Here is a 265,088-nt window from a genome sequence, read left to right as displayed (position 1 = left end):
CCCTATTGTTTACTATGAGAAGGCTCAGTGGCGCATCTGAAGATCATGAAGTATCGTTTCAGCGTGTCACCATCTTGCTAAATGGAGGAGTTTTTGGATTAACCGCATGCACAGTTTGAGCTACGTTAGGAAGTGACGTTGCAGGCTAGCTCAGTGCTGCCCCGTCTTAATTGAGTATATCAAATTGAAGGCCGACCGAGGTACGGCAGGCTGCCATTAGCGACTTCGTCTGTGTGTGATTTTAAAGTAATCAATTGAAGGACACAGAGTGCCTTCGGAAAGTATTCAGACCCCTTTACTTTTTCCACATTTTGTGACGTTACAGCCTTATTTTAATATATATAATATATATTTTTTTTTTAAATCAGCAACCTACACACAAAGATAAAAATGTTTTATACAGTTGAGCAAATAAAACACAAATACCTTATTTAACATTTCTGCAGCATTCAAGGTCCCCAACAACACAATGGCCTCCATCATTCTCAAAATGAAGAAGTTTGGAACCACGAACCACCTTCCTAGAACTGGTCGCCCGGCGTTGAGGCTGTCGTAGTACTCTGTGCGGTAGGTGAACAGGATGATCTCACGGCTGCCTGTACCAGCTCGGTGGCCAGCCGCACGCACAGGGTGAAGGCTTCCATAGAAAGACCCTTCTGAGGGATACATGTCTATGGGTGACATGAAAGTAGGTAGGGGAGAGTGGGGTAAGTTTAGACACTTCTACATTCAGCATCACTCCGTCAAGGGAAATATATTATTCTCTCTAACAAAGATATCTACATAGAGTATATTTTAGGATGCTGTGTATCCATGGAAATAATCTGAATTCATTCAAGTTGTGCCAAGTGATGTCTGGGTATGGGGTAAGTTGAGCCGCGGGACAGGATAAGTTAAGGTTGTTAAAACATAAAAATCTTAACTCTTAAGAAGAAATTAATATGTGCTCATGTTGCCCCTCGTGGATGGTATTGAAGGAATAATTTTGCACGCCCAATTTTTCAGTTTTTGATTTGTTAAAAAAGTTTGAAATATCCAATAAATGTTGTTCCACTTCATGATTGTGTCCCACTTGTTGTTGATTCTTCACAAAAAAATACAGTTTTATATCTTTATGTTTGAAGCCTGAAATGTGGCAAAAGGTCGCAAAGTTCAAGGGGGCCGAATACTTTCGCAAGGCACTGTAACTCACGGGCACTAGAGAAGCTTAACCAAGTTTAATTCTTCCCAAAGGGTTGATACAGCTGTAATTCAGACGACCGACATTTCACACAAGCACTGATATTTAACCCTTTCTCCTAGGCTGAGTCTCCTGATCCACAACTGAACAGTCAATTTATCTCTGTTGCTAGACCATAGTGATATCTGTCTCACGCCCTGACCATAGAGAGCTCTTGGTTCTCTATGGTGTTTGTTGGTCAGCGCGTGACTAGGTGGTGTTCTAGTCTTTTCATTTCTATGTTGGTGCTCTTGGTATGGTTCCCAATTAGAGGCAGCTGATGTTCGTTGTCTCTAATGGGAATCATACTTAAGGTGTCCCTGTTCCCACCTGCTTTGTGGGATATTGTTTTGTGTATGTGCATGTTACACCACTACTTTCACATTTCGTTGTTGGATTATTGTTTTGTAGAAGTTTCACTTAAATAAAAGATGTGGAAATCTAATCACGCTGCGCCTTGGTCCGTCTTTTATCACGAACGTGACACTGTTCTTCATCTAACCTGACCTCTACCCCAAAGTGCTTACTCCTCCCTAACTCAAGGCTGTCATGGTTATTGATACCAGACTGTGTCTCTTCTCCTCCCAGAGGATCCCTGATGGCTAACAATAACATATCCTAACATAATGTAAACGTTATACATTAGCCTCTCTCCCTCAGTGACATTGTTCGTTTCTAAGATCTCCACCCGTCTCCCCTTATCAATGTCTGCCACATGTAATCGCTTCCCTGAACTCAACACATTCCAAGCTTAGTTGCACACACTATATACCTTACTCCTCTAACCCTTAACTTCTGGTGTAGACCCTCTAAACCATAGCACTCCATCAGTGACATGAATAAATATATTTCACATTCTCAAAACCCAACAGCTGTAACATAACAAAATGGTGAAAAAGTGAAGGGGTCTGAATATTTTCCAAATACACTGTAGGTCTCAATAAAAATTCATTAAATTAAACCGCTGGAAACCCACTTGCTGGCCAACCGATTTTCTCTTCATTCAATAGGATTTTCAGTAAATTTATCTAAAGCCATCCTTTTAAATACAATGTACCTTTAAATATAATTTTGTCTAGAGAATACACAGGGAGAATGGGTTCAGAATATTGGGATCAACGAAAGAAAGTGCTGTGGAAATTCACCACTAAGGCCTCAAAGTAAATGAAGCAATCTTCAATATCACGGCCGGAGAGGTTCACAAACTCAATACAAGCTTAATGAAAACTCCAAAGGGGAGGTTCCCGTTCAGTTCCTTTATACTGTGACACAAACAAGTCATATAATCATGGTTGGGTCCTGCATGTGACTGACTGATACCACATCAGGTTTCTTACTTTGAAACTGAGACATTGTATCACTCCTTCTAGTTACCAGAGCAATGTGCTGGGCATACTGCCAAATTGCTTTAATCCTTTGCACAGTCAACTTGCCACTCACATGAACCCAACCAATACAGGTTATTACAAAAGCAGCATTGTGATAAACATACGATTACATACACACAATAACATTTCATCACAAAAGCCATCCATTTCAGCACCAACTAGTCAATTTAAAAATACTCTGATCTTGTAGATTATTTAGGAAAATATTTTTGTTAGGAAAGTATGTATGAATCATTAAAAAAATAGGTCTGGAGAGCCTTCACCCATGAAATATATTGATGAATCAAAAATAAAGTGGTTTGATTAATCCTAAAAGTTGTCATGTTCAAGTTCAATCCATGAAATATTGGAAGGTGGAAAAAGGTGTACAATAAGGGTGAACAATAATACTATAAATCTACCCTAATCCATGGAACTGTATGACAACGGTCCAGGTGTCGTGAACCGTGTGCCAGGCTCCAGGTTTAACCTGCTACTTGTGGTCTGAGTTATAGGCTACATGTCCCAAATTATTTCACAACGTTAGCCTAATTAAATCCACTAACGCTAGCCACCCTCAGGAACAACTACACAAATCTGACAGAGGAAAAAAAAGGTAAACATAATGGAATGAAATTATGCAAAATTGAAGCTACAAATACTAAAGTGACAGTCATAAATGTATGTGTGTATTACTGACAGTGGCTCCCAATAGTAGCTAATATTTAACAAGATACAAATTGTAAAATAAAACAGAGAAAAGCCTGGGTATATAATTAAAACATTCTAAAGCACATACATCAACCCGGCAGGTTCAGCCCAACAGAAGCCTCTGCAGCCTCTCAAATTATGAGGGCACACAAATAAAATGCTGAAGAACGGCACAACTATTTATAGCCTACTTCACTGTGGAAAAAGGGACGCAATATATATCATGCCATGTTGATGTGATTTAAGTTTAGTGAATTAAGTCAAGGTCAGAATATGGCATAACTGAATACACACCGCCGCCACACCTTCATTTCTTGGATCTCCACCCCGATTAGCAGGTGAATAGCATGATATTCTCATGCTTAAGTACAGCGCGTGTTACTCGGGTCGGAATAGGCCACTATACAGTGGGGCAAAAAAGTATTTAGTCAGCCACCAATTGTGCAAGTTCTCCCACTTAAAAAGATGAGAGAGGCCTGTAATTTTCATCATAGGTACACTTCAACTATGACAGACAAAATGAAGGAAAAAAATACAGAAAATCACATTGTAGGATTTTTAATGAATTTATTTGCAAATTATGGTGGAAAATAAGTTTTTGGTCACCTACAAACAAGCAAGATTTCTGGCTCTCACAGACCTGTAACTTCTTCTTTGAAAGGCTCCTCTGTCCTCCACTTGTTACCTGTATTAATGGCACCTGTTTGAACTTGTTATCAGTATAAAAGACACCTGTCCACAACCTCAAACAGCCACACTCCAAACTCCACTATGGCCAAGACCAAAGAGCTGTCAAAGGACACCAGAAACAAAATTGTAGACCTGCACCAGGCTGGGAAGACTGAATCTGCAATAGGTAAGCAGTTTGGTTTGAAGAAATCAACTGCGGGAGCAATTATTAGGAAATGGAAGACATACAAGACCACTGATAACCTCCCTTGATCTGGGGCTCCACGCAAGTTCTGACCCCATGGGGTCAAAATGATCACAAGAACGGTGAGCAAAAATCCCAGAATCACACGTCCTGCAGTGCCAGACGTGTCCCCCTGCTTAAGCCAGTACATGTCCAGGCCCGTCTGAAGTTTGCTAGAGAGCATTTGGATGATCCAGAAGAAGAATGTCATATGGTCAGATGAAACCAAAATATAACTTTTTGGTAAAAACTCAACTCGTCGTGTTTGGAGGACAAAGAATGCTGAGTTTCATCCAAAGAACACCATACCTACTGTGAAGCATGGGGGTGGAAACATCATGCTTTGGGGCTGTTTTTCTGCAAAGGGACCAGGACAACTGATCCGTGTAAAGAAAAGAATGAATGGGGCCATGTATCGTCAGATTTTGAGTGAAAACCTCCTTCCATCAGCAAGGGCATTGAAGATGAAACGTGGCTGGGTCTTTCAGCATGACAATGATCCCAAACACCCTGCCTGGGCAACGAAGGAGAGGCTTCGTAAGAAGCATTTCAAGGTCCTGGAGTGGCCTAGCCAGTCTCCAGATCTCAACCCCATAGAAAATCTTTGGAGGGAGTTGAAAGTCCGTGTTGCCCAGCAACAGCCCCAAAACATCACTGCTCTAGAGGAGATCTGCATGGAGGAATGGACCAAAATACCAGCAACAGTGTGTGAAAACTTTGTGAAGATTTACACAAAATGTTTGACCTCTGTCATTGCCAACAAAGGGTATATAACAAAGCATTGAGATAAACTTTTGTTATTGACCTTATTGAGCTACAGTAAATGTATTGTTGTGTATGAGAATTATTGGAAGGTGCCATTTCTACTCAATCTCCCATACAAAACAATTTATGCTGTGTAAGAACTGCCATCCTAAGACTTTTCACACCTTCTGCAGCCCCTTAGCCCATTCACTTGGTTGACTGATCCTTCCTCTCAAAAGCAGCTCCCAATATCCCTCATTATCCCTAAGCAAACACTAGTCTGTTTATAAACACTTAGGTCCCTATCGGTTGACACTTGCTGGTACTGCACGTCTCCTGGAAAGACATGGTTGTGGTGTTACCATTTTACACTTTTTGTGGAAGGGACGTAGGGCAACACGCCTTTGTTGGAATAAATCTTCTACAAGAGGTCCAAACAGTTCATGGTTAAGGTCAGCTGGCTGTACACCGGACCATTCCTTTCGGACAAGACCATTCGCCATAAGTGTAATGCTCGGGGTGTCGTGGGTGTGGAGTCAGCCGCAGGAGACAGAGAGTGCAATGCTGTTCTCTTTTAATGCACCAACGCACCACAGGGTGCTCACAATCATAACGGCCCCAAACACGGGGAATGAAAAATGTACAACTGAAACACACGACCAGGAACAAACACGTTCCTCTACTACAGAGCCGAAGGTCACAATAATTAATCCAGCACAACAAACAGGCGGGCCGGCTGTCTAATAAAGCCCAACTAATCATTTACAAACAGGTGCTACCAATAAACATACAAGGAGGGGGAGGAAAGACAATCAGTGGCAGCTAATAGGCCGGTGACGACGACCGCCGAGCGCCACCCGACCGGGAAGGGAAGCCACCCTCGGTCGGACTCGTGACAATAAGCACAAGGAGTCTCAGCTTCCACAGCCCACCATGCCAAACCCATTGTCAGCATACTGGAGCCGTATAAAGGACTATGACCACTCCTTCTCCGTGGCCGACATGAGTAAAACATTTAAACGTGTTAACTCTCGCAAGACTGCTGGCCCAGATAGCATCCCTAGCCGCGTCCTCAGAGCATGCGCAGACCTGCTGGCTGGTGTGTTTACGGACACATTCAATTGCTCCCTTTACCAGTCTGCTGTCCCCAAATGCTTCAAGATGGTCACCATTGTTCCTGTACCCAAGAATACAAAGATAACTGAACTAAATGACAACCGTCCCGTAGCACTCACTTCTGTCATCATGAAGTGCTTTGAGAGACTAGTCAAGGATCAAATCACCTCCACCTTTACCGGCCACCCTAGACCCACTTCAGTTTGCATACCGCCCCAACAAGTTCACAGACGATGCAATTGCCATCAAACTACACACTGCCCTATCCCATCTGGACAAGAGGAATACCTATGAAAGAATGCTGTTCATTGACTACAGCTCAGCATTCAACACCATAGTACCCTCCAAGCTCATCATCAAGCTGGAGGCCCTGGGTCTTAACACCACCCTGTGAAATTGGGTCCTGGACTTTGACGGGCCCGCCCCCAAGGTGGTGAAGGCAGGAAACAACATCTCCACTTCGCTGACCCTCACACTGGGGCCCCACAAGGGTGCGTGCTCAGCCCCCTCCTGTACTCCCTGTTCACCCACGACTGCGTAGCCATGCACGCCTCCAACTCACTCATCAAGTTTGCAGACGACGCAACGGTAGTAGGCTTGATTACCAAGAACGACAAGACAGCCCACAGGGAGGAGGTGAGGGCAGGAAAACAACCTCTCACTTAACATCAACAAAACAAAGGAGATGATCGTGGACTTCAGGAAACCGCAGAGGGAGCACCCCCCTATCCACATCAAAGGGACAGTAGTGGAGCATTTGGAAAGTTCCTCAGCGTACACATCACAGACAAACTGAAATGGTCCCCCCAGACAGACAGTGTGGTGAAGAAGGCGCATGGAAGAAGGTATGGCAACTGCATCGCCCTCAACCGCAAGGCTCTCCAGAGGGTGGTGCGGTCTGCAAAACGCAACACCGGGGGCAAACTACTTGCCCTCCATGACACCTACAGCACCCGATGTCACAGGAAGGCCAAAAAGATCATCAAGGACAACAAGCACCCGACCCACTGCCTGTTCACACCGCTACCATCTAGAAGGCGAGGTCAGTACAGGTGCATCAAAAAGCTGGGATCGAGAGACTGAAAAACAGCTTCTATCTCAAGGCCTTCAGACTGCTAAACAGCTATCACAAACTCAGAGAGGCTGCTGCCTACATTGAGACCCAATCACTGGCCAAACACCATTGTCACCATAAATGGATCACTAATCACTTCAAATAATGCCACTTTAAATAATGCCATTTTAATCATGTTTACATACCTTACATTTCTCATATCATATGTATATACTGTATTTTATACCATCTATTGCACCTTGCCTATGCCGCTCGGCCATCTTTCATCCATATATTTATATTCACCCCTTTTTAGATTTGTGTGTATTAGGTACAGTAGTTGTTGGTTAATTGTTAGATTACTTGTTAGATATTACTGAACTTTCGGGAACTAGAATCACAAGCATTTCGCTACACTTGCATTAACATTTGCTAATCTTGTGTATGTAGCCAATAACATTTTATTTAAGTTGTCCTTTGTAAATATGGTGACACCTCCACCTCTGCCAACTCTGTCAGATCTAAAAACATTAGAACCAGTCAGAGACACATCAGTATCCTGCACATAATTCTAATCAGATATTACCAGAATGTACATATTGGTTTGAGAGGTTATAATAAAGTCAATTTTCGAGATCAAACTAATGGCATTTACATGAATCAGTCCAATACCACAGCTGCAGAATTTCAGATCAGACTGTCTCTAGTACAAGCAGTCTATGCTCATTTGGCAGCTCCTTATTTGAAAATTCCATAGGGCAAGCTTGAATTGGTATAGATACAAGATTGTCTAGAACTGTACCATTGCCTTGAGCGAGGACGTGGGTTAAAACAAGAGTCAATGATAATATCCTGTTTGCCGGCCTGCAGTATGATGATAATGCTGATCATTTATGTTTAGGATTACCTGAGCATGACTTGGGATGTTGATAAATCAATGTCTCAGCGCAGCCTTGAAATGCGAGGACAGGCATCATGATGATTTGGATGGACTCCATCCTCTCTGTAGAGCAGTGGTCACCAACAGCTGTTCTCAAGATACAAACTGCCTTCCCAGAGGGCCTGGGCAGAGCAAATCAAGTGCATGTAGACCTACCACTGGCCAATCAGATGGCTCAGATTACCGTGTCTGCAAGTAACATACTGTAGCAGACATAAATGAAAGCTACAGCAAAGTTGATACTGTGAGATTTATAAACTTTTAAAGAGAGACTGTCAACGAATACAGCAAAGAGCTGCTGTTTTTATGAGTGAGTTAATGTTCAAGTTTTCACTCAGCTCTGTCAACACTTTCTATTCAGCACTTTTATAAGCCATAAAATGTGTGTTCTCCCTACTTCCACTCACGCTAAAACTAGAACTGCAGCTACAATGAATGAGTAGGAAAGTGTTCTTGTTATTATTAACGGCGTGGGTGTTTTTTTTACATCAAGGAATATTTCACTTTCTCTGGCCATAGAAGTAAGTAACAACATGAATTTGTGCATGAGGCAGAAAGAATGCGGTGCGACCTGAGTTTCACCCTCAGCTGGAAGATGGTGTCCCTTTTTTGTCAGCGGAGGAAAGGGAGAGAGAAGGGACGTTGAGACACAGACACCTCAGTCTGCTGCCCTTTCCCAACGCTGATACTGATCATCAGATGCAGGCTCCATCAGCCCAGTAAAATCAAGTAAAAGAGCTAATTATATAATATATGTATATTCACTCAGCTGTGCCTCGAAAGTAATTCAACAACTGATATATTACCGATGTGATCATATAGCTTACCTCAAATGTTGAAATATAGATATTTTGAGCCTATAGCCTAGTGCACAAACCTCATTACTACAGTTTTTAATAGGTAAAAAAAATTTTTTACGCCACATCTTGGCTTGCATTTTAACTCTGAAAGTAATCTCGACTCAAAAGAGGTTGGTGACCACTGCTGTAGAGCATCTTCTGTTTCCAAAAGGTGTCAAAGTTATCCACAAAAGTAACTCCAAAATAGCTATAGTAGACTGGTAGACAGTCGTGTAGTGCCAGCAACCTACTGAATCCTTCGCTGCCAAGAATCAGTGATGGCACTGGGCCTGAAATAATTGGACGCTTGTTGGAGTCTTTCAGAGTTCCAATCAGTTCTTTAAAATCTGAGTCCGAGACAGAATCCGGGGCAGAATCCCCCTGGGAAGGAGTCCAAGGAGTCCGGGAACCTCTGAAGCCAGGAAGGCGAAGCTGTTCGAAAACTGAATTTGGACCGAGCTTCTCAAGCCAAAGAAGCCCCACAGGCCACTTCCCTTCATTTGGCCTTTGGCAGGTGATGTGCTTCCATGGCTGGGCAGCAGAGTTGGTGACAGTATTCTTCGGGGAGGGTTCACTGGAAGGCATTTGACCATTCAATCAAGGAGTGTTGACATAGCGGTGATACTTTCAACACATCGGAACAGCGTCCTGCCTGTGGTGTAGCCTTTAGAAGGAGAAGATGGGTGGGGGTACTTTCCCCAGTAGATTGTGCAAGTTCTTAATCAGTTTGCTAAGAGTAGTCACTTTTTCACTATAGTCCTCAGCGAGTAAACAGTTGTTACATCGGAATTCCGGTCGGTCCACATTGTCCCGGAAGAGAGTTTAGTAAATACAGCTCCTGCAGTGCATGCAACGCTTGCTTTTTCCTCTGAACGGGGAAGCCTCCATGAGAAGACACATAGCAACTCAATCCGATAGTGAGGACAAGGGTTTATTTCTAGTGATTTGTTTCTGTTCTTGTTAGCTAGACAGCTGGCTAGCCATCAGTTTATGTCAAGAACTGCAACACTGCTGGGTTTTTGACATCAGCCCTGGTGAATCAGACGCTCATCCAGATGTTGAATTTTCTCAAGCAATGTAATGATCTTCTTCTTGGCAACATTTAGTTTGTGGCATTTGACACAGGTGAAGTTTTCAGAAAAGCCCTTCACTGGGATGACTGTGAACATGTCACACAAACTGCATTTAATGGCATTATGATCAGCGATAGAGTCAAAGGAGTTTTTTGTGTAGAAGCAGGAGAACACTCTTTACTCAATTCAGCCATTTTGCGTGCTAGCCAATAGGCTACTAAAAGGCTACTGAAGGGATCCAGGGACAATGCTAACGGTCCCAGCACTGTGGCTATCCAAGTCGCTGGATCCAAAATTAATAATAAAAACTGGATATAAAATACAAGATATAAAATGAAATAATTCTATAATTATCAGATAATTAAAAGTATTCACTAAAACCGTTTGTTATAGAGGACCACCAACGGCAGCATTCATCAGCTGCTTCAGATGATAAACCGGAAATGTGGAGTGTATTACAAAGATAATTACAAAAAGAATAAATATATTGTTATTACAAATATTATATATTAAATATTATTATATTCAAAACACTCAAAGTCAGTTTATAATAGTCAGCTAGAAGTGAATAAATAACACAAATGTGATTGACTGTCCACGCATTCTAACACAGAAATGACCTTCATAGAAATCGAATGAGAGACACCAAAGATGAGAAGAGTTGCCAGCAGCCCCATTTTATCCAACATGTGAAGAACAAATGCATTATAAATATACATAAATCTAAATAAAATATAAATAAATTACATCAGAGACAGTTTTATATGTTTTTATGTATTTTTCAGGTCACTACAAAGTATTATTATTATATACAATACACACATGAACGTAAATGGCATTTGGGCTTAACGAGATATTAGGTAATTCAAGAAATTGAGTTGTTTTACTTTCCATTGTTGATTCGTCTTATCAAATGTCTACTGAGTGAGTGTGCCTCATACACACTGAGCGTACAAAACATTAAGAACACCTGCTCTTTCCAGGACATAGACTGACCAGTTGAATCCAGGTGAAAGCTATGATCCCTTATTGATGCCACTTGTTCAATCCACTTCAATCGGTGTAGATGAAAGGGAGGTCATCCATCACCTAAACAACATCTAGCCAACTTGACACAACTGTGGGACCCAGTGTCAGTGGCATATTAGCTAGCCACTAGATGGCCTAGTTGCTGTTTAAGCTGTCTATGTCCCATAAAAACACCCATGTTATATCCAAAATGGGACCCTATTCCCTTTATAGTGCACTACTTTTCACCAGTGCTCTGGTCAAAAGTAGCTCACTGTGTAGGGAATAGGTTGGCATTTGGGACAATGTCACAGACAATCATGTTACTGTACTTGATCTGTTTATATCCTAATCAAACCCACCACACACACACACACACACACACACACACACACACACACACACACACACACACACACGCTTGTTTCCTTTGTTTAGCTATTATGTGTTTACACACATAGAACCAGTCCAAACTGCCTACCTGAGCCATGTTCATGCTTATGTTTAACTTCAGAGTTACTTTTTTCATAATGAAGGCTAATCCGGGAAAAGCAAGGGCACAGGCACAGGGGCAAGGCTGACACTTTCATTACAAGAATCATGAGGATAATGCACTTCACTGTTTGACCAAATCATGGTTTTAGCCACCCAAAAAATAGGACGTTTTTTCAGTGAGGTGATCAAGTCGAATGTGCTCTTTCTATGTTTATAGGCAAATGTTCCGTTTTTTACAATCTGTGATCTTGGCCACTGATTAGCAAAAATCTCATTGTAGATTAGTATACCAGAGAAATTGCGCAATTTAAAAAAAAAAGGCACACTTTTGTCAAAAATATTGTGTGTCAATTTCGACCAGCCCACCCAACTAAAAAATGTTCCAGCCCATCTGGCATTTGCAAGAATTGCCAGATGGCCAATCCAATGTTTAAGGAGAAAAATATTTAATCATGATCTCTAACAACCCCAAAGTTAATCAACATTAATAAAAGTAGGCCAATATAAGTTAGGCTACCAAAGGCACAATCTGCATTTTCAAAAGCCTGACCCTGACACTTTGTTTGTTAAACTGTGTGGTTCGCTGGGGACAGAGCTATGGATGTGTAACAGGGGTGTTTTGTTGAAACTACCTTACCCAATTCTCTCCATCTCTGTAACTGACAGGTCGTCGCATAGTATAATATATCCGGTAGCCTATGTATGTAATAAAAACCACACCGCGGATATAGCCTTATCAGCATCTTGCTCTTCAGCCGAGAACCGTACCATGCATACTGTATGTTCTGCGTCAGACCGAGAGGGGGGGACACCATTCATCTTTTCGCACATAGTTTGAAATGTTTGAGACATGTTTGACTATTATGGAAACATCTCAGGAATGGTGTGCCTAGTCTACACAATGCATGGCCTCATTGGCGGTTCACATTCATTATTTGCTCGCTCTCTCCCTCTTCCTCTCTCTCTCTTTCTCTCTCTGTATCCTCTCCAAGCCTTGTCTATCAGCTGTGTTTTTCCACGTGTCAGGAACAAGGTTGTTTAGTTCTTAAGAGTGATGATATTCCAAATGGCACCATATTCCCTTTATAGGGCACTGAACAAAATAAGTACACTATATAGGGAATATGGTGCCATTTGGGTTAGAACTTCAGAAAGTTATTGATGCTTTTAAAAAGTGAACAGATCAGTCGCTGTCATACAATTCAGGCCTATATGGAAATATGACTCTCTTGGCAAATGAAAGACAAAATTAACCTCTTAACGAAACCATTTTTATTGATACTTTTTATTAGCCTTCAGAGAAACACTCATATAAACATCTATACATAATCATAGTTTTATACTAACAATGGCTGTGGTAATAAATAAAATAAATAAAAACTGTTAACAGTAGCCTATACCGTGATACACTCTCCATCCCGTGCCAGACATAAAAAAAATTAAAAAAACTCCCAAACTTTGTCAAGACAACTTTGTGAAGACGGTCACGTGTTCATGTACATGTTCCATTTTCCAATTCCAATTGAAATAGCCCCTATCACGCTTGATGTACACTATTGTAGCTAAATGTTTACACGTTTATATGTGAATGTAATAGCTTTTTAATTAACAGAATCCGATGTTGTATGATGAGGGTTTAATTAAATTTGAATGGAAATAGTTTTACCCCGAGTTAAATAGGCCTATTCTACACAGGAACACTTGCATTCGGATATGATGGGGTATTGAACCTGTATCCACATGCAGTATTTCTTTTGGAGAAAGCCCTGGCAGTACCAGCGGAGGAATGTCTTGGTGACTGACTTGTCCGGCATGCAAAACATCCCCGCCGGGAACGAACAAGAGCGCTCATTCAGACACTGTCCCTCCTTGACGTAACGCGGCCAGAACCTCACGCCCAAGTCCTTCCATACATAGCCCACGGGGCAGTGCGTGTATGCCCACAACCACTGTGTAAACTTCCGACGGGCTTTCTTGCCCACTGTCACCAGGTCCAGCTGTTTCAGCTGGTTGGGAATAGGTCCCATCAGTCTGGACTGTGCTTCAAGGGCAGTCCGGTTCTCCACAACAGGGGGGCTGTTGATTGACATGAAGACGGGGTCAAAGTTTCTCCCGAGTTTCCTCTTCAGTGTCCGTTCGGCCAGGTCCTGTTTCCTCGGGTCGTATTTTGGGTCAGGGTCCTCTTTAAGACCGGGCACTGGGAGATGCTCGCTGGGCGAAGGGCGCAGACGCAACAAATGCTGAGAGACACCGAGGTGGATGGTCGCTATGACATAGAGCAGAGCCGCCGGAGAAATCCCCATGTTCTATAGCTCGAGCTGTTATTTACGCAAATTATTTTCACTTACAGCAAAATAGCAAGTGCTGCATTAGTGTCTCACTTTGACATTTGGATTGGAGAGGTGGCGTGTGCTTAAATAAGATATCCGTCCCAGCTGTAGCGCAGAAATCGCCAATGTATTTTTTTTTGTGAACAAGTTACTAAGTGAGGAAGAGAACGGTAACCATCACTAAACTGAATACATCAATACAGACCATTCCCTTTGACCATAGAGCGCATGAGCGCCCTAGTTCATAAAATGGATATAACGGATTTCCATCAATGTTCCACCACAACACAAACTCAGTAGAGTTTTCTTTTTTTCTCTTCTCATCTGTGCCTCCTCTCGGTGCTTTGAGGATAAATAAAGCCCAAACCTCCTAAACAAACATGCCTTTAGAAAACTCCTTATCACCGGAGGAGATGCCACCCGAGATTAAGATGCATTACACCTCTTTTTCTGAATGTAATCCATTCACGGAGAGTCTTGTCGTGAATGCTGTAGCCTATAGGGTAGTTGCTTCTATTTTATAGTTATATTTTATATTTTGCTGAAGCTCCAAGACACCTTCGCCCATTTCCAAGGCGGAAGAGTAACTGCTTCTGTAGAAAGTGGACCCCACTCTCAAGTTAAATATCCCATTCCGAAGTGTCAAGCAGTCAACGCCGTCACTTTCACTATGATTGACAGCGCGCACGGCTACATGGTCCTAAACACAGACGGGTTACAAACGGCGCGCTCTGGAGCTTGCTTAATAGTGGTCCTGAGGTTGACATGGCGCTTAATAGTTTCCACCTTGTTTTGGTGGTATTGACAGAGTTTAATATTTGTATATTCATGACAATTGGGATATATTTGTGAAAGTTAATGGGGAGATTATAGGGTTTTGGGATATACACCGAAAATAAGGTCACGTTTAGGAGATCTTATACGTTTTGTTCTGAGATAATATCAGTCAGTTAACACTTCCTTTTTGAATTATGAAGCCTTTATGGACATTTTTACATGACATAAATGCTTTAAAATTCACAAAAAGTAAGGTTAGCTGATGAAGATGGAATTAATGCTTACAAAAATATGGAATTACTAGTTCTCTCTATAGTATGACAAAATATGGAAAAATTACACAATGTGGCTTTAAACATCACACTATGAATGGTTGCAGGCATGTGAAAACCTGTCCATATAAAACAGTGTGTGTGTGTTTGTTGTGCTGCATATTATAGATGATATGGTGCAAAATAGAATCACTAGAGGGGACTTGTTCTTTCGCAATGGTTGACACACCTCCTTCTCCATACCTCACGGTGGGAAATACACATGCGGAGATCATCTGTTCACCTACTCTACGTCTCGTAAAGACACGGCGGTTTGAACCAAAAATCTCAAATTTGGACTCATCAGACCAAAGGACAGATTTCCACCTGTCTAATGTCCATAGTTTCTTGGCCCAAGCAAGTCTCTTCTTATTATTGGTGTCCTTAAGTAGAGATTTCTTTGCAGCAATTCGACCATGAAGGCCTGATTCACCCAGTCTCCTCTGAACAGTTGAGGTTGAGATGTATCTGTTACTTGAACTCTGTGGAGCATTTACTTGGGCTGCAATTTCTGATTTCTGAGGATGGTAACTCTAATAAACTTATCCTCTACAGCAAAGGTAACTCTGGGTCTTCCTTTCCTGTAGCGATCTTCATGAGAACCAGTTTCATCACAGCACTTGATGGTTTTTGCGACTGCACTTGAAGAAATTTTTGAAGTTCTTGAAATGTTCTGTTTTGACTAACCTTCATGTCGTAAAGTTATGATGGTCTGTCATTTCTCTTTGCTTATTTGAGCTGTTCTTACCATAATATGGACTTGGTATTTTACAAAATAAGGCTATCTTCTGTATACCACCCCAACCTTTTCACAACACAATTGATTGGCTCAAACGCATTAAGAAGGAACGAAATTCCACAAATGAACTTTTAACAAGGCACACCTGTTAATTTAAATGCATTCCAGGTGACTACCTGATTGAGAGAATGGCAAGACTGTGCAAAGCTGTCATCAAGGCAAAGGGTGGCTACTTTGAAGAATCACAAATATACAATATATTTGGAGTTGTTTACCACTTTTTTGGTTACTACATGATTACATATGTGTTATTTCATAGTTATGATGTCTTCACTGTTATTTTAAAATGTAGAAAATGGTAAAAAAATAAATAAATGGAATGAGTAGGTGTGTCCAAACTTTTAACTGGTAAAGTATATTCCGGACTTGTTCTGATATTTCTTAATTTCTTATTTTGTACTTTTTGGATTATGTGTGCATTGTATATTGTTTAGTATTGCTCAGAATTACTGCACTGTTGTACCTGGAAACACAAGCATTTCACTTCACCTGTGATAACATCTGCAAGTCTCTGTACGCAAATAATACACTTTTTGATTAATGATTTTATTTCTATGGAATCAGATCTCTCTGTACTTCTGACCCGGCCAGATTAATCTTTCAAGGCTATTTGTGGAGTTTTCTGGAATGTTTCCCAGAGGTGTATTGGAGGGTGCCAGGAACTGGAATTAGCATTATGCCTCTTCCTGGACTAGACTACTCATTTCTAAATTAGAAGGTGTCAAAATTTGGACACAACCCACCCAATAAATGTACTGATCCTGTATATCGTTTTGTGTGGTATAAATTGTGACCTGTTATCTGACCAGATAACAACCAACATATGACGTCTTTCCCCGACATCCACTGGGGTACTTGATGAGGAAGATTTCATTTAGATGATGATTGCCAATGTACCGCTCTTTTGTTCTTCATATGGCAAACTAGGAATTGTTTCATCAAGATGTACCTGCTGTACTCTTTCCTCTCTTCAAGCTCAGAAATACAAGAACAGGTACGCATTGAGATAGCAGCGAGTCCAGTCTATTTGGCATGACAAAGCCAAAACAGACTGACACCCAGGTTAGACAGCTAGTAGAGCTATTCCTGGCTACTTGAAGATTCATTTCATAGATTAAACTTAACAGAAGAACCTACAATGACGGAACACTAACAATATGCTAAAGCAATGGCTGCCATGTAGCATGTTAAATTGTAGCAAGAGATTAACTTTGTAGCAAAGTTAAAAAGTTGGACGCAAAGTTGTAGCAGGAGAGAAGCAGAGAGGGCGGAAGGGGGTGGATGAAGGAAAAGTCAGTAGGTAACAGTGAGGTAAAGTGAAAAGGAGAGTAAAAAGATAAAGGAGATGCTGCTGCTGAGGTGGTTAAATGAGAGAGAGAGAGAGAGAGAGAGAGAGAGAGAGAGAGAGAGAGAGAGAGAGAGAGAGAGAGAGAGGGGAAACAGATATTGTGTCTTGCTCTAAATGTGGCGGTTAGAGGGAAAGTGAAATCTGATACTTGGCACCAGACAGACTGGAGGCAGACACACACACACACACACACACACACACACACACACACACACACACACACACACACACACACACACACACACACACACACACACACACACACACACACACACACGCACACACACACACACACACACACACACACACACACACACACACACACACACACACACACACACACACACACCCTGAGGGGAACACACACACATAGTCTCTGAGCTCATGTTGTTTGCTTATGATGCTGGAGACCCAATTAGTCCCATTCTAGAGAAAAGGTCACGCCTGTCTCTAGCTGGGTCTGAAATAACATCTTATTGCACTACTTTTAGGGCTCTGGTCAAAATTAGTGCACTATATAGGGAATAGGGTGCCATTTCAGATACTTTACTACTCTCAGAATGATAGAGGCTTTCTTTCATTTCTCAAAAGTTTCTCCTCAGTATTGTGCCTTGAGTACCCCTGCATTAGGGGCCCCTGTGTACTTAGGAGGACCACAAAAGCCACCAAGAAGGCCCATTGAGGATGCCCACTTTACCACCTAGGCAGCTCTTTTTTTCCAGCAACAAGGAGGCACACTCTAGTCACCAAAGTAGCTCTCTTTACCTCACTGAGGAGAAGCACTCTAGCCACCAAGGTAGCTCTCTTTACCTCACTGAGGATACTGTATCGCCATCAAGGGTGTCTTTATCATGACTATAATTGCATTGGGGCATTCCACGTACCTACACTATACAGTGTATATACAAAAGTATGTGAACATCCCTTCAAATTAGTGGATTCTGCTATTTCAGCCACACCCGTTATTGACAGGTTGTAGGCCACTCAAGCTATTGAGTTATTGACAAGTTGTAGGCCACTCAAGCTCACAGAACATGACCGCCGAGTGCTGAAGCGTGTAGCTCGGTCGCAACACTCACTACCGAGTTCCAAACTGCCTCTTGAAGCAACGTTAGCACAATAACTGTTTGTCGGGAGCTTCATGAAATGGGCTTCCATGGCCGAGCAGCCGCACACAAGCCTGAGATCACCACACGCAATGCCAAGCATCGGCTGGAGTGGTGTAAAGCACGCCGCCATTGGATGCTGGAGCAGTGTAAACGCATTCTCTGGAGTGATGAATCACACTTCACCATCTGGCAGTTCGACTGACAAATCTGGCTTTGGCGGATGACAGGAGAAAGCTACTTGCCCCAATGCATAATGCCAACGGTAAAGTTTGATGGAGGAGGAACAATGGTCTGGGGATTTTTCATGGTTCGGACTAGGCACCTTAGTTCCAATGAGGGAAATCTTAATGCATACAATTAAATTTTAGATGATTCTGTGCTTCCAACTTTGTGGCAACAATATGGGGATGGCACTTTCCTGTTTCAGCATGACAATGCCCCAGTGCACAAAGCGAGGTTCATACAGAAATGGTTTGTCGAGATAGGTGTGGAAGAACTTGATTGGCTTGCACAGAGCCCTGACCTCAACCCAATTGAACACCTTTGGGATGAATTGGAACACCGACTGTGAGCCAGGCCTAATCACCCATCATCAGTGCCTGACCTCACTAATGCTCTTGTGGCTGAATGGAAGCAAGTCACCCCAGCAATGTTCCAACATCTGGTGGAAAGCATTCACAGAAGAGTGCCTGTTATAGCAGAAAAGGGGAGACCAAATCCATATAAATGCACATGATTTTGGAATGAGATGTGCGACGAGCAGGTGTCCACATACTTTTGGTCATGTAGTGTATACAGTGCCTTGCAAAAGTATTCACACAACTTGGCATTTTTTCCTATTTTGTTGTATTACAACCTGTAATTTAAATGGTTTTGGATTTGGATTTCATGTAATGGACATACACAAAACCGTCCAAATTGGTGAAATGAAATGGAAAATAATAACTTGTTTAAAAAAATTCACCCCAAAAAATGGAAAAGTGGTGCGTGCATATGTATTCACCCCGTTTGCTATGATGCCCCTAAATAAGATCTGGTGCAAATTACCTTCAGAAGTCCCATAATTAGTTAGATTGCACACAGGTGTACTTTATTTAAGTGTCACATGATCTGATACATGATCTCAGTATATATACACCTGTTCTGAAAGGCCCCAGATTCAGCAACACCACTAAACAAGGGGCACCACCAAGCAAGCGGCATCATGAAGAACAAGGAGCTCTCCAAACAGGTCAGGGACAAAGTTGTGGAGAAGTACAGATCAGGGATGGTTTATAAAAAAATATTTGAAACTTTGAACATCCCATTATTAAAAAATTGAAAGAATATGACACCACAACAAACCTGCCAAGAGAGGGCTGCCCACTAAAACTCACGGACCAGGCAAGGAGGGCATTAGTCAGAGAGGCAACAAAGAGACCAAAGATAACACTGAAGGAGCTGCAAAGCTCCAGGGCAGAGACTGGAGTCCCTGTCCATACGACCACTTTAAACCGTACACTCCACAGATCTGGGCTTTACGGAAGAGTGGCCAGAAAAAAGCCATTGCATGAAGAAAACAATAAGCAAACACGTTAGGTGTTCGTCAAAATGCATGTGGGAGACTTCCCAAACATATGGAAGAAGGTACTCTGGTCAGATGAGACTAAAATGGAGCTTTTCTCCATCAAGAAAAACCTGTCTAGCACAAACCCAACACCTTTCATCACCCAGAGAACACCATCCCCACAGTGAAGCATGGTGGTGGCAGCATCATGCTGTGGGGGTATTTTTCATCGGCAGGGACTGGGAAACTGGTCAGAATTGAAGGAATGAGGGATGGTGCTAAATACAGGGAAATTCTTGAGGGAAACCTGTTTCAGTCGTCCAGAGATTTGAGACTGGGATGGAGATTCACCTTCCAACGGGACAATGACCCTAACCATACTGCTAAAGCAACACTTAAATGGTTTAAGGGGAAACACTTAAATGTCTTGGAATGGTCCAGTCAAAGCCCAGACCTCAATCCAATGAGAATCTGTGGGATGACTTAAAGATTGCTGTACAGTCACGGCCAAACATTTTGAGAATGACACAAATATTAATTTCCACAAAGTTTGCTGCTTCAGTGTCTTTAGATATTTTTGTCAGATGTTACTATGGAATACTGAAGTATAACTACAAGCATTTCATAAGAGTCAATATTTGCAGTGTTGACCCTTATTTTTTCAAGACCTCTGCAATCCGCCTGCCAACATGCTGTCAATTCACTTCTGGGCCACACTGATGGCAGACCATTCTTGCATAATCAATGCTTGGAGTTTGTCAGAATTTGTGGGTTTTTGTTTCTCCACCCGCCTCTTGAGGATTGACCATAAATTCTCAATGGGATTAAGGTCTGGGGAGTTTCCTGGCCAAGGACCCAAAGTATTGATGTTTTGTTCCCCAAGCCACTTAGTTATCACCTTTTGCCTTATGGCAAGGTGCTCCATCATGCTGGAAAAGACATTGTTCGTCACCAAACTGTTCCTGGATGGTTGGGTGAAGTTGCTCTCACAATGTGTCTTCCAATTTATGATACAGTGGTAGCAATACATTGTTATAACATCTACAGAAAATACAGAAATGCAGAAGGAGGTGTTGCCACATTCAAAACCACAGTCCTACATTTACATATATAGAGTTACATATTGTTGAAGTAATATGGCTACAGGTTCATCTGCCCCACCTAAAGCCCATACTGGTGCAAAGCTGCAATAGACCACCACATGTTAACAGTCAGTATCTGGGTAACATGTGAAATGCTTGATAATGTATGTATTTTCATTTACACCTTTATTTAACTAGACAGGTCACTTAAAGAACAAATTCTTATTTTCAATGACAGCCTAGTGGGTTAATTGCCTTGTTCAGGGGCAGAACAGGTTTTTACCTTGTCAGCTCAGGGATTTGATCTAGCAACCTTTCGGTTACAAGTCCAACACTCTAACCACTAGGCTACCTAGGTATTTTCTAGGTTATTTAAATATGGATTGGCTTTCATCATGCTGCCCACTCAACAAAACACTTCAAATTGTAACTAGTGCTTGCAACCTGCTTCAGGTTATCAGCTTACCAGGGTAGTTACAAACAGCAGAGTAATGAAATCATCAACCTGTATTGATCACATATTTTCTAATGTTGCAGAACATTTCTTTAAAGCTGTTTCAAAATGCATCGGATGTAGTAATCACAATATAGTAGCAATTTCTATGAAAACCAAAGTTCCAAAGGCTGGGCCTAATATAGTGTATACGAGGACATGTGATACATTTTGTAGTGATTCCTAATTTATTGAATATTTGTTGGTCTGTGGTGTATAATGAGGAGCAACCAGAAATTGGTTATTCCAGTTACTAATAACCATGCACCCATTAAGAAATTGACTGTAAAAAAGGTTAAATCCCAGTGGATTGAAACTACACTATGAAACTACACTAAACTACACTATGAAACAAATATAAATGACATAAAGAATAATAGTAAAAAGGTTTGGAGAACCTTTAAATCATTAAATCAGATGGCTTATTCATCACAAAATTCACTGATATTGCCAATTACTTTAATAATTTTGTTCATTAGCAAGATAAGCAAACTTGGGCATGACGTGCCAGCAACAAACGCTGACACTATACATGAAAGTATAACTGATCAAATAATGAAGGACAAGCATTGTCATTTTGAATTCCGTAAAGTGAGTGTGGAAGAGGCAAAAAAAATATTGTTGTCTATCAACAATAACAACAACAATGACAACAACAATGACAAGCCAGACAAGCCAGACAATTTGGATGGAAAATTACTGAGGATAAAAGTGGACATTGTTGCCACTCCTTTTTGACATATCTTCAATCAAAGCCTACTAGAAAGTGTGTGCCCTGGCCTGGAGGGAAGCAAAAGTAATTTTGCTACCAAAGAATAGTAAAGCCCACAAATAGCCAACCAATCAGCTTGTTACCAACCTAAACTTTTGGAAAAAATTGTGTTTGACTAGATACAATGTTATTTTACTGTAAACAAACTGACAACAGACTTTCATTACGCTTATAGGGAAGGACATTCAATAAGCACAACACTTACATAAATGACTAATGATTGGCTGAGAGAAACTGATTATAAAATTGATTGTAGGATATGTTTTGTTAAACTTCAGCGAGGCTTTTGACATTATAGATCATAATCTTCTGATGGAAAAATGTATGTGCTATGGCTTTACACCCCCTGCTATATTGTGGATAAAGAGTTACCTGTCTAACAGAACACAGAGGATGTTATTTAATGGAAGCCTCTCCAACATAATCCAGGTAGAATCAGGAATTCCCCAGGGAAGTTGTCTAGGCCCTTTACTTTTTTCAAGCTTGACTAATGACATGTCACTTGAGTAAAGCCAGTGTGTCTATGTATGCGGGTGACTCAACTCTATACACGTCAGCTACTACAGCGAGTGAAATCACTGCAACACTTAGTTTCAGTTAGTTTCAGAAAGAATGGCCATGAATAAGTTCACTAAATCCTAAGCCACAACAAAATCTTGTGATAAATAATGTGGAAATTAAGCAAGTTGAGGTGACTAAACGGCTTGGAGTAACCCTAGATTGTAAACGGTCATGGTCAAAACATGTTGATGCAACAATAGCTGAGATGGGAGAAGTCTGTCCATAATAAAGCGTTACTCTGTCTTTTTAACAACTCTATCAACAAGGCAGGTCCCACAGGCTCTAGTTTTGTCATACCTGTTCAGTCGTGTGGTCAGGTGCCAAAAAGAAGAACCTCTGAATTGGCTCAGAACAGGACAGCATGACTGGCCATTGAAAGTACACTTAGAGCTAACATTAATAATATGCATGTACATCTCTTATGGCTCAAGGTTGAGGAGAGATTGACTTCAGCACTACTTGTTTTTGTAAGAAGTGTTGACATGCTGAATGCACCGAGGGGTCTGTTTATACTACTAGCACACAGCGCATACACCGATGCATACCCCACTAGACATGCCATGAAAGGTCTCTTCACAAGTTAAGATCAGACTATGGGAGTTGCACAGTACTACATAGATCCATGGCTGCATGGAACTCTATTCCACGCGAGGTAACTGATGCAAGCAATAGAATCAGATTTAAAAAATTATAAACAATACACCTTATGGAACAGCGGGGACTGTGAAGAGACACACACACACAGGCACACATACACATACATGTGAAGAATTGCGAAGATGGAGATGGCTGCCGTTTTACGATCCCGTAACCAATTGCGCTATTGTGTATGTTTTTTCCCCGTTATTTGTTAGCCAACATACGATCAATCGATAATAAAATAGACGAACTACGATCAAGTATTTTCTACCAACGGGATATTAAAAACTGTAATATCTTATTAAGCCCAAGTCGTGGCTAAACGATGACATGAATAACATACAACTGGCAGGTTTTAAGCTTTCTCGGCAGGATAGAACAGCGGCCTCTGGTAAGACAAGGGGTGGCGGTCTATGTATATTTGTAAACAACAGCTGGTGCACAAAATCTAAGGAAGTGTCGAGGTTTTGCTCGCCTGAGGTAGAGTATCTCGCCCTCCATTTGGCAAATATGGTCATAATTCTATCCTCCTGCCTCCTGCTTACAAGCAAAAACGAAAGCAGGAAGCACCAGTGACTCGGTGAATAAGAAAGTCGTCAGATGAAGTAGATGCTAAGTTACAGGACTGTTTTGCTAGCACAGAATGGAATATGTTCTGGGATTCTTCCAATGGCATTGAGGAGTAAACCACATCAGTCACTGGCTTCATCAATAAGTACATTGATGACGTCATCCCCACAGTGACTGTACATACATACCCCAACCAGAAGCCATGGATTACAGGCAACATCCGCATTGAGCTAAAGGGTAAGCATTTTGCTACACTAACAATAGCATCTGTTAACCATGTGCATGTGACCAATAACATTTAATTTAATTTAGAGCTGACGCTTTCAAGGAGCGGGACTCCAACCCGGAAGTTTATAAGAAATCCCGCTATGCTTTCTGATGAACCATCAAACAAGCAAAGCTTCAGTACAGGACAAAGATTGAATTGTACTACACTAACTCCGACGCTCGTCGGATGTGGCAAGGCTTGCAAACTATTACAGACTACATAGGGAAGCACAGCCTTGAGCTGCCTAGTGACAAGAGCCTGCCAGATGAGCTAAATTACTTCTTTGCTCGCTTCGAGGCAAGTAAGCCTGAAGCATGCGTGAGAGAATCAGCTGTTTCGGGCGACTGTGTGATCACGCTCTCCGTAACCGATGTGAGTAAGACCTTTAAATAGGTCAACATTCACAAGGCCCGCAGGGCCAGACGGATTACCAGGACGTGTATTCTGAGCATGCGCTGGTCAACTGACAAGTGTCTTCACTGACATTTTCAACTGACATTTTCAACTCAGTCTGTAATACCAACATGTTTCAAGCAGACCACCATAGTCCCTGTGTCCAAGAGCACTAAAGTAACATGTCTAAATGACTACTGGCCCGTAGCACTCACGTCTGTAGCCATGAAGTGCTTTGAAAGGTTGTTCATGGCTCACATCAACACCATTATCTCAGAAACCCTAGACCCACTCCAATTTGCAAGCTGCCCCAACAGATCCTCAGATGATGCAATTTCTATTGCACTCAACACTGCCCTTTCCCACCTTGACAAAAGTATGTGAGAATTATTTTCATTGACTACAGCTCAGTGTTCAACACCATAGTGCCCCCAAAGCTCATCACTAAGCTAAGGACCCTAGGAGTAAACACCTCACTCTGCAACTGGATCCTGGACTTCATGACAGGCCTCCCCAGGTGGTAAGGGTAGGTAACAGCACATCCGCCACGCTGATCCTCAACACTGGGGCCCCTCAAGGGTGCGTGCTCAGTCCCCTCCTATACTCGCTGTTCACTCATGGTTGCATGGCCAGGCACGACTCCAACACCATCATCAAATTGCAGATGACACAACAGTGGTTGGCCGGATCACCAACAACGATGAGACAGCCTATAGGGAGGAGGTCAGAGACCTGGCCGTGTGGTGCCAGGACAACAACCTCTCCCTCAACGTGATCAAGACAATGGAGATGATTGTGGACTACAGGAAAAGGTGGACCAAGCACACCTCCATTTTCATCGACGGGGCTGCAGTGGAAGAGGTTGAGAGCTTCATGTTCCTTGGTGTCCACATCACCAACAAACTTTCGTGATCCAAACACACTAAGACAGTCGTGAAGAGGGCACGACAAAGCCTATTCCCCCTCAGGAGATGGAAAAGGCTTGGGTCCTCAGATCCTCAAAAGGTTCTACAGCTGCACCATCGAGAGCATCTTGACGGGTTGCATCACTGCCTGGTATGGCAACTGCACGGCCTCCGACTGCAAGGCACTAAAGAGGGTAGTGTATACGGCCCAGTACATCACCAGGGCCAAGCTTCCTGCCATCCAGGACCTCTATACCAGGCTGTGTCAGAAGGTATGGAAGGCCCTGAAAATTGTACCAAGTCTAGGTCCAAAGGGCTTCTTAACAGCTTTTACCCCCAAGCCATAAAACCCCTTAACAGCTAATGAAAGGGCTGCCCAGACCCCTCTCTTACGTTGCTGCTACTCTCTGTTTATTATCTATGCATAGTCACTTTAACACTTTAACTGTACTGCATGTACATATTACCTCAATTACCTCAACTAACCAGTGCCCCTGCACATTGACTCCAAACTGGAAGCCCCTGTATATAGCCTTGCTATTGTTATTTTACTGCTGCTGTTGAATTATTTGTTACTTTAATTTTCTATTTTTTACTTAACACTTTTTGTTTCTCAAGACTTCTTAAAGAATGGTTGGTTAGTTAAGGGCTTTTGTTGTACACTGCTCAAAAAAATAAAGGGAACACTAAAATAACACATCCTAGATCTGAATTAATTAAATATTCTTATTAAATACCTTTTTCTTTACATAGTTGAATGTGCTGACAACAAAATCACACAAAAATGATCAATGGAAATCAAATATGTCAATCCAGGGAGGTCTGGATTTGGAGCCACACTACAGGCTGATCCAACTTTGATGTAATGTCCTTAAAACAAGTCTAAATGAGGCTCAGTAGTGTGTGTGGCCTCCACGTACCTGTATGACCTTCCTACAATGCCTGGGCATGCTCCTGATGAGGCGGCGGATGGTTTCCTGAGGGATCTCCTCCAAGACCTGGAGTAAAGCATCCACCAACTCCTGGACAGTCTGTGGTGCAACGTGGTGTTGGTGGATGGAGAGAGACATGATGTCCCAGATGTGCTCAATTGGATTCAGGTCTGGGGAACGGGAGGGCCAGTCCATAGCATCAATGCCTTCCTCTTGCAGGAACTGCTGACATACTCCAGCCACATGAGGTCTAGCATTGTCTTGCATTAGGAGGAACCCAGGGCCAACCGCACCAGCATATGGTCTCACAAGGGGTCTGAGGATCTCATCTCGGTACCTAATGGCAGTCAGGCTACCTCTGGTGAGCACATGGAGGGCTGTGCGGCCCCCCAAAGAAATGCCACCCCACACCATGACTGACCCACCGCCAAACCGGTCATACTGGAGGATGTTGCATGCAGCAGAACGTTCTCCACGGCATCTCCAGACTCTGTCACGTCTGTCACGTGCTCAGTGTGAACCTGCTTTCATCTGTGAAGAGCACAGGGCACCAGTGGCGAATTTGCCAATCTTGGTGTTCTCTGGCAAATGCCAAACGTCCTGCACGGTGTTGGGCTGTAAGCACAACCCCCACCTGTGGACATCGGGCCCTCATACCACCCTCATGGAGTCTGTTTCTGACCGTTTGAGCAGACACATGCACATTTGTGGCCTGCTGGATGTCATTTTGCAGGGCTCTGGCAGTGCTCCTCCTTGCACAAAGGCGGAGGTAGCGGTCCTACTGCTGGGTTGTTGCCCTCCTACGGCCTCCTCCACGTCTCCTGATGTACTGGCCTGTCTCCTGGTAGCGCCTCCATGCTCTGGACACTACGCTAACAGACACAGCAAACCTTCTTGCCACAGCTCGCATTGATGTCCCATCCTGGATGAGCTGCACTACCTGAGCCACTTGTGTGGGTTGTAGTCTCATGCTACCACTAGAGTGAAAACATCGCCAGCATTCAAAAGTGACCAAATCATCAGCCAGGAAGCATAGGAACTGAGAAGTGGTCTGTGGTCCCCACCTGCAGAACCACTCCTTTATTGGGGGTGTCTTGCTAATTGCCTATATTGCCTATACTACTTTTTAACTCCTTGCAAGTGTGGCTTGTTTGGTGTCTGCTGTGAAGGAATTCCACAACAAGTCAACTACTTGATTGATAAAGGCATGTCATCCAGCATTGATCCAGCATGTCATTAACTACATGCACCATTTCTTCATCAACTACGGAGTTGGGAAACACGTGTGGACCTGAATTGTGATAACTGCATTGGCCAAAACAAAAACAAGTTTGTGCTCTGGTATTATGCCTGGCAGACCATGCACAAGCTCCACCACAGTCTTCGACCTTCACTTTGTGATCACAGGCCACACCAAGTTTGCCCCTGACTTGTGCTTCGGCCTCATCCAGCAGCACTTTAGAAAGACCAGAGTGAACACTTTGTCTGAGATTGCTGGTGTTGTGAAGGACAGCACTGTGACAGGGGTCAACATCCCACAGCTGGTTGAACTGGAGGATGTTATGGTGCTGGTGGAAAGCTATGGCTGGCAACAACACCTGACTCTGTACTTCAGGCTGCTGCCACAGATCAAGCAGTACCAGCACTTCAGGTGAATATCATTTTCATTGCATTGTATGAGGTTATTTTTCTTATCTAAACTTGGAAGGTGAATTGATGTTGTGCAAGGTTGTAATGTCTTCACATTTTTTTGTTATTTCCTGTTTTACAACTTCAAAGCTCTGGAGCCTGGTGTTGTTGTCTGGTGTTGTTGCCTGGTGTTGTTGTCGCCAAGGAGCATTCGGACTGTCGGGACCCTTCCTCCCATATATGGTCTGCCTGTACAAGCACCACCTGGACTGGACACAGCTACAGCTACAGAAATATATATTTTTGAGAATATCAGGGAGTTTTGCGACGAAGAGGCTATGGACATCACATGCCCTGCACCAAAGTCAAGAGCAGGACAGAAACAGGCTCACCGAATATAGATTCCCTTGTTCATGTGTGTTTCAGACAGACCAGTCACCAGCACAATCTGCAGTGCCTCTATTCAAATGACTCTCTCATGACACAGATATTGACACTATCTATTTCTGATATTGCTACTATGCAAGTAGCCATTTGGCTGTACCGTTTACACCTTCTGTAGAGACCCATCTTCTTAGCAAGATGTGGCCTGTGGTGTAAAGTACCTAAGTAAAAATACTTTAAAGTACTAAAGTATTTTTGGGGGGTATCTGTACTTTCTTTATTATTTCTATTTTTGGCAATTTTTACTTTACTACATTCCGAAAGAAAATAATGTACTTTTCACTCGATTAATTTTCCTTGACACCCAAAGGTACTCGTTACATTTTGACTGGAAAATTGTCCAATTCCCTGGTCTTCCCTACTGCATCTGATCTGGAAGACTCACTAAACACAAATGCTTCGTTTGTAAATTATGTTTCAGGGTTGGAGTGTGCCCCTGGCTATCCGTCAAATAAAAAATAGAAAAGAAAATTGTGCCGTCAGGTTTAATGTAAGGAATTTTAAATGATTTATAATTTTACTTTTGACACTTTTGAACAATTCCATTTACTTTTGATATTTTTAAAACCAAATGCTTTTAGTCTTTTACTCAAGTAGTATTTTACTGGTTGACTTTTACTTTTACTTGAGTAATTTTCTTTAATTTTTCTTTACTTTTACTCAAGTATGACAATTTAGTACTTTTTCCATCACTGGATGTGGCTGGGGGTTATAGCATTTATTTCACATGGCCCATCAATTTAGACAAGTGTGTCTGGGTAAGCGTCATCTAATATTAAAAAATATTTTTATCTGCACACTTTCTGTTTACATGGACTTTTTCCTTATTGTAGGCTAATACTTTTACCACTTTTAGTCAAATCGTTACTACACTACTCACTGTTTAGGACATGACCTCACATGTGAATCCTTAAAGAGATGGGTGGGGCTGACTGAAGAGGGTGTGATCAATGCTGAATTGGTGTAGACAAAGGAGAGCTCTCCAGTAGGTACCAAAACATTCAAAGGCCATTTTCTCAAAAGTGAGTTTACAAGTTTATCAACTTTCAAAGCAGAATTACTTTCCCATTGTTCCTCAAAAATGCAATGTATGATATACCAGTTTATAGCGCTGAGTCTCTACTTTTATCCAATATAAAAAACAACATTACAAATTTTGATACATAAGACCAATTTGAGAAGGTCGGTCAAATTTTAAGTCAATTGAGTCAGGGTGTTGAGACTTACCCTATCATTTACAAGTGTGCCCTTAGGATACAAATTACATCAATACAATAAACAACAACATAAAAAATACTTTACCACAGGTTATTACAACAAGTTATAATAATAAATTGGATCATGAGAACGTTGCAGGGACATTTCTGTGTATCAGTTGTCAGGAAATTGCCTGATGTTCCCTAAGAAACATTCTTTCACACAAAACAATTACACATCACACCTTGTTACTGTTTGTATTTTGTATTTAATAGGGATCCCCATTAGCTGCTTCCATTGCAGCAGGTACTCTTCCTGGGGTCCAAAAACATTAAGGCCCTTACATTACCCATAAAACAAAAGATAAAACAGTACATCATATAACATTATTACACCACTACTTATCTACAACAACAAATGTATAATACCATCATACAACGTTATTTCAATGTATGTGTGTGTAGAGTGCTAGTTACCTGACGTGGAATAGAGTTCCATGTAGTCATGGCTCTATGTAGTACCGTGCGCCTCCCATAGTCTGTTCTGGACTTCGGGATAGTGAAGAGACCTTTGGATGGCATGTTTTGTGGGGTATGCATGGGTGTTCGGGTTATGTGCTAGTAGTTTAAACAGACAGCTCAGTGCATTCACCCTGTCAACACTTCTTACAAAACACGTTGTGATGAAGTCAATCTCTCCTCCACTTTGAGCCATAAGAGATTGACATACATATCATTAATGTTATCTCCCTGTGTACATTTAAGTGCCAGCTGTCCTGCCCTGTTCCAAGCCAATTGTAATTTTCCTACATCCCTTTTTGTGGCACCTGACCACACGACTGAACAGTAGTCCAGGTGTGACAAAACTAGGGCCTGTTGGACCTGCCTTGTTGATAGTGTTGTTAAAAATGCAGAGCAGTGCTTTATTATGGACAGACTTCTCCCCATCTTAGCTACGGTTGCATCAACATGTTTTGACCATGACATTTTTACAATCCAGGGTTTCTCCAAGCAGTTTAGTCTCCTCAACTCGCTCAATTTACACATTATTCATAACATCATTTAGTTGGGGTTTAGGATTTAGTGAATCATTTGTCCCCAAATACAATGCTTTTAGATTTTGTAATAATTAGAAAACATATTCCTTGCCACCCATTCTGAAACTAACTGCAGCTCTTTGTTAAGTGTTGCAGTCATTTCAGTCGCTGTAGTAGCTGATGCTTGTTGTGTTGAGTCACCCCCATGCATAGACGCACTGGCCTTACTCACAGCCAGTGGTATATCGTTAGTAAAGATTGAAAAAAGTAAGGGGCCCTGGGGAATTCCTGATTCTACCCGGATTATGTTAGAGAGGCATCCATTAAATAACACCCTCTCTGTTCTGTTAGACAGGAAACTCTTTTTCCACAATATAGCAGGGGGTATAAAGCCATAACACATATGTTTTTCCAGCAGCAGACTATGATCGATAATGTCAAAAGCCGCACTGAAGTCTAATAAAACAGCGCCCACAATCTTATTATCATCAATTTCTCTCTTGCCAATCATCAGTCATTTGTGTTAAGTGCTGTGCTTAGGCAGGGTTAAGGAAAAAATGAACAGAGCAAAATACCAACATCCAGAGAGATCCTTGATGCGCTCTGGACCTCAGACTGGGGGAGAAGGTTCATCTTACAACAGGACAATGCCTCTAAGCACACAGCCAAGACAATGAAGGAGTGGCTTCGGGACAAATCTCTGAATGTCCTTACATGGCCCAGCTAGAGCCTAGACTTGAACCCGATCAAACATCTCTGTAGCTGTGCAGTTACGCTACCCATCCACCCTGACAGAGCTTGAGAGGATCTGCAGAGAAACTCCCCAAATACAGGTGTGCCAAGTTTGTAGCATTATACCCAAGAAGATTCAAGGCTGTAATCGCTGCCAAAGGTGCTTCAACAAATGACTGGGTAAAGGGTCTGAATACTTATGTAATTGTGATATTTTTTTATACATTTGCAACAACAAAAAAATGTTTTCACTTTGTCATTGGGTATTGTGTGTAGATTGATGAGGGGGGAAAAATAATTTAATACATTTTAGAATAAGGCTGTAACGTAACAAAATGTGAAAAAGTCAAGGATTCTGAATACTTCCCAAATGTAAGTTGAAAACACTGTTAAAAGCATTGTGTGTGCGTATCCCTAATCTTGCCAACAGACGAAGAGCTGTGAATGGGTCAGTGCTTCACCACTCAAGGCCTTGACTGGTTCGGCAACAGTAACAAGGAGTAATGTCAATTATTATTTTTTGGTGGAGAACATTTCTTTGGTTCCATCAGGAGACATCCTTACAACTGATACACAGAAATGTTCTTGCAACGTTCCCATAAAATGTGTCTAGAACATTATTAACTTATTTTCTGAGAACATTAATAACTGTGTGTGTTTGGTGGGATGTTGATGGGATATTCTCCTAACCCTCAAAAAACTGTACAGTACCAGTCAAAAGTATGAACACCTACTCATTCAAGGGTTTTTCTTTATTTTTACTTGTAATGTGGACACTGGGAGTCGGGAAGCAAGTGCAAGTGGTGAGTTTAATAATAAACATGCAACAATGCAAGATACACGAGTAGCATACAGATATGAAACACATCGTCAATACTGCCTGGGGAATGGAACTAAGGGAGTGACAGACATAGGGGAGGTAAATAGTGAAGTGATGGAGTCCAGATGTGCCTATTGATGAAGCGTAGGTGTGCGTAATGATGAATGCCATGTGCACGTAATGACGAATGCCAGGACCGGTGGTTAGTAAACTGGCAATTTCAAAGCCGGAGGGGTGGAGCGAGAGTAGACTTGACAGCACCCCGACGCGCGACTCCAGCCGCAGGAGGGACGGCCCCAAGGAGCAGGCCGGTCCAGGTGGCGAAAATGGAAATCATAAATGATGTTGGGGTCTAGAATGTCCTCCATCGGAACTCAACACCGCTCCTCTGGGCCATACCCCTCCCAGTCCACCAGGTACTGGAGCCAACCCCCACAACGTCTGGAGTTCAGTAGGGATCTGACGGCATAGGCATGATCCCCCTCAGCATCCGGGGGTGTCGTGGGGGACAGCATCAACCAGGGGGACAGGAACCACCGGCCTGAGAAGGGTGGCATGAAACAAAGCCTATACGTCACCTCGTCAATCCTCCGGAGAACCAGGAACGGCCCCACAAACCAAGGGCTCAGCCTCTTGTTGGGCAGGCGGAGTGAGGTTCCTGGTAGAGAGCCAGACACAATCACCAGGATGGAACACGGGCGCCTTACTGCAGGGGCAATCGCTCCTTCTGGCGACGGACGGCACACTGGAGCTTCACATGTGCATCACTCCAAACCACCTCTGCACGCCGGGAACCATTTGTCCAATGCAGGGGCCTTGGTCTGGCTCAGAGTCCACGGAGCCAGGGCAAGCTGATAACCCAGGACACACTGGAGGGGGGTAAGCTCGGTGGAAGAGTGATGTAATGAATTCTGGGTGTATTCCACCCAGGGAAGGAATCGGGCCCACTCCCCTTGCCGGTCCTGGCAGTGACTCTCAGGAACCTCCCCAGCTCCTGGTTTATCCTCTCCACCTGCCCGTTGAACTGAGGCCGGTACACGGAAGTGAGGCTGACCATGACTCCCCAGTTTCTCTACGAAATCCCTGCATACCTGTGACGTGAATTGGGGGCCATGGTCAGAGACGATGTCCTCTGGAAGGCCATAGCGCCAGAAGACCTGCTGGAAAAGTGCCTCAGCAACCTGGAGAGAGGTAGGGAGATCAGAGAGAGGAATAAACTGGCATGATTTAGAAAATCTGTCCATAACCATAACTGTGGTGAAACAGTCAAAGGAGGGGAGATCGGTAACAAAGTCAATGGACAGATGAGAACAAGGATGCTGAGGCACGGGAAGGGGAATGAGTTTTCCTGTAGGAGTGTGCCGGGGAGACTTAGTTTCGGCATACACAGAACAGGAGTTGATCTAGCGAGTAACGTCCTGTGGGCCACCAATACTTTTCGGAGAGTGATTGTGTAGTACGGGTGATACCAGGATGTCCAGCAAGGACAACTGTGTGTGCTCAGGTCAACAGTCGCTCCCTTATCCCCATGGGAATGTAGATGCGCTCAGGAGGACAGGTAGTGGAGATGGGTTCCCTCCCCAGAGCCTGGCAAATGTCTACATCTACGTCCAAGAAGGCAGAGGCTACGACATGAGAGGGAACAGGAAAACAGGTCCTCCGGCATTCTGGTGACCAGTCCATGATTCTCATCCTCGACCATGAGATGGTGGGGTTATGACCAGCCATAGGATGCAGTGTATGCTCTTGTGAGCTGGTGCACTAGTGATGAAGGGGATGTCTTCCTGATGAATGGACTCTACAGTGAGGGTGAGTGGTGTGGTGTTGTGTGTGATGGTTCCAGATCCTAGTGGCCAATTATCAAGGGCTTGAGCCGGAAACGGAGAGGAGAGCAGGTATGAGGGGATGTTCAGAGAGGGTCTGGTCAATAAAGTTCCCTGCGGAACCGGAATCCACTAGCCCTGTAGAAACAGTACAAAAGTGACAGTGTGATTGACAATTAAAAGGGTTTAAACTGATGAAGATGGGATACTCACACCTGTCCCAGGAGGTGGAAGATCAAATGGATCCTAAGTAGGCGTGTGACCCCTACCTCCGTAGGTTCAGGCTCTGCTACAGAGTGTTCACTGAGGGAGGGAGAGAAGGGGTGTGGGTACCGACGCCTCCGAATTGGATTGTCCAACCGGATGGCCATCACGATGATTGCGTCCCGACATGCCAGTTCTGTTTGGACCTACTCGCGCAGTCCTATTTGGATAAGCATACTGAGCACAGGCTCATTCCATCTGCTGGATGCTGCTACTTTCCGGAAAGTGAGCGTGTACTCGGCAGTGGTCTGGTCATCCTGCCGTAGTTGGAGTAGGCACTCACCCCCCTCTCTGCCCTCCGGTGGATGATCAAAAATACCTATGAACAGAGCCATAAACCCCTCATATGAAGTCAGCTCCTCCTCTCATCTCTCCCAGACAGATAGCCCACTCCAACGCCCGCCCAGTCAGTAGAGAAATAACTGGTGGGAGCCTTGGACCTCTCGGTGGTGGGAACTCCCGTCTGATGCGTAAAATAGAGGGAGCACTGGAGTAGGAAGCCACAGCATTTAGTTGGGGTTCCGTCATATTTATCCAGGAGGGACAAACGGGCATCGCTAACCTGGGCAGACTGCTACATGGACTGATGTGCTGGGTCGACTAGTGGCAGAGTATCCTCCGCTAGTGGAAGGCAACGCCTCTAGGGCATGTTCTAGACTTTGAAGACTGAGAAGAACCTCTTCCATAGCCGTCCCCAGTTGCGCCAGCTGGTCATGGTGCTTACGAAGTAGGTATCCCTGATCATCAACCGTCTGGGAGATGTCCTGATTTCCTGCTGCTTCCATTTGGCGAGGCAGTGTTCTGTAATGTGGACGCTGGAAGTCAGGAATCAAGTGCAGGTGGTGAGTTTAATAATAAACGGAACAACACAAGATACAGGAGTAGCGTACAGACATGAAACACATAGTCAATACTGCCTTCGGAACAGAACTAAGGGAGTGAAAGATATAGGGGAGGTAATCAGTGAAGTGATGGAGTCCAGGTGTGCCTATTGATGAAGCACAGGTTCATGTAATGATGAAAGCCAGGACGAGTGGTTAGTAAACCGGCGACATCGAACACTGGAGGGGAGGAGCGGGATTAGATGTGACATGACTATTTTCTACATTGTAGAATAATAATGAAGACATGAAAACTGTGAAATAACACATATGGAATCATGTAGTAAGCAAAAAAGTGTTAAACAATTAAAATATTTTAGATTCCTCAAAGTAGCCACCCTTTGCCTTGATGACAGCTTTGCACACTCTTGGTATTCTCTCAACCAGGAGTTCCCACATATGCTGAGCACTTTTCCTTCACTTTGCGATCCAACTCATCCCAAACCATCTCAATTGGGTTGAGTTCAGGTGATTGTGGTCAAATAGTCCTTACACTGCCTGGTGATGTGTTGGGTTATTGTCCTGTTGAAAATCAAATGATAGTCCCACTAAACGCAAACCAGATGGGATGGTGTATTGCTGCAGAATGCTGTGGTAGCCATGCTGGTTAAGTGTGCCTTGAATTCTAAATAAATGACAGTCACTTACTCTGCGTCTCACAAAGCCACGGTGATTGGAAAACAAAAATCTCAAATTTGGACGCCTGTCTAATTTCCATTGCTAATATTTCTTGGACCAAGTAAGTCTCTTCTTCATATTGGTGTCCTTTAGTAGTGGTTTCTTTGCAGAAATTCGACCATGAAGGCCTGATTCATGCAGTCTCCTCTGAACAGTGGATGTTGAGATTTGTGTCTGTTAGTTAAACTCTGTGAAGCATTTATTTGGGCTGCAAATTCTGAGGCTGGTAACTCCAATGAATTTATCTTCTGCAGCAGAGGTAACTCTGAGTCTTCCTTTCCTGTGGCGGTCCTCGTGAAAGCATGTTGCCTGCTTGGTGGTTTTTGCGACTGCACTTGAAGAAACTTTCTTGAAATGTTCTGTTTTGACTTCATGTTTTAAAGTAATGGTGGATTGTCATTTCTCTTTGCTTATTTGAACTTTTCTTGACATAATATGGACTTGGTCTTTTACCAAATAGGTCTATCTTCTGTATACCACACCTACCTGTTCACAACACAACTGATTGGATCAAACGCATTAAAAAGGAAAGAAATTCCTCAAATTAACTTTTAACAAGGCACACCTGTTAATTGAAATGCATTCCAGGTGACTGCCTCAAGCTGGTTGAGGGAATGCCAAGAGTGTGCAAAGCTGTCATTAAGGCAAAGGGTGGCTACTTTGAAAAATCTCAAATCTCAAATATATTTTGATTTGTTTAACACCTTTTTGGTTACTACATGATTCAAGGCAAAGGAGATGATTGTGGACTACTAGAAAAGGAGGACCGAGCATGGCCCCATTCTCAACGACAGGGCTGTAGTGGAGCAGGTTGAGACCTTCAAGTTCCTTAGTGTCCACATCACCAACAAACTAACATGGTCCAAGCACACCAAGACAGTCGTAAAGAGGGCACGACAAAACCTATTCCCCCTCAGGAGACTGAAAAGATTTGGCATGGGTCCTCAGATCCTCAAAACGTTCTACATCTGCACCATCGAGAGCATCCTGGTTGCATAACTGCCTGGTATGGCACCTGCTCAGCCTCCGACCGCAAGGCATTACAGAAGGTAGTGCATACAGCTAAGTACATTACTGGGGCCAAGCTTCCTGCCATCCAGGACCTCTATACCAGCCGGTGTCAGAGGAAGGCCTTAAAAAAAAGACTCCAGTCAGCTACATATTTACTTGTTCCTTTTATTTCTTATTCTTATTCATATTTTTAAAACTGCGTTGTTGGTTAGGGGTTTGTAAGTAAGTAAGGTTGTTGTTGTATTCGGCGTGTGACTAATCATTTTTTATTTAAAATGTATTTTATTTGATTCCATATGTGTTATTTCATAGTTTTGATGTCTTCACTATTATTCTACAATGTAGAAAATAGTAAAAAATAAAGAAAAATCCTGGAATGAGTAAGTGTGTCCAAACTTTTAACAGGTGCTGTCTGTTCTTGCAACGTCCCATGAAACGTGTCTAGAACATTAGTATTGCATATTCTGAGAACAATTGTAACCACGTTCTAGATAAGTTCAAATGTTCTAATTTTAACACCACAACATAATAAAAATGTTTGCAGGTTTTTCTTCCCCTAACTAAAGGAAAGCTGGATACTCAAACATTAGGGGAACATTACGTCGAACATTACAAAAACGTTCTCTCATCCTAGAATTGTTAGCTGTTCAGCTCCAATAAACACCGGTGCATAACGCCACGGTGAAGACGTGTCACTAAAAACAGCACGGATACCCAGTTTTCCTGTGACATTCAAGGTCTGAGTGGGTGGTGGTCTCAGGTTTCTGCTTGGCCGCGTCTGCGTGGCCCGTGTGTAAAAAGGTGCTGAAGAGGAAGTGGTGGATCTTAATATAACTTTTATGATACGTAGATGTAGATGGATGATGCTGGTTTGGCTGTGGCAGTGAAGAATAGATATACCAGGATATACTAGGCCAACCCGTCCCACACTGACACATGTCTAAATGGGAGAGAAAAAGGAATGAATGAGGGGACAGAGACAGGGGATAGAAAAGGGAGAGAAAGAAAGATGATGTCATAAGGTGAATGCACCAATTTGTAAGTCGCTCTGGATAAGAGCGTCTGCTAAATGACTTAAATGTAATGTAAATGAAAGAGATGAGAGGGGACAGAGACATACATAAAATTGGATGATGATGGGGGTAGCACGACAGACAGATATTGAAGGGGACAGTCAGGGCAGGGGACAGCTGAAGTACCCCATACAGGATAAAGGGGTTAAGCACCCCCCACCCCTGTGACCCACCACCCCAAACACGCTTGTTCCTTGATCTCTGATTCTTTCATCTCCAGCCCCCCTCCCCCACTCCCTGAAACAGACGCACCACAAAGGAAAACACACACACACACACACACACACACACACACACACACAGAAGAAAACAGAAGGCTAATAATCCAATAATCCACCCAAAATCCTCAATGGATATTTACTGCAACACACACCAAAAAACATCAAACACTGAACATTTCCTAGCGCGTGTGTGAATTTTAGCAGTAATACCCTGATGCGTAATGCTAAAGTTAGCCTCAAAGTTGGGTACAAAAGATAGAAGTTGTTTGATCATCGCTCTTTATGTTAGCACCCCTGCACTAATTTCAGTTTATTGGGCTCTGGCTGCAGCTTAGTGGAGCTCCCGGACACTCCAGAGGGCATTGGCAACTCCAGACAGCCTTGAGCAGCCCAGAATAGACCTATCTCACAGCAATAGTGACCAGTGTGAATGGGTTCGAAACCTGGGGATGCGAACCAATGGGTTCGAAACCTGGGGCTGAGTCCCAAATGGCACCCTATTCCCAATGCACTATTTTTGACCAGTGGCTTATTTGGGACATTACCTGGGTCTGGTGCCCTACGCGCCACATGACTGTGTTAGCTCTCTAAGAGGGATAGGCATGCGCTCAGATGCTAAAGTGAGTCTTTAGGTATCATGTACGATTACTAAAAGTGTAGGTTACTCTGATATGGCTATAGGTTAACCTGCCTCACCTAAAGAGCAAACTTTTAGGAAGCTGCTATAGACCACCAAGTGCTAACAGTCAGTATCTGGATAACGTGTGAAATGCTTGATAATGTAGGTGATATCAACAGGGAGGTATATTTTCTGGGTGATTTAAATATTGACTGGCTTTCATCAAGCTGCCCACTCAAGTGCCTGTAACCTGGTTCAGGTTATCAGTCAACCTACCAGGGTAGTTACAAAAAGAACAGGAATGAAATTTTCAATATGTATTGATCACATCTTTACTAATTCTGCAGAAATTTGCTTTAAATCAGTATCCAAACCCATCGGATGTAGTAATGACAATATAGTAGTCATATCTAGGAAAACCAAAGTTCCAAAGGCTGGGCCTAATATAGTGTATAAGAGGTCAAGCAATACGTTTTGTCATGATTCCTATGTTGATGTAAAGAATATTGGTTGGTCTGTGGTGTGTAATGAGGAGTAACCAGACTCTGCTTATTCCAGTTACTAATAAGCATGCGCCCGTTAATAAAATTACTGTAAAACATGTTAAATCCCAGTGGATTGATGAGGAATTAAAAATTGTACGGTTGAGAGGGATGAGGCAAAAGGAATTGTCACGCCCTGACCGTAGTTATCTTTGTTTTGTGACATGGGTGGTTTGTTTAGTTTTTGTATTGTCTAGGGTTTTTTGCATGTCTAGGGATTTTTCTAATTCTATGTGTTTATATGTCTATGGTTGCCTAGATAGGTTCTCAATCAGAGGCAGCTATTTATTGTTGTCTCTGATTGGGAACCATATTTAGGTAGCCATATACCGTGGTTATTTTATGGGTTGTTATTCTATGTTTAGTTGCCTGTTCTGCACTAGCCATATTGGTTCACGGTTCGTTTTGTTGTTTTGTTAGTTTTGTTCAGTGTTTGTTCTTCTATTAAAAAAGTATGTTCGCTTACAACGCTGCGCCTTGGTCTCCTATTTATGACGACTTGTGACAGAACAACCCACCAAAATAGGACCAAGCAGTGTGCTAAAAAGGAGTGGACATCTTGGACCCGGGAGAAAGAGGAGTGGAAGACATCCTGGACCTGGGAGGAGGTAATGGCAGGGGAGAAGACCCTGCCATGGAAGCAGGTGGAGATAGCACAGGAGGAACGGCGTCAATATGAGGGTACACGGCTGGCACGGAAGCTCGAGAGGCAATCTTGGGTTAGGGCACACGAGGAGATTGCATGAGTCAGGTCGGAGACCTGAGCCAACTCCTCGTGCTTACTGTGGGGAGCGTGTTATGCGGTGTGGCGCACGGTGTCTCCAGTGCTCTATTCTAGCCTGGTGCGCTCTATTCCAGTTCCTCGGATTGGCCGGGCTGGAATGGGCATCCAGCCAGGAAGGAGGGTGCCGCCTCAGCACTCCTGGTCTTCAGTGTACCTCCTTGGACCAGGATATCCTGCGCCAGCTTTGCGTACTGTGTCTCCGGTGAGTCTACACAGCCCAGTACGTCCTGTGCCAGCGCCCATTTCGGCCATTTTCAGGGCGAAAATAAACATCCAGCCAGGACGGGTTGAGTCAGCTCTACACTCCAGACCTCCAGTACGCCTCCAGGGTCCAGTACGCCCTGTTCGTCCTCCCCGCACTCACCCTGAGGTGCGTGTCCTCAACCCGGCACCACCAGTTCCGGCAACACGCACCAGGCCTACAGTGCGCCTCCAGAGTCAAGTACGCCCTGTTCCTGCTCCTCGCACTCGCCCTGAGGTGCGTGTCCCCAACCCGGTACCACCAGTTCCGGCACCACGCACCAGGCCTACAGTGCGCCTTGGCAGTACAGAGTATCCGGCGACAGTACCCAGTCCGGAGCGTCCTGCGACAGTACCCAGTCCGGAGCGTCTGGCGACAGTGCCCAGTCCAGAGCATCCGGCGACAGTGCCCAGTCCAGAGCATCCGGCTATAATTGTGGACAAGGAGTTGCCTTTCTAACAAAACACAGATGGTGCTCTTTAATGGAAACCTCTCCAACAGAATACAGGTAGAATCAGGAATTATCTGGCCATTGTATTGGGCAGTTCAATGGTGAGAAATGTCTCAGTCCCTGGATCAAAAACGTTGTGCTGTCCAGGAGCACAAGTACAGGACATCAACAAGCTGCTCCTAAACCTTTTAAACCAGCATCAGGAAATCAAGTCTATCATAGTTCATGTGGGATTCAATGACATTATGAAGGGCAGCTCAGAACAGCTGAGAACCGATTGGGCCTTTACTTGACACCAACAAACGCCCAATAAAATCTGGACCTGTGCCCTCCCGAAACCGTGGCCTTGAATGTTCCAGCAGACATTTAGCCCTCCATAACTGGCTACGAGACTATTGCTGCTCTGTGGGTGTAACATTCATTGCCAATTTTGATACTTTCTGGAAACAAAGCTTGTTTTATAAGGAGGATGGGATCCAACCAAATGATTTGTGTTCCTGGATCCTTCCACGGCATTATAAGGCTGCATTGAGAAAATGACATATCAATGACACAAGCCCAGCTCAGTTAAACCCTACCATTGTGTCACTTAGTTGTCATACTGAATCAGAAAATGTATATTATCACAGTGGCGCGTTGGAAGACACAATGTATGTAACCTTATTTACAGTGCATTCAGAAACTATTCAGACCCTTTGACTTTTTCCACATTTTGTTACATTACAGTCGTATTCTAAAACGGATAAAAATCATAATAATCCTTATCAATCGACACACAATACCTAATAAAGACAAAGCAAAAACAGGTTTTTGCAAATGTTTTAAAAATAAAAAGTGAAATATGACGTTTACATAAGTATTCAGACCCTTTACTCAGTACTTTGTTGAAGCACCTTTGGCAGCGGTTACAGCCTAGAGTATTCTTGGGTATGACCCCACAAGCATGGCACACCTGTATTTGTGGAGTTTCTCCCATTCTTCTCTGCAGATCCTCTCAAACTCTGTTAGGCTGGATGGGGAGGGTCGCTGCCCAACTATTTTCAGGACTCCAGAGATGTTCGATTGGGTTCAAGTCCGGGCTTTGGCTGGGCCACTCAAGGATATTCAGAGACTTGTACCGAAGCCACGCCTGTGTTGTCTTGGCTGTGTGCTTAGGGTCGTTCTCCTGTTGGAAGGTGAACCTTCGCCCCAGTCTGAGGTCCTGAGCGCTCTGGAGCATGTTTTCATCAATGATCTCTCTGTACTTTGCTCCATTCATCTTTCCCTCGATCCTGACGAGTCTCCCAGTCCCTGCTGCTATACAATATCCCCATAGCATGATGTTGCCACCACCATGCTTCACCGTAAAGATGGTGCCAGGTTTCCTCCAGAATTGACGGTTGGCATTCAGGCCAAAGTGTTCAATCTTGGTTTTATCAGACCAGAGAATCTTGATTGTCATGGTCTGAAAGTCCTTTAGGCGAACTCCAAGCGGGCTGTCATGCCTTTTACTGAAGAATGGCTTCCGTCTTGCCACTCTACCATAAAGGCCTGATTGATGGAGTGCTGCAGGGATGGTTGTTCTTCTGGAAGGTTCTCCCATCTCCACAGAGGAACTCTGGTGCTCTGTCAGAATGACCATCAGGTTCTTGGTCACCACCCTGACCAAGGCCCTCTACCCTGTTATCTCAGTTTGGCCGGACGGCCAGCTCTAGGAAGAGTCTTGGTGGTTCCAAACTTTTTCTATTAAGAATGATGGAGGCAGCTGTGTTCTTGGAGACCTTCAATGTTGCAGAACTTTTTTGGTAATCTTCCCCAGATCTGTGCCTTGACACAATCTTGTCTTGGAGCTCTACGGACAATTCCTTCGACCTCATGGCTTGATTTTTGCTTTGACATGCACTGTCAACTGTGGGACCTTATATAGACAGGTATGTGCCTTGCCAAATCACGTCCAATCAATTTCATTTAGCACAGGTGGACTCCAGTCAAGTTGTAGAAGCATCTCAAGGATGATCAATCGAAACAGGATGCACCTGAAGCTTAATTTCGAGTCTCATATCAAATGGTCTGAATACTTCGTGGCAAGAAAAAGTATGTGAATCCATATGAATTACCTGGATTTCTGCATAAATTGGTCATACAATTTGATTCGATCTTCATCTAAGTCACAACAATACACAAACAAAGTCTGCTTAAACTAATAACACACAAACAATTATAGGTTTTCATGTCTTTATTGAACACACCATGTAAACATTCACAGTGCAGGGTGGGAAAAGTATGTGAACCCTTGGATTTAATAACTGGTTGACCCTCCTTTGGCCGCAATAACCTCAACCAAACTTTTTCTGTAGTTTAGTATCAGACCTGCACAACGGTCAGGAGGAATCTTGGACCATTCCTCTTTACAAAACTGTTTCAGTTCAGCAATATTCTTAGGATGTTTGGTGTAAACCGCTCTCGAGGTCGTGACACAGCATCTCAATCAGGTTGAGGTCAGGACTCTGACTGGTCCACTCCAGAGGCATATTTTCTTCAGTTGAAGCCATTCTGTTGTTGATTTACTTCTGTGTTTTGGGTCTTTGTCCTGTTGCATCGCCAACTTCTGTTGAGCTTCAATTGGCGGACAGATAGCCTTAAATTCTCCTGCAAAATGTTTTGATAAACATGGGAATTCATTTTTCTGTCGACAGCAAGTTGTCCAGGCCCTGAGGCAGCACAGTAGCACCAAACCATGATGCTCCCTCCACCATATTTTACAGTTGGGATGTGGTTTTGATGATGGTGTGCTGTGCCTTTTTTTCTCCACACAGTGTGTGTTCCTTCCAAACAACTCAACTGTAGTTTATATTTTTCCGAGTGCACTTTTGCAAACTTCAGACGTGCAGCAATGTTTTTAGTGGACAGCAGTGAATTCTTCCCTTGAACACCATTCTTGTTTTAGTGTTTTACATATTGTAGACTCGTCAACAGGACGGCTGCTACCAGGGAGAGTAGCAACAGGGCTGATCTTTCTCCATTTATTGACAATTTTTCTTACCGTGGACTGATAAACATCAAGGCTTTTAGAGATTATTTTGTAACCCTTTCCAGCTTTATGTAAATCAACAATTCTTAATCTTAGGTCTTCTGAGGTCTCTTTTGTTTGAGGCATGGTTCACATCAGGCAATGCTTCATGTGCGTGCCAAACACATTTTGTAAGTGTTTTTTATATTGCAGGGCAGCTCTAACAAAGTCTCCAATCTCGTCTCATTGATTGGACTCCCGGAGTCCTGACTCCGATTAGCTTTTGGAGAAGTCATTAGCCTTGGGGTTCACATACTTTTCCCAACCTACACTATGAATGTTCAAATTATGAATTCAATATAGACAAAAAGAATACAACAATTTGTGTGTTTTAGTTTAAGCACACTGTGTTTGTCTATTGTTGTGACTTAGAGGAAGATCAGATAAAACATTTTGACCAATTTATGCAGAAATCCAGGTAATTCCAAAGGGTCCACATACTTTGTCTTGTAGCTGTATGTAAACTATGTATTTCTGTTTTTTATTCGTTAATAAACTAGCAAAAAATGATAACCTGTTTTTGCTTTGTCATTATGGGGTATTGTGTGTAGATTGATGTTTTTATTTTTTATTGAACAGATTTTCGAATAAGGATGTAATGTAATTGTATTGTGTGGGATTGTATGACGGTCAAAGATAAAAGTTAAAAAAGTTCAAAGTTAAAGTAAGTTTGAACGACACTGAGGGGCGACGTTGTTACATCTGATACCTGTTTGCCTGAGGCTGATGCCGTGCAGGTGTTTCAATGCATGTACACATGCATATACACACACTTGCATTCAAATGCACACACACACATACACACATGTAAATGGTGCCATACATGCACTCAAATGTATTCAGTTGTATTCAGTTGGCCTTGTAGCTCAGTTGGTAGAGCATGGCGCTTGTAACGCCAGGGTAGTGGGTTCGATTCCCGGGACCACCCATACGTAGAATGTATGCACACATGACTGACTGTAAGTCGCTTTGGATAAAAGCGTCTGCTAAATGGCATATATTATTATTATTATTATTATGATTGTTGTCCATGTCCATCATTTTTCTATTGTTGTTTCCTTTTGTTTGTCTCTTTTTTTCTCTTTTGTTCATTTCGTTGGTTATTGGTGCAGTGGGGGATGGTGGCTTGAGGGGTGGGGGGGAGGTCTCGGATGGTTGAGGGGCAGCTCTCGGGGAACTGTGTGGGGGCGCGGGGCTGATCTTGGAATGCTGGTGGCCTGGCGTTTGGGAGTTTGTGCCGGTGGCTGATAGGTCGCTGGTTCGGGTCCCCGTTTTTGACCTTGCGGGAGATCCGTCAACATGCCCTTGAGCGGGGCGTTGACCCTGGTTGCTTCTGTGCGTCGCTCTGGATGGGAGTCTGTTAGATGACTGAATGTAAATGTAAATGTTGAGCGGCTTCACTGCAAGTAGATTGTATGTTTTAATATTCAATTTTTAACAAAAGGAAAAACAAATGTAAAAAACAATTTTATTTGTGACAAATCATTGATTGACTAAACACTTAACCCCAACTGAATGTTATAATAAAGAATGTGGAAATTGAGCAAGTTGAGGTTACAACTGCTTGGAATAACCCTGGATTGTAAACTGTCATGTTCAAAACATGTTTATACAGCAGTAGCGAAGATGGGGAGAAGTCTGTTCATAATAAAGCATTACTCTGTCTTTTTAACAACACTATCAACAAGGCAGGTCCTACAGACCCTAGTTTTGTCGCACCTGAACTGCTGTTCAGTCGTGTGGAAAGGTTCCACAAAGAGGGACCACTGAAAATTAGAATTGGCTCAGAACAGGGCAGCACGGCAGGCCATTAAATGTACACAGAGAGCTAACATTAATAATATGCATGTAAGTCTGAATGCACTGAGGAGTCTGTTTAAACTACTAGCACACAGCTCGAACACACATGCATACCCAACAAGACATGCCACCAAAGGTCTCTTCACAATCCCCAAGTCAAGAACAGACTATGGGAGGTGCACAGTACTACATAGAGCCATGGCTACATGGAACTGTATTCCACATCAGGTTAATGATGCAAGCAGTAGAATCAAAACCTTATATGAAACAGCAGGAGACAGCAGAGGGAGCAGCCCCCTATCTAGATTGACGGGACAGTAGTGGAGAGTTTTAAGTTCCTCGGCGTACACATCACGGACAAACTGAAATGGTCCACCCACACAGACAGCGTGGTGAAGAAGGCGCAGCATCGCCTCTTCAACCTCAGGAGGCTGAAGAAATTTGGCTTGTTACCAAAAACACTCACAAACTTCTACAGATGCACAATCGAGAGCATCCTGTCGGGCTGTATCACCGCCTGGTACAGCAGCTGCTCCGCCCATAACCAATTTGTAAGTCGCTCTGGATAAGAGCGTCTGCTAAATGACTTAAATGTAATGTAAATGTAATAACCGTAAGGTTCTCCAGAGGGTAGTGAGGTCTGCACAACGCATCACCGGGTGCAAACTACTTGCCCTCCAGGACACCTACACCACCCGATGTCACAGGAAGGCCAAAAAGATCATCAAGGACAACAACCACCCGAGCCACTCCCTGTTCTCCCTGCTATCATCCAGAAGGCGAGGTCAGTACAGGATCATTCAAAGCATTCAAATCATACTTATTTTCCACCATAATTTGCAAATAAATTCATTAAAAATCCTACAATGTGATTTTCTGGATTTTTTTTTCTCATTTTGTCTGATGAAAATTACAGGCCTCTCTCACCTTTTTAAGTGGGAGAACTTGCACAATTGGTGGCTGACTGAATACTTTTTTGCCCCACTGTATATACTGTACTCTATACCATCTACTGCATCTTGCCTATGCCGTTCGGCCATCACTCATTCATATATTTTTATGTACATATTCGTATTAATTCCTTTACACTTGTGTGTATAAGGTAGTTGTTGTGAAATTGTTAGGTTAGATTCCTTGTTAGATATTACCGCATGGTCGGAACTAGAAGCACAAGCATTTCGCTACACTCGCATTAACATCTGCTAACCATGTGTATGTGACAAATACAATTTTATTTGATTTGAGACACACACAGGCACAGACACACATACACATGATAAGACACACATTCTACACGTACACATGGATGTTGTATTGTAAATATGTGATTGTTGGGTAGTGGCCTGAGGGAACACATTAAATGTATTTTTATGAAATGTAATGTTATGTGATATTTTAAATTGTTTATAACTGCCTTAATGTTGCTTGACCCCAAGAAGAGTAGCAGCTAATGGGGATCCTTAATAAATACAAATACAAAAATACAAATAGCCATGATTTACATTTTGTTGAAAGATTTCAATATGATTTTTAAATTTCAGCCTTGCGTTGTCTACTTTCAGAATCCTCTTTTTTTGATTGGGGACCTTCTTACTGATGAATGTAATTGTTTTTCTTGTGCTGTATTTTAGTTTGTTTTACATTGTATCTGATTTTAATTTAATTTTGTCTGATGAATTGTGTGTGCAGGACTCCCTTGTGAAAGAGACCCTTTTCTCAATGGTGACTCCCTGTTTGAATAAAGAATGAGAAGAATAGGGTGCCATTTAGGACGCATCCACGGAAAGGAAGCTCCCTATGGGCACTGGTCAAAGTATTACCATTTGGGACAGAGGACCCCTCCTGTATAGTCTAATCACATTTCACACATGGCTTAGTACTAATGTGTGTGTCAGCCCCTGAGGAGTGTGTGAAGCTGCTGATCTGAGTGGCACCACTCACCTTTAACACCCCCGCGCTTGGTCTGCCACTCTGGCCGCTGAGGCGAGCTCAGTGATGGCCTATGGTGGGCTGCAGGGTTGTTTAGGGCCCCAATGACGCAGTTATGGCTGAGTCATATTCGCGCCACACAGTCACTCACCACGTCTGTCCAGAGGGAAGAGGACAGGACCTGTCCATAATTTTCTTTTACACATTTTATTTAACCTTTATTTAACTAGGCAAGTTAGTTAAGAACAAATTATAATTTACAATGATGGCCTAGCCCACCAAACCTGGACGATGCTGGGCCAATTGTGCACCACCCAGGACTCCAATCACAGCCAGATATGATACGGCTTGGATTTAAACCAGGGACTGCAGTGACGCTTCTTGCATTGAGATGCAGTGCTTTAGACCACTGCGCCACTCGGGAGTCATTTCCACAGAATGAAATAGAACCCCGAAAATCACACACACAAAAAACAAATGTAACGTTGTCCTTGCTTGCATATAAACATATTAACAGTTTTGGAACACTGAGCCATGGACGGCTTGCACCAGGTGGCTGTGTGGAATGGGTTGCTTTTGACAATAAGGCACCGGACTATTATTGAACCTAGAAGAAGAACAAGCGAGGGGAGTAGGGAAGAAGGAGTCGATCGCGATGAGCGAAAGGAATGTCCGTTTAGCCAGAAAAGCATGGTAACCTAACGTTACTGAGTATCAAGCTAGCTAGCTTGGCTACAACTGATAAAGTTGAGTTGGTAACTTGCTGCATTTTACAGCCAGACTATCAGTTTTACACTTAGCTAGCTAGCTAGTTAATTACCTAAATTACAGTTACCATAAACCATCATTATCTAGCTAGCTACGATAGCTAAATATCTGTCAGCTGTAAAGCAAGCAGGATCGTGGCATGTCAGAAGCAATGCATGCTGGCTAGCTCACGTTAACTATTTCACTTATTAAGCAATAGAGTGGATACTTAATTAATGAGCTAGCAACTAGCTAACTACAGTCAAATAAGTAGGAGCATGTTGTCATGATGGAATAAATCCTCTATGTGAAGCTCGCCACAATATCGATTAGCCACAATAGTGGAATTTGCTGTTCGCATTAGCAATTGTTAGTGAGGTAAGACGTGGGGCCAAAATAGAATTATATTAGCCAGCTATGAATTCACATGTATGCCATGTAACTACTTTATTGAGGAAAAGTGTACTTACTATGCTTGTATTTGTATTTATTATGGATCCCCATTTTGCTACTCTTCCTGGGGTCCAGCAAAGTGAAGGCAGTTATAAATGTTTTAAATCATTACAATAAATTTACAACAGATTTCACAACATATTAATTGTGTGCTCTCAGGCCCCTAATCTACAACACAAAATCCATGTGTATGTGTGTATAGTGCATATGCTATTTTGTGTTTGCATACATGTGTCATAGATCCCTGTGACCAAGAAAGTGAAGGTAACCTGCCTAAATGACTACAGACCCGTAGTAGCACTCACGTTGGTAGCCATGAAGTGTTTTGAAAGGCTGGTTATGGCTCACATCAACACCATCATCCCGGAAACCCTAGACCCACTCCAATTCGCATACCGCCCCAACAGATCCTCAGATGACTCAATCACACTCCACACTGCCCTTTCCAATCTGGAAAAAAGGAACACGTATGTGAGAATTGTGTTCGTTGACTACAGCTCAGCGTTCAACACCATAATGCCCACGAAGCTCATCACTAAGCTAAGGAACCTGGGACTTAACACCTCCCTCTGCAACTGGATCCTGGACTTCCTGAAGGGTCGCCCCCAGGTGGTAAGGGTAGGCAACAACACATCTGCCACGCTGATCTTCAACACTGGGGCCCCTCAGGTGTGTGCTCAGTCCCCTCCTGTAGTCCCGGTTCACCCACAACTGCATGGCCAAGCGCAACTCCAAAAGCATCATTAAGTTTACTGACGACACAATTAGTGGTAGGCCTGACCACCGACAACGAGGAGACAGGCTATAGGGAGGAGGTCAGAGACCTGGCAGTGTGGTGCCAGGACAACAACCTCTCCCTCAATGTCTGCAAGACAAAGGAGCTGATTGTGTACTACAGGAAAAGGAGGGCCGAACATGCCTCCATTCACATCGAAAGGGCTGTAGTGGAGCGAGACAAGAGTTCCAACAAAGTATCATCACCAACAAAGTATCATGTTCTAAACATACCAAGACAGTTGTGAAGAGGACACAACACCTTTCCCCCCACCGGCAGCGGCGGATTTAGGTTGTCGAGGGCGGCACGGGGTGCCCGCACAATTTTTTGGGGAGTGGTGACATTTGCGCGTTAGGGTTTCTATTGCTCATTTGCACATCACGTCAATGATATCATGTCACTGTGTGGGACTGTGGGTCAATTAACCTTGTCGGAGTGGGCACCCTGATTCTAGTTTGTGAGCTAGGCATCTATCAAACAGCGCATCTCTAACGTTGTACAGTACTAATGCAATTAGTAAAATCATTCACACTAAGAAATGCTGCCAAATAAACCACAATTAATTCATAATACTGTGAATATATCGTTTCACAGACATATTGTTGCATTTTCTTCTGGTTTGTGCGAAATGGTTAAGAATAATATAAAACCGGTCTGCACACCACCAAGGTGAATTGGTTTAGTCTTGACTCTTGGTTGACAGTGTTGGGGGATGGGTAATGTATTGATGCTCGGGTGCCAAATCAAAACAAATGGATAAGAAAAGGTCTAAGCCATCAGGTGCCCAGTTTAGCAAAAAGAGGAAAGAAGAAGAGGAGAAACTCGCAAAAAATAAAGGTATGCAGCTATGTCATCTCTTTATGTGTATAATATTATGCATGTCATTAAATTGGCTAGTAGTTAGCCTGTTGCCTGGTATGCTATTACACATAGGGCGACAATATTCAGTTCTGTCCAACTAGCTTACATAACATTGATATAATTTCACACAGTTTCATCATGATAATGTGTGTAGCCTACAGCAAAATGATTTACAACTTAACCAGCACATTATTGATTTGTTTAACTTCCATTTGTATTTATTATGGACCCCCATCAGCTGCTGTGAAAGCAGCACCTACTCTTCCTGTAGTCCAGCAAAATTAAGGCAGTTTATACCATTTTTTTAAAATTACAATACATTCACAGATTTCACAACACACTGTGAGCCCTCTGGCCCACACTCCACCACTACCACATATCTACAGTACTAAATCCATCTGCATGTATAGTGCGTATGTTATCGTGTGTGTGTCTGTGCCAATGTTTGTGTTGCTTCACAGTCCCTGCTGTTCCATAACGTGTTTTTTTATCAGTTTTTTTTTCAATCTAATTTTACTGCTTGCGTCAATTACTTGATGTGGAATAGAGTTCCATGTAGTACTGTGTGCCTCCCATAGTCTGTTCTGGACTTGGAGACTGTGAAGAGACCTCTTGTGGCATGTCTTGTGGGGTATGCATGGGTGTCCGAGCTGTGTGCCAGTAGTTTAGACAGACAGCTTGGTGCATTGAAATACAGTATATGAGTCTGACACCCTAAATACATTTGTTTCACAATTAAATATACATGTCATTGTGCACAATTTATCAAACTTTCAGAATAGGAACCAAATGAACCATAAAATCTCATTGGCTAATTCTAGGCATAAGACACCCCAAAAGACTCAATATATCACAAAATATATAAAATATCAGCATAATATAGAGGTCTTTTATGTTATCAAACGGCATTTGAAATTCCCCTTACTGAGCTCAGGACCTAGTCAATACAATCACAGAAAACGTTAATGATGTCACCTCAATTTGAAAAGAAGAACTGATATCAGCATTAAAAGACTCCAAAAAAATGGCCAATCATTTCAGGTCCAGCACCATCGTTGGGTGTGAAAGATTCAGCAGACTGCTGGCATTACACATCTGGCTAAAAGACTACTGTAGCTCTGCTGGAGTCACTTTTATTGACAACTTTGACACCTTCTGGAAACAGAAGATACTCCCCTGCCTCAGCCAATCTGTAATGTCCCCGCGTCCCAGCCGGCGACAGGGTCCCACGCATCAGCAGGGATGACCGATCCGCTCCTGATCCTTGGGAACGTTCCTTGGGTTGGCGTCCTGCGGCTGGAGCCGAACACGCCGGGGAGGGGGTACCGTCAGGTATGCTCTCTCTCCGGCGCTCTAGGTCGCCATGCTCCTGCGTCTTAGCCAGATTGACAGGTTTCCCCGCACCTCTGCAGAGGTGTCCGGTCCGCTCCTGATCCCTGGGATCGTCATTTTGGTTAGTGTTCTGGGGCCGCGCATCGGGGAGGGTGTACTGTCATGTGTACTCCTTCTCCGGCCTCTAGGTCATCAGGCTGCTCATTATGGCGCACACCTGTCACCATCATTACGCACACCTGCACGTCATGACACTCACCTGGACACCATCACCTCCTTGATTACCTTTCCTATATATGTCACTCCCTTTGGTTCCTTCCCCAGGTGTTTCTGTTTCAGTTTCATGTCTGTGTGCTGTTAGGGCTTCTTGTTTTCTATTATGTTGTTTATTTTATTAAAACACTCCCTGAACTTGCTTCCCGACTCTCAAAGCACATCGTTACAAACGACTTTACCTGGACAATTGGATAATCTGCCCCATCCAGGGAACAGGCCACAATGGACACGAGGACCCTCTTGGATCACATTCGAGTTATGCTTCTCACCCTAAACGAGTAGAAGAGTCACCTGACCTCCTCACAGAAGGTGATCTACCTCAGGATGTCCATAGACTTGGCTCTCATGAGGGCACGTCACCCTCAGGTGAGAGTAGCAAAATCTTAACCGACCTCAACCGATTTCGGCTCGGACGAGTAGATAGTGTTAGAGTGCCAACAGTTAGTTGGCTTACTGACGGTGACTTCACTGTTGGTTCCGCTGGGCATTCTCAATCAGGCCACTCCCACGGCCAGCACCCAAAACAACACCTTCAACTGTTGGTGATGAGTGCATGTTTGAGGACCCTATCAAAGTGGCTATCCCGCTCCTTCCTGCTAAACTGGGTGAGCCTGATCACAGACACCGATTAATCTGGTAATGTGATACCATATTGCAGTGATCCAATATAGTGCTACATAATGAAGGTTACGAATGTAACCACGGTTATGTGAGCTATTGGATCACTCCAATCCTCTTTGTCAGTGATCTACAGCGCCTCGAAAAGAACACGAGGTGGAAGTAGTGCGGCAGCAGCTCTTTAAGGGGGTCAGCCGCAGCACTACCCAGTACACGGGACAGATGTGAAATTCTTACTCGGAATGCATCCTGCCGTGCAGAAGGATACCATATTGGAGTGATCCAATAGCTCACATAGCCATGGTTACGTACATAAGCTTCATTTTCAGCAGTGGCCAGGACTTGTATGTGAAGCTATTCACAATAAAGATCAGCCACAACAGTGGAATTTACAGTCCACCTTTAAAATAAAAGTCTTCATAATTGAATTGGGGCATACTTACACTGAGTATACCAAACATGAGGAACACCTTAATATTGAGTTGCACTCCCCTTTTGCACTCAGGACAGCCTCAAATCATCGGGGAATGGACTTTACCAGGTGTTGAAAGCGTTCCACAGTGATGCTGGCCCATGTTGACTCCAATGCTTCCCAGTTGTGTCAAGTTGGCTGAATTTCCTTTGGGTGCTGGACCATTCTTAATAAACACGGTATACCGTTGACTGTGAAATAGCCCCAGCAGCATTGCAGTTCTTGACACAAACCGGTGCACCGGCACCCACTACCATACCCCATTCAAAGGCACTTAAATCTTTTGTCTTTCCCATTCACCCTCTGAATGGCACACATACACAATCTATGACTCAAGTCTTAAAAATCCTTCTTTAACCTGTCTCCTCCCCTTCATCTACACTGATTGAAGTGGATTTAACAAGTGACATCAATAAGGGACCATAGCTTTCATAGGATTCACCTGGTCAGCCCATGTTATGTTTTGTGTACTCAGTGTATATTTCACTGTAGAACCTTACCTATGAATTGTGGATCAATGGAATTGTGAATCAGCCTATTCAGTGACACCCACAGAACACAACTGTGAATAGTTTACACACATATACAGCCTTACCTATGAATCTTGTTTCCATTGTGCAAAAGCAGGCAAAATCAGTCGAGCAATGCACCGTGACATCGATCAACCAATGGTGTGTTAGATACCACCCACAGATGTTTGATTGACACACCCATATTTATCATATTGGAGGAAGAAATACAGAAATACATTAATAAATATATAAATGAATTAAATTAAAGTTTGAATAATTAGATAATACATAGATAAATAATTACATAGAGATATGTAGAGCAAATTAATACATTGGCATTTTTTTTCTTATTTCCTTTCTCATTTAATTAATTATATATCTATTTACAGTGCATTTCCGGTGCATTTCTGTTTTTTATATAAATTTGTCACAATTTCTAAAAACCTGTTTTCACATTGTCATTATGGGGTATTGTATGTAGATTGCTGAGGAAATTGTTTATGTAATCCTTTTTTAGAATAAGGCTGTAACGTAGCAAAATGTGGAAGAAGTCAAGGGGTCTGAATATTTTTTAGAATGGCAGGTTTAGCCCTCCATATTAAAATAAAAGCAAAAAGCAAATTTTAGTTTTCATGAATTTGTACGATATAGTCAATTTTGACTTTGTGTCTGTGTTATTTAGTTATTTAAAAAAAAACAGGTCCTACTTTCCAGCTAGCTAATTAGCAGTGGACAGAGCTAGCTAGCTAATGGCTCCACCAAGAAGAAGAAAGACTACACCCTTAGAAACTGTGGTCGATGTGTGTCAGAGTTACAAACAGAGTTATATCTTTATTGCCAATACGACAGAGGTGCACAAGACACATGGGGGAAGGTGTTGTGGGAGACGATTGGTTTGTAGATTAAGCCAATGAGTAATGTGAGTTAACCCACTGTTCCTAGGCCGTCATTGTCAATAAGAATTTGTTCTTAACTGACTTGCCTAGTAAAATAAAGGTAAAAAAAAAAAGATATATACTTTTTTTTTTTTACCCATCTACCAATAGATGCCCTTCTTTTCGAGTCATTGAAAAACTTCCCTGGTCTTTGAGGTTGAATCTGTGATTGAAATTCACTGCTCGACTGAGAGACATTACAGATAATTGTATGAGTGGGGTACAGAGATGAGGTAGTCATTCAAAAATCATGTTAAACACTATTATTGCACACAGAGTGAGTTCATGCAACTTATGTGACTAGTTACTCACATTTTTACTCCTGAACGTATTTTCTTACCATAACAAAGGGGTTGAATACTTATTGAGTCAATACATTTCAGCTTTTAATTTTTTATTAATTTGTAAACATTTTTGAAAAACATAATTCCACTGACCTTATCTGTGTAGGCGAGTGCCCCCCAAAAATCTCAATGTAACACATTTCAAATGCAGGCTGTAACACAACAAAATGTGTAAGTCAAGGGGAGTGAAAACCTTCTCAAGGCACTGTAGATCTATTTGTTAGAAAGAATATTATATTTCCCTTGAAGTAATGTTGAATGTAAAACAAAATGGCGAACAACAAAATGTGTAAAAAGTCAAGAGGTGTGAAAACCTTCAAGGCCTGTAGACCTATTTGTTAGAAATAATACTATATTTCCCTTGACGAAGTTATGCTGAATGTAAAACATGGCCCCACTCTCCCCCGAATTAATGAAATTGATTGGTGACTGTTTTAATTGATGAAGCGAGACAGAGACAAAGACATAGACATCCATTGAGTTTGACTGTGCCCACCCCCTACACAAGTTCAACGCAGTACCCTCCGGCATCCCACTGTAAAAAAAGATTTTAAAAAAGGGGGTTGATAACCACCCTGGAGGTGATGACTGAGAACTCAACCAGCGGGACTAATGCAACACATTTTATAGTAAAGTTAATCCTCCTGGATGTTCATGACAAATCACAGATGAGAGAATTTATACAAAAGGTACATTGTGCTCTCATGCAACAGACATCAAGATTACATCGCAACAAGTTTCTGTCTCGGTCTTGGTCATTTACTGCTTGTTTATACAGAAGTACTAATGTAACATAGACAGTAGGTCATTCCCTCAAACGATTAAGTTCAGCGTTCATCTGCCATATGGGAGATGAAAAGGAGATTTGATGTCCCTGGCACAGACAAACAGGTACACAGACACCAATCATAGAATGGAATGTCTTTTCACCAAGCCATCGTAAATCTACTGTCAGTGTTAAAATCTCAGCGGCTCCTCTCAATTCACAGACAAAGTTCTAAGTTACTATTCCCCAGGTTGTTGCTGTAAATGAGAATGTGTTTTCAGTCAACTTACCTGGTAAAATAAAGGTAAAATAAATAAATACAATTCAATGGGTGTGCGATGTTGCTGGATATTGCCGGGAACTGGAACACACTGTCGATCCAGAGCATTCCAAACATGCTCAATGGGTGACATGTCTGTTGACTATGCAGGACCATGGAGGAACTAGGACATCTTCAGCTTCCAGGAACTGTGTACAGATCCTTGTGACAAGGGGCCATGTAATATCATGCTGAAACATGAGGTGATGGCAGCAGATGAATGGCACAACAGTGGGCCTCAGGATCTCGTCAGGGTATCTCTGTGCATTCAAATTGCCATCGATAAAATGCAATTGTGTTCGTTGTCCGTAGCTTATGCCTGCCCATACCATAACCCCACCCCCACCATGGGGCACTCTGTTCACAACACTGACATCAGCAAACCGCTCACCAACAAGACGCTATCTGCCCTGTACAGTTGAAACCAGGATTCATCGATGCAGAGCACAGTGTACCAGTGGCCATCGAAGGTGAGCATTTGCCCACTTAAGCTATTAATTCAAATCATGAAACATGGGACCAACACTTTACATGTTGCTTTTATATTTTTGTTCAGTGTAGTTACTCCAAAATACTAACATAAATGACAGAACGAAAATAAGGAAGATAGTACAGAATAAAAATATTCCAAAACATGCTTCCTGATTGCAATAAGGCACTAAAGTAAAACTGAACAAAATGTTGCAAAGAAATTAACTTCATGTCCTGAATACAAAGCATTATGTTTGGGCCAAATCTAACAAAACACAACACTTGAGTACCACTCGTTCATATTTTCAAGCATGGTGTGGCTGCATCATGTTATGTGTATGCTTGTCATTGGCAAGGACTGTCAGTGCCAGTACATATGCCTCCAACCTACACAAATGACTCATCATACAAAATAAATTTGCAAGACTAGCCCCCTCCAATTACCTGGCTCCATCTGAAGCATTGTTTAAGAAACTCAATATCTTGTCTATTTACGACATGTACACTATGCACATTCATCTACAAATACTCATACCTCCCAGACAACTTACCGAAATCTGTTAATGGATTCTTCCAGGTTAATTCTGCGATAACATTCACCCTCCCAACTGCCACATCTCACAGTCAATTCTCTATCAGATATAGAGGTACCTGGAATTCTTATCTTCACATCGCCAAAACATCATCATCCCTCAATAACGTCAAGCTAAGACTGGGGGTCAGCCTGATGACCCAAACTACTCAGTAATCTTCTCCACACTCACATTTAAACAATAAAAATTATTACTGATCAATGAATTTATACATGTATAATTCATCAGTTTTTTTGTGGTGTGGTTTTCATATAAGCCCTTTTTTTAATCTGTATTTGTCACTTTGTATAATGATAGGAGACAGCCGCAGGAATACAATTTTAAAATAGCACTCCCCCGGCCGGACCTGACTGTACTCAAGCCCTAGGTAGAAAATCCGCTCACTCCCCCGGCCTGACCTGACTGTAACACATCAGGAACCTGCCAAATTCCTGATTGACCCTCTCCACCTGCCCATTTGCTTGATGATGGTACCCGAAGGTGAGACTGACCGTGACCCCCAGGCACTCCATGAACGCCTTCCATTTGCGAGGTTAACTGAGGGCCACGGTCTGACACAATATCCTCCGGGATCCCATAGTGCCGGGAAGATGTGCGTAAAAAGATTATCCGCAGTTTGTATGGCCGACGGAAGCCCAGGCAGAGGAAGGAAGTGACAAGCTTTGGAAAAACCGGTCCACAACGACGAGAACAGTGGTGTTCCCCTGGCTGGGGGGGAAGGTCAGTGACAAAGTCCATCGAGAGGTGAGACCAGGGTCGTTGTGGAACTGGCAGGAGAAGAAGCTTTCCATAAGGGAGGTGTCTGGGTGTCTTAAACTGGGCACAGATGGATCAAAACAACAGGGTGTGTGGGGGTGTCTATAATGAAGAAGGTAATCTGTTCTAAATGAGTGTCATGGGTCAGCAGAGAAATGGGAACAGTGATGTGATGTACGAGCCCTGTCCCTATTGGACAATCATCTAGGGCACGAACCGGAACGGATGACTGTAGGGGAACCAATCTAAAAGATTCACGGCAGCTCCATAATCAATCTTGATAACGAGAGGACCAAGGTTTGAGTAGATGACGGAATCTTTTAACCATACCACATGGTTAAACTCTTAAGACTATCGATACCAACAGAATAAGAACAAGTCTTTGATATTAATTACTAGTCTGCAGCTAGGAATTCGGTATCATTGAACGCGAAGACCGACAACCGTCGAAACATCTATTCTATAACGACATGAATGAATGTCACTCTGAACTATCCATTCTAACCACGGCAGAGAGAGCGAGGGCGAACAGACTCTCCAACAGAAACAAACTTTTCAACAGAGATCCCGAAGACACACTGAGCGTAAATGTATACATTGATTGCAATTATTCCCAAATGAGTGAGCGTTCATGTGCAAAGGATTAGCATTTCAATTGTTAATTGTGTGTTGTCTTATCTCAGTCGACCCCCACTCCCCTTTTGTACACCAAGCCGCGACGCCAGTTTATCCCACTAGGAAAACTCTGTTATCATTTCCTAACATGAGGTAAATAATTCATTAATTCGAAGACTAAGTGATCAGATATTAAAATATTTGAAAAGTTGTAATTATAACTTAATTATAACTTTGTAATCTGAATATTTTCCTTGGTGCCCCGACATCCTAGTTAATTACATTTGCCTGATTAGTTAATCACAAAATGCTAATTACAGAGAATCTTTGATAAAAACTAAAAGTCTTCAGTTAATGATAGTAAAGACACGACAACGGATAACACGCAAGCCGATACAACAGAGCACAGGTACTCACAAGACCAACGGACATGGAACAGTAATCAAAAAGGACAATGGGGAACAGAGGGCACATAGTGGGGCAAAAAAGTATTTAGTCAGCCACCAATTGTGCAAGTTCTCCCACTTAAAAATATGAGAGAGGCCTGTAATTTTCATCATAGGTACACTTAAACTATGACAGACAAAATGAGAAAAAAAAATCCAGAAAAATCACATTGTAGGATCTTTAATGAATTGATTTGCCTCAGCTCATTGGCTAGCTCCACTCCTATTCCCCAGGCGCTCTCTTTTGATGACTTCTGTAACCGTAATAGCCTTGGTTTCATGCACGTTAACATTAGAAGCCTCCTCCCTAAGTTTGTTTTATCCACTGCTTTAGCACACGCTGCCAACATGGATGTCCTAGCTGTGTCTGAATCCTGGCTTAGGAAGACCACCAAAAACTCTGAAATCTCCATCCTCTGAAATCTCTACAACATTTTCAGACAAGATAGAACGGCCAAAGGGGGCGGTGTTGCAATCTACTGCAGAGATAGCCTGCAGAGCTCTGTCCTACTATCCAGGTCTGTACCCAAACAATTTTAACTTCTACTTTTAAAAATCCACTTCTCTAAAAACAAGTCTCTCACCGTTGCCACCTGCTACAGACCACCCTCTGCCCCCAGCTGTGCGCTGGACACCATATGTGAACTGAATGCCCCCCCCCCATCTATCTTCAGAGCTCGTGCTGCTAGGTGACCTAAACTGGGACATGTTTAACACCCCTGCCATCCTACAACCTAAGCTTGATGCCCTCAATATCACACAAATTATCAATGAACCTACCAAGTACCACCCCAAAGCCGTAAACACGGACACCATCATAGATATCATCCTAACCAACTTGCCCTCTAAATTCACCTCTGTTTTCAACCAAGATCTCAGCGATCACTGCCTGATTTCCTGCATCCGTAATGGGTCAGCGGTCAAATGCCCTCCACTCACTGTCAAACGCTCCCTGAAACATGTCAGCGAGCAGGCCTTTCTAAATCGACCTGGCCCGGGTATCCTGGAAGGACATTGACCTCATCCCATCAGTAGAGGATGCCTGGTAATTTTTAAAAAACGCCTTCCTCATCATCTTAACCTCTCTGCGCACAGAACCCGTTAGCGGGATGAAATTCGACAACATACGGTGATCACTACATAAATAGTTATATTATACATTCATGAAAATACAAGTGTCTCACATGTTTCAAAAAGCCTAGAATCTTGCTAATCCAACAGCGTTGTCAGATTTTTAAAAAGGATTTACTGCGAAAGAATACAATGCGATTATCTGAGGATAGAGCCCCATAAAAAACAACTATTTCAACCAGCACAGGCGCAACAAAATCACAAACTGCAATAAAATAAATTTACCTTTGACAAACTTCCTCCTTTTGCAATCCCAATGCTCATTGTTACACAATGAATGGTCTTTTGTTTGATAAAATCCATTTTTATAGCCTAACACGAAACATTTTGTGAACCGCTTGTGTCGTGAATTCCGTCTCATTCCATTTGACGACACATTCGATGTAAATACACACATGAAACGTGACTTTTCCAGTCATGTTTGGTTTCATTGCAACTGGTTTGTTTGTAACACAACCAAGTCTAAGTCTTGTTTGTAACACAACCAAACCTGATGGGTCATTTCGCGGGACGTATTGACTGAAAGAAACCGATTTGAAGACAAGTAATGACATAATTTTTACACCAATGATATGACCGCTGTTTCGTTGATTGCTGCCACAAGTGGTGTTCATCTGCCCAAATTGATTTCTGCAGGCATGGATGTGCCTCAGGGCCAAAAGGGTACAGCATGGAGGCGTCGCTGTGTTCTTTGCAAAATGAAGTCCCCCATCACCTGCACCACATGCTTGGTGACCCTCTGCTTTACAGCAGAAAGAGACTGCTATTGCACCTGGCATCAGCAGCACAATATCGTGTAGAGGACTTGAGGGTCTTCCAAATATTGAAAGTGTTTTTTTATAAATGTATATACATTTTTTCCATGTTTTGTTAGAATACCATTTTGGTATTTGCATCCTGTTTTAATGATTATTTTGGGTATTATTATTTTTTCTTCTTCAAGCGTTCAGGGAGGTTTAGGTGAAATATATTTTGCTGAAGGAGAGGGGCATCCATTTTCATTTCTGTAGCCCAATTTTCTCCATGTCAAATTCACTAACCAACAACTCTTATGACGTATTTGAAAGACAACAAGTATTCATTGTGCACATTTATTTATGTTTATTTGTTATTAACAAACATGAGTAGTCACATGCAAAAAAAGCCAACAAGCTCTCGCAGTCTCAAGTTAGAAGTAGACATTGATCCATGTTTCTCAAAAGTCAAATTTCGAAGAGTTTAAGGTTAAGTTCAAGTCATTAACTCTGAAATCTTAAGGTTAGGCATTACCGCAATGGTTAAGGTTGAGGATAGGCTTAAAACAAAAATACATAGCTGGATTTGAACATGCTTAACATATTAAGCTTTGAGCACCATAGCAATACAATTTGTTCTATACAGCTGTCAACATTCTATAAGGAAAGAGACACTTAATCAAAAAATCAATAACCAGATTACCCCGGATACCAGACTTCGATTAGTGATAGCTCTAGAATGTTGTCATTGATGAGAATTAATCCAAGACTAATTGACATTCAGAATCGACTTTGTTTAGACATCAGACTTTATTGAATTTATTTATTCGGAGAGGTACATGCATCCACACAGTCTTGATTTATAGGATCCTTCCCACTGTATGATTGATATGTCAAGTGACAAAATCCCAAGTTATCAATTAAAAGTTTATGGAAAAACTGCACTTTACAGTTTATTAAATATTCTACAGCTGTAGTCATCAATCAAATCAAACTATTTTTGTATCACATTTCTTAAAATGCATACATTTCAAGGTGTTCACAGTCGTTGGATGGGGTGTTGTGTGTAAAGTGGGGCACAGATAAAGAGGAGGGCATCAAGGCAGTCAAAATGGCTACAGGGATGGATGTGCAGGAGTCAAGGCTTGGGTCACGGGGTCTGGGATTCTGGGTGCCTCACCAGATGGTCTGGTGGGCACCACAGCATTTGTGGAGGTCAAATGGAGGGGACCTTACCATTGAAGAGGCAGTGAAGTTGAAGGATTTCTATATCCAGAAGAAAGGGTCTTACAGCCTCCGTGAAGACCATCCTTACTGGCACTTGAAGGGACACCTGCTTCTTCGTTGTGTGGACCACCAAAACCTCCATCACAATCCAGCGTGACGACCTCTGGCAGACTCCTATTGATCCTCCTGTCAGTCTCCGTTTTCAGGGAAGCCAAAAATATTACACATTGTACATACATACACTAGTCCCCAGAATAGGTTACATTACATACATTTTTTTGCTGAAAGCAGCTAACTAAAGTAATGTAGTTAACTTTATAATGGGCACATTGGGAATTTATATATGTGATGTTTAAATTATTTCTTACCCCGTGTTTTACTTGTGGAAGAACACAGTCATCCCTGCCTCTACCTGACATTGTCGAAAAACAAGTGAACAATTAATAAATATGCGTTTCAAGGCGTTCACAGTTGTTGGATAGGGTGTTGTCTGGAAACAAATAATAGGCTCCTAGAATAGGTTATTATATTCAAGATTTGCTCAAAGCAGCCTACTGAAGTAATATAATTAATGTAAGTTCAATCACAAAGGCTGGTCTGAGTGCATCTCTTCAGTTTCATTCAGTAGTACAACACAAATCATATTGCATTTTATCATGGGCACAGTAGGATTATAGATCTGTGATGTTTAAATTATCTTACCCCCAGAGTGAGAGTACATCCATTCCAGAAGATCTCCTTGCTGCAAGTGGCATTGATCATGTTCTGCTTCTCATGGGATGAGCAGGATGTTCTGCAAGCCACACCTCATTTCTAAAATGTGGGGAAAAGGGGACATACGGTCAACATTTCAATGCATCTACAAATTGATATCAAGTGATGCAATCTCAAATGTTCAATAAAAATGTAATGGAAAAACTGCACTTGTCCTCGTGAAAATGACAGTTTATTAAAAATTCTACAGCTGTAATGTCATCAATCAAATCAAATTGTATTTATATAGAACAAATGCATTTCAAGCTGTTCAAAGTCATAATTTGAAAGGCATATGGCACTTAACATCTTTCCTCTTGGCAGATCTCTACAGGTGACCAGGGGATTCTCTCTACCACATGTGAATGTCCCCATAGAGCTTATAAGTGTAGCCAGGCGGCACCATTGGCTATTTTTGAAGTTCACAATATCGGCTGTGAGGATGTGGAATGCAAGTGGAGGGAGCCAGCCGTGCCCAACCAGCTAGAGTCAGTGGAGGATCTGTACCTGGCTTAAGACAACAACCCTCTGTCCCGAGAGCCCACAGAGAAGGATCTTCAGAGTCTAAGGAACCCTCTCCGGGGCAGGTTCAATGGAGTGCATAGATAATAAACAGAGAATAGCAGAGGCGTAAAGGGGGGGGGTGGGGGGGGGGCAAATAGTCTGGGTAGCCATTTAATTAGCTGTTCAGGAGTCGTATGGCTTGCTGGTAGAAGCTGTTGAGAAGCATTTTGTATCTAGACTTGGCACTCCGGTACCGCTTGCCATGAGGTAGCAGAGAGATCAGTCAATGACTATAATTATAGACTGTGGCTGGAGTCTTTAGGGCTTTCCTCTGACACCGCCTGGTATAGAGGTCCTGGATGGCAGGAAGCATTTGCCCTACCAACATGGATCCCATTTCTCGCTATATCTTTTGTGAGATGCATCTCACGCTCTATGAACCTTTGTGGTTCAGGAATGTTCACAGTAATTCCTGCATGTGTCAAGCTCTGGATCAAGAAGCCTTTGTCTGGGCCTCCTGGGTGGCGCAGTGGTCTAAGGCATTGCATCGCAGTGCTAGCTGTGCCACCAGAGATTCTGGGTTCGAGCCCAGGCTCTGTCGCAGCCGGCCGCGACCGGGAGGTCCATGGGGCGACGCACAGCTGGCCAAGCGTCGTCCGGGTTTGGCCGGCAGGGATATCTTCGTCTCATTGCGCACTAGCGACTCCTGTGGCGGGCCGGGCTCAGTGCACGCTGACCAGGTCGCCAGGTGTACGGTGTTTCCTCCGACACATTGGTGCGGCTGGCTTCCGGGTTGGATGTGCGTTGTGTCAAGAAGCAGTGCGGCTTGGTTGGGTTGGGTTTCGGAGGACATATGGCTCTCGAACTGTAACTGGGGAGAAAAAAGACATGAAGACATGAAAATCTTCTCAATTGTGCGTCGACCCAGTCACAGCCGGCTGCGACAGAGCCTGGACAATCGCCTTGTCCGATACAGATCACATTGAAAGCACCACTTCCATGGCAGTACAGTCAATGACCATCCTGCAGTTTCCGCTGGACCCATGAAAAGACAAGCACTTTTGGTTCCCAACTTGGATGTCTTTCATAATGCTAATGAAAAAACGCTTGTGAATGAAAGTGATGGTAACATTGCGGACAGTGATTGCACCACAACAGAATAGTTGAGCGTGTAGGTGGTGGTGTAGTTGTGATGCAACTTCATAAGAGCCATAAACACTTGATCCTCAAATGACAACATCTTCACCCTCCACTTGGCAAAGTAGACAACGCAGTCCTTTTAACATTCCAGGTATTCAACAACAATGTTGAACATGACTTTGTCTGGAAGTCCTGTTTTTTTCCTCAGTGCTTTATCAGACAGCCACGATGCTGAATACCCGTTGCAGGTATACAGCTGATTCTCCTGTAGAACCTTCAACTGCGCAGTTTCCTTAATAAGATGCACCTCAGTGAGAACATTCCGAAACGGTGTAGACAGCAGCCTCCTACATTCTTCAGTGGCCGAGGCGCCTGGAACTTCGTCTGCCATGTTGAATGTGTCTGGATCTACCTCTTCTGCCATTGTGGAAGTATATGACACTTCCTCTTTTGCGATGATGGATGAGCAACATTTTCTCAGGGGCATTTCTCTTTCCCAACGGAAAATGTCAGCTGCAGACCCGAGTGTTGTCACTGGGTTTCCGGTCCGCCAATCTGAAAGACCAAAAAAAAAATGTTACTAGCTAGGTTGATTACTAAAATGCTAACGTCTATATAATCCCATAACCCACAGACTTTACTATAGTATCGGTAAAATAGTCTGGGCTTAGGTCTATCTGCACATCTAAAATCCTACTATGTTACCTTGTCTGAGAGAGATTTGAATGGTTATTAAAACGTCACGCCAGGGTAAGCCTACATGAAACACAGACTACATGAAGTAGTTCTAAAATCCCAGACACAGAAATGTGGCAACAAAAAAAAGGTAATCATTTCTTGGTTTTACAGCTAGGGTTTATGGGTATTATGACTCATACTGTGGTACTCATGGTGCTTTCAAGACAACTGGAAATTCTGAAAAACACGAGGTCAAATCATGATGTCAAATCATGATGTCGAGTTGGATGATCTTTAGGTTCCCAGTTGTCTTCAAGCTCAGAGCTCTAGAAAGAGGCTCTGTGAATTGCATGTATGTTGGATGACCTTTCCACTCTGTAAATATTTTAGTTTGGGAACATAAAACTATTGAGGTCCAGCTACTGGGCTTTCTCTCATCACCAAATTTGGTGGCGAGTGAAAATGCCGTCTTCTTCTTCAAAGAAGTTTAACGGTGGTTTGCATCCAATAAATGTTACATTATCGGTGGTTTGCATCCAATAAATGTTACATTATCGCATCCAACTAGGCTGTAGAATAATTCCCTTATACTTTGCTGACAATAAATGAATACAGTTGAAGCCAGAAGATTACATACACCATAGCCAAATAAACTTACTCAGTCTTTCACAATTCTTGACATTTAAACATCCGAATCGTCTGAATGTGTGACTATAAAACCAAATTTACCTTGGTAATTCGTCACTCGTTCATCCCGCAATGATTGTGTTTTCAGGCACCGGTAGCTTGTGGGTGCTTTTATGTCCTGCAGTCAATTATGAGTGCATGTTTACTTACTAAATATATCATTATTAATATTCACCTACTGCACTGTATGATAGCTAGCAAATTAATTAGCTAATGCCTAGCTGGAACTTCTGAAGGAAAATGATAACCAAACAAAAGTGTTTACTTTTTGCATTAGTACCACAATTTATAACTTATTTGCATTCGCTCACTTGTATGTTGACTTCTCCATTGATGTTGTTTTTAAGTTTTCCCGGAATTTAATTTTTTATTTATTTAACCTTGATCTAATTAGGCTAGTCAGTCAACAACAAATTCTTATTTACAATGACGGCCTACCCCGGCCAAACCCAGACGACGCTGGGCCAATTGTGCGCCGCCCTATGGGACTCCCAATCACGGCTGGATGTGATACAGCCTGGATTTGAACCAGGGACTGTAGTAACGACACTTATACAATCGTCGCGAATTGAATTATGGGGAGTTTCAGGCCCCGGAGTGAACATAATTGTACACTCGCAAAGCCGACAAAAAACGAGGGCTGAGGGGCTTACGTTGCAAACGTCCCTTGCTTGGCTAATCATTTGGACCACCCACCAAAATGGCGACGAGGATTCCCCTAAGGGTAAATGGGCGAGGGTGTGTTTTTTGACCGTATGTTGACTTTGAAACGCAGCCTTGAAGTTCTTCTTTATCAAGAACTGCCGTGGCGCTCTTCCAACCACCACCCTCCTCCGCCTCTGGAGCTAACGCTCTCTGCCAGTCCTCAGAACCTCCTATCCGCAAGTTTCTACGAGAGCTTTGCTCTCAGAGTAGAGTGGAAACGCTAACCGGATGCTTCAGATTTATACATCCGCTAAAACATCATTGTTCTTTGTTACTTGTATCCTAGCTATTTCGCTTCCGCGAGTCCGTTCGTTGTTTTGATCAGCTGACTGCAGCATTCTCACATGATTCCATCCGTCTACAGTTGTTGGAATTCTCACTGACTGCGACTTGACTGTCTTCTATGGGGCAAGTATTCGATTTAAAAGAAAGACGAGCTATCGTATTCGTTTACAGCTGAGATCATGTAAGACATTGATGTACGTTTACATGCATATTAATAATCCTATAGTAAACTGCTTACGCCGACTATGGAAATGGTCATGTAAAAACCTTACTCTGCTTATCTCAGTCGGTGTAAGGTAAACATTTAAATTTAACGTACACCGAAATCTTTCGAATTATTCGGACATGTAAACACCTTAATCCGAGTTCCAGCGGTATATTTATTCTGCGCATGTGCTATCACGAGCAGCGCAAGACTCCCTCTTGTGCGGGAGTGATGTGTGCTCGGAAAAACTGAAAGTATGCATCATATAAATATTAATGCAACAGTTAAGATTTTACCGCGTTACAGTACATATAGGGAAATCAGTCAATTTAAATAAATTCATTAGGCCCTAATCCATGGATTTGACATGATTTGGGAGCCAGGCCCAGCCGCTGGGGAGCCAGGCCCAGCCAATCAGAATTAGTTTTCCCCACAAAAGGGCTTTATTACAGACAAATACTCGTTTCATCAGCTGTCTGGGTAGCTGGTCGCTGATGATCCCGCAGGTGAAGAAACCGGATGTGGAGGTCCTGTGCTGGTGTGGTTACACATGGACTGTGGTTTTTAGTCCAGTTGGATGTAATGCCAAATTCTCTAAAACGACTTTGGAGGCAGTTTATGGTAGAGAATTGAATATTCAACAGCTCTGGTTGACATTACAGCAGTCAGCATTCCAATTGCACACTCCCTCAAAACTTGAGACATCTGTGGCATTGTGTTGTGTGACAAAACTGCACATTTTAGAGTGGCCTTTTATTGTCCCACAGCACAAGGTGTACCTGTGTAATGATCCTGCTGTTTAATCAGCTTCTTGATATGCCACACCTGTCAGGATTGTCTTGGCAAAGGAGAAATGCTTACTAACGGATGCCCAAAAACATAGCACAACATTTGAGAGAAGTTTTTTGTGCGTATTGAAAATTTCAGGGATCTTTTCCTTCAGCTCATGAAACATGGGACCAACACTTTACATGTTGCATTTATATTTTTGGTCAGTATAGTTTTACACTTTTAAGATATGACTGCCTTTGTGCAGTTGAATTTTTGTATTTTGTATTAGAAATTCTATACATTCGTTCATACTGGATTAAGAGTACATTTTCTTTAACTTTAATTTAGTTGGTAATGCTCCAGCTTTCCCTCCACCTTGTGCCAACATCAGTTCTTTTTATTAAGTCTTGGTTCCAATAGTTTATATTTTTTTCCCAAGAGATTGTCAGTTGGATATACTCTCAGCAAGGTTGTTGTAATATCTTCTCTGTCATATGAACATAATTTTATGACTCGAATAAGATTCCCTTAAGGTTGATCTGAGGTCCAAAAGATTTCAAATACACATTTTGTGATATGTAACTGTTAAGTTGCATGTATTTGAAACTATGCTCTCTGCAAGGTAAGTCCAACATTGCTTTTATTCTGTCATGGAAATACATATATTTCCTGTTATCATGTAATGTATGGTGTCTTTGCCTTCCTACACACTGTTGTTATTCATTAATAGACTAACAACACTGTATTCAAATGGTTTTAGTGTTAGATTCTTATCAGATCTGTTCTAGGGTGAAATAAAATGCAATGACAACATGGGGGTCAAAGTCAAATGTTGCACCTTCAGCATTGTACAATGTTGTTATAGGAAGGTTCTTACATTGGTGTGTCTGTTTATGGTGGTGGGTTGGTGTACTGATTATCTCAGATGTGATATGTAACCTGAAGAATAAAGACGGAACAGTTGGCTATTCAAGGTTCTACAGGTTGGTACCGTAATAGTGTACTGTAATAGTGTAACTTTTCAAAGGCTTTCTTTGATAACTTGTCTGTACTGTTCTTTGGCTGTTATTTATAGAGAGAGTCTTTCTGAAGTGACTACTACACTTCAGGAGAGGTGTCATAGAGGTGACATAGCGTCTTGTGGAAGATGCCTACCAATAAGTCTGTGTCGAAGGCGCCGGTCACCCAGTTCGTCAACTGCAGGATACTAAGAGATCACAAGCTGCAGAGGTACACACAAATGAACACACAAGCACGTGGATATGAACATACACACACATGTAAGATAAATACCATTACATGTAAAACAAGCGTTGTTACGATGTGTGTTACTGTGTGTGTGACAGGGTTTGTTTAATAATGTGTGTATTGTTCCTGTCTTTCCTCCAGAGAGGATCTGTGGGTGCGGGAAGGGCGGATCCTAGACCCAGAGAAGTTGTTCTTTGATGAGGAAGGCTACGCAGATCAACGTGTTGACTGTGAAGGTCTCATCATCGCTCCTGGGTTCATTGACGTTCAGATCAATGGTTAGTCTTTGGGGGGGGTCAATTCACTCCAGGGACTGTCCCCAATTCAATTGCAGGTATGGACTTCTTAAAGCTTTATTGGAGGAGTGTTCTTTGCTAAAACTAACACAGCCTGCGAGCTGTTTCTCTCACCAGAACAAGGAAGCCATTGGATACAAGATTTTCCAAACTCAATCAATGATCCATTGTTTTACACCCACAGGAGGATATGGCATTGACTTCTCGCAAGCAACCAGTAATGTCAGAGGAGGTGTGGCCCTAGTAGCCAAGAAAATCTTGGAGCATGGTGTCACCTCTTTTTTACCCACCCTAGTCACCTCCCCTCCAAACATCTACCACAAGGTAGGCACCACCTCTACACCTGTCCTCTCAACAACATGTCCCGTTTCTCACCATTGTCTCACATACACTTTATGACCAAAAGTATGTGGACACCTGCTCGTCGAACATCTCATTCCAAAATCATGGGCGTATGGAGTTGGTCCCCCCCCTTTGCTGATATAACAGCCTCCACTATTCTGGGAAGGCTTTCCACTAGATGTTGGAACATGGCTGCAGGGACTTGCTTCCATTCAGTCACAAGAGCATTAGCGAGGTGGGGCACTGATGTTGGGCGATTAGGCCTGGCTCGCAGTTGGCATTCCAATTCATCCCAAAGGTGTTTGATGGGGTTGAGGTCAGGGCTCTGTGCAGGCCAGTCAAGTTCTTCCACACCGATCTCAACAAACCTTTTCTGTATGGACCTTGCGTTATGCACGGGGGCATTGTCATGCTGAAACAGGAAAGAGTTTACCAGGGCAGCTCTACTAGCAGGGTAGAAATTTGACGAACTGACTTGTTGGAAAGGTAGCATCCTATGACTGTGCCATGTTGAAAGTCACTGAGCTCTTTAGTTGAAAGTCACTGAGCTCTTTAGTAAGGCCATTCTACTGCTAATGTTTGTCTATAGAGATTGCATGGCTGTGTGATTGATTTTATACGCCTGTCAGCAACCGATGTGGCTGAAGTAGCCTAATCCACTAATATGAAGGGGTGTCCACATATTTTTGTATATATAGTCTATGTCATTAGTGGCTCCCATTCAAATGTGTTTCAAATAGTGTTGGTTTTCTTTCAAATACTTGAGCTGTGGTGGATTGATCTTGTCTGGCGCAATGTGAATTGTTAGATACTACTGCACTGTTGGAGCTAGGAACACAAGCATTTCGCTACACCCACAATAACATCTGCTTAATATGTGGATGTGACCAATAAAATGTGATTTGATTTGGATCCAAATAGTTTCAAATATGCAAACCACACCCACCTGGCCTGGGCACTCCAGGCAGGCTCGATCAAATTCTTATGTATTGCTTATGAATGCAATATTTATGCATGTGTTATGAAATCCTTTCAAGTAAAATACCTGTTTTCTAGGTCTTGTCTGAGGTTAAAGTTCACGGTGGAGGAGTGGAGGGAGCTGGAGTTCTAGGTAAGGATGCAGTCAGGAAGGATGTAGACACATCTTCATATGTCTGATTGGTCCTTATATCTGGACATGATATCCAATACTGTATTCCATATAACTGTATGGTGATAGAGGAAATGTTATAAAACAGTGTGATATGCTGAAATATGTTGTCTCTTTTACTCATTCTCTTACACATTCTGTCAATATTTCATATTTCTGCCCTTTTTTGTCCATTTCGCGGTCTCTACCCCCACCCCCTCGCTCTCTCTCAAGGCTGTCATCTAGAAGGTCCATTCATCAGTTTAGAGAAGAAGGGAGCCCACCCGGAGCAGTACCTGCGCTCCTTCCAGTCGGGCGGCATGTTGGACCTGATTGAGACCTACGGGACCCTGGATAACGTTGCCATGGTGACGTTGGCCCCCGAGCTACCCAACAGTGAGAAGGTGGTTAGAGAGCTGGCTCAGAGGGGAATCACTGTTTCTCTAGGTAGGTGAATTAAACTGGGAATAGGATACCCTTTATGTAGGCATATGACGTCTGCGTATGCATGATTTAATTGTGAAGCATCTATGTAGGCCTTATGCATGTTTTATGAATCGTCACTGTGCATCACTGTGTCTCTAGGTAGGTGTAGTATTCTGGGAATGGGAATCAAATCTAATTTATATGTATGACTTAGATACTCCTCTTTGTGTGCATGCTGGGAATGACATAGCCTTTATACTGTATGTATTACATCTGCTCCTAAATGTTTTATTAAGCATCTATATAGTCCTTATAAAGGGTTTATGAAGACTTATTTTAAACAACAGAAAACCAGGCTGTTGATTCAATCCAATAGACATCTCCTGTCTGGAAGCAGGAGGTTGCCACACTGTGTAGGATGATGTGATACCACTAAGTGTACCTGTCGACCGATTCCACGTGTAGGACACTCTGTAGCCAACCTGTCCCAAGCTGAGGAGGCTGTGCAGAACGGAGCTTCATTCATCACACATCTCTTCAATGCTATGCTGCCTGTGAGTAATATAACACAGCATCATATTGTATTATGTTTTCCATTTAGCACAGTGAAGTCAGAAGTTTACATGCACCTTGGCCAAATACATTTAAACTCAGTTTTTTTTTTACAATCCCTGACATTTAATCCTAGTAAAAATTCCCTGTCTTAGGTCAGTTAGGATCACCACTTCATTTTAAGAATGTGAAATGTCAGAATAATAGTAGAGTGAATGATTCATTTCACGCTTTTTCAGTTCTGCCCACAAATTGTCTATAGGTTTGAGGTCATGGCTTTTTGATGGCCACTCCAATACTTTGACTTTGTTGTCCTTAAGCCATTTTGCCACAACTTTGTAAGTATGCTTGGGGTCATGTGTCCATTTGGAAGATTCATTTGCGACCAAGCTTTAACTTCCTGACTGATGTCTTGAGATGTTGCTTCAAGATTTTCCATTTTCCATCCTCATGATGCCATCTATTTTGTGATGTGCACCAGTCCCTCCTGCAGCAAAGCACCTCCACAACATGATGCTGCCACCCCGTGCTTCACTGTTGGGATGGTGTTCTTTGGTTTGCAAGCCTCCCCTTTTCCTCCAAACATAATGATGGTCATTATGGCCAAACAGTTCTATTTTTGTTTCATTAGGCCAGAGAACATTTCTGCAAAACGTACGATCTTTGTCTCCATGTGCAGTTGCAAACCGTAGTCTGGTATTTTTATGGAGGTTTTGGAGCAGTGGCTTCTTCCTTGCTGGGTGGCCTTTCAGGTTATGTCGATATGGGACTCATTTTACTGTGGATATAGATACTTTTGTACCTGTTTCCTCCAGCATCTTCACAAGGTCCTTCGCTGTTGTTCTGGGATTGATTTGCACTTTTCGCACCAAAGTACGTTCATCACTTGGAGATAGAACGCGTCTTCTTCCTGAACGGTATGGCGGCTGCGTGGTCCCATGGTGTTTATACCTCTGTTTCTCCCTCCAGTAACATCGCTGTCTGACGTTTTACTGGACAACCCTTATAGGAGAATCTTGCTTTTTTACCACCAAAGACACATTTCACTTTCAACTTTATCTGCAACGTTATAGTCCATTTTTTTGCAACTTGAACGATACATCTCCGTCCATTCTAGCAGCAGGCTACACGGAGTATGGAACAGCTGGATAGGGGAAACGGCTGGAGACGTACAAAATGTAATATAACGTTGCTTATAAAACTTGGAATGACACAATTTCATGTGTACAACATCTGAAGACCTGCATCACTACACTTGATAGTGTTTCTGTTTCTCAAACCATACAGTAATAATAGGAGAGAAGTGTAAATGTGGTTAATGAGTAACCTGTCCACCTCTGGGTGTGGTCAGCCAAATCACAGACATACGGTCTACACTACTGTTGGACACATGCTTCAGATGCCTTGCCAAGTCTATTCAACTACAGTTTCACAATGCTACTGTAATAATGTAATGAAAGATGATGGCCGTTTCTCTCTGTTGCCATGGTGACCGTGATGGGTTAGTTTCACCATCGAGACCCAGGCATTGTGGGTCTCCTCACCAGCGACCAGGTTCCCCAGGACCGGACGGTCTTCTACGGAATGATTGCTGATGGCATCCACACCAACTCTGCCGCCCTGCGTATCGCCCACAGAGCACACCCTACAGGTCTGTGTAAGAACTACACGCACAGCTTCTGTGTGTGTGTGTGTGTGCTCTGATGTGTGTCTCTGTGTGTGTGGGGTTGTGTTGGAGTGTTTATTGGAGTCTTCTGTTGTAATGCTGTGGGTTTCAGTCTTGAAACCAGAAGTTGTTCAAGCAATGTCAGGTATAATATGCATACTAATTGCAAGAAATCTATGGCAATGCTTGTGTTGGCTTAATGTGTTTGTCCTACAGGTCTAGTGTTGGTGACTGATGCCATCACAGCGATGGGTCTACCTCCGGGCCGCCACACCTTGGGTCAGCAAGTCATTGAGATCCAGGGGCTCCATGCTTATGTAGCAGGTCAGAATCTCTTTTGTAAGGTGTAAACAACTTTTTCCCAAAGCTGTCTCTAAAACGGTCTTTACTCATAGGCACCAAGACGCTCAGTGGCAGTATAGCCACAATGGACATGTGTGTCAGGCACTTCAAACAGGCTTCAGGTGAGTGTGTGTGTTAGTAAAAGGGCTGTCTTACGAAAGTTATTCAGTCCTTCTAAATATATGGTTACTTACTACATGTGTGCACACGTGTGTGTGTGTGTGTGTGTGTGTGCGCGTGCAGGGCCGGACTACCACATTTTGGTCCCTAGGTCATCGTCCTCCAGGGGCCCCCCCACCCCCTTTTAGGAAAATGGCTAACTTACTGCATTTTAACACAAAACATTTTTTGTTGCACTTTTATAATGCTATTATAGCAGTTTTAACGCTAATGTCCTGCTGTTCTAAACATTTTACCTTGATGCTGAGAGAATTTTGCCATGCAGGGCATGTGCTCCAGGGCCCCTGACCTCCAGGGCCCCTGATTCCAGGGGGCCCCCAAAGATAAAAATGAATAACATTTGTTTGGGGGCTCCCTGAAGGTTGGGGGCCCCGGAGCACGTGCCCTGCATTCCCATTCGGTAATCCGGCCCTGTGTGTGTTTGTGTTGACAGGCTGCAGTTTGGAGCAAGCCCTGGAGGCAGCGTCACTCCACCCGGCCCAGCTCCTGGGCATCACCCACTGTAAAGGCACCCTGGACTATGGGGCAGACGCAGGTGATACACACACACACACACACACACACACACGCCTAAAGTAAGCGATTGTAAAGGCCCCCTGGACTAGGGGCAGATGCAGGTGAGAAAGTAAACAGCAGAGGGCGGTCTTGCTCTGTCTATTCCAGGGGTGTCAAACTCAATTCCTGGAGGGCTGAATGTCTACAGGTTCCCCCCCCCCCCCTTGATTAAGGTCATTGATTAGTCTCCTCAACTGGTTGTGTAGGTCAGGGGTTTTCAAACCTCTCTTCGGGGACCCCCAGCTATTCTATGTTTTTTAACTATTCCATAAATGTGAGAAAAAATGTCTGGTGGTCCCGAAGAGATTTTTGAAAACAACTGGTCTAGGTCTTGTGTGTGGTGTAGGAAGAAGCACTAAATAGTAAAACATGTCCCCCTCTCTCCCCCGTTAGATCTCGTTCTGCTGGATGATGCTATCAATGTCAGAGCCACCTACATCGCAGGCCAGGAAGTGTGGAGGAAATGACATCATAATAATCAGTCCCCCACCGCTGCCCCACCCACCCACGTGGACCAAATGGTCATGTCCCAAATGGCATCCTATTCCCTAAATAGTGTACTACTTTTGACCAGAACAGAGCATCATAAAGGGAATAGGGTGCCATTTGGGACAGAGTCAATGCCTGGCTGCATTGTGCTGGACACTCATCACAGACCCTAGATGGCACCGCTCTATAAGAAGAATTTTGGATGTAGCACAAAGAAGTGCACTTATGTAGGGTGCTATTTGAGCTGCACCTTGGTAAAATGGAGCCACTTGTAAAATGCTACAGTATAGAATTCAATAGTTTTTTGCTATATTTTTATTGACATTTTGCATTAAGACACTTAACACAACATATACTGCATTGAAATTATTTTAATAATCTGTTTGATACATGGGAACATAGCACTTGGGTAACGCAGTTTCTCTGGACCCCCGCAAGGTTAGATCCCTCCCTAAAATAAAACAAAATCTTAAGTGTTAGCCAGACAGCCACTCATAACGTATAGACTACCGATCGTTGTCCATGGTGCTGAAATTGTGACACATCTATGCAGCTGCATGCATATCAAATCGATGATAGGATTTCTGTGGTGCCAGGGCATGTAAAAGCTTTGCTTTAGCTAATGGATCAATGTTTATTGGTAGGCCTATTTGGTCATAATTTTCTCATGTTAAGCCTAACATTTCACAAAGCTATACACGGTCGCAATGCTGACATTTTTTACTGCTGGCTGATGGCAATAATGTAATTACTTGTTAAGTAATTCAAGTTGTAAATTCAGATTGCAGAGTGTAAAATGTATTTGCGATGCAACAGCATACTAATCAGCTACCAATTGATTTTGTAAAATATATTGTACAACTGTCCAGTATAGGCTACCGGAACCTGCATGACATGAGCTGTTCTCGATCTCTCCCAGCTTGGATAGAAAGTTGTTATGCATAAAACTAGTCTATTAAAGGGATAATCCACCCCCAAAAAATAAAATCATAAAACTCCTGTCGATTTGGTGAAAGCCTATGTTCTATTAGTGGGTCAAATTCAAATTTTCCATGATTTAACGTCTGTGGTCGGCCTGTGAAAATCAGGAAATTGTGTAGGAACGTGACATAGCTATATAATTAGATGCCTTTTTGGCTGTGAGCTCACAATTGCTTGTTAGACACTGGGATTGTTTATGCTTTATTCAAGTCTGACCATCTCTCAAGTACAAACACAGGGTTAAATGCCCCACGTTCCCAAACCCTAAACAAGGTACAACGTTTAAGCATGATTTTACTTCCTTTATAGAATTAATTAAATATCTGCTGTATCTAATATAATACTATAATAGACTCTTATCACACAACTGTAACTGTTTTCTTTTCACCAATTGGTTGGTGAAAATCCCTGATCCCTGATGTTGCTATTCTGCTCTGCTATGCTCTGGGCCTAAGAGTGACTAAATGTGATGTAATAGTCCACTCAAAAACTTGTCTCACGTTTTGATTCTCTAGATCAGGTATTCACAAACTAGAGTACGCGCAATGCCGTCGGGGGCACGCCAAATAAAAATGAGTTTCTTCATATTTTCAAACAGTACATTTATATTTTCCAACAGGGTATACATTTCAGTGAGTGTTTTTTTTCTGGCCTGAGTAGCTTCGTTTCACTGCCAAAAATAAATTAAACCATCTAGTGTTCAGCAGAATAACAACACAATATTGATTACAGGTCGCCTAGTCAAATAATTAACATCCAATCACATTAACTGATACTCTCTCGCGGGAAACCTTCACTCTTGCACAGACATTTATAAACTATACATGACAATTTGAAAAATAAGCCACAGAAGTTTTTTGAGCGAGAATAAAGACGACTTTCAAGTAGTAAGGCATGTGTAAAAGCAAAAGATACCATTAATAGGAAGGGCCTAGAAGCATGTTATATGGTGAGCTACCGAGTCGCTAGGACAGGCAGGCCCCATACTATTGTGGAGGACTTAATTATTCCTGCTGCCCGTGGATATGGCTGGGGAAAAAGGCCAAAAAACTAAACAATGTCTTCATCAAACAACACTGTTTCACAACGCATCATTGACATGGCAGGAGATGTTTTGAAACAATTACTGCTTTGCATACAAGCCAGTGAATTATATGCATTACAGCTGGATGAGTCAATAGACGTGTCGGGCCTGGCACAGCTCCTGGTATCTGTCTGTTATGTTTATGGGGGGTCAATTAAGGAATACATCCTCTTCTGAAAACCAGGACAACATAAGAGGATTTTTTTTATAGTACTGGACAGCTTTGTGACATCCAATGGAATTTGCATAGTCAAAATGTGTTGGTATCTGTACTGATGGCGCAAAAGCCATGACAGGGTGACATATAGTGGAGTGGTAACGTGTATGTAAGCAGTTGCTCCCGACGCCACTTGGGTACACTGCAGCATCCATCGAGAGGCTCTTGCTGCCAAGGGAATGCCTGATGGCTTGAAAGATGTTTTGGACACTACAGTGAAAATGGTTAACTTTGTTAAAGCAAGGCCCCTGAACTCTTGTGTATTTTCTGCATTATGCAGTGATTTCGGTAGTGACCATGTAATGCTTTTACAACATACAGAAGTGCGCTGGTTATCAAGGGGCGAAGTATTGACACTTTTTTTTTTTTGTTTAAAAGAAGAGCTTAAAGTTTTTTTACTGACCATAATTTTCACTTGTCTGACCACTTGCATGATGACGAGTTTCTCACACGACTGGCCTTTCTGGGTGATGTTTTTTTCTCGCCTGAATGATCTGAATGTAGGATTACAGGGACTCTCCGCAACTATATTCAATGTGCGGGACAAAATTGAGGCTATGATTAAGAAGTTGGAGCTCTTTTCTGTCTGCATTAACAAGGACAACACACAGGTCTTTCCATCATTGTATGATTTGTTTGTGTGCAAATGAACTCAAGCTTACGGACCATGTCAAATGTGATATATAGGGAAGCACCTGCATGAGCTGGGTGCGCAATTATGCAGGCTGTGGCTCGGGTGGTTAATGCCCTTGATTATATTTTTGGCCTTCCTGTGACATCGGGTGCTATAGGTGTCAGTGATGCGTTGGGAAGACCGCACCACCGTCTGGAGAGCCCTGCAGCTGCAGGCGGTGCAGTTGCCATACCAGGCGGTGATACAGCTCGACAGGATGCTCTCAATTGTGCATCTGTAAAAGTTTGAGAGGGTTATAGGGGCCAAGCCACATTTCTTCAGCCTCCTGAGGTTGAAGAGGCGCAGTTGTGCCTTCATCACCACACTGCAAACCATGGACCCATTTTGTATTCTACATGAGTCAAATGTAATGGAGTCTGTTGCCCATGTTGTGAATGGTTGCTGTTTATACAAGGATTTAAATTTTTGCAGTCTTTTGAGCATGGATTAAATTAATTATATTATTTTTGCATTTCAGCCTCTGGTTTATTCCTTTTCATGGTTTTGAGTGTGAGTACCTCTTTAACTCTACAGTCTCACCAACAGCACACATCCATAAACATCCTTGTAAGTGGAAGCTGATGTTGATGATGTGTTTTCCTGTGTGCCAAATACATTAATGTTGTTTGTAATTGTATTTATTAAGGAGCCCCATTAGCTGCTGCCGAGGCAGCTACTCTTCCTGGGGTACAGAAACATTAAGCCAGTTATATACATAATTACATGACATTACATTTCATGACACTTTTCACAACACATTTAAGTGTGTGCCCTCAGGCCACAACTCTACTACCACATATATATGATACAAATTCCATGTGTACGTGTGTGTATGCGTTGTGGTGAAGGTGCTCATTTTGGAAGTGGGCTCTCAGGAACTTCACTTGTGTTAATGCTTCTGGCCATGCTACACCCACATCTAGATGAATGAGGAATTAGGTTGTGCCTCATAAAGTCAAAACAATATACACTGCTCAAAAAAATAAAGGGAACACTTAAACAACACAATGTAACTCCAAGTCAATCACACTTCTGTGAAATCAAACTGTCCACTTCGGAAGCAACACTGATTGACAATACATTTCACATGCTGTTGTGCAAATGGAATAGACAACAGGTAGAAATGATAGGCAATTAGCAAGACACCCCCAATAAAGGAGTGGTTCTGCAGGTGGTAACCACAGACCACTTCTCAGTTCCTATGCTTCCTGGCTGATGTTTTGGTCACTTTTGAATGCTGGCGGTGCTTTCACTCGAGTAGTAGCATGAGACGGAGTCTACAACCCACACAAGTGGCTCAGGTAGTGCAGCTCATCTTTGATGGCACATGTGTCTGTCAGCGTAGAGTCCAGAGCATGGAGGTGCTACCAGGAGACGTGGAGGAGGCCGTAGGAGGGCAACAACCCAGCAGCAGGACCGCTACCTCCGCCTTTGTGCAAGGAGGAGCAGGAGGAGCACTGCCAGAGCCCTGCAAAATGACTTCCAGCAGGCCACAAATATGCATGTGTCTGCTCAAACGGTCAGAAACAGACTCAATGAGGGTGTTATGAGGGCCCGACGTCCACAGGTGGGGGTTGTGCTTACAGCTTGCAGGACATTTGGCATTTGCTAGAGAACACCGAGATTGGCAAATTCGCCACTGGCGCCCTGTGCTCTTAACAGATGAAAGCAAGTTCACACTGAGCACATGTGACAGACGTGACAGAGTCTGGAGACGCCGTGGAGAACGTTCTGCTGCCTGCAACATCCTCCAGCATGACCGGTTTGGCGGTGGGTCAGTCATGGTGTGGGGTGGCATTTCTTTGGGGGGCTGCACAGCCCTCCATGTGCTCGCCAGAGGTAGCCTGACTGCCATTAGGTACCGAGATGAGATCCTCAGACCCCTTGTGAGACAATATGCTGGTGTGGTTGGCCCTGGGTTCCTCCTAATGCAAGACAATGCTAGACCTCATGTGGCTGGAGTGTGTCAGCAGTTCCTGCAAGAGGAAGGCATTGATGCTATGGACTGGCCCGCCCGTTCCCCAGACCTGAATTCAATTGAGCACATCTGGGACATCATGTCTCGCTCCATCCAGCAACGCCACATTGCACCACAGACTATCCAGGAGTTGGCGGATGCTTTAGTCCAGGTCTGGGAGGAGATCCCTGTTTAAGGTTAACGTTCCTGTTTAAGGTTAATGTACATGAGCAAAAACACACATAAGATGTGATCATTTCATACAAAATACTTTATAAAAATCGGGAAGGCATGACGTGTTATTACCTCACCCACGGGTGGGCGGAGCTCGTGGTGGCAGAGAATCGCCACCCCAGGTACCACCTCCACGTCTCATGACTGTAGTGACAGCTTCATCGTGGTGTTGACCCGCGGGTGCCTCGACTATCGACCGCATCCCTCCGCTTTATAGGTACAGTACACATCAACAACCTCTAACGCTCAAGCTTATTTTTACCTACCGCCTCAATCGGATGTCTGCTCCCGTCTGCACAGGATTCAACCCCACCTCAGTTTTCGTAGTCCGTGCGGACAGGTGCGAATGTGAGCGGATGTTCAATATTGAATCATTTCGTTTGAGCGAACCTAGCAGATCTATCTAGCTCCTTAAGTGTGATAAACAAGCTTTATAAAGAAAATGAATTATTATTTATATTAATGTTCTACCTCTCTTTCTCTCTATCTCAGACAGGTGTTGATGGTTCTGTCTCAGTTGGAGGGCAACGCTGGTTTCTCCATCACACAGACTGGCCCACAGGAAGGCAGTCCACGCCTTGCTGGGCGTGGACACCACACAGCAGGCCTCCATCGGCCTCGTCCACTTTGACCAAGGACCCTACCTCCTACACCAGGGCTGTTAAATTATTTTCATGGACGGCCAAAACACTTCTAGTGTGTTTCCTTTCCTTCTAAGTGTTTCGGTCCTCCATGTCCGGAATTGAATAGCCCTGCCATACACCATCATCACAGTTGTGCACCGGGGCCTCCCACTCCTCTTTCTATTCTGGTTAGAGCCCGTTCTATGAAGGGAGTAGTACACAGCGTTGTATGAGATCTTCAGTTTCTTTGCAATTTCTCGTATGGAATAGCCTTAATTTCTCAGAACAAGAATAGACTGATGAGTTTCAGAAGAAAGTGCATGGTTTCTGGCCATTTTGCGCTTGTCATCGAACCCACAAATGCTGATGCTCCAGATACTCAACTAGTCTAAAGAAGGCCAGTTTTATTGCTTCTTTCATCAGGATGACAGATTTCAGCTGTGCTAACATACTTTCAAAAAGGTTTTCTAATGATCAATTAGCCTTTTAAAATGATAAACTTGGATTATCTAACACAACATGACATTGGAACACAGGAGTGATGGTTGCTGATAAATGGGCCTCTGTATGCCTATGTAGATAGTCCTTAACAAAATCTGCCATTTCCAGCTACAATAGTCATTTACAACATTAACAATGTACACTGTATTTCTGATCAATTTGATGTTATTTTAATGGACAAAAAAATGTGCCTTTCTTTCAAAAACAATGATATTTCTAACTTTTGAACGGTAGTGTAGGACCACCCCCCAAAACAAAGTGAAATCGACACAATCTTAACGTCATCATCATTATAATAATCTGTGATCATGGTAGTGATTCCAAGAGACAAACACATGTGTTGCTTTAGGAAAAATGAAGTTTGGCATTACAGGAGTGCTAAGCATAAAAACATCACAGTGGTTAAAAAAAGATTCTATCCACAGGAGGGTGTTGAACGTTCAGGTTGGATACAACAGTGATCTTAGACAGGATATGTGTATATCCTTTCTGTACAAATGCATGTATCCTACCTTAAAGAAATTTGAGAGGCACAAATATTTGCATTTGTGTTGCTCATAACAGTCACATACTCAAATGTATTCTTTATATTTTCTTATGATTTGTATGATTTTAATTGAGTGACAATTTTACTTCTGAATTGATATATGATGATGGTGAGATTAGTTTCCTACTCGTTGGCAGAATGACACGGAAGGAATAGGGTTGCAAATGTTCCTGAAATGTTCAGGTTTTACATGTAAAATGTAATAAAGTTGTCACAGGCAGTTGACATTCTGACTGTATATGAGTTCAGGGAAAAGGACACATAGCCCCAGGTATGAGCAAGGCTAAAGACAGCTCAATACGGGTGGTTTTGATCAAATGTCTGGCATATTGAAAAATCTCCGTTAATCCTGTATCATAATCATCCACCAGGTGGCCCTGCAAAAATGCTCACACCTTGCAAATCTATGGATTAGCCTAGTATTCTATACCATATCATGACATTTTAAAAAGAGGGCTAAAGGCATGTTTCTTAATTGAATTAAGATATTTTAGGAGATTAAAATAAGTACTTAATAACATGCACATGTATCTTGTCCCAGTATGCACAGCTGAATGTATCCCTTCATTCTATGTATGTTTGGTAGTTTACTAAAACATTCCCTATTTTATGTCTCAAACCCGAACAAAAACCTGTAGCAGAGTTTGCTCAAGTGTAAGTGTGCTTTAGTTAAACAGGGGCTTCATTGGTGAGATTGAGCGAGAGAGAGAGGCATATTGGTGAGAGACCCTAAACTGGTTTGGGAAAATGTGTACAAAAATTATTGCATAATTGTTTGGGTTTTTGGATGTGTCCTGCCCTGCCGCCTACAGCCTCCCCATCTTTCCAAAATAGCGCTACAGAACTTTTAAACTACACAACAATCCAAACGCACAGGTCGGGCCCCAGGGTACGTGCCCTGCGTGCCCGTTTGGTAAGCCGGCCCTGGTAGGCCGGCGATCATAGCAGAATGGGAGTGGGCAGAAAAAATACTGGCTCTGTTATCAAGAAGTCACACCGTCAAAATCTTTGCGAATTATTGGAGACGAACACTGACCACCAAAGGAAGACATTTGGACACGTAGAGCAAAATCTGTCAAATTGAGTGTAACTTAGCAGTATGTCTTTACGGATAGTTCCTTGTAGATTTGATAAACTATTTCAAGTCAAAACATATTGAAATCAATAGAAAATAAACACCGGTTGCGAAAAGGAATTAGATTTTTCTGGATTAAATATCAATACAGGTTTGTAGTCTAAATTACCTGGATTCTTCTGTCTGCTTTTGACGAGAAAGCGGAGCGGCGCGTATTCACATCATCACCCCTGTCGGCAGGTAATACACGGGCGTAGTAGAACGATAACCTTTACAACTCAGTTTCCAGTCATTTATCTATCATTCCTAATAGTATTACTCATTAATGAGTAGGCCCGCAAATAATAACTAGGCTATAGGCTACTCCTCATTAGAATTAGGAACACAATTAAATACTTGTTAAGGAAATAATATTATTCAAATGGCATACTAGTGTTCTATGGAAGTTTAGTATTAATAGTATTCAGTTAATCAAATGGCTCATTATTGATTCATCAATACCATTCAAATAGGTTGTTTATCATGTTTCTGTAGTTGAATGCAGGCAGTTCAACGGGACAAATGTATTTAGCAGATGCTTTGGCCTGGCTGTCAGTCACCCATCCTTTATGTTAGACACACAAGTATTTCTCTGTATCAGTGTGTTTGTCTTCCTTACCTGCTACATAGTTACTATGGCAATGCATTGGTTCTTTTTAAATATAGGCTAGCTAGCCCCCTACTTGCCCAGATATTCCATCTTGGATGTACAGTACACTCTTCCCACTGGGCACAGATGTCAATTCAACCTCTATTACACGTTGGTTCAATGTAATTTCATTGAAATGACATGGAAACAACGTTGATTCCTTCAATCAGTGTGCCCAGCAGGTTGCTTTCTGTTTAAGGGTCTCTTCTCACAAAGATTAGACCTGTAGACACACAGTCCTTGATAAGCTGAGCAGTGATCACTTTCAGTTGTGTGGGATTTCTTGGTCAGTGGTGACTCTGATCAGTGGTAGAATTATCCAGGAAACAGGTGTGTGTGTGGCACCTTCCATTACCTGGCTGGCGCCATGCGGGGGATATAATCACTGTAAGGACTGAAGCCATTCTGATCCAGCCAGCCACTCTGTCATATACCAGCTTATGTAAGACACACAGTGTTTCATGTAATATTGAATAGGTGGCACTAGGATTCAATATAACCTGTTGGAATCACTGAGAATATTCTGTATAACCTACAGGATGCAGTGACCAGGTTACTGCATGTAGCTAAGTGGTTACCATGCGATGGTTAAATATCACTTTGAGTACCTGCCATCCCCAGTACTTGACTGATTCAATCATAATAAGGGATAAAGGGGGGCTCAGGCTTTAGATGTACTGAATGTGTGTTTCTGATGTGTGTGTCCCCCAGCAGTGCCATGGCGGCCCCCATCACCAACGTTCCTAAAGGCTGTGGCCCCTCCGTGGGCTCCCTGTACTTCAACCTGTGTGACTTGACTGCAGTGTGGGGCATCGTGGTGGAGTCACTGGCGGCTTTAGGCGTGGTGACAGCCTTCGTCCTCATCATCATCCTCATGGCCAGCCTTCCCTTCGTGACAGACAGGAAGAGGAAAGGTATGGTGGCCCTGCAGGCCAGCTTTCTGGCCTTCACCCTTGGCCTCTTTGGCCTCTCTTTTGCCTTTATCATGGGCCGGGACTTCACAAGCTGCACTGCGCGTCGCTTCCTGTTTGGTGTACTGTTTGCGGGTGGTCTTGCCTGCCTCCTGATGCATGGGCTGTGGCTGGTGCTCCTGAACCGGCAGGGCCAGGGCCCCCGGGGCTGGATGCTGTGTCTGGGGGCCCTGGCCTTCTGGCTGGTTGAGATCATCATCAATACAGAGTGGCTGATCATCACGGTGGAGAGGAGGCCAATGACAGCCAGTGGCAACCCTGACATCTCCTGCAGTATCACCAACCAGGACTTTGTGATGGCTTTGATCTATGTCATGGCCCTGCTGCTGGGCGTGGTGCTGATGGCCGTGCCCTCGCTCACACACAAACACAAGGCCTGGCGGCGGGACGGAGCCTTCATCCTGGCCACCGGGGTCTGCTCCATGGCCGTGTGGGTGGCCTGGATCGTCATGTACATCCATGGGAACCAGGTGGCCGGGGACCCCAGCTGGGACGACCCCACCCTGGCCATTGCCCTGGTCAGCAATGCCTGGGTGTTCTTGGTCCTATACACCATCCCAGAGATCTGCTCCCTCACCAAGGAGCAGGAGGAGGGGGATGAGCAGCCCAGTGATGGGGAACACATTATCTACCCAGTCAGGAGCTTGGTCTATGATAACATTCTGAAGGAGCAGAACACTGCAGCAGCAGCAGCCCATCAGAACATGTACATGGAGAACAAGGCCTTCTCCATGGACGAACCCAACACAGGTACAGTAGGAAGGCCCAGCCAACCATTCAATCAATCAATATCTGTGTTGTCCCATTTGGGAAATTTGTAGTGCAGTCAGGATAAAAACAACAAAATATACAAAATTTTAAAAAAGAGAGAGAGAGTAACGCCAGTGCCATCATAGCATCATGAATACATTTTTTCCATCCACTAGAAATGTATTTCATGTAGGTTTAATCATTTGAATCTGTTCCATCTGATTTCCTGGAATATTTTCTGTTACATTGGTATCCATGTTTATTTATCACAGGGCTTAATCATTATCTAATAATACTATCTAATAGTATCAGTCTTTCACGCTCTTATCTTATTGATTTCCCCGTATTTCAACTTTCGTATAGTGACAAGTTACATAACGGGTCTACGCAGTAACACAGTGTTATTATTTATAGATTGGACAGAGATCAACTCAAAGCGGACAAGCAAGGAATGGTTAAATAGTTTTGCGCTCTTCTAGGTTTGATCTGTTCTGGTCCTAGCAATTATTCGCCCATTCTCACCCTACAGTAATGTAAATTATGTTATACAACGGGTGGGTATAATCCTGAATGCTGATTGGTTAAAACCCCATTCCAGCCAGTGTCTATTCCACAAATTGCCACGGCTAAATCTATGATTGAAAATTCCTATTTACTCTGTTCCATCTGACTGCGTAATCCACTGTCTCATCAACCCAGCCAGACAAGTTATACACTTGATATCCACTATAAAAAAGCATCTAGACATTATCTCACATTTCTTTTAGACCAACATTTCTTTTTTAACAGCGGGGATTTGAATAAACCTTGCTGTCTGTCTCTCCAACATTTGCAACATTGTTTCAATATTCAAATTAAATTTCCTGCTGTCCCATTGTAATGAACGTGTCAGGAGCTGGGACGAGACAGACATGCAGGCAGTGTTTCTCAGCCAGTCGATATCATGAATCAGCTGGCATAATTTTAATGGATATATTTTTAAAAATTCAGTTGAAAAAAGGTGAAACGAAACACAGCTAAATTGCACTCTTTGCAGCTTCAGTTCAAAGTGATTGTGTTAATGTGGCTGTTGTTGGCTAGCTCCTCTGAACAACAGTTTCCTGACGAGGGAGCACATTTTCTAGTCCAGGCGAAATCGCGACTCATTAGGTCATTGTTATGGATGTATCCAAATAAATGTCACTAGAAAACAGTTTATGCAAATGCAACTACTTTGCTGTTATTCTGGCTGCACTTTTTGATGCGACTGTAAATTAGCCGTAGTTGGCTAGCTAGCAAGCCAGTATGGCAAAGGAACATTAAGAACGAACGACTGGGTCGCGTCTCTAGATGCAGAATAAGAAGTCTGAACGTCTGGGTCGCGTCTCTAGCAAGTCTAGATTTGTGCCGGGACTATATCTTGTTGAAGGATGAAATAGTATGAATACATTAATCAAAATAACGTTTTCAATGAAAATATGTCAATCATTATTTGAATATGTTGGTAACCCGTTGTATAAAAAGTGATAATGCCCTTGAAGCCAGTGTTTGGAGGATATATTGGCACTGGCCTAACAACACCCATGGCAATATATCCTCCAAACATCGGCTTCTCAGGCATTATCACTTAAATATACATTTATTAAGTACACCCTAGTACCGGGTCGTGCGTGAAAAGCCCAAGAGGCCACCCGTCTCTAAAATACTGGAACCGGAGTGCCTGGCACAGACAATAATACCACGCTCAAAGTTTCTTCAGTCACTCGTTTTGCCTATTCTAACGTTCAATCGAACAGTAACTGAACGACTCGATGCTTGTCTGCCTGCTTTATATAGCAAGCGACCGCAATGTGACTGTAGGAGTGAACCATTTTCGTGAATCGGGTGGTGTACCTAATAGACTGGACACTGAGTGTATATAAAACATTAAGAACACCTGCTCTTTCCATGACAGACTGTACAGGTGAATCCAGGTGAAATATATGATCCCTTATTGATGTCACTTGTTTAAACCCTCTTTAATCAGTGTAGATGAAGGTGAGGAGACGGGTTAAAGAAGGATTTTTTAAGCCTTGAGACATGGATTGTGTATGTCTAATCAAATTGTATTGGTCACATACACATATTTAGCAGATGTTATTGTGGGTGCAACGAAATGTGTGTGTTCCTAGCTCCAACAGTGCAATAGTATCTAACAATACACACCAATGTTCCTAATGTTTGGTATACTCAGTGTATATCAGTAGTAGATATGGAGTAAGAAAAGTGTGCCCCTCTGTTTGAGGATGTCATCTCCTGACTGACACGTTAAACCGCCTCTGGTTTCTGATGTAACACTCTGTTCTGTTTCCTGTTCACCTGCCCACTAAAACACACAGGAGAGCATGTGCCTTTCCACTGATCTCAGTCGTCAGACAACATAGGTGTGTTCTCCAAATTGCACCCTATTCCATACATAGTGCACTACTTTTGACCTGGGCCCTGGTCAAAAGAAGTACACCAGGGCTGCGTTTACACAGGCAGCCCAATTCTGATATTTTTTTCACAAATTGGTCTTTTGACCAATCAGATCAACTGATGAGAAAACATTTGATGGAATTGGTCAAAAGTGAAAAACATATCAGAATTTGGCTGGCTGAAAAACACAGCCTATGTAGGGAATATGGGGGCATTTGGGAAACATACAATGTATCCTTTTTTTCTCTTCCCATTATTTATTTTGGTCTTTGCTAGGAAAATGGGGTTAGTGTTGGTTGGATTTCAGCGTATTTGCTCTAGAATTCTAAGTAACAATGTGTAGGGACTAGAATTCTCCATATTTTCTACTGGTTACAAACTACCAGTTCCTTACAAATAGTTATAGTTTCAACTTTATTACTTGCGGTAAGTACATGTCACAGACAAAGATAATATAATATTCCATTTGGATATGTCACACACATCACTATCGGATACATCTGACATTATTTTAAGAGAATGCGTGAGCCACTGTCTCTATGGCAACATCATGGTGCGAATTACTGGGGAGTCGAGGGGGTGGGGTGGGGGGGGGGGCTCAGCTCCCTAGTAATTTGCACCATGATGTTGCCATAGAGTCTTTGTCTGTGACATGTACTTACCGCAAGTAATAAAGTTGAAACTATAACTATTTGTAAGGAACTGGTAGTTTGTAACTTTAAGGGAGCTGGTCAGAAATGTAATCCCATTATTACAAAATCCCAGTGTGTATTTGATCATTCAGCCCTAAGCAATCCAAAGCAATTGAAGCACTTGCAGTTGAGTTTTGAAGTTTAAATTAATTTAAATTTCTTTCTTTCTTCCATTCCTCTCTCCCTCTTCTCCCTAGCAGCCAACAAGCCTGTATCTCCATACGGTGGTTATTGCGGTCAGCTCCGCAGCTGTGTGTACCAGCCCACAGAACTAGCTCTAATCACCAAGAGCCTGGCAAATGTGAGTGGGTTTTACCCAATACACTGACTTAAACCCTCATATCATTATCACACTAGTGTTATTCTCCAAGAAATACATACCCGAAACCAACCGTTTTTTAAATTCTCTATGTGTGCGTGTCCTCTCTACAGAGGGACCAGTCCCATGAGACGGGCCTCCCCAGGGCCACGGCCCCCACTCTAAACCAGAGCAGCAGCTCCCTGCCTCACTCTCTGGTGCCCCTACCCACCACTGGACTGTCCCCAGCAGTCAGTGTAAGCACTTCACTGCCATCATACACAACAGTATACTGCGCATCCATGGTGTTTTTGCTGTCTTCTTTCCCTTTTTAAAACTACTGAGCCGAGCTGAGCTGTACTATGCTGGCCTGGTTATGCATCCACCATAGTTGCTGGAAAAGTCAATGTGAAAAGAACATATCTGAGCCTGCACAGGACAGTGTGGGTTGGCATTACAGTGTGAAAAGTAGAGGATTTCAAATCTAATTCTTCTGCCTTGTCTTTCTCAGGGAAATGGTGTGTATAAGAAGCCTCTGTGGTGAATCTATGCTACTACAACCTGGTTCCTGTTCTTCACCCTCCCCCTATTCTAGTCTGTGCCCTAGTTTCCCCTGCAGCCCCAAAACCTTTGACCACTGTAGAGGCCAGGCTGTTCTGTACATACAGTAGGGCTGGAGGGAGCCAGTGTCAGAGGAGAGGCCACAGTCTTGGTGCTGTGCACCCAGAAAAAGTGTGTCTCTCATCTCCCTGTGTCTCATCCACTGTCCCAGTGGCAGTACTAGCCACCCTCCACCTACCCATCTCCCAAGCCAGCACTCCCCACCCCCGGGCCACAACCCCACGCACTGATGGGAGATCCAACCAACACAGCAACACACAGCAGTGTGGCCAGAGTGATTGGACAATGAGGCAGTTTCAAAAGGAATTTGTTGCACAGCCATAAAAACCTTTCAGTCTAAGCCCTGTAAAAAAATCTAAAGGAAGTTTGTTCTGAAGTGTCTGTCCTATATATAAGAAATACTTAAAACATTTTTTTTACATGTATTTAGCCACTTGTTTTTTGGAACTAAACAGTTTCCATATATACTTCCATTCATTTGGTACTGGGGGACCTTCAGACGAGTCATGTGAAAGCCTCTGGGCATCCTAGAGCAAATGTACAGTGGCTTGCGAAGTATTCACGATTTTTCCTATTTTTCCTATTTTATTGCCTTACAACCTGGAATTAAAATGGATTTTTCGGGGGTTTGTTTCATCTGATTTACATAACAACATTTGAAGATGTAAATTCATTGTGAAACAAACAAGAAATAAGACAAAAAAAACTGAACTTGAGCGTGCATAACTATTCACTATTCAAAAGACAATACTTTGTAGAGCCACCTTTTGCAACAATTACAGCTGCAAGTCTCTTGGGGTGTCTTTATAAGCTTGGCACATCTAGGCACTGGGATTTTTGCCATTTCTTCAATGCAAAACTGCTCCAGATCCTTCAAGTTGGATGGGTTCCGCTGGTGTACAGCAATTTTTAAGTCATACCACAGATTCTCAATTGGATGGAGGTCTGGGCTTTGACTTGGCCATTCCAAGACCTTTAAATGTTTCCCCTTAAAACACTTGAGTGTTGCTTTAGCAGTATGCTTAGGGTCATTGTCCTGCTGGAAGGTGAACCACTGTCCCAGTCTCAAATATCTGGAAGACTGAAACAGGTTTCCCTCGAGAATTTCCCTGTATTTAGCGCCATCCATCATTCCTTCAATTCTGACCAGTTTCCCAGTCCCTGCTGATGGAAAAACATCCTCATAGCATGATGCTGTCACCACCATGCTTCACTGTGGGGATGGTATTCTTGGGGTGACGAGAGGTGTTGGGTTTGTGCTAGACATAGCGTTTTCCTTGATGGACAAAAAGCTCAATTTTAGGTCTCATCTGATCAGAGTAACTTATTCCATATGTTTGGGGAGTCTCCCACATGCCTTTTGGCGAACACCAAACATGTTTGCTTATTTTTCTGGCCACTCTTCTATAAAGCCCAACTCTGTGGAGCGTACGGCTTAAAGTGATCCTATGGACAGATACACCAATCTCCACTGTGGCGCTTTGCATCTCCTTCAGGGTTATCTTTTGTCTCTTTGTTGCCTCTCTGATTAATGCCCTCCTTGCCTGGTCTGTGAGTTTTGGGGCGGCCCTCTCTTGGCAGGTTTGTTGCTGTGCCATATTCTTTCCATTTTTTGATAATGGATTTAATGGTGCTCAGAGGGATGTTCAAAGTTTCGGATATTGTTTTTATAACCCAACCCTGATCTGTACTTCTCCACAACTTTGTCCCTGACCTGTTTGGAGAGCTCCTTGGTCTTGGTGGTGCCCCTTGTTTAGTGGTGTTGCAGACTCTGGGGCCTTTCAGAACAGGTGTATATACTCTGAGATCATGTGACAGATCATGTGACACTTAGATTGCACACAGGTGGACTTTATTTAACTAATTATATTACTTCTGAAGGTAATTGGTTGCACCAGATCTTATTTAGGGGCTTCATAGCAAAGGGGGTGAATACATATGCATGCACCACTTTTCAGTTTTTTATTTTTTAGAATTTTTTTAAACAAGATATTTTTTAAATTTCACTTCACCAATTGGACTATTTTGTGTATGTCCATTACATGAAATCCAAATAAATTACAGGTTGTAATGCAACAAAATAGGAAAAACGCCAAGGAGGATGAATACTTTTGCAAGGCACTTTGCAACTGACATGTACGTGTTCGTGAGAGACTCACCTTTCCACAGAGGGGTTATTAGTGTGTAGCTCAAACCTTTTGGACGCTACAGACAGAAATGGTCAGATCGGTTGTAACTACTTCAGATAAGTCCCATGACGCTTGTGGGGGTCGTAGAGCAAAACAGAGACCACCATCGTGTTCATGAGAGTCTCAACCTTAATAATAGTTTGTAGGCCAAACCGGTTGGATGCTACAGACAATGTTGTGTTTCGGAATATCTCATGGTCTGACAAACACCACTCTGTCACCTTTCACCGCAAGTGCGACATCGGCTGATGTGGGGGATTGAGACGCATCCAATGCAAGGAATCTCTAGCTTAAACGGACAGATTTTTATTGGGATTTTTTAAATTCTAATTTGATTTCCTTTGGGGTGCAAACATTACATCTAGGGGGTTAAATTAATGTGACTATGAGAACCACATTATAATGAAGAGAAAGGGAAGGCGAGACATGGACAGAGAGACAGGAGAGAGGATAGATTCTTTCACGTTGTCTGTTCTTATCTTACGCTTACCTGATTTATCAGCATCCACCTTCACCCCTGACCCCTAAGCCTAGTGTGTTTAGTTTCTGTTCTCTCTGGGATCACTGCTGTTTCACAGGAGGGCAATGTGTCTCCTTTTAGTTCTGTTATATTGGACAGGGAATGGAGGTAAGGGATTCAAACAAGTTTATCAACAAACCAGGGCTTTTAAGATGCATTTCCGCCATGTTTTGGGGGGACCAATCAAATCAGATCTTTTCACAGCAGCACGGTTTGGTCAAATTACAAATTAGTGAAAAAAATATAATTGGGGTGGATGTCTTAACACAGTGATATTGTTTAAGTAACTGGTCTTACACTGTATTTCTATGTGTTTAAAACACCAAGGCACTGATGTATACACTAAATATAGGCCTTTACATATTTTGGAAATTATTATAATTTATTGTATTTTCACCTTGAGAAATTTAAATGTGTATACAGGACGGTATATATTCTCCCTCTAGTTTGATTTGTCACATGTATCTACTGTAAATTGTTATTTTATTGGTTATGAATTCCTCCCTCAATGGGGACTTGTTTGGGTGCTTCTGTGTTTACACTTTACTGTTCAGAAGTGTAATAACTAAATCTGTTAAAATGATTAACCATATCAGCCATAATAGAAAATATTTCTAACTTGTCATTTTCTGTCAATAGAAAGATTCAACATTAAATAAATAAATAAATCACACTACAAGTCTTGTTTGATATCATCCCTTGGATAAAACGGTCAAGGTGGGAATAGCTCCAATACTGTACCTGGAAGAGAGGCAGATACTGTAGATAGTGTAGTAGGGAACATCGCAAGAGGAAGTGTCCTGAGGATGAAAATACACCTCTGAGGAGTTATTTACATACACAGCTCTGATAAGCTTCGTTGCCTGCTGGGGCCTACGACATGGATGTGTGTGTGTGTGCATGGGCATCAGTGTTCCTGATTCACACACAAGCACATGCATACTACACACCAACACACACACGCTGCATACTACACACACACACACACACACACACACACACACACACACACACACACACACACACACACACACACACACACACACACACACACACACACACACACACACACAATACACCAGTGGCGGTCTGTGCCATTTAAGATGAGGGATGATGATTTTGTTTTTTAAATGAACATGGCCTTATTTCTATAACAGCATATTGGATGACAGTCATTCATATTCCATTCACCCAGTTCAATGTAACATCGGTAGGTTTAAGTTACTACATGATACTCAAATTCTCTCTATACCCATCATGAGGTTGCTACAAGCTAGCCTATGAATGTTTACAACGTAGGTGCACAGGTCGAGAGAAACACTTTTGCCTGCATCTAGCTGATCTAGGGTGTAATCAGTAGAGGTACGTGGGTAAAATCCCTGGGGAAGCCAATCCAGGGAAAAAATTGCCATATTACAACCGATGTGTTGTAATATGACCTGTTAGTTCATATACTGTGATATATAAGACCGAGACAATAAGACACAGTGGCAGAATAAATTCAACCACACATTTGTTTCAGAGCAACATCTCTCCGGTGAAGTCCACAATTGCTTGTCAGTTACATGACCTATAGCATGGTCAAGTAAGGTAATGTTTCAGACATTTTCGGACTACTAAACTATTGATTTAGAACCATAGCGTTATCTCAAGTCAAAGAAAACAGGATCTGCCTCCACTATTCCAGCACCATCTAATCACCTATGCCTAGTCTAACATAGTGACAACTAAAAGATACTAAAAACTACTGTCCAATCAACGTAAGCTAAATATGTGGCTGTCCATGGTACTGATTTCTTGCGCGCAAGTAGAAAAAAACATGTTGACTCACCCTACTTGTAGAGAAACGCCAGTACTATCCTCTTTCATGTTGCCTAAACTGTCCTAGGCTACCCGGCTAAAATACTTGCTCGCAAGCCTAACTTCCTTTCATGGGCAACGATACACCAGGCCAGCTAATTAACATTAGCATCCTACATCTAGCTACATGTTGAACCTCCATCCTCAGGCCAGGGGCACAATGTATGAATTTATGGTTGGATCAGAATCGCCGCTATAAATCATTGGCCAGTAAGGAGAATTAAGTTAAACCACAAGTCCAAATCCCTATCTCCATCAATGGTTAATTTAGGAAAGGGACGATTTTAGCTAATTAGTTAGCCACCGGAGCACGACACAACGAGATGCAACAATTCAAGTTGTTTTCTGTCAATAATGACGTTTGGCCTGTGATGTGATTGGTCTGAAGCAAAAATCCAAACTGGCTCCCCTTGACACGTTTTTTTTTTGGTGCGCCAGGACCATTCACAGTTGAGCTCACTGTTTAGGTCAACTTTGATTGGCCATTGTTTTATTTTTAGAGGCCAAATGCTCTCTGGCTTCCCTTGCATTCAATGCTACGGGCAGCAACAATGTTTCTGACCAGACAGCATCAGCTAAATATACTACACATACTGAGACAGAGGGGCGCTGTTTCGTTCGCTCGGATGCTTTCTCCGGTGAGATACATTCAGCCCCTAAGCAAACAGATGGAAATTTATGAAACCAGAGATTGATTCTTTTTTTTTTCTTGTTACATTTTTTGGGGGGAAGCATGGCTGACCAAGTTACTTTTTTAAATGAGCCCTGCACAATACAAAACACACATCAATAAAAAACACAAAATACTAATTACCAAACATGATCACAAAATAAATTCAATAAAAAGTATTCACTTAGAACATAATCTCTCCTGTGGACAATGTTCTGGTATTATATTTGACAAGGTTGAAGCGCTTCTGACACCATGATGTGTACTGCGCATCAGAGCACAAGCAAATGGCTCAGCTTCAAATGCTAATGATCAATTTTGTGATACCCGAGCCCTACCTGTAAACCGAGTAATTGATTTTTAAAAAACAAACCCAACCCGAAGTATAATCTCGGGGACCATCGGGCTCGGATAGCAGAGCTCTACACTGCATAATATACAGCCTGTGACTGTGTTTTTGTATTATACATGTTAGTTACAATGTGTATATTTGTTGTATATACAGGGTGCATTTGTAAAAGAGACCTAAAGGTAAAACATAAATGAAATAAATAGTGCACAGCTACACACTGCATGTCCACTCATGTATACTAGCCAACCACACTGCTTTTGAGAGAGATCAGACTCTCCTTGAATGAAGTAGCTGAAACTAAGAACCTGAATATGTGTATCCCCTCAATCAACCCAGAAGGATATGAGAACAGGATTCATAATACGACTTTTGTCGGGCAGTGGAATGATGCAGTACATTAATGCAGTAGATAGTGTCCATCCCAAATGGCAGCATATCCCCTATGGGCTCTGGTCAAAAGTTGTACACTATAAATGGAATAGGGTGCCATTTGAGATGAAAACATAGATTCAAGATGCGATAAGTCCTTGTGGTTATGAAACCATTGAGTCATGTCAGTGCATTCATCAAGAACAGTCTTCCATCCAGAGGTATCCAGGGCCAGAAGGCAGGACTACATGTTATATAAAAGGAGTTGAGTGGGCTGCGAGTAGAGCCCTCTCGCAACCAACCTACACAAGAATATTTGTTATATTTTCTATAGTACACAGGATATAAAAGTGTATGGGTAATGGTAACAGCTGTATGAGGAGTAGCAGCTGTGTAAAAATACAAGTTCAGAGCCATATTCTATTCACACAGTATTATTTGATTTTTCACTAAACATGGCCCAGGTTGGGTTTGAGGCAGCTGCCCTCTAGTTCGCTTCATTAAAATGAGTTCTCCCTTCCCACTGGGAGAAGTAGCTATAAGATATTTATTCATGTGTCATTTGTCACTGCACACAGAACAGGCGTACACAAGCACACAATTACTCTCATTGAGCTATGGCTGCCTAGCAGCAGCAGGCTGAGAAACCTCTTCCTCACCCACCCACTCCTCTCCTTGTTACCTGTGCTGGGCTGTGTTGTTCAGTCAGTCGGCAGCCCTGGGTTCGTTAACACAGAGGAGACAAGTAGGCTGCAGAATGGAGAAGACTCATTAAGGGCAAACAAACAAACTAACTGGTCAGATGCGTGCAGACATGAGTCAGAGTCATGTTGAACGCTTTAAAGGCCCCGCCTGTCATTTCAATAGCATGACTGTTTTTGGATGCAGAGTTTTAGATTAGCAAGAAAGTGGTGCTGCAAATGGTCAGAGTATAGGAACAATATAAAGATCAAGGTTCAAATAAAAACCTTCACGATAGCTTCTTAAGTTACATAGCTCAGTGATATACAGCAGGTTTCTGTGGACTAGAACCCCCAGTGAAGACGTGTGTGCCCTGTTTGAATGTATACATGATTACATTTACACAAATAAGACATGGTTAGGAATAGGACAGACCACCTGCAAATCAGTACCTAGCGAGTCCCCATTGCATCTCACTGTTACAGCTAGGTCAACACTTCATGAACACAGAGTATATACACGTCATAGATAAAGACCAAAAAGTGACTATAGATTACCTCTAGAAAGACTGCAGTTACGTCCCAAATGGCTCGTATTCCTTTTATAGTGCAGTACTTTTGACCAGGGCCCATGTCAAAAATAGTGCACGATACAGGGAATAGGGTGCCATTTGGGACACACATTGCCTCTTGTTTTCTGATTAAAAAATAAAAATAAACAGTGTGGTTGAACCTCCTGACCACACCAATATGATGGGTCATAGATTACGGCCCTAACCCATAATGGATAACTGATGAGTTGTTTCCATGGAGACAGGTTCCAAACAGACAAAGAGCAATTCCTGGTTTACGCACAGTAGTCCGTTCAGATAGAAATAGAACAGAACAGACATGCATTTCTGACAGAGTACAAGGAATCATGTCAGCTCTATTCATTACATTTCTACTGCATCTGCAACATTTCATATGTTACTGTTTACTTCTTCCTGAGCAAACACGTCCCTGCTTAACTTCAACTGAAAATAAAAGGCTGAGTCTTGATCTACAGAACAGAAACTTATTATTATTAACTTATTATTAAATGTGAATCACTACTAGTGTTCAAAGTTACCCTTGAATGACTTAGGTACATGAAGGCTTGAAAAGGTACATGAAGGCTTGAGTACGTAGAGATTATTCACATGTAATTCTATGGTACAGTACCCCCCTGAAACTATGAGCAATGAAAATATTGGTCATTGAGCTTCGCGGATACAGTCCAGTCAGCCAGCCAGCCTTCACTAGAAATCACAACCACCTGTCCAGTCTCTCTCTCACTGGGCAACAGGGATTTACTGTCACCATGGCAACACTCGACAGACCTACACAACATCAGGCATGTTCAAAGGTGTGGCTACAGTCAAGCTGATTAAACAGCAGAGTTCATCCATCCACAGTCAGTAGAAATTGTTATTATATAATCTATTATTTCTGTATAGCTGTACACAGTCACTGTCATAGGGATGACAAAGCAGGGGAGAGAAAAAAGAAAAAAAAGTGGACCAAGACAGATTTTTAAAAGGTTTGTAAATATTTATTTTTCGGTTTATGAAAGTATATCAACAAGTCCATGTAACCTGAGATGTTCGTAGATTCTTACACAGGAGAAGCTCTAAACAAACCAGCTAGAAATATCTAGGTCCGGCCGGCTGCATTAGTTGTTCCCCAGGCCAAAGATCCTCAGACAACGGGTCCTTTCATGTCTTGTAAATCAACCTTTTTTGGGATTGCAGATGTAAACAGAGGGTGCCGGGCTGATTTGTTAAGGCTTGGGGACATCATTAAGATATGTGAAGGGAGTCTGTTACGTAGGTCTAACAAAAGTCAAACCCCTACCTTACCTACTGCCCAACTTCTACAAATAGCTCCTCTATAGATTAACTATTGTCTATACAATTACTAAGCTCCTCTGCATTGAAACAAAACCACATCTGTCTGATGTGATTTTAGAACTAAAGAGTGGTGAAACAACTCTGTACAAATATTGGACAAACGCAATTTAAATACATTATTTGAGCAACAAATATAACAAACAGCACCTGCAGAAATGTATGGGAACCGTATGCAGTTACGATGTTACATTTTATTCAAAACAATACCACATTCGCTCCAGAAACAATCATTATTATGACTAATAACATAACAAGATGCACCCCGATGATGTTTCTGTCCTGACTACCACCTAGTGGGAATGGCAGGTGCAAACTTTTCTTGCTCGGTACAGCAGGGCCGTAAATAATACAGTGCCTTTGGAAAGTATTCAGACCCCTTGACATTTTCCACTTTGTTATGTTACAACCTTATTCTAAAATGGATTTAAAAAAAAGAAGAATCCTCAGTAATCTACACACAATACCCAATAATGACAAAACAAAAACAAGTTACATTTTTGCAAAGTTAAATATTTAAAAAAGAAATACCTTATTTACATAAGTATTCAGACTCCTTGCTATCAGACACAAAATTAAGCTTCAGGAGCATCCGGTTTCCATTGATCATCCTTGAGATGTTTCTACAACTTGATTGGAGTCCAGCTGTGGTCAATTCAATTGATTGGACATGATTTGGAAAGGCAAACACCTGTCAATATAAGGTCCCACAGTTGCCAGTGCATGTCAGAGCAAAAACCAAGCCATGAGGTCTAAGGAATTGTCCGCAGCGCACCGAAACAGGATTGTGTTGAAGCACAGATCTGGGGAAGTGTACCAAAACATTTCTGCAGCATTGAAGGTCCCCAAGAACACAGTGGCCTCCATCATTCTTAAAATGGTAGACGTTTAGAACCACCAAGACTCATGCTAGAGCTGAACGCTTGGCAAAACTGAGCACTCAGGGGAGATGGGCCTTGGTCAAGGATAGATAGAGCTCCTCTGTGGAGATGGGAGAACCTTCCAGAAGGACAATAATCTGAAATATTTGGCCTGAATGCCAAGAGTCACATCTGGAGGAAACCTGGCACCATCCCTACAGTCAAGCATGGTGGTGGCAGAATCATGCTGTGGGGATGTTTTTCAGAGGCAGGGAGACTCGTCAGGATTGGGGCAAAAATGAATGGAGCAAAGTACAGAGAAATCCTTGATGAAAACCTGCTCCAGAGTGCTCAGAACCTCAGACTGGGGCAAAGGTTCACCTTCCAACAGGACAACGACCCTAAGCACACAGCCAAGACAATGCAGGAGGGGCTTCGGGACAAGTCTCAATGTCATTGAGTGGCCCAGCCAGAGCCCGGACTTGAATCCGATCGAACATCTCTGGAGAGACCTGAAAATAGCTGTGCAGCAACGCTCCCCATCCAACCTGACAGAGCGTGAGAGGATCTGCAGAGAATAATGGGAGAAACTCTCCATATACAGGTGTGCCAAGCTTGTAGCGTCATACCCAAGAAGATTTGATGCTGTAATTGCTGCCAGGTGCTTCAACAAAGTACTGAGTAAAAGGGTCTGAATACCTATGTAAATATTATATTTAGAATAAGTTAACAAAAAAATGGAAACCTGTTTTTGCTTTGTCATTATGGGGTATTGTGCGTAGATTGATGAGAGAAAAAACTATTTAATCAATTTGAGAAAAACTCTAACGTAAGAAAATATGGAAAAAATCAAGGGGTCTGAATACTTTCTGAAGGCACTGTATGTAGTTCATTCCATCCAAACTGCATGGGAAAGTTAGAGGTTTTAATGTCCCCAAAGAGTCACAATTTAGTCCATGTCAAAGCAGTCATGCATTGCCACAAGAGAAGATAGTTAATACAGAAAACAGTGGCACTGACCGTCAGAAGTACCTGACATAAATGGCAAGGCCTGCAGGTAGGTAGGAAGGAAAGCTACTTATTCAAGGAGAAACAGTCCATATGTGCAGAGGTGGTCTGGTCCTTTCAATACCAGTCAGAATCCATCCCAGTGTCCACAAAAACTCACTGCAGATTGGGAAAGGAATATGAACTGCCTGGTGATCAGATGAGCTAACCCTTGTCCCCTCCATGTGGCTCCTTCATCTTCAATGCAGCCAAATTCCCCATCATTCACCCTGAAATGTGCACTTGCTCACTCACCTCCATTTAATTAAAAACATCGATTTAAAGACAGGCTACAGGGGTTTACAGACTTTCCACCATATGTCTTACACCAGTCCACACAATTTAAAATTTGTCTCTATACTCCAGCATTTTGAATTTGAGAAAATGTTTGTATCAGGTGAAAGTACAGAACATCACCTCTAATGTGAGGGTACTTTCATATTGATCTGATTTACTGAAAATAGAAAATAAAATGACTAAGTGAGTAGATAAGATGTTTCTGAACACTTCTAAATCAATCCTAATAATGCCACAATTAAGAAAAAACAACAATCATGAATAATGATGAGTGAGAAAGTTAGAGGCTAAAACAAAGCATGTCAAACTCTCACCATTCCCAATAATGGGTGACAAACATTTTTTGGGGGGGGGGGTATGATCTTTGGGGGGTATGATCATTCATTCCTAATCATGGTATAATCATGGTAGCATCCACATGAATGTAGAAGTGTTCACAAACGTAATCTATTCTTGCAATAACAGTGAGTCAAACAAAATACATTATTCACCAATCACTTCCTATTGGACAACATGTAATCTGAAAACACCAGAACAGGCTGTAAATGCATCCAACAAGTTTGTAGAGTCACAAGCTTGATGTAGTCATTGTGTACAAGGAATATTGGAATACTGTCACCTGCTCTCAAATAAAAATAGCTGGAGTATAGAGCCACATAAAAAAATTTGCATCACTGTATTTGAACAGTGTAAGTGAGAAGTGTACACCTTGGGGGAGGGAGCAAGGCAGAGAATGGGACCACTGGAGTCTCACTGGAGGTTCTTCAGCTTCTCTATCCCAGTTGCTTTGGCCTCTTGCCGATGCTGCTTCTGTTTCTTCAGGTGGCGGTAGGCTTGCACCACCCGCTGCCTCTCCTCCTCCATCATCCTCTGCCTGGCCATGGATGGCTTGGCTGTGGAGAACTGGGTCTGGCCCAGCAGAGAGTTCAGCAGGAGACCCTTACACACACCCTGGAAGGGAGAGAGAAGGACTAACATTATTCAATAGTCTAGACTAGAGCCATTCATCTGAGCCTGTGTTCACAAAGCGTCTCAAGGTAGGAGTGCTGATCTAGGATCATCGATGGAATTATTGCAAAAGTGTGGTATGCAGCTTTTGTGCTACTCCATAAGGACGGGGATAGTAGTGATCTTGAGAATGATCTACCCATTTCCAGGCTCCCTTGTCTTGCGAAAATATTAGGACCATTGGTCAGTCAATCTCACGTGACTTGGGAAATGGTAGTCAGTGTTTTTCTTTTTGTCAAATCAAAGAAATAAGTTATTGCTGCCTTATTAGCCAAGAAATCATTAGGGGCTGACCCGTGTTTGCGTAAGTATGCATTGCCCCTCATTGCTGGCACAGTAGCACACTATCAGGAAATATCAGGAAGTGTCGAAAGCAGCTTTTGTGATAACACTCCATAAGGGCGGGGATAGTGGTGATCTCGATAATTATTGACCCATTTCCAGGCTCCCTTGTCTTGCGAAATTACTACAATCATTGGTCAACAAACCAAGTTATTTTCTATGTTATTAAATCCGGATTCAGACCCAAACATAGCACCACTTCGCCTACCATGCTCGTTGTAAATGATATTACAAATGACTTAGTTAGAAAGAATTGTGCTGCCACGTTTGTAGACTAAAGCTTGATACTGTAGACCATGTTATTCTGTTGAATAAGCTGTCCTCCATAGCATTGGGTACTGATACCTGCCAATGGTTTCATAATTATCTCAATGTCAGAACTCAGGCCATCAAAGTAGATGGGGTCAAATCTGAGAGCGTTGAGTTACATAATGATTATTATAATTTAACTAGGCAAGTCAGTTAAGAACAAATTCTTATTTACAATGACGGCCTACCCCAGCTAAACCCGGACGATGCTGGGCCAATTATGGAACTCCCAATCATGATGCAGCATGGATTCGAACCAGGGATTGCAGTGACGCCTCTTGCACTGAGATGCAGTGCCTTAGACCACTGCGCCACTCTGAAGCCAACATAAAGAGGTGGCCCAAGGTTCGATACTCAGCCCATTACTGTTTACAATCTATACTGAACAAAAATATAACTGCAACATGTAAAGTGTTGGTCCCATGATTCATGAGCTGAAATAAAATGTTCCACACAAAAAGCTTATTTGTCTCATATTGTGTCCACACATTTGTTTACATCCCTGTTCGTGTGCATTTCTCCTTTGCCAAGATAATCCATCCACCTGACAGGTGCGGCATATCAAGAAGCTGATTAAACAGAATGATCATTACACAGGTGCACCTTGTGCTGGGGACAATAAAAGGCCATTAAAATGAGCAATTTTGTCACACAATGCCACAGATGTCTCAAGTTGAGGGAGCGTGCAACTGGCATGCTGACTGCAAGAATGTCCACCAGAGCTGTTGCCAGAGAATTTAATATTAATTTCTCTACGATAAGCCATCTCCGTCATTTTAGAGAATTTGGCAGTACATCCAACCGGCCTTACAACCGCAGACCTGGTGTAACCACGCCAGCCCAGGACCTCCACATCTGGCTTCTTTATCTGCCAGATCGTCTGAGACCAGCCACCTGGACACCTGATGAATATTTTGGTCTATAATAAATTCCTTTTGTGTGATTAAAACGCATTCTGATTGGTGGGCATATGCTCTCTAAGGCCCACCATGGCTGCGCCCCTGCCCAGTCATGTGAAATCCATAGATTAGGGCCTAATTAATTAATTTCAATAAATAAATTGGTAATGCTGTAAAATATATATATTTCATTTGTGTTTTATTCCATTGTTCCATCAGTTGGCCAAGCCTTTTCACATTTGAAGTCTGATTGCCAAGCATTGCAGAGGTTATTATTGGATCTAAAATTAATGCTAAATGCAAAACATGCTTTTTTCTAGGTCCCATAACCCAAATTTAAATAACATGTGTAAATGACTAGTTTGAACAGTACACAAATTGAGCGAGTTCCTTCCTACAAATATTTTGGTATCTGGCTTGATGACAAAACTGTCTTTTAAAAAAAACATGTCAATGAGCTGATAAAGTTCATGTTCAAGGTTGTGTTCTCTTACAGAAACAAAGTCTGACTTCTGTTAACAGGAAGGAAGTTGTCCAGGCCACTTTTATGTCTATTATAGTTTCTGGGGATATTATCTATATGCATGCAGCATAATCTACACTTAAACTACTAGATGCTGTTTTCCATTGTGCCCTTATGTTTATTACTGGTGATGGTTATAGAAGTCACCATTGTCTTTTGTATCAAAAAGTGGGTTGGGCCTCTTTGTATGCCTAGTGGTTAGAGCGTTGGACTAGTAACCGGAAGGTTGCAAGTTCAAACCCCTGAGCTGACAAGGTACAAATCTGTCGTTCTGCCCCTGAACAGGCAGTTAACCCACTGTTCCTAGGCCGTCATTGAAAGTAAGAATTTGTTCTTAACTGACTTGCCTGGTTAAATAAAGGTAAAATAAACAAATAAAATAAATGTAAGGAGAGTAATCCTAAGACTGGGTTTGGTCATTTGTAAGTCTAAATTGAATTAACGATGATCGATACAAAATTTCTCCATGAGGGCTTTGTAGATAAACCAAGCACGAGACTGGGTTCGGTCTCCACAAATTTGGCTAAAGCTGCGTTTATTTTTTTTGCGCCCTTTATGTGGAATAACTTACAGGACTCACTGAAATGAGATGTTCTGGTCCATTCAGAGTAATGATCGGAGACCTCAATGTTGATCAATTTTACCCCTTTTTCTCCCCAATTTCGTGGTATCCTTTGTAATTGTTGTAGTAGCTACTATCTTGTCTCATCGCTACAACTCCCGTACGGGCTCGGGAGAGACGAAGGTTGAAAGTCATGCATCCTCCGATACACAACCCAGCCAGCCGTACTGCTTCTTAACACAGTGCGCATCCAACCCGGAAGCCAGCCGCACCAATGTGTCGGAGGCTACACCGTGCACCTGGCAACCTTGGTTAGCGAGCACTGCGCCCGGCCCGCCACAGGAGTCGCTGGTGCGCGATGAGACAAGGACATCCCTCCTGTCGCCCCACGGACCTCCCGGTCGCGGCCGGATACGACAGAGCCTGGGCGCGAACCCAGGGACTCTGATGGCACAGCTGGCGCTGCAGTACAGCGCCCTTAACCACTGCACCACCCGGGAGGGGTGTGTCCATATGTCCATTTCTTAATAGATTTGTAATTTTATGTACAAGGGTTCTGTAAAAGAGACCCGTGTCTCAGTACGACTTCTCAGTCAAAATAAAAGGTGAAATATATATATATTTTTTTACACATTATTCATTAGGGTCTAAAAAGGCAAAACTGATCCTAGATCAGCACTACTCTAAGATGCCAGAGTGGTGCATTATGACGTGAGATAGAGGAGATAACGAGCTAACACTGGTCAACTCAAGAGTTCAACTCGGGATAACCGGTGACACTAAAGTGGCTCACCTTTTAACCAGGCAACGAATCTGTCAGAATTAACCGTCTCCGGGGCAGTCTAAGTCAGGGCTAACTCCACCTACCCTGAATTATTTTGTTGTTGTTGAATTATTCAAACTTTTTTTTATTCATTTAACAAGGCAAGTCAGTTAAGAACAGGCTTATTTACAATCACAGCCTATAATCAGCCAACCCTGGGCGCCACTGGGCAAATTGTGGGCCGCCCTATGGGACTCCCAATTACGGCCTGATGTAGCGACGCCTCCAGCACCGAGATGCAGTGCATTAGACCGCTGCGCCACTGGGGAGCCCAGTACCTGAGCCGTGAGTTGAGGAACAATTAAATCGGATTCTCTCCCTCTCGTCATCATCCACTTCATTTGAGGAGAGGACTAATTAAATATTTTATTAATAAATAAAAAAGGTCATATTAAAATACGTATCACATTATACATTTAGTAATGACGAGATGCACTTGAAACTTCACCCAAAGTAAACCTTTTGTATGACTTTTGTTTGACTTGGCCTTGTGCGGCATGAGCACACAGTAACAAGCTCGGCTTGAGCAGGCGACAGGTGCACGATCAATATCCACCTTCATAACATGGATAAAGCCTGAGCTGGAATGTTTAGCTAACCAAATGCAGGCTAGCTTCAGCAAATCCCGAGTAATCTAGCTTGCATCGTAGTATACCCCTCTGGGGAGTGATATCATTAAAATGAGGATAGCTCTTTTTACATACTCACATGCACACACACTTACCTGGGGCTTGATCAGTGCCTTCCTGGGCTTGATACTCAGAGTCGGCGGTGCCATGGCAACTTCTCCAAAGGCAACTTCATCTAAAAGTTAAGGGATAGATAATAAGATGGTGGCAGCATGTATACATCTCTAATGACCTGATATACAGCATGCTCTGCTGAAAATCCATACATACCTATGAACATGTCGTTTTCTGCCTTCTCTTCCCGCCTGTTCAGTTTCTTTTTATGTAGCCTGTCCAGCCGGCTTTTATCATATCTGCAGTCACAGAGGAGAGGACAAACGACTAAGGATGGAATTTGAGACCACTACATTTTAGACTAAATACAAAGGCTTCATTTCAAATCACCCCTAACCCCTCCTCCATTGACACTACTGTAGATCTGAAGGGGTTGGATAGTTTGTCAACTTTATTATCACGTGGGGGGCAAATTAACATGGTCATCACGCTGTAGAAAGCAGGTAACATCACACTCAACCTTAAACGTAGTCTATGTTTGATGCGTTAAACTAATGGTTCCATTGATATTTATTGTTTTGAGATCCCAGGGGGGCTTTGACAGTCTATTGTAAATCAGTCCGATAGTACCCTTGACAGTATTTCAATCTGAAAGAAAGTTATGGTTTGAAGTGACAAATGCATTAGAAAGGCATTGGGAAGTTCAAAACATCAGGCAATAATTTTGTATGATCTTCTGTGCAGAAAAAGAACATTGATGTCCTTTTTTTCTCCAGTCTGATGTAGTGCCTGGTCTTGTTTACTCTGTTCTAATGAGTCCTGCCCGGATTGTGGGCATGGTAGTGGGAAACAGAAGACACATACATGTTCCTTAAGAGTCTTAACTTTCAGTGATGTAGCTTAAACCGTTTAATAGATAGAGCCACGTGTTCGAAGAAAAAATAAGCTGCTGTTTATTACAACTGCATCTAGCTGCTACTGACGTCACCCCAGTTCTATGAACCAAAGCATTTCCCTCCCTTCTATTTCAGTGTTTCTCTTGCGACCCCTAGTTTGGGAAACGCTGCGTTAAACCAATAAATAACAAAGTCCAAAAAGGTTTAAACAAAAGTGTAGGCCTATGTGAAAGGCGGGGCTAGGGGTTGGGTTGGAATTCAGGGACAGAATGTTTGTCTGGCTCCACTCACTCTTTCTTCTTGTCAGACTTGCATTTCCCGGTGCCAGCAGGTTTCTCCTGCTTCTCTAGCTCCCTCTCCGGCCGTCTCTCTATCTGGTTCTTGGTGAGGAAGAGGACGTGCTGCGCCTCATTGCCCATCCTCCGCAGGTACGTCTTCTCACTCTCCCTCTTCTTTCTACGGAAGTGTGGAACAGGGATATCTACGATTGTAGCATCCCCTGGCTTGGGTTTGGGAGCAAGGGCGATGGCGTCAGCTAATGGGATCCAAGTAAAGAATATAAGGAACAGGACAGAAAATGAGGAGTACTGGAAGACAGAGCTTCAAATTAAACTTTTAAGAAAGGCAAGTCAGTTTTTACAAGTATCAAATACCTTCGCTAATACTACAGGCATTCATGTATAGGCCTAATCAAGAACTTAGAACAATATTAAAAGTTTAGAATTCCATGATAACTGACCTTTCCTCATTTTCTTGGCCTTGCTGGGCCCCATCTTCATCCTCTCCTTGCTTTTCATAATCTCTCGAAGGCGGAAGGGAATCTGCTCAAGATGATCCTTCTGTCTGGGCTTGCCATCTCGTTTAGGCTTCTTGCTAGAGGGGCAATTCATTTATGGAAAAAGAAAGACATTTATTTACTCTAAGTAAAATCATGTGTAAACAAGAAGTCATCACAATATTTGGTCACATGGTCATGCATTGAATGTGCACTACGAGTGGCATGTGCATCAGACGCTTGTGCATGGACCATAACTGGTTTGGCGTTAAACAAAGTGCTCAAAATATTTGACATATTTTTGAGAAATAGAAGCTTGAGCATACAGAGAAAAGTTTGTCAACACTCTAGCAACATCTTTACTTTGGCGAGTTATGAAATTATTTTAAATCCAGTCACTTTAGCCGTCACATGGTGGCCCTGGGCCCGGTTTGCCAAAAGCATCTCAAAGCTAAATTAAAAACTTTAGAAACTTAGTAGGAGCATCGTTAAATCTCCCAAATCCATCATCACTAAAACTGCACATTATTTAACGGCTGCCTCAGACCACTTGTAGAACAGCTACTGTTAGTGCGTCGTTAGACGGGCAAAAAAGCATCTATGGTCACTTTATACACAGAAAATGTCAGCTGAACATATAGATAAGCAACTTCATTCTTTCTGTGTCCGCTGATAACTTCAGAACGAAAGTTGACTACAAATACAAAGTTGCGAATGTCTTTGCAATTGTTACAAACAAGCGACGTATATAAAATGCTTCAAATGAGAACCGAGATGACCTTGTCCTATCGTGCTCTAGCGACTTGTGGCAGCCCAGGCACATGCACGCTGACTTCGGTCGCCAGTTGTAAAGTGTTTCCTCGGACACATTGGTGCGGCTGGCTTCCGGGTAAAGCGAGCAGCGCAGGGTCATGTTTCAGAGGACGCATGGCTCTCGATCTTTGCCTCTCCTGAGTCCGTACGGGAGTTGCAGAGATGGGACAAGACTAAACTACCAATTGATATCACAAAATTGGGGAGAAAAAAAATGGGGGTAAAAAGTACCCCCCGCCCCCCAAAAGAAATCTGTCTGTTTAAGCTAGAGACAACTGTGTTTTTGCAAGGGCTGCGTCTCAATCCACCGCATCCGCCGATATCGCCCTTTTACGCATCTGCAGTGAAAGGTGGCAGAGCTAGAGTGGTGTTTGTCAGACCATGAGACAAATCTGAAAATTGGTCTTCTCACAAAATCGTATGAAGCATCTGAACAGTTTGGTCTACAAACTATTAACACCACTCTATTGAAATGTGACTCTCACGAACACAATGGTGTTCTGTTTTGCTTACAAGACTCATCTGAAGGTCTCCAGTACCAGTGTTTATTAAAAAAAAAAAAGAAGTATAGAGTAACAGTCAAAGGTTTGGACACACCTACTCATTTAAGGGTTTCTCTTTTTACTATTTTCTACATTGTAGAAATAAAATATATCATGTAGTAACCCAATTGTTTTTAAACAAATCAATATATATTTTATATATTCTTCAAAGGTTCTTCAAAGTAGCCACCCTTTGTCTTGATGACAGCTTTATACACTCTTGGCATTCTCTCAACCAGCTCCACGTGGAATGCTTTTCCAACAGTCTTGAAGGAGTTCCCTCATATGCTGAGCATATGCGGTCCAACTCATCACTCTGCGGTCCAACTCATCCCAAACCATTTTAATTGTGTTGAGGTCAGATGTTTGTGGAGGCCAGGTGCAGCACTCCATCACTCTCCTTCTTGGTCAAATAACCCTTACACAGCCTGGAGGTCTTGGGTCATTGTCCTGTTGAAAAACAGTGATTGTCCCACTAAGTGCAAAAAAGATAGGATGGCGAATCGCTGCAGAATGCTGGTTAAGTGTGCCTTGAATTCTAAATAAAATCACAGACAGTGTCACAAGCAAAGCACCCCCCCACCACCTCCTCCATGCTTCACGGTGGGAACCACACATGCAAAGATCCGTTCACCTACTCTGCGTCTCACAGAGACATGGAGGTTGGAACCAAAAATCTCAAATTTGGACTCATCAGACCAAAGGGCAGATTTCCACTGGTCTAATGTTCATTGCTCGTGGTTTGTCCCAAGCAAGTATCTTCTTCTTATTGGTGTCTTTTAGTGGTGGTTTATTTGCAGCAATTTGACCATGAAGGCCTGATTCACGCAGTCTCCTCGGAACAGTTGATGTTGAGCTGTTTCTCTTACTTGAAACATGTAGCATTTATTTGGGCTGCAATCTGAGATGCAGTTAACTCTAATGAACTTATCCTCTGCAGCAGAAGTAACTCTGGGTCTTCCTTTCCTGTGGCGGTCCTCATGAGAGCCAGATTAATCATAGCGCTTGATGGTTTTTGCAACTGCACTTGAAGAAAATTTCAAAGTTCTTGATATTTTCCTGATTGACTGACCTTCATGTCTTAAAGTAATGGTGGACTGTTGTTTATCTTTGCTTATTTTAGCTGTTCTTTCCATAATATGTACTTTGTCTTTTACCAAATAGGACTATCTTCTGTATACCACCCCTACCTTGTCACAACACAACTGATTGGCTCAAACGCATTAAGGAAAGAAATTCCACAAATGAACAAGGCATATTGAAATGCATTCCAGGTGACTACCCCATGAAGCTGGTTGAGATAATGCCAAAAGTGTGCAACGATGTCATCAAACCAAAGGGTGGCTACTTTGAAGAATCTCAAATATATTTTGATTTGTTTACCACTTTTTTGGTTACAACATGATTCCATGTGTGTTATTTCATAGTTTTGATGTCTTACAATGTAGAAATGAGTAAAAAGAAAAGAAAAACCCTGGAATGAGTAGGCGTGCCCACACTTTTGACGGTAGCTCTGTCTATTAATCTGAGAGTGGTTACATTTCTCCAGGCCCATCACTCAGCTTTTTACCAAAACAGAGACGGGGCGACCGATGTTATTATTTCATCTGTGGATTATCAAGACATTAAAGTGTCACCAACAAAACGTTTAACATCAGGCCTATAGCAAATGCAGCATATGGCCTTTTCCAGTAGTGCTCAAGCATGCCATTCCATGAGCGCAGCATTTATTTTTCAACAGGAATCAATAAACCCAATCAGCCCTCCATGACAAAATCATAAACAGAGTAGGGCTGCGTAATAAATCCATAGCTTTGGGGTTATGCGCAGGTAAAACAATTCAGCTATTCTATACTTCCACATTTCCAAGTCCTATTCTTGAAGATCAAGGCAGTATAACATTTAATGGAATTCTGATACATCTTTACATTAAAATCCAAGTCTAATTTAATCGTACTTTATATGTAGAAAGCAATGGGTTAGAAGAAGCCTACATAACCAACCCATAAAGTAAAATGTAACATCCATATATGGCCAGCTATATACACTTTAACATTGATTTATCCTGCAATAGATGTGGTTCAATTGGTAACATACAGTTTTGTCTTCTTCTAATTCCTCTTAAGGGGAAAGTCATCTAAATGTGATCAGATTACGTTACTGAGTTTGGGTTATCCAAAAGTGACATTGATTACAATTTGACAGGTAACTAGCAACTAACGGATTACATTTATAAAGTAACCTACCCAACCCTGTGTGTGTGAGTGATATATATATATATATATATATATACTAAGTGGTGAGGGAGTAGGCATGCTGCTGACTAGATGCTGAAAATGGGGCTTGCCTCCGACTGGCAGCTGTAGTGTCGCCGGATGAGTAAAACGGCATTAGTGAAAACGATCGCTTGGGGTGCGACCATTCTGGACTGGAGGGACCCCGGCCTCCTGAGTGCTCATTGCTAACTGGGTACCTAACTCTCAAGATAGCTAGCATGCTAACTTAGATTGCTAGCAAGCCTGTAGGACAAAAAAGAGCGAACCAGCTAGTCAGCGTTACCTTGGATATTGCCCAGTCGTAGCACCTTGTTTAAATGCCTCTGCGGGTTTCGTCTGTTTATTTTTCCCCATGATCTTCTTGTTATTGGTGCTTAAACTAGCGCGGAATCCTTCGAAACAACAACCCACGTGGGCTAACGTTGAGAAATTCTTCTTCTTTGGAGTTAAACTGCAGTTGGCATCAAATATGTTGCATTACCGCCCCCAACTGGACTATAATATAAATCCATTGTACATGTGATACAAAAGGGGAAAAAGAAAACCTTCCAACTAACCCTACACTCGTTAAAAATCCACTACCCCATTCCAATACTTTGACCCTATTGCTCATGCACCATGCCAACGGCCTGGAAGGATAATATAATAATAATAATATAATAATAATATATGCCATTTCGCAGACGCTTTTATCCAAAGCGACTTAGTCATGTGTGCATACATTCTACGTATGGGTGGTCCCGGGAATCGAACCCACTACCCTGGCGTTACAAGCGCCATGCTCTACCAACTGAGCTACAGAACCACTGTACCAGGATGAGGTACTCAACACACCCTCTAACTCTTCTGAAGTCAAATCTCATATTCCCACTGCCTGTGGCGGCAGATAGCCTTTTCTGAGCTAAACTGACCAAGACGCACTTCCAACAACACACATAAAACCTCACATAATTCTGCCCCCAAAAATGGGCAATTTCTCTCAACCAGTGGCATATGGTGTTTTTAGGTGAGCGCTGATGCCGCCCTTTGATAAGCAGTGCTCAAATTGTCAAAGGCAGAGGCACAAAATATTTTGCTTGTCCATTCCCAGCGTGCCTCTCCAGGGTGCTGTTAGTGAGATGCATATTTGAAGCGCTCCACCAACGTTCCATCCTGAAAATTATCTAACAAAAATGTAGAACATATAGGACATGGTAAAAAAAAAAGTGGCCTTTTCTGTAGCCTACAGCCTGGAGATAAAATGTATGACACTGTGGCTATAAATGCCTCAAAATCTACCTTCTTCACAATGAGTGTATCCAGATCACCCGGTTGACTTAAAACACTAGCAACTGGTTGCAATGCATCCACTGCTATATCTTCAAAACTGTTGCCTATTGCCCCTTTGACTCTCTTCACCGCCTCCACATAGGAGATCTGCTGCGCAGCCTTGATCCTTGACCTCCTTCACCCTGACATGATCCCCACCACAGTTGCAACATTTTCCATTCATAGATTATTCAATATCATACTTCGCCCGTCTGCAAACATTTGGCACGCGACCATATCCTTCACAATTTCCACAGTGTAATGGTTTGGACACAAATGCTCTCAGCGCTTACCTCACATACCCAAGCTTCACATATTCAGGTAGATTCTCTTCAAACAATAATATCGCCAGGCTTTTCTCCTTCCTTCCATTTACCATGCGGGTCAGGCAACGTGCACTGACCACTCCTGGGATTTTCTGACTAAGGTACTCATCTATATCCAATGAGACTCCAGCTATAACTCCTTTGGCAGGCGCCCTGCTCCGAAGATCAATACATGTTACTTCTGACGTGGACAATTTTGACAGATCCAGTGCATGCTTCTTCTGTTCTTCATCAACACAATTAACCCAAAGAAGGCTGCTTCTAGTCACCTTGATTGAATCCACCTTTCCCACTGTTTCTTCACAGTCCTCAATATTACAAATGGATTTCCCAAATGAATATCCTTGTCCAAAAAACTCTACCCTATAAGAAATGCATTATTGCACCGGTCCTTGTCTTCTACTACAAATTTAGCTCATTTTGTTCCATTCTTTGATTTCACTATTTTCCATACATTATCACAGGAGTCTCGGGAATCACTTGCTTTCGGATTCAAGCACAGTCGCGATTTCCTGCCCCCGGAAAGTGTCTTCTCTGGGCGCCGACATTTTGACAGCATGAGCCTTCTGTCTGATTCCTTTTGTTCGCAAACAAACTGTTATTTTTGGCGAACGTGTCGGGAATCATATTGCATCGGTGACAGAGCCGTTCATTAGGGTCCCTGATTTGCATACTGCTACTACTGCTTTTTGAGCTCAAAACAACGAGTATCTGCAGATAAATTAATTCTCTAAGAGGGTGAATCCTCATTGCAGAAACAATAATTAGTTGGGAGAGCGAGTACATTCTGGTCCAAGTTCATTTTTGCAGTGCGTTATTAGGGGATCGGATAATTTGGTTAAAATATATTTGAACGTGCACAAATAAGAAATCAAAGTAACAAGTAATTCAAAAGCAGCAGTAAAATAACAATAGCGAGACCATATACCGGTGCAGAGTCACAATGTGCGGGTTACTGGTTAGTTGAGGTAATATGTACATGTGGGTAAAGTTATTAAAGTGACTATGCTTAGATGATAACAACAGAGAGTAGCAGCAGTGTAAAAGAGGGGGTGCAATGCAAATAGTCTGGATAGCCTTTTGATTAGGTACTCAGGAGTCTTATGGCTTGGGGGCAGAAGCTGTTTAGAAGCCTCTTGCACCAGACATGGTGCTCCGGTACCGCTTGCCATGCGGTAGCAGAGAAAACAGTCTATGACTAGGGTGGCTGGAGTCTTTGACAATTTGTTGGGCCTTCCTCTGACACCGCCTGGTATAGAGGTCCTGGATGGCAGGAAGGTTGGCCCCAGTGATGTACTGGGTCGTTCGCACTACCCTCTGTAGTGCCTTGTGGTCGGAGGCCGAGCAGTTGCCATACCAGGCAGTGATGCAACTGGTCAGGATGCACTCGATGGTGCAGCTGTAGAACCTTTTGAGGATCTGAGGACCCACGCCAAATCTTTTCAATCTCTCTCAATCTCCCCCTGAGGGGGCATAGGTTTTGTCGTGCCCTCTATACGACTGTCTTGGTATGCTTGGACCATGTTAGTTTGTTGGTGATGTGGACACCAAGGAACTTGAAGCTCTTAACCTGTTCCACTGCAGCCCCGTCAATGAGAATGGGGGTGTGCCCTGTCCTCTTTCTCCTGTGGTCCACAATCATGTCCTTTGTCTTGAGCATGTTGAAGGAGAGGTTGTTGTTCTGGCAACACATGGACAGGTCTCTGACCTCCTCCCTATACTCCCTATAGGCTGTCTCGTCGTTGTCGGTGTTGTGTCATCGGCAAACTTAATAATGGTGTTGGAGTCGTGCCTGGCCGTGCAGTCATGAGTGAACAGGGAGTACAGGAGGGGACTGAGCACGCACCTTTAGGGGCCTATGTGTTGAGGATCAGCTTGGCGGGTGTGTTGTTACCTACCCTTGGTCTATGGTAACAGGTATGGTGGAGGTGACATGAGCCTTGACTAGTCTCTCAAAGCACTTCATGATGAAGGAAGTGAGTGCTTACGGGGAAATGGTGAGGTTTAACAGATTTATGTGTTTTACTTACGTCGGCCACGGAAAAGGAGAGCCCATGCGGTGGTACGTGCTTTCAGTTTAGCGCAAATGCTGCCATCAATCCATGGTGTCTGTTAGGGAAGGTTTTAATAGTCATGGTTGGAACAACATCTCCTATACACTTCCTTATAAACTCGCTCGCCGAGTCAGCATATACGTACGTCAATGTTATTGACTGAGGCTCCCCGGAACATATGATCCATGTGATCGAAGCAATCTTGAAGTGTGGAATCTGATTGGTCAGACCAGAGTTGGATAGACCTAAGCACGAGCGTTTCCTGTTTTAGTTTCTGCCTGTAGGAGGGGAGCAACAAGTTGGAGTCATGGTCAGATTTGCCAAAAAGATGGCGGGGGAGGGCCATGTATGCATCAGGGAAGTTAGAGTAGCAGTGGTCGGCAATGCACTGAAAATCCGTTGGCTGTACGGACTCCGACAGCATGTCCCCGGCTAGCCATGTCTCCGGGAAACAGAGTATGTTACAATCCTGGATATCTATTTGGAAAGCAACTCTTTCCCTAATTTCGCCTACTTTGTTAACTAGAGACTGGACATTAGCAAGTAATATACTCGGAAGCAGTGGGTGGTGTGCACGCATCCGAAGCCTCACTAGAAGACTGCTCCGGCACCCTCTCCTCCGGCATCCTCTCCTCCGGCGGTGTTGTTTTGGGTTGGCCTCTGGAATTAGTTCAAATGCCCTGGAAGGTGCAGACGAAGGATCTGCTTTGGGAAAATCTCTCTGATATCCAATAGTTCTTCCTGGCTGTATGTAATAACACTTAAGGTTTTCCGGGCTAACAATGTAAGAAATAACACATGAAATAAAAAACAATACTGTACAGTTTCCTAAGGACTTGAAGTGAAGCTGCCATCTCTATCTGCACCAACAGCTTCCTGAGAGGAGAGACAGGTTAAAAAGGTCAGAGATAGGCTTGAGAATGATAGGGGCAGCAACCTTAAAGAAGAAAGGGCCTAAACCATCTGCACCAGATGTTTTTTGGGGTCAAGTTCAAGGATCTCCTTTAGCACCTCAGACTCAGTGACCGCCTGCAGGGATAAACTTTGTAGCGAGGCAGGGGAAGAGAGGAGGAGTATTGGGGATAGCCACATTAGAGCAACTTGGGCAGCTGTGAGGAGGAGAGTTTATTCTCCAGGTATTTAACTGTTTTCCAGAACTTTGTGGGGTTTGACTCACAGAGAGAAAACTGCTCCTTAAAGTGACTAACTTTGGCCTTCCGGATAGCCTGAGTGCACTTATTTCTCATTTGCCTGAACAAGAGCCAGTCAGCCTGAGTATGTGTGTGCCAAGCGATTTGCCAAATGGAATTATTGAGGTGGAGTAACTGCCAGATCAAGGTCGAGTCAGGTGGCAGAACCTGTTTTTAATTCTCATTTTCTTTATCAAATCAAATCGATTTATATAGCCCTTCTTACATCAAATGATATCTCAAAGTGCTGTACAGAAACCCAGCCTAAAACCCCAAACAGTAAGCAATGCAGGTGTAGAAGCATGGTGGCTAGGAAAATCACAGTAGTTGTCGAGGGTGCAACAAGTCAGCACCTCAGGAGTAAATGTCAGTTGGCTTTTCATAGCCGATCATTAAGTGTATCTCTACCGCTCCTGCTGTCTCTAGAGAGTTGAAAACAGCAGGTCTGGGACAAGTAGCACGTCTGCTGGACAGGTCAGGGTTCCATAGCCACAGGCAGAACAGTTGAAACTGGAGCAGCAGCACGGCCAGGTGGACTGGGGACAGCAAGGAGTCATCATGCCAGGTAGTCCCGAGGCATGGTCCTAGGGCTCAGGTCCTCCGAGAGAGAGAAAGAAAGAGAATACTTAAATTCACACAGGACACCGAATAAGACAGGAGAAGTACTCCAGATATAACAGACTGAACCCGGGTGCATTTGTTAACAATACCACTGAAAATATCAAAAAAGAAGGTCCAAGTGTCTTCGACAGAGGAGATCAAACTGATTCTATACCAATTTACAGAGGCCAGAACATGAAGGAAGGCTTGTTCATTAAAGTTTTTTAGCAAGCCTCTATGACAAGTCAAGACAGGTTGTTTCACTGAGCAGCCATTACAAACACAGGCTGTAAAACAGTGATTACTAAGGCCATTAAAGAAAACACCAGACTGATACATATCAGGATTATTGTAAGGATAACATCAAGGAGAGTTTCATTTTCTTGGTTTCATACCTTGTAGGATTGGTAATAATCAGAAAAAGATTTAGAGAGTCGTATTGCTTTAGGACTTGGTCAGGTGGTTTAAGCATGTCTCAGTTTAGGTCACATAGATTCAGGTGAAATTCAGACTTAGTGTAAGGTGCCAAAGGAGAGCTTAGGACATTTAGGGTTGAAGCCGGTGCTGATGGTGGCCGATAACACCCAGCAACAGTCAACAAAGAGTTATTTGAAAGCCTAATGCATAAAACCAGCAAATCAAATTTTTAGAGGACAGACTTGGTGGAGACAACCCTGCGCTGAAGGTGTTCCTTGGTCTTGCCAAATAAGGTTATAATCAGAAAGGTTAACATCAGTGTTCAAAATACTCTTTCTTAACCACGTCTCAGTAATGACCAACACATGTTGATTAGAGCTGTGAACACGCACTTTCAATTGATACATTTGAAGTAATAACCAGTATGTAGGGACTGGGCAATTTGTGACATGTTTTGGTAATCAATGGCTGTATTGGGGGCAAATGGTTTCACCTCTGCTAGGCAATTAGCAATTGGTGTTAGTTTTTCAGTCTCCCCTGGTTTCAGAGGCAACTGTAAACGGTGATCGTGTCAGTGGCGGTTTTGTTGCAAAACTAAGACAGAGTTGTTTCGAGGAAGGAAAGAGCAGAAGCTCCACACCACTCTCACTTCAGTATACAGATGATCTCATTTTGATCTTTTGTAGCTTTGTCAACTGTTTGTTTTCTATACCTGTTTGCACCTCTCCCTTTAAGCTTCACAGACACTCCTCATGCCTTGGCTGCAACCTTTCTAATTTAGTGTACCTTGTGCGCACAACCCTTGTGGAATTCCGGGTCTCTGGCAACGTTTGGACTCTGCGGTCAAGAATGTCTATGCTACTCTTCAGTCTTTGACTTTTTGGCCCTGATGGAGTCATGGATCACCCCAGAGAACACTGCTACTCCAGTTGCTTTTTCTTCATCTGACCGTTTTCTCTCATAGTCTGGGAGCATCTGGTCGTCTTTTTCTCCGAAGTGGAGTTTCTCTCTTCTCCCTCGCATAATTTGAATTCCATGATGTCACTTGTCCACCCAAGCATTGTCATGTTTCGCCCACCAGGTGCCCTTGGAGAGTTCAAGCTTGACACCTTGATAAACTAATCCCTGACCACTGGCTGCATCCCCTCTGACTTCAAAATGGCCCGAGTTGCTCCCCTCCTTAAGAAACCAACCCATGACTCTTCATAACGGTTGACAACTTCAGAGTGTTTGCCTCCTGAGTGCAAAGAACCTTCGCGTGACCCTGGACAACACCCTGTCGTTCTCTGCAAACATTAAAGCAGTGACCCGTTCATGCCTTACAACACTTGTCCTCTCCCTTCTGGACTACTGCCACTCACTGTTGGCTGGGCTCCCCACTTGTGCCATGAAATCCCTGCAACTTTTCCAGAATGCTGCAGCCCGCCTGGTTTTCAACCTTCCCAAGTTCTCCCATGTCACCCCGCTCCTCTGCACACTCCATGGCTTCCAGTCGAAGATCGCATCCACTACAAGACTATGGTTCTTACCTGAGGAACTGACCCTCCCTACCCTCTTATTTCAGCCACACCCGTTTCAGACCGGTGTATAAAATCAAGCACACAGCCATGCAATCTCCATAGACAAACATTGGGTGTAGAATGGCCTGAAGAGTTCAGTGACTTTTAATGTGGCACTGTCATAGGTAACCACCTTTCCAACAAGTCAGTTATTTCTGCCCTGGTCAACTAAGTGCTGTTATTGTAAAGTGAAAACATCTAAGAGCAACAACGGCTCAGCCACGAAGTGGCAAGCCACACAAGCTCACAGAACGAGACTACCGAGTGCTGAAATGCATAGCATGTAATACTTGATACCAAGTTCCAAACTGCCTCTGGAAGCAACACCAGCATTACTGTTCGGGAGTTTCATGAAATGGGTTTCCATGGCCGAGCAGCCACACAAGCCTAAGATCACCATGCGCAATTGCAAGCGTTGGCTGGAGTGGTAAAGCTCACCGCCATAGGCGTTCTCTGGAGTGATGAATCATGCTCCACGCATGCTCCACCCGGCATCATGCTCCACCCGACGGATGAATCTAGGTTTGGTGGATGCCAGGAGAATGCTACCTGCCCCAATGCATAGTCCCAACTGTAAAGTTTTGTGGAGGAATAATCATCTGGGGCTGTTTTTCATGGTTCGGGCTAGGCCTCTTAGTTCCAGTGACGGGAAATCTTAATGTTACAGCATACAATGACATTCTAGACGATTCTGTGCTTCCAACTTTGTGGCAACAGTTTGGGGAAAGCCCTTCCCTGTTTCAGAATGACAATGCCCCGTGCACAAAGTGAGGTCCATACAGAAATGGTTTGAGATTGGTGTGAAAGAACTTTACTGGCCTACACAAAGCCCTGACCTCAACCCCATCGAACACCTTTGGGATGAATTGGACTGCTGACGAGCTTGGCCTAATCGCCCAACATCAGTGCCTGACCTCACTAATGCTCTTGTGGATGAATGGAAGCAAGTCTCCACAGCGTTCCAACATCTAGTGGAAATCTTTCCCAGAAGAGTGGAGGCTGTTATAGCAGCAAAGGTGGGACCAATTCCATATTAATGCCCATGATTTTGGAACGAGATGTTTGAGCAGGTGTCCACATGCTTTTAGTCATGTAGTGTATATTCCTTTTATTTTACCCTAACCCTACCACCCCTGCTCTAATTGGAGTAAGTTAGTACGTAAGTAGAAGCATAAGTGTTATGTTGCAATTCTTCAGCCATTCCTGGACCTGCGACCAAAAACAAGCTATATATGGACAGTACCAAAAGAAAGGATCTAATGATTGTCTCTTTGCAGAAAAATCTACAGAGCTGGGATGGTTGTATCCCTGATAAGATTCTATTGGGTGCAAGAATTTTGTCAAATTGAAAAACTCAATGTTTTGAATCCGGTGTTTTGTTTATCAGTTCATAAACCATGTGCCATGGAATCAGTACATCATAAATCTCCAACTTTCTATGGCTTGTTTCAAAATAGCGATATTTTGGAGATTTCATTTTCAAATAACCGAAAGTGAGGTTGTAATCTGAACAGAGGGGAAAAGTCCATGCTTGAACACGGGGTGAGCTATTCTTACTAATCTGTTAGAGAACCAGTTTGGATTTAAGTATGACTGAAGCCATATTTATTATATAAATGGGCCCTTTTAATTGTGTCTGCCTTGCCATTCTGAATAACGGTTGACAACTGCTCATAATTTTAAAAGCAGGTCACTAGGTGTAGGCAAAACCATAAGCAAATAGGTAAACTGTGATATAACTAGTTAATCAGGGTGATATTTTTTTCGCCACAAATACAGGTATTTTCTTTTTCCATGGTAGCAAATTTGATCTATTAAATGTACTGTGAGGATTTCCTTCTGTCCACTTCACCGTCAGACAATTGTATTGGAAAACTACACGGTAATGTAAAAAAAAAAATGTTGCTCAATACGTAATATACACTTATAGATCCTCTATGAGGCTATGGAGGAATCAAAAAGAGAACATGAATCGGCATACAGTGACACCTTTTTTTTAAGCCCTGGATTTCTAGCCCCTTGAGAGTAATTTTGTTTTTTAATTAAATAGTTAACATTTCGATGGACATATCAAATAGATATGCTGATAGTCGACAACCATGTTTTACTCCTCTTGACAGTTGTACTTTCTGAGAAGTAGCCATTATTTACTACTGTGCAAGACACCGCAGGAGGAGCTTCGGGGCAAGTCTCTGACTGTCCTTGAGTGGCTCAGCCAGAGCCTGGACTTGAACCCGATCGAACAAAAATTCCCTGTCATAGGTCAGTTAGGATCACCACTTTATTTTAAGAATGTGAAATGTGTATTTCTTTCATCACATTCCCAGTGGGTCAGAAGTTTACATACTAATTGAGTGTATTTGGAAGCATTGCCTTTAAATTGTTTAACTTGGGTAAAAACGTTTTGGGTAGCCTTCAACAAGCTTCCCACAATAGGTTGGGTGAATTTTGTCCCATTCCTCCTGACAGAGCTGGTGTAACTGAGTCAGGTTTGTAGGCCTCCTTGCTCACATTCTTTTTCCATTCTGCCCAAAATTGTTCATTAGGGTCAAGGCTTTGTGCTGGCCACCGCAATACCTTGACTTTGTTGTCCTTAAGCCATTTTGCTACAACTTTGTAAGTATGCTTGGGTAATTGTCCATTTGGAAGACCCATTTGAAACCAAGCCTTAACTTCCTGACTGATGTCTTTGGATGTTGCTTTAATATATCCACAATTTTCCAACCTCATGATGCCATCTATTTTGTGAAGTGCACCAGTCCCTCCTGCAGCAAAGCACCCCCACAACATGACGCTGCCACCCCCGTGCTTCACGGTTGGGATGGTGTTCTTCGGCTTGCAAGCCTCCCCCTTTTTCCACCAATGATGGTCATTATGGCCAAACAATTTTTGTTTCATGAGACCAGAGGACATTTCTCCAAAAAGTACAATCTTTGTCCCCATGTGCAGTTGCAACCCGTAGTCTGGCTTTTTTATGGCAGTGGCTTCTTTGGGGCGGCAGGGTAGCCTAGTGGCTAGAGCATTGGACTAGTAACCGAAAGGTTGCAAGTTCAAATCCCCGAGCTGACAAGGTACAAATCTGTCGTTCTGCCCCTGAACAGGCAGTTAACCCACTGTTCCTAGGCCGTCATTGAGAATAAGAATTTGTTCTTAACTGACTTGCCTAGTTAAATAAAGGTAAAAAATTTAATTGCTGAGCGGCATTTCAGGTTATGTCGATATGGGACTCGTTTAACTGTGGATATAGGTACCTGTGTCTCTAGGAGACAGAACGCGTCTCCTTCCTGAGCAGTATGATGTCGTGTTTGGTCCCATGGTGTTTATACTTGGTGTACTATTGTTTGTACAGATGAACGTGGTACCTTCAGGTGTTTGGAAATTGCTCATCCAAGTCTGGTTCATCCTTGGGATTTCTTTTGATTTTCCCATGATGTCAAGAGGCACTAAGTTTGAAGGTAGGCCTTCAATATATCGATATATCTTCAATATATCCACCTGACTCAAATTATGTCAATTAGCTTATTAGAAGCTTCTAAAGCCATGACATAATTTTCTGGAATTTTCCAAGCTGTTTAAAGGCACAGTCAACTGAGTAAACTTCTGACCCACTGGAATTGTGATACAGTGAAATAATGTCTGTGAACAATTGTTGGAAAAATGACTTGTCATACACAAAGTAGGTGTTCTAACTGACTTGCCAAAACGATATTTTGTTAACAAGAAATGTGTGGAGTGGTTGAAAAAAAAAGTTAATGACTCCAACCTAAGTGTATGTAAACTTCTGACTTCAACTCTATCTTAGTCTATGCCGCTCTGACATTGCTCGTCCATATATTCTTAATTCCATTCCTTTACTTGGCTATGTATGTATTAGGAATATGTTGTGAAATTGTTAGATATTGCTGCACACATCACGCATATGTGACGAATAAAGTTTGATTTGAAGTTTCAATTGTCTCGGCTTAAAAATCCTTTAATCTGTCACCTCCCCTTTATCTACAGTGATTTGAAGTGGATTTAAAAAGTGATGTCGGTAAGGGATTAAAGCTTTCAGCTGCTCAGTCTGTCATGGTAAGAGCAGGTGTGCCTTGTTTTTTTTTGTACTCCATGTAAGTTACTAACAACCTAGCAGGTTTGGCATTTGTATAGTGACTTCTATGTGTCACTTTGAAAAGTGTAACAATAGGCCTGGTATATAAATAGAAGGCATGTTTTTCCAGAATACAATTCCAATTCCTAAATCCTGTTAACAAGTTGATTTAAATGTTTGTAGGCAGGAAGTGACAATCAATTTTGAATAGACAGCAGTCAGATTGGTTTTGAATATATCGTTTAAAAAAAAAATGGTATGAGATGCTACCGGTGGGAAGTCATTTGTACTTTTTTGGGGCCCAGTCTCGGGCTTTGTAAGTATCTAAAGAATTGGGGAATTTAGAATCTTGAATCTACTTGATTTTCAAAGGTGCGATCTTTATAAAGGTCCTCAATTTGTCCCACGTACTTAAGTCACATGTGACATCTCAGACGTCACTGGCACTTGCATGAATGATGTGTCTTGCCATAGAGATCTGACATTTACAAAATTACACTGATTAGCCCAAAGCTATGGTTAATAAGTGAAATGTGTGAGTCACCAGAGAGGAACAGGCGAAACGAGAGGCATGACTGTGCCCAAAATCTGTTATCTTCAGCAGATCTTCACGCACGATATCATAATTTGTTTTTCACGTCATATCTCAATTGGCCCAAGGGGGGGGTGCTGCATCATTCATTTGGGAGGCTGTGTACTGGTGCCTTGTTTCCTTATTTAAAAAGCTTTGTCTGCAAGGGATGGTGGGAATACATGGTTATAGACCAGGGGGAGTAAGGGAAGTATGTCTAACATCTAGGTTCAGCCTTAAAGGGACACTCAGCAGGTGCTACAACCATTTTTGGATTTATAAATGAATTATTTGTACCCATTGATTATTGAATATTACTTATTAATGCCTCATGAGTTTGCTTTAAATGTCATACCCCATCAGAGCCCAAAATATAAGCTTGTTTTACTACAATGTTTTTAAACAAAGTAAATGTAAACAAACACTATATAGGCTAAAAACATAATCAACTATAAATGGATTATAAATGGCCTATATTTTATAAGGGAAAATCTAGAATGAAATTTCAAAGAGGAAATGTCAAACTTCAGAAGACCTTTCCAAACCTTAAATACAGTACAGGTTTTACTAATGTTATTCTGCAATAGGGTTATCAAATTAAGATCCTACATCTGTACTTACACTGGCCAAATAACGCTCAAAGCAGCTTTTAGTAAAAGGTCACGTGCATGATTGTTTTATTGTTGATTTAAAAGGCATTTACATCACTTGGTCAGGTCATGCACAAGCATCATTGGTTCCCATTGTTTATGCCATCACTTAGTGTAACGTTTCTTGTAGACATATGATGGCCCTTGTACTTGGAAGTTTAGGCATGCAACACATCTTTCTCCCAGTTTCATTCTCTCTCTTTTTTTTTTAGAATGCCTTTGGAAATTGTTGGATCCTGTGTTTTACATTATAGTCATTACCATATATATGATTGAATATTATCTGCTGTTGGCTTGTGTGGATGTATGTATGTGTTATGCAACATAGCTGACTTGAAACATTGCTAACAGTTTCAGGGCCATGGGCCTTTCTCATGATGGAAAAATACAGAAGACAGGTACTGTGCAATGAGTTGGGGGGCACATTCAGAGCGTGGGGTTGCAGAACAAGAGGTCTTTTGTTAGATAACAGGAGCCAGGTGCGAGATAACGGTATCGAGATAATGGTATCGAGCATGAGCGCATGGATGTTCTTCACAGTTACATCTATCAACAGAAGCGCCAAGAGGCGGGGAGCAAGTTTAAACCACGCCCAGCCTCTAATATGATAGGCCAACAGACGGGTTGGAACTGTCTATCACAGTATAAAGAATACTGTTTACATACATCTTGTCAGTTCTCTGTTCTGCCCTGCGTGGTATTACAGTGAGCCCGTATACACGAAAGTTGCATTTGCCATTTATTACTTAGCTAATAAAAAATACATAGTATACAATCGGTGACTCATTGTTATATTTATCCTGATACCAGATTTGAATTTACGCAACTCTAACAAAATACAATGGCATGCATTTGAAAATACTCAAATGCACAAACAAGTACTCCCATGCATATGTACCCTGGTCTGTCCTAGGGGTATTTGGAAAGAAGTTTTGGGAAATAGTTTCAAATAGTATTTATAGGAAAATACTTCAAATAGAAGTAGTTGATTCAGCCACATTTGAAAATGCTTTTATCTGTGAATGAGTATGTGTGTGAGCAAAATCATTGTGTGTTTTGCATGCTAATGGAAATCAGAAAACAGTCCTGGAGAAGCAAGAGAAGAGAAACCAGGATCACCTGAAGAGGGAGGAGAGAGAAGGAAGCGTTTGAAGAAGAGGTGGGGTTGGATAGAGATTAGCCGGCCATGTACTTTGCAAAGCCATTAGCAATGTTCAAACATGTTAGCTATAGTCTTAATACATTTACATTACATTTACATTTAAGTCATTTAGCAGACGCTCTTATCCAGAGCGACTTACAAATTGGTGCATTCACCTTATGACATCCAGTGGAACAGCCACTTTACAAAAGTGCATCTAAATCTTTTAAGGGGGGTGAGAAGGATTACTTTATCCTATCCTAGGTATTCCTTAAAGAGGTGGGGTTTCAGGTGTCTCCGGAAGGTGGTGATTGACTCCGCTGTCCTGGTGTCGTGAGGGAGTGTGTTCCACCATTGGGGAGCCAGAGCAGCGAACAGTTTTGACTGGGCTGAGCGGGAACTGTACTTCCTCAGTGGTAGGGAGGCGAGCAGGCCAGAGGTGGATGAACGCAGTGCCCTTGTTTGGGTGTAGGGCCTGATCAGAGCCTGGAGGTACTGAGGTGCCGTTCCCCTCACAGCTCCGTAGGCAAGCACCATGGTCTTGTAGCGGATGCGAGCTTCAACTGGAAGCCAGTGGAGAGAGCGGAGGAGCGGGGTGACGTGAGAGAATTTGGGAAGGTTGAACACCAGACGGGCTGCGGCGTTCTGGATGAGTTGTAGGGGTTTAATGGCACAGGCAGGGAGCCCAGCCAACAGCGAGTTGCAGTAATCCAGACGGGAGATGACAAGTGCCTGGATTAGGACCTGCGCCGCTTCCTGTGTGAGGCAGGGTCGTACTCTGCGGATGTTGTAGAGCATGAACCTACAGGAACGGGCCACCGCCTTGATGTTAGTTGAGAACGACAGGGTGTTGTCCAGGATCACGCCAAGGTTCTTAGCGCTCTGGGAGGAGGACACAATGGAGTTGTCAACCGTGATGGTGAGATCATGGAACGGGCAGTCCTTCCCCGGGAGGAAGAGCAGCTCCGTCTTGCCGAGGTTCAGCTTGAGGTGGTGATCCGTCATCCACACTGATATGTCTGCCAGACATGCAGAGATGCGATTCGCCACCTGGTCATCAGAAGGGGGAAAGGAGAAGATTAATTGTGTGTCGTCTGCATAGCAATGATAGGAGAGACCATGTGAGGTTATGACAGAGCCAAGTGACTTGGTGTATAGCGAGAATAGGAGAGGGCCTAGAACAGAACCCTGGGGGACACCAGTGGTGAGAGCGCGTGGTGAGGAGACAGATTCTCGCAACGCCACCTGGTAGGAGCGACCTGTCAGGTAGGACACAATCCAAGCGTGGGCCGCGCCGGAGATGCCCAACTCGGAGAGGGTGGAGAGGAGGATCTGATGGTTCACAGTATCGAAGGCAGCCGATAGGTCTAGAAGGATAAGAGCAGAGGAGAGAGAGTTAGCTTTAGCAGTGCGGAGCGCCTCCGTGATACAGAGAAGAGCAGTTTCAGTTGAATGACTAGTCTTGAAACCTGACTGATTTGGATCAAGAAGGTCATTCTGAGAGAGATAGCGGGAGAGCTGGCCAAGGACGGCACGTTCAAGAGTTTTGGAGAGAAAAGAAAGAAGGGATACTGGTCTGTAGTTGTTGACATCGGATCATTAATACTGTGGAAACAGTAAATGATTGATCAAATCAACTCATGTCAACGCATGTGTTGCTAGTTAACATTTGTGTTTGAGCAGGACATGCAAAAATAGTGTGCACAGGGGCAAGTTCTGATGAAGGCTGTTGCTGAAACTCAAGTCATATTTTTCTCTGTTACCCTTGACTCTTTCCAACATTAATCCGGACTAAATCTCACAAGAAAATGTTGGAGCACAGTTTTGCTGGGTGTGGATGTTCACAGGGCACCTTACATTTTGAGGCTAACATTTTAAATGTGTACTGGACTAATTATTGAGAGCTTACTGGAGCCGAAAGAAGCGGAGGTGAGGAACTGGTGTTGTGTGCCACGGGGTCGTATGCATAAGTGTAAATTGGTTGTGTGCGAGTTTGTTGCTAAACGAGTACTTGCAAGTCATAGCGAACCACCATTATTGTGTTCACCTGCTGTCCCCTAAGATATTTCCTCCTCTCTATGTGATCACCCCCAGGTCTCGCTCTGGAGAGTACAGGAGGCATTCCCGCTCGCCCCACAGGGAGAAGCGGTCGCTCCAGTTCCAGGGACTGCAGTGAGAGAGAGTGGGAGACACCGCAGCCGCTCACTGCAAGGGCCACAGGCGAGAACGTAGTCTAGAGCAGGAATGCCGCTAGAAACTAAGGTACTGAACTGCATCATACCCTCCTAAAATGATATTAGTAACTAGTCATCACGCATATATAGAATATATTATTTTTTTGCATTGTTATACAGTAGACTAAATTAAGGTTGACAGGCAGTTCACTTGGTGCTGCTGAACTGTGTCATTCCACGAATAGAGTGCCTTTAGGTAGTGTAATTTAGTCAACTTTTTCACCTAATTTTAACATTCGGTCATAAAAGAGCACATGTTCAACCTCCTAACAAACAGGGTTTCGCATCTCAAGAGGTTAAATTAAGGAACATGACTATAAAAGTGACCGGGGTTGATCGTAACAGGGTTGACGATTTCCTCTTAATTCAGACATAAACTCTCCTTGTGACAGGGGGAATGGAAGCTTGTTGTGTGCTACAGGGAGATCAAATTGAATAGAAGCTTAACAAAAAGCTTGTGTTCATGTTCAACTTGTTAAACATTTCTTGTCTGTTTATCGGTAACAGGGTTGGTCGACGCGCTCAGTTTTCCTCCACCAAAAGAGTACAACCAGCTCCCCGGCATTACACTATGATTTGACTTTTAAATATTCCATGTGTCTTTTGAAAAATTATTTGTTTAAAAATAAATGATTAGTTTAACCATATTAAAACGAGTTCAGTTCATGTTACAGGATTCACCTGAAATCTGAGGGACAACGTAAATTGGTAAATGACCACAGAGTACATATCTTCAGAAATGACTTTCCCAAAGCAACAAAATAACTAGGGCTTTACAAATGATGGTGAAAATCTTGGTTAAGTGGGTTAAGTGACTATTTTATGCACATATTATTCTGTATAATGAAAAACTAAAGATAAAATTCTCATAGTTTGCCTAAACAAGCCAGAATAGTGTGGAGAACCATTGAAATCACTATGAATATACAATCGTTGCCAGAAGTTGAGAATGACACAAATATTAATTTTCAGTCTGCTGCCTTAGTTTGTATGATGGCAATTTGCACATACTCCAGAATGTTATGAAGAGTGATCAGATGAATAGCAATTAATTGCAAAGTCCCTCTTTGCCATGAAAATGAACTGAATCCCCAAAACACATTTTCACTGCATTTCAGCCCTGCGACAAAAGGACCAGCTGACGACATGTAAGTGATTCTCTCGTTAACACAGGTACGAGTGTTGACGAGGACAAGGCTGGAGATCACTCTGTCATGCTGGTTGAGTTCGAATAACAGACTGGAAGCTTCAAAAGGAGGGTGGTGCTTGGAATCATTCTTTAAGCCTTTGACACTGATGAATTGCTTGTAATTATACTTCAGTATTCCATAGTAACATCTGACAAAAAATATCTAATATCTAAAGACAGCAAACTTTGAGGAAATTAATATTTGTGTCATTCTCAACTTTTGGCCACGACTGTATATGTTGCAAATGTCAGAGAGATAAACAAGCAAGGTTAATTCAAATCTCCGCAGTTGGAAACTAAATGTTAGTCTAAAAGAAATTAGATCATGTTTAGATGCTTTTTATAGTGGAGATCAAGTTTATAACTTCCCTGTCTGGGCTGATGAGACAGTGGATTGCGCAGTCAGATGGAACAGAGGAAATAGGCATTTTAACACCATGGACTTAACCGGTGGTAACTTGTGGAGTAGACACCTGCTGGAACGCACTTTTAACCAATCAGCATTCAGGATTAGATCCACCCGTTGTATAATCTTATATATACCCTCAAATTAAAGCTGACAGTCTGGATTTCAACCTTATAATCATTGTATAATTTCAAATCCAAAGTGCTGGAGTACAGAGCCAAAACAACAATCTAACTGTCCCAATATTTTGGGATCCCACTGCATGATAAAATAGTTTTGCGTTCACTTAAACATCCACACTCACAATATGTAGTCAATTTACCACAGATTGGCATCAAATTAAATTGTATTGGTCACATACACATGGTTAGCAGATGTTAATGCGAGTGTAGCGAAATGCTTGTGCTTCTAGTTCCGACCTTGCAGTAATATCTAACTACCACAACTATATGGATGAGTGATGGCCGAACGGCATATGCAAGATACAGTAGATGGTATAGAGTACAGTATATACAGTGGGGCAAAAAAGTATTTAGTCAGCCACCAATTGTGCAAGTTCTCCCACTTAAAAAGATGAGAGGCCTGTAGTTTATCATAGGTACACTTCAACTATGACAGACAAAATGAGAAAAAAAAATCCAGAAAATCACATTGTAGGATTTTTAATGAATTTATTTGCAAATTGCAAATTATGGTGGAAAATAAGTATTTGGTCAATAACAAAAGTTTCACAATACTTTGTTATATACCCTTTGTTGTCTGGATTTTTTTTTCTCATTTTGTCTGTCATAGTTGAAGTGTACCTATGATGAAAATTACAGGCCTCTCATCTTTTTAAGTGGGAGAACTTGCACAATTGGTGGCTGACTAAATAATTTTTTGCCCCACTGTACATTACATGAGTAATGAATCATAAAACACGCAACGAGATGTTAAAAACGGTCCATTGTGCCAATAGATGGAATGCACTCGCATGAGATTTGCCGTGATGTTGACAGAGTGGCATGGGAGGTTTATTTCTTAGACTGGGTTAAGATGTCAATTTTGGGACACATCCTCAGTAGTGTGCTTTCGAATCAGTGGGTGTTTCGGCCTTTAATCACTAAACACCCTCATCAAAGGTGGCCAGCTAAAGGGTGATCAAGCCTTAGCTTGTGTCCCATGCCCAATTAAGATGTCCCACGGGACTATGCAAAGCAGGGGCGTTCTCTTCCTGAGCCAGCCATACAGCTGACCGCAAGTTGGAGGGATCTTAATTGCGTTCTCAGGTGGGGGTGGGGGTCATGAAGTTATAGCCCAGCAAGGGTCCTTCCGTTTGATCCAGATCCACTGGCTGCCTCTTTCAGCAACCTGATGGTGGAAGAAGCCACGAACCCTCTGCATCCCACTTCAACTGGCCAGACTTTTGCATTCCAGCCACGCTGAGTTGCATCTGCTGCCAACTCTGTGTAACGCAGTTTCTTACGCTCGTAGGCCTCTTCAACAGTTTTCCCACGGGACTGTGAGCTCTATGATGTACACAGCCTTTCGTGAAGGGGACCAGAGTACCATGTCTGGCCTAAGGTTGGTAGAAGCAATCTCAGGTGGAAAAATGAGTTGCTGGCCAATATCGAGGGTATGTAGGGTATGTAAACATTATATAAAGTGGCATTGTTTAAAGTGACTCGTGACACATTTATTCCATACAATACTTTTTATTTTTAAAGTGGCTAGAGATCGAGTCAGTATGTTGAGTCAGTATGTTGGCAGCAGCCACTCAATGTTAGTGATGGCTGTTTAACAGTCTGATGGCCTTCAGATAGAAGCTGTGATGTACCTGTACTGACCTCACCTTCTGGATGACATCGGGTGGTGTAGGTGTCCTGGAGGGCAGGTAGTTTGCCCTCTGTGATGCGTTGTGCAGACCTCACTACCCTCTGGAGAGCCTTACAGTTGTGGGTGGAGCTGTTGCCGTACCAGGTGGTGATACAGCCCGACAGGATGCTCTCGATTGGCATGTCAAAGTCTATGATCAATGCTTTTTTGTTGTTGTATATTTATATGCACTTATGTATTTAAATTGTACTGTCCTGAAGTTATTAAAATAACAATCATACAAATAAACTGGTGTTGACTTTACTTTTTGTCTGTTTGTTAAGTACTGTTAGTCTGGGTGCCAAACAAGGTGGAACATGGGGAACATTGCCTTAGACGCATTGTCGACAGTCCAATGCGCTTCTCCACAGCGTTCCTTGGATTCAATTCCGGCCAAAGCACTTGAGATGATTCGGTCTTACAATTTTGTGGTAAATGGCTAAAGTTTGCAGCAGTGGATATTTAAACTAATCTGAAATGTGGCCCCATAGTCAAACTACGTTTCAGGGTAAGTAGGTCAATTATCATGTTGCAGATTGCTGAACTAGAAAATATTAAGAACTTTTCATACAATCGCTCATAAATAAGTGCATTAAAACACAGGTGAAAACTTAGTTATTTGACAGTTTATTCAAACATTTATTCAAAAAAAAAAAAAAGGAATCCTTATCTAATGAATTGCACTGTTTAGACAGGAAAAAAAAGGGCACAGGAATGTGTAAATTGTGTTGATGAAGAGGCCATTGGACCGTATGGCCTAGAAAATAGGAAATCCTTCTGTCACAGCAACGTCTTCAGGCCCCATATACTCTTCAGGCCCCATACACACTCAGGTTGTGCAACTGATGTGCAAAGCATTTGACACAATGGTTGTGATATTACTTTTAGTTTTGTGATACAAAGCTGGTGTAAAGTTTGGTGCATAAATACTCTGTATCACAACGGTTGGGCCAAATGCGTTGTACATCGGTTGTACTACTTGAGTGTGTACAGGCAATTCAGATCATCCAATGATGCCAACATAGCATTCAGCAATTATTTTAGAGGTATTTTCTCCTACACATTTGTTTTCACTCACAAATAAAGTTAAATGCCATGCTTGTGGGATTAACCGCAGGATAATGCTGAACCTTCACAAAACCCACATTGGGGCTGACTCAGGAGCAGCTACACCAGTGTCTGCAGGTTCACTCCTCCCTTGTACTTGATTGATCAATTAAGGGTCGTGTTCTTCTGCTCAGACATTGCATTGCTGACGAATGCCAGATCTTACAACGCCTGGATAGGTATTTTATGCATCAACAAACCACATGTTATAGCAATCTGGTGCGCGACAGCACAGTCGATGATGTAGCACACAACCTTTGGTTGATGCATGTATAGTCTGAGCACGGGAACACGACCAAGGTCACTGATTAGTTAGGAACTCCCCTCACCTAGTCTGATTTAATTGAAAGAATATAACAAAAACCAGCAGACTCTATGCCCTGCATGGAATGAGTCTGACACCACTGCACCCCTGGGCTAGAGTATCTGGGGCAATACAGTGCCTTCGTAAAGTATTCAGACCCCTTGACTTGATCCGTCGGAGCAAAGGTCGAAGGAATTGTCCGTAGTGTTCCGAGACAGGATTGCGTCGCGGCACAGATCTGGGGAAGTGTACCAAAAAATGTCTGCAGCATTGAAGGTTTCCAAGAACACAGTGGCCTCCATCATTCTTAAATGGAAGACCTTTGGAACCACCAAGACTCTTCCTAGAGCTGGCCGCCTGGCAAAACTGAGCAATCGGGGGAGAAGGGCCTTGGTCAGGGATAGATAGAGCTCCTCTGTGGAGATGGGAGAACCTTCCAGAAGGACAACCATCTCTGCAGCACTGCTATGTTCCTGTTGTCAACTTCTGATGATTTAATTAAAGATATCGTCTGAATGCTAATTTCACCAATGAGCCAATGATTGACAAGGAAAGAACCCCAACACATCCAGGACCTATATACTAGGCGTGTCAGGGGAAAGCCCAAAACATTTGTTATTTTGGCTCTGTACTCCAGCAGTTTGGATTTGAAATCAAATGATTCATGAGGCGACAGTACAGAATGTCTCCTTTTTATTTGACAATATTGTGTATTTTACCATTTAGACAAAAGCACTTTACGCATCTTGTCCCCCCCACATGTAATGACCACAACAAGCTTGTGGCTACGAACTTGATGTATTTGCAGTTTGATTTGGGTCATATCTGCCCAATAGTAACTGAATGGTGAATGTCGTGTCATTTTTGAATCACTTTTACCTAACAGTAAGTGAGAATATTTTTGGGGTTGAAAGATCTTAATCAATTTGGATGCTGTCATGATCAGAAAAAAATGATCATGAATGAATGACGAGTGAGAAAGTTGGAGTCAAAGATGATACACCCTCTCCCGTTTGCCCATGTTTCTTGGAGATCCTGAATGGTTTTGTGATACTCAACTTATCCTGTGGTATTAAGCACATTCATAACCGTTTTATAACAAATTAATGTCACTTTACTAAAGGTGTCTGTACACACTCTATAACGGCATATGACATGGTTATGTAGTGCATCATTCCATTCAATGTTAAGTGACAGAGTTTAATAAATGATAAAACGTCATTATATCACCTGGTATGCAGACACTTATGAAGCATATGACATAAGTTATCATGCAGACTGTAATAGCAGTATAGAGCATGACAGCATGCAAGTAGAGATACTGGGGTGCAAAGGAGCAAGATAAAACAGTGATGGGGATGAGGTAGTTTGATGGGCTTTCACAGGTGCAGTGATCTGTGAGCTTCTGACAGCTGGTGAGGGAGATGAGTTTCCAACATTTTTACAGCTTCCACACAGCAGATGAACCGTCCTTATGGCAAATGTTGTGTTCTATAGCTGATATATATTTTTGTTCGCCTTTATTTAATCAGGTAGGCTAGTTGAGAACAAGTTCTCATTTGCAACTGCGACCTGGCCAAGATAACGCAAAGCAGTTCGACACATACAACAACAGTTACACATGGAATAAACAAACATTCAGTAGAAAGTCTATATACGGTATGTGCAAATGAGGTAGGATAAGGGAGGTGAGGCAATAAATGGGCCATGGTGGCGATATATATAATATAGCAATTAGTATTACGTTTTAGGAAAGACCCAGATGCAGACAGTGTCGAAGTAACAAAAGTTTATTACTGTAACAGGGGCAGGCAAAGGTCAGTAATCCAGTGTGGTGGGACAAGGTACAGGACGGCGGGCAGGCTCCGGGTCTGGGCAGGCAGAATGGTCAAAACCAGAAAACAGGCACTTTAGAAAAGACAGGAGCAAGGGTGAAAACGCTGTTAGGCTTGACAAACAAAACAAACTGGCAACAAACAGAACACAGGTATAAAAATACACAGGGGATAATGAGGGGAGACACTTGGGGGGGTGGAGACAAACACAAAGACAGGTGAAACAGATCAGGGTGTGACAATTTGGATGGGTTCAGAAACATCTCCGCTCATTTAGAAAGAAAAAGAGTCCAGACACCATTTAGTTACTATTAGATAACACATCCCATAATACACAAAAAACGAATTGCAAATGCAGCCAATGAGTTTGTAGAGTTGCAAACTTGAAGTCATTAGGTCCAAGCGATATGACACCAAATAATAACTACACCAGTACATTTCTTCAAATGGAGGGACTAAATACATAGTGCTTTTATGTCTAAATGGTCAAATGGATATGCATTAAATCAGCCTCAAATTAACTAATGATGTGTCATATGGATCATTTGATCTTAAATCTCAAAACGTATGGCGAGGACGATACATTACTGTATAGGAGTAGGCGAGGGGCTCTTGGGTATTGGAGCCTCCCACGATGGAGAAGGCTGAGTATTGCAAGCAGGACACAGAGTTAGGTATGGTGCCACTGTTCCCGATGGTCATTCTACCTTGTTCACGCTCTCTTTCAATCTCTGCCTTTCATCTCTTTCTCAAAGCTGGTAGGTGCTATTGTGGTCATAGCAGTCCCAATCCATCAGTTCCTTTCGATGAAACCACAGCTGGATCTCCCTCTGAGCCCCCTCTACTGAATCACTGGCATGGACCACATTTCTGGAAAATAAATACAAACCTCCATTCATTAAAGTCCAGTTTAGTATTTTGCATTGAAATTATGCACCCAATTTCAAAACACTTTCACAAATGATCAATTTCATGTTTATATATTAATTTGTTTTTATCCCTCAATTATTTAAATAATTTGTTTAAAAGGGTATTGTGCAAATTATTGTAAAGTGAAAGATCTTTTAATTTGAGTCTTTATTTATTGTTGTTCACCTGCTGATGTGAATGCTGAAATCCCCCCGGACAGTGCCTGCTTGGGCCTCAGATGGGTTGGTGTCTCCTACCATGATCCGGGATGTCCGGACCACATTATGACCCTCCCACACCTGGACAACAAGAATGGATGTAGTGCTTTCCAGGATTAGGGAAATTCGATCTTAAATCAGTCAATTCAGCAAATGAATTGAAAGTGAATCAATCAGATATACACAAGTGGTTAGGTGTTTTGGAATTTAACAGATACAGTGCCTTCAGAAAGTATGCACACCCCTAGACTTTTTCCACTTTTTGTTATGTTACAGCATGAATATAAAATGGATTACATTTAGATTATGGGATATTGTGTGTAGGCAAGTGACAAAATAATGTCAAAGTGGAATTTTGTTTTACAAATGAATAAAAAATGAAAATCTGAAATGTCTTGAGTCAATAAGTATTCAACCACTTTGTATGGCAAGCCAGAATACGTCAGGAGTTCATCCATAATTGCGTGCAATAATAGTATTCAACATGATTTTTTAAACGACTACGTCATCTCTGTACACCACACAATTACATTGTAGTTACTCCACAATACTAATAAAACATTTTCCAAAACATGCTGTCACGCTCATCATAATGATTGGACCAAGATGCAGCGTGGTGTTTCCATCCTTTATTTTGGAAATAAACTTCAAAGAACAAAACGAACAAACGAAACATGAAGCTAATAATAATGCTCACTGGCAACTATATCTAGACAAGATCCCACAAAGCACAATGGGAAAATGGCTACCTAAATATGATCCCCAGTCAAAGACAATGATAAACCGCTGCCTCTGATTGGGAACGATACTAGGCCAGCATAGACATATAATTCCCCTAGATAACCCACCCTTAAATCACACCCCGACCTAACCAACATAGAGAATAAAAGCTCTATATGGTCAGGGCGTGACACATGCATCCTGTTTGCAACAAGGCACTTAAAGTAATATTGCAATAAGTGTGGCAAAGCAATTTACTTTTTGTTCTGAACTCAACGTGTTATGTTCGGGGGCAAATCCAATACATTACTGAGTACCACTCTCCATATTTTCAAGCATAGTGGTGGGTGCATCATGTTATGGGTATGCTTGTATTCGTTAAGGACTGGGGAGTTTCAGGCTTTTCAGACGACAAAATCCATTATTTGACCCATTTAGAGACTTACTCAGAAGGACAGCTGTAATCGCTACCAAAGGTGCTTCTACAAAGTATTGACTCAGGGGTGTGAATACTTATGGGTCATTCTATGAAAATGGTGGCTTTTTGAACAGCCAACTTTTTTTTTTAAGTAAAAAAAACTAAAAAACTAAATCAAACACTTAACCAGATAATAGTTAAGCGCTTAACATTATAAATCAACAAATGACAGCTTAACATTTTAATTTTTACTACATTACATAAAAAAAAATGCTTGTGCTGCCTTTTTGTCACTGGTGTTACCTATATTTTAGATAACAAATCGGGCTTTCTAGAATGTCATTTCAGTCTTTAATTTGTATATATAATCAAAGACAGTATTGTCATGAACCTTTTCTAAGAAATGGTTTAAATCCTCCAAATCCCTAGTAAGTAAGTCTGGTGTTTTTGTTTGATGGAGGCTGCTCTGCGGGGTGGGTCAGCATCCCTGCGCTGTCTGTAGAGTCTTTGCTTTTCAGCAGCACCTAATTTCGCCATATCTATTGTGGTATCCCAGGAGGTCTACCCTGGGGGATGGTAATAGAGGGGAGTCCACGTTGGCTCACTTTGCTGAGAATACCGGAGCTGGGCACCCCGACACAGACAAGCTAAGTGAAGGTAATTAGAGGAAGGTGCCAACCAGCCGTGGAGGCACGATGGCACACCGCAAAAGAGAAGGGTGAGAGGGACACCAGTTAAGAAATAGAAGACAGAGCAAAACCTAAGTTATTTCTCTGATACATTTGTTTTCTGTCTTAGTAAAGTTGTTTTGTGGACTAAAGCCTCTGTGTCAATCTCTGCACGCTCCACCCAACAGTTTACCACACAATCAAAAGGAAAGCCATATTATGTGATTACAATATTGAAACAGTAATAAACTGCGAAAATAATGCAAGCAGCTCGGCTTTGTTTGACAGCTTATGACCATCCATCTTCCTCACATTCCAAAGGTTTTCAATGGGGTTCAGGTCTGGAGATTGTGTTGGCCATGACAGGGTCTTGATCTGGTGGTCCTCCATCCACACCTTGATTGAACTGACTGTGTGGCATGGAGCATTGTCCTGCTAGAAAGACCAATCCTCAGAGTTGGGGAACATTGTCAGAGCAGAAAGAAACAAGTTTTCTTCCAGGACAACCTTGTACGTGGTTTGATTCATGTGTTCTTCACAAAGACAAATCTGCCCGATTCCAGCCTTACTGAAAGCACCCCCAGATCATCACCGATCCTCCACAAAATGTCACAGTGGGTGCAGGTCTCCCACCCACTGTGTAATTTTGGATATATGTTGTCTGTAGTTTATAGATTAAAACAAACACCTTTTTTTTACTCGACCACATACCTAGAAATAGTAAAACCAGAGAAACTACTAATTTTACAGTGGTCTCTTCATTTTTTTCCAGAGCTGTATTTATATATAGAGATAACCTAAAAGTGTGGTGCTCAAAACAGGTGGGGCTTTGCCACACCTGCCCTGAATGATGGGTCTCCACTGTCTCCGAATCTCGCTCACCTGCTGCCCGATGTGCATATATTCATAGATATTGAAAGCATGTACAATTACACACGCTCTCAGTGTGTCGCCTACTCCAAGTAGGCCAGAGTTGAGTGATATGACTGCTTGGATTAACAACGACAGTGTGTTATATAGACTTATTTAGGAAAAATCAAGGACAGAGGGGGGCATGACTTAAAAAATGGCAGAGTAATATTTATTTTAAAATCCATGAGCAGTCAAAATGACTGCTTTAGCGGTTCTAGAGTTAACCAATTGATATTGTGTCATCATGTTTTACACTACACTAACATCATCAATCTGAGGTAATAAAAATAGATACCCTTACCCTGCCCGAGGTGTTGGAAGAGGCTGTATTGGGATGAGGATTCATCAACATGTTTGATGTTTGTGGTGCACTCACTCAACACTTTTTTTGTGATAAATTAGTGTATTGTCTTCAAGTTTGATAAGGTAAGGGAATGCATGTATTCTCATAAATGTAGCCCATACATACATTCATTCTTTGTAGCAATTAGATCTTTCATTGCTTTAAACTAGTAGTTGTAGTTCATATTGATTATGTGCTGTTCCTTCTCTCTTTCTAGAAGCAATCAGTTACAAGGCATATTCATGCTGGAATGATTAAAGAAAGAGCTGTTGGGTTTATGGAAACCGCTGATTTGTCTGCACAAGGAATTTCTCGGAAAATACTGGTTCGAGCCCAGGTTGGGGCGAGGAGAGGGATGGAAGCTATACTGTTACATTGATGCTGTTGACCCAGATCACTGGTTGCTGCGGAAAGGAGGTCAAAAGGGGGGGTGAGTGTGACTGATGTGAAATGGCTAGCTAGTTAGCGGTGGTGTGCGCTAATAGCGTTTCGATCGGTGATGTCACTCGCTCTGAGACCTTGAAGTAGTGGTTCCCCTTGCTCTGCAAGGGCCGTGGAGCGATGGGTAACGATGCTTCGTGGGTGACTGTTGTTGATGTGTGCAGAGGGTCCCTGGTTCGAGCCCAGGTTGGGGCGAGGAGAGGCACAGAAGCTATACTGTTACATATGAATGGATTCCACAGATATGCTCAATTCATAGAAGTACAGAAAGAGTTGTATCCCAATAGACCGTGTATCGAGCTAGAAAGATCCACGGATGTATTTTGGAGTTCAAAATCAGGGTCAGTGAATAAAGTGCTGTTACTGCTAGATGTCATTTTAGAGGTTCTTGCAGATTTTTCCAGAGGCTAGTGGACAAACCAAATTAGAAGCCAATGCCCTCTTACAACAAATCCAGAACAGGACGTTTTAATTCTTGTTAGTCACGTTTAGTAAATTGGTTTGACACCAGTGATTTTGCTACAAAGAGATTACAAAGCTCTACATTATCTGTGATGGACTGTATTGGTTTAATTGAAATCCTCAAAAGCAGCTTTTCTATGTCCAGAGATAACTCAGGGGCAGACTTTGATAAAGTTCTCAAGCTAACTGAAGAGATGATGATTAAGCATGATATTAGTAATTGGGATGTGAGCGCATCATAGCAGTGAAAACTGCCTGTCAAATTGGCAGACCGTGTAGTCACAGCTTCATTAGGGAAAACATCCAGCATCAAAGAGTGCCAGTGACCTGAGGCAACTTTGGAACATTATTCTAGACAGATTACGGAGTTAAACTCAAGATTTCAAGAAGACACATATGAGATCATACAAGCGGCAGCCTCCTTTTCCGAAGAATCCCAAACCTGCGGCCTTAAAGAGCAGCTGGAGAACACATGCGATCATTATGCAATATAAATTGAGGATGCTGAATTCACTGTTTTTACTCAGCAGTTGAGTCGCAAAATGAGTGTACTTGACAGCTGCCCCGATTATATTTTCCCTCATTTAAACTCTGTTAATTAAGGACCATTGTCACACTTCCAATGACATCATGCAGCGTGGAGAGACTTTTCTCAACAACAAGGATCAAAAATCGTCTTCGCACATTAATGACAAGCGCCCGGCTGAACCACTTCAGTTTGCTGTCTTTTGAGCGTCAACTGACAGATCCATTGGATTATGATGAGATCATCACCATATTCAACTCAAAGTCTCGCCATCTGCGCCTCGTGATGTAGGTCACGCCTTATGATACGTCTACTAAAGGTAAGGTACCTTTCTATAGTACCACTGCCCGCCGTGGTATAAATTGTAACATCACATATAGGCTTGTTTTCCCATCAAGTTTAAAGTGTGCCTGAAGATGAGTTTTACGTTGTTGGCAACTGGTCTACAGTTACTGTCTTATTTGAATATGCTGGGATAGGTCATGATTTGTATATGTAACGAGGTTGCTCCAAGTACTATGCACTAGTATAAAACCATTGTATTACGAAATAATATGTAGTGCACATCGCAAAATAAATGTTATAAACAAGTAGAAAAAATGCCTATCCAAATTTTTCTAGGCCATCCCAAAAATAAATTCTACCTACACCCCTGGTTTACGGATATATTCAATCTCCCCCTACCCCAGTCTCCTGCCCCCACTTGCTTGTTCCTGTACCCAAGAAAGCAAAGATAACTGAACTAAATGACTAATCGCCCCGTAGCACTCATGTCTTCATGAAGTGCTTTACTAGTAAAGGATCATATCACCTACACCCTAGATTCACTGCAATTTGCATACCGCCCCAATAGATGATGCAATCGCCATCGCACTGCAAACTGCACTATCCCATCTGGACAAGAGGAATACCTATGTAAGAATGCTGTTCATTGACTACAGCTAAGCCTTCAACACCATAGTACCCTCCAAGCTCATCATTAAGCTCAGGGTCCTGGATCCAAACCCCGCCCTGTGCAACTGGGTCCTGGACTTCCTGACGGGCCACCCCCAGGTGAAGATAGGCAACAACACCTACACTACACTGATCCTCAACACAGGGGTCCCACAAGGGTGCGTGCTCAGGCCCCTCCTGTACTCCCTGTTCACACGCATGCCTCTAATTCAACCATCAAGTTAGCAGACAACACAACAGTGGTAGGTCTGAGTACCAACATCGACGAGACAGCCTACAGGGAGGAGGTGAGGGTACTGGTGGAGTGGTGCCAGGAAAATAATCAGTCCTTCAATGTCAACAATATCAAGGAGCTGATCGTGGACTTCAGGAGACAGCAGAGGGACTACGCCCCCATCCACATCGACGGGGCCGCAGAAAAGCTTGAAGTTCCTCGGCATACACATCCCTGACAATCTGAAATGGTCCACCCACACAGACAGTGTTGTGAAGAAGGTGCAACAGTGCCTCTTCAACCTCAGGAGGCTAAAGAAATTTGGCTTGGCACCTAAGACCCGCACAAACTTTTACAGGTGCACCATTGAGAGCATCCTGTCAGGCTGTATCACTGCCTGGTACGACAACTGCTCCGTCTGCAACTGCAGGGCTATCCAAAGGGTGCTGCGGTCTGCCCAACGCATCACCGGGGCCACACTGACTGCCCTCCAGGACATCTACAGCCCCCGGTGTCACAGGAAGGCCAAGGAGATCATCAAGGACCTCAGCCACCTGAGCCACAACCTGTTCACCCGCTATCATCCAGAAGGCAGGGTCAGTACAGGTGCATAAAAGCTGGGACCGAGAGACTGAAAAACAGTTTCTATTTCAAGGCATCAGACTGTTAAATAACCATCACTAGCTGGCTTCCACCCGGTTATGCAATCTTGCATCTTACAGGCTGCTGCCCTATGCACATAGACATGGAACACTGGCTACTTTAATAATGGAATACTGGCTACTTTAATAATGGAATACTGGTCACTTTAATAATGTTTATATACTGTTCAATGCATTTCATATGTATATACTGTATTCTAGTCAAGGCCATTATATTCAACTATTGCTGTACATAGTATTCTATCCTATGTACACTACCATTCAAAAGTTTGGGATCACTTAGAAATGTCCTTGTTTTAAAAAAAAAAAAACAATTTTGTCCATTAAAATAAATTCAAATTGATCAGAAATACAGTGTAGACATGGTTAATGTTGTAAATAACCGTTGTAGCTGGAAACGGCTGATTTCTTTTATGGACTATCTGTATAGGCGAACAGAGGCCCATTTATCAGCAACCATCATTCCTGTGTTCCAATGGCACAAGTTAGCTAATCCAAGTTTATAATTTTAAAAGGCTAATTGATCATAAGAAAACCCTTTGGCAATTATGTTAGCACAGCTGAAAACTGTTGTACTGATTAAAGAATCAATAAAAACGGTCCTTCCTTAGACTTGTGGAGCATCAAAAATGTTGGGTTTGGTTACAGGCTCAAAATGACCAGAAACAAATATCTATCTTCTGAAATTCATCAGTCTATTCTTGTACTGAGAAATTATGGCTATTCCTTGAGAGAAATTGCCAAGAAACTGATGATCTCATAGAACGCTGTGTACAGTCATGGCCAAAAGTTTTGAGAATGACACAAATATTAATTTTCACAAAGTCTGCTGCCTCAGTTTGTATGATGGCAATTTGCATATACTCCAGCATGTTATGAAGAGTGATCAGATGAATTGCAATTAATTGCAAAGTCCCTCTTTGCCATGCAAATTAACTGAATCCCCCAAAAACAGTTGGGGGATTCACTGCATTTCAGCCCTGCCACAAAAGGACCAGCTGACATCATGTCAGTGATTCTCTCATTAACACAGGTGTGAGTGTTGACGAGGACAAGGCTGGAGATCACTCTGTGATGCTGATTGAGTTCGAATAACAGACTGGAAGCTTCAAAAGGAGGTTGGTGCTTGGAATCATTGTTCTTCGTCTGTCAACCATGGTTACCTGCAAGGAAACACGTGCCGTAATCATTGCTTTGCACAAAAAGGGCTTAACAGGCAAGGATATTGCTGGCAGTAAGATTGCACCTAAATCAACCATTTATCGGATCATCAAGAACTTCAAGGAGAGCGGTTCAATTGTTGTGAAGAAGGCTTCAGGGTGCCTCAAGAAAGTCCAGCAAGTGCCAGGACCATCTCCTAAGGTTGATTCAGCTGCGTGATCGGGCACCACCAGTACAGAGCTTGCTCAGGAATGTTAGCAGGCAGGTGTGAGTGCATCTCACGCACAATGAGGCGAAGACTTTTGCAGGATGGCCTGGTGTAAAGAAGGGCAGCAATGAAGCCACTTCTCTCCAGGAAAAACATCAGGGACAGACTGATATTCTGACCTAGAAGGAGAGCATTCCAGGTGAAGCTGGTTGAGAGAATACCAAAAGTGTGCAAAGCTGTAATCAAGGAAAAGGTTAGCTACTTTGAAGAATCTAAAAGATTCAATGTATTTTGATTTGTTTAACACTTTTTTTGGTTACTACATGATTCCATATGTGTTATTTCATATTTTTGATGTCTTCACTATTATTCTTTAATGTAGAAAATAGTAAAAATAAAGAGAACCCTGGAATTACTAGGTGTGTCCAATATTTTGACTGGTACTCTATGTAAAACAATTGTTATTTATATTTACAATCCCTTTCGTCCAAACAGATTACCCATTTACCTAGCTCATCAATGGTTTATCAATTTGTAAATTACAGTGCATAGAGAATGGTGTTATTTCTATCAGGGAAAAATATGTTATTCCACCACTGGAACCGACAGGTTTCCTTGTGCATAAAGGTGTTGGAATTATGAGGGAATTACGTCAAGGCCAGAATATGATGTATCTGTAGACACACCTCTGCCACACCTTCATTTCTCTCATCTCTACCCTAAACAAATAGGTAGCTGGCACATGCGTTACCTCATGCCTAATTTTAAGGTCAGAACATAGAAAGAAAAGTGCATAAAATAGGATTAAAGTTAATTTTACGCTCATGTAATCTGGGCCTGAATTCCCCCCTAATTGAATAATGGTACAGTAGGTAGCCCAGGTTGTTCAAGTGTTGGGATAGGCAGCGAAAAAGTTAACTGAACTGGCAAATGGAGGACTACTGGTCTCAGATCATACACATCACTGACAGTCTGAACTGGTCCACCCACTACCGTTGATCAAGGTACATGAGCAAGGGCGTAAACAGCTTATTCTAGCGGTTATTTTCTAGACCTTCCAGGTGTCCAACTCTTAGAGGATGCCCAGACTGATCAGTGAAGTGAGAAAACAATGAAACTGAGCAATTCAAATTTGAATTACCAGGCTATACAAAGGCAGGAACTCTCACCATAACAACTATGGGACCAGAGGTCATGTAGTACAGGAGACTGGGGTAAAAGGGCTTCCTCCTTAACTCCTGGTAGTGCTGAGAGAGCAGCTCCTCTGATGCCTGAAGGAAAGAAAGCCAACATTGTTTTAACCTTTATTTTAGTCTGGTATTTACAGTGACTTCATTAAGTATTCATACCCTTGACTTATTCAACATTGTGTTGTGTTAGAGCCTGCATTCAACGTTTAAAATCTACACAGATTTTCATGTAGATTTAAGTCAAAACAGTGAACATTCACTGTCTGCTTGGTAAGCAAACTCCAGTGTATATTTAGCCTTGTGTTTTAGGTTATTGTCCTGCTGAAAGGTGAATTCATATCCCAGGGTCTGTTGGAAAGCAGACTGAATCAAGTTTTCCTCACAGGATTTTGCCTGTGCTTTAGCTCCAGTCCGTTTATTTTCCTCTCCCCCCCAAAAAAACTCCCTAGTCCTTGCTGATGATAAGCATACCCATACCTACCACCAAATATGAAGAGTGGTACTCGGTGATGTGTTGTTTGCCCCAAACATAATGCTTTGCATTCAAGACAAAAAGTGAATTGCTTTGCCACATTTTTTGCCATATTACTTTAGTGCCTTGTTGCAAACAGGATGCATGTTTTGGAATATGTTTATTGTGTACAGGCTTCCTTCTTTTCACTCTGTCAATTAGGTTAGTATTGTGGAGTAACTACAATGTCGTTGATCCATCCTTAGTTTTCTCTGATCACAGTCATTACATTCTTTAACGGTTTTAAAGTCCCCATTGACCTCATGGTGAAATCCCTGAGCTGTTTCCTTCCTGTCGGGCAACTGAGTTAGAAAATACACCGGTATCTTTGTAGTCACTGGGTATATTGATACACCGTGCTCAAAGGGATATTCAATATCTGCTTCTTTTTTTGTTTTACCTATCTAACAATAGGTGCCCTTCTTTGTGAGGCACTGGAAAACATCCCTGGTCTTTGTGGTTGAATCTGTGTCCATGCAATTTATGTGACTTGTTCAGCAAATTTTTACTCCTGAACTTAGGGTTGCCATAACAAAGGGGTTCAATACTTGATTCGACTCCTTTAATTTGTGAAAATTTCTAAAAACTAAATTCCAGTTTGACAATTTGGGGTATTTTATATTCAGGCTGTAATGACAAAATATGGATAAAGTCAAGGTGTATGAATACTGAATGAACAAGCACAGTCCAAGTTCCAATTGTCGGATCAGAGTGCAAGTTGAAGCTACTATCATATTGCTTATTTTCATACTACTTATACCTATCCAGATCTACACAAATACCTAGGAGGCAGGGGCTTTGGGGTTCATTTGGAATTGGCCATCTCTCACCTGCAGCATCTTCATGCCCACCAGTTTGAAGCCTCTCTGCTCAAAGCGTTGCATTATCTGTCCCACAAGGCGGCGCTGGACCCCATCTGGTTTCACTGCAATAAGAGTACGTTCTCTCACACCAGGGATCCCTATACACAGATAGAAGAAAAACTCTTACACATATGCTCTGAAGGGCAGTCCCAGACACAGATTACACCTAATCCTAGACTAAAAAGCACTTTCAATGGATATTCTCGATTTAACTGGCTTTTCAGTCTCTGGGACACCGCCCCTTAAACTTTTAGCAACAGGCATGCCAACTGTGGATGTTTAATTTCAGACATCAATTTCCTGTGTTTGAGGCGTGCAAAATCCACTTGTTTACTTTAATCTCACTGGATTGATGGCTTTCATTTCACCCTTTCAACTCTTTCCTACTCTTGCTTGTGCAATTACTTCCCCCCCCCGTTTACGTTACGACTGCGGGAACGTTTGCAATGACCTATCATTTTAATGACCTATCATTTTAATAATAATGGCACCGGAGTGGGTGGCTGTCGTTTTACGAGCTCCTAACCAACTGTGCCATTTTGTTATTTTTTTTGCATTGTTTGTAACTTATTTTGGACATAAAGTTGCTGCTTACCGTCTCTTATGAGCGAAAAGAGCTTCTGGAAATCAGAACAGCGATTACTCACCTCAAACTGAACAAAGATTTTTTTTCTTTAATGAGTCCGACGCTAAGGACATAATGCTTTCCGGAGAACAGACCCAAATCCCTGTCATTCATGTGAAGAAAAGGCGGAGATACCAAGGGAGAATGTCGGGGTCCCTGTTAGGATTCGTAGGTAAGTGAGTAAATCGCCATTACCATAGGTTCTATAGGCCAACGTGCAATCAGTGGAAAACAAACTTGATTATCTACGGTTGAGACTATCCTACCAACAGGACATTAAAAACTGTAATATCTTATGTATGTTTCACCGAGTCATGGCTGAACAACGACACGGATAATATAGAGCTGGCTGTGTTTCCAGTGTATCGGCAGGACAGAGAAGCTACGTATGGTAATGAGAGTGTCTATTTGTCAATAACTCCTTTTGCGTGATGTCTAATATTAAAGAAGTCTCGAGGTATTGCTCGCCTGAGGTAGAGTACCTCATGATAAGATGTAGACGACACTATCTACCAAGACAGTTCTAATCTATATTATTCGTATCCATCTATTTACCAGAACAAACCAATGCTGGCACTAAGACCCCACTCAACGAGCTGTATATGGCCACAAGAAAATGCTCATCCAGAAGCGACACTGTTAAGTGGCCTGGGACTTTAATGCAGGCAAACTTAAATCCGTTTGACCTAATTTCTACGAGCATGTCACGTGCAACCAGAGAAGAAAAAAAAACACCTTTACTCCAGAGATGCATACAAAGCTCTCCCTTGCCCTCCATTTGGCAAATCTGACCATAAAAATCTCCTCCTGATTCCTGCTTACAAGCAAAATCTAAAGCAGGAAGTACCAGTGACTCGCTCAATATGGAAGTGGTCCGATGACGCGGATGCTACAGGACTGTTTTGCTAGCACAGACTCGAATATGTTCTGTGATTCATCCAACGGCATTGGGGAGTATACCACCTCAGTCAGCAACTTCATCAATAAGTGCATTGACGACGTCATCCCCACAGTGACCGTACGTACATATCCCAACCAGAAGCCATGAATTACAGGCAACATCTGCACCGAGCTAAACTCTAGAGCTGCCGCTTCCAAGGAGTGGGGCATTAATCTGGACGCTTATAAAAAAATCCCACTATGCCTTAGAACGAACCATCAAAACAGGCAAAGCGCCAATACAGGACTAAGATTGAATCCTACTACACTGGCTCTGATGCTCGTCGGATGTGGCAGGGCTTGCAAACTATTACTGACTACAAAAGGAAACCCAGCCGCTAGCTATCCAGTGACACGAGCCTAACAGACGAGCTAAATGTCTTTTATGCTCGCTTCGAGGTAAGAACGTTGACCTGTTTAAAGGTCTTGCTCTCATCGGCTATGGAGAACAGCTGATGTTCTCATGCATTCCTCAGTGTTGCTTGCCTAGAAGCGAGCATAAAAGGCATTTAGCTCATCTGGTAGGCTCGTGTGACTGGGCACAAGAGAAGGGAAAAGGTGTGAGGAGGAAAGCGCATAGATGTGAGAAGGAATTATGCACTACAAATCAAATCAAATTTTATTTGTCACATACACATGGTTAGCAGATGTTAATGCGAGTGTAGCGAAATGCTTGTGCTTCTAGTTCCGACAATGCAGTGATAACCAACAAGTAATCTAACTAACAATTCCAAAACTACTGTCTTATACACAGTGTAAGGAGATAAAGAATATATACATAAGGATATATGAATGAGTGATGGTACAGGGCAGCATACAGTAGATGGTATCGAGTACAGTATATACATATGAGATGAGTATGTAGACAAAGTAAACAAAGTGGCATAGTTAAAGTTGCTAGTGATACATGTATTACATAAGGATGCAGTCGATGATATAGAGTACAGTATATACGTATGCATATGAGATGAATAATGTAGGGTAAGTAACATTATATAAGGTAGCATTGTTTAAAGTGGCTAGTGATATATTTACATAATTTCCCATCAATTCCCATTATTAAAGTGGCTGGAGTTGGGTCAGTGTCAATGACAGTGTGTTGGCAGCAGCCACTCAATGTTAGTGGTGGCTGTTAAACAGTCTGATGGCCTTGAGATAGAAGCTGTTTTTCAGTCTCTCGGTCCCAGCTTTGATGCACCTGACCTCGCCTTCTGGATGATAGCGGGGTGAACAGGCAGTGGCTCGGGTGGTTGATGTCCTTGATGATCTTTATGGCCTTCCTGTGACATCGGGTGGTGTAGGTGTCCTGGAGGGCAGGTAGTTTGCCCCCGGTGATGCGTTGTGCAGACCTCACTACCCTCTGGAGAGCCTTGCGGTTGAGGGCGGAGCAGTTGCCGTACCAGGCGGTGATACAGCCCGCCAGGATGCTCTCGATTGTGCATCTGTAGAAGTTTGTGAGTGCTTTTGGTGACAAGCTGAATTTCTTCAGCCTCCTGAGGTTGAAGAGGCGCTGCTGCGCCTTCTTCACGATGCTGTCAGTGTGAGTGGACCAATTCAGTTTGTCTGTGATGTGTATGCCGAGGAACTTAAAACTTGCTACCCCTCTACTGTTCCATCGATGTGGATAGGGGGTGTTCCCTCTGCTGTTTCCTGAAGTCCACAATCATCTCCTTAGTTTTGTTGACGTTGAGTGTGAGGTTATTTTCCTGACACCACACTCCGAGGGCCCTCACCTCCTCCCTGTAGGCCGTCTCGTCGTTGTTGGTAATCAAGCCTACCACTGTTGTGTCGTCCGCAAACTTGATGATTGAGTTGGAGGCGTGTGTGGCCACGCAGTCGTGGGTGAACAGGGAGTACAGGAGAGGGCTCAGAACGCACCCTTGTGGGGCCCCTGTGTTGAGGATCAGCGGGGAGGAGATGTTGTTGCCTACCCTCACTTCCGGCGCCGACAGAGATGGCCGCCCGGCGCCGACAGAGATGGCCGCCTCGCTTCGCGTTCCTAGGAAACTATGCAGTTTTTTTTTTTTACGTGTTATTTCTTACATTAGTACCCCAGGTCATCTTAGGTTTCATTACATACAGTCGAGAAGAACTACTGAATATAAGATCAGCGTCAACTCACCATCAGTAATGCCAAGAATATGTTTTCCGCGACGCGGATCCTGTGTTCTGCCTTACAAACAGGTCAACGGAATTGATTCCATGCAGCGACCCCCCAAAAAAACGACTTCGTAAAAGAGGGAAACGTAGCGGTCTTCTGGTCAGACTCAGGACACGGGCACATCGCGCGCCACTCCCTAGCATTCTTCTTGCCAATGTCCAGTCTCTTGACAACAAGGTTGATGAAATCCGAGCAAGGGTAAGGGTAGCGAGGGACATCAGAGACTAACGTCCTCTGCTTAACGGAAACATGGCTCACTGGGAAGACGCTATCCGGGGCGGTGCAGCCAACGGGTTTCTCCACGCATCACACCGACAGAAACAAACATCTTTCTGGTAAGAAGAGTGGCGGGGGCGTATGCCTCATGACTAACGAGACATGGTGTGATGTAAGAAACATACAGGAACTCAAATCCTTCTGTTCACCTGATTTAGAATTCCTCACAATCAAATGTAGACCGCATTATCTACCAAGAGAATTCTCTTCGATTATAATCACAGCCGTATATATCCCCCCCCCCAAGCAGACACATCGATGTCTCTGAACGAACTTTATTTAACTCTTTGCAAACTGGAAACCATTTATCCGGAGGCTGCATTCATTGTAGCTGGGGATTTTAACAAAGCTAATCTGAAAACAAGACTCCCTAAATTTTATCAGCATATCGATTGCGCAACCAGGGGTGGTAAAACCTTGGATCATTGTTACTCTAACTTCCGCGACGCATATAAGGCCCTGCCCCGCCCCCCTTTCGGAAAACACCCATACACCCACTCCCATGCTGTTTGCAGTGGCTGCTATGAAATGGAACTGTGTTTGCAGGTTGTGTATTCATTCCACCAATTCTGTTAAAACGTTTGTTAAATGGAACAAAACTAGGATAAACATACCTGAATTTGAACAATATAAACTCTCGTTTGCAACTGTTTGGACTAATGATTACACTACGTCAGTACTGAATGTGTCACTGTCACCTTGATTACAAGCCTACTAGAAAGTGTGTGCCCTCAGGCCTGGAGGGAAGCAAAAGTAATTCCGCTACTCAAGAACAGTAAAGCCCCCTTTACTAGCTCAAATAGCCTACCAATCAACCTGTTAGTAGTAAACATTTGGAAATATATTTATATATTACAGTAAACAATTTGACAGCAGACTTTCATTACGCTTATAGGGAAGGACATTCAACAAGCTCCGCAGTTACACAGATGTCTCTTGTTTTTCAGAAATGTCCATATGTCTACCCACACTCACAGACTGGAATAATACTGTTCAGCTACAGGCAATATTTACTCCCTTGGAGAGCATGGGTCAGGCTGGCTAGCCAATCAGGGCTAGTGTGTGCAATGGGTTGAGACACACAGCTATTGTCTGATTGGCTGAAACTATGCGGTGGAGGAGATATTAATTCGTCATGTGAGGGGGAGAAAGGGTGAGGATGGGTTAGAGTCAGACTGCACGGCTCCAGAAAGCAAATAAACAAATGCTCACACAAACGGTGAGCATCACACAAACATAGCGTCCTGTTGCGCCCTCAGCAGGGGGATTTTGTAACAGAGTTGGACATTTATTTTATTTAGTGTCATTTTAACTCCCAAATTATCAACACCATGACCAGAGTAGTTATATCACAAAATGGGGGTGGGAACATAACATTTCACTCCATAGGATTTTAATTAATTCTTGCAATTTTACCGTGTTGATTTCAGGAATCCTTAAACTGAAATTTTCCAGGAATTGTGCAACCCTAATCAGGACAAAGGACCCATGTTTAGCACCAGGTATAAACTTGTCTTTAAAATCACTGTCACCCTTTGTCTAAGAGGGATTTTCCTCTTGACCTAATGGTTTCTGGTGAATACAGGATTTAGTGTTCAGATCCCACCTATGACAGGCAGCATTTCATTCCAAAAGTGTCTCCCTCGCCACAAACCTTCATTTCACACCACTTTAAGACAACTGCATAGGTGTGGGAAGAAGTGCCACCTAGTTTAGGCCTGTGTAGCCTAACTATTTTACAGATGATCATGTCTCAAATATAGGCCATCTGCCATTCCAATAACCAGAACCAGCCACTTTGTTTGGTAGGCTAAGTTGGGGCTTGGGAAGTAATCACTCAAACTCATAGGCGCAGCTATGGATGCAAAGATTGACAGTCTATGAGATTGGAATTATTATTTTTTGAATAGCCTGAATGAATTAATATGTGAAATGCTAAAAACTTCTAATCTGTATTTTGGCAAGGAATAAAAGTGTATCTATGTGTATAGTGACAACCAAATAAAAGACAGAGTGCTGTGTGTATATGCGGTGAGAGTGTGTGCGAGCGAGAGAGGCAAGGTAGAATTGTGCTTCTTGTTTGTAAACCTCACCCTATCAAGTAGCCTATAATTCAGGTGAAATGTATGACCCACTGCCCTATTTACAGTAGCCTACTTCTTAAAACAGGTCTGTCCTCGTGGTTTAAAAAAGTACTAGGTCACGATCACCTATCAAAATGTGACCACTGTGAAACAAAATGACCCTACCACCACAAGTGTCCAATCTATCTGATCAAATATGATTTGATCCAAAACAGGGTTACTATTTTAGCTATTGCCTGCCCTTACCAATGAGTGATACACTTTTAATTTGTAGAAAGTAGACCGAGCTAATGACCTAATGATTCACTAAACATATTGAATTAAGAGCATTTGAAGGCATGTGCACAACCCACCTGTCCCTGACTTTTCCTAAATGTGTGTATTTTACACTCTACCAGAAGGTTGGGATAAATATAATAAAATATAATACAAATACATTGATGATTTTTACCTCAAAGCGTCAAAATGACCATACGTATATTGAAACAGTAGAATAGCCAGGACAACCAGTACCAACAGCAACCAGTCTAATAAATCCATTTACTATACACAATCACAAAGAAATCCATTAAGATTCTGTTTAGGAAGGTCTTAAAAACATGATACCTAGACAATTTATTTCAAAAGAACAGAAAAGCATGTTTTGAGTTTTATTGTTTTATCCATTCTGTGCTTAGTAGCTGAGGCTATATATATTATATTCCCCTGCTCTGCCACAGTCAACACATACAGTATATATTTTACAGTAGGAATATAATGGAAGAAACAGAATAAAATAAAGGATATTTTTCACAAATGGCTATAGCTGATTGTCAACAGTATTTTGAAAATGAGCCCACACACAATTTTGATACGACTAGGTTCATTAGAAACATCTGAATCTACTCTTAGGGTATAGCTTTAGGGTATAGCAATCACAACTTCTGGCCTGCTGTTTGGTAAACTCTGTTCCCTTTTTGTCAATGCACACTGAGCTGGTCATCAGTCTCTTCATTCTCAATTTGACAATTGATAATATTTTCACCCATCAGACTATTGTACATTTTTGTCTTTAGACCACATCTATTATAAGGGTTAAATTAGTTTCAATATAGTTAAGGTGTAGTTTGGATGGGCAACTAGCTGGGCAGGCAACTGTTGTCCTACAGTCAGAAAATACACTATAGTAATTTACAGTCTATGCACTGCGGGATCAATCTATTTATTTAACATGGCATATTTGCACAGAATGACCATTATGAGCTTTCTTGTAGTGTTAATCACTTCTCTGTGCAAGCTTAACAAAAACATATGAATAGCCTACTTGTACACTACTATAGTATGATAGCCTATAGTACTTACAATGGTATAGCCTACATAGGCTACTAACCTGATATGGTACTGTATCCAGTGCATCGATGTCCAAGGAGGAGAAAAAATGCGAACTCCGGGATATAACTTTTACTCGCTGGTAGAACTCCCCAACCCCGACAGTAAGGACTCGGCAGGATAAGGTTTTTCAGCGCACACCTTTGAAATAGAACCATTATTTCAACAAACCAAAGTTATAATCGACTTGTGATATTCTTCAACATATGTACCTGTTGAAGTCAGTAATGCTCCTTTAAAAGAAATCACGAGTCCCACCCCCGTAATTTTAGAAAGGTAGCATAAGGTACATGTTTAACCCTAAATATGCTGGTTTTAGGTCTACAGTGGCACGACCAACATGTTGGTTTTCAGTGTGCCTGGCCCCTGGTAAGAACCACATACAGTGCATTCGGAAAGTATTCAGACCCCTTGACTTATTCCACATTTTGCCACATTACAGCCTTGTTATAAAACAGAATTAACCTATTTAGACGCTTTGCTATGAAACCCGAAATTGAGCTCAGGTGCATCCAAAAAATGTCTGCAGCATTGAAAGTCCCCAAGAACATAGTGGAACCACCAAGATTCTTCCTAGAGCTGGCCGTCAGGCCAAACTGAGCAACCAGGGGAGAAGGGCCTTGGTCAGGGAAGTGACCAAGAACCCGATGGTCACTCTGACAGAACTCTAGGAGTTCCTCTGTGGAGATGGGAGAACCTTCCAGAATGACAACCCCTGCAGCACTCCACCAATTAGGCCTTTATGGTAGAGTGCCACTCCTCAGGTAGAAGCCACTCCTCAGTAAAAGACACATGACAGCCCGCTTGGAGTTTTCCAAAAGACACCTAAAGGACTCTCAGACCATGAGAAACAAGATTCTCTGGTCTGATGAAACCAAGATGGAACTACTTGGCCCAAATGCCAAGCGTCACGTCTCGAGAAAACCCGGCACCATTACTACGGTGAAGCATGGTGGTTGCAGAATCAGGCTGTGTTGATGTTTTTCAGCGGCAGGGACTGGGAGACTAGTCAGTATTCGAAGCAAAGATGAATGGAGCAAGGTACAGCGAGATCCTTGATGAAAACCTGCTCCAGAGTGCTCAGAACCTCAGACTGGGGCAAAGGTTCACCTTCCAACAAGGACAACGAGCCTAAGCACACAGCCAAGACAGCGCAGGTGTGGCTTCGGGACAAGTCTCTGAATGTCCTTGAGTGGCCCAGCCAGAGCCCGGACTTGAGCCCGATCGAACATCTCTGGAGAGACCTGATAATAGCTGTGCAGCAACGCTCTCCATCCAACCTGACAGGGCTTGAGAGGATCTGCAGAGAAGAATAGGAGAAACTCCCCAAATACAGGTGTAGGGTCATACCAAAGAAGACTCAAGCCTGTAATTGCTACATAAGTTGCTTCAACAAAGTACTGAATACTTACGTAAATATATTTTGGTATTTATTTTGATACATTTGCTAAAATTACCCAAAAAATGTTTTTGCTTTGTCATTATGGGGAATGTGTGTAGTTTGATGAGGGGGAAAAATTATTTAATCAATTTTAGAATAAGGCTGTAACGTAACATTTGGAAAAAGTAGAGGGTTCTGAATACTTTCTGAATGCACTGTACCTATTTAAAAAGATACCCATTGAAGATGCATGTCATTGGCCTACATCCTCAACTGTTACCAGATTTTTTTTTCCTGACACTTATTTGGTTGAATAAAAAACTAAAATACATTAATGCCTGGTTTCGGGCCTTATTTTTAATAACAATTAAGTGTTGGAGTCAGACTCTAGATTAAGATTAAAGGGCAATTTTGTTCTAAAAGAAGACAAACCAATATTAGGCGTATAATACTAGTTTTGTTTCATTATCATCATCATGGTTAAAATAATAGCTATAAAAAAACTATTTAAGAAAGTCATCTTTTTTTAAACGAAATTAACTACACTAGAATTGGGGCTTCACCTAGACTTGTAGGCTAAAAGTTCCAAACTGTTGGCAAGTGCAGGGAGCAGAACTCCCATGGTTAAATTATTAAAATTGCCCTCGAGTCCCATCCACCCCTTTGGAAGCTAAACAAACACGTAACATCATGTTAACAAACAAAGAGTGGGTCATTTACCTGAAAGAGAAGACAAAATTGGAGCAAGTAAAAAGACAAAGTCTAGGGTCACGGTCACACTGGATTAAAAATAATAAACCAGAACAATCCATATTCCCTTCTCCAAGTAGTGTTTGTAAGGCTAAGCATTTCCATTGCAATGAATCCTAACCAAACTGAACTTTCTTCATTTCTGGTGACGAAGAACAAGCAAGGCATATCATATGAGAGAAACACACAGGTACAAACACACCTACTGGAAACTATTTATCCACAGTAAATATCAATACCTTTTTTTTTGTTAGGGGTAGATCAGATTTAATATTGCTGATAGATTGTAGCTTCCAATGTAATTGTTTGCATCATACATACGGGGTCCTTCTGTAGCTCAGTTGGTAGAGCATGGCGCTTGTAACGCCAGGGTAGTGGGTTCAATTCCCGGGACCACCCATACGTAGAATGTATGCACACATGACTGTAAGTCGCTTTGGATAAAAGCGTCCGCTAAATGGCATATATTATTATTATTATATTATTATTACATACAAAAAAACACATACACATACACGTATATATACACAGGCATATATACAAATACACACATATACATACAAAAACACACATACATATACACACATATACATACAAAAACACACATACATATATATACACACACACACACACACACACACACACAAAAAACACATACATATACATACATGCATACAAAAAAATATACACTGCTCAAAAAAATAAAGGGAACACTAAAATAACACATCCTAGATCTGAATGAATGAAATATTCTTATTAAATACTTTTTTCTTTACATAGTTGAATGTGCTGACAACAAAATTACACAAATTATCAATGGAAATCAAATGTATCAACCCATGGAGGTCTGGATTTGGAGTCACACTCAAAATGAAAGTGGAAAACCACACTACAGGCTGATCCAACTTTGATGTAATGTCCTTAAAATGAGTCAAAATGAGGCCAAGTAGTGTGTGTGGCCTCCACGTGCCTGTATGACCTCCCTACAACGCCTGGGCATGCTCCTGATGAGGTGGCGGATGGTCCCCTGAGGGATCTCCTCCCAGACCTGGACTAAAGCATCCGCCAACTCCTGGACAGTCTGTGGTGCAACGTGGCGTTGGTGGATGGAGCGAGACATGATGTCCCAGATGTGCTCAATTGGATTCAGGTCTGGGGAACGGGCGGGCCAGTCCATAGCATCAATGCCTTCCTCTTGCAGGAACTGCTGACACACTCCAGCCACATGAGGTCTAGCATTGTCTTGCATTAGGAGGAACCCAGGGCCAACCGCACCAGCATATGGTCTCACAAGGGGTCTGAGGATCACATCTCGGTACCTAATGGCAGTCAGGCTACCTCTGGCGAGCACATCTTTGGGGGGCTGTGCGGCAGCACAGGCAGCAGAACGTTCTCCACGGCGTCTCCAGACTGTCACATGTGCTCAGTGTGAACCTGCTTTCATCTGTAAAGAGCACAGGGCGCCAGTGGCGAATTTGACAATCTTGGTGTTCTCTGGCAAATGCGAAAAGTTCTGCACGGTGTTGGGCTTGTAAAGCACAACCCCCACCTGTGGACGTCGGGCCCTCATACCACCCTCATGGAGTCTAACATAAACACACATGTATACACACACACATACATATACATACAGACACACATATACATACACACACATATATATACACACATACAGACACATACATACGCATACATATATATGTGGTTGCTAGCAAGCCAACAGCAAATGTTAGATTTTGTATATATTTATCTCCAATATAATCATCGATAGTTAATAAATAATATACACAACACACAGTGACCAGGAAGCATCAGGCGCTGCTCAGCGGGCGACCTGCGTTGATCTTGCCAATCACTGCACTATTTCCACATAAAGCCAAGTCAATGAAATATTGTCACACAACATTGAACTTTCACAGCAGTATAAAAAGCCTTGCAACCAAATCATTGCACATTTACAGCATATGGTTAATTAATCCACACGTCAACAAGCTGATATTGAGAACAGGGGGGGGGGGCACAGTTATGTTATGGGGAAGGGAGGGGTAACGGCCGAGATCCACAGAGAAAGTTGGGGCGATAAAACAACGGAGGCCCATTCATTTTCAATGGAGGGAAGTGAAGTGGGCGAGGGAGCATGGACAGGGCGGGACCACATTTAGGGAAAGCTTAACTTTATGCAAATATTTTGCAAAATCACAGCACTATCGACCAATCAATGCTCATTATAGCTTCCAGACCCTACTGGATTGGCTGTTGATACCGAGCATGCTTGATAGTTTGCTAGCACCCACCCACATGAGGGTGACGCTAGTGGAAATCCAAATTTCATTAAGAATCCTTAAAAACGGTCAATTTGGTTTTTCATGAATTTCTGTGTTTGATGTCATGTCTGGCCTATGTCATGTCTCTCACCCTATCGCAGTTAAGGTCGAAACGGTCCATTTCAATGTTTAAAAAAATATGCCTTGTGGGGTTAGACCTATACATTCAATATTGATTTATTGTCTGATGTATTTGCTTAACGTACAAGAAAATGCACTGCGCTAGGTTGAACAGTGAAAATATCCATAGCCTAATAAAATATATTTTTGAGTTTTAGCCTGTCTATGTGCTCTTAGCCAACTCCTTTGTTGTTGCTTAGTCAAATGAACTAATCCTGAATTATTGGAGCACACACAGGGCCGGGTATCCCAGATACAGATTATATATATATATATATATATATATTTTTTTAAATTGAGTTAAGAACAAATTCTTATTTACAGATTAGGCCTAGTTCTGGACTAAAAAACATTTTTTATTTAGAATCCAGGAAACCGGAACCCAGGGTGGTATTGTCAGTTCTGGAGAACCCCTTGTGAATGCAGGTTTTTTATTCCAACCTTATAATAAATTGTGATCATTGTACATTGCTTTCTTTTAAAGTCTACTTGTCATTGTTTTTGCAATTCTTTCAAATGTAATCGCAAGATTCAGTGTCACGTCATAGCACAAAAACAAATTAACAAAAACAAAACTTTGTTTTTTTTATAAACTTTATTAATTAAGCATAGTTTCTTCTGTTTCAGAATGGAATGATATGAAAGACATTAAGTTGAAAGTCTGTCTCCTTTGGAGATGAAAAACTGAAGGCAAGATCAATAAAAGCGTACAAGTTTGTTTTAAAAACTCAAAATCGAGTTGGAAAGTGCTGAGTCCCAGCCTGGCCTTGTCGCAGAGGCCTGGGACGAAAGGCCTGGCTCAGACCGCTTCAGTCTGGGTTTAAATTGGGTCTAGACAAGACCAGATCTGCCCATCTTGCCGCCCATCAATTTGGCCTCGTCATCATCAATGGCAACAGACAAGTGAAGGAGGGCGTTGCTAAAAAAAATAAAATAATAAAACCCTCTACAGCAGAAATGAAGCTCCTAGAGCACAACCGCCAGTCCGTACTTTTCTCAGAGAATCTTCAACCCAAAAGACAGGCCAGCCCATGTGGAGTTCCTATCCCCCTGGGAGGCTCAATAGAGGTGGTGGCTCAGAATTAGAGGGGGTAGATAGGAGGGGAGTGGGCAGCACTGGTTTGGATAGACCACAATGTTGAAAATCTGAGCTGTTTGGAGTGGGCGATGTGCTATAGCTTGACAGTGCCAGTGGGAAGGCTGCTGTTACACAATCTGTAATAACGCAGGTCGTTTACCAGTCTGTGCACACTCTGAGTGAAGGAGGGCAAGTCCTAAAACGAGAGAGAGAACGAAAGAGAGGCACTGGTTACAAAGAAAACAAAAATGTGAAATTTAAACATCCAATGTACAAGAACACCCATTGGAACTATCCCACCAGTGTGTGCTAGTGTATATATTGGAAAAGAGACAATGTAAATTGTATGTTACATATGGGAGTTTTTGTTTATAAGCACACATACTGTGCCCCCTGGCCCTCCTCCAGTCCCGAATATGGGCCATGGGAAATTTAGATATTTTGTTGCACATATGCAAAGTCACATGCATAACAGATTTTATGGTAATTAAACAATTGCATCCTGTCATACTCTTAAGCATTCAGTTCAAACAGGAAAATCTGAGATACAACGATGCTACCGGTTTTCCACTCATATTTCTCAGTCCAGAGTCTCTGATAATTCCAAGAGCACATAACCATATCATATTTGGCTAATACCCCACCACCATCACCTATTTTACTATGAAACACAGTATACCCTACCCTAGACTCCCACCGCCGCGGCCATAACCCACTCTATAAACCAATTCCCATTAAGTCTTACCCGCTCCAGTTTAAAATTGCGGCCGAGCACCGCCCGCTGGTTGGCGTCCACACCCTGGCAGCCGTTGAGGAATTCGGGCATGAAGGCAGAGTAGAACGCATCAAAGTCCACGGAGGCCATGTTGTACACTGCCAGGGCGATCTCCTCTTGGAGCAGGTCATGACTTTTGTGGAGGAGCACCTGTAGGAGCACGTTGATGAAATGAAACAGCATGGAGGTCCGGAACAGCTTCTGGAATAGACACACAGACAGCAAGAACAAACCAAATTATTCCGCTGCTCTATCGTTATACATCAGTCTGAGACTGCCATCATTGAAGTCGTTTTTCAACCGTTCGCTGCCTGCACCCGCACGCCTGACCAGCATCACCACCCTGGATGGTTCCAACCTTTAATATGTGGACATCTATAAGTACCTAGGTGTCTGGCTAGACTGTAAACTCTCCTTCCAGACTCATATCAAACATCTCCAATCGAAAATCAAATCAAGAGTCTGCTTTCTATTCCGCAACAAAGCCTCCTTCACTCAAGCCGCCAATCTTACCCTAGTAAAACTGACTATCCTACCGATCCTCGACTTCGGCGATGTCGTCTACAAAATTGCTTCCAACACTCTACTCAGCAAACTGGATGCAGTTTATCACAGTGCCATCCGTTTTGTCACTAAAGCACCTTATACCACCCACCACTGCGACTTGTATGCTCTAGTCGGCTGGCCCTCGCTACATATTCGTCGCCAGACCCACTGGCTCCAGGTCATCTACAAGTCCATGCTAGGTAAAGCTCCGCCTTATCTCAGTTCACTGGTCACGATGGTGACACCCATCCGCAGCACACGCTCCAGCAGGTGTATCTCACTGATCATCCCTAAAGCCAACACCTCATTTGGCCGCCTTTCCTTCCAGTTCTCTGCTGCCTGTGACTGGAACGAATTGCAAAAATCGCTGAAGTTGGAGACTTTTATCTCCCTCACCAACTTCAAACATCTGCTGTCTGAGCAGCTAACCGATCGCTGCAGCTGTACATAGTCTATCGGCAAATAGCCCACCCATTTTCACCTACCTCATCCCCATACTGTTTTTACTTATTTACTTTTCTGCTATTTTGCACACCAATACCTCTACCTGTACATGACCATCTGATCATTTATCACTCCAGTGTTAATCTGCAAAATTGTAATTATTCGCCTACCTCCTCATGCCTTTTGCACACAATGTATATAGACCCCCCCCTTTTTTTTCCTACTGTGTTATTGACTTGTTAATTGTTTACTCCATGTGTAACTCTGTGTTGTCTGTTCACACTGCTACGCTTTATCTTGGCCAGGTCGCAGTTGCAAATGAGAACTTGTTCTCAACTAGCCGACCTGGTTAAATAAAGGTGAAAAAATTAAATAAAAAAATAACATTCGTTGTGACATCAAAATGAGGGGTGTAGTACAAAACAAAGTAATCAGCGATTGGATCATCTAACCAATCAGAGTATCAAAGCCAATGATTCATTTACCCACGTGTTCTGGCCCAACCCATTGGCTTCTGCAAGCAATCAGACGGTCTAGAATGGATCCAGACCAATTGTGGAGAAGAAACTAACGTCCGTGGGCCACGCAGCATTTGGCCGGAGCAAGGAGCTTGGGTAGTCAGGCAAATTGACTATATAAACTGGACAGATACTAATCCCAGAGAGTGCTTATATTATTCTGTCAGGTACTGTAACTGTCCATTATTTAAATGTTGATTATGTCATCAATGTAAAATGTAGTTGTAAGGTCTTTTTAGTTTTGTGTTGGACCACAGGAAAATTAGCTGATGTAATTTTGGGGCGGCAGGTAGTCTTGTGGTTAGAGTGTTGGGCCAGTAACCGAAAGGTTACTAGATTGAATCTCCAAAGTAAAAATCTGTCCTTCTGCCTCTGAACAAGGTAGTTAAACCCACTGTTCCTAGGCCATCATTGTAAATAAGAATTTGTTCTTTACTGACTTGCCTAGTTAAATAAAGGTTAACTAAATAAAAAAATGTGGATCCTAATAAAATGGACATTAGACATTTGTTTACAGATCATGTGCAAACAGCATCCAGTCCTTTGGAAAGTTCAGACCCCTTTACTTTTTCCACATTTTGGTACGTTACACCCTTACTCTAAAATGGATTAAATTGCCCCCCTCAATCTACACACAATACCCCATAATGACAAAGCAAAAACAGGTTTTTATAAATGTTCGTTAAATGTATAATTAAAAACAGAAGTATCACATTTGCATAAGTATTCAGACCCTTTACTCAGTACTTTGTTGAAGCAACTCAACAGCATCGAGTCTTGGGTATGACGCTACAAGCTTGGAAGACCTGTATTTGGGGAGGTTCTCCCATCCTTCTCTGCAGATCCTCTCAAGCTTTGTCAGGTTGGATCGGGAGCGCTGCTGCACAGCTATTTTCAGGTCTCTCCAGAGATGTTGCATCGGGTTCAAGTACGGGCTCTGGCTGAGTCACTCAAGTATATTCAGAAAGTTGGCCCGAAGCCACTCCTGCGTTGTCTTGGCTGTGTGCTTAGGGTCATTGTCCTGTTGGAAGATGAACGTTTTGCCCTGAATGCTAACCGTCACATCTGGAGGAAACCTGGGGCAAAGGTTCAAGCTTGGTTTCATCAGACCAGACAATCTTGTTTCTTATGGTCGGAGTCCTTTAGGAGCATTTTGGCAAACTCCATGCGGGCTGTCATGGGCCTTTTACTGAGGAGTGGCTTCTGTCTGGCCACTCTACCATAAAGGCCTGCCTGACTGGTGGAGTTCTGCAGAGATGGTTATCCTTCTGGAAGGCACTCCCATCTCCACAGAGGAACTCTGGAGCTCTATCAGAGTGACCATCAGGTTCTTGGTCACCTCCCTGACCAAGGCCGTTCTCCCCCGATTGCTCAGTTTGGCCAGACATCCAACTCTTGGAAGAGTCTTGCTGGTTCCAAATATCTTCCATTTTAGAATGATGGCAGCCAATGTGTTCTTGGGGACCTTTAATGCTGCAGCCATTTTTTGGTACCCTTCCCAAGATCGGTGCCTTGACACAATCCTGTTTTGGAGCTATAGCGACAATTCCTTCAACCTTATGGCTTCGTTTTTGCTCTGACACGAACTGTCAACTGTGAGACCTTATATAGACAGGTGTGTGCCTTTCCAAATCATGTCCAATCAATAGAACTTAACACAGGTGGACTCCGATCAAGTAGTTGAAACAGGATGCACCTGAGCTCAATTTCGAGTGTCATAGCAAAGGGGCTGAATACTTAAGTAAATAAGGTATCCGTTTTTTATATTTAATACACTTGCAAAAATGTACAAAAAAAAAACGTTTCGCTTTGTCATTATGGGGTATTGTGTGTAGATTGCTGAGGAATTGTTTTTATATAATGACTTTTAGAATAAGGCTGTAGCGTAACAAAATGTGGGAAAAGTCAAGGGGTCTGACTACTTTCCAAAGGCACTGTGAATGCATGAAACAAACGGTAAGATGATAAGAGTAGTCTAGGAAATGATTTAAAAACTGGATATACTTGGCTAGTTGTTGACCACAAATCGATCACAATATTTTACAGTAATAATTCATTAAATGCACTTAAAATAATGCCATGTTTGAAACCTATGTAGTAAGGAGAGCTGTCTGCAAACTGCAACCAGTCTATCAACCTAAAAACACATGTATTTATGAATTCAAGACTCAGCCGGTGGGCGGCAGGTAGCCTAGCAGTTAGAGCGTTGGGCCAGTAACAGAAAGGTTATTAGTTCAAATCCCTGAGCTGACTAGGTAAAAAAAAAAAAAAGTCAATCTGCACAACCCTAATTGGGTTGGTGATCGTCGTCAATAATGGCTGATCCCTGGCCCTGCTCTCCGAGGGTGTCTCAGGAGTACACTTGTACATGTGTAAAACAGGACAAATATAAGCACCCCCTTAAATGACCTTTTTGAAATGCAAAAGTGAAGAAATGGACAAATATATTAAACTTCATAGTTCTCTCAGCATTTAGTGCTGCTATCATGACTGATATACTGTGTGATAATAATAGCATACACCATCATGACGTGTAATGTCAACGTTGTATTTATGTTGTTTTATATTATGGCAATCACAGAAATACACTACATGACCAAAAGTATGTGGACGCCTGCTTGTCGAACATCTAATTCTAAAATCATTGGCATTAATATGGAGTTGGTCCCCACTTTGCTACTATAATAGCCTCCACTCTTCTGGGAAGGCTTTGAACTAGATGGTGGAACATTGCTGCGGGGACTTGCTTCCATTCAGCCACAAGAGCATTAGTGAGGTCGAGCACTGATGTTGGGCAATTAGGCCTGGCTCGCAGTTGGTTCCAATTCATCCCAAAGTTTATCAATGGGTTTGAGGTCAGGGCTCTGTGCAGGCCAGTGAAGTTCTTCCACACTGATTTTGACAAACTTCTGTCAGTGGATTGTCAATGTGACACTGAAACAGGAAAGGGACTTCCCCAAACTTGCCACAAAGTTGGAAGCACAGAATTGTCTAGAATGTCATTGTATGCTGTAGCGTTACGATTTCCCTAAGGGGCTTAGTCCCTTCCGTCTTCAAGAGAGCGAGAGTTGCACCCCTTCTGAAAAAAACTACACTCGATCCCTCCGATGTCAACAACTACAGACCAGTATCCCTTCTTTCTTTTCTCTCCAAAACTCTTGAACGTGCCGTCCTTGGCCAGCTCTCCCGCTATCTCTCTCAGAATGACCTTCTTGATCCAAATCAGTCAGGTTTCAAGACTAGTCATTCAACTGAGACTGCTCTTCTCTGTATCACGGAGGCGCTTCGCACTGCTAAAGCTAACTCTCTCTCCTCTGCTCTCATCCTTCTAGACCTATCGGCTGCCTTCGATACTGTGAACCATCAGATCCTCCTCTCCACCCTCTCCGAGTTGGGCATCTCCGGCGCGGCCCACGCTTGGATTGCGTCCTACCTGACAGGTCGCTCCTACCAGGTGGCGTGGCGAGAATCTGTCTCCTCACCACGCACTCTCACCACTGGTGTCCCCCAGGGCTCTGTTCTAGGCCCTCTCCTATTCTCGCTATACACCAAGTCACTTGGCTCTGTCATAACCTCACATGGTCTCTCCTATCATTGCTATGCAGACGACACACAATTAATCTTCTCCTTTCCCCCTTCTGATGACCAGGTGGCGAATCGCATCTCTGCATGTCTGGCAGACATATCAGTGTGGATGACGGATCACCACCTCAAGCTGAACCTCGGCAAGACGGAGCTGCTCTTCCTCCCGGGAAGGACTGCCCGTTCCATGATCTCGCCATCACGGTTGACAACTCCATTGTGTCCTCCTCCCAGAGCGCTAAGAACCTTGGCATGATCCTGGACAACACCCTGTCGTTCTCAACTAACATCAAGGCGGTGGCCCGTTCCTGTAGGTTCATGCTCTACAACATCCGCAGAGTACGACCCTGCCTCACACAGGAAGCGGCGCAGGTCCTAATCCAGGCACTTGTCATCTCCCGTCTGGATTACTGCAACTCGCTGTTGGCTGGGCTCCCTGCCTGTGCCATTAAACCCCTACAACTCATCCAGAACGCCGCAGCCCGTCTGGTGTTCAACCTTCCCAAGTTCTCTCACGTCACCCTGCTCCTCCGCTCTCTCCACTGGCTTCCAGTTGAAGCTCGCATCCGCTACAAGACCATGGTGCTTGCCTACGGAGCTGTGAGGGGAACGGCACCTCAGTACCTCCAGGCTCTGATCAGGCCCTACACCCAAACAAGGGCACTGCGTTCATCCACCTCTGGCCTGCTCGCCTCCCTACCACTGAGGAAGTACAGTTCCCGCTCAGCCCAGTCAAAACTGTTCGCTGCTCTGGCCCCCCAATGGTGGAACAAACTCCCTCACGACGCCAGGACAGCGGAGTCAATCACCACCTTCCGGAGACACCTGAAACCCCACCCCTTTAAGGAATACCTAGGATAGGATAAAGTAATCCTTCTCACCCCCCCCTTAAAAGATTTAGATGCACTATTGTAAAGTGGCTGTTCCACTGGATGTCATAAGGTGAATGCACCAATTTGTAAGTCGCTCTGGATAAGACCGTCTGCTAAATGACTTAAATGTAAATTCTTAGCCCAAACCATGAAAAACAGCCTCAGACCATTATTCCTACTGCACCAAACCTTACAGTTGGCACTATGCATTGGGGCAGGTAGCGTTCTCCTGGCATCCACCAAACCCAGATTTGTCCGTCGGGCTGTCAGATGGTAGAGCGAGATTCATCACTCCAGAGAACAAATTTCCACTGCTCCAGAGTACAATAGCGGTGAGCTTTACACCACTCCAGCCGACGCCTGGCTTTGCACGTGGTGATCTTAGGCGTGGCCTACCACTTCCCGGCTGAGCCGCTCCTAGACGTTTCCACTTCACAATAACAGCATTTACAGTTGACCGGGGCAGCTCTAGCAGGGCAGAAATTTTATGAACTGACTTGATGGAAAGGTGGTATTTTATGAGAGTGCGACGTTGCAAGTCACTGAGCTCTTCAGTAATGCCATTCTACTGCCAATGTTTGTCTATTGAGATTGCATGGATGTTTGCTCGATTTTATACACCTGTCAGCAATGAGCGTGGCTAAAAAAGCCAAATCCACTAATTTGAAGGTGTGTCCACATACTTTTGTATATATAGTTTAGAATTAGAAAGCAATAGAAAGGTAATCATATTTCCATGATGACAACAATATTAGGTGAGGTTATTAAGTTGGACCATACAAATAAAGTGTCACAAAGCAGAGACAAAGGGTAATTCTGGAGCAACAATAAATGCACTTTAGGAGCTAATGGTATGGCATATAAGAGCTGAACTCACTCTGTGGTAGAGCTTGTGCTTGCTGTTGAGGGACTCCAAGTAAGAGAGGTTCTGCTTGAAGATGTGGATGTCTGGCTGCAGGAAAGACTGCCCAAAAGCCTGGAGAAACAGATTTGAGCCCATGTCAGGGAATTCTACAGTCCTGTCCAAAAACAACCCATAACCCATTCACCCTAGATACTGAAATAACTGGATAGTTATAATCCAGGGTTGGTCAATTCAAATTGAAGGCAGTTCATTCAGAAAGAGGAAAAACAGTTGAAATTAATAGCTTCTACTTTTAAGGTTATTGAGAAGTCATTGAAATCGAGCTTAATTCCTGAATTGACTGAATTCAATTTGAATTGACCACAATCCTCTATAAGCAATATGGTATCGTTATATACATATACATTACAATTTTTTCAACAGAACATTGTACAAATGGCAGCAACATGCTGTATTGTGTTTACAACTTACATTTGAAAATAGGCAAAAAGCTTATCATAGCTCTACAATGGACAGGCTAGGAGGTGGAATTTTCTGCACATTGCTTAATGATTAGAAGGGTGCTATAAACCAATTATATCATGTACATGAGGTAAATATTAAAAAAGGCTATTATTAACTTGGCGTTGCAGTTTCATTTAGACATTTTTGGAAATGTATTGACAAATTCACTAAAGCTCCGTTTCTATTAGCACTTTGAAGTCAATCCGGGTTGGGCTGGCCTTGGTGGACTTGTTTGAATTGCGTTTCCACTGCCTCAAAAAATAAATAATGTCATATTGTTAGGTAGCCAATATGTGACGTGCAGCTGGCTTCGCTAATGAAGAACTGAATTCACCCTCATCATGCTGTAACTAACATTACCACATACTCATGCCAGTGACAGCCAGACTCATATTTAGCTTGCTAACGTTCTCTATGACCTGGCCAGCTAAAACTAAACTGATTTGCTAGCTAATGTTAGGTAGCTACCATTTGAGGGCTGACCGTTCTCATAAAAGTTTATTGTATAGTGCAAAAATGAATGAAGGACCCAGCTATGGTGGTAATTCGTGTCATGTCTGACAACTGCAGCAGTACTATCTAACATCAACAAGCACAGACGAGCTAGCTAAACATGGTGTGAGCACCCCCCCCCAAACACACACCTGCATGGCAGCACTAAACTGGGCCTCATTCTCCATGGCCTCCTCGGCCGATCCCCTCTGCACACTGGCTAGGACAGAGGTCTTGAAGAAGTACCTCCAGTTATGGTGAAGCACCTGGTATAGCAGCTCAAACATCTCTGCTTTGACATCTGGAGAGGAACGCTGTGGAACAGACAAAGAAATCACAATAGACCTTTATTATCCATTGTTTGATCAAAAATTCATATATTTTTTTGCTGACCCAGTGCCCAAACCTATCGATGGAAAAGCCACACACACACAGTGCATGCATACATTTTTTTGTTATATCAGTGTGAATGAGAGTGCGCACTCTCACCTCAGCCACAATAGGATAGACCTGCTCCATGCAGAGAGCTATTATGCTGGGTAGGAAGGGTTTGAAGGCCTGACCGGGCTCCTGAACCACCACCTGGAGAATCTTTAGGAACTTCTCCACCACTCGGCAGCCTGCGCTGCCCTCCTGCAAGATACTGGCTGCCAGCTGCTCCCTGGGACGGACGGACATGCAAGAACGTAAACAAACAATGTATAGCTTCTAAACGTGTAAAACCATCATGGGGTTGTTGAGGATGGCCAGTCCTTGCATCTACAGCGCTGTCTATTCATTTGAGAGGGGTTACATTTCTCTAGCCTCATCCCTCAACTGTATATCAAAACATGTGGCGGTACTGCTGTTTTGTTGTTTTCAGAATCCCAGATTGTAGCTTTAAAATGGTCACAATATTTGTGTCTAAGCATGTGTGTGTGTGACCTACCTGGTGAACATGCTGAGGAAGGTGTGTATAATTTGTCCGGTGAAGGGCACGCCCATCTGAACACGCAGACCTTGAAACAGTGTGAGGAAGAAGCTCAGCATCTCATCCGTCACATCTTGAGGATAGAGGGCGTGACAACGGGAAAGACAGAATGTCAGAAAGAATAACTCGGCATCGTTGGCATTATATCAAATCAAAGACCAGAATGTTTTGAATGAACATGAAATTTGAAGTGATAAAGAAAAATGAAATCTGCAAACGGTCCCTTTTAAGGTGACTACAAGCTTCACTCCATTGATCTACTGTATGTGCGTACATGTGGGTGGAATGGGATTTTGGAGTAGCGGACACCTTTTCGTAACATGACATCCTCGCCGTCTCACTCCCATTCACAAGGGGGCGATAGTTTTTAAAATGTATTTTTTAAAACATTTTTTAGTCTTTTAATTTTGTGAAAGCAAGAAAGAGTTACCTTCCCTTACTAGTAGTAGCTAGCTGGCAGCCTGGCTAGCTGACTTTAGCCTGGATAAAAACATAGCAAGCTAGCTTTTTTAGCTTCCCACATCTCCATGTGAAATAATCATAATGAAAAAAATATGCCCTGCCAAATATTTTACTTGCCGGTGTAACCTAAAACATTATCCCACTTTGATATGCTGCTTGCATATTAACTCCCATATCAGCTAAACATAGAACATTTTAGAACGTCATGTTTTGGTCACAGAGTAAAAAAGCACATGGCTAGCTAGTTGGCTACAGCAAGGTTCTACCATTTCAAAATATCCAACCTTTTGGGGTCGATTCTTGTTGTTTGGTTTACTGTTTGAACAGCTGTTGAGATTATCAATGCAAAATAGGCTACTTTGATGAATAGCCTATTTATCAGATGATGGAAAAAACAAGTGACAACACTGCCCCCATGGCAGCAGAAGGAATGATACCACGTCTCACTTTTTTACTACCTGGAAGTTATGTAGAACGCCAGAGTGTATTAACAAGGAGCCGACACTTTAGTAGACGAAAAAAGACATTGCAACACTCTGAATCTTGCGTATGCGTAGAGCTTGTAGTAAACTTGAAATATCATTCATAAAAAGGTGAATGTCATTGAAAATGGGAAAAGGGCACAAGCAACATTTGTGAAATTGTTAGAATGGCTGAAAGTACAGTTGCACACTGTGTGTACTTGTTAATAAACATTTTCTTAAGTGCAACGTTTTTGTCACATACATTGACCTTGCTCAGGCATATCACACGTATAACGTTACATTGTAAAATTACTTGAAATGTACTGTGGTGGTGGATTTTAAATTTGAATTTAAGGGAGATAAAAATCAGTGAATGGGTAGTAAACTTACAACGAGTCAGCTCTCTATTATGACTGAAACTGTTGTGTTGTAACATTGTGTTTTTTCGTCTAACCTGGCTGCTGGATGAAGACAGGAAAGAGGCCCAAGGAAACTTGCACGGACTCCTGGAGACTCTGGTAGCAGATCTGTCGGGATTTGGTGGATTCCCCGGAGATGCTGTCCACTATGTCTCTCAGCACAGGCAATGTCTGGTGCAACACTGCTTTCGCTAAGAAAGAAAAAAAGAGGCGTGGGGGTAAGAAAGATGTTAGGGTTTATGCTATAAAGCCAAAAGAATGATGTCTCTAGTGTTCCTTCCTTACAATCAGTGCATTAAACTTCACAGGTAAAACGACTACATCACTCTGTGTTGATTATTATACATTGTCCCAGTCAAAAAAGGGCTTTACTCAGTCGGAAGTTTTTTTAAAATAGGAATTACATGGATTTATAGTGGTATTATAATTACATAATTATTCCCTCATAATTAACCTTACATTTAATCAAACGTTTTATTTATGCATTGAATTATATACATAGTGGCAATAAAAAGTAGGCGAACCCTTTTGAATTACCTGGATTTCGGCATAAATCGGTCATCAAATTATCTGATCTTAATCTAAGTCACAACAGAAAAACAGTGTGCTTAAACTAATAAACAAATGATTGTATTTTTCTTGTCTATATTGAATACATCATTTAAACATTCATTCACAGTGTAGGTTGGAAAAGTATGTGAACCCCTAGGCTAATGACATCTCCAAAAGCAAATTGGGAGTCAGGAGTTCGCTAACCTGGAGTCCAATCAATGAGACACGATTGGAGATGTCGGTTAGAGCTGCCTTGCCCAATAAAAAAACTCACAAAATTTTAGTTTGCTATTCACAAGAAGCATTGACATTGAACCATGCCTCAAACAAAAGAGATCTCAGAAGACTGAAGATTAAAAATAGATGAATTGCATAAAGCTGGAAAGGGTTACAAAAGTATCTAAAAGCCTTGGTGTTCATCAGTCCACGGTAAGACAAATTGTCTATAAATAGAGAAAGTTCAGCACTCTTGCTACTCTCCCTAGGAGTGGTCATCCTGCAAAGATGACTGCAAGAGCACAGTGCAGAATGCTCAATGAGGTTAAGAAGAATCCTAAAGTGTCAGCTAAAGACTTACAGACATCTCAGGAACATGCTAACATCTCTGTTGACGAGTCAACGATACGTAAAACACTAAACAATTCATGGGAGGACACCATGGAAGAAGCCACTGCTGTCCCCAAAAAAATCCATTGCTGAACGTCTGAAGTTTGTGAAAGTGCACTTGGATATTCCACAGCGCTACCGGAGAAATATTCTGTGGACAGATTAAACTTCAGTTGAGTTGTTTGGAAGGAACACACAACACTATGTGGGGAGAAAAAAAGGCACAGCACACCAACATCAAACACCTCATCCTAACTGTAAAGTATGGTGGAGGGAGCACCATGGTTTGGGGCTGCTTTGCTGCCTCAGGGCCTGGACAAGCTTGCTATCATCGACAGAAAAATGAATTCAAGTTTGTCAAGGCATTTTGCAAGGAGGCTATCTGTCTGCCAATTGAAGCTCAACAAAAGTTGGGTGATGAAACAGGACAACGCCCAAAACACAGAAGAAAATACGCCTTCTGGAGTGGCCCAGTCCAGAAGGCGTCCTGACCTCAATCCGATTGAGATGCCGTGGCATGACCTCAAGAGAGCACTTCGCACCAGACATCCCAAGAACAGTGCTGAACTGAAACAGTTTTGTAAAGAGGAATGGTCCAAAATTTCTCCTGACCGTTGTGCAGGTCTGATCCGCAACTACAGAAAAGGTTTGGTTGAGGTTATTGCTGCCAAAGGAGAGTCAACCAGTTATTAAATCCAAGGGTTCACATACTTTTCCCACCGTGCACTGTGAATGTTTACACGGTGTGTTCAATAAAGACATGAAAACATATACTTGTTTGTGTGTTTGTCTATTGTTGTGACCAAGATGAAGAGCAGATCAAATTTTATAACCAATTTACACAGAAATCCAGGTATTTCCAAAGGGTTCACATCTTGCCTGTGTGTGTGTGTGTGTGTGTGTGTGTGTGTGTGTGTGTGTGTGTGTGTGTGTGTATGTATGTATGTATATATATATATATATTTGAAAAGATCTGGGAAAAAATTAAGAGACCTCAGCAAAATGATCCGTTTCTTTCGTTTGACTATTTATAGGTATGTGTTCGGGTAAAAAAAAAATGTTTTGTTTTATTCTATAAACTACTGACAACATTTATCCCAAATTACAAGTACAAATATTGTCATTTAGACTATTTATTTGCAGAAAATGACAACTGGTCAAAATAACAAAAAAGACGCAGTGTTGTCAGACCTCGAATAATGCAAAGAAAAGAAGCTCAATCATTTTTTTTAACGTAGGAAGACTTCAGAAATTAATATTTTGAAGAATAACCCTGACGCTTTCATGCGTCTTGGCATGCTCTCCACCAGTCTTTCACATAGATGTTGGGTGACTTTATGCCACTCCTGGCGCAAAAACTCAAGCAGCTCGGCTTTGTTTGACAGCTTATGACCATCCATCTTCCTCTTGATCACATTCCAAAGATTTTCAATTGGGTTCAGGTCTGGAGATTGTGTTGGTGAGACTCATGTCGCCTACGGTAGACCTACAGTATATTGAAAAATGTGTGACCAATAATTACATGAAGGATTGGAGGATTCGAAATTAAAACCAAAAGCCACCTCATGGGTCTCCCTGTGGCGGCCGGCACGGATATCGAACCTGTATCTGTAGCAACGCATTTGGCACTGCGAGAGATCCCCTCTACTCCGGAGCCCCCATCCACAAAGTATCAAACTACAGAGAGGTGTTGGTAAAAGGTATATTGTCCTGTTAATAGCCCATAATGGGCTATTATAATGCTGTACATGGTATCCAGGTCAGGATAACCAGGTCAAGAATGTTGGTACATATTTAATTTGATCCAAAGCCATGAATGAGTGAGTCACTCAGCTTTATGTAGGTGCAGGGCTATATGACTGTGTAATCAACTTAATAATATATAACAATATTTTGGAAGTAATTTCCTTTTCAAAAAAACGAAAGAGAGCGACTATAATCTGAATAAAAGGTCAAAATAATATTTGTAACAGCCAAAACTTTTATTTCTGTTTTTAGAGGGAGAGAAACGCTGGGCTAATTGTGCGCCGCCCATAAAGGCCAAAATATAGCTCTGCTAATAGGCATAATGGTGCTGTACAACATGACCGTGTGTGTTTGAAAGAGCATTTTTATAATTATTTTATTAACGAAAGCAAAGACGCTGAAGAATAAATACAGTACTGTACAGTATATGTTTTTACATTTGGAAAATAAAGCATTTAAAGCATTTGGAAGATATAAGCCAGCTGCATTTGTTTATTAGGCTACTGTGCAGTCTGACAAGTAAATATAGCCTACGGTACATACTGTAGTAAACATGGGAAAGTGCCTAATTCCTTAGATAAGGAGAGCAGGTCATGTCCAGACTTTCTCGGTGACCCCAAGTACTCATTAACTCTGTCTAATGAGTTTTTGGGTTGCATCAGTCACGGACAGAAACTTTTGAGACACAATATTAATGATGAACACCCAGAGGTTCACTAGTAAGCCACATTTGCCTCACTGTTTGTATTCAAATCAAAATTGTATTAGTCACATGTGCCAAATACAACAGGTGGTAGACCTTATAGTGAAATGCTAAAAAAATTGATAAGAATAAGAAATAAAAGTATCAAGTAATTAAAGAGCAGCAGTAAAATAACAATAGCAAAACTATATACAGGGGGGTACCGGTACAGAGTCAATGTTTGGGGGCACCATTCTGTGCCCACTTGTGGTACGTATGTCTCTTCGGTTATACATCCTTGGAATAGCAGAACAGCATAGCGGTCTGGACGGCCCTTGCTGTGCCTGGTGAGCAGTTGGTCAAGTTCTGTTGCCAGAAGAGGAATGGAAATGTCAGGGTGAACCGACGACCTCGCCGGGTATGTTAACTCTGCCTGTCCGAGGTGGAGTTCCAGAGCTCACAGGTGTGCCTGGCAGGGATTGTGACTCCATCTTGTTCCTCGCCCTCTTCTATACGTCATTCTCATAAAGATGCCATTATTAGTTACATTGTTTTAGTTTGAACGTGCAGACTGGCATTAAGAACAGCAGGAATGTTTCCCTCGTCAGTGCCATTATTAGTGCAATGCCCCTTAAAGTGTTGCCAGTGTGGCGGGGTGGGTGTCCACCCCTCTTCCTCCCCCTCCCTTCCCCATGGGCTAGGTCGGTCTTCTGTGCGCGGCTCTGCGGCCCATCCTGTGCCCCCTGCCCTCGTAGCTTGAACCTCGCACACTTTCAGTGGATACAGCTGGAGAACTGCAAGGCAATCCCATTGTGCGCCACTCAGAGCCATGATCAATATATATTGTCCTGCTAATAACAGGGTTAATAATATATCTGAGAGAATATCCAACAGGCTTTTATATAATTCTAAATTTTTCATATATATATATATATATATATGAATTTTTTTTATTTTTTTATATTTTGTTTTCAAATCATGTCAAATGAGTTAGAAAAAGGCCATTCTTGAACATTGGGTGAGACATTGTTTGAATTTGTAAATAAAGCCAGTTTGTTATTTAGAATTATTTATCTCAGTCTTTAGAGGAAGAGAAACCAAAAACCTACAATCATCTCATGGGTCTTCCAGTCAAGGGCAGCACGGGTATTGAACCAGCATCTGTAGCAAAACCACTTGCACTGCTATGCAGTGTCTTGGACCATTGCGCCACTCAGGCGATGTACAACATGACCAGTCGGGAGTGGCCTACACTACTACAGTAAGAGAAAAATAATCCTAACAAAATAAAATAAAAATATTAGTGTAACAACCGTTTTAGAAAGTAATACTGAAGTCGTGCACAATTATCAGTTTCTATTTAGGTTTATGTCACCCATTCATTGTCAGTTAGAGACACAGTAGGACCCAAAAGCATAATCAGTGCTCAAACTCCCCCCTGCGCTGGTCTGGAGTAATGAAGTGGTGACGCTGGGCACCGTTCTAAACCACAAATCACCTCTAAGGCCTGCAGCATAAACACAAAACTTATAGTGGAGCAACCACTGTACCTTCACACCGTTCATGTACCATATTGGGGTATGCAGTATTACCGTCAGTGCCCACAAGGGGCGCAATTTCTTTCCAAACATTGTTTACTAGCAAATTCTCAGAGGACGCTAGCTAAATGCTAATAAGAGCAAGCGAACATAAACTAAATGCAAGGCCAGACAACCCAGCTAATAACGTCATAATTATATAGTATACCACCCAGACCTAGAAATAAATACTTAAAAGTACCCATTGTCATCACATCTTTCACCACATTATTTCTCAGTAAATACCAGCCGAAACAGGACTATAGAAGGAAGCGTTAACAAAACTATAAGAGACTGATAAAGGTTGATAAAATGGCATGATGCCCAACTGACTGTCTTCCAGGCCAAGGCGGTGTGGGGGCTGGTTGGCAGTGCCCCTCAGTAGGCGGTAGTGGCGGGTAAGGGCAGCCAGCAGGCTGGCGTGGCTACTGGAGCGGGTTTGCCATTGCTGCTCGCTCTCTGGCAGGTTAGACCAAGGCAGCAGCAGCATGTTGGACAGAGCCCTGCACACAAGCATGTGGGCCTGGAGGAGTGGAGACACACACACACATTAGACAGATCCCTCCACGCATAACCATACTCATATAGGTGGGGTGTATAGACATTCCATGAGACACATTATGCATACACGCACACACACACACCCTAAAGTGCTACACCCCAGAATCAAGACAGTTTAAAAAAAATAGTTTTTTCTAGTGGTCCACTTCGAATCAGGAAATAAGATTAAGGCCGGGCATTGATAACAACCCATGGGTGGATTGAATTTCAGCCCTGAGCCTCAAAATAACACTAAAGCCATAACGGCGCACTCTGACCTCTTGGGGGAGCCTGCGAGTCTGGCTCTCTGTGATGAGGTTGAAGATGTTCTGCACGGCAGGCAACGTGATTAGGAAAACAGGACGCACGGTGGTGGCCATGGACACCATGAGATGGCATGCCGACAGCAGCAACTTTTCAGGTACCTAGAATAGAAATACAGTTTGACAATGAAATAGGTAACAAGGAATTGACAAAGACTCTTAGTTGACTTGCTGAAATGATCTGTTAACCAGTTTTTGGCCAATGAGCACACAAATATGCAAGCTCAGTTGGTCAGCATAAAAATGGAACCACTGTGTGTCATGATACCAATTGCACAACATCAGCAACCAGGTAAGATTTAACAAAGACATACTGTTACTACCACATACTGTGTGTGTGTGTATGGTTACCTTAGCAGTGATGAGTGGTGCGGTGGCGTCCATGGTGGAGGTGACAAGGCTGATGAAGCGGCTCTGATTCTGCCTCTGGACCTCACTGTAGAATTGAGCCAGCCAGTGGGAGTAGGCCTGCAATGCCGCCAAGGACTGGGCATGGCTGGAAACAAACACACATTAACAACTGTGACAATACAGTTATATCTGTCAAGAAAATCAAACGCTCTCTGACTATTTTCTTAGCACACATTTTTGGTTTAATAAAAGGGGTGAATTCTAACAGACAAGGGTAAAAGACAGCAGTTTGTGACGAATCCACTTTATATGTACAGTGCCTTCAGAAAGTATTAATACTCCTTCACATATTCCACATTTTGCTACAGCCTGAATTCAAAATGGATGAAATAGATTTCTTTTCTCATTCATCTACACACAATACACCATAATGACAAATTGAAAACATGTTGTCTCGAAATGTTGGCAAATTTATTGAAAATGAAATACAGAAATATCTAATTTACACAAGTTCACACCCCTGAGTGAATACATGTTAGAATCACCTTTGAAAGTGATTACAGCTTTGAGTCATTCTGGTTCTTTCTGGGTAAGTCTCTAAGAGCTTTGCACACCTGGATTGTACAATATTTGCACATTATTCTTTTAAAAATTCTTCAAGCTCTGTCAAGTTGGTTGTTGATAAGACAGCCATTTTCAAGTCATACAATAGATTTTCAAGCAGATTTATGTCAAAACTGTAGCTAGGGCCAGTCAGGAACATTCAACGTTGCCCTGGTAAGCAACTCCAGTGTATATTTGGCCTTGTGTTTTAGGTTATTGTCCTGCTGAAAGGTGAATTTGTCTCCCAGTGTCTGTTGAAAAGCAAACAACCAGGTTTTCCTCTATTACATTTATTTGCCCCAAACGTAACACTTTGTACTCAGGACACAAAGTTCATTTCTTTGCCACATGTTTTGCTGTTTTACTTTAGTGCCTTATTGCAAACCAGATGCATGTTTTGGAATATTTTTATTCTGTACAGGCTTCCTCATTTTCTGCATTTTATTAGGATCCCCATTAGCTGTTGCAAAAGCAACAGCTACTCTTCCTGGGGTCCACAGAAAACATCAATAGACAAGAACAGCTCTAGTACAGAACTACATAAAAAATGTTTTAAGGCACACGTAGGCTACATATCAATGCATACACACAAACTATCTAGGTCAAATAGGGGAGAGGCGTTGTGCCGTGAGGTGTTGCTTTATCTGTTTTTTGAAACCAGGTTTGCGGTTTATTTGTGCAATATGAGATGGAAGTTCCATACAATAAGGGCTCTATATAGTACTGTACGCTTTCTTGAATTTGTTCTGGATTTAGGGACTGTGAAAAGAACCCTGGTGGCATGTCTGCTTGGGTAAGTGTGTGTGTCAGAGCTGTGTGTAAGTTGACTATGCAAACAATAAGGGATTTCCAACACAATATTTCTTGTAAAAAGAAGAAGTGATGCAGTCAGTCTCTCCTCAACTCTTAGCCAAGAGACACTGGCATGCATAGTATTTATATCAGCCCTCTGATTACAATGACGAGCAAAACGTGCTGCTCTATTCTGGGCCAACTGCAGCGTAACTAGATCTTTCCTTGCAGCACTGGACAATAATCAATATTAGACAAAACTAGAGCCTGCAGAACTTGCTTTTTGGAAAGTGGTGTCAAAAAAGCAGAACATCTCTTTATTACGGAAAGACCTCTCCCCATCTTTACAACCATTGAATCTATATGCTTTGACCATGATAGTTTACAATCTAAGTTAACGGCAAGTAATTTAGTCTCCTCAACTTGTTCAAAAGCCACACCATTCATTAACATATTCAGCTGAGGTCTATAACTTAGGAAATGATTTGTATCAAATACAACGCTCTTAGTTTTAGAGATGTTCAGGACCAGTTTATTACTGGCCACCCATTCGAAAACAGACTGCAACTCTTTGTTAAGGGTTTCAGTGACTTCATCAGCTGTGGTTGATGAGGAGTACATGATCGAATAGTCAGCATGCATGGAAACACATGCTTCGTTTAATGCCAGTGGCAGGTCATTGGTAAAAATAGAAAAGATTAGAGGGCCTAGAGAGCTGCCCTGCGGTACAGCACACTTTACATGTTTGACATTAGAGAAGCTTCCATTAAAGAAAACCCTTCGAGTTATATTAGATAGATAGCTAGCTCTGAATCCACGATGGCAGAGGTTGAAAAGCCACAGCACAAACCTTTCAACAGGTTACGCTCAATAATATCAAAGGCAGCACTGTAATCTCCACTCTACTGTGGAGTAACTACAATGTTGTTGAATCATCCTCAGTTTTATCCTATCACAGTCATTAAACTCTAACTGTTTTAAAGTCCCCATTGGCCTCAAGGTGAAATCACTGAGTGGCTTCCTTCCTCTCCGGCAACGGAGTTAGGAAGGACGCCTGTATCTTATCTTTATATGATGGCGCCGACAGAGATGGTCGCATCACTTCGAGTTCTGTGTGTATTAAGTCGTTTTTTGGGAATTGTTAGATTACTTGTTAGGTATTACTGCACGGTCAGAACTAGAAGCACAAGCATTTCGCTACACTCGTATTAACATCTGCTAACCATGTGTATGTGACACATACAATTTCATTTGATTTAATCTTTGTAGTGTGAATTACTTAACCATGCTCAAAGGGATAATCAATGTCTGCTTTTTATTTTTACCCATCTACCAATACATGCCCTTCTTTGCGATGCATTAGAACCTCCCTAGTCTTTATGGTTGAATCTGTGTTTGAAATTCACCGCTCGACTAAGGGACCTTACAGATAATTGTGTGTGTGTGTAGGGTAGAGAGATGAGGTAGTCATTAAAAAAATCATATTAAACACTAATAGAGTGAGTCCATGCAACTTATTATGTGACTTGTTAAGGAAATGTTTACATCTGATCTTATTTAGGCTTGCCATAACTAAGGGGTTGAATACTTGACAACATTTCTAAAAACATAATTCCACTTTGACATTATGGGGTATTGTATGTAGGCCAGTGACACAAAATCAAAATTGTATCAATTTTAAATTCAGGCTGTAACAACAAAATGTGGTTAAAGTCAAGGGATGTGAATACTTTCTGAAGGCACTGTAGACCGTGGCAGTAAACGGTTGACACTCACACGTCGATGAGGTCCGGCTTGAGCACAGATGGCACGGCAGTCTCCAAGTCATACAGGCTGATCTGAGAGCCATAGCATGTGACCTCCACCAACCTAGAAACACAAGTGCAGACACACTAAACAATGATGCAATCTGAATTATTTCCTTATCAAAATTCTCCCCTGTAATACAAGACAGGATTGGGGTCAATTTGATTTCAATTCAGGAAATACTGCATTGTCAATTCCAAATCAAGACATAAAATCATCTTGCCACTTCAAAAATTCACTTGGAATAATTCAATCAAGTGTAGGTGGTCAGTCAGGAAAATGCATAATTTCATTTTGGCCAAAAGCTATTTTCTCCCTTTCTCTTTCACATATTGGAGGCCACCAAAGGGATAGACACTAGGAACCAAAACGAAGTTAGACACTGATGTTTGACAACAGAGCAAGTGGGTCAAATTCATTTTTCATTTAGCCAATTCAGGAAGTAAACTGAAATATCAATGGATGCGACTGAAGGAAGAAGTGTGGCACACTAACCGCTCCACCACCGCTAGCGCATCGTTGAAGCGCGCGGCGAAAACGTCCCCAATGAAATACCCAGCCAGCCTCCCAACAGCCTGAAGTAGGGAGCTGAGGTCCCGGAGAGCGCAGTGCAGCCTCCGACAATCATTCTCTGCTGTAATGTTCAGTCTCCGACCTGCCACAAACAAAGAGTAGAGATGAGGATAAGCACATGCTCAATTTCATGAAATAACCTTTCAGTAGTCCATTACATGCTTTTCAGAAGACTCTTTCAGTACTGAAAATGACTTAGTGCTTTTTTACAGCACTTTTGGTAAAATGAAAGGCAAACAACCCCTAGCCCCTGCCACCTGAGAGAACTAATTAGGTGTTAGAAAAATGGCCCAGCCTATGAGAGATACTACCACATCACTTAGACCTATCCTATTCCTTAAAATCTACACCTGTAACAATGAGATAGGTACTGAAAGTTATGTCGATACCACGATTGGGATTTTTTCACTGCAGATGTCTAAAAAAAAAAAAAACGTCTTGATTGTGTGCATCTTCACACCCCAGAGCTAATACTTGGCAGAAGCATCTTTTGTAACCAGTCAGCTGTGAATAATTTTGAATACGATTCTACCAACTGCACAACTCTTAGGGCAACACACACTCAGTCGGCAGTTTATTAGGTACCTCACCCGTTCATGAAAATGGTTCGCTCCTACAGACAGTGAGTCACGTGGCTTGCTTATAAAGCAGGCATCGAGGTATTTAGTTACTGTTGGATTTAACATTCAAATGGGCAAAACTAGTGACCTAAGCGACTTGGAGCGTGGTACGATTGTCTGTGCCAGGCGCACCAGTTCCAGTATCTCAAAAATGGCCGGCCTCCTAGGCTTTTCACGCACGAGTGTCTAGGGTTTACTGAGAATGGTGCGACAAACAAAAAACAGTCAGTGGTAGTTCTCTGGGGCAAAAACAGCTTATTGATGAGAGGTCGAAGGAAAATGGCAAGAATCATGCAAGCTAACAGGCGGGCCACAAACAGGCAAATAACGCACAGTACAACAGTGCTGTGCAGATTGGCATCTTAGAACGCAAACTTGTCGGTCCTCATCACAGATGGGCTATTGTAGCAGGCGTCCACACCGGGTTACAATCCTATCAGTTAAAAACAAGAAGAAGAAGCTCCAGTAGGCACACGATCACCAACACTGGACAATTGAGGAGTGGAAAAACATTGCTTGGTCTGACGAATCCTGGTTCCTGATGGCAGTCAGGATTTGGCGTAAGCAGCATGAGTCCATGGCCCCACCCTGCCTGGTGTCAACGGTACAGGCTGGCAGTGGTGGTGTTAATGTTTTATTAACTTTGATTTAATCAGGGGAGCCCAATTGAAATCAGGGTCTCATTTTCAATAGTCCCCTGAGACCATAAAGCAAAACACAATAATGTGTGGGGAATGCTTTCCCGGCACACGTTAGGTCCCTTCATACCAATTGAGCAACGTTTGAACGCAACACCTTGTAGAATCCACGCCCCGAAGAATTCAGGCTCTTCTGGAGGCAAAGGGGGTCCGACCCATCGGCCAATGAGTTTATATCCATTGTTTTTGTAAAATTGCTCAGTACATTTAATTGGGAATCATTGATGGAGGGCAATATTCAAACCTGGTCTTTGATTATGAAGAACATTTTAGTCAGGAATGAGAATGGACCACTTAATTAATACCACTTGAAAAGCCCTTCTAGCAAATGATTCTGGTGTGTCTTTGGCAATCAGTCTGAAAACCTAGTATCACGTTTCCTTATCTCCAAAATCATATCGTTGTCACGCCTCCCTTGAAACACTTTTTGGCGTATCTCCATTCGTTGGGCTGCTGGCTAACGTTATGCTTTTCTTCCAGGAATGTCTTTTTACATAATAATAATAATAAAGATTCCATGATTTTATTTTTGTAAGATCCGAAAAAAACTGAGGCAGTGGGAGAACATATTCAAGTAAGTAAATACATTTTTCAAATGTAATTTAAAAAAAATTATTACCTAGCTAGCGAGCTGGCTACAGTAGGTGCCTTTGTAGGCTAACTCAACGAAGCTGCTAGCTAAGTAAATTAAATGTATCAGCTAGCTAACTTCCTATTAGCTAGCCTTCTTGATGCAATTCACTGTAAATTAAAAACACAGTCTCCAAATGCAGTTGTAAATAACAGTCATGAAAAGGGGTGAAATTGCAGCTCCAGCTGTCAGTAAAAGGAGAGCGTAGGCTACTGCACAGGGCAGGTAATTTTGTGGGAGGACATTATGAAAAGATTCTCCAGTCCCTAGAGAGTAAAACTTTGAGGACAAAGAGAACATAATATTCAGTGCCAACTAATTTCAGTATAATAAAGCCTGTGTCTTAGTGTTGTTTTCTGTCTTCTGATATGGAAACCAAAGACTGCTTGCAAATTAAGACAGCACTCCTAATGAATGTCGCAAGAGACTAAGGGTATATCTTAGATGTCATGGGCTACGTAGTGCCTTCAGTGAGTATTCATACCCATTGACTTATTCCACATTTCGTTGCGTTACAGCCCAATTTCAAAATGGTTTAAATATTTGTTTTATCCTCTCACCCATCTACAAACAAAACCCCATAATAACAAAGTGAAGACATGTTTTTAGAAATATTTGCAAGTTTATAGAAATAAATACATATCATTTACATAAGGGTATATTTGAACACCCCTGAGGCAACACGTTAGAATGACCTTTGGCAGTGATTACAGCTGAGTCTTTCTGTGAGTCTTTCTGGGTAAGTCTCTAAGAGCTTTGGACACTTGATTTGTACAATATTTAAACAAAATTCTCCAAGCTCTGTCAAGTTGGTTGTTGATCATTCCGAAACAGCCATGATCAAGTCTTGCCATAGATTTTCAAGTAGATTTATTTTTATCACAAAAAACATCCCTAGTCCTTGCCGATGACAAGCATATCCATAACATGAGGCAGTCACCACCATGCTTGAAAATATGAAGTGGTACTCAGTGATGTGTTGGATTTGTCCCAAATGTAACATTTTGAAATCAGGACATAAAACATTTTTTGTTTTGTTTTGTTTTGTACACAGTGTATTTGGGCTTGTCATAACAAAGAGGGTTGAATACTGAGACTCAAACATTTCAGCTTTTAATTTGTAATCAATTTATAACATTTTCTAAAAACACTTCCACTTTGACATTAGGGGGTATTGTGTGTGTGGGCCAGTGACACAAAATCTCAAGTTAATCAATTTTAAATTCAGGATGTGAAACAAAATGTGGAAAAAGTCAAGGGGTGTAAATATTCTCAGAAGGCACTGTATCTATTGGCCTACATACTTCAGCAAATGTACACAAAAACACAGTTAAACATCACACAATGTATAAACCTAACCAACAGGCCAACCCTGCTGGATGGAGGTCTGCTGGGTGTGGAGGGTTCTGTTTCAGCCCAGCGATTAAAACCTGATTCAACTTAAACCTCAAGTGTGCTACTGCTGTACTGGAATAGTAGTGTGCTCACCCAGTAGATCAGGGATCAGTGGGGCAAGATTGGCCACCACTGGTATCGAGTTCATTTTGTTTACTTGAAATAACGCTTTAGAAATAAAAGCCCACTTGTTACAACTCAATTATCTACTGTTGTTAAGACTTAAGATCTCTAATCTTTACATAGGAGTTAGCGTATTTATACATTTTGCAGTGATTAAGTGTTTTGATTCTTTTAAGTATTTAAAAATGTTATTTGTTAAACTATTAATAACAAAATAAATTAGTGTCAATGTTGATTAATCACAATTCTGCAATGAAGAGGGGAAGGGGTTTGGTTTTAATGTTTCTGTTGTATTCTCAAATGAACATTTCCTTTGTTTATTTGTAAGATCAATAATCCATTTTTTTTTCACTCTCAGTATGAGATACAGTACAAGTCAAAAGTATGGACACCTACTCATTCAAGGGTTTTTCTTTATTTTTACTATTTTCTTCATTGTAGAAACAAATACAAAAATGTGATTCTTCAAAGTAACCACCCTTTTGCATTGACAGCTTTGCACACGCTTGGCATTCTCTCAACCAGCTTAATGGGGTAGTCACCTGGAATGCATTTCAATTAACAGGTGTGCCTTGTTAAAAGTTCATTACTAGAATTGCTTTCGTTCTAAATGCGTTTGAGCCAATCAGTTGTGTTGTGACAAGGTGAGTGTGGTGTAGCGGAGATAGCCCTATTTGGCAAAAGAACAAGTACATATTATAGCAAGAACAACACAAATAAGCAAAGAGAAACAAAAGTCCATCATTACTTTAAGACATGAAGGTCAGTCAATATGGGACACATCAAGAGCTTTGAAAGTCTCTTCAAGTGCAGTTGCAAAGACCATCAAGTGCTATGATGAAACTGGCTCTCATGAGGACCGCCACAGGAAAGGAAGACCCTGAGTTACCTCTGCTGCAGAGGAGAAGTTCAATAGAGTTAACTGCACCTCAGATTGCATCCCAAAAAAATGCTTCAGAATTCAAGTAACAGACACATCAACTGTTCAGAGGAGACTTGTTTGGTCGAATTGCTGCAAAGAAACCACTACTAAAGGACACCAATAAGAAGAGACTTGCTTGGGACCAAAAACACAAGCAATGAACATTAGACCAGTGGAAATCTGCCCTTTGGTCTGATGAATCCATATTTGAGATTTTTGGTTCCAACCGCCGTGTCTTTGTGAGATGCAAAGTAGGTGAACTGCTGATCTACCGCATGTGTGGTTCCCACCATGAAGCATGGAGGTGGTGTGATGGTGCTTTGCTGGTGACACGGTCTGTGATTTACTTTGAATTCAACGCACACTTAATCAGCATTCTGCGGTGATACGCCATCCCATCACGCCTCCAACTCAATCATCAAGTTTGCGGACGACACAACAGTGGTAGGCTTGATTACCAACAACAACGAGACGGCCTACAGGGAGGAGGTGAGGGCCCTCGGAGTGTGGTGTCAGGAAAATAACCTCACACTCAACGTCAACAAAACTAAGGAGATGATTGTGGACTTCAGGAAACAGCAGAGGGAACACCCCCCTATCCACATCAATGGAACAGTAGTGGAGAGGGTAGCAAGTTTTAAGTTCCTCGGCATACACATCACAGACAAACTGAATTGGTCCACTCACACAGACAGCATCGTGAAGAAGGCGCAGCAGCGCCTCTTCAACCTCAGGAGGCTGAAGAAATTCGGCTTGTCACCAAAAGCACTCAAACTTCTACAGATGCACAATCGAGAGCATCCTGGCGGGCTGTATCACCGCCTGGAAGTCCTGGATATCAAACCCCTTAATGTTACTGTTGGACATTTCTCAGGGGAATGGTCATAGCCCTCACCCTCCGATCCAACAGGTCCCAGACGTGCTCAATGGGATTGAGATCCGGGCTCTTCGCCGTAAGTCCCGTAAGTCCTGCCTCTCCCATTTCCTCATTGGTTTACCCACGTGGGTGACCGAAAGACAAAACGAGGTCGGTGGCGGTAATGCACGTAATTTATGAAAGTTGCCAATAGCAATATAAAGTCCAGAGAAGAAAAAGCATGGAAGGAGGAGAGAAGACTAGAAACGATTCGGATGATCGGTTAATGTGTGGATTAATTGTCAGAGTAGAGGACGTTATTTTACCTGAAATGCACAACTCAATGTTTATATCCCAGGACAAATTAGCTAGCAAAAGCAATCTAGCTAAATAGGACAAATTAGCTAGCAAGTGCAAGCTAGCTAGCTAAATTGCCATAAAAGTTTAATGCTTTTCGACCTGTCCCCAAATGTATGTAATTGGTTCAGAGTGTATGATTTCTTTAACCTGTGTGTCGTGATCACGTTTGGTGAGGGAGGACAAAATAACTGTATGCACGATAGCGCACGCGCACAGCCGGTTTGGGTATAACGGTGACCTTAATTTCCTACAGTCTGTAAGCTGTTAGTGTCTTAACAACCATTCCACAGATGCATGTTCATTAATTGGTGGTCCTTCTGTAGCACCGTTGGTAGAGCATGGCGCTTGTAACGCCAGGGTAGTGGGTTCGATTCCCGGGACCACCCATACGTAGAATGTATGCACACATGACTGTAAGTCGCTTTGGATAAAAGCGTCTGCTAAATGGCATATATTATATTATTATATTATTATGGTTCATTGAACAAGCATGGGAAACAGTGTTAAACCCTTTACAAACGAAGATCTGTGAAGTTATTTGGATTTTTACGAATTATCTTTGAAAGACAGGGTCCGGAAAAAGGGGCGCTTCTTTTGTTTTTACTGAGTTTAGCTTTTGATTTCGGTGCTGTAGCCTATAGTGGCCTTTATATGGTGTTCAATGCAAGCCTATATTGCATGAGACTTTTAAAAACGTTTTTCATTATGAAGGGCTTGACATTAATTCATGATTTTTTTGTTGGTCTGTAACATGGACCAAATAGGTGACTGTAAATGACATTGTGTTGTATGATACAAGACACCACTTTACAAAATAAAATGTATTATTATTACCATACAGAGAATTATACGATGTAGGCTTCTCTTCTGCCTATTGGTTTATCTGCATATTCAAGCCTGTCAAAATACAACACCGCCCCTTTAATTAAGGCATACGCTTTTTAACTGACTGGCTTTTCAAAGATGGCTTGAAATGTAGCCTACACATTTTGTGATTTTGTTGGAAGCAGTAACCCGCCGTTGTTGACCTATACTTATCTACGACTTGGCTAATAAATCGCTAACTAGCAAAGAATATAAACAAATGTGCACATGCACGGATCTGAAAAACGCATTCACTCGAGGGTGATTTAAAGTCTGTGCTACCCTCTCCAATAGAATTATATACTCCGCTGCGCTCTGGCTCTGCCTACAACAAAACCCCAGACTCAATCTTGCAAAGTTATATATTTTTTTGTTTGTTGCATTGAAAAGGGGGTGATATAATGTTGACTTTATCACAACAACAAAAAAACGTTGACTTATATCGTGCAAACTAATGGAGCGAACTCAGTAACGTTCAATCTCCTGCGTCTCTGCGCAGCATTGACCTAAAGGAAGAAAGAGGCTGCGCACGCACACAGTTTAGAGGGAACATTGCCCTTCCCAACGACGTAGAGTTAAAATAATTATAATAGTAACACAAGGAATAAAATACACAAGAACGGAGCCATATACAGGGAGTACCAGTACCAGATCAATCTACAGGGGTATGATGTAATTCATACAGTACATTAGGAAAGTATTCAGAACCCTTGACTTTTTCCACATTTTGTTACATTAGATTAATTCCAAAATGTATACAATTATTTGTTTCCATCAGCCTATGCACAATACCCCATAATGAAAAAGTGACAACAGGTTCTTAGATTTTTTTGTGCAAATTTCTGAAAATAAAATCTTATTTACATAAGTATTCAGACACTGCTATGAGAGTCGAAATTGAGCTCAGATGCGTCCTGTTTTCATTGATCATCCTTGAGATGTTTCTACAACTTGTGGTAAATTCAATTGATTGGACATTATTTGGAAAGGTAAACGGGGCGGCAGGTACCCTAGTGGTTAGAGCATTGGGCCAGTAACTGAAAAGTTGCTGGATCAAAACCCCGAGCTGACAAGGTAAAACAAATCTGTCGTTCTGCCCCTGTACAAGGCCACTGTTCCCGGTAGGCCATCGTTGAAAATAAGAATTTGTTCTTAACTGACTTGCCTAGTTAAATAAAAGGTAAAAAAATAACCATCTGTGTATATAAGTGTACAACACTTCAAATCACTGAGACGCGGGCAGTGCATGTTTGAGCAAAAACAATCCATGAGGTCGAAGCAATTGTCCGTGGAGCTCTGAGACAGGATTGTGTCGAAGCACAGAGCTGGCGAAGGGTACCAAAAATGTCTGCAGCATTGATGCATCATCATTATTTTTGTGGATGATGCACACGGCCTGCCCTAAAGGACACCAGGTGTCGCAGGAAGGCCAAGAAGATGATCAGGGACTCCAACCATGCCCTGTTCTCAACACTTCAATCACTCAGATGTGGGCAGTGCAGGAGCATCATGGCAAAAACTGGAAGACTGGCCAATAGTTTCTACCCTCAGACCATCAGGCTGCTGAATAGATACACCCCCTATGTAACCCCCCCTCCCCTGTTAATGAAATCTGTAATCACAAAATGTTTCAAGCTGACCACCACTGTACAGCAGGTGAGCAAAAACTTTGTTATGAAGAGCCTTCACCCTAAAATTTTAAATATTGAAATGACAAGCATATTAGACCATTTCTCCCTTCTTGCTGCAGCTTTAGCACAATCTCGAAATAACAGAAATCCTGTGAAAACCAGCATGCTGCAAACCTTCTAAAATGTTTTGTCACCAGTGCTGGTTTTGTTGAAATTTTTGTTCCTCATGAACTGTTGCTCCTATGGCACAAGTCTGTTCAGCACCTTTGGATCTCCGCCCAAGCAAGGAATTTGATTGGTTTGACGTGTTGCGAAGCGTCACTGATTTACATTGGGTTCCGATCCCTCTTTAGAAGATTTTTTGTCATGGAATTTCCTCCGGCTTCCCGTTTTAGAGAAGCCTGGTTCGCAACTGAAAACCCAACCCTGGGATAAAGTTGTATTTTTCAGCGGGTCAATCACACAGTCACCACGTCCACCAAGTATTAAAGGATCATTTTGCATTTTTTATAACCAAATCTAAATTTGTCATATAAATGGCATGTTATAGAATGGTCCAGAAACTTTTTCTTTTTTTAAATTTCACTTCTTTTTGAGCAACCAGTGAACCACTTCATCCTCATTGTGCAGTTTGGGGCTCAAAGGCTCCAAAAACACCCAAATATGTCCTTTTAGAAACAAAAAAAGCCCTCCGTATAGTTAAGCAGGACTTTACATGTTGAATACATGAAATTCCAAACTTTATCCGCAACATATTGCATTTAGTTGCGACACCTCTCCGTCCATTTTAGCAGCAGAGAGATGGAACAGCTGGATAGGGAAAACAGTCAGTCAAGTTCAGAATGAAACAATTTCATGTGTACAACATCTAAAGACCTGCACAGTATACTCAGAACGTTTCCATTTATAAAAGGATGTAGTTGGGTGTTTTTAGAGCATTTTGTATGTTTTTTTGGAACACCTGGGTCTAGACACTTCTTTTTGAGAAACATTCTCCAACCAGCGAATCACTTCCTCATCCTTGTTGTATACGAGGATGAGGAAGTCAATTAAATAAAAAATAAAAATAATCACATGCTCAAACAGGTGAAACAATGAAATGCTTACAGGCACTTCCCAACAATGCAGAGGGGGGAATAAGCCTTTGAGCCCCCCATACTGCACTGGATGAGGAATCGATTTAGAGGGGACTGTATAGTAAAAGTGAATGTAGTGGGCTAAAAATAACACCATTACTAGGCTCACCCGTTCTGAGAACGCATCATATAATGAAGGGGTTCCCAAACGTTTTCACTTGAGGGGGGCCTGCCAGCATTGGGTTACATCCTGTGCCTCCCCCCTGCACACACACACATGCCTATTTTTATGGGCACAAGCACTGTTCATGACACAAACTGTTCACACCCCTCTTGTTAGTGGAGAGAATTTAGCACCTTTAAAGCTTATTTTCTGCAATTCTATACACTTTGCCATTTCTAATGTGTATTAATGTGATATTTGAGTGACAAAAAAAGTACAACATCTCTGGGCTAAAAGGCCTAAATAAAAAAACGTTAGCTGAGAGAGGGAGAGATATACATATACACACACAGTTTAAGTCGGAAGTTTACAAACAAATTCGTTTTTCACAATTCCTGACATGTAATCCTAGTAAAAGTTCCCTGTCTTAGGTCAGTTAAGATCACCACTATTATAAGAACGTGAAATGTCAGAATAATAGTAGAGTGAATGATTTATTTCAGCTTTTATTTCTTTCATCACATTTCCAGTGGGTCAGAAGTTTACATATACTCAATTTGTATTTGGTAGCATTGCTTTAAAATTGTGTAACTTGGGTCAAACGTTTCAGGTAGCCTTCAACAAGCTTCCCACAATAAGTTGGGTGAATTTTGGCCCATTCCTCCTGACAGAGCTGGTGTAACTGAGTCAGGTGTGTAGGCCTCCTTGCTCACACATGCTTTTTCAGTTTTACCCACAAATGTTCTATTGGATTGGGCTCAGGGCTTTGTGATGGCCACTCCAATACCTTGACTTTGTTGTCCTTAAGCCATTTTGCCACAACTTTTGAAGTATGCTTGGGGTCAATGTCCATTTGCGACCAAGCTTTAACTTCCTGACTGATGTCTGGAGATGTTGTTTCAATATTTTCACAATTTTCCATCCTCATGATGCCATCTATTTTGTGAAGTGCACCAGTCCCTCCTGCAGCAAAGCACCCCCACAATATGATGCTACCACCCCCGTGCTTCACAGTTGGGATGGTTTTCTTCGGCTTGCAAGCCTCCCTCTTTTCCTCCAAACATAACAATGGTCATTATGGCCAAACAGTGCTATTTTTGTTTCATCAGACCAGAGGACATTTCTCCAAAAAGTACAATCTTTGTCCCCATGTGCAGTTGCAAACCGTAGTCTGGCTTTTTATGGCGGTTTGGAGCAGTGGCTCCTTCCTTGCTGAGCGGCCTTTCAGGTTATGTCGATATACGACTCCTTTTAAAGTATAGATACTTTTGTACAGGTTTCCTCCAGCATCTTCACAAGGTCTTTTGCTGTTGTTCTGGGATTGATTTACACTTTTCTCAGTTCATTCATCTCCAGGAGACAGAACGCGTCTCCTTCCTGAGCGGTATGACAGCTGCGTGGTTCCATGGTGTTTAAACTTGCGTACTATTGTTTGTACAGATGAACGTGGTACCTTCAGGCGTTTGGAAATTGCTCCCAAGGATGAACCAGACTTGTGGAGGTCTACAATTTTATTCTGGGGTCTTGGCTAATTTCTTTTGGATTTTCCCATGATGTCAAGCAAAGATGCACTGAGTTTGAGGGTAGGCCTTGAAATACATCCACAGGTACACCTCCAATTGACTCAAATGATGTCAATTAGCCTATCAGAAGCTTCTAAAGCTATGACATCAATCTCTGGAATTTTCCAAGCTGTTTAAGTCAACTTAGTGTATGTAAACTTCTGACCCACTGGAATTGTGATACAGTGAATTATAAGTGAAATAATCTGTATGGAAACAATTCTTGGAAAAATTACTTGCACAAGGTAGATGTCCTAACCGACTTGCAAAAACTATAGTTTGTTAACAATACATTTGTGGAGAGGTAGAAAAACTAGTTAAATGACGCCAACCTAAGTATGTAAACTGTATATGTATTTTTTTTTTCACTTTACTGCCGAGAGCTCGCAAGTAAGCATTTCATTGGACCGTTAACACTCCTCTGTTATTATGTGCATATGATGAATAAAATGTTGTCTCATGCTAAAATTTTCACTCACTTGTTCCTGAAGTGACGATGAACTGCTGCAAACCCAGGTACACATCCAAGTCCTCTTGAAGGACAGGGAACTGAGAGAGAGAGATAAATGGTTCAGGAGTCAGGGGTTTAAGAAATAGTAACTCCAAAATCAATGTTTGTCGGGCGTTTTGTCTTGAAGACAACATCATGTTGTCATAAGCACATCACATTAAACTATTGCAGGGTGAAAGGTGATACATGAACCAGACAAAAAAGGCCTGCACATTCAATGTGCATAATACCACCTTTAAAATCATCCACATTTTATTAATTAGGCGCATTTCAGTGTGTTGACCTTTTTTGGGATTTTCCAGGAATAAAAACAAACAAGGAGAACACTCACCAACGTGGCGAAGGCATGGGATGGCAGCAGCTCCATCACCTTGACAACAACCTCCAGACTCTGCCTCAAGTACCGTTGCCATTCAGTCTGTTGCTATGGTAAGCACAAAGAGTTTAACTATTGATACAGGTTGAGGAAAAACAAGCAGTCTGTGTATGTGTATACACGGTTGTAATATATGTGATTAATGGGGACATCAAAATGTTCCTTTAACACACTAGGCAATACAGGTGCAGACAAATATAATTCTCAGCACAACTGACGAAAGCAGTGCGAGAAGTAAAGCCTCTTACATCATCATCCAGGGTCTCATCATCCAGCTCCTCTAACTGGGCTTGGTTATATCGGAACTGGATTCGGTTGAGAACTTCTCTTAATAGCAGCACTAAAGCGTCCTTATACCTGTAGGACCGCACAAGAGGCCAGATTAGCAGCCAGTAGAAGAAGCAGCGTCATACAAGAGGCTAGTAACTAAAGACAGAACCATATTAAAACATTAAAGCAACTCTGGCCCTCAAGGGTTACTGGGTGTGCAGGCTTTCGTTTAAGCCCTTCAGTAAGACAGACTCCGCTAATAATATCCCAGACTGGATGCTATGGTTAGTTGATTACTTGAATCAGGTGTGTTGATCAAGTGACGTGCTGGGAGAAGTCTGCACAACCAGTAGCTCTCCAAGATCAAAGTTGAAGAACCGTGCATTACAGACACTGACCCATAAATGTTTCACACATCAGAAGGCATTATTGATAGTACATCCAAACTCCTTTGCTTTATATACAAGTAGAACCAGAACAACACTGAAAGTGACATTACATCCATTCAGTTGTACCTGTTCAGCACACCATCTCGGTCAGCCAGCCTACTTTTGATTTTAGTGGTTAAATAATCCAAGAAGATACTCCAGATGTCCAAACAGGCAAAATAGCCTTCGTGGGTGGGCTAGAACAATAGAGCAGAAGAGCAGTTATTTTCTCTACAGTACATGACAGAGGTTTCTGATTCCTCAACAGTCAAACTCTAGGTAATATTATTATGGAAGCCATCTTGGCCTGCTGCAGAGTTCTTTTTCTCTAATCTTTCCCCAACTGCGGTATACGATACTGTAGTACGCGCATACTTCCATAGGATATTTTGGTGTCAGCAGCCCCTGTGAGCAGCGTAAAGGCAAATGTAGAAAGTAAACAAAAATGGCTGAAAGGATGTGCTACCTGATTGAAAGTGTACTTGAAAAGTAGGGCTAAAAACTCCACCACAGGAAACTGAGCGTTGGACTCGATCCGCCGAAGGTGCACGCTGACGAACAGGCGCAGAAAGTCAGTGAACTTCTCTACATAACTGCAGACAGAGGGAGAGAGTGCCACATATATCTTTGCATTAGTCAAACTGATATATTGGTTGACTGATATTGGCCTGTTTTGGCCTTTTACAGATGATACCTGCCTTTACAATGGATGGAGAAAAAGGTTTTGTATAATTTCAGATAGTAGTTGTGTACAACATCAGATGTGGGTCATTCCATGACTAGAATGCCTTTTTGTCCCTCAGACATGTGTACATTTTTCTAAAACACTCCATTTAAAATAGGATCACCTTCTCAAAATAAACCATGCTCAAAATGTTCATTAAAAATGTTTTTACTTGTAGAGTATATTGTTTAACACTTAACATGAACTAAATCTAAAAACAGGTACTTTAGAGATATTTACATTAACATATTTAACTATCCATAAATTAAGGTAAAGAAAGTGTATCATTTATCTCTGCTGCATTCTTAACCCTCTTGCTTCAGAGCATGCGTTTACTAGGCCTACATGACGGGAACGAGTGTGCAGATCTTGTAAGGATTCTGCAACTTTCTCCGCTGGGAATTGGAAAGGACTGCAGATAGTATATTATGCATGGAATGAGCCATACACTGACACATCAAGTTCAAAACTTAAGGTTTAAAGAAAAAGACCAATGTAGTTTCCAAGATCCCATCTAGCCTCTTCAGAATTTGAATGCCGATTCCATCTTTGTGGGGCTGTATTTCCTCAGGACCACAATATGGTCAGAAAACTGGTCCATGGCTGGAAGACTTGTCGGCAGACATATCGGAATGTGTATTTTTTAAAACATTTTACTCATTTAGCAGATGCTCTTATGCAGAGTGACTTAATGGTCGGCTCAAGGCCAGAGATTGTTCACATAGTTGCCTCGAGGATTCGAACCAGCAACCTTTCGGTTACTGGCCCAACCCTCTTAACCACTAGGCTACCTGGCCCCATATTGGTCAGGCTCTACTTTATATTGAGGTCTCTGGCTAAATTTCTGAACCAATAACCAAATCGTGAATGCATTGGCCAGCTACCTGATTTGATTCTAGGGGCTGAGGTATTCAAATTCTGCACAGAACAGAAATAGAAGACTTGAAGTGGACTGAAATAGGTTCCGGTACTCTTTATATCCAAGTCAAGCACTGACCACTCCTCTCAAAGCCCCTGTCAAAGCCTTCCCCAGCCCCTTCTAAAAAGTCTATCTGTGCTGACAAGCCAGGCAATCCGATGCACTTAATGGCATCAAGGAAGTATCTGACAAAGTATTTGATGCACCAGAAGATGTTAGCAGCACAAAAAGGCTCACTTCAATATAGATTACACTTATTTCCTGAAAATATTAACTTTTGTCTAACAAACTATTTAAAAGACTATAGACACATGGAAAAAGCATCACATTTTTTTCTGTCTCCATGATACACATCTGATGTCGCCGTCAAAACACTATGCAGACAGAGAACCAGAATATTTTGTGAAAACGACACTGATGACCTGTTATATTTAAACAGTGAGTTATACTGAACCAAAGTATAGAACACAACATTAATCAATTTGAAATATTTTGCTGAGTTACAGTTCTTATAAAGAAAATCATTCAATTGAAATACATTTATTAGGCCCTAATCTATGGATTTCACATGACTGGGCAGGGGCAAAGCCATGGGTGGATGGGGGGCCAAGTCTAGCAAATTAAAATGGGTTTTTCCGCACAAAAGGGCTTTATTACGCCGATGATCCCGCAGGTGAAAAAGCTCAATGTGAAGGTCCTGGGCTGGCGTGGTTACACGTGGTCCGCGGTTGTGAGGCCGGTTGGATGTACTGCCAAATTCGAGAGATTATCTTGAAAAAAAGGCTAAAATGCTAATTAACAGGGATTTAAACAAATTTGTGCACAAAATTTGTGAGAAATATGCTTTTTGTGAGTATGGAACATTTCTGGGATCTTTTATTTCAGCTCATGAAAAATGTGACTAATACTTTACATGTTGTGTTTATATTTATATTTTTAAAATAGATTTTTTTAAAGTGTAAGTATGATGTAATTAAAGTACTTCTCCAAATCAGAATAACCAACTCCACCCCTAAAAGCAATGCCATTTGGTGTAGTCTGCTATTTAATATGTAAAGAATTGATTGAATGTTGCAATTTGGCCATCGTCAAATTATTCAGACCACCTGACTTTTCCCACATTTTGTTCATTTACAGCCTTATTGTAAAATTGATTAAATTATTTTATTTCCTCATCAAATCTACACACCCCATAATGACAACGCAAAACAGGTTAAGAACATTTTGCAATTCATAAAATAACAGAAATACCTTTTTTTAAACTTAAGTATTCAGACCCGTTGCTATGACACTCGAAATTGAGCTCAGGTGCATCCTGTTTCCATTGATCATCCTTGAGATGTTTCTACAACTTGATTTGTAAATTCAATTGATTGGACATGATTTGGAAAGGCTATATAAGGTCCCACAGTTGACAGTGCACTTCAGAGCAAAACCCAAGTCATGAGGTCAAAAGAATTGTCTGTGTAGAGCTCCGAGACAGGATTGTGTCGAGGCAAAAATCTGGGGGAGGGTACCAAAAAACGGCTGCAGCATTCAAGGTCTCCACGAAGACAGTGGTTTCGAACCCGATGGTCACTCTGACAGAGCTCCTCTGTGGAGATGGGAGAACCAGCACTCCACCAATCAGGCCTTTATGGTAAGAGTGTTCAGACAGAAGCCACTCCTCAGTAAATGGCACATGACAGCACGTTTGGAGTTTGCCAAAAGGCACCTAGGAACCTCTCAGACCATCAAAAACAAGATTCTCTGGTCTGATGAAACCAAGATTGAACTATGTGGCCTGAATGCCAAGCGTCACGTCTGGAAGACACCTAGCACCATCCCTACGGTGAAGCATGGTGGTGCAGCATCATTCTGTGTTGATGTTTTTCAGCGGCAGGAACTGGGTCAGGATCGAAGGAAAGATGAACAAGCAAAGTACAGAGATCCTTGATGAAAACCTGCTCAAGAGCTCAGACTGGGGCAAAGGTTCATCTTCCAACAGGACAATGACCCTAAGCACACAGCAAAGACAACGCAGGACTGGCTTCGGGACAAGTCTCAATGTCCTTGAGTGGCCCAGCCAGAGCGCAGACTTGAAACAATATAATATGTATGGAGACCTGAAAATAGCTGTGCAGCAATGCTCCCCATCCAACCTGACAGAGCTTAAGAGGATCTGTAGAGAAGAATGGGAAAAACTCTCCAAATACAGCAAGTGTTTATTGCACTGTCTGTAATGAAGCTGCAACAAAGTTTCTTATTTCTGACTGAAAAGTTCTGTTAAAACTCTAATTTGTTTAGGAAAAACATTCCCGATTCCCGTAACCATCGCTCTCTTTACGTGCATCGCATGCGCTCAATTACATCAATAAATTATAACTAACTCCATACACAGTAATGTCGACAGCAAATTGGATGCGGAGGACGTGAAAAATACATTTGAAAGGGGCAAACGTTTACTGTTTGCTCAGGGGGGAAAGGGGAAGTCAGCTCTGTGGAAGACATTTGACTTAGTTGTGGAACCTGTGAAGATCATGAAAAAGGAGGGTATAGGAGCAAGCGTTGCATCAGTATTGTGTGTGCCAAACAGTTGCTGTTAGATTACAATATTTTAAAAAATTCTGAACATTTGGAACATTGCAACCACTAAACAAGTGTACCAGAGTCTGTGCCAACAAAATAATTAATATATAAAGCCTTTGATACAGCAGACAAAAAGAGTAGCATGCATTTGTGAATTGTGGTTTATTTATTGTTTTGGCCATTTATTGAAAGCTCCCGTAGTTATTTAATTTTAAAACCAAACTGCTTGATTGTATTTCAAAACATGAAACATGTGTGATGGCATGCACGAATGAATTGATTGATACAGTAACTTACATATTGAAATATAGGCCAAAGTAAGTTACGACTAAACAGGACTCCCTCATAGGCCTACAGCTCAATTTTGGTTATACAAGGCTAAAGAGTAGCCTGCTAATGATAACGACATTACTTAATATTATAATGACGATCATAATAATAATTGTAATTATAACAACAAGGAGAGCAAGAAAAATTAAGGTACAGGAGTGAGAGCCGTGTGCATATTATGTGTGACAAACAGCTGCTGTTAGATTACAATATAATTTTTCTGCCTATTTCTGCTAAATAAATAATACCATTTTGTTCTAACGGGAAAAAAGAGGTAAAGCTTTTATTATAGCATAGCATAGATTAAAAATAGCCAAATCTGTGAAATTGCTTTATCCGACATATTGTGGTTGCATGAGGCAACCATATACAATTTCAATATCACGTGTCTTAGATGGACTGTGCCATCCCTGTGGCCTCCACAACGAATCAGACAGGTGTCCTGTTCACCATGAAAGAAAGAAAAAAACATTCCGTTCTGCTCGACTAAAGTAATCTCGGTCGACCAAAAGCATATCGAACAAACAATCGACCAGTTGACTAAAAATGGGGTCTGCCCTAATCAATACACCCAGTCACTACAAAAGATAACGGAGTCCTTCCTAACTCAGTTGCCAGAAAGGAAGGAAATTGCTCAGGGATTTCACCATGAGGCCAATGGCGAGTTTAAAACAGTTACAGAGTCTAATGGCTGTGATAGGAGAAAGCTGAGGCTGGATCAACAACATTGGCGCTACATTACTCCGCAATACTAACCTAATTGACAGAGTCAAATTAAGGAAGCCTGTATAGAATACAAATATTTCAAAACAGGAATCCTGTTTGCCACAAGGCACTTAACCTTTTAAGTAATACTGCAAAAAATGTGGCAAAGCAATTAACATTATGTCCTGAGTACCTACCACTCCCCATATTTTCAAGCATAGTGGTGGCTGCATCATGTTATGGGTATGCTTGTAATTGTTAAGGACTGGGGAGTTTTTCAGGATAAAAAGAAATGGAACGGAGAGGAAAACCTGTTTGTCTGCTTTCCACTAGACACTGGAAGGTTAATTCACCTTTCAGAAGGATAATAACTTAAAACACAAGGCCAAATCTACACTGGAGTTGTTTACCAAGAAGAAAGTGAATGTTCCTGAATGGCCGAGTTACAGTTTTGACTTTAATCTGCTTGAAAATCTTTGGCAAGACCTGAAAATATGGTTGTCCAGCAATGATTAACAACCAATTTGACAGAGCTTGAAGAAAGTTGAAAATAATAAATGGGGAAACGTTGCACAATTCAGGTGTAGAAAGCTCTTAGAGACTTACCCAGAAAGACTCAACTGTAATCACTGCCAAATGTGATTCTAACATGTATTGACTCAGGGGGTTAAATACTTTAAAAAATATATACATACATACATACATACATACATACATACATTTCATACATACATACATACATTTTAATCCAAATGTTAGAATTTTTTCTACTTTGCCAGTGTATTTAGTGTTGATCATTGAAAAACATATATATATTTTAATCCTACCGTGTAACAACAAAATGTGGAAAAAGTAGAAAGGTGTGAATACTTTCTGAAAGCATTGTGTACTGTATGTGTTCTATTTAATTCCATGTGTGGGCCTACCTCTCGTCCAGCTCCTGCAGCCGGCTCTTGACGGTGTGCGCGTTGTTCTCCCTCGTCAGCCTCTGTAGCAGGAAGAAGGTCTGCTGAAACATCCTCAGTAGGTACTCCTCAAAGTCTAGGGGCACACAGTTCTTGGACACCAGCTCGTTGATGCACGTCATGGCCAGCACTCCCAGCCGCGACCTGTCCACCTGCCCGCTGCCGCCCATCTGATGCCCGGGCCGACCTCCGCCATTGGCAGGGGGAGCATGCTCGCCATTGGACGAGCACGACGAGTAGATGGAAGGGGGAGTCTTGGGCTTGACCCGCAGGTCACAGCCAAAACGGGCAAAGTGGAAGATAGAGGCGAGGAGGGAAGGGGTGATGCTGGTAGAAAGGGGGATCCAGCTGAATAGATGGGCCAGACACTCCAGAGCTAGGGAGCACAACTGTTGACTGTCATCATCCAGTGCTGGGATGGGCTGGGATAGCAGCTTGGAGTAATGGGTGCCCTGCAATAGACTGCCCAGCAACTCTGCTTAAAAGGGAGGGGGAACGAGGACAAATGAAAGGCCGGGTTAACATCATCTCTCCCAGTCCCGCTCCCTCTCCCTCTCTCAAATACACACACATTGTCATACAACCTTCACAAACACACTTAGCAGAGTTGTCTCCTCTCCTCCCCCATTGTTCACTCCCCCTTGTAGATCTAAGATGACTGGGTGGGTGAAAGCAGTAGCATAACCTATCCAATCTAATCAGATCTGTAAAGGGTGTGAACAACTTTCTGGAATGAAACGTGCCCACTGATTTATAGCCCACATTCTCACCGCTTTCTCCTGAGGTGGGAGAGGGAGGGGGGGTGGCAGCCGTAACACTGTGCTTATCCCAAATCGTCTCCAGGATACCTGCAGGGTAGAAATGTAGAGAAGTGATTATTATGGATGTGCACATATCACACCACTAGAATCCACAGAACAGAGAGAGTGATGTGGGGAGAAAGAGGGGGGGTAGTAAAGTTCACAGGTTGTTGGCAACCTAATTAGGGAGAACGGGCTCATAGTAATGACTAGAGCGGAATTAGGGGAATGATGTCAAATACAGTATGTAATAGGGGATTGATATAGACTAACAATCAAACGAGGGGGGGGGGTGGATCGGGGCTCTTCACTGGTCACGGCAGAACACTGACATTCCTGTCTTGCAGGAAATCCAGCACAGAACAAGCAGTATGGCTGGTGGCATTGTCATGCTGGAGGTTCTTGTCAGGATGAGCCTGCAGGAAGGGTATACCACATTAGGGAGGAGGTCTTCCCTGTAATGCATAGTGTTGAGATCGCCTGCAATGACAACAAGCTCAGTCAGATGACGCTGCGGCACACCGCCCCCAGACCATGACGGATCCTCCACCTCCAAATTGATCCCGTTCCAGAGTACAGCCCTCGGTGTAACGCTCATTCCTTCGACGATAAATGCAAATCCGACCATCACCCCCGGTGAGCACTTTTTGCCAGTCCGGTCTGGTCCAGCGACGTTGGGTTTGTGCCCATAGGCACAACAGGCCTACAAGTCCTCAGACCAGCCTCTCTCAGCCTATTGCGGACAGTCCGAGCACTGATGGAGGGATTGTGTGTTCCTGGTGTAACTCGGGCAGTTGTTGTTGCCATCCTGTACCTGTCAGGTGTGATGTTCGGATGTACTGATCCGGTGCAGGTATTGTTACACGTGGTCTGCCACTGCGAAGACGATCAGCTGTCCGTCTTGTCTCCCTGTAGCGCTGTCTTAGGCGTCTCACAGTACGGACAATGCAATTTATTGCCCTGGCCATGTCTGCAGTCCTCATGCCTCCTTGCAGTATGCCTAAGGCACGTTCACACAGATGAGCAGGGACACTGGGCATCTTTCTTTTGGTGTTTTTCAGAGTCAGGACACTGAAGATGCCTTTCTACTAAGTTTTCTTAACTGTGACCTTAATTGCCTACCGTCTGTAAGCGTCTTTACAACCATTCCACAGGTGCATGTTCATTAATTGTTTATGGTTCATTGAACAAGCATGGGAAAGTGTTTAACCCTTTACGATGAAGATCTGTTAAGTTATTATTTGAATTTCTACTAATTATCTTTGAAAGACAGGGGCCTGAAAAAGGGAAGTTCCTTTTTTTTTACAAGTTAATATTAGGGATGCACGATATATCAGTGAACATATCGGAATCGGCCGATATTAGCTAAACATTCCTGACCCGGGCGATGTTTTGTGAAGCTCGCCACAATAAGGATTAGGCACAATAGTGGAATTTGCGGTTCACCTTCAAAATAAAAGTACCTCTTTGAAAGTAATGCAGAAGGTTACAATTGGTGGAATCATGCCATATTAAGTCTTGATCATTTTAAACAAGGTTGGAATATGAAGCAATGAAATGGGGTTTCAGTCTACTCGGTGACACCCACAGAACACAACTGTGAAGAGTTTATGCAAATATTAGCGTCGTAGCTCTTATCGGGGGACTGTGACATCACCTCCCCAGTCAGCCTATTGACATTAATATCGCACTGTACAGCTTTACCTAAGGATTGGGGATCAATGAAATGGGGTAACATGCCTCAAATGCAACTAATTAACAAATTAGTATTTTGTTGATTTTATATAACATTCCAACCTTGTTTAGCAGGATATATTCAATTATGGCATAATTCTACTATTTGTATTAATTTGCATTACCGTCAATGACATACTTTTGTTTTGAAGGCTAACCGCAAAGTCCACTATTGTGGCTACTTCTTACTGTGGCTAGCTTCACATATGAGTCCGACCACCATTAATCAAAATAGAACGGTCTTATAAATCAGGGTTATTGTAGATGACACCTAGCTATATAGTTAGCTAGCTAACAACAGATGATTGTTTTGCTATGTTTTTGGGGAAGAACATTGTTTGCATCCATGAGCTAGCGAGCTTTTTTTTTTTTATGACCAGCACTGTAGGTGCGCCAGACACCTTTACCAGCATTCTAGCATACGATGAATCGTTGTGACATATGAAATATGAGTGACAGTTTAATTACTACGTACAATTTTTATGAACGCATTAATTTATTATGTGACGTGCAGTCATTTCAGGTCCTGATTGGTCAACAAGTTTATTTGACACGTCAAATAGTGTTATTAGATGTGCATCTTTTTTTGACACGCAAAGAGCCAAACGGCATTCCATAGAAATCCTGATAAAGAATCAAACGACTGAACAAATGAACAACGAAACAGCACAGCAAATAAGTGAAAGAAATAGGTTTTGATTATGTTTTACTGGTAATGGGGACATGTAAATGCCAACAAAATTACTTTTTGGTCAGTGTAGTGTGTGTATGTGTGTAACCTTTATTTAACCAGGCAAGTCAGTTAAGAACTAATTCTTATTTACAATGGCAGCCTAACCTGGCCAAACCCGGGGGACGCTGGGCCAATTTGTGCGCCGCCCTATGGGACTCCCAATCACGTCCGGATGTGATACAGCCTGAACTCGAACCAGGGACTGAAGAGACACCTCTTGCATTGAGATGCAGTGCCTTAGATAGCTGCGTCCATGTGTGTGTTAACTATTTAACTGTACTAGAATGCTTAAAAGGAGAGCAGAGACCATTCCAGAGTTTGCTTTGCCAGTCAGCCGTTTAGGCAGTGCACGGATTGCTTTAAATATGGATGTCGGCATTTGAAATTGAATTTTCCAAAATGAGTTGTATAATTACTCGTGCCTATACATTAATAAATAATTCTAAATACTTACCCAGAGAGCATGACTTGGCCACATTTAAAAAATGAGCTGTGGATTGTTTTAAGCTCGCAATTTGGGCACTGCACCCGGCAAATAGCCCACCAAATAGCTGATTGTTGAGATGCAGCGGCAAGTGAAAAGCAGTTAAATAGGACTATGCAGTATTTCTAAATACAATCGTAGATTGGGACAATCATTTTGGACAATAATTTCCTCCTCCAGGTAAGATGGATGCATTGTAAAATGTGCGTCTCCCCCTTTTCGCAGCCCTAGATGGTTTAATAAATTCACTTAGGTCCCCCGTTTTGCCCATTTGAATGTTCAATCAAACAGTAACAATGCCTCGATGCCTGTCTGCCTGTTTTATATAGCAAGCCATAGCCATGTAACACTCTGTAGGAGCGGTCCGCTTGGTTCGGGTTTATAAAATGCCACATTTTTCCCGTGCTATGAAAGGAAAAGAAAGGTCTCTGATTAGGCCTACTCTGTCCCTACGCCCTAAGGAAGACATTGTTCAGAACTGTGTCTTGCAGTGATTGACTTAAATTAGCCTAAATTATGGCTATGCAATATACTCAAATTAGGAATCGTAGCCTATATTACATTAGTCTGCAAATGCGATTTTAGATGCATGTAATCTTTATTATGAAAGGCGCAATTTTATGGTGAAAAAAATAGCTACGGATGTCAGCATTTGACATGTTACCGTTCCAGAAGTAAGAGTCAATTTATGATCAGTTTTAGTACTGGTTGACGTTGCATGCCTTTCCACAGACCTTTACATTTTATATTGTGTTGATAACAAATGTCTGGGGTCATTTGTTTGTTTTTGCTGTTCTCCAAATAGCATTAGAGGTTTTTGGTTTTGTTTTATTGTGTAGAAATGCAGTAGATGAGCTTCAACTTCCCCACAACCAACTATGCCATACCATTTCATGTCAACAATCTACACAAAATACATTTGTGAGAAAAATACAATAAAAACACTAATATATCTTGAGTAGATAAATATTCAACTTCCTGGGTCAATGTTAGAATCACCTTTAGCAGTGTTTACAGCTGTGAGTCTTTCTGGATGAGTCTCTAAGAGCTTTCCACACCTGGATTGTGCAACATTTGCCCATTATTCTTTTTATAATTCTTCAAGCTCTGTTAAATTGGTTGTTGATCATTGCTGGACAACCATTTTCAACATAACATAACATATAACATATGCCATTTAGCAGACGCTTTTATCCAAAGCGACTTACAGTCATGTGTGCATACATTCTACGTATGGGTGGTCCCGGGAATCGAACCCACTACCCTGGCGTTACAAGCGCCATGCTCTACCAACTGAGCTACAGAAGGACCACGCGAGTAAAAATATTTAAGTCAGGTCTTGCCATAGCTGTTCAAGCAGATTTAATTCAAAACTGTAACTCGGCCACTCAGGAACTTTCAGTCTTTTTGGTAAGCAACACCCGTGTAGATTTGGCCTTGTGTTTTAATTATCCTGATGAAAGGTGAATTCATCTCCCAGTGTCTGGTGAAAAGCAGACAACCAGGTTTTCCACTAAGATTTAGTCTGTGCTTAGCTCCATTCTGTTTCTTTTTTATTCTGAAAAACTCTGCATAACATGATGCAGCCACCACTATGCATGAAAATGATGTAGTCATACTCATTAATGTGTTGTATTAGATTTTCCACAAACATAAAATGTATTCAGGACAAAAAGTAAATTACTTTTCCAATTTTTTTGCAGTGTTATTGTTGCGAACAGGATGCATGTTTTGGAATATTTTTTATTCTAGACAGGCTTCCTTCTTTCACTCTGTCAATTAGGTTTATATTGTGAAGTAACTAATGTTATTGATCCATCCTCAGTTCTCACATTACAGCCTTTAAACTCAAACTGTTTTAAAGTCACCATTGCTCTTATGGTGAAATCCATTAGTGGTTTCCTTCCTCTCCAGCAACTGAGTTATGTATCTTTGTAGTGACTGGGTGTATTTATACACCATCCAAAGTATAATAAATAACTTCACCATGCTCAAAGGGATATTTAATGTCTGTTTTTTTTTTTTTTGCCCATCTACCAATAGGTGCCCTACTTTGCGAGGCATTGGAAAACCTCCCTGGCCTTTGTGGTTGAATCTGTTTAACTTATTATGTGACTTGTTAAAACACAAACACATTTGTGACTTAAATATTTTTACTCGTGAACTTATTTAGGCTTGCCATAACGAAAGGTGTTGAATAATAGACATTTAACCTTAATTTTTAATGAATGTAAAAAAAAGGAAGAAAAACATAATCCCACTTTGACATGATCGGGAATTGTGTTGACAAAAAAAAAATCGTAATGGGCTATTGTGCCAGTGACAATTTTTTAAAATCTACATTTAATCTATTTTAAATTCAGGCTGTAACAAAATGTGGAAAAGGTAAAGGTATGTGAATAGTTTCTGAAGGCACTGTAACTGGACGCATGCTATTGAAAGAACCAAAGGATTCTGTACTGGCACGCATCACATCAAGCAAGGAGCATTTGAAATGCACTGCACTGTGAAGAAAAAAACAAGTTCTAAACGCCATGGGAACTGACAGGTGTCAACACTTGTTAATGATAGCCAGCAAGAACTCATCTTCCTCTTGGACAAATGTGTTCAGTCAGCACTAGGGCTGTGGAGGTCACAACATTTTGTCTGCCGGTGATTGTCAAGCAAATAACTGTCGGTCTCGCGGTAATTGACCGTTAATTAACAATCATTGAGCATCTCCTGGCTTCCACACACCTGGCTTCCACACACAGTCCTGATGTAGACTTTTGGAACATCAACATATTAAAAAAGTCTAATAAATCCATGTAATATATCCCACACCTTCCCAATATATACCATATTTATTTTAGACAGGTCTAAAGAAACATGAAGAAAATTTATAGTCTTTTTCAGAATAAATTAATATCATACTCAGTTGTCCTTATGTTAGGTGCTGATGTGGCTATGCCAAATTGCTGTGGGCTACATTTGTTTATTTAGCAGACAACATTTCCTTATAATTCCATGGCATTATGCTAAATTATTTTATAGTATGAAAAATACAACTGAACAAAGCTGAATAAAATATAAATATTTTCTCCCAACGATTTGAGGGAGTGCGCACAGGTGGCTATTCTGTGTAGAGCAGTTAACAAAAGCATATAGGCGTACCTATTTCTAATTTTGAGTTATTAATGTAACTTTAGTTGTACAAATGTTGGGCTATACGTTTAGATTTTTAATACATTGTAAGGCTGCATGACGAGACTCATGATCTTTTTTAAAGTGGCTTGAAAGGCACGAGCTCTGCTGTTTTTTGCGCAGGCAATACACACTCCAATAGTCTCTCATTCACAATTTGACAAGCACTTGATTATTTCATGGCGGGATCCCCTTTGTGGCCATAATGCACCCCCCCAAAAAAAATATCTGTGTGCTGCGCAAGTTTTACAGAGCAAGCCAGACTGCTTTAGCCATGGCACCTCCTACTCAATTTTGGCTGAATAACTTAAGTGCAGCTTAGTTGAATTTCTCAACTTTTGCCATCCAAGCAGTGCCAACGTGCATGAACACTGCGAACCGCTCCACTTGGGTATCGGGCCAGCGTTTCACCTCCCAACTTCCCAATGTAATGAATGGGCGAAGTTGCTCACCTGTCAGTAATCCCAGCACTGTGGGAACCTGCTCCAGCAACAGTTTGCGCAGTTCGTCTTTCCGTGCCACGCTCAAATCCTCCCGGGGGCACGCCAGCTCCTCGGATGTGGTCTTGAGCAAAACCAGTCCCAGAGAGGCCATGGTAGGAGACTGGATCAGCTGCAGTAACACACACACACACACACACAATACACACATCAATTTGTGATAACATCACAGCAAAAGTGCATTCTGTAGCCTTTTCTTTTGGGCTCCCGAGTGGCACAGCGGTTTAAGGCACTGCATCTCAGTGCTAGAGGGGTCACTACAGGCCGTGATTTGCTTCCAGACTGTACCATAATCGTTCGTGATTTGGAGTCCCATAGGCCTGAGCACAATTGGCCCAGCGTCATTAGGGTTTGGCCGGGGTAGGCCGTCATTGTAAATAAGAATTTGTTAACCAACTTGCCTAGTTAAATAAAGGCATGAGCTCTGCTTAGATTTTTTGCACAGGCTGTAAACACCATCAGTCTGGCTGGCTTCTGGGTTAAGTGGGCATTGTGTCAAGAAGCAGCGCAGTTGGGTTGTGTTTCGGAGGACGCACGGCTCTCGACCTTCGCCTCTCCCGAGTACGTACGGGAGTTGCAGCGATGAGAAGACTAACTAGCAATTGGATAACACAAAATTTGGGAGAAAACTGGGTAAAAAAAAAATTGGGGGGAAAAGTATTTGGTTGTAAATATACTTAAGTATCAAAAGTAAAAGTAATTTCTAAAATATACTTACGTATCAAAAGTATCAAATTCCATATATTAAGCAACGCGGAAGGCGCCATTTTCTTGTTTTAAAAATTTACAGATATCCAGGGGCATACTCCAACAATTAAGCATTTGTGTTTAGTGAGTCCACCAGATCAGAGGCACTAGGGATAACCACATTCTCTTGATAAGTGCGTGAATTGGTCCATTTTCCTGTCCTGCTAAGCATAAAAATGTAACTAGTACTTTTGGGTGTCAGGGAAACCGTATGGAGTAAAAAGTACATTATATTCTTTAGGAATGTAGTGAAGTAAAAGTAGTCAATTTATTTTTGTGAAGTATAGAAAATTATTTTTTACATAAGTAATTACACAACTGGATACAAGTGAAGACAAACATCGGCGCCGCAACTGCGTGCGTCCTTATCAGAGGTGCATATTGAAGATATTGGAAGAACTGTCCACATTTACTTTGTCAGCCAACGAACAGCAAAAGCACTAGCCTACGTCAATCTACTATCCTACATAGTACACAAGTCGACCTATTCTATTCTGTGCAAGAAATAAATATTCCAAACGGTCTCGGACGATGGATCCCAAATTAATACAAAACAACTTTTTTACGCAATGTGACTGATTCAACAGATCAGAACTTTTAGCTTAAAACATTGCTAAACTATTAGGCTATTTCTTCACATTATAAGAACAGCAATGCGCACATGGCAGTAGGCTATAAGCGCAAATGTTCCATTAGCGGAAAAACACCATTATCAAAAGTGACTGCAAATGTGACTATGCATGTAATGCTTTTATTATAAAGGAACAATTTTATTATAAAAGGTGCATTTTTATGGTGAAACTTACCTTCCCCAAACTTGACTCACAAACTGCTTATGCATGTCAGTTAGGCTCTTCACCACTTGTAAAGCAGATTAATGTGCTTAATTTGTCCACTTTAGTTGTGATACAAACCTTATCAAAACATATATGAGGTGTGCGACTAGGATCAAATCAAATCTAATTTTATTTGTCACATACACATGGTTAGCAGATGTTAATGCGAGTGTAGCGAAATGCTTGTGCTTCTAGTTCCGACAATGCAGTGATAACCAACAAGTAATCTAACTAACAATTCCAAAACTACTGTCTTATACACAGTGTAAGGGGATAAGGAATATGTACATAAGGATATATGAATGAGTGATGGTACAGAGCAGCATACAGTAGATGGTATCGAGTACAGTATATACATATGAGATGAGTGTGTAGACAAAGTAAACAAAGTGGCATAGTTAAAGTGGCTAGTGATACATGTATTACATAAGGATGCAGTCGATGATGTAGAGTACAGTATATACGTATGCATATGAGATGAATAATGTAGGGTAAGTAACATTATATAAGGTAGCATTGTTTAAAGTGGCTAGTGATATATTTACATCATTCCCATCAATTCCCATTATTAAAGTGGCTGGAGTTGAGTCAGTGTCAGTGTGAGTGTGTTGGCAGCGGCCACTCAATGTTAGTGGTGGCTGTTTAACAGTCTGATGGCCTTGAGATAGAAGCTGTTTTTCAGTCTCTCGGTCCCAGCTTTGATGCACCTGTACTGACCTCGCCTTCTGGATGATAGCGGGGTGAACAGGCAGTGGTTCGGGTGGTTGATGTCCTTGATGATCTTTATGGCCTTCCTGTAACATCGGGTGGTGTAGGTGTCCTGGAGGGCAGGTAGTTTGCCCCCGGTGATGCGTTGTGCAGTCCTCACTACCCTCTGGAGAGCCTTACGGTTGAGGGCGGAGCAGTTGCCGTACCAGGCGGTGATACAGCCCGCCAGGATGCTCTCGATTGTGCATCTGTAGAAGTTTGTGAGTGCTTTTGGTGACAAGCCGAATTTCTTCAGCCTCCTGAGGTTGAAGAGGCGCTGCTGCGCCTTCTTCATGACGCTGTCAGTGTGAGTGGACCAATTCAGTTTGTCTGTGATGTGTATGCCAAGGAACTTAAAACTTGCTACCCTCTCCACTACTGTTCCATCGATGTGGATAGGGGGTGTTCCCTCTGCTGTTTCCTGAAGTCCACAATCATCTCCTTAGTTTTGTTGACGTTGAGTGTGAGGTTATTTTCCTGACACCACACTCCGAGGGCCCTCACCTCCTCCCTGTAGGCCGTCTCGTCGTTGTAGGTAATCAAGCCTACCACTGTTGTGTCGTCCGCAAACTTGATTATTTGAGTTGGAGGCGTGCGTGGCCACGCAGTCGTGGGTGAACAGGGAGTACAGGAGAGGGCTCAGAACGCACCCTTGTGGGGCCCCCGTGTTGAGGATCAGCGGGGAGGAGATGTTGCCTACCCTCACCACCTGGGAGCGGCCCGTCAGGAAGTCCAGTACCCAGTTGCACAGGGCGGGGTCGAGACCCAGGGTCTCGAGCTTGATGACGAGCTTGGAGGGTACTATGGTGTTGAATGCCGAGCTGTAGTCGATGAACAGCATTCTCACATAGGTATTCCTCTTGTCCAGGTGGGTTAGGGCAGTGTGTAGTGTGGCAAATTGGAGTGGGTCGAGGGTGCCAGGTAGGGTGGAGGTGATATGGTCCTTGACTAGTCTCTCAAAGCACTTCATGATGACGGAAGTGAGTGCTACGGGGCGGTAGTCGTTTAGCTCAGTTACCTTAGCTTTCTTGGGAACAGGAACAATGGTGGCCCTCTTGAAGCATGTGGGAACAGCAGACTGGTATAGGGATTGATTGAATATGTCCGTAAACAAACCGGCCAGCTGGTCTGCGCATGCTCTGAGGGCGCGGCTGGGGATGCCGTCTGGGCCTGCAGCCTTGCGAGGGTTAACACGTTTAAATGTCTTACTCACCTCGGCTGCAGTGAAGGAGAGGCTGCATGTTTTCGTTGCAGGCCGTGTCAGTGGCACTGTATTGTCCTCAAAGCGGGCAAAAAGTTATTTAGTCTGCCTGGGAGCAAGACATCCTGGTCCGTGACTGGGCTGGGTTTCTTCTTGTAGTCCGTGATTGACTGTAGACCCTGCCACATGCCTCTTGTGTCTGAGCCATTGAATTGAGATTCCACTTTGTCTCTGTACTGACGCTTAGCTTGTTTAATAGCCTTGCGGAGGAATAGCTGCATTGTTTATATTCGGACATGTTACCAGACACCTTGCCCTGATTAAAAGCAGTGGTTCGCGCTTTCAGTTTCACGCGAATGCTGCCATCAATCCACGGTTTCTGGTTTGGGAATGTTTTTATCGTTGCTATGGGAACGACATCTTCGACGCACGTTCTAATGAACTCGCACACCGAATCAGCGTATTCGTCAATATTTCCATCTGACGCAATACGAAACATGTCCCAGTCCACGTGATGGAAGCAGTCTTGGAGTGTAGAGTCAGCTTGGTCTGACCAGCGTTGGACAGACCTCAGCGTGGGAGCCTCTTGTTTTAGCTTCTGCCTGTAGGCAGGGATCAGCAAAATGGAGTCGTGGTCAGCTTTCCCGAAAGGGGGGCGGGGCAGGGCCTTATATGCGTCGCGGAAGTTAGAGTAACAATGATCCAAGGTTTTACCACCCCTGGTTGCGCAATCGATATGCTGATAAAATTTAGGGAGTCTTGTTTTCAGATTAGCTTTGTTAAAATCCCCAGCTACAATGAATGCAGCCTCCGGATAAATGGTTTCCAGTTTGCAAAGAGTTAAATAAATAAAGTTCGTTCAGAGCCATCGATGTGTCTGCTTGGGGGGGATATATACGGCTGTGATTATAATCGAAGAGAATTCTCTTGGAAGATAATGCGGTCTACATTTGATTGTGAGGAATTCTAAATCAGGGGAACAGAAGGATTTGAGTTCCTGTATGTTTCCTTCATCACACCATGTCCCGTTTAGTCATGAGGCATACGCCCCCGCCACTCTTCTTACCAGAGAGATGTATGTTTCTGTCGGCGCGATGCGTGGAGAAACCCGTTGGCTGCACCGCCCTGGATAGCGTCTTCCCAGTAAGCCATGTTTCCGTGAAGCAGAGAACGTTGCAGTCTCTGATGTCCCTCTGGAATGCCACCCTTGCTCGGATTTCGTCAACCTTGTTGTCAAGAGACTGGACATTGGCAAGAAGAATGCTGGGGAGTGGTGCGCGATGTGCCCTTTTTCGGAGTCTGACCAGAACACCGCCTCGTTTCCCTCTTTTTCTGAGTCGTTTCCTTGGGTCGCTGCATGCGATCCATTCCGTTGTCCTGTTTGTAAGGCAGAACACAGGATCCGCGTCGGGGAAAACATATTCTTGGTCGTACTGATGGTGAGTTGATGCTGATCTTATATTCAGTAGTTCTTCTCGACTGTATGTAATGAAACCTAAGATGACCTGGGGTACTAATGTAAGAAATAACACGTAAAAAAAAAAAAAAAACTGCATAGTTTCCTAGGAACGCGAGCGAGGCGGCCATCTCAGTCGGCGCCGGAAGTACACCCGTGACTCAATCTGTTTTTCGACTAGGATTCAAAAAAGCAAAAAACAAACAAACATTGTTTCTTACCTTATGCTGGGCATCATTCACAAGTGGTAATATTGTCACCCATTAGACTATTCTTGATTTAATATAGTGTTTAAATATACAAAATAACATATGTGAGAATTTTGGGTGGATTTAGAATGGACCATTATCATGCACCTGTCTCGAATCAGGGGCAGCGGGGAAAAAATACATGTCGTGTATGCACTTAAACAGCGAATAGAGAACGCTTTTCTCGTGGTTCATTTTCATTCCAGGCAGGTAGGCTATACTCCTGTAGTAAAGACAAGCAGAGTGTTTAATATTAGGAAAGTTGATGAATAAATAAATAAATAAATATAGTAGGCCGAGCCTATAGAAAGCTGATGGGGTCCTCCTATTTTTAATAGAGGCCATCACTGTTTTTCTCCCGCAATTGCATAGCTTATAGAAATTAGACTTTCAATTGCATTGATCCCAGAGTGATTAAATGGACAAGAGTGCTGAGTACCAGGCAGTTAGCAAGTTTGGTAGGCTGCTAATGACCATCAGCATCAGAGCTTGGAGAAGCCTAATTACTGTGACTAAGTGTTCACGTGGAATTTGACTGCCTTTATGACTCGTGATCGCTGGTGTGGCAGTAATATGGTCACTGCAACAGCCCTATTCTGAACTTCTCTGCCAATCATAGCTAGTTTTCAGTTTTCCCCTGCTCACTCAGACCACACCCAGACAGTCCTAGCAAAATTCTTGCTTGAGAAATTGATTTATTTTTAGACCATTTTATTCAAAAACTATTGCAATAAGGTAATTAATTGTTTACCAGAAATGAATTTTTAGCCTGTCAAGCAAATTAATGAAGTGTAAGTGTTTGTTGCAGCTCGTTCCAGTCGCTAGCTGCAGCGAAATAAAAAGACGAGTGACCCAGGAATGTGTGCTTTGGGGACCTTTAACAGAATGTGAGTTAGTTTGGCAGGTGGGGTGAAAGAGCTATTACGATAGAGGAAACCAAGTCTAGATTTAACTTTAGCCTGCAGCTTTGATATGTGCTGAGAGAAGGACAGTATACCGTCCAGCCATACTCCCTAGTACTTGTATGAAGTGACTACCTCAAGCTCTAAACCCTCACAAGGTAGTAATCACACCAGTGGGGTGAGGGGCATTCTTCTTACCATACCACATGACCTTTGTTTTGGAGGTGTTCAAAACTAGGTTAAGGGCAGAGAAAGCATGTTGGACACTAAGAAAGCTTTGTTGTAGAGCGTTTAACACAAAATCCAGGGAGGGGCCAGTTGAGTATACGACTATCATCTGCATATAAAGGGATGAGAGAGCTTCCTACTGCTTGAGCTATGTTGTTGAAGTAAATTGAGAATAGTGTGGGGCCTATGATTGAGCCTTGGGGTACTCCCCTGGTGACAGGCAGTGGCTGAGAGCAGATTTTCTGACTTTATACACTGCACTCGAGAGAGGTAGTTAGCAAACCAGGCCAAAGACCCCTCAGAGACACCAATACTACATTGCCGTCCCATAAGATTAGTCTACCGTATCAAAAGCTTTGGCCAAGTCAATAAAAAGAACAGCACAACATCGCTTAGAATCAATGGCAACATCATTGAGGAACTTTAAGGTTGCAGTGACACATCCATAACCTGAGCAGAAACCAGATTGCATACCATAGTGAAAACTATAGACATCCAGAAAGCCAGTTAGTTGATTATTGACAAGTTTTTCAACACTTTTGATAAACAGAGCAAAATAGAAATAGGTCTATAACAGTTAGGATCAGCTTGATCTCCCCCTTTAAATAAAGGACAAACCGTGGCTGCCTTCCAAGCAATGGGAACCCCAGAAAGGAGTGGCAGGTTAAAAAAAGGTCAGGGATAGGCTTGGCGATGATCAAGGCAGCAAACTTAAAGGGACTAAACCATCTGACTCAGATGTTTTATTTGGGTCAAGTACCTCGGATTCAGTGACCGCCTGCAAGGAGAAACTTTGTAGCCGGGGGAAAAAGAGGGAGGAGCATCAGGGCTCGTCGCATTAGAAGGGGTGGGAGATAAGGAAATGTTGGACAGGCAAGGAGGCATGGCTGAGTCAAATAGGAATCCTGACTTAATGAAGTGGTGATTAAAGAGCTCAGCCATGTGCTTCTTGTCAGTAACAACAACATCATCAACGTTAAGGGACATGGGCAGCTGTGAGGAGGAGGGTTTATTCTCCAGGTCTTTAACCGTTTTCCAGAACTTCTTGGGGTTAGACCCACAGAGAGAGAACCGCTCCTTAAAGTAACTAACTTTGGCCTTCCGGATAGCCTGAGTGCACATATTTCTCATTTACCTGAACAAGAGCCAGTCAGCCTGAGTATACGTGTTGATATGCAACATTCTGATGAAGGCCATTGACAGCCTAAACATCGTGATTTTAATATTTAGATAAATAAAGTATGAAGTTGTTAATTGTGACCAAGAGTTCCCCCTATTCCAGTGGTCACAATTACATTCAGCCATGGGGCGTTTCTTTTCTTGAGAGGATGGTCGGGGGGCCGGAACATAAAACATTTGTACACTGCAAATTGACCGCATGAGGCCCAAATGGATACACAGAGTACAAAACTTTAAGAACGCCTGCTCTTTCCTTGACATAGACTGACCAGGTGAATCCAGGTGAAAGCTATGATCCATAATTGATGTCACTTGTTAAATCTACTTCGTATCAGTGTAGGTGAAGGGGAGGAGACAGGTTGAAGAAGGATTTTTAAGCCTTGAGACATGGATTGTGTATGTGTGCCATTCAGAGGGTGAATGGTCAAGACAAAAGTTAAGTGCCTTTGAAAAGGGTATGGTAGTAGGTGCAAGGCGCACCGATTTGTGTAAAGAACTATGATGCTGCTGGGTTTTTCACACTCAGTTTATCAAGAATAGTCCACCACCCAAAGAACATCCAGCCAACTTGACAACTGTGGAAAGCATTGGAGTCAACATGGGCCAACATAGGTTTAGGGCTAGTGGCGAGTTAGTTGAACCTCTATGAACCATTTGTGAGGCACTAATCAAATATACCAAACAGTAAAGTTATGTGCAAAGCAAACATAACATATTTAACACAATTTTAGCAGGGCTCACCTGAAGGGTGTTGGTGAAGAAATCATGGTAGAACATGGGCCAGTCCTGGCGACCAATATCCACTATGACTTTACAGAGTTTGTTGCGTATGAAGAAGGGCATAGCTTTGTGCTGGGCCAGCAACAGCTTGGGCAGGCAGCTACGGATCTCCATTTTGTCCTGCGAGGCTACTCCCAGCCACATCTTATTGACCAGGTTCTGAAAAGGCAACAATGGGTAGATTTTCAGGTGTTATGACGACCACTTTGCATAACTTTATTTGAACGAGCCAAACACTTATAACTTATCATGATCATAACCATAATTAGGCCTATAATGTGATAGCTGATAGTCAAAGTGTAGGGTGTCTTCTCTTGCTATTGCATATTCATTCCAGTCATCAGCAACACACCACTAGGTTGGGTACATGTCTAATATCAATGTGTTAACAATAACGAGGGTTATAAAATGACTATGGGTTGAGGGAAATTCTCATTTTAACAGATCATTTTAAAACTTTTTGGAAAAAGTGTACATTGTGAGAAGCCTGGGGTGGGGTTAGCCATTAATTACTGTTCTGCATCGTAACACGATCATAAAATCCTAAAATGTTGCAACATTATGATCTGTCCAACACATTTTCTGACAGTTTTTACATGTGTCATGGAAGTACTCTTGACGCTATATTATGCAGCCGTTATAATCAGGTGTCAAAAGACTAAGAATACCGCAATATGTCACAATGCATGAATATATGCACTTATTGCATTATAATAATACATTTCATTTTAAGTGCTTTTCAAGACACCCAAAGTCACATACACAAGAAATTATATTGTCATAATATATATTTGGCAAGTTATGACACATGCTATGAAGCTTAATAACACTTATGAACCGTTATGGAGGACAGCTTATATCTTTGGGCTTTTAGTAACGTTCATAATTATAAATCACAGAGAGAATAAAAATATTAAAGGGATACTTTTGGATTTTGGCAATGAGGCCCTTTATCTACTTCCCCAGAGTCAGCATTGGCTCATGAAACTACATCTAACTTTCTTTTAAAAAATGGTATCAATGAGTTCATCCGACTCTGGGGAAGTAGATAAAGGGCCTCATGGCCAAAATCCAAAAGTATCCCTTTAATGCACAACACATCACCGGGGGCAAACTACCTGCCCTCCAGGCTACCCGATGTTACAGGAACAGATTGACATCAACCAACCACTGCCTGGCCTACATAGGTGCCCTTGAAAAACAGCTTCATCTACAGATGCTCTCTCCTAGAACCACTTTAATAAGAATTGGGTACCCATAACACAGTTTATAGAAAACACTGAACAGGTCATACTTTGTCTACATACTCATCTCATAGAATGTTAAGAGAAAATCCTGTGTTATGGCATGTTTAATATTGACGGCGGCACACCTTCGGAAATCATGAACAAAAACAGCTTATTTTCAAGATATATTGCCACTGGCCTCAGGGCTGACCACAAGATGCAGACTCATCCCAATCCCCCCAAAAGTTCTTAATTAAAAGGCTATCACCAAAGTTCATGAAGCATTAGTGATGGAAATTGTCTTCAAGTGTGGAGAGCCCTCAATTTTTGTTTCATCTAATAAGAAAATGATCCGGCAGTCCGTATCGAGCCTAGCCCCTATAATATAACTTTAAAAAATAAAAATAAAATAATATACAATTTTTATAAGAGGTGTGAATGTTTGAATGTTAAAACAAAATTGGGATCTTTAACACAATTTAAAAATCACAGTGCAGTTAACACTAAACATATTATTTTCTGTGTTACAGCCTAACTAGACGATAGGATATAAAAGGCCTGAGGAAAGCTGTGTCATCTAAAGTTATACTCTGCGATATCACGAACATGCAGAAAGTAAACAGCATAGTGGGTCAATTTCCAAGAGTGGAGCGCAAGGCTGCACTTCGCCGCTGTTCTTGTGCCCTGGCTACCATGTAGAGCCCTGCACAGGCACGCATTTTAAGCCCTACCCATGCCCGCGACATTCAGACCCTACCCAATCTACCCAGAACTGATTGCTTCTGCCAAATTTAAAACCCGACCCTGTCCGAAACCAGAAATAACTTCTGTTAGTAAATCCATTAGCTGCTCCTCTCACTCGCAGACTCCCTGTGAGCAGGCACCTCGCTCTGCATGCATTCTGCTCATGGCAGCTGAGTCGGTGAGTAACCATAGCAATGGCTCCGATTGGGGTGCTCTACTCAATGAGGAGAGAGAGCAGTTGGCTACTTTTCGTCAGTCTAAACTCAAGGAACATTATTATGCTTGAAATAATCTCTTCGGTCTTACATTTGACAAGGTTGAAGCACTTCTGACACCATGTTATGGTCTTAGTCCGATATGACTGTACTGCGCAGCAGAGAACGAGCAAATGGCTCAGCTTCAAACTGTTAGTGATCAATTTAGTGATACTGTGAAGAGCGTGAAGTGAACCCATGCACACACACAGATACTTTGTGTGACTGTGTGAGAGCAGTGTTGCATCTCGCTCATCTCAATATCCTAGCCTATTCATTGATGGGCCCTGCTTTGCTGAAGTTGAAAACATTGCAAGCTAAGTAATTGCGAGATACAGCTTTTGATTGTCGATAGACCAAGTCAGACCGGCCACTAGGCAGACAACCTGCCTATACTGTGCCCATCTCTCTCCATCCCTTGCTAGCAAGCTATGAAAGATGTGAATGTTTGTGTTCTCGAAAGCACGGCAACTAAACAGTCTCCTCTGTCCAAAAATACAGAATCTTGGGAGTCTATTCATAGCGGAATTGAATCTTGACACTTAGAAATGGGAGTCGACACTGGGAGGACTCAATTCTTTTGAAGTCGGCTCACCACCACTTCGTCATTGTTGTTAACAGTTGGGAAAAAGGCGACTGCAGCGAAGTCCTGTAAGGCAATACTATAAGAAGTTAAACGAGAAGGAAATGCAAACTTTGCGAGGTGGAATTGGGGTAATGTTAGTACAGGTGCAATGCTTAACCATCTGAAAGGAACGCACCATAAGACCCAAACCGTGGCTGGCAGCTGCATTGTGAATTCACATGGAATTTTATGAATTTTCTGATCATTTAAACAGAAAAATATATATTTGTAAATTGTTTAAACCTGTTATGGCTGCGATCCCCGTACAGGGACAAACATCAGAGGAAATTTCAGTGACAACTAAAAATACAACTTTGTAACATTAAACATTCTTGAAAATGCAAGTGTCTTACACCCTTCAAAAGATTAGAATCTTGGTAATCAAACTACGTTTTCCAATTTAAAATAGCTATTACAGAGAACAAATCCCATGCTTTTGTTTGAGAAGATCAATCAACAACAGAAACATTTTCTGCCATGACAGTTTTTACACATTCACATCTGAAGGTAAAATTATTGAGTTGCATTCTGATATCTTGCTCTTCTCTTCCTGAGGGTTCCAGTGATCAAATGAAGTGCCGTTTTCTTTGATAAAATTATTTTTATAGCCTAAATCGAAACATTGTGTAAACCGTTTGTGCCGTGAATTCCATCATTTTTTACGGAGCATTCGACGTGATTCCCCCCTGTAAGCAATCGTTTATCTAGTCATGGTGGGTTTCAGTGCATTCCTCTGGATGTTTGCAACACAGCCAAATGTCATTGTTTTTTTTGCGGGGAGTATTGACCGAAGTGAGCTGATTTGAAGACAAAGATAAATGACTACCTTATACGCACCAATAATTTTAGCGAAGCTTCATTGATTGACTATATTTCTGCCCAATGACCACTGATCTTCTTGAAATCTAGCTGGGTAGATAGCCAATGAGCTGAGGTAAACATGGTTTGTGGTTGGACCACAATTCCTTGTTTGTAATCGCATGCGCAGGGAACTCCATCCTCGCCTTGACGATCAGAGGAGTTGCTGTAAGAATTTTTACGCGCAGCTGTATTTCGGAAAGTTGTAGTTTCAACGATTTCATTGAAGATATCATGGCGAATAAATAAGGTAAAGCGAAGTCAAACTCTAAACTGAAAGTGAGACAGATTTTTTGGTTGAGGAATCTTGGAGTGTTATGATTCAAACGAACTGAGGAGCTGTTTCTGCAAGGACAGGACGTACTTCTGGGCGGGTATGTGCTAATGCCGATTTATGAAATATATATTATATAAAAAATATATATATTTTTTTGCAATGAAATGTGTGGTTTGTTTGTGTGTGTGTATATATATATATATATATATATATATAACACACACCAATGGCCGGAGTTGAATGGAACAGCACTTCACCTTAGTGACTGTTCTCTCTGCTCTATACAATACATATGTTTATTTTATCTGATGATAACTGGCTCATACAATACAAATATTTTTTTAATGTTTTCTTTCACAGTGATAGCGACTCCTATTGGGAGCCCCCGGTGCCAAGCTGCCCGCTCTACCTCTGCCCCCAGTGGTGTTCATATGCCACAGTTCATTACTGCAGGCATGACTGTGCCTCAGGGCCAAAAGGGCACAGCATGGAGGCATCGTTGTGTTCTGTGTCGCATGAAATGCGCCACTTGTTCAGTTTGCCTCTGCTTTACATCAGAAAGAGACTGCCATGGGATATGGCACAGGCAGAAAAATATTATGACGAGGACTTCCAAGGGGTGTCCTTTAACTTCTTCGAAATAGGGGGCCCCCTTTTAATTTTTGGATAAAAAAACGTTCCCGTTTTAAACAAGATATTTTGTCACGAAAAGATGCTCGACTATGCATATAATTGACAGCTTTGGAAAGAAAACACCAACGTTTCCAAAACTGCTAAGATATTATCTGTGAGTGCCACAGAACTGATGCTACAGGCGAAACCAAGATGAAATTTCAAACAGGAAATGGCCCAGATTTTGAAGGCGCTGTGTTCCAATGTCTCCTTATATGGCTGTGAATTCAGTCTCTCGATGTGCAAAACTGATAGAGACATAACCCAAGCGACTTACAGCTGTAATCGCAGCAAAAGGGGGCGCTACAAAGTATTAACTTAAGGGGGCTGAATAATTTTGCACGCCCAATTTTTCAGTTTTTGATTTGTTAAAAAAGTTTGAAATATCCAATAAATGTCATTCCACTTCATGATTGTGTCCCACTTGTTGTTGATTCTTCACAAAAAAATACAGTTTTATATCTTTATGTTTGAAGCCTGAAATGTGGCAAAAGGTAGCAAAGTTCAAGGGGGCCGAATACTTTCGCAAGGCACTGTATATTCTCCTACATTCAATTAACATTTCCACAAACTTCAGAATGTTTCCATTCAAATGATACCAAGAATATGCATATCCTTGCCTCTGGGGCTGAGCTACAGACCGTTAGATTTGGGTATGTCTTCAGGAGGAAATTGAGAACAAAGGGAAGCAGCCATAACAGGTTTTAAACTTAGATTTTTTTTCTCATTTGTGATATGCCTCATTTTATTTAACCCTTGTTTTACCAGGTAAGTTGACTCAACGACGTTAGGAAGTCAGCCATGCACTGATGCACATATAAAAATACAGACTAGAGTTAAGTTTCTTTTCACGAGGGAACTTGTTTGTTCTTGTTTGGAGGTTCCAAAAATATATCTGCATTAATGACTACAACGTTAATGTATTCAACAACAGTCATCAAACACCAATGAGCCTACACAAAGGACATGAATCCAAGAACCTCTTGGAGAGACCCATTTCCATGGAAACATGAGACCCATATGATCATCAAGCAAAGTGATGTTGAAAACATGCACAGTACAAGTTCCAACAAACAGAATACAAATTCAAAACAAACGTACAAAATTCTAATTATGACGCTACAATCATCACCCAGGAAACTACTACTCTGAAATAGTGGAGCCCATAGCTGAAAAAACCCATAGAAACAAAGCATGTCACCCTTCCACTGATCTAATCAAGCTTCACACCACTACCATGTCACAACAAGCTTAGCCTTAAATACAGCTTTACCAATTGAACGATCAACAGGTTAGATTTGATTTGATTTGTTAGCCAATGTTAGTTTAGTATCAAATAAATTATAGTTTAAAGTCCTGTATCTCCGAGCAAAGAGATTTCTTTAACACGAGATCTCATGTTCTGAAAATGTCAATGTGTGACATCTGCATTAAGTACTGAAAATGTCTTGAGTTTATTTATCAACAGAAAGCAGCCCCATTAAAATAACCATTGCTATGTAATGTTGTGCTCTTATTACTCTTGGACACGGTGATGCGTTGTGAGGTCTGCACAACGCATCACGGGGGAAAACTACCTGCCCTCCAGGACACCTACACCACCCGATGTCACAGGAAGACCAAAATGATCATCAAGGACAACAACCACCCGAGCCACTACCTGATCACCCCGTTAGCATCCAAAAGGTGAGGTCAGTACAGGTGCATCAAAGCCGGGACCGATTGAAAAACAGCTTCTATCTCAAGGCCATCAGACTATTAAACTGCCATCACTAACACAGAGGATGCTGCCTACATATACAGACTCGAAATCATTGGACACTTTAATAAATGGATCACTAGTGATTAAAAAAAAGAATCCCCTTTAATAATGTCTACATATCTTACATTACTCATCTCATATGTATATACTGTATTTTATACCATTATTGCATCTTGCCTATGGCGCTCGGCCTTCACTCATCAATATATTTATATGTACATATTCTTATTACAACCCTTTACATTTCGGTGTATTAGCTAGTTGTGAAATTGCTAGATATTACTTGGTAGATATTACTGCACTGTCGGAGCTGGAAGCATAAGCAATTTGCTACACCCACACTAACATCTGCTAACCATGTGTATGTGACCAATAACATTTGATTTGATTTCGACTATTCATAACATTCACCAAATTAACTTACCTCAAATACTGTGAGACTGTACATCATCACATACTCATTGCGAGTGTTGGAAAGGAAGTACAAGCAGTGGCGCCAAGCTCCCATCTGCTGAGCAAAGTTATTCAGCAGCTCTTCTGCAGAAAGGGCAGAAATAAAGGAAGCACATGATATATATATATATTTTTTTAGTCACTTCAAGTCATTGCTTACATAAAAAAATGTAATTATGACAACTTTTCACAAATATAATAACATTTATATAGTGCTTTTCAAAAGAATGTCAAAGAGGTTAAAATGCAAAAAACAAGCAACACATCATCATGAGAAGCTTAGCTAGTTAGACTTGGCCTCTATTGGTTGACCTGAGTGCATGCATGCTCTAATGATGGAGAGAAACAGTTCATGACATGATCAGAGGAAGATGGTCAGGGCGACAGTTGATGAGTCTAGTGCAGGACTGATAGTGCAGGATCTGTTGTGTAGCTACTGGACCTCTCCTCCTTCACAATGTGCACCACCCACTTGGATGATGCCTCAGCAGCTCTGGGCGCCAGAAAGCTCACCAAACACAGTTCAGAGTAGTAGCCCTTCGTCCTCACTACGAGCCTTTTGCCTCAGCACTGAATTATTTTACTTTACAAATATGAGGATATATCTGTAATTAAAAATGCATCCGCACTCTGTAGCAAATAAATATAAAAAGTTCTGCAAACTGGCCACCATTTCGCCACCAAATGTTGAATGAATGCAATTATCATGGAACTTTGAACCAACATAGCAGCACCCATTACAATGTTAAAATCACATATCAAGTGCACCACAGTACATGGCTCTGGTCCATCCTAATATAATGCTAAATTTCATAAGGGTGGCCAGACTTGCTCAGATGGTTGCACAACAATACTTTTGAATATTCAAGTTTCTGCACCCATATCAAATTTGGCACGGTACTACCACCAGTGCCACACTCACCAATCTCTCTCTTGCGCTCGTTGGTTGTACAGCTGTGGAAGAACTCTGTCATGAGACTCTCCAGAGCGCGCAGTGAGCTCTCCTCTGATGCCTGCCGGATCAAAGGAGGAAGGGAGCGAGGAATGATAGAAAGGCGGGGAATAGGAATTGGAAAATATGAGCGATAGGTAGAGCTTTAAGAAAAAATTGTTAGTTTATCAGAGTTAAGAATGTGACCTAAACTCACTCCACAGCTAGCTTACAATTGTGCCAATGGAGCTAGCGAATTGGATCGTTTTCTTTAGCTCAATTGGTTGGTACGTTGTCAAGGGGGTGAGTGTTTGCGATCAGAGGATCACTAGTTGGAGCCCGGTATGGGGACAGGGACAGTGGAGATAACTACCCTGTTAGCTGCACACTGACAACAGTTTCATTAAGCCGGGAATGCACTACATGATTTTGGCCACGATTTAGTTTGACATCAGAGAATAAATCCCGATGTTGCCTACTCGGGGCGTGCGGCTCTCACCGACGCTCATTGAATGTGAGCAATCTAGGGGCTACCGATCCAGTCTTTGAGCAGTACGGATATTTTCAAACATGTTTGATTTTATCGGCACAAAATCTGCAATGCTGTTGTAGTGTGAGATATGCAACGAAAGATTTTGAACAGCGATCAGGAAGAGCCAATGAGAGCTCGCCAATGTGATGATAATGTTGTAACACATCACCCAGAATGTGTAGACTCTCGAGCATGGGCAATGACTACTACTAGTATGCGTTTGTAGCCTTTAACCAAAGCATCAAATTGTTACAGCTCTGAAGTTCACAAGCAATGTTATTGAATTCAAAATGTATAGGCTACACACACTACATGACCAAAAGTATGTGGACACCTGCTCATCAAACATTTCATTCCAAAATCAGGGTCATTAATATGGAGTTGGTCGCCCCTTAGCTGCTCCACTCTTCTGGGAAGACTTTCCAGTAGATGATCGAACATTGCTGTATGGACTTGTTTCCATTCAGCCACACAAGCATTAGTGAGGTTGGGCACTGATGTTGGGTGATTAGGCCTGGCTCGCAGTCATCCCAAAGGTGTTCGATAGGGTTGAGGTCAGAGCTCTGTGCAGGCCATTCAAGTTCTTCCACACTGATCTCGACAAACCATTTCTGTATGGACCTTGCTTTGTGCACGTAGGCATTGTCATGCTGAAATAGGAAAGGGCCTTCCCCTTTCCTAGTTGGAAGCACAAAATTTCCCTTCACTGGAACCAAGGGGCTTAGCTCGAACCATGAAAAACAACCGCAGATCATTATCCTTCCTCCATTAATCTTTACAGCTGGCACTATGCATTGGGGCAGGTAGCGTTCTCCTGGCATCCTCCAATCCCAGATTTGTCTGTCGGAATGCCAGATAGTGAAGCGTGATTCAACACTCCAGAGAAGGTGTTTCCATCTTTCCGGAGTCCAATAGCAGCAAGCATTACACCACTCCAGCCGCAGCTTGGCATTGATCATGGTGATCTTGGGCTGCTCGGCCATGGAAACCCATTTCATGAAGCTGCTTCCAGAGGCAGTTTGAAACTCAGTAGTGAGTGTTGTAACCAAGGACAGATGGTTTTTACTCACTTCAGAACTCAGTGGTCCCATTCTGTGAGCTTGTGTGGCCTACCACTTCGCGGCTGAGCCGTTGTTGCTCCTAGACATTTCCACTTCACAATAACTGCACTTACAGTTGACCAGGGAAGCTCTATTTAACCTTAATTTAACTAGGCAGGATGAACTGACTTGTTGGAAAGGTGGCATCCTATGACAGTGCCATGTTGAAAGTCACTGAACTCTTCAGTAAGACCATTCTACACCCAATGTTGGTTTAAGGAGATTGCATGGCTGTGTGCTCGATTTTATACACCTGTCAGCAACAGGTGTGGATGAAATAGTAGAATCCACTAATTTGAAGGGCTGTCCACATACTTCTGTATATATAGTGTATTTCAACTCTGTATGTGTAACGGATGTGAAACGGCTAGCTTAGTTAGCGGTGCGCACTAAATAGCGTTTCAATCGGTTACGTCACTTGCTCTGAGACATTGAAGTAGTAGTTCCCCTTGCTCTGCAAGGGCCGCGGCTTTTGTGGAGCGATGGGTAACGATGCTTCGAGGGTGACTGTTGTCGATGTGTGCAGTGGGTCCCTGGTTCGCGCCCGGGTATGGGCGAGGGGACGGACGTAAAGTTATACTGTTACATATGGCAGGTGTGAATGTCTGACTGAAAACATTTACGAGGCTGCATTTGAGCCACAGCTCATTCTAACTACGTTAAAATGAAATCACAATTATTTTCGCAAAACAGCGTGGTATCGAGAATCCTCACGACCAAGTGAAAAATCTTGTGTGACCTCCATCTGTGCCACATTGTTTAGTCTGCGCACCTCTACGTTGGGGACGATGACGACAGGAATGACGATCGTTTAATGTGAGAGGCTCAACAATGTTAGGATTTTGAAAGTCATGTGGTGTACACACAGCTTTAGGGGCAGTAAGGTCAAATGCATGTCACAAATTCATCCAAATTGCATAGGGCCCTGGACAGATGCTTCACTGTGACGCATATGGATAATACTCACTAACTTCCTCATCGCATTGGTCATTTCCACTCAACTGCCATTCATAATCATAGTATAATGGTATGCACTAAACTAGCAGCAAAGGGGGTCTGTAATGACAACTAAAATTTCAATTCACTATTTAAGAGAAAATTGTTCAATTATTAGCATTTGAGTAAGGAAGGACAATATAGCAAAAATGAATATAGTGATTCCTCTGCATATCTGAAGCATCTTGCAGATCAAAAGGCCCGAATTCTTCAAATGGGCCGCAACATGCAAGGATTACTCAATGCAAATATTTGGTCTTGCAAGATGGGCGTCTTGTGTCGCAGACAGACGAATTCGACACACATCCCGGAAACCAGGTAGCCTACTCATATGTGGACCACAAACAAGAACCGTTATCTTGTGCGACACGGTTTGAATGCTCTTTAAAATATATCTCCTTCCAGAATTATATACTGGGAAAATATCGTTGAATAGATAAGTTAGAAAGCTTTAAAGATATGATACGCCACATTTGACTATACCGGTAACTAACACATGCAAATAATGAGTGCAATAAATGGATATGACTCAATACTAAGGGTTTCACATTTTCATAAAAATATTATAACGTTACTCAGTAAAGGAGACAATTTCTGTTTAGTTATCCCTTTGCTGAAGTCTACAACATCTATTCTACATTGTCCGCTATGTATTGGATTTTTAATAGTATCAATTTCCTGATATGTTAGTTAATTAGCTAGTTAACTGTAATGTGGCAAACCAAAACCCATACTCACCATGTTCGGAGTTAATTTTGATGACTCTCCAGACGTCCAATAAATATTTGTAGCAAGCAGGCTACTTGAGGTGTTGGCTACACCGGCAGAGGCTCATGTTGTGGCAATGGGCCCACTCGCGACTACAAGAAACCGCGACATTGCATCATAAAAATGCAGGAAAGGTCATTTATTAATCTAGATGTCGATACAATATATGGCTTTTTAAGAGACGACCCTTGCTATTGTTGATAATGTTGCTACACGGGGTTTAGTGGAGGTGAACCAGACATGTAGCTAAGTCTGCCTAGCTGTTGCAGTGGGAATCCCGGTTAAAAATAAAGCACGCATTAAAGATTGTCTGTTTGAGGGGTTTACGTCGTAAGTGCTCCGGAAAATCTGATACAAACTGAATTTACAGCATCGTGCTTGTTCCTGTTTTCTGTGTTATTCTCCTGAAGCGGCTCTGCCCAGACCCAGTGTTAGCTTAGGCTAAGCTAACTGGTTGCTTTTGAGCTGCTGTACTGAGCCTGAGGCCTTGAAGTCGCAACTTCCTCCCGGTGAATCAGCCCCTCCCCACCGGAAGTAACATTTTAATCTTGAGCCGGATGAGTCCGCCGGCCACAAACAAAATATAGCGTATTACATTAAATATTTTCACAAGACTGTCTCTATTTGCAAACGTCCCAATAAGGGTGGCACATTTAGAATATGAATTATGTTATCAATTTACAGCACACACACATCAAGATCAACCCCACATGCTTCCCTCCACCCCATCAGAACCTTGGCCCCATGCACTTTTTTCTTTCTTTGAAGATACTCAGCAATATAAGGTTTGTTAAATGCCCATTACCCCCAGAAATGTCTGAGTGATGCATCAGAGCAGTGACACCGGTGTACCAAAAATGAGATCTGAGATGCTGAGACACTACACTACAGACACTCTGGCTCTGACTGCCATTGTCTGTAGTTGCCCGAGTGGGCTTTATAAACCCACATTAATCTTTTCAGTTAGACGCTGTTTCTGTCTGCAGAGGGCTAAATAAACACACCAATCTTAAATCAGAATCAGGCACACAAGGAGCCCCTGGGGAATGATGGACTCACCATAATAATTTATGCCTGATCAGGTGTTTCCCCCCAAATCATCCTATGTCCTTTGCCTAGTGCTAAACAAACTCACTCCAGATCTATATATTTTTGTATGTCACATACAACGCCAAAAAAAGGTTGACTTTTGATGATCTGGTGAAAACTCAATCTTATTAGTCTTAAAAACATTGAAGCTACAATCTAGCTCTTAACTGAGGGCTTGGTTTGATTGGTAGCGATGCGTGGGTTAAATCACTGTGGAAGCCATAAAAAAACACATTAGTATTTGTATTTATTAGCGATCCCCATTAGCTATTGCCAAGGCAGCAGCTACTCTTTCTGAGGTCCAAACACATTAAGGAAATTTCAATACACATGAAACAAAATATAAAACAGTCCATCATAACATTAGTACACCAGTACATATGTATAATACCACCATACAACAATATTACAATGTACATGTGTGTAGAGCGTTTGTGATAGCGGCTGTGTGCATACATATTACAACCTATGTGTTTGCTCCATAACTTGTTACTTCATACGCCTTTATGACCATGATATACAGTGCATTCGGAAAGTATTCAGAACCCTAGACTTTTTACATGTTTTGTTACATTACAGCCTTATTATAAAATGTATTTTTTCTCCTCAATCTACACACAATACCCTACAAAGCAAAAACTGGTTTAGAATATTTGTAAATGTATTAAAAATAAAAATAAAAACTGAAATATGACATTTACATAAGTCTTCAGATGCACTATTGTAAAGTGGCTGTTCCACTGGATGTCATAAGGTGAATGCACCAATTTGTAAGTCGCTCTGGATAAGAGCGTCTGCTAAATGACTTAAATGTAATGTAAATGTACTTTGTTGAAGCACCTTTGGCAGAGATTACAGCCTTGAGTCGTCTTGGGTATGACGCTACAAGCTTGGCACACCTGTATTTGGAGAGTTTATCCCATTCTTCTCTTCAGAGAAAGAAGCATCGCTGCACAGCTATTTTCAGGTCTCCCCAGAAATGTTCGATCGGGTTCAAGTCCGGGCTCCAGATGGGACACTCATGGACATTCAGAGACTTGTCCCAAAGCGAATCCTGCGTTGTCTTGGCTGGTCGTTGTCCTTTTGGAAGGTGAACCTTCGCCCCAGTCTGAGGTCCTGAGCGCTCTGGAGCAGATTTTCATCAAGGATTTCTGTACTTTGCTCCGTTCATCTTTCCCCTTGGTCCAGACTAGTCTCACAGTCGCTGAAAAACATCCCCACAGCATGATACTGCCATCACCATGCTTCACCGTAGGGATGGTGCCAGGTTTCCTCCAGATGTGATGCTTGGCATTCAGGTCAAAGAGTTAAATCTTGGTTTCATCAGACCAGACAATCTTGTTTCTCATGGTCTGAGAGTCTTTAGATGCCTTTTAGTAAACTCCAAGCAGGCTGTCATGTGCCTTTTAATGAGGAGTGGCTCCTATCTGACCACTCTACCATAAAGGCCTGATTGGTGGAGTGCTGCAGGGGTTGTCCTTCTGGAAGGTTCTCCCATCTCCACAGACGAACTCTGGAGTTCTGTCAGAGTGACCATTGGGTTCTTGGTCACCTCCCTGACCAAGGCCCTTCCCCCCTGATGGCTCAGTTCTAGGAAGTCTTGGGGGTTCCAAACTTATTCTATTTAAGAATGATGGCGGCCACTGTGTTCTTTGGGACCTTCAATGCTGTATAAATGTTTTGCTACCCTTCCCCAGATCTGTACCTCGACACAATCCTGTCTCAGAGCACTACGGATAATTCCTTTGACCTCATGGCTTGTTTTTTTTCTTTAACATGCACTGTCAACTGTGGGACCTTATAAACTCAGCAAAAAAAGAAATGTCCCTTTATCAGGACCCTGTCTTTCAAAGATAATTAGTAAAAATCCAAATAACCTCACAGATCTTCATTGTAAAATGTTTAATCACTGTTTCCCATGCTTGTTCAATGAACCATAATCAATTAATGAACATGCACCTGTGGAACGGTCATTAAGACATTAACAGCTTACAGACGGTAGGCAATTAAGGTCACAGTTACAAAAACTTAGGACACTAAAGAAGCCTTTCTCCTGATCTGAAACACACCAAAAGAAAGATACCCAGGTTCCCTGCTCATCTGCGTGAATGTGCCTTAGGCATGCTGCAAAGAGGCATGAGGACTGCAGATGTGGCCAGGGCAATAAATTGCAGACCACGTGTAACAACACCTGCACAGGATCGGTACAAACAAACATCACGCCTGTGGGCAGGTACAGGATGGCAATAACAACTGCCCGAGTTACACCAGGAACGCACTATCCCTCCATCAGTGCTCAGACTGTCCGCAATATGCTGCGAGACTGGACTGAGGACTTGAAGGCCTGTTGTAAGGCAGGTCCTCACCAAACATCACCGGCAACAACGTCGCATATGGGCACAAACCCACTGCCGCTGGACCAGACAGGACTGGCAAAAAGTGTTATTTTTAAATTTTTTACTAGGCAAGTCAGTTAAGAACAAATTCTTATTTTCAATGACTGCCTAAGAACAGTGTGTTAACTGCCTTGTTCAGAGCAGAACGACAGGTTTTTACCTTGTCAGCCTGGGGATTCGATCTTGCAACCTTTCGGTTACTAGTCCAATGATCTAACCACTAGGCTACCTGCTGCCCTCTTCACTGACGAGTCATGGTTTTGTCTCACCAGGGGTGATGGTCGGATTCAGGTTTAACGTCGAAGGAATGAGCGTTACACCGAGGCCTATACTCTGGAGCGGGATCGATTTGGTGGTGGAGGGTCCGTCATGGTCTGGGGCGGTGTGTCACAGCATCGTCGGATTGAGCTTGTTGTCATTGCAGGAAAACTTCACACTGTGTGTTACAGGGAAGACATCCTCCTCCCTCATGTGGTACCCTTCCTGAAGGCTCATCCTGACATGACCCTCCAGCACGACAATGCCACCAGCCATACTGCTCATTCTGTGTGTGATTTCCTGCAAGACAGGAGTGTTCTGCCATGGCCAGCGAAGAGCCCGGATCTCAATCCCATTGAGCATGTTTGGGCTCTGTTGGAACAGAGAGTGAGGGCTTTGGCCATTCCCCCCAGAAATGTCCGGGAACTTGCAGGTGCCTTAGTGGAAGAGTGGGGTAACATCTCATAGCAAATCTGGTACAGTCTGTTACTGACTGTTACTTTTGATTTTGACCCCCCTTTTGTTCAGGGTCACATTATTCCATTTATGTTAGTCACATGTCTTTGGAACTTGTTCAGATTGTCTCAGTTGTTGAATATTGTTATGTTCATACAAATATTTATACTTACACATGTTAAGTTTGCTAAAAAATAAATGCAGTTGACCGTGAGAGGATGTTTCTTTTTTTGAGTTCATTGACGGGTGTGTACCTTTCCAAATCATGTCCAATCAATTGAATTTACCACAGGTCGACTCCAATCAAGATGTAAACATCTCAGGGATGATCAATGGACACAAGATGCACCTTTGCTCAATTTCATGTTTCCTAGGAAAGGGACTGAACACTTATGTTTATAAGGTATCTGGTTTTTATTTTGAATAAATTTGCTAAAATTTTTAAAACCTGTTTTTGCTTTGTCTTTATGGGGTATTGTGTGTAGATTGAAGAGGATATGTTTTTATTTAATCCATTTTAGAATAAGGCTGTAACGTAACAAAATGTTGAAGAGGTATGGTTTTTAAAGATGTCTGGATTGTACCATGTGCTTGGTAGTTTATCTGTTGACAGGTTCATCTACTCAGACGGCATCTCACTCCCTGGTCTTTTCTCAATTCCTATCACGAAGAGTTTTGAAATCAACCACACCCCCTTTGAAACAGCTGTTGTTTTCAAAAGGCGAGGAGAGGACGGAGGCAAGGAATTGAGAAAATCCAATTGAGAAAAGGTCCCTAACTACCAATTGAACACTGTGAGGAGTGGGTCTCAGTCAGCAACTTGTGTCAACCCATGTAGATGAAAATGTTTTGTCCCTCCTCCTCAGACTACCAATGGTTTCTTCCATCATACAAACGCTCATGCTTATGTCTCATGTCTTCCTGGTCCAGACAGTTACTTGGTTCTCTCACTTTCAGTTCAAACTGGTGATTTCAACTCTTTAGGTACAGGTAGCACAGCACTCCCTGCTGGCAGTCTTTGCGCCTGCATGGTATAGGCCCAAGCTCTGTCGACACCATCTCCTTCAATCCTGCATGGAGTCCACTCAGTGAAGGGAAACCTACCAGCTACGACCAGGGCGTCATCTGGAAGCTCAGCCTCCATCTTCTCCTGCAATAAAGAGAGCTAGGCAAACACATACACACATATTCATCCAGCTGTCTGTTTTTCAAATCAGTTGGCTTGCAGCTGTCTATTCATTTATAGCTAGCTAACAGGTGTTTTTGTTCCGGCAGCCAGATGATATGGGAATTGACCCCTCAAAATCGTCATGCTATGCTCCATCTTACTGAGCAAATGGTTTGACCGCTATGGCTGAGTATCTGTATCGTCTGCACACATTAATTAATAATGTGTGTCAATGCAAAAATACTTACCACGCTGGGGGCCAAAAACACAGTAACATTCTTACACTCAGTAAGGTCCACCTGGAATGAGAAATGCAAATATCATCATCCAAAAAACTCTGGGCCCGAACAATAAAGCTTGGTAAAACAACTAGTAGTAACTCTTTGTGGAACTAGTAATAGTGAAAAAGGTATAAAATATGTGGATGAGTTTTACCAACAACCAAACATGTGAACTCAACTCAAAACTTAATCATCCCCTAGCCCCTGCCCCCCTGGACATGTATGTAGTTTTTAAATAATTGGATTGGTGTAAGCAATATGCTGAAAATTCCAACAAGCCTATCAGAGTGCAAGATTAAGCTATTGGCCATATAGTTTACCTATCTAATCCTCTTAGATCTGAAGTGAAGAAGCTAGCAGTTGGTATGGGGTTGGGAAAAAGACACATAACATCTGCCTGTTTCACACCTTCCAGAGGTCTTCCTGCCGATACGACACCTTCCCATAATGGCCTGCTCTCCATGCGTGGAAGTTAGCTAGACGAACTAACCAGGGGTTGAGTTCGTATCCTACTGTGGGACCAAAGCCGTGTTTGTGTGCTTCCAGCACCTGAAAAGATAAAAACATGAACTTGGTTCTCAACAAAGGTACCGTTTCTCTCACACACACACACACACACACACACACACACACACACACACACACACACACACACACACACACACACACACACACACACACACACACACACACACACACACACACACACACACACACACACCTTGTGGACAGCAAATCCCTGTTGCAGCTTACAGATTCAGCATACACAGATACCCATTCCATATCTGCAGGGGCACGCCCAAACTTAAAATTAGAGCTGGGCGATATGTTAAATTAATTAGATACATTTGAATGTACAGTTGAAGTCGGAAGTTTACATACACCTCAGCCAAATACATTTAATCTCCGTTTTTCACAATTCCTGATATTAAATCCAAGTAAAAATGCATTGTCTTAGGTCAGTTAGGATCACCACTTTATTTTAAGAATGTGAAATGCCAGAATAATAGTAGAGAGAATGATTTATTTCAGCTTTTATTTCTTTCATCACATTCCCAGTGGGTCAGAAGTTGACATACACTCAATTAGTATTTGGTAGCATTGCCTTTAAATTGTTTAACTTGGGTAAATGTTTCGGGTAGCCTTCCACAAGATTCCTTTTGAATTAAACAATAATGTATGTTGATGTTAGTATTATGTACAATATTCAATTATGTTTCTATATGATAACAATAGCCTAATATATTTACATGCCATAAACTATTGTTTTTTTTAACAGTTTCACTAATTAATTCTAATTAACTTAATCCTTTGAAGAGGGGGATGACCGCAGCTGCTTTCCAATCTTTGGGAATCTCAGACGACACGAAAGAGAGGTTGAACAGGCTAGTAATAGGGGTTGCAACAATTTCGCACAGATATTTTTTAGAAAGAAAGGGTCCAGATTGTGTAGCCCGGCTGATTTGTGGGGGTCCAAATTTTGCAGCTATTTCAGAACATCAGCTGACTGGATTTGAGAGAAGGAGAAATGGGGAAGGCTTGGGTGAGTTGCTGTGGGAGGTGCAGTGCTGTTGACCGGGGTAGGGGTGGCCAAGTGGAAAGCATGGCCAGCCGTAGAAAAATCCTTATTGAAATTCTCAATTATAGTGGATTTATCATGGTGACAGAGTTTCCTATCCTCAGTGCAGTGGGCAGCTGGGAGGAGGTGCGAACTTTGAGTTTGTGTTGCAGGAAGCAAATTTCTGGTTGAAAAAGCCAGCCTTGGCTTTTCTAACTGCCTGTGTATATGGGTTTCTAACTTCCCTTTAATTATACAACAAATCTTATTTAGAGTTGATATATTGTGAATCGGCCATAAGTTTGAAAAAATATATATATATGATTTTTAAGCCACATCGCTCAGCCCTACTTACAATCCTGCCATCACCGGAGCCCAAGTCCACAAGGTTACCATGTCGACCACTCAGCAGTGCCATCACATTCCGCACTTGTTTCTTGCTGGCGGGGAGATAGGGCACCTGCAGAAAATATCGCAACCCACATCGGTTATCAGAACTAGGAGACAGAAATGTCTTTAACACTTTACTTAAAAGCCTATAGATGCAATGTACTACGATGAGGTTATAATGCATTGTAATTGTTGTCATGAGCATGTATAACGCCCTTATGTCTTATAAAGGCGTCAGCATGCTTCAGTTCGGCTGGCGCCTAGCTGACCTCAGCTAGTCGAACCGAACGAAGGTGCTCGCATACTCCCTTAAAATACCTTCACTTGAAAAACAAGAAAAATGCAGCATTGGTACCGTGTGGCTTAGTTGGTAGAGCATGGTGTTTCCAACACCAGAGTTGTGGGTTTGATTCCCACGGGAGACAAGCATGAAAATATATGCCCTCATTACTGCAAGTTGTTCTGGATAAGAGTGTCTGCTAAATTACTCCAGTCCTTGGGGCCTAATTGGTCACACATCTTTTCCCCAGCCCCAGCGAACACACCTGACTCCAATAATCAACTAATGATGATCTACAGTTTAGAATGCAATCAGTTTGACACCACTCCGGCCCCCCAAGGACTGGAGTTGCTCATATCTTATAATCATCTCATAATGATTCTGATTTAATAAAAAAATAGCAATTGTGAATAGTACATCCATTTTGGGACTTTTACATTTAATGATAAACCCACAGATTCTCAAAGAATATGACTTATTAAAGCCTCATGAGCTCAGTTCAACTGTCGTGCGTAACCCAGCAGAATCCAAAATATAAGCTTATTTTACTTCATTGTTTGTGAACAATTTCCTTGTAAACAAACACTGTATAGCGTCATGGTTAAACCTATAATTTTGGTCTCATGGATGGTCAGTCCTGGCATCCATAGCTCTGGCTATGAATTTGAGAGTGGTTACTGATTATATTTCTCCAGCCCCATCCCACAGCTGTTAACCAAAACAGTGGCGGGAAGCCCAATTTGTTATTGAACGGAGCTTGCCCATTAGAAAAATGTGATATAAAGACAGGAATAGCATATTATAAGCCTTATTATAAGACATTATAAAGGCTTATATTATGAAGCATTATACCTGGATGCTTTAAAGTGAAGCGTAAACTATAGAGCCAACACAATTCCCCAATCCTCATGACAGAAAGACAAGTCGGATCTACATAATATACACTGAACAAACATATAAAACGCAACATGTAATGTGTTGGTCCCATGTTTCATGAGCTGAAATAAAAGATAGCAGAAATGTTCCATATGCACAAAAAACTAATTTCTCTCAAATTGTGCAAAAATGTGTTTACATCCCTGCTAGTGAGCAGCTCTCCTTTGAGAAGATAATCCATCCACTTGACAGGTGTGGCATATCAAGAAGCTGATTAAAACAGCATGATCATTACAGAGGCACACCTTGTGCTGGGGACAATTAAAGGCCACGAAAATGTGCAGTTTTGTCACACAACACAATGCCACAGATGTCTCAAGTTGAGAGAGCATGCAATTAGCATGCTGACTGCAGGAATATCCACCAGAGCTGTTGCCAGATAACATTAAAATTAATTTCTCTATCATAAGCCACCTATAGCATCATTTTAGAGAATTTGGCAGTGTGTCCAACCAGCCTCAACCGCTGACCACATGTGTGCCATTGTGTGTGCGAGCGGTTTGCTGATCAACGTTGTGAACAGTGCCACATGGTGGCTGTGGGGTTATGGTATCGGCAGGCATAAGCTACAGACAACGAACACAATTGCTTTTATCAAATGGCAATTTGAATGCAGAGATACCGTGATGAGATCCTGAGGCCCATTGTCATGCCATTCATCTGCTGCCATCACATGTAGACATGATAATGCACGGTCTCATGTCGCAAGGATCTGTACACAATTCCTGGAAGCTAAAATGTCCCAGTTCTTCCATGACCTTCATACTCACGAGACATATCACCCATTGAGCAGTCCACCTGGTCGTGCTGCTGCTCCAGTTTCAACTGTTCTGCCTGCGGCTATGGAATACTGACCTGTTCACCGGACGTGCTACCTTGTCCCAGACATGCTGTCTTGAACTCTCTAGAGACAGCAGGAGCGGAGAGATACTCTGAATGATCGGCTATGTAAAGCCAACTGACATTTACTCCTGAGGTGCTGACCTGTTGCACCCTCTACAACCACTGTGATTATTATTATTGTATCTATGAACATTTGAACATCTTGGCCATGTTCTGTTATTATCTCCACCCAGCACAACCAGAAGAGACCTTGGCCACCCATCATAGCCTGGTTTCTCTCTAGGTTTCTTCCTAAATTTCCAGCCTTTCTAGGGAGTTTTCCCTAGCCACTGTGCTTCTACACCTGCATTCCTTGCTGTTTTGGGGTTTTAGGCTGGGTTTCTGTACATCACTTTGTGACATCAGCTGATGTAATAAGGGCTTTATAAATACATTTGATTGATTGAGCAAGTTTGGGATGCTCTGGATATGGGTTGGCAGGGTAGCCTAGTGGTTAGAGCGTTGGACTAGTAACCGGAAGGTTGCAAGTTCAAACCCCCGAGCTGACAAGGTACAAATCTGTCGTTCTGCCCCTGAACAGGCAGTTAACCCACTTTTCCTAGGCCGTCATTGAAAATAAGAATTTGTTCTTAATTAACTGGCTTGCCTAGTTAAATGAAGGTAAAATTAAACAAATGAAAAAAAATAACCAGCAACTTCGCACAGCTATTGAAGATTAGTGGGACAACATTCCACAGCCCACAATCAACCGCCTGATCAACTCTACGCAAAAGAGATGAGGTATGAGGTGGTCATACCAGATACAGACTGGTTTTCTGATCCACGCCCCTGCATTTCTTTTAGGCATCTGTCACCAGTCATGTTAAATCCATAGATTAGGGCCTAATGAATTTATTTAACGTGACGGATTTCCTTATATGAATAGTAACTCGGTAAAATCTTTGAAATTGTAATATTTATATTTTTGTTCAGTATATTTGTATTTCATGATTCTGTAATTGAATTGCACCCCAGTGAAAACGACCCAGGTCTTACCTGTAACCTCAGAGGGACTTTTCGAAATCCCGGCATGAGAACCCCTGCCCACATGGCATAGACAGCTAGCCCTGTGCCAGCAGTTATCTGGACAATTCCCCAAGCACCTAGATGTTTCTCCTTGAACTCCGCAAGAAACTCTTCCGGACTGTCCTCTTCCATACTTGAAATACAAAAAAATATATATTTTAGCAATAAAGAAATGTGTTATATTTAAGCAATATGAACAAAATACAATGGCTAAGGGCTGTTCATAAGCACGAAGCAGCGTGTTGTGCCTGGACACAGCCCTTAGCCGTAGTATATTGGCCATATACCACAAACCCCCGAGGTAACTTAATGCTATTATAAACTGGTTACCAACGTAATTTGAACAGAAAAAACATTGGTTTGTCATACCCGTGGTATAGAGTCTGATATGCCACGGCTTTCAGCATCCCGGAGCCAAACTACCCAGTTTTTAATATGCAGTTAGTATAGCCTAGTAGTGTCTAGTCCTGTTGCAGCACATAATCTAATTCTTTATCAGGGATAATCAATAAAAAAAATTGTTCTGGAAAAACATATAATTGAATGGTGTTATATCTTTGTATGACTCAGTTTTTACAGGCTGTTTTTTATAGGCTAGTTTATTACAAATGACATTCATAAACTTTCAAGATACAGTGCATTCGGAAAGTATTCAGACCCTTTTGACTTTTTCCACATTTTGTTACGTTACCGCCTTATTCTGAAATGGATTAAAAATATATATATTCCCTCATCAATCTACACAAAATACCCCATAATGACAAAGCAAACATTTTAGCTAACTTGTATATAAAAAAAGAAGAAATATGACATTTACATTAGTATTCAGACTCTTATTTTGTTGAAGCACCTTTGGCAGTGATTACAGCCTTGACGCTACAATCTTGGCACACCTGTATTTGGGAAGTTTCTCCCATTCTTCTCTGCAGAGCATCTCAAGCTCTGTCAGGTTGGATGGGGAGTGTCGCTGCACAGCTATTTTCAGGTCTCCAGAAATGTTTGATCGGGTTGAAGTCCGGACCCTGGCTGGGCCACTCTTGAACATTCAGAGTGTTGTCCCGAAGCCACTCCTGCGGTGTCTTGGCTGTGTGCTTAGGGTCATTGTCCTGTTGGAAAGTGAACCTGAGCACTCTGGAGCAGGTTTTCATCAAGAATCTCTCTGTACTTTGCTCCGTTCATCTTTCCCATTGATCCTGACTAGTCTCCCAGTCCCTGACGCTGAAAAACATCCCCACAGCATGATGCTGCCACTATCGTGCTTCACCGTAGGGATGGAATTGGCCAGGTGATGAGCGGTGCCTGGTTTCCTCCAGACGTGACACTTGGCATTTCATTAGAAAAGAGAATCTTGTTTCAAATGGTCATCGTTCTTTAGATGCAGGCTGTCATGTGTCGTTTACCAAGGAGTGGCTGCCGTCTGGCCACTTTACCATAAAAGCCTGATTGGTGGAGTGCTGCAGGGGTTGTCCTTCTGAAAGGCTCTCCTGTCTCCATAGAAAAACTCTGGAGCTCTGTCAGAGTGACCAAGCTTTGGTCACCTCCCCGACCAAGGCCCTTCTCCCGATTGCTCAGTTTGGCCGGGCGGCCAGCTCTAAGGAGAGTCTTGGTGGTTTCAAACTTATTTCAATTAAGAATTATGGAGGCCACTGTGTTTTGGGGGACCTTCAATGCTGCAGAAATGTTTTGGTACCCTTCCTCAGATCTGTGTCTCGAAACAATCGTCTCACAGCTCTACGGCAATTCTGTTGACCTCATGACTTTTTTTTTGTTTTTGCTCTGAGATGCACCGTTAACTGTCTGAACTTATATAGTCAGGTGTGTGCCTTTCCAAATCATGAGGGCTGGGGGGCTTACGTTGCAAACTTCCCATGCTTGGCTAATCATTTGGACCGAAGACAAATATGGCTGCGAGGATTCCCCCCAAGTGCATAAGGCGATGATGGTAAGTGGACATGGGTGTGTCTATTATGAGTTTGAAATGCAACCTATAATGCTCAGAGTAAATCATTGAATTTAGGGGGGAAGTTTTCGGTTTCCAAAACTAGAATTTGAAACGCTTCGAACACACCGACAGCATTATTGCATTTTTGTACACCAGAATGACATTAATGTCCAATGAAACACCGCGTTTGCCTTGTAGCATTGTTGCAGAGCGTTCGGTGTCGTGCATATGTTGGATTTACCAAACGTATGCGTCAAACTGTATGCGTAGACGGATTGACAGAAATGGTAGCAGAAGGTGAATGTTGAACTTTTGTTGCATACATATCTAGATTATGCTGCGTCCTATTTTGCGAAAACACTGTCGGTGTGTTCGACGCTTTACTATATAGTCAATTGTGACTTTGTGGCTATGGAATTTAGTTGAAACCGTTTATCATCTGCATACGGGCAGATCAAAATCAAGCCTTCGCCCAATCTTTTTCCAAATAATCAATAACAAAAACCTTAAACCAGGAACTACTGCTGCTCATAATCGTATTCTGGTCACCGCTAGAAGGGATCCAGTTTTTGTCAAATTAACGTCAGATTTGACTTCTCGTAGTTGATAAGGTGAATTGTGATCATGTTAATTAAAGGTTTAGCTAAAATGCGCGTTAATTTGACTAAAATCGGGATCCCTTCTAACCATGACCCATAATATTCTCGCGGTTTCATCTCCACGAGAGATGACCGACTGGGCTGATCCATTGTTTTGATGAGATGATGCATTTCTGAGCTAACCTTTTATTACTTGTTAAAACGAACAAGCAATATGACAAATAGCTTGCGGATTTAAGAGGACATAAGTTATGCATTAATTTCTCCTAATACGTGATAACATGTAGTTACGAGAAAATAAAATAACCGAGAAGCAATTACAGACCTGTCAAGCTGCAACCTTGGACGGATTTTACCCTTGACGGACCGGACGAATGAGTCCGTATGCTAATGCGTTGTACCAGTACATAATCTATTGTTGATCTGCGTTCCACTGTATTCAAGGTGGTTTGTGTATTTTGTTTAAATATTAACTAAACATATACAGTTAGCGTCGATGTTAAGCCTATTAAAAATGAGTTATTTGGATCTTAGTCTTACACATTCTCTCAACTTTTAGGCTTAGATTAAAGGGTTAGGCCACCCAAATAAAAATACATTTGGATTTATTTACCCTGTAAACACGGGTATTGTCATTCCGCCAAGTCTGTTGAAAACGTTTCTTGGACAAAAGCAAACGGAATGTGGTGGGACATAAAAAAATCCAAACAGAATCCTTGGAATGTAAACACCCCTGGCTATGGGCAAGGTTGGACAGCAATCGATGCTTTGGTTTCATTTCCCTGGCACCGTTTCCAAATGCTAATGTTTTAGCATTTGTGGCAAGAATCCCATTCAAGTCATACCGATATTTGCATTTTTCGCACATCATGTCCAAATAATAATCCAAAAGTATCTAAAATTGATTGTGAAGCGAAGTCACCGATTTGATTAGGGGATTTGAATATGGGAATTTAAGGGCAGGGTGGTGCTAGTGTCCTAAAATCTGAGAATGTTCCAATTGAAATGCAACCGGTGTCAACCTTATTTGATCAATGAAAAGGACAACACGCTTACCATTTATACATATCTAAAGCTTTATTGAATCATGACTTAAATGGAACACAGCACTAATAGTAATATAAATCACACACTTGACTCAACAGCTAACCTAACGTGTCTCAAACTGTACGGCAATAGAAGGAAAAGTCATATAATTTTATATTGCAAAGGTTTGTTTAGCCTACAACTAAGTGTTTTAATGAGGGAAGAAACTGATTTAGGGCTCTATTCAATCAGATCCGCTTTAGAAAGCAAGTGGTGTCAGAGGTCAAACTGTTTTAAAGCTGTCAAATCCACAAGTGGCTCCAAGCATTACACCTAATGTGGACTTTGCCATTGGCTGCACGGAGTCACTTATTCTGAAATCCCATTCAGCCTGGTTTACAAGTTCGAACACTGGAATGTGAGATGTAATCTACACCTCGATTAGGATGATAGAAATCCTCATTATTTCATAAATTATTTTCAATTTGAGTGTAATTATTTCTATATAGCCGACAATTCCTCATTGTGAACTTTAATACCAGTGGCTTTGTGACAATGACTGCAACAGCAGCTGCTCACAGATTTGACAGCACAAACACAGTTCCATCTCTGACACCACCAAAACATCTGCTATGCAAGTGTATGCCATTGCTGATCTGATTGAATCTAGGCCTTAATCATGTGTATCTGAGAACCATACAGACAACATTAAGCTAAAATGGGCAGTAAAACAACCAGCAACTAAGCTTCCATAGTGTAGAGGAAAATGCAAAAGTGAAGGTCTTCACGGACCCATCTGTACCCAAATACCTGGTCGGGTTCGTTTCCAGAATAAAGTAGCTTTAAAAAATAATACTTTTCTGTTGCTTTTCTCATTCGGATCGGGTGTGGAGAGGACCAGGAACGGGTCTAGAATGTTTCATGCATATCGGGTCCGGGTGGGAAAGCCCAAGGTCCATTTCGGTACCGGTCCAACTTTTTGGACCTGTGAAGACTTCTCGTCTGGAGGCAACTTGATCCTCCTGACCAGAAGAGCAAAGCCTGTCAGTTGCTGTCTGCGTCATCACTGATGATCCCCCGCAGATTACTCCAGTCTGTGGCTCTCTTGCGCCCCCTGCCTGCGTGACTGTCCTCTTCACTGTCTGAGCTTGAGTTGACTACACGCTTATAAGCAGAGGATGGAGGGGAGGACTGTTGCTGCCAATTGGACACCCCTCTCCGCTTTGGACGACCTGAGAGAGGTAGAACATTAGTAGTTAATTTATCAAACAGTACGTCCATCAATGTGACCATTTTTGGTTTTACCCTACTACTTTGTCTGCATTAATAGACAAAGTGACACATTGATTTGTTGAGTTAGTAGTTAGCAGCAGTGTCATTATATCAGTGGTAATTTACCCTGTCCGGTAAGAGAGGCAGATACCACTGAGGTTTTTAAATCCTGTTTAGAGACCCATTTTTGCATGGCCTATAGCATCTGATTTTATTCAGGGTATCTGCAGGTTCCATGAAGTTGAATTTAAGAGACTTAAGATCTTGAATGCCATTTTGAATACAATTTAATAAAAATTGAGGTCTGCGTGCCACACACCTGCTAATATTCCCATATATATTTAGGGATGGCTCTTGCGTCAAAGGCTATAGCCTCAGGCAGGTGTGCTATTTTAGCAATGAGCATTCTCCTGTAGCCTAACGGATGTAATAGCATAGTGGCTAGGCTATAGATGGCTGAAGTATGAGGTTGCCCATCTGCATTTGCTTAGGCTACTCCAATTGGCTAAATCATTAGTTAGATCATAAACTAAGAATTTTGGCTTCGATACCAATACCAGCTATAATGATACTCAATACCATAACGATACAACTGAAAACAAAGCCTTAAAGTAAAATATACAGCACTTAAGAATCTAAGATGGCGTAGCAGTGTTTTGTTCATGTCTCGTGTATTTATATTTCAACTTTATTTTCAATCTCCTTTCGATTTTTAATTTTATTATACCTTCCGGTAACCTGCCTCACCCAATGTGATACGGTATCGCTATTATTTAAAAAAAAAAAATGTAACTGTAGAACACATTCTAGAACCTCCAGAAGCTAACCAGCTAATTAGCTACAAGCTTCCGCACAGATACCAGCCCCGTTTTTAGCCTGGATAATACTCGCCAGTCTACCAGTATCGGACTGTCTCTCCACAACAACGCCGGATTCCTTCCGTGATCCCTGGACCACTACTTCTGATCTTCACGGCTAGCTTGCAGCTAGCTAGCTCACAGCTAGTTTGCACTCACCGTGGCATCCAGTATCGAAGCTATCCCTGAGGCCCACCTCCCGGCCTACTCAGCTGTTCACCCGAACCCCACTCATACACGGCTAGAGCCCAGTACTCTACCGGATCCTTGCTGAAAACTCTGGACCTTGGCATCGGTTCACCACTGCTACCGATTGGCTATAGTGGCTAACGCCACTGCCACGAAGCTAGCGCCAGTTAGCCGTGAGCCAGGCGCATCTCCCGGCTAGCAAACTAAATTCTACAATACCTCTTTTGCCTGCTGTTGTTGTGTTAACTGATTAGCTGTTGTTGTCTCACCTGTTGTTTTAGCTAGCTCTCCCAATCAACACCTGCGATTACTTTATGCCTCGTTGTATGTCTCTCTCAAATGTCAATATGCCTTGTATACTGTTGTTCAGGTTACTTATCATTGTTTTAGTTTACAATGGACCCCCTAGTTCCACTCTTCACACCTCTGATACCTCCTTTGTCCCACCTCCCACACATGCGGTGACCTCACCCATTACAACCAGCATGTCCAGAGATACAACCCCAGTGCCTGGGCTTACCTCCGCTGTACCCGCACCCCACCATACCCCTGTCTGCACATTATGCCCTGAATATATTCTACCATGCCCAGGAATCTGCTCCTTTTATTCTTTGTCCCCAACGCTCAAGGCGACCAGTTTTGATAGCCTTTAGCCGTAACCTCATACTACTTCTCCTTTGTTCCGAGGGTGATGTGGAGGTAAACCCAGGCCCTGCATGTCCCCAGGCACCCTCATTTGTTGACTTCTGTGATCGAAAAAGCCTTGGTTTCATGCATGTCAACATCAGAAGCCTCCTCCCTAAGTTTGTTTTACTCACTGCTTTAGCACACTGCCAACCCTGATGTCCTCGCCGTGTCTGAATCCTGGCTTAGGAAGGCCACCAAAAATTCTGAGATTTCCATACCCAACTATAACATTTTCCATCAAGATAGAACTGCCAAAGGGGGAGGAGTTGCAGTCTACTGCATAGCTAGCCTGCAAAGTAATATCATACTTTCCAGGTCCATACCCAAACAGTTCGAACTACTAATTTTAAAAATTACTCTCTTCAGAAACTGTTGCCGCCTGCTTACCGACCCCCCTCAGCTCCCAGCTGTGACCTGGACACCATTTGTGAATTGATCGCCCCCCCATCTAGCTTCAGAGTTTGTTCTGTTAGGTGACCTAAACTGGGATATGCTTAACACCCCGGCAGTCCTACAATCTAAGCTAGATGCCCTCAATCTCACACAAATCATCAAGGAACCCACCATACGTAGAATGTATGCACACATGACTGTAAGTCGCTTTGGATAAAAGCGTCTGCTAAATGGCATAGAGTTTCAAAATATGTAAACAATGGCACCCTCAGACGTTATCCTGACCAACTGGACCTCCAAATACACCTCTGCTGTCTTCAATCAGGATCTCAGCGATCACTGCCTCATTGCCTGCATCCGCTACGGGTCCGCAGTCAAACGACCACACCTCATCACTGTCAAACGCTCCCTAAAACACTTCTGCGAGCAGGCCTTTCTACCTGACCCGGGTATCCTGGAAGGATAGACCTCATCACGTCAGTTGAGGATGCCTGGTCATTCTTTAAAAGTAACTTCCTCACCATCTTAGACAAGCATGCTCCGTTCAAAAAAATGCAGAACTAAGAACAGATATAGCCCTTAGTTCACTCCAGACCTGACTGCCCTCGACCATCATAAAAGCATCCTGTGGCGGACTGCAATAGCGTCGAATAGTCCCCGCGATATGCAACTGTTCAGGGAAATCAGGAACCAATACACGCAGTCAGTCAGGAAAGCAAAGGCCAGCTTTTTCAAGCAGAAATTTGCATCCTGTAGCTCTAACTCAAAAAAGTTCTGGGACGCTGTAAAGTCCATGGAGAATAAGAGCATCTCCTCCCAGCTGCCCACTGCACTGAGGCTAGGTAACACGGTCACCACTGATAAAGCCATGATAATCGATAACTGCCCCCCCGGCGCAGCTACTCGCCCAAGCCTCCCCAGCTTCTCCTTTACCCAAATCCAGATAGCAGATGTTAAAAACCTGGACCCATACAAATCAGCTGGTCTTGACAATCTGGACCCTCTATTTCTGAAACTATCCGCCGCCATTGTCGCAACCCTTATTACCAGCCTGTTCAACCTCTTTCATATCGTCCGAGATCCAAGGATTGGAAAGCTGCCGCAGTCATCCCCCTCTTCAAAGGGGGAGGACACCCTGGACCCAAACTGCTACAGACCTATATCCATCCTGCCCTGCCTATCTAAGGTCTTCGAAAGCCTAGTCAACAAACAGATCACTGACCATCTCGAATCCCACCGTACCTTCTCTGCTGTGCAATCTGGTTTCCTTGCCGGTCAAGGGTGCACCTCAGCCACGCTCAATAGCCTCGGCTAATGACTGCCTTGCCTGGTTCACCAACTACTTTGCAGACAGAGTTCAGTGTGTCAAATCAGAGGGCATGTTGTCCGGTCCTCTGGCAGTCTATGGGGGTGCCACAGGGTTAAATTCTCAGGCCGACCCTTTTCCCTGTATATATCAATGATGTTGCTCTTGCTGCGGGCGATTCCCTGATCCACCTCTACGCAGACGACACCATTCTGTATACTTCTGGCCCTTCCTTTGGACACAGTGTTATCTAACCTCCAAACGAGCTTCAATGCCATACAACACTCCTTCCGTGGCCTCCAACTGCTCTTAAACGCTAGTAAAACCAAATGCATGCTTTTCAACCGTTCGCTGCCTGCACCCGCACGCACGACTAGCATCACCACCCTGGATGGTTACAACCTAGAATATGTGGACATCTATGAGTACCTATGTGTCTGGCTAGACTGTAAACTCTCCTTCCAGACTCAAACATCTCCCATCTCAAATCAAATCTAGATTCGGCTTTCTATTCCGCAACAAAGCCTCCTTCACTCACGCCGCCAAACTTACCCTAGTAAAACTGACTATCCTACCGATCCCCGACTTCAGCGATGTCATCTACAAAATTGCTTCCAACACTCTACTCAGCAAACTGGATGCAGTTTATCACAGTGCCATCCGTTTTGTTACTAAAGCACCTTATACCACCCACCACTGCGACCTGTATGCTCTATTCGGCTGGCCCTTTGTTAAAAAAATTATATTTTTTTAAGACAGTGACTGACTAGCACCTGTTTCCTCTCTCCTCACCACAACAGAACAAAGTGTTTATCGCTCTGTCCGTGTTTTAACTTTAATTTGTTAGAGGTAATGTTTAAGTTTATTCTTTGAGCTGTAACTAAAGATATTTCTTTAGATTTATTTGCATATGTAATTGTATTGGGTTGTGTTGAATTACGCTTTTTGACTTCAAGTCCAAGAATGCCTTGCGAGAGGAATGAGTGATAACGCGCCAATTATGTGCAGGCGCTAGTGAGTGTGGCTGACTTTCCGACAGCATCTTACCTGCACCACTCTGTACCAAAACAATTGTTGTTAAATGTAACGTGAACAAGTATTCTTACTAAAAGAAGCTTTCGTATCAAACCCGACGTCCCGAGTCATTAATTTGAAGTTAGTTCATCTAAAATTTGGTGCCGAAACCCGGGATATGAGCTGCGACAAATAAGTGGCTGAAATGGCTGAGGAGGAACGTCGGCATGAAGCAGAAAGAATGAGACGAAAGCGGGGTACCATTCGAGGCGCAACAACGCGGATTTTGAATCAGATTGACGTGGAAATATCCCAGTCAAATCCGGATACCGATCGCTTGAGTACATTGTTGGAATTGTTATCAGCTAAGGAGGACAGTTTGTTTGAACTCGATCGTGGAATTGAACCGTTAACGCCATTGGACGGATTGGAGGCAGAGATTGCATGCACAGAGGATTATAAAGAACGCATTATCATGCTGAAGAGTCGTGCACATAGAGTGATAACGAAGAAACAGGACGTCAATCCACTACTACTATTAATTTGAAGTTAGTTAATCTAAAAATCTGTGTTGCTGAAGCTGCAACATAAAGCCATTTGACTCAAAAGTTCTGTGAACAAAATCCCTAATTTGTTTAGGAAAAACATTAATTATTCCCTCAACCTGTTCTCTTTACGTCATACATGTATGCGTCGCATACACGTGACCAAAGACTTATTTGCACAGGATTAGTTATTCCAGAGGACAAATCGGACGGGATTCGTTTTTTTCCAAACTGCTCCCTGTAAATTGTCCATTTCTTTCCAATAAATGGACAGTTATGACAGAAGCCTGAAGGTATTATTTCAACATGTCCAGGTGACAGGGCCACACTGATAACTCGAGCTTGGTTCCCAAGTTTCTGAACCATCTTTCCTATCGTGTCACTATATTAATGTATAGCTTATGCGCAGGACTTAGTTCAATATATCGAATCACGTAGTTGTTCTCCTTTCGCAAAATACGAGCAACACCTGTCAAAGAATAAGTCTGAACACTCACAGACTTACATGGTGACACTAAATAGGCCATAACCCAACTCAAAATCATGCAAACAAAAATGATCACCGATGAAACACTATACCGGTCACAAAGACAACACACAAATTGTATATTTAGGCACGCTCACGCCATTATTTGTTCAACTGAACACTCAAGACTTACATGGTGACACTAAATAGGCCAATTGGGGCCCATTAGTCAGTCTCTCTTACGGTCATGTGCACCAGGTGTAAATGCTGGTACGTTAACAGTTAAGGTGGTAGTATTTACAGCATTAACTAGAGTTGCAACTCTCCTTTTACTCTGTGTGCAAAGGGGGAGACTGAGTGCGAGAGAAGCGAAATAGGGGCAGATGCTTTCATTACAGGAAGCAGGTTAATGCACCTTACTGTTGAAAAAATAATGGTTTAATGAACACCAAAAAATCTGCAGGAACATTGTGTAGCCTTGTCACCAACGTAAGCTAAATGTATTTGGTCAGAGGGCAACTCTAGCTAATATTGTGGTCTATCAAATTATATAGGCTACCTTGATCTCTTCTCTTTCCCCCCTCTGGCAATGGCCAGACTTGCACACACAGAAGTGCACATGTAGAGGGCTCCCCATCTACAAAGTGCACCTCCAGTATTATGTAAACAAATAAAATGGGCATGGTGGCAACAATTAAGCAGCAGCACAATATAACAAACAATGTAGTCATCTCCATCGCATGTTTTAAGACCTTTGAAAACTAAATTGATGACATTTAGACTTAAAGCCTTTAAAAATCTTAAATGAATTTAAGACTAAGGACCCTCAAGACACCCTGTTTATTGCTACTTTAGGTTTAATTTTTTACAACCAGTCTAACTTTATTGTTCATTTGATCTACATTTTGATTTCAGAACTACAGTTTGTGCTTCAACAAGTATTCCCTGTACCTAAAGTTTAAACAAAGATGGAGAAGATTGGATAAGACTATTAAAGCAATAGAACAGAAAAATATCCACCTAGCCAATCAGAGTGCATGGTCAGGGTATGCAATCAGCTAAGATCTAGAAGCAAGCAGTTGATTAAGGAGTGGGCGAAAATGTCACCTTGTGTAGTTATGATGTTGCAGACATCTAGGTCTGCCAACTCCTGAGCCTCCTCTCTCTTAAGTTTGGCTTTCTTACACTTCTCTATAGAAGGCTGGCCTGAGGGGGAGAGACAGAAGCCATTAGTCCCCAGCAAGTTTCCACTGTCCAGCAATAGCACCATGGCTCACTCCACCTCACGGATATCAGCCCCGTTTATACCTGGTGCTAATGTGTCCTTCGTACTAATCTTGTCCACATTCTGATTGTCCCCAATTTTTTTTTATATAGGTGTAGATTAAAAGACGCATTGTGATCCGATGGTGATTAGGAAGATCTGATCACATTTAGAGGTAGTGTATCCAGACACGATGCATGCCTGACTTACAAGTGTAGACGCATCTGGACAGTGAAGCCAATTAAATCATCGTCATCTCACCCTCAAATCATTGACAGGTGGCACCATTGACTTAAAACATCAATAAGAGTCTTTAAATACATATAATATTATTAAAACAATTATGCATACAGGCAGGGTCCTGGAAATCTGGTAACAATGCGGCACAGTGGACAAACATTTTTATACCATGTGTATGTCAAAATGTGTGCACAATCAGAATGTTGACAAGATCAGGACAAAGGACACATTAGCGCTAGGTATAAACAGGACTTTAAAAGTATCACATAGGTGTAAACAATTTAGTGGATTCGCTCTTTAACCAATTGAATGGCTACATGGAGCTATTGCGTACAACCTATTCAGTCAATTGAAATATTTTCAATTTGGTGGAGTGAGCGAGGGCATACGGACCAAATGAGAGAATTTAAATTCATTTCCCCAGCCCCCCCCAATTACCTTTGACACCCAGTTCTTCAAGCTCCCTCTTCAGCACAGCCACCTTTGACTTGATGGAGCAGCAGCCATCCAGGAGCTTCTTGTAGTTCCGTCTCACACCACAGAGGGAGATGTAACGCCTCAGCTTGGCTACCGCCCGGTTGTCCTTCATGTTACATGGATGGAGCACATTTTTCCAGGATTAGCCTAGGCTAATACCCTGACTACACCACTCGCATTGCAAAATAAATGTAGGAAAATATGTTACTAAATTTTTGCACCCACAGTGCTCGGGCGCGCCAACGAGCGTCTGCGTTGCCACGGGCTAAATTAGAAGTAATTTCTATTTCTGACGCAGATCGCTCTCCCATCTCCTCACTGGTTTATAGAAGCAGGTACCCACGTGCCATCTCATTGGTTATACCCACGTGGGTGATTGAAAGACACACTGTTTTGCCAGTTGTCGTGGTAATACTATGAAAGTGTAGATGCCAATCACCATATAAGTTCAAAGATTAAAAAGCCTAGGAGGAAAGATGACAAGAAACGATTCGGGTTGACCGTTTTGTGTGTGGATTAACTGTCATAGTAGAGGACCTTGTGCATTTCAGGAAAAATAACAACTCAATGTTTATATCCCAGGACAAATTAGCTAGGAACAGCAAGCTAGCTAAATAGGACAAATTAACTAGCATGTGCAAGCTAGCTAAATAGGACAAATTAACTAGCATGTGCAAGCTAAATTGCCATACATGTTTAATGCTTTTCGACCTGTCCCCAAATGAAAGTAATTGGTTCAGATATTTTAACCTGCATGTCATGACCGCGTTTGGTGTATGGGGACAAAATACATTTATGCACGATGGCACACGCGCGCAGCCAGTTTGGGTTCCATGTAAGGCCGACTCCAGAAAGAGCCACTTGCCTCTACACTTTATATTTACATTTATATTGCCTTGAAACCAGACATAAAATTGTATAGAATTGTTCGTCAGGCAGAAATTAGCATTTGAGTGAGGCAAGTTTCCTCTTACAACCCCTACAAACCAGAATGTTGAATAAAATTATATTTTAACAACTTTACCGGTTGTTCATTCAGTTGGTCCTTTTGATGGTAGGGAATGCAAGACAATATATCCACAGGAAAGTATAATTACATCAATGTTAAAATTCTATTTATTAAACATTCTGGCTTGTAGAGGTCAGGATGGGAAACTTTCCCGATTCAAAAAGCTAACTTCTGCCAAAACCAAGAATTCTATGCAATTCAACGTTGGGTTTCCAGGCAACACTTTGTATAGATCAGAAGGGATTTGGGGACGCATGGGCAATATAGCAGTAGCTCCACCTTGCCTTTGGCTTGTAATTTCATCATACTGCGTATTATATTGATCCAATACCTTCAGAACTACTTCAGTATTTGAACCAGGTCTGAACCAGGTACATTGCGAATGTGAAAGTGTGTTGGCAACTACCTGTGCCTACTGTGTGCTTGAGTTGGCATAGAAGCCACTGGCCTCACCTTTCCACCTTTGGATCCACTCTCACCCTTTATTGGCCGCTTCGCCACAGACTTCCTCTTTTTCACCTGTTCTGGCCTGACCTCACTTTCCTGTTCGTCCTCCAATGATGGGAGGGATGAGCCAGAGTCAGAGTCTTGGGCTGGCTCATCCTTCGTCTTAACCGTCACTTCTTTGGTTTCATCTGAGAAAGAAGAAAAATTACTTTAGGGAGGGGGAAATAGTACATTACTTGAACACTTGTCATTGGGGCTACATAACGGTATCCTATCCCTGGATTTTTCACTATGTTTGGGCCTTTACTAGGACACATTATGCGCGCTCATGAACACACCCACTTGATAACTCACCCTCTCCCCCGCTGGCTTCCTCTGAAGATGCACCGTCATTCTTTTCTCTCTCACTCTCTGACCTGGAGCCGTTGTCATTTCTTTGTATTTTTACCCCTTTCTGCACCATTACTTCAGCCTCTCCATTGTGCTCCGAGTCACTCCCAACAACCTGCACTCTTTCTCTTCTCTGCAATGGTTCTCTCTCCCTCCTTTTCAAACACTTGCTCTGCACTTTCACATCCTCATTTTCTTTTCCTCCCGCTCTTTTTTTATCCTCTTCAGAGTCACTTTCTGAATTGACTTTGTCCTTTTCCTGTTTGTGGGTTTCATCTCGTTTCCCATTTTTGTTCTCCTCAAAATCTTCTTCCTCGACTTCAGAGTCATGTTCGCTCTTCCTCTGATTCACCGTTTTGATCTCAACATCACTTTCTGAGCTAGTTTCAGTCTTCCCACCATCGTGTACTCCTTTGTGTCCCCCTTTGTTTTTCTTGGTGCCGATTTGGGAGTCATTTTCTCTCTTCCTCTGATTCACCGTTTTGATCTCAACATCACTTTCTGAGCTAGTTTCAGTCTTCCCACCATCGTGTACTCCTTTGTGTCCCCCTTTGTTTTTCTTGGTGCCGATTTGGGAGTCATTTTCTCTCTTCCTCTGATTCACCGTTTTGATCTCAACATCACTTTCTGAGCTAGTTTCAGTCTTCCCACCATCGTGTACTCCTTTGTGTCCCCCTTTGTTTTTCTTGGTGCCGATTTGGGAAACTTGCTCAACACTTTCCATGTCCTTCCCCTCTTCTTCCGCCATCTGCCTTTCTCCATTTCCCACTCTCTCGAGTCCAGAATCTGGGGAATCTTAAAATAGTTGAAGGAAATAAAATGTCCAAATTAGATTGAGAAAATATTGCTTAAAATACCTTTGTGGCTATCACAGATATTGTAAGTCTTAATTCTTTAAAACAAATCATGGGATGAGTCTCAACTTCATAATAGGCATGGCTCACACAAATCTGAATAAATGTGTCTCAAGTTAATATTTGACCAGCAATATGAACCGCAGCACACACTGTGGGCTTTCACTATGACAAAAGGGCAGAATTTTCATTGCACCGCTATAATTAAAAACTTAGATGGTACTGCACATAATATAAGTTGAGCTGTGGACAAGTTGCAACACACTAACTCAAGTTATTGGATAATATAAATTTTCAGACATTTATTTAAAAAACAAGCTTAATATAAATAAATAGTACGGAGACATTTTCGTTAACAGTTCTGTGCCGTTTTAAGTGAGGAGAATTTCACCCAAGGGCCACTACTATTGGAAAGGACCTGATTGGGCCAACTGAAGCCGAGATCTCTTTGCCTTGGATCCATCTGCTTTGGTCCTGCCTCCTTTCTCCTCCTCCTCACCCCTCTTCCGTTTGTTGTGGAGAGGCGTCGGGGTAACGTGGTTAATGGCTTCATTGTCACTGCTGTCACTGTCCTGAGAGAGAGGCAGAGGTCCCAGGTCAGATTATAATCGAAACCAGCTCGAATCGAGATAAATGCAACAGCTCGGGACTGTCGTGACAGCATGCACCTACCAGCAGCAATAACATGAATGTAATGTAATTGGGACTGGAAAACTGTAGTGACTTCATCCGAAATAAACTAAACAAAAATATAAAAATGCAACAATTAAAGATTTAACCGAGTTACAATTCACAAGGAAATCAGTCAATTGAAATGCAGAGCATTCGGAAAGTCAGACCTCTTGACCTTTCACATTGTTACGTTACAGCCTTATTCAAAAATGGATTTAAAAAAAATGTTCCCTCGACCTCTCGGGTGACGCAGTGGTTAAGGGCGCTGTACTGCAGCGCCAGCTATGCCACCAGAGACTCTGGGTTCGCGCCCAGGCCGCGACTGGGAGGTCCGTGGGGCGACGCACAATTGGCCTAGCGTCGCCCGGGTTAGGGAGGGGTTTGGCCGGTAGGGATATCCTTGTCTCATCGCGCACCAGCGACTCCTGTGGCAGGCCGGGCGCAGTGCGCGCTAACCAAGGATGCCAGGTGCACGGTGTTTCCTCTGTCACATTGGTGCGGCTGGCTTCCGGGTTGGATGCGCGCTGTGTTAAGAAGCAGTGCGGCTTGGTTGGGTTGTGTATCGGAGGACGCATGACTTTCAACCTTCAACTCTCCCGAGCCCGTACGGGAGTTGTAGCGATGAGACAAGATAATAGCTACTAAACAATTGGATACCACGAAATTGGGGAGAAAACAGGGTAAAATTCACACAACACAAAAAAAGTTCCCTCAATCTATACAATACCCCATAATGAATAGGCAAAAACAGGTTAAGACATTTTTGCACATTTATTAAAAATAAATGAAAAACAGAAATAGCTTATTTACATAAGTATTCAGACCCTTTGCTATGAGACTAGAAATTGAGCTCAGATGCATCCTGTTTTCATTGATCATCCTTGATGTTTCTACAACTTCATTGAGTCCACCTGTGGTAAATTCATTGGACATGATTTGGAAAGGCACACACCCATCTATATAAAGGTCCCATAGTTGACAGTGCACAAACCAAGCCTTGAGGTTGAAGGAATTGTCCGTAGAGCTCAGAGACAGCATTGTGTTGAGGCACAGATTTGGGGAAGGGTACAACAAAAAAATGTCTGCTGCATTTAAGGTCTCCAAGAACACAGTGGCCTCCATCATTCTTAAATTGAAGAAGTTTGGAACCGGCAAGACTTCCTAGAGCTGGCCACCCAGCCAAACTGAGCAATCCGGGGAGAAGGTGGTGAGTCTCTGATCCACCTCTACGCAGACGACACCATTCTGTATACTTCCGGCCCTTCTTCTTCTCCCTTTCTGTGGTCCTTCTGTAGCTCAGTTGGTAGAGCATGGCGCTTGTAACGCCAGGGTAGTGGGTTCGATTCCCGGGACCACCCATACTTAGAATGTATGCACACATGACTGTAAGTCGCTTTGGATAAAAGCGTCTGCTAAATGGCATATATTATTATTATTATTATTTGGACACTGTGTTAACAACCCTCCAGGTAAGCTTCAATGCCATACAACTCTCCTTCCGTGGCCTCCAATTGCTCTTAAATACAAGTAAAACTAAATGCATGCTCTTCAACCGATCGCTACCTGCACCTACCCGCCTGTCCAACATCACTACTCTGGACGGCTCTGACTTAGAATACGTGGACAACTACAAATACTTCGGTGTCTGGTTAGACTGTAAACTCTCCTTCCAGACCCATATCAAACATCTCCAATACAAAGTTAAATCTAGAATTGGCTTCCTATTTCGCAACAAAGCATCCTTCACTCATGCTGCCAAACATACCCTTGTAAAACTGACCATCCTACCAATCCTCGACTTTGGCGATGTCATTTACAAAATAGCCTCCAATACCCTACTCAACAAATTGGATGCAGTCTATCACAGTGCAATCCGTTTTGTCACCAAAGCCCCATATACTACCCACCATTGCGACCTGTACGCTCTCATTGGCTGGCCCTCGCTTCATACTCGTCGCCAAACCCACTGGCTCCATGTCATCTACAAGACCCTGCTAGGTAAAGTCCCCCCTTATCTCAGCTCGCTGGTCACCATAGCATCTCCCACCTGTAGCACACGCTCCAGCAGGTATATCGCTCTAGTCACCCCCAAAACCAATTCTTTCTTTGGCCGCCTCTCCTTCCAGTTCTCTGCTGCCAATGACTGGAACGAACTACAAAAATCTCTGAAACTGGAAACACTTATCTCCCTCACTAGCTTTAAGCACCAACTGCCAGAGCAGCTCACAGATTACTGCACCTGTACATAGCCCACCTATAATTTAGCCCAAACCACTACCTCTTTCCCAACTGTATTTAATTTATTTATTTTGCTCCTTTGCACCCCATTATTTATATTTCTTCCATTGCAAAACTACCATTCCAGTGTTTTACTTGCTATATTGTATTTACTTTGCCACCATGGCCATTTTTGCCTTTACCTCCCTTCTCACCTCATTTGCTCACTTTGTATATAGACTTGTTTATACTGTATGTTTGTTTTACTCCATGTGTAACTCTCTGTCATTGTATCTGTCAAACTGCTTTGCTTTATCTTGACCAGGTCTCAATTGTAAATGAGAACTTGTTCTCAACTTGCCTACCTGGTTAAATAAAGGTGAAATAAATAAAAATTAAAAAGGGCCTTGGTCAGGGAAGTGACCAAGAACCCGATGGTCACTCTGACAGGGCTCCAGAGTTCCTCTGTGAAGATGGGAGTACCTTCCAGAAGGACAACCATCTCTGACAAACTCCACCAGTCAGGCCTTCATGGTAGAGTGGCCAGACGGAAGCCACTCCTCAGTAAAAGGCCCATGACAGCCCGCTTGGAGGTTGCTAAAAGGCACCCAAAGACTCTCAGACCATGAGAAACAAGGTTCTCTGGTCTGATGAAACCAAGATGGAACTCTTAGGCCTGAATGCCAAGTGTCACATCTGGAGGAAACCTGGCACCATCCCTATGGTGAACCATGGTGGTGGCAGTATCATGCTGTGGGGATTTTTTATCAGTGGCAGCAAGACTAGTCAAGATCGAGGGAAAGATAAACGGCGCAAAGTAGAGAGAGATCCTTTATGAAACGCTCAGGACAAGACTGGGGCGAAGGTTCACCTTCCAACAGGACAATGACCCTAAGCACACAGCCAAGACAAGTCTCTGAATGGCCGGGAGTGGCCCAGCCAGAGCCCGGACTTGAACATATCGGGAGAGACCTGAAAATAGCTGTGCAGCGATGCTCCCCATCCAACCTGACAGGGCTTGAGGATCTGCAGAGAAGGGAAGAAACTCCACATATACAAGTGTGTCAAGCTTGTACTGTCATACCCATGAATACTTGACACTGTAATTGCTGCTAAAGGCGATTCAAAGTACTGAGTAAAGGGTTTGAATGCTAAAGTAAATGTGAGGTTTTTTATTTGATAAAATGTGCAAATATTTTTTTTTTTTAAACTGTTTTTGCTTTGTCAATATGGGGTACTGTGTGTAGTATATTGAGGAGGGGGAGGGGAATGCAATCTATTTCAGAATAAGGCTGTATGTAACGTAACAAATTGTGGAACAAATCAAGGGGAATACTTTCAGAATTCACTGTAAATTCATTAGGCCCTAATCTATGGATTTCACATGGCTGGGAATACAGATATGCATCTGTTGATCACAGATGCCTTACAATTAAAAATAAATAAAATACACATTTAAAAAAATACAAATAGTCAGGTGCATGGATCAGAAAACCAGTCAGTATCTGTGATCACCATTTGCCTCATGCAGTGCGACATATTTCCATAGAGTTGATCAGGCTGTCGATTGTGGCCTGTGGAATGTCGTCCCACTCATCTTCATTGGCTGTGTGAAGTTGCTGGATATTGGTGGGAAAGCGGTTGTACACGGCGATCGAGAGCATCCCAAACATGCTCAATGGGTGACATGTCTGGTAAGTATACAGGCCATGGAAGAACTGGGACATTTTCAGCGTCCAGAAATTGTGTACAGATCCTTGCGTCATGGGGTTGAGTATTATCGTGCTTAAACATGAAGTGATGGAGGCGGATGAATGGCACGACAATGCATTAAAATTGCCATTGATAAAATGCAATTCTGTTTGTTGTCCATAATTTGTCTGCCCATACCATAACACCACCATGGCACACTCAGCTCACTACATTGACATCAGCAAACCGTCGCCCAAACACTATAAAAACGCTGTCTGCCATCTGCCCGGTACAGTTGAAACCGGTATTCATCCGTGAAGAGCACACTCGCCAGAGTGCCAATGGCCATCGAAGGTGAGCATTTGCCCACTGAAGTCAGTTACGACAACAAACTGCATGGTCTGCGGCTGTGAGGCCGGTTGGACGTACAGCCAAATTCTCCAAAACCACTTTGGAGGCAGCTTATGGCAGAGAAATTCATATTCAATTCTCTGGCAAAAGCTCTGGTGGACATTCCTGCAGTCAGCATGCCAATTGCGAGCTCCCTCAAAACAGACATTGGTGGCATTGTGTTGTGTGACAAAACCACACATTTTAGAGTGCCCTTTAATTGCCCACAGCACAAGGTGCACCTGTGTAATGATCTTGCTGTTTAATGAGCTTCTTGATATGCCACACCTGTCAGGTGGAAGGATTCTTATCAAAAGAGGAATGCTCACTAACAGGAATGTAAACAAATTTGTGCACAAAATTTGAGAAATACGCTTTTTGTGCATCTGCAAAATCAGCTCATGAAACATGGGACCAACACTTTACATGTTGCGTTTATATTTTTGTTCAGTGTATTTAAGAACAAAATGTACTTCAAAATTATTCCTTCCACACTTCTGACCACCCAAGACCTGTAGCGGTCATCTTTTCACCCAATCACTTCAGATCTGTGTGTACTCAATGGAGAAAGAAAATATTTAATCAAAAGTTATGGGGCATCAAACGGTCAAATACATGTCATAAACTTTACTTACAAATACATACAGACATAGGCTATATGTGAAAGTACCTGCAATCTGCTTGAGTTAGGCTGAAGGTTTGCACTTTTGAGTTCCATGGTACTGGGCAAACTAAATTGAGTTTAATTCAAGTACTTACCTATTTGATCCAGGTCTGAGGGAGATATATTGATTGACAAATCGTATCTACTCACAAACATCTTTACCTGCATCCTCAGCAGTTCCTCCTCTACCACTCTCTTCATCAACTGTCTGTTCTCCTGGTTTAGTGAGTCCTGGCCAGCACATGCCAAATACCGCCCTCTTAAGATGCCAAGAGTCAATGTGCTAGGAGACAGAGTAAGGAGGAAAAAAAGAGAATGAAATAGATACATTTTCAATGAAACAGAGAATGAAAAACTGACATTATGACGAATATGACATAGTGCTGGGGAAATCTTCAGGGGATGTAGTATTTAATTTCCTTAGAGAGACAAGATTATTGGGTAGGATTTAGACCGGGGTAGGCCGTCATTGTAAATAAACATTTGTTCTTAACTGACTTACCTAGTTAAATAAAAAATAAATAAAGGCACCTTAACCTTAAAGTTGGTTGACAACCACCATATAAAATCCACTGAAGGACAACTTTCTTCACAAGAGCTCTGCTCCACAAAGTATAAATGCTCTGACTTCTGCAGAGTGAATTTTTCAAATTTAACTAGTCAAGTTAGTTAAGAACACATTCTTATTTACAATGAGAGCCTACCCGCGCCAAACCAAGACAACGCTGGGCCAATTGTGCGCAGCCCTACGGCCGGATGTGATACAGCTTGGATTCGAACCAGGGACTGTAGTGCCGCCTATGGCACTGAGATGAGGTGCTTAGACCACTGCACCCTTCGGGGGCCACAATACAGACGTCTATACAGACTCGCCTTTTATGAACGAGTCATTCAGGAAAAAAATAACTTTCCAGTCAGTAAAAAGAGTCGTTCAAAAATAACGAGGCATGGGTATTGTGAACGAGGCATTCGAGTGGGTTGAGGCAATCAGTAATTAATAAGCGTGTAAGTGTAACTTTAGATGGTTTAAGGGAAACAGCTCGAGATTTAACTATGGTTCTAATGATGAACTTAGCTTTTGGGAAACCGGGCCCTGAGCGGTAGAGAGCAGACACGGCAAAATGGGGAACATGCAAGCCAACCACGCAAGAGCGGTTATGGTATGTTAAACCTTTGCCACGAGCTAGCAAGAATTTCCATGCATGATTTGACTTCGTCTTAAAGAAACTGCAAAAGTGAGTTTACCTTAGGTCAGGACAATCACGGAGTTGTCCAGAAACGAACCTCCGAATCTGTGTTTCCTCCGCTGACTTCATTTAATAGCCAGATAAAAACGTTGCTGCTTGATTTTTTCCCCTCCAGATTTGGCACAACATTGCGTAAGCGTAATGACGCAAGTAGCTACGTGTTACTTGCTGTTTGTGTCATGTGGATTTCAAGACAACAGAACTTTTGCACAACGTAGCAACGCCCACTTCCGTCCAACTAGTAGCCATACTCGCCCCAAAATCGCTCGTTTTATCATTACCTCAGTATATTAATATAATCATATTTCTATAGCTTTTTAAAAAAATCATTCGTGTTTTAAATTCTGTTTATCCGTTCAGTTAGTGTTTTTTGTAATTCGATTGTCTCTTTAGCTAGAAATGTTAGCTACCAGTTTTTATTTTATTTTTTATTAACAACAAATCAATACATAAAGCACATGAGGGAACACAAGCATACATAGATTACAAACAATGGACAATCGAGCTTGGGGGTACAATATCACATTACAATTACACAAGGACCTTAAGGGACATGCATATACTTACAATTCTAACAGCTTTTTTGTTAGTAGAGCATTTAACCGTCTTAAAATACAGTTCAATTTCTTTTTGTAGGATACGAAAATGTGGTTTTCTGTTTGTAAATTTACATTTGTGTATTTGAAATTTGGCCAAAACAATAAAGAAATTAATTACATAAAAATGATTCCGCTTATTTCTATTGTATGTAAAGAATCCAAACAGTACATCTCTCCACAATAGTGAATGTTAGCTACCAGTACCTAGCTAACGTTAGTGCTAATGACGTTAACGTTATTTGTTTCGGCATCTTTATTGAAATTTAGGAAATTGAGATTTCATTGAACCTTATGGTGGGCTTCGACGTCTGAAGGGAGCAGTACCTTCGATGTGGAATAACTACGATGTCCAAAAGATCCTCATGTCACCGATGGGAAGCATCAACTGCATCTGGGCTGTGGCTTGCCTTTTCACAAAACTCCCAGTTGTGGGCCTCTTGTGAAGGCATGGGCCAAGGAGCAATGAGCTATTACTGCAATGCATCTTAACTTTTTTTGCTGTGACCATCCATTGTCTTACACCCTGTAGTCCATTTGTTAATTAACACCTCTGCTTATACTCTGAACAAAATGTTCTAAAGAGTTTTTTTTACACGGACAAGAGGACAGAAACATTATTAACTTAATTATTTTTAATTCATTAATTTCAGAGATTGGTTTTGTTTCTCTTTCATTAATTGAAAGATAAAGGAGCTTCTCCCTTGTTTATTTAGTTTTTCCTGCCTAAGAACTTTTGCATGTACACATTAGTACCAGTCACCCTTCTAATTAGTGAACACCACTGGATCTCTGTATTCTCTCACCTGAAGAGACTATGTGAAGCTGGTCTTCACTGAGCACAAATGTACAGCCTTGAAAGTTGCCATCTAGGGGCAGTGACGGGAATGCTGGTGTCTCCTTATGGTGAACTGTGTCATGTTGTGATTGGAGGCTGCTGGTAAGACAGGAGGTTCCCCACCTGTACCTTTCCCATGCTGCAGATCAATGGCTTGGATAGAGGGTCAAAGCTCTTGTATGCAAATCAAATCACATTTATTTATATAGCCCTTCGTACATCAGCTGATATCTCAAAGTGCTGTACAGAAACCCAGCCTAAAACCCCAAACAGCAAGCAATGCAGGTGTAGAAGCACGGTGGCTAGGAAACACTCCCATGAAAGGCCAAAACCTAGGAAGAAACCTAGAGAGGAACCAGGCTATGTGGGGTGGCCAGTCCTCTTCTGGCTGTGCCGGGTGGAGATTATAACAGAACATGGCCAAGATGTTCAAATGTTCATAAATGACCAGCATGGTCGAATAATAACAAGGCAGAACAGTTGAAACTGGAGCAGCAGCACAGTCAGGTGGACCGGGGACAGCAAGGAGTCATCATGTCAGGTAGTCCTGGGGCACGGTCCTAGGGCTCAGGTCAGTTGAAACTGGAGCAGCAGCATGGCCAGGTGGACTGGGGACAGCAAGGAGTCATCATGTCAGGTAGTCCTGGGGCATGGTCCTAGGGCTCAGGTCCTCGGAGAGAGAGAAAGAAAGAAGGAGAGAATTAGAGAACGCACACTTAGATTCATGCAGGACACCGAATAGGACAGGAGAAGTACTCCAGATATAACAAACTGACCCTCGCCCCCGACACAAACTACTGCAGCATAAATACTGGAGGCTGAGACAGGAGGGGACAGGAGACACTGTGGCCCCATCCGAGGACACCCCGGACAGGGCCAAACAGGAAGGATATAACCCCACCCACTTTGCCAAAGCACAGCCCCCACACCACTAGAGGGATATCTTCAACCACCAACTTACCATCCTGAGACAAGGCCGAGTATAGCCCACAAAGATCTCCGCCACGGCACAGCCCAAGTGGGGGGCGCCAACCCAGACAGGATGACCACAACAGTGAATCAACCCACTCAGGTGACGCACCCCTGCAGGGACGGCATGAGAGAGCCCCAGTAAGCCAGTGACTCAGCCCCTGTAATAGGGTTAGAGGCAGAGAATCCCAGTGGAAAGAGGGGAACCGGCCAGGCAGAGACAGCAAGGGCGGTTCGTTGCTCCAGAGCCTTTCCGTTCACCCTCCCACTCCTGGGCCAGACTACACTCAATCATATGACCCACTGAAGAGATGAGTCTTCAGTAAAGACTTAAAGGTTGAGACCGAGTTTGCTTCTCTGACATGGGTAGGCAGACTGTTCCATAAAAATGGAGCTCTATAGGAGAAAGCCCTGCCTCCAGCTGTTTGCTTAGAAATTCTAGGGACAATTAGGAGGCCTGCGTCTTGTGACCGTAGCGTACGTGTAGGTATGTACGGCAGGACCAAATCAGAGAGATAGGTAGGAGCAAGCCCATGTAATGCTTTGCCTCTTCTATCTGTAAAACTGAGAGGTCAGGGAGTGTTCCAAGAAGGGTGCTGTAGTGTACAGCAGCCGCTGTGGTTAGCAAATCTAAACAATGTACTTGAAAACCACCTGAAATTAAATCATTGCATATAGTCAAAGTGTAATAGAATATGACCAGCTACTAGGTAATACTCACCTAATCCCTCCTTCTGCCATGCACTTGGTGATGGTCATTTTTCCTATGGGCCCAGGTTGCAGACCCTGTAAAAAGATAGTACAGGGGCACTATTCTAAATCTAATCATGATACAATTTATGTTTTCATTAAATAATTTATTAGCATTATGACATTATTATAACCATATGATGTTATGTGGTATAGCTATTAAAACATGCCATAGTTCTTGGCTTATGCCACTGCTGCTAGGCCTCTGTGCAGCTGTGCACAGGTGGGACGACTGGTGTTCCCATCTGGGAATTGTGTGCAGACTGGAATAGTAATGCAACTGTGGTTGCATAATGCAGTGCCAGCAACACATGAACAGTGATGTGTCATTGTTACAGGTTCTTAGGGCTTAAGTACAACCTATGATGTAAAAATGTAATTATTAGACTATAAAAATCACTCGTGTGTCACGACCAGCAGACAGAAATGACTGGCGAAACATGCAACAGCCACTAAATTCATTACAGCAATACAGGTTTAAACTTTTCTATTAAGGGTATGCCCTTGTTTAAATTGAATCTAATGCGTCCAACATAAGAGCATACATAAACAGCAAGGAAGACAACTGAACAATTACTACACCAATAACGGTTTCATCGACATGGGTTAAGCCTAGTCCTAGACTAAGCAATGCCTCTTAATGCAGATCTCCATTGACTGTTACTTCTTAGTCTAAGACGAGGCTTCATCTCTGACTGTGTAACCGGCATGTAGTCTCACAAACAGCTGACTTTTCACCCTACACTCAAACTGTGGTTTCTCATTTTTCCTCATGGACCTGTAGCAGCAAGCCCCTATGCTGACCTCTCATCACTTTGTCCCTGTTCGAAAACAGTTTGGAATAAAAAATGAGAAATGTTAGCGAGCTACTGTAAAATGCATGTCTTAAACTACGTTACAGCTTTGAATAAACGTCCTTGTCTGGTCTGATAGGCAAATTGGAAAAACTTACCTTCATAGTTGAAAAGGTAACTGGAGACAAAGTTTGAATCCTTTTTTCAACTTGGAGGTCGGTGCTTTGCTACTGGTCTTGGCCAGACGATATACATCCGTTACTGTTATCTTTGGCAGCTCTTGCAAGCTCCTTGAGTAAAACAGTGCCATGGTTGGTAAGGGACGGGGGTGTTGACGAATTGCTAGCCACCTTACTAGTTAGCGTGGTAATAAACTCAGTAAAAAAAGAAATGTCCCTTTTTCAGGACCCTTTCTTTCAAAGATAACTTAGGTTTAAAAACCATTTCTCATGCTTTTTTTATTTATTTGATTTCACCTTTATTTAACTCGGTAGGCTAGCTGAGAACAAGTTCTCATTTACAACTGCGACCTGGCCAAGATAAAGCATAGCGTGTGAACAGACAACACAGTGTTACACATGGAGTAAACAATAAACAAGTCAATAACACAGAAAAAAGTGTCTATATACATTGTGTGCAAAAGGCATGAGGAGGTAGGCGAATAATTACAATTTAGCAGATTAACACTGGAGTGATAAATGATCAGATGGTCATGTGCAGGTAGAGATACTTGTGTGCAAAAGAGCATAAAAGTAAATAAATAAAAACAGTATGGGGATGAGGTAGGTAAATTGGGTGGGCTATTTACCAATGGACTATGTACAGCTGCAGCGATCGGTTAGCTGCTCAGATAGCAGATGTTTAAAGTTGGTGAGGGAGATAAGTCTCCAACTTCAGCGATTTTTGCAATTCGTTCCAGTCACAGGCAGCAGAGAACTGGAAGGAAAGGCGGCCAAATGAGGTGTTGGCTTTAGGGATGAACAGTGAGATACACCTGCTGGAGCGCGTGCAACGGGTGGGTGTTGCCATCGTGACATGGCGGAGCTTTACCTAGCATGGACTTGTCGATGACCTGGAGCCAGTGGGTCTGGCGACGAATATGTAGCGAGGGCCAGCCGAATAGAGCATACAGGTCGCAGTGGTGGGTGGTATAAGGTGCTTTAGTAACAAAACGGATGGCACTGTGATAAACTGCATCCAGTTTGCTGAGTAGAGTATTGGAAGCTATTTTGTAGATGACATCGCCGAAGTCGAGGATCAGTATGATAGTCAGTTTTACTAGGGTGAGTTTGGCGGCGTGAGTGAAGAAGGCTTTGTTGCGGAATAGAAAGATGAGTCTGGAAGGAGAGTTTACAGTCTAGCCAGACACCTAGGTACTTATAGATGTCCACATATTCTAGGTCGGAACCATCCAGGGTGGTGATGCTAGTCGGGCGTGCGGGTGCAGGCAGCGAACGGTTGAAAAGCATGCATCTGGTTTTACTAGCGTTTAACATTTACATTACATTTAGGTCATTTAGCAGACGCTCTTATCCAGAGCGACTTACAAATTGGTGCATTCACCTTATGACATCCAGTGGAACAGCCACTTTACAATAGTGCATCTAAATCTTTTAAGGGGGGATTACTTTATCCTATCCTAGGTATTCCTTAAAGAGGTGGGGTTTCAGGTGTCTCCGGAAGGTGGTGATTGACTCCGCTGTCCTGGCGTCGTGAGGGAGTGTGTTCCACCATTGGGGAGCCAGAGCAGCGAACAGTTTTGACTGGGCTGAGCGGGAACTGTACTTCCTCAGTGGTAGGGAGGCGAGCAGGCCAGAGGTGGATGAACGCAGTGCCCTTGTTTGGGTGTAGGGACTGATCAGAGCCTGGAGGTACTGAGGTGCCGTTCCCCTCACAGCTCCGTAGGCAAGCACCATGGTCTTGTAGCGGATGCGAGCTTCAACTGGAAGCCAGTGGAGAGAGCGGAGGAGCGGGGTGACGTTTAATGTTTAAGAGCAGTTGGAGGCCACGGAAAGAGTGTTGTATGGCATTGAAGCTCGTTTGGAGGTTAGATAGCACAGTGTCCAAGGACGGGCCGGAAGTATACAGAATGGTGTCGTCTGCGTAGAGGTGGATCAGGGAATCGCCCGCAGCAAGAGCAACATCATTGATATATGCAGAGAATAGAGTCGACCCGAGAATTGAACCCTGTGGCACCCCCATAGAGACCGCCAGAGGACCGGACAACATACCCTCCGATTTGACACACTGAACTCTGTCTGCAAAGTAGTTGGTGAACCAGGAAAGGCAGTCATTAGAAAAACCGAGGCTACTGAGTCTGCCGATAAGAATGGGGTGATTGACAAGAGTCGAAAGCCTTGGCCAGGTTGATGAAGACTGCTGCACAGTACTGTCTTTTATCGATGGCGGTTATGATATCGTTTAGTACCTTGAGCGTGGCTGAGGTGCACCCGTGACCGGCTCGGAAACCAGATTGCACAGCGGAGAAGGTACGGTGGGATTCGAGATGGTCAGTGATCTGTTTGTTGACTAGGCTTTCGAAGACCTGAGATGGGCAGGATGGATATAGGTCTCACAGTTTGGGTCCAGGGTGTCTCCCCCTTTGAAGGGGGGATGACTGCCGCAGCTTTCCAATCCTTGGGGATCTCAGACGATATGAAAGAGAGGTTGAACACGCTGGTAATAGGGGTTGCGACAATGGCGGCGGATAGTTTCAGAAACAGAGGGTCCAGATTGTCAAGCCCAGCTGATTTGTACGGGGCCAGGTTTTGCAGCTCTTTCAGAACATCTGCTATCTGGATTTGGGGAAAGGAGAACCTGGAGAGGCTTGGGCGAGTAGCTGCGGGGGGGCTGTTGGCCGAGGTTGGAGTAGCCAGGAGGAAGACATGGCCAGACGTTGAGAGATGCTTGTTGAAGTTTTTGATGATCATGGATTTATCGGTGGTGACCATGTTACCTAGCCTCAGTGCAGTGGGCAGCTGGGAGGAGATGCTCTTATTCTCCATGGACTTTACAGTGTCCCAGAACCTTGAGTTAGAGCTACAGAATGCAAATTTCTGCTTGAAAAAGCTGGCCTTTGCTTTCCTGACTGACTGCGTGTATTGGTTCCTGACTTCCCTGAACAGTTGCATATCGCGGGGACTATTCGATGCTATTGCAGTCTGCCACAGGATGTTTTTGTGCTGGTCAAGGGCAGTCAGGTCTGGAGTGAACCAAGGGCTATATCTGTTCTTAGTTCTGCATTTTTTGAACGGAGCATGCTTGTCTAAGATGGTGAGGAAGTTACTTTTAAAGAATTTCCAGGCATCCTCAACTGACGGGATGAGGTCAATATCCTTCCAGGATACCCGGGCCAGGTACAGGATGGCAACAACAAGAATGCACAATCCCTCCATCAGTGCTCAGACTGTCCGCAATAGGCTGAGAGGCTGGACTGAGGGCTGGTAGGCCTGTTGTAAGGCAGGTCCTCACCAGACATCACCGGCAATACCGTCGCCTATGGGCACAAACCCACCGTCGCTGGACCAGACAGGACTGGCAAAAAGTGCTCTTCACTGACGAGTTGCGGTTTTGTCTCACCAGGGGTGATGGTCGGAATCGCGTTTATCGTCAAAGGATTGAGCGTTACACCGAGGCCTGTACTCTGGAGTGGGATCGATTTGGAGGTGGATGGTCCGTCATGGTCTGGGGCGGTGTGTCACAGCATCATCGGACTGCCTGCAATGACAACAAGCTCAATCTCAACGCTGTGCGTTACAGGGAAGACATCCTCCTCCCTCGTGTGGTACCCTTCCTGCAGGCTCCTCCTGACATGACCCTAGAGCATTACAATGCCACCAGCCATACTGCTAATACTGTGCGTGATTTTCTGCAAGACAGGAATGTCAGTGTTCTGCCATGGCCAGCGAAGAGGCCGGATCTCAATCCCATTGAGCACGGCTTGGACCTGTTGGATCAGAGGGTGAGGGCTAGGGCCATTCCTCCCAGAAATGTCTGGGAACTTGCAGGTGCCTGGTGGAAGAGGGGGGTAACATCTCACAGCAGGAACTGGCAAATCTGGTGCAGTCCATGAGGAGGAG

General features: G+C 42.5%; 8 protein-coding genes and 1 long non-coding RNA gene across 19 annotated transcripts; 2 read left to right on the top strand and 7 right to left on the bottom strand.

The window, feature by feature from the left end:
• Positions 1 to 12,810: 12,810 nt before the first annotated feature.
• LOC118384237 (noggin-2-like) lies at positions 12,811 to 14,357 on the bottom strand. The gene has a single exon (XM_035770584.2). The coding sequence runs from the start codon at positions 13,780 to 13,782 to the stop codon at positions 13,162 to 13,164; it is 621 nt and encodes a 206-aa protein (XP_035626477.1). The 5' UTR covers positions 13,783 to 14,357; the 3' UTR covers positions 12,811 to 13,161.
• A 46,697-nt stretch (positions 14,358 to 61,054) lies between these two features.
• LOC118384239 (uncharacterized) lies at positions 61,055 to 66,516 on the bottom strand. Of its 3 annotated transcripts, none has more exons than XR_008136387.1 (5): positions 66,380 to 66,516; positions 63,182 to 64,873; positions 62,624 to 62,734; positions 62,290 to 62,333; positions 61,055 to 62,115 (listed from the first exon to the last, which is right to left on the bottom strand). It is a non-coding gene; the product is annotated as an uncharacterized LOC118384239 (long non-coding RNA). The 3 variants fall into 3 exon arrangements; XR_004825809.2 differs by having other exon boundaries at positions 65,726 to 66,503; XR_008136386.1 differs by having other exon boundaries at positions 66,337 to 66,503.
• Positions 66,517 to 66,640: 124 nt separating this feature from the next.
• On the top strand, positions 66,641 to 78,301 carry amdhd2 (amidohydrolase domain containing 2). The gene is made up of 12 exons (XM_035770576.2): positions 66,641 to 66,796; positions 68,725 to 68,879; positions 69,039 to 69,175; positions 69,378 to 69,517; positions 70,592 to 70,646; positions 70,899 to 71,111; positions 71,556 to 71,644; positions 73,149 to 73,293; positions 73,525 to 73,632; positions 73,704 to 73,772; positions 74,264 to 74,365; positions 74,779 to 78,301. Exons 2-12 carry the CDS (start codon positions 68,797 to 68,799, stop codon positions 74,850 to 74,852), a joined length of 1,215 nt encoding a protein of 404 aa, XP_035626469.1. The 5' UTR covers positions 66,641 to 66,796; positions 68,725 to 68,796; the 3' UTR covers positions 74,853 to 78,301.
• Positions 78,302 to 82,650: 4,349 nt separating this feature from the next.
• LOC118384230 (G-protein coupled receptor family C group 5 member C-like) lies at positions 82,651 to 90,616 on the top strand. 4 transcript variants are annotated; one of them, XM_035770574.2, is made up of 5 exons: positions 82,651 to 82,917; positions 84,166 to 85,175; positions 88,501 to 88,604; positions 88,736 to 88,858; positions 89,113 to 90,616. In XM_035770574.2, the coding sequence occupies exons 2-5, from the start codon at positions 84,173 to 84,175 to the stop codon at positions 89,143 to 89,145; spliced, it is 1,263 nt and encodes a 420-aa protein (XP_035626467.1). In that variant the 5' UTR covers positions 82,651 to 82,917; positions 84,166 to 84,172; the 3' UTR covers positions 89,146 to 90,616. The 4 variants fall into 4 exon arrangements, with proteins under 4 accessions (XP_035626467.1, XP_035626466.1, XP_035626465.1 ...); XM_035770573.2 differs by having other exon boundaries at positions 82,651 to 83,006; positions 84,169 to 85,175; XM_035770572.2 differs by having other exon boundaries at positions 82,652 to 83,006.
• Positions 90,617 to 97,964: 7,348 nt separating this feature from the next.
• ccdc137 (coiled-coil domain containing 137) lies at positions 97,965 to 110,896 on the bottom strand. The gene is made up of 6 exons (XM_035770579.2): positions 110,729 to 110,896; positions 106,779 to 106,912; positions 106,331 to 106,574; positions 105,360 to 105,442; positions 105,185 to 105,264; positions 97,965 to 100,945 (listed from the first exon to the last, which is right to left on the bottom strand). Exons 1-6 carry the CDS (start codon positions 110,797 to 110,799, stop codon positions 100,745 to 100,747), a joined length of 813 nt encoding a protein of 270 aa, XP_035626472.1. The 5' UTR covers positions 110,800 to 110,896; the 3' UTR covers positions 97,965 to 100,744.
• Positions 110,897 to 133,219: 22,323 nt separating this feature from the next.
• Positions 133,220 to 152,340, bottom strand: nme4 (NME/NM23 nucleoside diphosphate kinase 4). 2 transcript variants are annotated; one of them, XM_035770582.2, is made up of 6 exons: positions 152,115 to 152,340; positions 144,628 to 144,758; positions 143,266 to 143,367; positions 134,376 to 134,488; positions 133,988 to 134,150; positions 133,220 to 133,353 (listed from the first exon to the last, which is right to left on the bottom strand). In XM_035770582.2, exons 1-5 carry the CDS (start codon positions 152,269 to 152,271, stop codon positions 134,030 to 134,032), a joined length of 624 nt encoding a protein of 207 aa, XP_035626475.1. In that variant the 5' UTR covers positions 152,272 to 152,340; the 3' UTR covers positions 133,220 to 133,353; positions 133,988 to 134,029. The 2 variants fall into 2 exon arrangements, with proteins under 2 accessions (XP_035626475.1, XP_035626476.1); XM_035770583.2 differs by having other exon boundaries at positions 133,220 to 133,316.
• Positions 152,341 to 157,268: 4,928 nt separating this feature from the next.
• On the bottom strand, positions 157,269 to 225,015 carry xpo6 (exportin 6). The gene is made up of 24 exons (XM_035770571.2): positions 224,454 to 225,015; positions 221,079 to 221,169; positions 220,128 to 220,240; positions 213,247 to 213,444; positions 204,914 to 205,073; positions 198,298 to 198,375; positions 197,489 to 198,002; positions 191,783 to 191,909; positions 191,404 to 191,513; positions 190,867 to 190,975; positions 190,574 to 190,666; positions 190,211 to 190,280; positions 178,753 to 178,912; positions 178,228 to 178,320; positions 175,057 to 175,201; positions 174,661 to 174,807; positions 174,176 to 174,365; positions 168,715 to 168,870; positions 167,293 to 167,407; positions 166,854 to 167,025; positions 166,517 to 166,678; positions 165,381 to 165,479; positions 158,512 to 158,742; positions 157,269 to 157,962 (listed from the first exon to the last, which is right to left on the bottom strand). The coding sequence occupies exons 1-24, from the start codon at positions 224,454 to 224,456 to the stop codon at positions 157,861 to 157,863; spliced, it is 3,438 nt and encodes a 1,145-aa protein (XP_035626464.1). The 5' UTR covers positions 224,457 to 225,015; the 3' UTR covers positions 157,269 to 157,860.
• Positions 225,016 to 225,802: 787 nt separating this feature from the next.
• On the bottom strand, positions 225,803 to 238,186 carry antkmt (adenine nucleotide translocase lysine methyltransferase). Its single transcript, XM_035770570.2, has 6 exons — positions 238,070 to 238,186; positions 235,174 to 235,336; positions 232,045 to 232,149; positions 230,540 to 230,680; positions 230,099 to 230,149; positions 225,803 to 229,847 (listed from the first exon to the last, which is right to left on the bottom strand). The coding sequence occupies exons 2-6, from the start codon at positions 235,333 to 235,335 to the stop codon at positions 229,641 to 229,643; spliced, it is 666 nt and encodes a 221-aa protein (XP_035626463.1). The 5' UTR covers position 235,336; positions 238,070 to 238,186; the 3' UTR covers positions 225,803 to 229,640.
• Positions 238,187 to 238,800: 614 nt separating this feature from the next.
• Positions 238,801 to 258,123, bottom strand: hirip3 (HIRA interacting protein 3). 5 transcript variants are annotated; one of them, XM_035770568.2, is made up of 8 exons: positions 257,986 to 258,123; positions 255,966 to 256,098; positions 250,599 to 250,752; positions 249,291 to 250,121; positions 248,943 to 249,124; positions 247,442 to 247,586; positions 246,607 to 246,705; positions 238,801 to 240,002 (listed from the first exon to the last, which is right to left on the bottom strand). In XM_035770568.2, exons 2-8 carry the CDS (start codon positions 256,014 to 256,016, stop codon positions 239,815 to 239,817), a joined length of 1,650 nt encoding a protein of 549 aa, XP_035626461.2. In that variant the 5' UTR covers positions 256,017 to 256,098; positions 257,986 to 258,123; the 3' UTR covers positions 238,801 to 239,814. The 5 variants fall into 5 exon arrangements, with proteins under 5 accessions (XP_035626461.2, XP_035626462.2, XP_035626457.2 ...); XM_035770569.2 differs by having other exon boundaries at positions 255,978 to 256,098; positions 257,986 to 258,116; XM_035770564.2 differs by lacking the exon at positions 257,986 to 258,123 and adding an exon at positions 257,061 to 257,230.
• Positions 258,124 to 265,088: the final 6,965 nt, after the last annotated feature.

This window comes from Oncorhynchus keta, chromosome 5 (genome assembly GCF_023373465.1).
Source record: "Oncorhynchus keta strain PuntledgeMale-10-30-2019 chromosome 5, Oket_V2, whole genome shotgun sequence".
NCBI classification, from domain to species: Eukaryota; Metazoa; Chordata; class Actinopteri; order Salmoniformes; family Salmonidae; genus Oncorhynchus; species Oncorhynchus keta.
Note: the sequence above shows the minus strand (reverse complement) of the source record. Positions and strands in the feature narration are given on the sequence as shown.

Bases quoted from the DNA above. Each gene is read 5' to 3' on its own strand.
- amdhd2 (XM_035770576.2), top strand. From the start codon at position 68,797: ATGCCTACCAATAAGTCTGTGTCGAAGGCGCCGGTCACCCAGTTCGTC. The intron at 71,112-71,555 runs GTAGGTGAATTA...TTCCACGTGTAG, and splicing joins GGGAATCACTGTTTCTCTAG to GACACTCTGTAGCCAACCTG. The intron at 73,773-74,263 runs GTGAGTGTGTGT...TTGTGTTGACAG, and splicing joins GCACTTCAAACAGGCTTCAG to GCTGCAGTTTGGAGCAAGCC.
- nme4 (XM_035770582.2), bottom strand. From the start codon at position 152,271: ATGGTTCTATTTCAAAGGTGTGCGCTGAAAAACCTTATCCTGCCGAGT. The intron at 144,759-152,114 runs GTTAGTAGCCTA...ATCTGTGTATAG, and splicing joins TGGATACAGTACCATATCAG to GGATCCCTGGTGTGAGAGAA. The intron at 143,368-144,627 runs GTGAGAGATGGC...TCTTTCCTTCAG, and splicing joins TGGGCATGAAGATGCTGCAG to GCATCAGAGGAGCTGCTCTC.
- LOC118384237 (XM_035770584.2), bottom strand. From the start codon at position 13,782: ATGGGGATTTCTCCGGCGGCTCTGCTCTATGTCATAGCGACCATCCAC.
- xpo6 (XM_035770571.2), bottom strand. The intron at 213,445-220,127 runs GTAAGTTAATTT...TTGCCTTTTCAG, and splicing joins ACAGTCTCACAGTATTTGAG to AACCTGGTCAATAAGATGTG. The intron at 167,408-168,714 runs GTTAGACGAAAA...TCTATCCTCAAG, and splicing joins TGTCTTCATCCAGCAGCCAG to ATGTGACGGATGAGATGCTG.
- LOC118384230 (XM_035770574.2), top strand. From the start codon at position 84,173: ATGGCGGCCCCCATCACCAACGTTCCTAAAGGCTGTGGCCCCTCCGTG. The intron at 85,176-88,500 runs GTACAGTAGGAA...TCTTCTCCCTAG, and splicing joins CATGGACGAACCCAACACAG to CAGCCAACAAGCCTGTATCT. The intron at 88,605-88,735 runs GTGAGTGGGTTT...TCCTCTCTACAG, and splicing joins TCACCAAGAGCCTGGCAAAT to AGGGACCAGTCCCATGAGAC.
- ccdc137 (XM_035770579.2), bottom strand. From the start codon at position 110,799: ATGGGGAAAAATAAACAGACGAAACCCGCAGAGGCATTTAAACAAGGT. The intron at 106,575-106,778 runs GTCAGTTATCAT...GGATCCCATTAG, and splicing joins GGCCAAGAAAATGAGGAAAG to CTGACGCCATCGCCCTTGCT. The intron at 105,443-106,330 runs GTGAGTGGAGCC...CTGTGACTGCAG, and splicing joins AAGTCTGACAAGAAGAAAGA to ATATGATAAAAGCCGGCTGG.
- antkmt (XM_035770570.2), bottom strand. From the start codon at position 235,335: ATGGAAGAGGACAGTCCGGAAGAGTTTCTTGCGGAGTTCAAGGAGAAA. The intron at 232,150-235,173 runs GTAAGACCTGGG...TATTTTCTGCAG, and splicing joins AAGTCCCTCTGAGGTTACAG to GTGCCCTATCTCCCCGCCAG. The intron at 230,681-232,044 runs GTAAGTAGGGCT...TTATCTTTTCAG, and splicing joins GCTCCGGTGATGGCAGGATT to GTGCTGGAAGCACACAAACA.
- hirip3 (XM_035770564.2), bottom strand. From the start codon at position 257,131: ATGAAGTCAGCGGAGGAAACACAGATTCGGAGGTTCGTTTCTGGACAA. The intron at 247,587-248,942 runs GTGAGGCCAGTG...TGTAACATGAAG, and splicing joins GTGGATCCAAAGGTGGAAAG to GACAACCGGGCGGTAGCCAA. The intron at 246,706-247,441 runs GTAATTGGGGGG...TCTCCCCCTCAG, and splicing joins TGAAGAACTGGGTGTCAAAG to GCCAGCCTTCTATAGAGAAG.